At 40.6% G+C, this 288,358-nt stretch overlaps 6 protein-coding genes and 2 long non-coding RNA genes across 28 annotated transcripts; 3 read left to right on the forward strand and 5 right to left on the reverse strand.

Annotated features, from left to right (window-relative positions):
* Window positions 1-24,554: 24,554 nt before the first annotated feature.
* LOC128120393 (olfactory receptor 1571-like) lies at window positions 24,555-114,118 on the reverse strand. Of its 16 annotated transcripts, XM_052754323.1 has the most exons (8): window positions 113,950-114,118; window positions 107,709-107,835; window positions 104,720-104,812; window positions 98,398-98,507; window positions 97,601-97,652; window positions 92,471-92,556; window positions 88,402-88,515; window positions 69,317-69,558 (listed from the first exon to the last, which is right to left on the reverse strand). In XM_052754323.1, the coding sequence occupies exons 1-8, from the start codon at window positions 113,950-113,952 to the stop codon at window positions 69,529-69,531; spliced, it is 615 nt and encodes a 204-aa protein (XP_052610283.1). In that variant the 5' UTR covers window positions 113,953-114,118; the 3' UTR covers window positions 69,317-69,528. The 16 variants fall into 16 exon arrangements, 14 of the variants coding, with proteins under 14 accessions (XP_052610288.1, XP_052610287.1, XP_052610286.1 ...); XM_052754328.1 differs by lacking the exons at window positions 69,317-69,558; window positions 88,402-88,515 and adding an exon at window positions 24,555-24,674 and having other exon boundaries at window positions 97,619-97,652; XM_052754327.1 differs by lacking the exons at window positions 69,317-69,558; window positions 88,402-88,515 and adding an exon at window positions 24,555-24,674.
* LOC128120391 (olfactory receptor 7A17-like) lies at window positions 81,396-84,530 on the reverse strand. The gene has a single exon (XM_052754318.1). The coding sequence runs from the start codon at window positions 84,528-84,530 to the stop codon at window positions 83,514-83,516; it is 1,017 nt and encodes a 338-aa protein (XP_052610278.1). The 3' UTR covers window positions 81,396-83,513.
* Window positions 114,119-125,348: 11,230 nt separating the features above from the next.
* Window positions 125,349-151,916, forward strand: LOC128120395 (olfactory receptor 7A17-like). Of its 2 annotated transcripts, XM_052754339.1 has the most exons (2): window positions 125,349-125,436; window positions 150,122-151,916. In XM_052754339.1, exon 2 carries the CDS (start codon window positions 150,148-150,150, stop codon window positions 150,724-150,726), a length of 579 nt encoding a protein of 192 aa, XP_052610299.1. In that variant the 5' UTR covers window positions 125,349-125,436; window positions 150,122-150,147; the 3' UTR covers window positions 150,727-151,916. The 2 variants fall into 2 exon arrangements, with proteins under 2 accessions (XP_052610299.1, XP_052610298.1); XM_052754338.1 differs by lacking the exon at window positions 125,349-125,436 and having other exon boundaries at window positions 148,937-151,916.
* On the forward strand, window positions 133,414-134,391 carry LOC128120396 (olfactory receptor 7A17-like). The gene has a single exon (XM_052754340.1). It carries the CDS (start codon window positions 133,414-133,416, stop codon window positions 134,332-134,334), a length of 921 nt encoding a protein of 306 aa, XP_052610300.1. The 3' UTR covers window positions 134,335-134,391.
* Window positions 151,917-189,836: 37,920 nt separating the features above from the next.
* LOC128120399 (uncharacterized) lies at window positions 189,837-208,834 on the reverse strand. Of its 3 annotated transcripts, none has more exons than XR_008221861.1 (3): window positions 208,444-208,834; window positions 204,376-204,461; window positions 189,837-190,078 (listed from the first exon to the last, which is right to left on the reverse strand). It is a non-coding gene; the product is annotated as an uncharacterized LOC128120399 (long non-coding RNA). The 3 variants fall into 3 exon arrangements; XR_008221862.1 differs by lacking the exon at window positions 208,444-208,834 and adding an exon at window positions 207,908-208,422; XR_008221860.1 differs by lacking the exon at window positions 208,444-208,834 and having other exon boundaries at window positions 204,376-206,203.
* A 6,740-nt stretch (window positions 208,835-215,574) lies between these two features.
* On the forward strand, window positions 215,575-235,150 carry LOC128120388 (zinc finger protein OZF-like). Of its 3 annotated transcripts, XM_052754313.1 has the most exons (5): window positions 215,575-215,743; window positions 221,858-221,984; window positions 224,846-224,938; window positions 231,348-231,457; window positions 232,205-235,150. In XM_052754313.1, exons 1-5 carry the CDS (start codon window positions 215,741-215,743, stop codon window positions 233,573-233,575), a joined length of 1,704 nt encoding a protein of 567 aa, XP_052610273.1. In that variant the 5' UTR covers window positions 215,575-215,740; the 3' UTR covers window positions 233,576-235,150. The 3 variants fall into 3 exon arrangements, with proteins under 3 accessions (XP_052610273.1, XP_052610274.1, XP_052610275.1); XM_052754314.1 differs by lacking the exons at window positions 215,575-215,743; window positions 221,858-221,984; window positions 224,846-224,938 and having other exon boundaries at window positions 231,345-231,457; window positions 232,209-235,150; XM_052754315.1 differs by lacking the exons at window positions 215,575-215,743; window positions 221,858-221,984; window positions 224,846-224,938 and having other exon boundaries at window positions 231,349-231,461.
* A 19,819-nt stretch (window positions 235,151-254,969) lies between these two features.
* Window positions 254,970-262,889, reverse strand: LOC128120398 (uncharacterized). The gene is made up of 2 exons (XR_008221859.1): window positions 262,432-262,889; window positions 254,970-255,075 (listed from the first exon to the last, which is right to left on the reverse strand). It is a non-coding gene; the product is annotated as an uncharacterized LOC128120398 (long non-coding RNA).
* A 16,687-nt stretch (window positions 262,890-279,576) lies between these two features.
* On the reverse strand, window positions 279,577-287,400 carry LOC128120383 (vomeronasal type-2 receptor 116-like). Its single transcript, XM_052754297.1, has 5 exons — window positions 286,206-287,400; window positions 285,043-285,846; window positions 283,613-283,840; window positions 282,387-282,510; window positions 279,577-280,559 (listed from the first exon to the last, which is right to left on the reverse strand). Exons 1-5 carry the CDS (start codon window positions 286,458-286,460, stop codon window positions 279,631-279,633), a joined length of 2,340 nt encoding a protein of 779 aa, XP_052610257.1. The 5' UTR covers window positions 286,461-287,400; the 3' UTR covers window positions 279,577-279,630.
* Window positions 287,401-288,358: the final 958 nt, after the last annotated feature.

The raw sequence follows: 288,358 nt of genomic DNA on the forward strand, positions 1-288,358 counted from the left end.
AGCCTCTGATAATATTTGATAATATTTTTTTTCTCAAGACACTTTCTATCCTGGAATTCACTTTGTAGAGCAGCCTGATGTCAATTTCAGAGAACCAACTGCCTCTGCCTCCTGAGTGCTGGGATTAAAGGTGTGTGCCACTACCCACCCAGATTTTTTTAATGTGCATTGATAATATCATCTTTGTTTGAATATAAGACAGTCTTCATTTCACATTGTGATACTTGAACATGAGAGTTTTCATCTATAATCTAGTGATAGACTTTGTCTCATCCAAAAATCACCATTAAAGTTATAACATACCCTTTGATTGATGGCAGCCAAAGTTGGCACCTGTGTTCAGAACTTGTGGTGGTTTGAATAAGAATGGTCCATAGGCTTATATATTTGAATGTTTAGTCATCAGGGAGTAGACTACATGAGAAAGATTAGGATGTTTGGCTTTTTGGAGAAAGTGTGACCTTGTTGGAGGAAGTGTGTCACTGGTGGTGGGCTTTGAGGTTTCAAAAGCCTAAGCCAGGCCCAGTGTCTCTCTCTCTCTCTTCCTGCTGCCTGTGATCCAGTTGAAGAACTCTCAGCTACTTCTTCAGCACCACATCTGCCTGCATGCCACCATGTTCCCCACCATGATGAAAATAGATAATGATAAATAAACCTCTGAAAAAGTAAGCAAGACCCAAATAAATGCTTTCTCTTATAAGAATTGCTTTGGTTGTGGTGTCTCTTCACAGTAATGGAACACTCACTAAGACAGAACCTTCACCACAGAGACATATCATTTCATAAGAATGCTTGGATCCTTTTACTGTATCATTTTTACTTCCTCAATATGCTTCTAACTGTAACACTTCCATGATAATTTTTAATAATACTTTTTAACACAAAACTTTTATTGTTTACTTACTATTATAAGACCAGGACATCAGGGAAAAAAGAACAAAAGAATAAAATGTCATGAACCTATAACTTCGGAGAATTCTCTGAATAATGCCTAGAATATTTCTTTATCATTTTTAGGAAAAATTGTAAAAAAATATTTAATGGTAGTCTTTGTTGTATTTATATACAAATGTACTTCTCTGTCAATACCTTTGCTTTGAACTGTATATTCAACAGTCAAATACCATTCTACAGTATGCATAAGTTGTATTATTTTCTATGGAGTTCCAGAGCTTAAAGGACTAAATAGTATTGCACCTTTGTGCTTTATTTAATTGTCTACTCTGGATGTACTTAAAAGTCATGACTCTTGTCCTACTGAAACCTACTTATATATCTAATTCTACACACCTGTTCTTGGTAAGTACATTGCTTTTAGTCACACATTTGGTTAGAGCAACAAGAAAAGAGACTAAAACAGGTAGAGGGTGTCTTCTGAATCCATGAAAATAAACTAAAAAAGTACAGCAGCACAGATCTATGAATAAAGTACACCTTCTCATGCAACACTCTGAAAGAGCAAACTTTACTGAACACAACTCCTGTGCACACAGCACATTACAAGTGAACAAAGATGTCAGTCTCCATTAACTGCATCATAAGCAGATTTTATACATCATTGGGTATTTAGAAACAATGATATTCTTACATCCCCTACATAACATTATCAAGATCAAACAGTGCTCCGACCGGTTCTGCTGTTCACCTCTCAGGTGTTCAAATGCAAACCAAAACATTATGTGGGCACATCCCCAAATTACTATTAGACCCTTAGCAAAACTATTGCCTCAAGAGAAAGACATCTCTGGTTCCAAGACATAATGGTAAAAGTTGACCTGAAAATAATAGTGTTAGTTTTTAACAATGTAACCACAACCCCCGTGTTAACAACATGCACACAGATAATCTTCAAGCTGGACTTGTAGTTGTATCCTTCCAGACATGGAAAGGAATGAGAAAAACTGGGTCTGTAGAGACAGCTCAGCAGCAAGAGCACTGACTACTCTTCCAGAGTACCTGGGTTTGAATCCAGTACCCACATAGCTGCTCAAAACCATCTGTTACTCCTATTCCCCAGATCCAACTCCAACTTCTGGCCTTTTGGGCACCAGGCATGAATACTGTGCACAGACATACATACAGTCAAAACATCTATACACATAAAATATTTTTAAAAAGAGAGCAAAACCATATTTTAGCCTAGAGATGCCTCCCAAGGCTAACAAGAAGCCAAGAAAAGGGAGATTGGAAAAGGTGCAGGGAGGCCATTTCTTTAAGTGTATGGCTGTCAGGGTCATAAGTATTTTGTTGAACACTGGTCATCCTTTGAGAAGAATTCATTTTATCATCAAATGTAAGCCCTAATTGGGGCTCAAGTTCTCAAGCTAGAACCAAAAACTATCTCATAACAATTAAATATTCCTTCATGCAAGGCTGTGTCCTGTCTTGACCCACAGGTTGAGAACCATTGATTTAGAATCTAACTATAGAACTGTGCATCTCATGCAGAAAGAAATTCCCCACAGCCAGGGTAGGTCACTTGCTCCACAAATGGCCACCTCAGAACTCACAGACACAGGCACACCTGTCCACTATCACAGGATGCAAAAGAGTGGGCATAGCAAGCTTCCCACTTATGAAACTCATGGTTACTCTTGTTTTAACAGGAGAAGCATGTGAGAAAGCAGCCTGAGTTAATGCCATCTAAATGCCTCTCTCCCCATACCATGGTCTAAGAGCAGCTAACAAAGGCAACAACTTGACACAATTGAGCAACTGTTAGTTGCCTTTTCCAAGACTACATCCACCTATCACTCCACTTGATTCTTCAGCTTTTGCAGTGGATGTCATTTTGTAAATTGTTTCCTTAAACAGCATGCTTATTTTTTTTTAATTTTAATTTATTTTGCAATACAATTCAGTTCTACATATCAGCCACGGATTCCCTTGTTCTCCCCCCTCCCATCCCCCTCACCTTCCCCCCACCCCACCCCCCATTCCCATCTACTCCAGGGCAAAGCCTTCTCCACAGCCACAGACTGAGGTCAACCTGGTAGACTCAGTCCAGGTAGGTCTAGTCCCCTCCTCCCAGGCCGAGCCAAACAATCCTGCATAGGCCCCAGGTTTCAAACAGCCAACTCATGCAATGAGCACAAGATCTGGTCCCACTGCCTGGATGCCTCCCAAACAGATCAAGCCAATCAACTGTCTCACCCATTCGGAGGGCCTGATCCAGTGGGGACCCCTCAGCCATTGGTTCATAGTTCATGTGTTTCCATTTATTTGGCTATTTGTCCCTGTGCTTTATCCAACCTTGGTCTCAACAATTCTCGCTCATATAAACCCTCCTCATTCTCGCTAATTGGACTCCCAGAGATCCACCCAGGGCCTTGTCATGGATCTCTGCATCCAGATCCCTCAGAAGTTGGATGAGGTTTCTAGCACATCAATTAGGGTGTTTGGCCATCCCATCACCAGAGTAGGTCAGTTTGGGCTGTCTCTCGACCATTGCCGGCAGTCTGTTGTGTGGGTATCTTTGTGGATTTCTGTGGGCCTCTCTAGCACTTTGCTTCTTCCTATTCTCATGTGGTCTTCATTTACCATGGTCTCCTATTCCTTGTTCTCTCTCTCTGTTGTTGATCCAGCTGGGATCTCCCGCTCCCCCAAGCGCTCTTTCCCTCGACCCTTGCCTTTCATTACCCCCACTCATTTCCAGGCTGTTCATGTAGATCTCATTCCATTTCTCTGTCATTGGGCGATCCCTGTGTCTTTCTTGGGGTCCTGTTTTCCAGGTAGCCTCCCTGGTGATGTGAGTAGCAGACAAGTCATCCTTGTTTCATGTCTAGTATCCTGCTATGAGTGAGTACATACCATGTTTGTCTTTCTGAGTCTGGGTTACCTCACTCAGGATGATTTTTTCTAGATCCATCCATTTGTCTGCAAACCTCATGATGTCATTGTTTTTCTCTGCTGAGTAGTATTCCATTGTGTATATGTACCACATTTTGTTTATCCATTCTTCAGTTGAAGGGCATCTAGGTTGTTTCCATGTTCTGGCTATTACAAACAATGCTGATATGAACATAGCTGAACAAGTGCTCTTATGGTGTGGTTGAGCATTCCTTGGGTATATGCCCAAGAGTGGTATAGCTGGATCTTGGGGGAGATGGATTCCCAATTTTCTAAGAAAGCGCCATATTGATTTCCAAAGTGGTTGTACAAGCTTGCATTCCCACCAGCAGTGGAGGAGAGTTCCCCTAGCTCCACATCCTCTCCAGCATAAGGTGTCTTCAGTGTTTTTGATCTTAGCCATTCTGACAGGCGTAAGGTGGTATCTCAGAGTTGTTTTGATTTGCATTTCCCTGATGATTAGGGATGTTGAGCAATTCCTTAAATGTCTTTCGGCCATTTGAGTTTCCTCTGTTGAGAATTCTCTGTTTAGTTCTATAGCCCATTTCTTAATTGGACTGTTGGGCATTTTGATGTCTAATTTCTTGAGTTCCTTATATATTCTGGATATCAGTCCTCTGTCAGATGTGGGGTTGGTGAAGATCTTTTCCCATTCTGTAGGCTGTCGCTTTGCCTTGTTGACCGTATCCTTTGCTCTACAAAAGCTTCTCAGTTTCAAGAGGTCCCATTGATTGATTGTTTCTCTCAGAGTCTGTGCTACTGGTGTTCTATTTAGGAAGTGGTCTCCTATGCCAATGCGTTCAAGACTACTTCCTACTTTCTCTTCTAGCAGGTTCAGAGTAGCTGGATTTATGTTGAGGTCCTTGATCCACTTGGACTTAAGTTTTGTGCACGGTGATAGATATGGATCTATTTGCAGCCTTCTACATGTTGATATCCAGTTTTGCCAGCACCATTTGTTGAAGATGCTTTCTTTTTTCCATTGTGCACTTTTGGCTTCTTTGTCAAAAATTATATGTTCATAGGTGTGCGGATTAATGTCAGGGTCTTCAATTCGATTCCATTGGTCCACATGTCGGTTTTTATGCCAGTACCAAGCTGTTTTTATTACTGTAGCTCTATAGTAGAGCTTGAAGTCAGGGATCGTGATGCCTCCAGAAGTTGTGTTATTGTACAGGATTCCTTTGGCTATCCTGGGTTTTTTGTTTTTCCATATGAAGTTGAGTATTATTCTTTCCAGGTCTGTGAAGAATTGTGTTGGTATTTTGATGGGGATTGCATTGAATCTGTAGATTGCTTTTGGTAAGATTGCCATTTTTACTATGTTAGTCCTGCCTATCCATGAGCATGGGAGATCTTTCCATTTTCTGACATCTTCTTCAATTTCTTTTTTCAGGGACTTAAAGTTCTTGTCATATAGGTCCTTCACTTGCTTGGTTAGTGTTACCCCAAGATATTTTATGTCATTTGTGGCTATAGTAAAGGGTGATGTATCTCTGATTTCCTTCTCCGCTTCTTTGTCCATTGTATATAGGAGGGCTACTGATTTTTTTGAGTTGATCTTGTATCCTGCTATGTTACTGAAGGTGTTTATAAGCTGTATCAGATCCTTGGTGGAATCTTTGGGGTCGCTCAAGTATACTATCATGTCATCTGCAAATAAGGAAAGCTTGAGTTCTTCCTTTCCAATTTGTATCCCCTTAATCTCCTTATGTTGTCTTATTGCTCTGGCTAGAACTTCAAGTACTATATTGAATAAGTATGGGGAGAGCGGACAGCCTTGCCTCGTTCCTGATTTTAGTGGAATTGCTTTGAGTTTCTCTCCATTTAATTTGATGTTGGCTGTTGGCTTGCTATAAATTGCCTTTATTATGTTTAGGTATGTTCCCTGTATTCCTGATCGCTCCAATACCTTTATCATGAAGGGTTGTTGGATTTTGTCAAATGCCTTTTCTGCATCCAGTGAGATGATCATATGGTTTTTTTCTTTGAGTTTGTTTATATGGTGTATTACATTGACAGACTTTCGTATGTTGAAGCACCCTTGCATCCCTGGAATGAATCCTACTTGATCATGGTGGATAATTGTTTTGATGTGTTCTTGGAGTCTGTTTGCCAGTATTTTATTGAGTATTTTTGCATCAATGTTCATGAGGGAGATGGGTCTGTAGTTCTCTTTCTTTGTTGTATCCTTGTTTGGTTTAGGAATTAGGGTAATTGTAGCCTCATAGAAGGAGTTTGGTAATGTTCCTTCTGTTTCTATTGTGTGGAACAATTTAGAGAGTATTGGTATTAACTCTTCTTTGAAGATCTGGTAGAATTCTGCGCTGAAACCATCTGGTCCTGGGGTTTTTTTGGTTGGGAGACTTTTAATGACTGTTTCTATTTCGTTAGGGGTTATTGGACTATTTAAATAGTTTATCTGGTCTTGATTTAACTTAGGTATGTGGTACCTATCCAGAAAGTTATCCATTTCTTTTAGGTTTTCCAGTTTTGTCGAATAGAGGTTTTTGAAGTATGACCTGATGATTCTCTGGATTTCCTCAATGTCTGTTGTTATGTCCCCCTTTTCATTTCTGATTTTGTTGATTTGGATGCTCTCTCTCTGTCTTTTGATTAGTTTGGATAAGGGCTTGTCTATCTTGTTGATTTTCTCAAAGAACCAACTCTTTGTTTCATTAATTTTTTGTATTGTTCTCTTTGTTTCTATTTTATTGATTTCAGCTCTCACTTTGATAATTTCCTGGCGTCTATTTTTCCTGGGAGACTGTGCTTCTTCTTGTTCTAGAGCTTTCAGGTATGCTGTTAAGTCTCTAGTGTGAGATTTCTCCAACTTATTTATGTGGGCATTTAGTGCTATGCATTTCCCTCTTAGTACTGCTTTCATAGTGTCCCATAAATTTGGATATGTGGTGTCTTCATTTTCATTGATCTCTAGGAAGTCTTTAATTTCTTTCTTTATTTCTTCCTTAACCCATTGGTGATTCAGTTGGGTATTATTCAGTTTCCATGAGATTGTAGGTTTTCTGTAGTTTTTGTTGTTGTTGAAATCCAACTTTAGACCATGGTGGTCTGATAGAACACAGGAGGTTATTCCAATTGTTCTGTATCTGTTTAGATTTGTTTTGTGGCCAAGTATGTGGTCAATTTTAGAGAAGGTTCCATGGGGTGCTGAGAAGAAGGTATATTCTTTTTTGTTAGGATGGAATGTTCTGTAGATATCGATTAAGTCCATTTGAGTCATGACATCAGTTAAGTCCTTTATTTCTCTGTTAAGTTTCAATTTGGGAGATCTGTCCAGTGGTGAAAGTGGGGTGTTGAGGTCTCCCACTATTAATGTGTGGGGTTTTATATGTGATTTAAGCTTTAGTGATGATTCTTTTACATATGTGGGTGCCCTTGTGTTTGGGGCATAAATATTCAGAATTGAGACTTCATCTTGGTGGATCTTTCCTGTGATGAGTATGTAATGCCCTTCTTGATCTCTTTTGATTGATTTTAGTTTGAAGTCTATTTTGCTGGATATCAGGATGGCTACACCTGCTTGTTTCTTAAGACCGTTTGATTGGAAAGTCTTATCCCAGCCTTTTATTTTTAGGTAGTGTCTATCTTTGAATTTGAGATGTGTTTCTTGTATGCAGCAGAAAGATGGGTCCTGCTTTTGTATCCATTCTGTAAGCCTATGTCTTTTTATAGGTGAATTAAGTCCATTGATATTGAGGGAAATTAATGACCAGTGATTGTTCATTCCTGTTATTTTTTGGTGGTGATGTGTGTGTACTTCTATACGTTGGGGTTTACTGCTGTGGCTTTATCTGTTGCCTGTGTTTTCGAGGGTGTATCTGACTTCCTTGGGTTGGAATTTTCCTTCTAGTGCTTTCTGTAGGGCTGGGTTTGTGGATAAGTATTGTTTAAATCTGGCTTTGTCATGGAATGTCTTGTTCACTCCATCTATGGTGATTGAAAGTTTTGCTGGGTATATTAGTCTAGGCTGACATCCATGGTCTCTTAGTGTCTGCATTACATCTGTCCAGGTTCTTCTGGCTTTCAAAGTCTCCATTGAGAAATCGGGTGTTATTCTGATGGGTTTGCCTTTATATGTCACTTGGCCTTTTTCCTTTGCTGCTCTTAATATTCTTTCTTTATTCTGTACGTTTAGTTGTTTAACTATTATGTGGCGAGGGGACTTTTTTGGGGGGTCTAGTCTGTTTGGTGTTCTATAAGCTTCTTGTATCTTCATAGGCATTTCCTTCTTTAAGTTGGGAAAGTTTTCTTCTATGATCTTGTTGAATATATTTTCTGTGCCCTTGAGTTGGTATTCTTCTCCTTCTTTGACCCCTATTATTCTTAGTTTTGGTCTTTTCATGGTGTCCCAAATTTCTTGGACATTTTGGTTCATGACTTTGTTGGCTTTAGTGTTTTCTTTGACTGATGAATGTATTTCTTCTACTGTATCTTCAACGCTAGAGATCCTCTCTTCCATCTCTTGCATTCTGTTGATTATACTTGCATCTGAAGTTCCCAATCGTTTTCTCAGATTTTCTATTTCCAGCATTCCCTCTGTTTGTGTCTTCTTCATTTTTTCTATTTCCCTTTTCAGGTCTTGGACTGTTTCCTTCATTTGTTTCATTGATTTTTCTTGATTTTCTCTCAGTACTTTATTGTTTTCTTCCAGGACTTTATTGATTTCTTCTAATTTGTTTGCCCTTTCCTCTAGTTGTTTACAGTGTTCTTCACATTTTTTTGTCTTTTCCTCTACACAAGCCTCTAGCTTCTTCATGATGTCATTCATAAGGCTGTTTTCTTCTGCTTCTTCCAATTTCTGATGTTCAGGTCTAGGTGTTGGAGGAGGGCTAGGGCCTGGTGATGCTGTATTGCTATTCATTTTGTTGTATATGTTTCTGCCTTGACGTCTGCCCATCTCCTTGTGGTTCGTTCTTGGCCTTATCCGCACACTTGTTTCAGACAGACCAGTGTTCCAAAAGGGAAGTCCAGAGCAAGATGGCAGCTGGGGGCCGGCCTCTAAGTCTCAGGCAGAGGCTTGGGGCTCAGGCGGATGGGCGTGGGGGCAGGGCGTGGAGACTGCAGGGTCTGCCAGGGGTCTTGGAGAAGGGGATCCTTCCCGGTGGGGCTAGCAGGGAACCTGCCCGGTGGCCAGAACCTGGGGCCAAGTTGGGCAGGTCTTCCCTGGAGTGGCTGGTGCCCATGGATGGTGTCCGGGGCAAGGAAGGCCACTCACCAGTGTTCCAAAAGGGAAGTCCGGAGCAAGATGGGAGCTGGGGGCCGGCCTCGCTTATTTTTTGAAATCATGTCTGAAGGTTTAGAGTAGTGGTTCTCAACCTTCCTAATACTGCGACCCTTTAATACAGTTTCTCATGTTGTGGTGAACCTCAACAATATAAATGTTTCATTGCTTCTTCATAACTGATATCTGATACTTCATAACTGATATCTGATATTCAGGATGTCTAATATGTCACTGCTGTTAGTTAAGACTCACAGGTTAAGGTTTAGATGGACACATCGTAAATTCTCTTAGGTTTGAGTTGAGTCCAAATCACCAAAGCAGATAAAAATATATTTAGGTTTCTCTGCCGAAACTTATTGATTTCAAACTTAGTTAAATGGAGATAGAACATTTAGTAATGGCCCAAGAAAAAAAATATAAAAATAATAATTTCCATTGAGTCTGAACTAGAGAAGTTTCTTGATTTAAGAACTTCAATTCAGAATTGAAATCATACATGTATAAGACCTGGATTAAAAAACAACAAATAACTAAATGGGAGGAAGGCTGAGGAGATGGCTCAGCAGATGAAGGCACTTGCTGCCAGGTCTGACAACCTGAGTTTGAGCCTGGGATCCACATGGTGGTGGTGTTCCTAGAGTCTGGACCCCAAAAGACCAGCAAGCAACCAGATCCAATAAAAAAGCAAATAGTCTTTTATTGCAAGTTAATTTGGTCCTCTCCCTCCATCTTTCAGAGCAGTAGAGCAGGGGAGACCCTGAATAGCAATGGGCAAGGTAATTATAAGCAGTAAAGCAAGGGGGTATTGGGGGTCTTTGGGCTGCATAGGAACAAACTCAGGATTGGCGTACCTCCCAGCCAGAGGTGCTGACCTTGGCTTAATTGGTCAGTTTCAGCTGCAGGAAAGTTATTATCTCTTACAGGGTTTGCTGTGGTTACTACATTTTATCTTTATCATGAGCCTGCTAGTTGTATTTTTAATTAGTTTCTTTTACCATATGGGAACATGTGATGGGGTTTCTTTAGTAACTAGAACTAGGCCCAAGGTCAGTGGTTCAAGGGCACATCTTGTTGAGCCAGGGCCTACAAATTGCTGGGTCTTCTCTGCAGTCTGTCATGGCTGCAGAATGGCCAAAGCAGGGTCTGGGCAAGGGCCTAGGCTCCTCATTTCCCCCTCTAGATGTTACTTAAGAGGACCCAATCATGGGATCTCTCTGAGGGTCCCTAAGGGATGGTACTGAGTCCTCAGCACCATCACCTGTACTGTATCCGTTCCTTAACAAAGGAAACTAATTTGTTCAGGATACAGGGACCAAAGGTGAGAAAGAGTAACTACATCAGTATGGGACCCAGCAAGGTGGAAATCAGATTTTCAATCATGAGAATGAGTTGAACAGTGACCACCAGCTCTGCGTTTGTTCTTGTTCCCGTTTACATTTTTGCCAACCCCTCTCTGACGTTTGCCAAAGACTCTTTATCACCCCATAAGGTCAACATAGAAACAACGTTCTTCTCCAAGAGCTGCACATAGCCCCTCTTGCTGTAAGAATATGAGGTCCAACCCACATTTGTTTTGTAACACCACTTCAGCAATGGAAGACAGCAAGGCTTGTAGGTCGGCAATAAAGTTTTCAAGCATTTCTATGTCTATGTTGATGGCAGCTCGTGGGTCATTGTAATATTTCTCTTATACCATTAAAGATGGTATCCCAGACCCTGCAGCTGCCAGTCCCAGGCTTAGGAGGTCACCTAACATGAGGGCTGTCATGGGCTCTCAGTTTAGTCAAGCCTGGTTCCACTCTAGCCTTTGGCATATGTCTTTTTCTTGATGATAGATTATTTTTGGAACCAAACATACCAATATGCAAAAGCCTTTTGTCTGACTCAATACCTGCCAGTGGACACAGGGGGTCAACCTGCAGGAACATGGCCACCACCGTCCTCCGGGAGAAGGAGATATCTGTGGGAAGCTCTGAATTGACTAATTATATAGTGGCTTGTTAGAGGCAGCCACGGTTCCTAGGCAGAGTCCCATTCCCACAACAGACTGTAGAGTGAGCCTGCCCTCTCCTTTCTATTGTCAACAGCACTGAGAAGGTTGGACAGATTCAGCATAATTTCCCATAGCAGCTATTCCTTCATAGTAGGGGGCCTTAGTGTCAAAGTATAACCAACAAGAATGAGAGAGATTTTGTTTAGAAGCATTTAGGACTTGATAGGAGGCCTCTAGCAGTTTTAAGAGAGGGTCTGGCTCTGGTATGGTCTGAGCAGACAGCATAGTGGGGAGGGGAGGTGCCCCGAGGGGTGTAACAATCTGATAGGAGAGCTGGGATGGCATGGGACTAGTCAGTGTGTTCTCTCTGGGAGAAGGGCCAGTTCAGGTGGTGTCAGCACTCTGTTGGGCCCTATCTTTTGGGGATCCAGCCCTCCTGGGGTGGGGTAGGGATTAAGGCTATCAACTGAAGAGTGACTAGAGCCCCTGCATCATATCCAGACTCACATAGTCTAATATCCCATATTTTACAGATATTCCAATCTTTTGCCTTTTTACCTTGTTTTCTGAAGGTTATTTTTACAGGCTTACAGAGGTGTGGGACAGGTCCTGGGCAAATTATGCCACAATGGTATCAGATTTAGGATCAGTGGGGACACTATTAGGTTTTTGGTGGAGTGAGATGAGGTCTGTTGTGACTGGGGCCTTCTACCACATGTGTTCAGTAGACTCATGCTGTGGCATGGTCTGTATGTCAAATGTGTTGCTGATTGGTCAATGAATAAATCACTGATTGGTCAGTGGCCAGGCAGGAAGTATAGGTGGGACTAACAGAGAGGAGAATAGAGCTGGGAAGGAAGGCTGAGTCAGAGAGGCATTGCCAGCCGCCACCATGACAAGCCGCATGTGAAGATGCCGGTAAGCCACGAGCCATGTGGCAAGGTATAGATTTATGGAAATGGATTAATTTAAGCTGTAAGAACAGTTAGCAAGAAGCCTGCCACAGCCATACAGTTTGCAACCAATATAAGTCTCTGTGTTTACTTGGTTGGGTCTGAGTGGCTGTGGGACTGGCGGGTGAGAGAGTTTGTCCTGACTGTGGGCCAGGCAGGAAAACATTAGCTACAGACTCACAACTCCAAACCTTACAAAGTTAGTCAGATGGGCCCCCAATTTGTTAGCTCTTAATTTTTCCCAGCCTAGACAGACATAAAAACATGCCCTCCTTAAATGATCAGTTGCCCATATAGTTGTACACCAAATATCCCAGGCTTATCTTTCCAGTGAGGGCCTGCTATTTTACAAATGTCAAAAACAATGTCAGGAAACCATATCCCCAGTTGGATGGCTTTAGAGATCTGCTTGACCAGGTGTCCATGGGTGTCTAAAACCTGCCAAGTGAGATTTAGGCATTGATGTGGGCTACTAACGGCCCCATCTGATGTTAGGAGGGCAAGGAACAAAGCAGGTATCAATATGGCCATCGGGAGATCTGACCTTCAGTTTAAGTCTCAGGAGGCTGTCAGGATCAAGTTTTGCCATCCAATTCCAGCAGGGTCTGCTGCCTCCTGATGATCTCAGTGGCTCCTTCAACTCTGGATCAGATACATGGACATGGGAGTGTGGATCCAGTTGGCAATTCCATCAACTTTGATGGCAGTGGCTGTGGTCAGAATCACAGTGTAGGGTACCTTCCAGTGAGGCTCTAGGGTTCTGTGCTGATGTCTGCGGACAAGACCCAATCTCTGGGCTGGAACTGGTGCAAAGTGGGTGGAGGGGCTTTTTCACCCATCTCTTGTAATCAAGGGCAGATATCTTTGAATACTGAGGCTGCTGCATTTAGGGAGGCAAACAAGTTAGCATCATTAAACTCAGTGATCAGTTTTGACCACAAATTGGCAACTATGAGAGAGAGAGTCTACCGAACAGGATCTCAAATGATGTGAGTCCAAGTGTATACAGAGAGTTTTGCACTTGATACAGGGCAAAAGGAAGGAGAGACACTCAATCTCTGCCAGTCTCCATGACTGACAATTTGGTAAGGGTCTCTTTTAGCACCTGATTCATATGCTCTACTTGTCCAAACTTTGCAGCCTGTAAGCACAATGTATTTCCAAACCACCCTCAAAAGCTTAACTAAGCTTTGAATTACCTAGGCAGCAAATGTGGGTCCCTTATCTGAGTCTAGCGATTCAGGCATTCCATACATGGGGATAATGTCATCTAGAAGCTTTTTGACCACCATCTGGGCCTTCTTGTGCTTGGCAGGGAAGACTTTTACCCATTCTGAAAAGTATCTATAAAAACTAATAGATATTTATAGCCATATTTTCCAGGCTTTACCTCAGTGAAGCCAGTCTCTCAATGAGACCCTAGGTGGTCCCCTCTCAGCCACACTCTGTGCTGCCTCTGGTGGGTTTGGGGTTAGTTAGCCAGCAGGCCAGCCTTTTAGAGGATATCTCTTCCACCTTGAGATGAGATTGTCTCCCAGGTACCCAAGCCATTCCGCCAGTGCATTCACTTAGATTTTATGCGGGCTTCACAGACGAAACTCCAACAGCTAGAATCAGCCAGACACAAAAACCAGAAACTGAAAGGAGAGCTTGCCTGTGCAAATTAGAAAATTACCTGATAGTAGGCACTGTAAGACTGAATGGCAGGTGGTTGTGGTAGGTTTGGGGAATCTCAGTGGAACTTCCAAAATGTTGTGCCCAGAGACCAAAATCCCAAAGACCACCAAGTGACCAGATCTGATGCAAAAGCAAAGAATCTTTTATTGCAAGTTAACTTGGGCCTCTCCCTCTGTCTGTCACAGCAGTGGAGCAGGAGAGAACCCAAGTAGCAATGGAGCAGGGTATTTATAGGTAAAGCAAGGGGGTCTGGGGGCCTATGGGCTGCATAGGAACAGACTCAGAATTGGTGTAACTCCCAGTCAGAGGTGCTGTCCTTGGCTTAATTGGTCAGTTGCAGCTGCAGGGAAGTTATTTTTCTCTTATAGCAGTTGCTGTGGTTACTACATTTTATCTTTATTATGATCCTGCTATTTGTAATTTTAACTTTTTTATCATGTGGGGACATCTGGTGGGGGAATTTTAGCAAATAGAGCTAGGCCCAAGGTCAGTGACTCAAGGGCACATCTTGCTGAGCCCAGGGCCTACACCCTGCTAGGTCTTTTCCACAGCCTATCATGGTTGCAGAATGGCCAAGCCAGGGGTCTAGGCAAGGGTCTGGGTTCCTCAGGTGAAAGTTTTGAACTGCTTCCTTCAGCTTGTCCTCTGACCTCCAAACACACAGTGGCATGTTTACCCACAGACAGACGGTCACAAACATACACAACTAAAGAGAATTTAGAATGCTGTATCAGACTTCTTTCAAATGTACAAAAGAGTGTAGCATCTTATATATATTTAAAAGATATGCTACATTGATTTAGCATTCACTCCATTGTAATTCCAGTACTTGGGAAAGATAGGTAGGAGTATTGGAGTTCCAGGTTATCCTGTCTCCACACTAAATTCAAGGTCTACATAGTTGGAGGCCAGCCTGGTCTACATGAACCCAAAAAACACAAATCCAAACAAGAGCAAACCAGAAACCAAAATAACAACAAATTATCTTTCTCCAGGTGCAATCATGGTTTAATGTGCTATGTATAATTTCACCTTTGCTTTCCATAGGGGTTCACAACACTCATCCATTTGCTTGTGCCATACAGCATGGTCAAGTGTCCTGATCATGAGAACTGATAACCAGAATCCCACCCTCAGAATTCTACTATGCAAATCTAACATAAGACGTGGGTTATGGGAATTCTTCTGAGGCTGTCAACATACAGTGTGCCTGGGCTGGACTCTCCGGCTGACTGGATAGACCATTTTTCTCCTCCTGGATTTTGAATGCCATTTATGTACTTGCTAAACTATCTTTTTCTCCCACCAGGCTCAGCCACCCCTTGAAAACTGGCTGTAGGAGTCACCTTTGCCCAGAGCCCCCAAGCTTGCTTCATCCCACACCCACAGTGTGAATATGGAGTGTGAACATAGAGTGAATGCTCACCCTCTGACTATCTGGGAACCCTAGTAAAGGCTCTGTTCCATCCCTGCAAGGCCCCAAAGTTGCTTGTCTTCAGAGTTTGTGTCAGGGTGCCTACACTCCCATGTGGCCAGAGACAAGACAAAGAGCCCCAACTTCGCTTATGGTTTAGGCACTGTGAGGATGCTACAGGGCATGTCCTGGGTCAGTTTTCTCCCATCCTGCTAGAAAGCACAAAGCACAGGTCTTGGTTTCTTGCCCCAACATTCAATATTCATATGGGCCTCTGGCTTGGGCAGTGCAGAGACTGAAGTTTGGATACTTTGTAGCTATACCTTACAGCCAGGGGCACCGGTTGCGGAAAAACACAAAAGTAAGCACACGGGGGTGGGGTGGAAGGTGGGAGGTGGGGCGTGGGGGGTGGGAAGAGCATGTCAGCCAGGAGTTGGCGGAAGAGCACACAGTGGGAGGGTGTTGTGGGAAGGCGTCTCCGGTGTGTGGGTGGGTGGTGGTGTCCGGAAAGCCAGGTGGGCTGTGGGGCTGAGCACCGCGCCGTTCTGTTTCGACTTCTGGTGTTTGGAGTCCAGCATTTGCCAGCCTCTTCCTGAAAAAGAACAGTGTTTTGAAAAGGTACGTGGCACCGTGTTGCTGGCCCTGTGGTTCCAGCCTGGGTGGGGGGATTCAGAGAGCCTTTTTCTTCCTCAGATAAGGGTCTCATCAGGAATGGACCTTGGTCCCAGCCAGCAGGGAGTTAGAGTACTGGACAAAACGGGAGTCCTAAGATAGCTTTCTTCCTCATCTACAAGAGCCTTGAACTTTCTGTTGGGAGCTGTTGAGGCACATGATGGAGACCCCAGTGTGCACAGAAACCAGTTGCAGGGAGGTTCTTGGTAGCAAGCCCAGTAAGCTGACTTCAAGGCACAGCCAGTACTCATTCTCACTCGTGCCCCGTGTTCCACAGAAATGGGATCTCTGGGATTAGGTTTTATACCTGAAAAATGTATCATCAACATGCTGTGCCAATGCCCTAAGGTGGGAGCTCTTAGAGCTTGTGAATTCACTGACAAATCGTTGTATTTTCTCCCTTAGTGGGTTCCTTCTGTTTTCAAATGCTCCAGGATCCAGCATTTCATCCTGGAAGTCTGTGCCCTTGACTCTGTGAAAGGAGCAACTGCCTGTGGTTAGATGAGTGCCTTGTTACCCATGTGGCAGATGCCAGCAAGGGTCTCTGGAAAACTCTGGGGCCACAGCAAAGAGCAAAGAGAAACTTGATCATAGTTTATATCAGAGCCTGGAGCATAGTAAGGAAAAAGAGATGCAAGGATCAGTCCAGGGAGAAGGGTCACGGCTCCAAAAGGTGAGATTGGATGGTTGTGCCCTGCTCAATGGTCTGTGCACAGCTGCCTTCCTTAGGGACACAGTTATTTGGGTGAATTAGAAGAAGGATGTGTGAGACACCCTAGTTTTTCTCAGGTGGGTTATTCTACCTTGGAAGTGATAAAGTCTCGGGCTCATATAACACCTGCCTCCTGGAATTGGTCTGAAGAATCGTGGATGGAACACAGTTGGTATCGATGTTATTCTGAACGTTCTGTGTTGACAGAGTTCCTCCTGCAGGATGGAGAACTTCCTGAGGCTGCTGAGGGAGCATGGGGACACCCCCTCTCCCCCACAAGAGCTGGTGACTCTCGCAGGCAAGCTATGCCGGGACTTCCAACACAACCTTGTTCAAGTGCTATCTTTGGTGGAAGCCATTCTGGACAGCCGGCATCGTTGGCATCTTCTAGAAAATGCGGATGTGGCACTGGTGTGCACCCAGGTCCTGATCCAGCAGGGGCAGCAGTTTTCAGCCCTCCAGATACTAGAGGTATGATAGAGAGTAGTAGGGACACAGCAGCCTCCACCATCCCCAAGATGTCATAAGCTCAGGCAGGATGGCCCACTCTCACTTGACCAAGACATTCCTTGGTGACCTTGACAAATACCATTTAGAAAATCCTTATTGGATGGTGATCCTATGCCTGGTGGTGAGCAAATGTGTTGATGTGATGCTGTGTAGCACCTTTGACATAGACACCTAGATATCTGGCATGAAGCGTTGATAAAATGGTGCATAGCAGTAATCTCAGCACTCAGGAGGCTGAGGAAAGGCAATGGCGAGTTGTGGACCAGCCTGTGTCAAAATGATAACACAAAACCATCCAGAAAAAAATGAGATCAACAAACAGGGAGCACATAGTTGGAACTGAGGTGACTAATCAGTAACAATTAGTGTCATTGGTGATTAGAAACTCTGGAGTGGGACTAGGAACTCATTTAGGGAGTTATTGCCCAGAGCCAGGTAAGGAGAACTAGCACATGGTGAACTGCTATGCTCTCTGTACTTGTATGATTCATTGGATGACTGGGTTTACTTATTTATTTGGAGGGCTGAAGGGTTTAAGATCAGAAACCAGACCCTAGATCTGTTTGTTGCTGGCATAAATGTCTACCATGGCCTCTGAGGTAACTGGCTGGCCCAGGGTCACACTTCCTCAGGGACTAGTAGGAATTGGAGGGCTTGTAGGTTTGGCTAACATTAGTGGTTTGTTGAGCAGTGGGTTCAAGTATAGATGACTGCCTTTCCCATAGGCTGGGTTGGTGTGGTTGACAGATTTCCACACTCTCCAGGGCCTATAGGGGTGACTGGGTTTCAGCAGGCTTTCCCTACAGGGGTGTCGGGTGCCAGGAGGCAGCAAGGAGCTGATACAACTCTGGAATGACATTCACTACCACCTGACCATGAAGAAGCTGGGTGTCACCATGTTGAGCCCAGTGCAGAAGTTTCGCTGCAGGAAGAGGTACTTGCTAATTCTCCTCTGTTCTGGATCCTTGGGTCTTCGAGGAGCTAGATGTGTCATCCAAAACCCAACTATTGGTGAAATTATTAAGGCCATTCCACGTAGTTAAAAGAGAGGTTTATTTTGTGGAGTAACTTACAAGTGAATGGATAGTTTACAGAGTCTGGGAAAGGCGTGGCACAGTCCGGCGGTGTTCTCTGGAGAACTCTGCTCAGTCTACCTCCAGCGTCCAGGGTCCAGGAACCAAGAGAGCCGTCTCATCTGGATCTCGGGTCTTCAGGGTCCTCTCTTGGCCCCGCCTTGTAGGCGTGACAGTTACCGAAGCCTCAATGGAGGTTAGAACTTCCAGATCAAAGCTGGAATGGCTACCCACTACACCCAACAGAGCTGAGGAAACAAGGATAGGAAGTCGCCTTAGCAGTATTTATTGAAATGTAATGAACATCGTGACTGCAACCCCTGTGTGCCCATCACCAAGCCTGACAGCACAGTGCTGTGGTGGCTGGAAGTGGATTGCTGTGTGCACCTTGACACATCCTGACTGTTTGTACTTCCCGTCATCACTAGACAAGAAGCCTGTGGATGAGAATAGTGAGTGTGAAGGGCAACTGAGTTTTGCTCAACTGTTTCTCAGATCATCTATTCCCCACATCTAGGTGCCAGGCTAGACATGGGGCAGGGGGCTGCAGGATGAGAAAGTTATCAATATTAGTCTCATCTTTATCATTTATGGAGGAGAAATCTTGCATGAAATAGTCAAGTCCCATGCCTGAGGAGTTTCATGGGAGATACAAGGTCAGGGATGCCTAGACACTGAGATTGTGGAGCTTTTGTTCTTCATCTGGGGCCTCTCAGTGGAGAAGGAGGGCTGCAGGCTTCCCTTTGCTGCTCCAAGTAATCTGGGCTTTCTGAGTCACAGGGTCCACTCACTGTAGGAAGAACAGAGTTTTTTGGGTTTTGTTTTTTGTTTTATTTTATTGTTAATTAGAATCTAAAAAATATTGACAGTATGAGATAAGTCCTTGGAAGCTCAGTAGGTAATCAGTCATTGGAGACAGACAATCAACCTCAGGAGCATGTGAGCAGTGACCAGAACATGGATATGCTGCGAATATGCTGGTCAGCACTGCAGTGTCTTGGAGATCAGCTATGGTCCAGAGCTGAAGTATAAGAAGGAGGTGCTCTCTGTTGATTAGGAACTGCCCAGAGCAGGGTAGTTCATTCTGGATGTGCTTGGCCTGGTGGAGGCTCTGGAGTCCTAGGTGGATTGCATTTGGGATGTGTTAGATGAGATACTCTTGGGCTGTGCACACATGCCATACATCTGGATATCATCTCTTCCACAGATAGGTGACATTTATACATGTCCTATGTCCTTTATGAAGAAATTCAAAGAAAGATCAGGAAAATCAGCCTAGACATAAGAGAAAGATAGCTACAGGGTCCCCTCCGTGACTCAGAAATCCCCATGCAGTGCCAAGAGAAGAAGGAAGAAATAATGATGGTCCTCCTGCATGGTGCAGGAGCTTCTGCACACAGAGCATAAAAGGGGAAGTGTGGCGGGAGGATGAGAATGGAGGATACAAGGGGCTAGGAAGCTGAGTTCAGGGGATGAGTGAGAGAGGGCCAAGGGGAAGCCAGCATCAGTATATGGAAGGTTCTTATTCTCTGAGAAGTTATGCTGTGAAGGAGTGAGCCAGGAGAGGCAGATAGACGGATTCATGTATAAGGTGAGAGAGTCCCAGCTTTAAGAGCTCATGGGGATGACCCTGAAGAAGAAATGCTGGAAGAAATTTGTTAAACCTGCTGTAAACAGGGCAGTACAGGGAGTCAGTGTTCCTGCTGAGCTGAGCTCTGGGGTATCCTGTTCTCACTGGAGGACTGCAGAGTGTGGTAGACAACCAAGTGGCCTCCCAGAAAGTAGGAATTAGGCATTTTGAGGTGACTTGGAATGGGAGGCAGGGGTGGACTGGAGAATGCATCTCAGAACCCCTTCCCTGTGAAGTGCCAGGACCTAAGAAGGGAGCAGGTGGAGCTTACGTTGTAATCCCTCCTGGCCCTCCTTATCCAGGAACCCCCCACCTCTTACCCTCTGCCCTGAGGGCCCCAAGAGCCGGAACTTCCTCCCAGAGATCCGCTGCCAACTGCAGAAATTTGCCACAGGTGTGAGCACTTATCCCAAGAAGGCCCAGTTGGTAAGGACAACAGCCCACTCCAAGTGGCTTCTCTGCCACACTCCAGAAGCTTTCCTTCATCCAATAACTACGTCTCCTCACCTCCTCCTGAGTAACTCTCTCTCTCTTCCCAGGCAGCTTTTCCTACTTCTCTCCAGCTGACTTCCCTTCTATCTTCCCTGAGGTACTCTTGTCCTTCTCCTAGGCAGGACCTTCTTCTTTCAGGTGGCCCCCTCCACTATGGAGCTCCTTTAGCTGTCTTTGTTTCTTTCTCCTCAGCTCAGTGGGATCCCCAGCCCTCTCCCAGGGTGCTGGTGGACTCCACCTTTTCCTGACCTCTTTTTTTTTGCCAAGCTTGGTTTTTTCATGGGGGTTGCCTAGTTCTCACCCTGGTTAATTCTCAGATGCTCCCCAGTCCTGTGCTCTGTGACCCCAAGTAAAGGTCACAATGGGGCAAGGAGGATGGCTCCCGGTTGAGAGCAGTGCAGGCACTGATTCATGGTAGCATCAATCTAGCCCTTTTCCTGTCTTAGGGTCTTGGGTCTTAGAGCTTCAGCTGACCTAGAAAGGAGTGGGTGCAGGAGGTGGGGCATGTGTGTATTGCTCTCTACTTCTTCAGCATGTGCTAAGTAGACAATCTGTTTCCAGTGTACCAGTGTACCATCTCTGCCACCATTCCAGGGGTAAGGCTGGGCTGTGCTTCCTTAGTGAATATGAGCTGTCCCAGTCACCTCTGTGCACCCTTGTAACTCAAGGATGATTGTCTTATTTGGGGATCAGAAGGAACTGGCTTTGGAGACCGGCTTGACTCCTGAGCAAGTGTACAACTGGTTCGCCAATTATCGGCGACGTCAGAAGGCTTGTGTCCTGCGCATTGAAAATCAGGAGGCCACATCAGAAGTCTCCAGTGCAAATGAGAGTGGTCCTGAAGCACTGCCACTTTCAGAACACCACCACGAGTCTGCAACTGTGTCTCAGTGGTCAGGTGAGCAGCCCAAGGGCTTCTTGAGGGCTGATTTTTATAAGATCTAGCTGACTCGGGATTGACCATGGCATGGCTGTGGGTGTCTGAAGGTGGGGATTGACATAGTGAGGAGGGGACAGTGAGTAGATCTGGGAAGTGAATCAATCTCCAGGTTTGGAATTGTTGGTTTGTACTGAAGTCAGACCAAGGGACAAGCTACTGTGGAGCTGCTCTCAGCTGGGAAGGAGGCTAAGACCCACTGCACCCCTCTCTCTGCTCTACTTTTAGCTGGATATGAAGGAAGTGGGACTCTACAGTCCCCAGAGACCACCCAAGAATCACACGGATTGCAGTCCTTGGCTGTGAACTTTTCTGAAGACAGCACAACCTCACAGTCATGGCTTTCAGGTAGTGCCATCAACTCAGTCCATGGGACATGTTTCCTCTTTGGTCCCATCCTTCTTTGGGTGGAGAGAAGAGTATAATTTAACCTTAACCTTAGTCCTTTGTGTGCTGGGTCTTGACATTGTGGATTGATTTTGTATTCTTTTTTTTCTGACTATTTGGTCAGGCTTTTATTTCATGGAGTGGGCAGCAGCTGGTATGTTTCTCACGGCCTGATCTTCTCCGTGCACTTTGCTCCCTGTGGCAAGGCACGAACCTTCTGCATACATCCCAACATTGATCAGTCATGAGAGCAGTGCCAGGCTGGACACTGGCCAGGGGTATGCCTAGGTGACGGTTCATGTGACCTCTCTTCTATGAAATGGGGGTGTGATAGGGCCTGCCACACAGGCTGTCACAGAGATTGAGGGGATATTGAACAAAAGCTCTGTTCATGTTTGAGGCACATTAGCACTGATGGAATTTTCATTAGATTATTGTCAGCTTCTGCCTGATGTTCCTTTAATACTAACCATCATTTATTCACTTAATATTAAGGTCTTGTCAATCATTTTCTGTTTTGGAGTTCCATGCAGTAGACTTCATATTTATATAAAGATAAGCACGTCAGAGCCCAGACTTGGAAGCCACAGGGATGAGCAGGCAGGGTGATTCGTGATGTGCCAAGTTCCACAGCTTTGTCTGCCACATTCCACATTTCCAACATTAGATGGCATCACCTCCCAACTCCTCCCTCCCAGCCCTGGCCTCTACCCACCAAAGGCACATTGTTTGGTTATGTTCCCCAGGTCACTCTATGGGTGTGAGGGGTACCAGGAGGAGCTAAGTTGCCATCCTGTCAGCCTCACCTCCTCATGTCCTGCCCCTGGCCTCTGTTCCCTGGCTACTAGCAGCAACATGCTTGATTCCTCTATGTCTGCCCCTGAGTCAAGGATGATGTCCCTTGCACTGTCATCTTCCAAGGAAGTTTTCCTCTACACGGGGCAAATGGACCATAAAAACCAGCTGGATTCTGGGATGGGTCCTGAAGATGCCACCATGGCCAGGGCCTTTGCTACCCTTAGCAATCCCAGCCATGCAAGTGGGTCCACCTTGCACAAAAACGAGATTCTGGTCTATCCCCCACAACTACTCATGTCCTCAGGTCCTTAGGCTCTGTGTTGGGGAGGAAGTGTGGATATGACCACCGTCTGCTTGATTCTTTAATGTTCAGTGAAACCCAGAACTGCTGGAGCAGGAACAGACTCTTCCCACAAATTATCCAGATTATTTCTCATTTATGTCTATGAGTAAAAAAATGAATGAAAAACAAGACAATTAGGAAAGAGTTAAACTGGGAGACAGTAGTTATGTCCATATGTCAAACTGTCCCCACCCCCCAAACTGTCCTTTCTAATGCATGAGTACCCACCCCTTTCTGTCCTGCACATCACTCTAGGGTAGAAATGTCAGTAGTTTGATTTTCAGTTATCACTGTAGTTGTAAGTGCCTTTAAATTGCATTTTTGTGTGTATAACACAACAGAGTTATGCAACTTTCCATCTTGCAAGGCCCTGTTGACTTGCCTTGTGTTTCTTAGCATTCCCTGAACATAATGCATCCTTTTTTTCTTGCAGCTTCTAATTGCCTCTTTAAAAAATACATTTTTTTAAAAAATGTACTTCCTCTAGCAAGCCCCTGTCACCTAAAGGTTCCATACCACCCCCTTCAAAGCTCCACCAAAAGTGGACTAAGTTTTCAAATACCTGAGCTATGGGACACAGTTCTCATCCAAAGCATCACAAGCTCTATATTTTAAAAAGTATCTCTCTTTCTCTGTCTCTATCTGTTATTTTACATATCAACCACAGTTTCCCCTCCCTCCTCTCTTCCTGTTCCCTTCCTCCACTTTCTGTATACCCTCCTCATTCACTCCTCCTCCATCTCCATTCAGAAAGGGGTAGGCCTCCCCCATGGGCATCATCAGCATGGCATATCAAGTTGAGGCAGGACCAAGCTTCTCCCCACTGCATCAAGGCTGAGCAAGGCATCCCACCATAAGTTCCAAAAAGCCAGCATATGCACCAGGGGCAGGTCCTGATCCCACTGCTAGGGCCCCCACAGACAGATCAAGCTACAGAACTGTCACCCGCATGCAGAGGGCCTAGGTCAGTCCCATGGAGGCTCCCTAGCTGCTGGTCCAGAGTCTGTGAGCTCCCACTAGCTCAGGTCAGCTATCTCTTTGGGTTCCTCCATCATGATGTTGACCCCACTTGCTTGTACAATCCCTCCTCCCTCTCTTCTCTCCATTTGACACTCACTGCATACACCAAGCTTGTTGGCTGGCCTGAGAGCTTCCAGGGAATCTCTTACTTCCACCTCCAATCTAGTTGTCAGGCAGGAGGCTAGAGCTAGTTTTGCCCCAGGCCCCTGTTTCTGGTCTGGGATCAAGCTATGTTAGTGCTGGCTGTACTACTGCATGGACTAAAGGCAGTGTAGAGCCTTCCTTTCAGGCTTCTCTCCTACCTGTATATCCACCCAGAGATAACCCAATCTACTATCTTGTCTTCTAAGAGTTAAAGGTCTTCCAAAAAGTCACTCTGTGGCACAGCTGGAGAGAAAGTCAATGGGCAGGGTGAGGTAGCACCAGCTTTCTCCTGAATGAAATCTCAGAAACCTAAGATAAGAGGTAAAAACTGGAAACAGTAAAGCTGGCCTGTGGCCAAAGCCTGATGTGCAGGTTGCATGTCATGGACAAGAGGGGGAACATGTGGAGTAGATTGAAACTGTGGCATTGGACTGTCGAAAGCCCGTAGTGGAAAGCCCAGCCTAGAGTCATCATAAATGGACTTTCACTTTGTCTCTGAAGGTCAGATAGGCCACAGAGGTTGGAAGATCTGCCCATCATTTTCTTGAGAGTGAGGCTGAGACCCAGGGGTGGTGAACTGTTTTCTTACAGCTTTGGCTGCCTCTGGGAGGCAGTGGCTGTGCCACAGGTGTGCTGTGTGCCTTCCTTTCACCTATGGTTTGTGGAATTTCTTTACCTGCAGAATTTATTGACCTCCACAGTAGTTGCTTCAAGAGCTTATACCCAGAGGATAGTCCAGGACTGAGCAGTGGGGAAGCAGATTCCACTGAAGGCTCCAAAATTCATGATCCCCACAGGTAAGGCAGAAGAGTCCTGGGCATTCTGTGGATTACAAGGCAGGATGGGGCTTAGTTTACAGACTCATCACTTCAGAATCTGCAGATAAGGTTCTTATGTGTTTCTGAAAATGTTAACACTCCTTCCCTCAACCAAGGAACACCACAAACACTGGCACATACATGGACATCCTGTACCTTGGACGGTATGCAGGCTTGCCCTTGGCCAGAGCTCTTCCTTGAATTTACAAGCATTTTCTTCATATTTATTCCATAGACTAAGGCTGCCGGTTTCTGAGAAGTATCAAGGTTTTACCTTTTAATATTTCAGATTGTTTTGAAAGGGCTTTAAAAACCTAAGAGATGCCAAGACATGGGCTTTATTAAGATAGGCTACCAGGGCTTTTGGGAGGACTGGAGGGGCATGAGTGTATAGGCCAGTAGAGGGCTCTGTGGTAGAGAGATAGTGTCCAACAGCCTAAGGGACTAAAGAGACAAAGATGAATAGTGTCCAGAGTATCCCAGGGTTCTATTATTGAGAGAAGATGCCCCAGGTTTTCAAAAGACTGTAGATTGGTGAAGTATATGAGTGATCTGAGGTATTTTGGTCAAGATAAGATGACAAAAACCTCTAGGTTGGAAGATATCTCAAGAAGACTGGAAGTATTGCCTGGGGTCTTCTGATGCTAAAAGAGTTGCTACATCCTGTTTCAGTATACACCTGTCCTATCTTCACTAGGGATGGCCAAGGCCATGTTTCCAGGTTGTGATGGAACCTTTCTCATGTCACCCACTGGGTCTCTGACACACCAGGGCTAGGGATGTTCTTCCGGTATAATGGTTAGCTTTATTCTTCTGTGTGACGGTGTTCCAGGGGGAGATAGAAATAGATGTATGCTCATCCCAGACAGGGAACTGAAAACAAATCACAGTAGCAATACCACCAAAGTCCATCTGGGTGAAGGATAAGTTTAAGGGGTCACTTACAGAGTAGGGATGACCAAATGCAGCTGCATCGCCAAAAGCCTACCCCAACATGTGTGATGACCCCCAAAACCTGGAATCCTGAAGCTCTCTTATAGGCAATTTGACAAGTTTAGTATCCTCCCTGGGCATCTCAGCTCTTCAGAGTCTCCTTCAGGCAGCTTGGCTAATCCAAGTCTCCACACTCAGCAGTTGCTTACTCCTTCGATAACCTTGGGGGAGGGATCTTTGTGAATCTTAAAAGTTTCAGCTTTCCCAGATGTGAAGTTTGTTTAATTCCTGAGTCTCATGCATCTTCCTCCTTCCGGGAGGGAATGTTTCAGCCAGGAGGAAATGACTCCATGACAGTCCTGTAGAATTCCATGTAAATAGAATCAGATACTGTGCACTCAGGGGTTTTGTTGTTTGTTTGTTTGATGACAGAAGTTTTTTTTCTGTAGATTTGGCTGTCCTTGTACTCCCAGCTGTCCTCCTGCCTTAGCCTGGGAGTGCTGTAATTGTAGATTTTGGCTCCATGACCAGCCTTTTGTTTGCTTTTGCTTTGCTTTTCTCTGGTGTCAAGTACTTAGTGTATGCACGGTGAGATTGTCCTGGGAGGACTGGATCGGCATCACTGATGCCCTCGTCATTTGCTGTCTATGACCTACCACATAAGCCTGCTCACGTTATGATGTTTTCCTCCTGATGAACTCTTCAGAGTGCCTTGTCTGACCAGTGTTCACAATTCCATCTGTCATGCAGAATGACTTTGATATATAGATATGGGACTATGGGGATGATGTCATCCAGTGTCCCCTAGAGACAGAACCTTTTCTGACATGAGAAACAGAATTGTACAAGACAGAGGTCTTCCCTTTCAGTTTTCTAGAGGTGTCACCAGCCTCATCTGCCATGCCAGCACCTGTGTCAACCATGGAGCTGTGCCAAACCTTGCCCTCCAGCCAGGTGAGACACTCTGAGGTTTGCATGTTTCTTCTCAGAGGTAGTTATCCTGGGCAGTGAGTAAGGAACAGAAGTAACTTGTGGGTGGATGTTACTATATTCAGAACTGGGTTGGGGTTGGGGTACAGATCCCTCTCCTAATTCAAGAATGAGTCTGATGAGGCCAGGAGGTACCCAGGTAGGAAGGCAGGTGTTTCAGAGCCTGAGAGCATGCCTCTATGTGTAATGCTGAGCTGGTTTTTCAGGTGCAGTGGCCTGACGTCCAGACCTCCCTCTTGGAATCCTTTGTGGAGAGCCATGATGCTTTTTGAGTTTTTCGGTGCAGCCTGGGCCAAACTACCCACGAGGAGATGGGCCAGCACATGGAATGATCAAGTGTGGATTATTCACCAGTTCAACGCAAGTTACAGAGCTTTTCCCTAAACAAAAACCAGTGTTCCCAGAGTTCCCCAAGAGAGCCTGCTAGGAAGTTCCAAAAGTTCTTGTCATACCACACTGAGTAGATTGGGTAGCAGTTCTCTGTATTGGCAAAGTTTTTGAGAAAAATTTGTGGTATCATAAGTCTAAGGTAGGGTTTCTTCCTATAGGCAAGATAAATGTGAATGACAAGTGCTGAGCAGGAAGGCTACCTAGATCAAGGAAGAATTTTCCACTGTTGAGCCTTCCTACTCACCTGTACACGGGGCCACCCTATTCCACTCATTAACTTTATGAGTGGGTATGGAGAATGATATGACAATCTTTTCTTTGTTCATGGGCCCTCCTCCTAAAGTTCTGAGCAACAAAGTCGACTGGAGATAGCTCAGATAGGGTGAAGCAGATAGGAAGTGAATCTTCCTTACCACCTTGAATCCTTTATGTTTCTGAAAGTATTGTTTTATTAAACTAAATTAAGGATTTTGTTTCAAACTCCCCACTTTATACTGTACCCTAACATCTGTTCATATCAATGCAAAGAGATTAACACCAGTTTTCCCCAGACCAGTGTTTGTGGTGGGGTGGTGTTAACTGATGCTCCCTAAAGCCCCAATGGATGTTGCCTGTTTCCTAGCATAGTTTGTAAGCACCATTTGGTTGGCATCCTCTCTCATCTCTGTTCCTTCCCCTTTGGTTGGTTATTTCTTCATTATAAATTCCTGAAAGCTCCATTTCTTGTTGAGTTGTTGTGGTCTATATGATTTGCTGTGGAGTCTGATGGCCCTCTCATCACCTGCCCGGATGTCTGGTGAGGTACACAAATGGGGAGCTACTGCTGGGGTACAAGAAGGTTGAGTTCACCAAGCAGGGGAATCTTAACCAAAATTGGGGCTGGGTATTATGGGAGAGTGGGGCAGGGGGTTTCAGCAAGTGAAACACGTGCTTTGTCACTATGGATGAAGCCTATTATACTCTTCAGCTAGGGATCAGATACTCCTTCATCAATGAAGGGGAGGCAGGCAATGACAATGGCTTCTCAGGAGCTCAAGTCAGAGGATCTGTTGACATCAACCACTTATCTTCTGGCCACAGGAATACTGAGTCTCTAGACCTGCTCACCTGGCTGACTCACCTAGATTCAGTGGTGGTGTGGGCAGTGACTGCTGTGCTTTGGGTTGCTGAAGAGGACTACTGGTCCTCTCAGGAGGTTTAATCTGTTCTCAGCCTGTGACCTCTATTATGTATGTCAGGATATGATCTCCAGTGTCTTAGTTTACTTTTTTGTTGCTTAACACAGTGGTCTCTCAGGGCCTTCCCAAGGCAACTCCAGCACTGCCCCACATGGCCTGGCCTCAGCTGTTGTCTGAAACCATGAAGCAGGACTTCCTAAAACCACCAATCTTACATCTTGTGTGCTTTCAAAGTAGTACTACATGGATGCTGCTGCTGCCAACTTCAGGGAGAGCCTGTCTCCTCATGACCATGAGAGCATCAGCTTCTATGTGTTGACTCTGTGTCATAGTCACAGTCAGTTGACTTAGAGAAACAGGAAATCTTTTCAGTTTTGGTTTGCTTTCATCCAATGAGTTTGGACCTTCACAGAATGGAGCCTCCAGCGGGATGCCTTCAGGACACCCTCCCCATTGTCCCAGAACAGCACTTTTCTCTTTAGTGGTGCTGATCTCTGACAATTACAGCTTGTTTCTCGTCACCAGACCGATGCTCTCACATCTTGAGATTTTCTCTACCTAACAGAGGATCTCATTACATTCAAATTTAGATTCACTCAAGTACTTGGGGCATAATCAGAATAAAACCAGAATCTTGCCAGATTATTTCATGAATTGTGTCTGTCCAGGTTTCTGATAGAATCCTTCTTGCCTTCTGAAATTTTGAGCAGGGCTGAGGCAGGTAAGTACAGAGAATAGTTTAATGACCTGAGACTCTCAGTTTGGGCTGTACACATACTCCATTTATCATACTGCACTTGGTAGTCTTAGAGCCTTACCTGCATATAATCAGCACACTCTCCTAGCAACCTATCAAAGTGGGATTCCCATCTGCAATGGAATACACATGTATCCTTCTGAACAGTGGAATATGCTTCTTCCCTAACAACCAGTAAACTTGGACATAATCCACTCAAACATATTCCAAGTTAGGTCAGGGTACAGGTCTGGGGAAGGGCCATCCAATATGACCTGGTTTTGATTCATGTGTGGTAAGATATACCATTTTCTTAAGTAGAGTTGTAGGCAAACTATTCTGTATACCACTGTCTTAGTTAGAGTTACTCTTACTGTGATGAAACACTTACATTGTGCCTTCAGTGTTGTTATGTTTCACTGTCTTCATAATGTAAATTATATTACAATGATTGGTTTTTATATCACAGTGTCCATGGTGACATCATAATTCCCTATTGTGACATCACAACACCCTGCTGAGGCATCACAATACTCCCTTATGACTTCAGAAAGACAGCAGCCATATGTAAAATTCTACATTATGCCATTACTATGTCCCATTATGATATACCAGTGTTCTAGTATTACACCAAAGTGAACCATTGTAGCATTATAATATGACCCAAAATGTGGCATTATGACCAAAAATGATCAATATTTTATTTTCCTATTGCAATGTTGCTTATAATGCCACAGTGCTGAATTTTGAGAACACTTTTGCTTGTTTATTATCACAATGTCCTATCTTTGCATAACAATGTTCTTTGGCCATCACAGTGCTGCCTTGTGCCATACCAATGCTAATTATGACATCACAGTCCTTCATTATTCTTTCACAAACTTGAATTTTTACAATGCTCCACTTTGCCATTAATAGACTGTACAGCACCATGGCCATGCTGCACACTGTATCACAATGGTGGCTTTTGACATCCCAATGTTCTGCTATGCCATCACTGTAATCAGTAGTGCCATCAGAGTGCTGCATTAGGACATCACATTGCTGAACGGTAGCATCAAAATGTTTCATTGTCCTATTAAAATGTTAGATATTGTTATTTCAACTATTGTGACACAGTAATATTCCTGTATGACATCATAGTGTTGCACTGTAGCATTCAGTTGTTATATTGTGATATCACAAAGTTCCATTGTCACATCACAGTGTTAAAAATTGACATTGCAGTAGTCAGTTGTGCTAACATAATGCTGAATTATGATTTTGCAATGCTGTATTGTGCATGGAGTCTCCTATTATATCACTTCAATACTAAATTTTTTATGATAAAATGTTGAATTGTGACATCATAACACTATATTTTATCACAGTGCACCATTGCACAATTAAAATGCCCTTTGGGGGACACATAGCTCCCTTGTGAGAAAACAAGATCATGACTTAGAGGAAACCCCTCTCCAGCCTTGATAGGTCCTTATCTCCTTTGAACTACATTCCAGCTTGAGCAGCACCCTACTCTCATGACTAACAGCTTCAATTTCTCAGTTTCCTGCAGTCAACACCACTAATTCTATTTCTTCATGTCATACTTTAATCATTAACACTACCTGGCCAAACTGACTGATCCACCCCTGAGTCCTGATAAACCCCAGCCTGTAAGAGAAGTCTGCTTTCTATCCTTCTCTGGTGAGTTTATTCAAAATAAACTTGTCTCTATTGTCATGCATTTGCTTGCCTTTCTTTTCCTTTTAGACCTGTGTCATCACAATGCTATATTGTGGCATGATGACTTAACTGTGTACTGCATGTACTACACTCTGACATCATAATTCTCAATTGTTCCATGAACCATGAAAATGTTGAAATTTGACATTATAATGTCCCATTGTACTATGGAACTAGAGTTTATGTTACCATAATAAAGCTGTATGGTGCTATCCCACTGCTAAACTATGATGACAAATCTTAATTGTGACTTTACAGTGTGAAAGTAATCCTTGTGACTTCAGAATATTCCTTTGTGCCATCTCAAAAATTCATTGTGGCATCATGATGCTTTCTTGTTTTCAATTTCAGTATAAAAATGTTGCATTGAATTGTAACATCACAATGCACCATTTTGGCATCACATTGCTCCAATATGACACCACAAAATATATTTGTGATATCACACTCCCCCATTATGACATCATAGTGACTCATTTTGATATATCAGTATCCCATTTTGACATTGCAATGCGCCTTTTTTGCATAACAATGTTCTTTGTACCATCGCAATGTTCCATTGAGAGATCATATCATACCTTCTGATATTACAATGCTCCATTATGGGATGACAAGCTAAATTATGACATTGCAATGCTCCTTTGTGATGGCAAATCTCTGGTGTGAGATTATAATGCCTCATTGTTATAACAGTGTACCCCTTTACCATCACAATTGAGTTGTGCAATTATAATTCTCCCCTGTGTCATCATAGTGTCCCATTATGAGATCATAGTGCTCAGTTGTGATATTGCAACAACCCATTGTGACATCCCAATGAGCCAAAGTGATGTGACAATGATGAACACAGTGCCTCTTAGTCAAAAGAAACCTTACCAACCTCACAATCCTTCTCTAAGAAAGCTGTGTCCTCACTGCCTCAGAAAACTCCAGCTCCTCTATCCCCTAACCCAAGTAACAGTACTTAAATGCAGGACTGGCCAACATCGGATCAAAATTATGAATCAGGTTCCAGGTGCATTGCCTGCCAGTGGAACAAGAAAGCTCTGGTTGTTCAAAGCAAAGTCCACATTTGGAGTTACTTGTGCTACTGTGAAAATTCCAATGTAGTTATTGGAGAAACAGAGGTGGACTAGAGAGACATGAAAAAAAGATGTCCTATTCAGATAAACAGGTGCCAAGGTGCAAGGAGAAAAGATGATGGGATGGGGGAATCCCAGATTGGGGCTCCCAGAAGGAGAAGACCAGCCTAAGAAGCCACTCCCATTAAGGGTTGGAACATCATATTTGGATCAGGGTTTGGGAAATTTAAAAGGATGGGAAATTTTTTATAGCTGTCCAGGTAATAGGATGAGGAGCTGTTAGAAAAAGTGGGGATCTTCTTATAAGTTTCTATGCATCCCTAAACTATAGGCAGCTGTGTATTAAGCCAATATGCATTTTAATATCCCATACAGTATGAATATCCAGAAGGACATAGACTGGCATATGAAAAGGTATATAACTCAACAAAGAAGATACAACCATGACCTCCTGAAAACCCAGATCTATGAGACAACAAGAATGACAGAAGATAAACTTTCTCCCTCTTCCCAAATTCCTTGCCTGAGGCATGTACCCTGGAGGTACTTGCCTTGTAACTAGACCTTATATTATACCAGCACCCAACCTGGGGAAAATTTTTATAAAAATTAGGCCTTCCATTTGTTCTCAGGAGATTCTATTGTACCACCTTTTTGCCAGCTCGCCAGGAGGCAGTAGTCTTTCTGCATCCCTAAAGTTCCTTCCACCTGAATCTGGTTTCGGTACCTGTCTAGGGAACCAACTCTCTCCCACCTGCCATGGACTGTACCTGCTGCTATGACCTTATTTAACACACGGTGTCAGCAATCAGATGCTTTCTAAGTAAGTTGAGGCTGCCTTCTCTCAGGCGTTGCCACTCTTCTTTTCTATTGACTTAAGGCTCACCCATCTCCTAAGGGTTGCCTCCCTTTTCAGTTTAGCTCATCTTTTGTTGATGATGGACCATCTGTTTTATTCACACCAAAGGGCTCAAAGTCATGTCTTTCCTATATGCAGAGAGAGCAAACTCTATTGATTCCAATTATCTTCACTTTACAAAAAAAATTGCTACACATGTGAGCAACATGAGAGTTAGAATTTATAATTTAGAGTTTAGAATTCAAGAATTAGATAAAAATAATAAAAAAATTTAAACAAATATGAAGCTGTAAATGAAAAACTAATCTAACAAAAAACTCAGTGTTAAGCCTCACCAACATACTGGACCATGTAGAAGAAAGAATATCAACACTTGAAGACAAAATAGAAGAACTGGATCCCTCATGTCCTCAAAGTAAACAAGAAACTTAGCACATGAACAGATCATACAGCATTTTTGAGACACCATTAAGATGTCAAATCTATACATGATGGGCATAGAAAGAAGAAGAATTGCAGATTAGAGTCTTGGAAAATACTTCCCTTTTTAAATTAAAATATATTTATATTACTTTCCCCCTTTCATTTCCTCTTTCTAGGCCCTCCTATGTCTCCTTTTTCCAACCCCTCTCATGTTCTCTCTCAGATAGCCTCTTTTTTCTTTGATCCTTCTCTCTCTCTCTCTCTCTCTCTCTCTCTCTCTCTCACACACACACACACACACACACACACACACACACACATCTAGACTTGTCTTGTACTCACATCTTGCTTTCACCTCCAAAATTCCAGGGTTACATTCGTGTGCTGCTATGGCAATTTTGTACGGAGAACTTACATTGCCAAGTCTATGCCAAGAGACTCTAATTTTGAGCCTCACAACTACCTCATGAAGTATGGACTTTACTCCCTACTTTATAGGTAAAGAACAGTGTCTCAGAAAGGGAAAAGCACTTGGAAAGGATCACACTGCTGGTAAGTAATAGAAGTGGAATTAAGATCAAAACAGTTTATTTTAGTTTTGAGAGGGACTTAGTCTGTGGCCCTGCATGGCCTCCTTGAAATTGTGACTTTCCTGCTTTAGCCATTAAAGTGTGGAGATCACAGGCATGAGCCACCATGATTGTTTCAATATAAGTGACTTGCTAATATTCCATTTATAGTTGAGGATCCTGATGGTCTATGGTATATGGCCTTGCTGTATACTATCCTCTCACAAAGGACTTCCATGACCTTCTACCTTACATCCAACCTTCTGACTTCTTTAGTCACTCCATGGTGACAGATATTAATCTCCAAGCTTGATATGTCCTTCTGCCTTATCAAAGTAGTGGGGGATGGTGCACAACATCAGTGTCACAGGTTGCCGAAGGAAGCTTTGATGTGATCAGACCTAGCACAAGGAGAAATGGTGAAGCTTAATTCTTGGCTGAGTGCAAGAGGAGCTGATTCTACTCCATGCCTGGAATCAAGCAGCTGCTAAGATCCCAAGGATGGAGGAACCAGGAGAGTTACAAGCATTACTCCATGAAGCTCGCCTGCACTCAACATGAGAGGCAGGGAAGCCTGGGTGAACAAAGTGAGCACTGAACCCAGGATGGACTTCTGGGCAGGATTCTAGGCAGAAATTCTGGCCTTGAACCAATGCTTCCTGATCTAGGCACTATATCTCTGTTTTCCTGTCTGTAGACTATACCAGCTCTTTCTAGTAGCTATTGCTTGTTCTCTGAATGGCTGGTCTAAATTCATCCCTTTCTGCTACAATGGTAGTTTATCTCCATATGTTTACTTGTCCTTGTTTTGGGGAGTGTCAGAGTCAACCTGTAGAGTGTGATGTGAACCTTGTAAGATCTCTGCAGATGCTAACAAAATCATGACTTCTCTTCCCCCAACCCACAGTTTCCCCATTTAATCCATATGTGCTCAGAGAGGTGGTATTGAGACTTAGAGCTGACACACAGCCTCTGGCCACATCCCCAGGTCATCTGGTTGGAAGCAGGATGCTGGAGCCACAGATATAGAAATGGAAATCTATCTCCTCCAATCAACAAAATACTTCAGTAGGTAAAGACGCTTGCCACCAGGTGAGATGACCTGATTTTCCTCCTCATTCTCCAACCCCATGGTGAAAGGAGAGAACTGACCTGTCCAAGTTGTTGTCTGACCTCCAAATGAGGACACCGGCCCTTAAACCACTATTAAGATTTTAAGAAAAAAATCATGTCCTGTCCAGATCAATGCTGCATAATCTGAAAGATAGAAAGTCTAGGAGACTGATGTTTTTCCAGCTTATTGGGCACATTTCTCTTGTTACTCCATCTCCTGGGCACTCCAAACCCTGTGGGATATTGTCCTGTGTGCAACAAAAATGTTTCCTGAATTGTCTGCTCCCAGGTGACCTGGATAAAAGTCAGGGGAAACACTATTGTTCCTTCTCCACCAAGTTTCTACACTAAAGGTTATTTATCTTCTAACAAATACTAGAGCCAATTAAAGTTTTCTCTCAAGTGTAGGTTCCTTGAAATTTCACATGTTGCTAATGCACAGCTTGCTGTCTCTAGAAAATTACCACTCTGCTTTAAACAATGGGGGATTGTGCTCCCTTGAATATATAACCATGACACTCACATCCATGGTCTCATGTAATTTTTCATGTACCACATTGTATTTTATTTTGTTATTTTGCAAAAATTACAGCTGAACATATAGTAATAAGAAATGATGGAAAGAAATTCTTTACTCAGCTCTTCCAATGGCAACATCAAGAAAAATTATGGTACAATGTCATATCTATGATAGTAACTGTGGGAACAAGGAAATGAAATCAACAAAGAAAAAAACTTACACATGCTTATTGTGCAATATTCATAGTAATTAAGGTAGGGGATCCACCTGAGTGATTATTTATTGGATGAATGCATAAGGAAAAAGCAGAATATAACACTAATATGTTTACCATTTACATATCAATATTAACACTGAAAATTATCTCTATATTGCAAGCACATGTGTGAGCATGCACATACACACACAAAAATTTGCCTCTGAAAGGACATGGATTAGACAACCCTTAGGTCATTTACCAGACATTATGGTAGGAACTACAGACATTGTGTCAAAATAGATATGGGATCCTAGATATATGAACAAAATCTAGTTACAAACCATTACACATGCCAATATATTATTGTTTATATTATTATGAAAGATAGTTATTAGTAAGACACCATGGAATGATAAACAGACCACTGAAACACTCTAGTATCTGATTGTTTATTAAATTACTGAGTCTAGGGATAGCAAAATAGGTAAAGACAGTTGCGGGGAAATTCTGATGACTTGAATTCAATCCTTGGAACTTATACAAAAGTGAGAAATGAGAACTGACTCCACAAAAATGTTCTCTGACCTCCACATGTTAGTCACAGCATGTGGGTCAGCATGTATGTATTATACAGTCACACATGCATGAATAATAAATAAAAATTTAAAAATTCTAAGTCTGACACATGTCCCTTGCAAGGAAATTATTTCTAAACGTTATTCTCTGTGATCAGTGAGGATTTATGAATATTTCTTGATTCAAAGATTGAGAAAAATGTTGGGAAATTTGGGAAAGGACAAAAGAGAGAGAAATGAATGTTATAGTGAATGCAGACAGTGATAAAGTGGATCCCCTGATTGAATTGTATAGAGAAGCTGAAAACAAAGAATGAGAAACTCCAGTGATAAAACAGAGGAAGCACATTCCACTTTCAAGATCCCATCAGAGAACTCTGAGCTGTGTGATCATGGACACATAATCATGTTCAGCACCCAAGTAAAGGAATATTCTATTCCTTCCATCCCAATATGTTTCTCAGTGCCCTCTTTATATCTTTATTCCTAAGGCTGTAGATGAAGGGGTTCAGCATAGGAGTGACCACACTGTACAACACGGAGGCTCTTGCAGTTGACTGTGAATTTTCTGTTGAAGCAGAACTGAGGTAAACACCCAGGGCTGTGCAATAGAATAAAGAGACAACTGATAGGTGAGATGCACACGTCGAAAATGCTTTGTACTTCCCTTGCAGTGATGAAATTGCATGAATGGAGGAAACTATCTTGCAGTAAGAGTAAAGGATGCCCATCAGGGGACAGCAAGCCCACAGCACAGCTGCCAAATAGATAACCACATCGTTGGGAAGGGTGTCAGAGCAAGCATGGTGTACAACTTGATTAAGTTCACAGAAAAAGTGTGGAATTTCCAAGTTGGTACAAAAGGAGAGTCGCAATGTCATTAAGCTTTGTGTTGTGGAATGAAGGATATTCATGATCCAGGATGCTAGGACCATCAGCACACAGAGTCGAGGGCTCATGATGACAGTATAATGCAGAGGGTGGCAGATGGCCACATATCTGTCATAGGCCATCAAAGTCAGCAGAAAGATTTCCAGCCCTGAAAAGAGTATAAAGAAATGCATTTGGGCAATGCAGTTTCTATATGTGATGACATTACTTTGTGTGTGTATATTCACCAACATCTTCGGGACAGTTGTAGAAGTGAAGCAGACATCCACAAACGATAGGTTGGACAGGAAGAAATACATGGGTGTATGCAGATGGGGACCTAAAATTGTTGCCAGGATGATGAGCAGGTTCCCAAGCATGGTGACCAAGTACATGGCCAGAAACAGCACAAATAAGAAAGGCTGCAGTTTGGGGTTCTTTGAAATTCCAAGAAGGAGAAAATGTAAAATTTGTGAGTCATTCTCTGGCCCCATTTAGTGGATGTAACTAAGGAAAAGAGAGAGGGCATGAAAATACATGACACAATTGTGAAACCTTAGAGAAACCTGTATCCAAGACTTGAATTGCAGACTTTAGATATGAATAGGATCTGCAATAGTTTGCAACATCTCACATCTGATTTAAAAACTTCATACCACACTCTGCCTTTTCCTGGCTGAGTTTTGAATGGTCATGAATTTTAAATGCTAACTATCTCTTTTGAATACATTTGGGAATATAAATTAGTTATGATAGTATAGGAGCCAATTCTCAGGAAAGAATTGGTCAGTGCAGAATACAAATGTTTCTCAAATCACATGAGGATGAAATAACACAAACAAATAAAAACAAATAAATACTTAAAGTGATAGTGTAAGAAAGATGTAAGTTGGTGACAGTTACTATGAAAGGAAACAAAGCTACATAGGAGATGGTATATAGGGAGATTTATTTTGTACTGAGCATGTGGGTGAAAAAAAAAAGACAAGAGAAAAGAGACCCCTAGAAAGATAATAGGGAGCTATGTTACCTAATGGAGTATGTGCCTTGCAGAAGGAACAGCCAGTGAAATGCTCTGAGGAAGGTGTTTGTTTTAATGTGTAAGTCTAACCTAAAGGTAGTGTGACTAGGAGAATGAACAAAAAAATATACTGCAGGATGAAGCAGCTTTATTGCTGTTGAAATAGCAAGACACAATGACATTTCTACTGTCGTATGTCATTGCATTAATTTTAACTTGGCTGCAAAATTTTCTGTGTATTTGTTATCTTCCCATTGCCATGATAAAATATCTGAAGATATTAACTTAGGGAAAGGTTATTTGCTCATGGTTTGAGGGCACATCATGGCTGAGAAAGGGAGGCAGGCAGAATCACAAGATGCCTGGTCATAGTGCATCCATGATCAGGAAGCAGATAGAGATGAATACTGGTGCTCAGATCATTTTCTTCCTTTTTATGCAGAATTCACACAGGCGGTGCCACTTACATTTAAGGAAAGCCTGTCCACTTCAGTTAACCCAATCTAGAAATCCCCCTCACTTACATGCCAAGAGGTTTGTTTTCTATGTTAGTCTATATCCTGTCAATGTACTAAAAGTAACACTACATTCTTGTAAATTGAAAAGCATCTATTTGTTGTTGTGATGCATTAGTTTAACGGTCTACCTCTGTATCATGCTGTGGTCCAGGAGGACCACATTAAAACCATGACCTCCTAACCCATGTCACATGATTAGAAAGAAAATATGGTTAGCAAGCCACTGGAATCAAAATGTGTTTCTTGCAAGGAAATTGATAAGCTTGGGAAGTCCAACATAGTGAGGTGATCCAAATTCCCTTATGTGTGTCTCCTGGTCCATAACATATACATTTATATATACATATATATGCTTATACACACACACACACACACACACACACACACACACACACATATATATATATATATATATATATATATATATATATATATGCAATATATATATATGCACCTGTAAGTGTAGGAATAGCATAGTATTTAGAAATGGGGATGTTAGGTGATACATGAAGGATGGCAAAGGGCACACTAGTCTTCAAAAAGATAGAAAGCTGGTACTTCAAATAAAAAAAGTTTGTAATGGAGTGAGAGAGAAAGAGAGAGCATGAGAGACAAAGACATAGATAAGACAAGCTAGATATCCTTATGTGGGGAGTGGGGTGGGGTGGAGCAGCAGGGGAAGGGTTCCTATATGGTCATGTGTTTCTGGAGACTTTATAATGAAGGAAAGTTCTATTTCATCAGCACTTCAACTAAAAGCCTATCTCCTATAGGATTAAAAAAACAGTAAAATGTCAAAAATAAAATATTTACAATATAGAAGTAAAAATATCTTTTAGAGTGATGCCATAATAGCTGAACTTGCATTTGGGTAAAAATACAAAGGCAAGAATAAAACAAACAAAAATCTAACAAGATAAAACATGCCCAAACAAAATAAAATTAAACAACCTCCCTCCACAAAAAAAATATGGAGGCTGGGAAAAACATGAGGAAAATAGATTGTACGAAGAAAATTTAAATAAAATAAATTAAAATAAAGTTTTTGAAAAGAAATATACAAATAACTACAGAATTTTGGAGGGTTTTATACTGAATATTTTAAGTGTGCTTTTTTTCTACAGTTTCTATATAAATTTGACTAACTGGAATTTATATTGTGTTGTAATTTTATTGGAGCATAGTAATGGCATGCTCTTCTGGATTACAGTATGAAGATATAATACATGCATGCATGTGAGTGTAGCAATCAAAACAAGCTAATGAGTGTACTAATCATCTCAACTACATATTGCTTAATTATACTAAGACTATGCAATGTTATTGAAGGTATTTTGAAATATAGTGTACAGGATATTTTGTTGTTTGAGAATTTCATTTATGTATATAATTTCTTTTGGTCAAATCCACCCTCATTCTCTTCTCTTCTCCCTAACCTCACTTCTCCCTCCAAACTTAATGTGCTCTGTTTTTGAAACCCATCAACTCCACTTAGTGCTGTAAGTATATGTATGGGTGTGGGACCATCTAATGCATCACTGGTAACCTCTAAGTGGTAGGATCCTCAGAGAAGACTGACTCTTCCTCCTCTAGCAGCCATCAATTGCCACTAGCTCCTCAGCTTGGGGTGGGATTTTGTGTGCTGGGTTTTGCCTGACATTGATATTGTGAGGGTCCTTCACATGCAATTTAACTTATTATTTTTTAACTCTTGTCTCTCTACTGGGCAAAAGAACACCAAAATGCATATCCCTATGATGCCATTGATCAACCTTTTCCCAGTCTTATTCCACAACTCTGTTTCTGTTAAACTATATTCTATTCTCTGCTTTTAAGATCAATGTTTTAGAGTCCATAGGGAACTCAATTATTATTTCTCATTCTGTGGGGAACAAAACCACACAAACAGGTACAGAACTATCAGTAATTTTTTTTATTCACAAGAGCACAGCAGATCTCTGTTTTTATCTCCTAATGTGAGTGCAGCTTGAGTTGTTTGGCCAGATCCAAAGGGCATAGTGTGGTTCTCCCTGTTGCTCCACCCAACCTGCAAAGATGCCCCCAGAACATCCACCCAACATGCAAAGATGCCCCCAGAACATGTCCTTTGAAACTCTTTGCAACTAACCCTTAGGGCATGTGTGTACCTTCATTTATTCCATTGTGCTGTGACTCAACCTCCTAAAGTGAGATCTGCATGAGCAGACACTCCACTGTTTTGCTTACTTTGAAGATTCACTGTGCTGTGTGAATATTTCTGCATTACATGGATAAAAGGAAAGAAAAGGGCGTGGGACATAGCAAGAATGTCAAAGGAAAAGTGCAAAATCCAGTGAATTCTAAACAACAATAGAAAACAGGCTTAACCAAAATCCAATGTGGCATCAGTAATTAGGTTAAAGACCATCTATAGTATTAACAATCAAATGCTACCAGTGGAGATTGCTGATTTACTTGACAATAAACTACACTTAAAGAATGTAATGCACAATAGTCCACTCACTGTGTGGTCTACAGCAGAAGTTCAGTACATAATGATCTCAGAGTATATGTACATTTAACATATGACAATGTTGTATCTTAATGGAGTTGAAAAGCTTCAATGATTAAGTAAAAAAAAAATGGCATCAGTGGCAATCTTACAGAAGGAACATAAAATTGGTCCTCTAGTTCGCATCTTAGAAAAACTTGGGAAATAGTGACATCATTATCAAATTAAACAGTACATTAGATGGGAACATAAGGAGATGTTCATGGTAGATAAAATCATCTTGACTAATGTGAGAAATTCATAGGTAAGAAGATAGAAACATTTCAGCAAAATAAGAAAAGCACTCCAAAGGTATATAAAGCGTAACTGGAGATTACATTGAAGCTATGGCAACTAGAAAACATAATATAATATAATAAATATAATATAATATAATATAATAAAAAGTAACTTTAAGCAGTTGTCCAGCTCAAAATGCAGACATACCCTTTACTTTGTTCTACAATTCTGTGAATGCAGTACTCAATTTCTCTTTTCCACCTAATTAACCACAGAATTTTTAACACACGTACTACTCAGCCATCTGAAGCTTATCAACTCCTCTCCTGATTGGGCTTCCATCGCCATCAGTTCATCTTCAATGTAGACTCTGCCCCACTGAGTTCAGTGTCCCTTTCCCCTTCTGTTATGTCGAATATACAACTGAGTTAATCAAACAAGCCAGTAAATAGCCATAGCCATCTGGCATCTCTGAGATGCTCTGGATTGGTTCTAAGGTAACTGTAGTGAAATGTTTTTTCTTCCCTGTCGCAGGATTTTTCCTGCCATATTAGCCATGTTTCCACACTAACCTGGGTGGTTTAAAGATGGGAGGTCTCTGTGTGGAATTCTAAATTCTCCAGATGGTTGACAGTGGAGACAAAAGTTATATAATAAAATGAGACAGTAAGACTAGATCAATCTTCATTCCCTGAGTCAATGGTGATGCCAATGCAAACAGCCATGTTCTGAGCAGAAAGAGGTTACACATGCTGAGCAAATGTAAAAGGGATATATTTACATCTTTGAATGTCTGCTCATTAGGTACATTTCACTGTTTCTCTTATGATTTCATGTCTGGGAACAACATTTCCCAATGGGATGTTTCTATGCACAGAGAATTTTTTCTTGTTGATTGTTTTTTACCATCTGCCTCCAAGTGATATTATCTCCTGACACCCTATCAACACCCTCTATGAAATTTTGCTCAAAATCTAACACTAAAGAACTACTTTTAATTGGATCCCATGGCCTTCACTCATGCTGAGGACATAGCCCCCAGTGTCACCAGAATTTCAACTTCTTACCTCTTCTGTAAAGGGCTGATTTGTCATGTCTTAATATAAAAGCATGATCGATATGATCCTTGGCTTCATGTACCTTTTCACAAAGCACTTATCTTTGGAAATATTCAGTGACTGAACACATGTCTTCACATTATCCTGAGGGACAGGAACTTTACTTTCTAGGTTTTATAGACTCTGTTCCTTGTGGTCTGCACTGATATGGACTTTTTTCTGATCTGGTGTGAATGGGACTCAAAAGGTTATGTGATCTGTCTAGCTGGACTCATTCAGAATGTAGTGTTAACTTTTCTTGGAAAGATGAGAGCAAACATCTATCTGTTCATTTCAGGTAGGGCACTGACAACAGATTCATTGACTGAACTTTTCCTGAGGAAACATGAACACATGTTTCCAGACAAAGTCACAAATACAGACCAAACTATAATTATCTATATTTCTTTTATCCATCCATCATTTCAGAGTTTTTACTTATTATTCTTGTGAACATTTCAAGTAGTTTTCTACCTATTTTGAAATCCACAGTAAATTTTACTAGTATCATTTTACTAGTATCAATGTAGTATCATCACTCTATTACACTCTACTAGTTTTGTCTGTTTGTATTGTCAGTCTATGACGACACCACTCTGAACATGCCACATCTCATCTACCTATATTGTTGCATTGCATCACAAAACCCTGTGTGTACCCATTTTTTCCTGCAGCTCCCAGCCTACATCCACTATTTTACCCTTTACTCATATGAAGTCAACAATATTAGTTTCCACATTTGACTAAGAGCTTGTAGCTATTTTCCTATGCTTCGCTTCTTTTACTTAACGTCATCTAATTTCATCCACCTGCTCCAGATGAAGGATTTTTGTTGTTTCTTTAAATCCAAGGAGTATTCTACTGTCTATATATACCAGATGTTCTAATTTGCTTTCTGTTGTAGTGATGAACACCTTGACCAACAGTAACTTTGGGAAGAAAGGTTTGTTTCATTTTATATTTCCAAATCACAGTCCATCAGAGGGAAGTCAGGGCAGTAAGAATCTGGAGGCAGGAACTGAAGCAGAGACCATGAAGGAGGCCACTTACTGGCTTTCTCCTATAGTTTTCTCAGTTTGCTTTAACCCAGGACCACTTGCCCAGGGGTGGTATCCCCACAGTGAGCTGGCCCTTCCTTCATTTGTCATTAATCACAAATATGTCCTGCATACTTGTCTACAGGTCAATCTGATGGAGGCATTTTCTGAATCGATCAACAAATTCTGTCTTGGTTTTGAATCCTCCATCTTACCCAGAAGTCTTTGAGTCTGTGTTTTTGACAGTACTGCACTGTGTTTGATACTATAGCTTTGTGATAATTTAAAATTCAGATGTTTTGTTGTGCCTAGCTTTATATTTAAGATTCACAGTTGTCTAGGTTTTGTGGTGTCTTTTGACACTTTATATGAATTGTAATGTTGCCATCTTTATTTCAGTGAACCATAGATTTGGTATTTTGATGAAAACTGAAATGACTCTGAAGACATTTTTGCGAGGTGTGAACATTGACAATATCAGTGCTTCTAACCTAATATCATGGGAGATGCTTGTATTCCTTCTACTTCATTAGTTTCTTTAATTGATGTTCTATGGTTTCATTGTAGAGATAATTCTGTTTCTTGACCAAATTTAATTCTAGGCAGTTTTTGTAAGATTTTTTTTTCCTTTGAGGAGGTGGGTGATGCCAAATAATACTAACTACCCCCTAAGATGCCAAGAACAAACTGAAGTTGAATTCCACCAAAGTTCACTCTAAAAAAACAATGAGGTTATTAGAGGCTAACTTACAGAGCATGTAAGAAGTTATGGGCAAGAGTGTGGGTGGCTCTAAAACAGTTGCTGTGTAAGTGTGTATGCAACATGGATGATGGCTCTCTTGTGCCGGACAAATGGAGAGATCCCCCTCAGTTAACTTCTCCCATCCTTTATACTCAAGCCAATCCCCAAGACCCCAAGACCACATATATTTATGGCAGAATTCCATAGATATGGCTAGGAAAAGTGGCCTGGTATTAAGGCAAGGTTCTAGTGACCCTCCTTGCCACTTCCTTCTTGGAGAGAATATCAGCAGTCCATAGGCCTAATCATGATGGTCTCTTGCAAGTAGGCATGGCTGATTTCATGAAGATGGGACAGTTTGGCTTAGAGTATAGAGGTTTACAATAGTAGTTTCAGGTAGCTATTATAAAATGGTATTAATTTCTCAATTTCTTTTTTCAGTTATTTTACTAGCTGTATATCGATATGATACTTATTTCTCTGTCATTGTATTGTACCCTACTATTTAACTGCTTTAGCAATTCTAATGTTTTTTTTTTCTGGGAAAGTCTTTTGTTTCATCTCTATGAGGTTTCCAGCAAAGGGAGTAAATTGGCTTTTTTTCTTTCTAATTTGTGTATTGTTATTTCATTTGTTTATTTGCTCTGTATACAGCTTCAGGGATCATGGTATATTGTTAATGGTGAGAGTGAGCATACTGTCATGGTACAAATCTCAGAAAAAAAATGCCTTCAGATTCCCTCTATTGGATATGATATTAGATTTCAGTGAATCATTGTATAGTCTTTGTCATGATGATGTACATTTGTTCTATTATGATCTTTTTGAGATTTTCATCACAAAGGAAGATTGTATATTATCAAACACCATTTCTGCACCCACGGAAATGATCATGCAGTTCCTACTTTCAACTGATGGTTTAGCATGTACTTGGATTTCTATATGGATCACCATGCCCTTTGTAAATAAATCATACTTGATCATACTGCAAAATTATTGAAAGGCACTGTGAGTTTAGTTGGCTAATTTCTGGCACTGTAATTTTAATTTGAAGACAAAATGATAAAAACATTGTTTTAACTCATGAGTTTGATTTTGTTTTTTTTTTACAGAATAAAAAACTTTTTCCTCATTAATCTTTTATGTGACAGGAATGATGGAAGATATAATCACCACAGGTGTGGCACTGAAGCATATGGTGTTCTCCTACACATAAATTAGGATCAAGTATTGCAAAATCTCCCTTTTCATCTCACATTTTATTAGTCTGGGCCTCTTATAGCTTTCTTTTAGTTAATTTCCCTAAAAGTTTGTGAATCTTGTTAATCTTTTCAAAGAACCAACCCACTTCATTGATTCCTTGTGTTGATTTTTTTTCCTTTCCATTTCACTCATTTCAGCCTGGATTTTGATGATTTCTTCCTGTCAACTCTTTTGGTGTTGGCTATGTTTTGGTTAGCTACTCTCATTGTGTGGGCTTATTCTGAGGTTTTGGTGCCAACATTGTTTCTTGTATATATGTGTTTAGAATTGTATCTCCTCTTGGTGAGTTCTTCCTTTAATGAATATGAAGTGACCTTCCTTATTTCTTCTGACTAGTTCTATTTGAAGTTTCTTTTGACAGATATTAGAACAGCTACTCGCCCTTGTTTCCTACTTCCATTCATTTGAAACACCATTTTCTGTCCTTTAACCCCAAAGCAGTGTTCAGTGTTGATAGTGAGGTATGTCTTTTATAAGCAGCAAAAAGATGGGTTCTGTTCTAAAGATAACTGCTAGTCAGTGTCTCTTCATTGGAAATTGAGATCATTAAAGAATTATTATCAAACAGGGCTCATTAGTTTATATCATTTTGTTGCTTTGTGTTGCTTTCATGGACTTCTCTTGACAAACTGTTTTAGAATTGTCCTGTAACCTTTCAGGTGTTTATCCCTGTTTTCAGATGGAGGTATTCCTTCCAGTATCCTCTGTAGAGCTGCTTTAGTTGATACACATTCTTTTAATCTGTTTTTGTCAAAGAAAGTTTTTCTTTGTATCTCTTCTTCAATTTTAGTGTATAGTTCTTTTCTTTGTATAACAATTTGAGTTGGCAGTTGTGATCATCCAGAACTTGTTATACATACTTCTAAGCTTTTCTGGCTTTAAAAGATTTTTTTCAGTAATTAGGTGTTATTAGATGGGCCTGCCTTCATAAGTGTCTTGACTTGTCTCTTTTATGGTTTTGACAGCCTTTGTTTATTCTGTGATTTTAGTGCTTTAACTATAATATGTCACAGAGGAGGTTCTTTTCTGCATCTATTTATTTGTGATATTGTAGGCTTGTAACCGATACGACATCTTTTTTTCTAGGTTTGGGAAATTCCCTTCTATGGTCTTAATGAAGACATTTTCTACACATTTGCTATGATGTTCTTCTTCTATACCCATAATCAAAAGATGGGACTTTTGTGGTGTCCAAAACTTACCCATATTCTCTTTGTGGATTTTCATAAATGTAAAATTGTTCTTTACTTGGAATTCAATTCCTCTACCTTTTCTCTGGCCCCAATTTTGCATTTCCTGCACGGTTCATTCTATTGCTGAGGCTATCTGATGGGGTTGTTATTTGGTTTACTGAGTTCTGCATTTCAAGCATCATTTAAGTTTGAGTTTTTCTTTTTCAGAAATACCATCTCTTTGTTGAATTTTATTTTCATATCATATCTTGAATTGACATTTTATTCAACTCTTTGTGTTTTCTTGCTGCATATTCATATATTATTATTTTCCTTTTATTAAAAATAGTTTTTTCTAATACCTGATTATGGTTTCCTCTCTCTATACTTCTTGTAGTTCCTTCTATCTCTCCTTCCATTTGATCCACACCCTTTCTGTCTCTCATTAGTAAACAAAGAGGCTTCCAAGGAATAATAATATCATAATATAATATAAAAAACTGAAACATTGAAATAGGACAAAACAAAACAAACAGAGGGAAAAGAGTCCAAGAGAGGTCACAAGGAGTAGGCACAAGAGACTTACTCATTCACTCACTCAGGAATTCTATGTGAACATTAAATTAGAGGTCATGATATATATGCAAAATGCCTGTAGGGTAAAAAGAGAGGAAAAAAGTAAAAATATATAAAATAAAATTAAATTATGAAAATAAAACTTAAAAAAATAAGATAAACAAAAAGTCCAGACACAACAGTATGAGACAAGGAACCTCCAAACATGCTGTTGGGTTCATTTTCTGTTGGCCACCTGCTTCTAGATAGGCAGATTACCCTTAAAAGTAGTTTGTTTCCCCAATGAGACTCCTTTGGAGAAAACTAGGTTTTCATTTGCAAGTGGTTGTCAATTGGAGATAGCTACTGGGTCAGGGAGCATGTGTTCTCTTCTTCTTTTAGCTCTAGGACCCCTTCTGGCATAGACCCATGTTCTTGCTGCCTCAGTGTCTGTGAGTCCATAGAGTCATTTATCCTGTTAATGTACACAGCCTTGTTTCCTTGATGTCCTCCATCAACTCTGGCTTTTATACTCTTCCATCTCCTCTCCCATTGAGTTCCCTTAGACCTGAATGGAGGGATTTGATAGAGACATCCTGTTTAAGGCTGAGTGTTGCAAACATCTCTCACACTGATGATTGTCTGGCTGTGGGTCTCTATATTTGTTCCTATCTGTTGCAAGAGGAAGCTTCTCTGATGAGGGCTAAGCGAGGTACTCATCTATGAGTACAACAGAATGTCATTAGGAGTCATTTTATTGGTACATTGTTTTTTGGCCTTTGTGGGGTTTATCTGTCTGTTTTGTTTTTAGAACATTATTATTTGGTTTTACCCTAGGTCTCTGGGCAATTTATCTCAGGTTCTTGGTTACCAGAATAGTGCTGGGTATAGGTTCCATCTTATGGAGTGGGCCTTAAGATAAGTCAGATACTGGTTGACTACTATTCCAAGCTTTGTGCCATTATTGCACTGACATATCTTGAAGGTAGGACACTATTGCAGAGCAAAAAGATTGTAGCTGGGTTGGTGTATATGCTTCTCCTTTAGTAGAATGTAGAGTACCTTCCTGTAACAAAGACTCAGCATCTAGGGATAAAGGCTTTAAGTAGCACAAGCTCCACTTCTCTATGTTCAATGAATTGTGTTGGTGTGGTCTTCAGAACTAGAACCTTGTTATCAGTTTGTGCAGAACACATACAGACTTGACAAAAATGTCGGTTGTTTGGGGATTCCCATAAAACCCCTTTGGCCAACAATTCAATTAAATGTAATTCATCCTGTAATGGAAGATACATATGTGACAAGAAGAGTGACCTCTTCCACTATTTGGCAATTTCATTTAGATGACCACCATATATGTATATATTTTAGGAAGCTTCTACTATACTAGGTTTCCATACTACCCCTCAAATGTCCCTTAATTTTAGCAGTCTTTCCTCATATTTCCTCCCATGCTCCCCTCCTCCCTTCTACCTGCCATTTGATCCTCACATTCCAGTCTCCTTGCATCATCCATCCATAACTATTTCATTTCTCTCTCCTAAGAAGAACTATATGTCCCCACTTGTCCTTACTCTCTACCTAACTTCTGTGGTTCTATGAATTGTAGCTTGCTTATCATTGAATTAAGAGCTAATATCCACATGTAAGCAATAACAATACCGTATTTGTCTTTCTTGGTCTGGGTTACTTCACTCAGGATGATTTTCCCTAGTGAATTTCATTTTGTAATGACAGAGTAATATTCCATTGCATAAATGTACCACATTCTCTTTATCCATTCTTCTGCTGATGGACATCTAGGTTGTTTCCAATTTCTGGCTATTATGAATTGAGCAGCAATGGACAAAGTTGAGCAAGTGTACTTGTAGTAGGATGGAGCATCCTTTAGACGTATGCCAAAGAATGGCAGATCTGGATGTTGAGGTACACTGATTCCCATCTTCCTGAGGAACCATCTCACTGCTTTCTATAGTGGCTATATAAGTGTGTACTCCCTCCAACAGTGGATGACTTCACATCCTCAGTAGCCTCAGCTGTCAGCTGTTTTATTGGTCTTAGCCATTCTGATGGATATAACATGAAATCTTGTTGCTAAAGTTTTCCTGCCTGGCCCACAATCAGGACAAATCTCTCACCCGCCAGTCCCAAGCCGCTCAAACCCAATCAAGTAAACACAGAGACTTATATTGGTTTCAAACTGTATGGCCGTGGCAGGCTTCTTGCTAACTGTTCTTACAGCTTAAATTAATCCATTTCTATTAATCTATACCTTGCCATGTGGCTTGTGGCTTACCGGTACTTTACATCTTCCTTGTCCTGATGGCGTCTGGCAGTGTCTCCCCCCTCCAGCTTCCTGTTCTCTCCATTCTCCTCTCTGTTAGTCCCGCCTATACTTCCTGCCTGGCCACTGCCAATCAGTGATTTATTCATTGACCAATCAGCAACACATTTGACATACAGACCATCTCACAGCACTTCCCCTTTTTTTTTCTTAAAAAGGAAGGTTTTAACCTTTACACATCTCCAAAGTCAGCTTGGTATATTTGGGAATATGGGCGTAGCTTCTCTTACTACTTCCTGCTGGAGGGGGGTGCTGTATCTTCTGGGGAAACAAAGAAAATTTTAGGATCATGGAGTAGTCCGTGAGGCTGTATCATCTGAGCCAGTTGTCTTGAAACGGTTCTGGATGTTGGATCATCTGGGCTATGGTGTCATCTGAGACCTTTCAGGTGGTCTTGGCTGGTCAAACCTGATGTATCTTACTCTGGAACAAATTCATAGCCTCTTGCTTTCTGTGGAAACAAAAGAGACTCTTTTTCAAAGCAACATATCCTTACATCCAAATTTTGAAGTCAAAGTATCTTTAAAATATATATACTGGTTTAACTCAGCTTCCTTTACAATCAAATATCTCTCTGTAGTTAAGAATCCCAAAGACAACACAATCTAGACTCTCTGTGTAATAGTCATCTCTACGTGGCTTATTTTTTATATTAATTTTACTGTCTCTTTAAAGACTTTATTTTTTAAAACTATGTATTTGTTTCTATACTGTATATATCACCTTTTTTTTTGTCTCTTTTAAGCCTACGTATATTTTACACACATTTTAAACTATTACATCTGAATCTGTCTTATTGTGAATCTATTGCTTTAAGCTACAGCAGCTGTGGCTGCTGGCTCCGCCCACCTCAGCTTCCCAACATGGCGTGGTACTTTACCACCAGCTCTGGGAGCTATCGTGGGTCTATGTTTTTATCCAAGTAGCATGTAGCCCAGAAACCTCTTTTTTTGTTTTGTACTAGCAAAGGCTAAATCCACAATGCAGCTTAATGTGCCATTTGTAGAGGCCTCATCCATCATGTGCCTCAACAGCTCCCAACAGAAAGTTCAAGGCTCTTGTAGATGAGGAAGAAAGCTATCTTAGGACTCCCGTTTTGTCCAGTACTCTAACTCCCTGCTGGCTGGGACCAAGGTCCATTCCTGATGAGACCCTTATCTGAGGAAGAAAAAGGCAAGGCTCTCTGAATCCCCCCACCCAGGCTGGAACCACAGGGCCAGCAACACGGTGCCGGGTACCTTTCCAAAACACTGTTCTTTTTCAGGAAGAGGCTGGCAAATGCTGGACTCCAAACACCAGAAGTCGAAACAGAACGGCGCGGTGCTCAGCCCCACAGCCCACCTGGCTTTCCGGACACCACCACCCACCCACACACCGGAGACGCCTTCCCACAACACCCTCCCACTGTGTGCTCTTCCGCCAACTCCTGGCTGACATGCTCTTCCCACCCCCCACGCCCCACCTCCCACCTTCCACCCCACCCCCGTGTGCTTACTTTTGTGTTTTTCCGCAACCGGTGCCCCTGGCTGTAAGGTATAGCTACAAAGTATCCAAACTTCAGTCTCTGCACTGCCCAAGCCAGAGGCCCATATGAATATTGAATGTTGGGGCAAGAAACCAAGACCTGTGCTTTGTGCTTTCTAGCAGGATGGGAGAAAACTGACCCAGGACATGCCCTGTAGCATCCTCACAGTGCCTAAACCATAAGCGAAGTTGGGGCTCTTTGTCTTGTCTCTGGCCACATGGGAGTGTAGGCACCCTGACACAAACTCTGAAGACAAGCAACTTTGGGGCCTTGCAGGGATGGAACAGAGCCTTTACTAGGGTTCCCAGATAGTCAGAGGGTGAGCATTCACTCTATGTTCACACTCCATATTCACACTGTGGGTGTGGGATGAAGCAAGCTTGGGGGCTCTGGGCAAAGGTGACTCCTACAGCCAGTTTTCAAGGGGTGGCTGAGCCTGGTGGGAGAAAAAGATAGTTTAGCAAGTACATAAATGGCATTCAAAATCCAGGAGGAGAAAAATGGTCTATCCAGTCAGCCGGAGAGTCCAGCCCAGGCACACTGTATGTTGACAGCCTCAGAAGAATTCCCATAACCCACGTCTTATGTTAGATTTGCATAGTAGAATTCTGAGGGTGGGATTCTGGTTATCAGTTCTCATGATCAGGACACTTGACCATGCTGTATGGCACAAGCAAATGGATGAGTGTTGTGAACCCCTATGGAAAGCAAAGGTGAAATTATACATAGCACATTAAACCATGATTGCACCTGGAGAAAGATAATTTGTTGTTATTTTGGTTTCTGGTTTGCTCTTGTTTGGATTTGTGTTTTTTGGGTTCATGTAGACCAGGCTGGCCTCCAACTATGTAGACCTTGAATTTAGTGTGGAGACAGGATAACCTGCAACTCCAATACTCCTACCTATCTTTCCCAAGTACTGGAATTACAATGGAGTGAATGCTAAATCAATGTAGCATATCTTTTAAATATATATAAGATGCTACACTCTTTTGTACATTTGAAAGAAGTCTGATACAGCATTCTAAATTCTCTTTAGTTGTGTATGTTTGTGACCGTCTGTCTGTGGGTAAACATGCCACTGTGTGTTTGGAGGTCAGAGGACAAGCTGAAGGAAGCAGTTCAAAACTTTCACCTGAGGAACCCAGACCCTTGCCTAGACCCCTGGCTTGGCCATTCTGCAACCATGATAGGCTGTGGAAAAGACCTAGCAGGGTGTAGGCCCTGGGCTCAGCAAGATGTGCCCTTGAGTCACTGACCTTGGGCCTAGCTCTATTTGCTAAAATTCCCCCACCAGATGTCCCCACATGATAAAAAAATTAAAATTACAAATAGCAGGATCATAATAAAGATAAAATGTAGTAACCACAGCAACTGCTATAAGAGAAAAATAACTTCCCTGCAGCTGCAACTGACCAATTAAGCCAAGGACAGCACCTCTGACTGGGAGTTACACCAATTCTGGGTCTGTTCCTATGCAGCCCATAGGCCCCCAGACCCCCTTGCTTTACCTATAAATACCCTGCTCCATTGCTACTTGGGTTCTCTCCTGCCCCACTGCTGTGACAGACAGAGGGAGAGGCCCAAGTTAACTTGCAATAAAAGATTCTTTGCTTTTGCATCAGATCTGGTCACTTGGTGGTCTTTGGGATTTTGGTCTCTGGGCACATCATTTTGGAAGTTCCACTGAGATTCCCCAAACCTACCACAACCACCTGCCATTCAGTCTTACAGTGCCTACTATCAGGTAATTTTCTAATTTGCACAGGCAAGCTCTCCTTTCAGTTTCTGGTTTTTGTGTCTGGCTGATTCTAGCTGTTGGAGTTTCGTCTGTGAAGCCCGCATAAAATCTAAGTGAATGCACTGGCGGAATGGCTTGGGTACCTGGGAGACAATCTCATCTCAAGGTGGAAGAGATATCCTCTAAAAGGCTGGCCTGCTGGCTAACTAACCCCAAACCCACCAGAGGCAGCACAGAGTGTGGCTGAGAGGGGACCACCCAGGGTCTCATTGAGAGACTGGCTTCACTGAGGTAAAGCCTGGAAAATATGGCTATAAATATCTATTAGTTTTTATAGATACTTTTCAGAATGGGTAAAAGTCTTCCCTGCCAAGCACAAGAAGGCCCAGATGGTGGTCAAAAAGCTTCTAGATGACATTATCCCCATGTATGGAATGCCTGAATCGCTAGACTCAGATAAGGGACCCACATTTGCTGCCTAGGTAATTCAAAGCTTAGTTAAGCTTTTGAGGGTGGTTTGGAAATACATTGTGCTTACAGGCTGCAAAGTTTGGACAAGTAGAGCATATGAATCAGGTGCTAAAAGAGACCCTTACCAAATTGTCAGTCATGGAGACTGGCAGAGATTGAGTGTCTCTCCTTCCTTTTGCCCTGTATCAAGTGCAAAACTCTCTGTATACACTTGGACTCGCATCATTTGAGATCCTGTTCGGTAGACTCTCTCTCTCATAGTTGCCAATTTGTGGTCAAAATTGATCACTGAGTTTAATGATGCTAACTTGTTTGCCTCCGTAAATGCAGCAGCCTCAGTATTCAAAGATATCTGCCCTTGATTACAAGAGATGGGTGAAAAAGCCCCTCCACCCACTTTGCACCAGTTCCAGCTCAGAGATTGGGTCTATGTCCGCAGACATCAGCACAGAACCCTAGAGCCTCACTGGAAGGTACCCTACACTGTGATTCTGACCACAGCCACTGCCATCAAAGTTGATGGAATTGCCAACTGGATCCACACTCCCATGTCCATGTATCTGATCCAGAGTTGAAGGAGCCACTGAGATCATCAGGAGGCAGCAGACCCTGCTGGAATTGGACGGCAAAACTTGATCCTGACAGCCTCCTGAGACTTAAACTGAAGGTCAGATCTCCCGATGGCCATATTGATACCTGCTTTGTTCCTTGCCCTCCTAACATCAGATGGGGCCGTTAGTAGCCCACATCAATGCCTAAATCTCACTTGGCAGGTTTTAGACACCCATGGACACCTGGTCAAGCAGATCTCTAAAGCCATCCAACTGGGGATATGGTTTCCTGACATTGTTTTTGACATTTGTAAAATAGCAGGCCCTCACTAGAAAGATAAGCCTGGGATATTTGGTGTACAACTATATGGGCAACTGATCATTTAAGGAGGGCATGTTTTTATGTCTGTCTAGGCTGGGAAAAATTAAGAGCTAACAAATTGGGGGCCCATCTGACTAACTTTGTAAGGTTTGGAGTTGTGAGTCTGTAGCTAATGTTTTCCTGCCTGGCCCACAGTCAGGACAAACTCTCTCACCCGCCAGTCCCACAGCCACTCAGACCCAACCAAGTAAACAGAGACTTATATTGGTTGCAAACTGTATGGCTGTGGCAGGCTTCTTGCTAACTGTTCTTACAGCTTAAATTAATCCATTTCCATAAATCTATACCTTGCCACATGGCTCGTGGCTTACCGGCATCTTCACATGCGGCTTGTCATGGTGGCGGCTGGCAATGCCTCTCTGACTCAGCCTTCCTTCCCAGCTCTATTCTCCTCTCTGTTAGTCCCACCTATACTTCCTGCCTGGCCACTGACCAATCAGTGATTTATTCATTGACCAATCAGCAACACATTTGACATACAGACCATGCCACAGCATGAGTCTACTGAACACATGTGGTAGAAGGCCCCAGTCACAACAGACCTCATCTCACTCCACCAAAAACCTAATAGTGTCCCCACTGATCCTAAATCTGATACCATTGTGGCATAATTTGCCCAGGACCTGTCCCACACCTCTGTAAGCCTGTAAAAATAACCTTCAGAAAACAAGGTAAAAAGGCAAAAGATTGGAATATCTGTAAAATATGGGATATTAGACTATGTGAGTCTGGATATGATGCAGGGGCTCTAGTCACTCTTCAGTTGATAGCCTTAATCCCTACCCCACCCCAGGAGGGCTGGATCCCCAAAAGATAGGGCCCAACAGAGTGCTGACACCACCTGAACTGGCCCTTCTCCCAGAGAGAACACACTGACTAGTCCCATGCCATCCCAGCTCTCCTATCAGATTGTTACACCCCTCGGGGCACCTCCCCTCCCCACTATGCTGTCTGCTCAGACCATACCAGAGCCAGACCCTCTCTTAAAACTGCTAGAGGCCTCCTATCAAGTCCTAAATGCTTCTAAACAAAATCTCTCTCATTCTTGTTGGTTATACTTTGACACTAAGGCCCCCTACTATGAAGGAATAGCTGCTATGGGAAATTATGCTGAATCTGTCCAACCTTCTCAGTGCTGTTGACAATAGAAAGGAGAGGGCAGGCTCACTCTACAGTCTGTTGTGGGAATGGGACTCTGCCTAGGAACCGTGGCTGCCTCTAACAAGCCACTATATAATTAGTCAATTCAGAGCTTCCCACAGATATCTCCTTCTCCCGGAGGACGGTGGTGGCCATGTTCCTGCAGGTTGACCCCCTGTGTCCACTGGCAGGTATTGAGTCAGACAAAAGGCTTTTGCATATTGGTATGTTTGGTTCCAAAAATAATCTATCATCAAGAAAAAGACATATGCCAAAGGCTAGAGTGGAACCAGGCTTGACTAAACTGAGAGCCCATGACAGCCCTCATGTTAGGTGACCTCCTAAGCCTGGGACTGGCAGCTGCAGGGTCTGGGATACCATCTTTAATGGTATAAGAGAAATATTACAATGACCCACGAGCTGCCATCAACATAGACATAGAAATGCTTGAAAACTTTATTGCCGACCTACAAGCCTTGCTGTCTTCCATTGCTGAAGTGGTGTTACAAAACAAATGTGGGTTGGACCTCATATTCTTACAGCAAGAGGGGCTATGTGCAGCTCTTGGAGAAGAACGTTGTTTCTATGTTGACCTTATGGGGTGATAAAGAGTCTTTGGCAAACGTCAGAGAGGGGTTGGCAAAAATGTAAACGGGAACAAGAACAAACGCAGAGCTGGTGGTCACTGTTCAACTCATTCTCATGATTGAAAATCTGATTTCCACCTTGCTGGGTCCCATACTGATGTAGTTACTCTTTCTCACCTTTGGTCCCTGTATCCTGAACAAATTAGTTTCCTTTGTTAAGGAACGGATACAGTACAGGTGATGGTGCTGAGGACTCAGTACCATCCCTTAGGGACCCTCAGAGAGATCCCATGATTGGGTCCTCTTAAGTAACATCTAGAGGGGGAAATGAGGAGCCTAGGCCCTTGCCCAGACCCTGCTTTGGCCATTCTGCAGCCATGACAGACTGCAGAGAAGACCCAGCAATTTGTAGGCCCTGGCTCAACAAGATGTGCCCTTGAACCACTGACCTTGGGCCTAGTTCTAGTTACTAAAGAAACCCCATCACATGTTCCCATATGGTAAAAGAAACTAATTAAAAATACAACTAGCAGGCTCATGATAAAGATAAAATGTAGTAACCACAGCAAACCCTGTAAGAGATAATAACTTTCCTGCAGCTGAAACTGACCAATTAAGCCAAGGTCAGCACCTCTGGCTGGGAGGTACGCCAATCCTGAGTTTGTTCCTATGCAGCCCAAAGACCCCCAATACCCCCTTGCTTTACTGCTTATAATTACCTTGCCCATTGCTATTCAGGGTCTCCCCTGCTCTACTGCTCTGAAAGATGGAGGGAGAGGACCAAATTAACTTGCAATAAAAGACTATTTGCTTTTTTATTGGATCTGGTTGCTTGCTGGTCTTTTGGGGTCCAGACTCTAGGAACACCACCACCATGTGGATCCCAGGCTCAAACTCAGGTTGTCAGACCTGGCAGCAAGTGCCTTCATCTGCTGAGCCATCTCCTCGGCCTTCCTCCCATTTAGTTATTTGTTGTTTTTTAATCCAGGTCTTATACATGTATGATTTCAATTCTGAATTGAAGTTCTTAAATCAAGAAACTTCTCTAGTTCAGACTCAATGGAAATTATTATTTTTATATTTTTTTTCTTGGGCCATTACTAAATGTTCTATCTCCATTTAACTAAGTTTGAAATCAATAAGTTTCGGCAGAGAAACCTAAATATATTTTTATCTGCTTTGGTGATTTGGACTCAACTCAAACCTAAGAGAATTTACGATGTGTCCATCTAAACCTTAACCTGTGAGTCTTAACTAACAGCAGTGACATATTAGACATCCTGAATATCAGATATCAGTTATGAAGTATCAGATATCAGTTATGAAGAAGCAATGAAACATTTATATTGTTGAGGTTCACCACAACATGAGAAACTGTATTAAAGGGTCGCAGTATTAGGAAGGTTGAGAACCACTACTCTAAACCTTCAGACATGATTTCAAAAAATAAGCGAGGCGGGCCCCCAGCTCCCATCTTGCTCCGGACTTCCCTTTTGGAACACTGGTGAGTGGCCTTCCTTGCCCCGGACCCCATCCCTGGGCACCAGCCACTCCAGGGAAGACCTGCCCAACTTGGCCCCAGGTTCTGGCCACCGGGCAGGTTCCCTGCTAGCCCCACCGGGAAGGATCCCCTTCTCCAAGACCCCTGGCAGACCCTGCAGTCTCCACGCCCTGCCCCCACGCCCATCCGCCTGAGCCCCAAGCCTCTGCCTGAGACTTAGAGGCCGGCACCCAGCTCCCATCTTGCTCCAGACTTCCCTTTTGGAACACTAGTGAGTGGCCTTCCTTGCCCCGGACCCCATCCCTGGGCACCAGCCACTCCAGGGAAGACCTGCCCAACTTGGCCCCAGGTTCTGGCCACCGGGCAGGTTCCCTGCTAGCCCCACCGGGAAGGATCCCCTTCTCCAAGACCCCTGGCAGACCCTGCAGTCTCCACGCCCTGCCCCCATGCCCATCTGCCTGAGCCCCAAGCCTCTGCCTGAGACTTAGAGGCCGGCCCCCAGCTCCCATCTTGCACCGGACTTCCCTTTTGGAACACTGGTCTGTCTGAACCAAGTGTGCGGATAAGGCCAAGAACGAACCACAAGGAGATGGGCAGACGTCAAGGCAGAAACATATACAACAAAATGAATAGCAATACAGCATCACCAGGCCCTAGCCCTCCTCCAACACCTAGACCTGAACATCAGAAATTGGAAGAAGCAGAAGAAAACAGCCTTATGAATGACATCATGAAGAAGCTAGAGGCTTGTGTAGAGGAAAAGACAAAAAAATGTGAAGAACACTGTAAACAACTAGAGGAAAGGGCAAACAAATTAGAAGAAATCAATAAAGTCCTGGAAGAAAACAATAAAGTACTGAGAGAAAATCAAGAAAAATCAATGAAACAAATGAAGGAAACAGTCCAAGACCTGAAAAGGGAAATAGAAAAAATGAAGAAGACACAAACAGAGGGAATGCTGGAAATAGAAAATCTGAGAAAACGATTGGGAACTTCAGATGCAAGTATAATCAACAGAATGCAAGAGATGGAAGAGAGGATCTCTAGCGTTGAAGATACAGTAGAAGAAATACATTCATCAGTCAAAGAAAACACTAAAGCCAACAAAGTCATGAACCAAAATGTCCAAGAAATTTGGGACACCATGAAAAGACCAAAACTAAGAATAATAGGGGTCGAAGAAGGAGAAGAATACCAACTCAAGGGCACAGAAAATATATTCAACAAGATCATAGAAGAAAACTTTCCCAACTTAAAGAAGGAAATGCCTATGAAGATACAAGAAGCTTATAGAACACCAAACAGACTAGACCCCCCAAAAAAGTCCCCTCGCCACATAATAGTTAAACAACTAAACGTACAGAATAAAGAAAGAATATTAAGAGCAGCAAAGGAAAAAGGCCAAGTGACATATAAAGGCAAACCCATCAGAATAACACCCGAATTCTCAATGGAGACTTTGAAAGCCAGAAGAACCTGGACAGATGTAATGCAGACACTAAGAGACCATGGATGTCAGCCTAGACTAATATACCCAGCAAAACTTTCAATCACCATAGATGGAGTGAACAAGACATTCCATGACAAAGCCAGATTTAAACAATACTTATCCACAAACCCAGCCCTACAGAAAGCACTAGAAGGAAAATTCCAACCCAAGGAAGTCAGATACACCCTCGAAAACACAGGCAACAGATAAAGCCACAGCAGTAAACCCCAACGTATAGAAGTACACACACATCACCACCAAAAAATAACAGGAATGAACAATCACTGGTCATTAATTTCCCTCAATATCAATGGACTTAATTCACCTATAAAAAGACATAGGCTTACAGAATGGATACAAAAGCAGGACCCATCTTTCTGCTGCATACAAGAAACACATCTCAAATTCAAAGATAGACACTACCTAAAAATAAAAGGCTGGGATAAGACTTTCCAATCAAACGGTCTTAAGAAACAAGCAGGTGTAGCCATCCTGATATCCAGCAAAATAGACTTCAAACTAAAATCAATCAAAAGAGATCAAGAAGGGCATTACATACTCATCACAGGAAAGATCCACCAAGATGAAGTCTCAATTCTGAATATTTATGCCCCAAACACAAGGGCACCCACATATGTAAAAGAATCATCACTAAAGCTTAAATCACATATAAAACCCCACACATTAATAGTGGGAGACCTCAACACCCCACTTTCACCACTGGACAGATCTCCCAAATTGAAACTTAACAGAGAAATAAAGGACTTAACTGATGTCATGACTCAAATGGACTTAATCGATATCTACAGAACATTCCATCCTAACAAAAAAGAATATACCTTCTTCTCAGCACCCCATGGAACCTTCTCTAAAATTGACCACATACTTGGCCACAAAACAAATCTAAACAGATACAGAACAATTGGAATAACCTCCTGTGTTCTATCAGACCACCATGGTCTAAAGTTGGATTTCAACAACAACAAAAACTACAGAAAACCTACAATCTCATGGAAACTGAATAATACCCAACTGAATCACCAATGGGTTAAGGAAGAAATAAAGAAAGAAATTAAAGACTTCCTAGAGATCAATGAAAATGAAGACACCACATATCCAAATTTATGGGACACTATGAAAGCAGTACTAAGAGGGAAATGCATAGCACTAAATGCCCACATAAATAAGTTGGAGAAATCTCACACTAGAGACTTAACAGCATACCTGAAAGCTCTAGAACAAGAAGAAGCACAGTCTCCCAGGAAAAATAGACGCCAGGAAATTATCAAAGTGAGAGCTGAAATCAATAAAATAGAAACAAAGAGAACAATACAAAAAATTAATGAAACAAAGAGTTGGTTCTTTGAGAAAATCAACAAGATAGACAAGCCCTTATCCAAACTAATCAAAAGACAGAGAGAGAGAGCATCCAAATCAACAAAATCAGAAATGAAAAGGGGGACATAACAACAGACATTGAGGAAATCCAGAGAATCATCAGGTCATACTTCAAAAACCTCTATTCGACAAAACTGGAAAACCTAAAAGAAATGGATAACTTTCTGGATAGGTACCACATACCTAAGTTAAATCAAGACCAGATAAACTATTTAAATAGTCCAATAACCCCTAACGAAATAGAAACAGTCATTAAAAGTCTCCCAACCAAAAAAACCCCAGGACCAGATGGTTTCAGCGCAGAATTCTACCAGATCTTCAAAGAAGAGTTAATACCAATACTCTCTAAATTGTTCCACACAATAGAAACAGAAGGAACATTACCAAACTCCTTCTATGAGGCTACAATTACCCTAATTCCTAAACCAAACAAGGATACAACAAAGAAAGAGAACTACAGACCCATCTCCCTCATGAACATTGATGCAAAAATACTCAATAAAATACTGGCAAACAGACTCCAAGAACACATCAAAACAATTATCCACCATGATCAAGTAGGATTCATTCCAGGGATGCAAGGGTGCTTCAACATACGAAAGTCTGTCAATGGAATACACCATATAAACAAACTCAAAGAAAAAAACCATATGATCATCTCACTGGATGCAGAAAAGGCATTTGACAAAATCCAACAACCCTTCATGATAAAGGTATTGGAGCGATCAGGAATACAGGGAACATACCTAAACATAATAAAGGCAATTTATAGCAAGCCAACAGCCAACATCAAATTAAATGGAGAGAAACTCAAAGCAATTCCACTAAAATCAGGAACGAGGCAAGGCTGTCCGCTCTCCCCATACTTATTCAATATAGTACTTGAAGTTCTAGCCAGAGCAATAAGACAACATAAGGAGATTAAGGGGATACAAATTGGAAAGGAAGAACTCAAGCTTTCCTTATTTGCAGATGACATGATAGTATACTTGAGCGACCCCAAAGATTCCACCAAGGATCTGATACAGCTTATAAACACCTTCAGTAACATAGCAGGATACAAGATCAACTCAAAAAAATCAGTAGCCCTCCTATATACAATGGACAAAGAAGCGGAGAAGGAAATCAGAGATACATCACCCTTTACTATAGCCACAAATGACATAAAATATCTTGGGGTAACACTAACCAAGCAAGTGAAGGACCTATATGACAAGAACTTTAAGTCCCTGAAAAAAGAAATTGAAGAAGATGTCAGAAAATGGAAAGATCTCCCATGCTCATGGATAGGCAGGACTAACATAGTAAAAATGGCAATCTTACCAAAAGCAATCTACAGATTCAATGCAATCCCCATCAAAATACCAACACAATTCTTCACAGACCTGGAAAGAATAATACTCAACTTCATATGGAAAAACAAAAAACCCAGGATAGCCAAAGGAATCCTGTACAATAACACAACTTCTGGAGGCATCACGATCCCTGACTTCAAGCTCTACTATAGAGCTACAGTAATAAAAACAGCTTGGTACTGGCATAAAAACCGACATGTGGACCAATGGAATCGAATTGAAGACCCTGACATTAATCCGCACACCTATGAACATATAATTTTTGACAAAGAAGCCAAAAGTGCACAATGGAAAAAAGAAAGCATCTTCAACAAATGGTGCTGGCAAAACTGGATATCAACATGTAGAAGGCTGCAAATAGATCCATATCTATCACCGTGCACAAAACTTAAGTCCAAGTGGATCAAGGACCTCAACATAAATCCAGCTACTCTGAACCTGCTAGAAGAGAAAGTAGGAAGTAGTCTTGAACGCATTGGCATAGGAGACCACTTCCTAAATAGAACACCAGTAGCACAGACTCTGAGAGAAACAATCAATCAATGGGACCTCTTGAAACTGAGAAGCTTTTGTAGAGCAAAGGATACGGTCAACAAGGCAAAGCGACAGCCTACAGAATGGGAAAAGATCTTCACCAACCCCACATCTGACAGAGGACTGATATCCAGAATATATAAGGAACTCAAGAAATTAGACATCAAAATGCCCAACAGTCCAATTAAGAAATGGGCTATAGAACTAAACAGAGAATTCTCAACAGAGGAAACTCAAATGGCCGAAAGACATTTAAGGAATTGCTCAACATCCCTAATCATCAGGGAAATGCAAATCAAAACAACTCTGAGATACCACCTTACGCCTGTCAGAATGGCTAAGATCAAAAACACTGAAGACACCTTATGCTGGAGAGGATGTGGAGCTAGGGGAACTCTCCTCCACTGCTGGTGGGAATGCAAGCTTGTACAACCACTTTGGAAATCAATATGGCGCTTTCTTAGAAAATTGGGAATCCATCTCCCCCAAGATCCAGCTATACCACTCTTGGGCATATACCCAAGGAATGCTCAACCACACCATAAGAGCACTTGTTCAGCTATGTTCATATCAGCATTGTTTGTAATAGCCAGAACATGGAAACAACCTAGATGCCCTTCAACTGAAGAATGGATAAACAAAATGTGGTACATATACACAATGGAATACTACTCAGCAGAGAAAAACAATGACATCATGAGGTTTGCAGACAAATGGATGGATCTAGAAAAAATCATCCTGAGTGAGGTAACCCAGACTCAGAAAGACAAACATGGTATGTACTCACTCATAGCAGGATACTAGACATGAAACAAGGATGACTTGTCTGCTACTCACATCACCAGGGAGGCTACCTGGAAAACAGGACCCCAAGAAAGACACAGGGATCGCCCAATGACAGAGAAATGGAATGAGATCTACATGAACAGCCTGGAAATGAGTGGGGGTAATGAAAGGCAAGGGTCGAGGGAAAGAGAGCTTGGGGGAGCGGGAGATCCCAGCTGGATCAACAACAGAGAGAGAGAACAAGGAATAGGAGACCATGGTAAATGAAGACCACATGAGAATAGGAAGAAGCAAAGTGCTAGAGAGGCCCACAGAAATCCACAAAGATACCCACACAACAGACTGCCGGCAATGGTCGAGAGACAGCCCAAACTGACCTACTCTGGTGATGGGATGGCCAAACACCCTAATTGATGTGCTAGAAACCTCATCCAACTTCTGAGGGATCTGGATGCAGAGATCCATGACAAGGCCCTGGGTGGATCTCTGGGAGTCCAATTAGCGAGAATGAGGAGGGTTTATATGAGCGAGAATTGTTGAGACCAAGGTTGGATAAAGCACAGGGACAAATAGCCAAATAAATGGAAACACATGAACTATGAACCAATGGCTGAGGGGTCCCCACTGGATCAGGCCCTCCGAATGGGTGAGACAGTTGATTGGCTTGATCTGTTTGGGAGGCATCCAGGCAGTGGGACCAGATCTTGTGCTCATTGCATGAGTTGGCTGTTTGAAACCTGGGGCCTATGCAGGATTGTTTGGCTCGGCCTGGGAGGAGGGGACTAGACCTACCTGGACTGAGTCTACCAGGTTGACCTCAGTCTGTGGCTGTGGAGAAGGCTTTGCCCTGGAGTAGATGGGAATGGGGGGTGGGGTGGGGGGAAGGTGAGGGGGATGGGAGGGGGGAGAACAAGGGAATCCGTGGCTGATATGTAGAACTGAATTGTATTGCAAAATAAATTAAAATTAAAAAAAAATAAGCATGCTGTTTAAGGAAACAATTTACAAAATGACATCCACTGCAAAAGCTGAAGAATCAAGTGGAGTGATAGGTGGATGTAGTCTTGGAAAAGGCAACTAACAGTTGCTCAATTGTGTCAAGTTGTTGCCTTTGTTAGCTGCTCTTAGACCATGGTATGGGGAGAGAGGCATTTAGATGGCATTAACTCAGGCTGCTTTCTCACATGCTTCTCCTGTTAAAACAAGAGTAACCATGAGTTTCATAAGTGGGAAGCTTGCTATGCCCACTCTTTTGCATCCTGTGATAGTGGACAGGTGTGCCTGTGTCTGTGAGTTCTGAGGTGGCCATTTGTGGAGCAAGTGACCTACCCTGGCTGTGGGGAATTTCTTTCTGCATGAGATGCACAGTTCTATAGTTAGATTCTAAATCAATGGTTCTCAACCTGTGGGTCAAGACAGGACACAGCCTTGCATGAAGGAATATTTAATTGTTATGAGATAGTTTTTGGTTCTAGCTTGAGAACTTGAGCCCCAATTAGGGCTTACATTTGATGATAAAATGAATTCTTCTCAAAGGATGACCAGTGTTCAACAAAATACTTATGACCCTGACAGCCATACACTTAAAGAAATGGCCTCCCTGCACCTTTTCCAATCTCCCTTTTCTTGGCTTCTTGTTAGCCTTGGGAGGCATCTCTAGGCTAAAATATGGTTTTGCTCTCTTTTTAAAAATATTTTATGTGTATAGATGTTTTGACTGTATGTATGTCTGTGCACAGTATTCATGCCTGGTGCCCAAAAGGCCAGAAGTTGGAGTTGGATCTGGGGAATAGGAGTAACAGATGGTTTTGAGCAGCTATGTGGGTACTGGATTCAAACCCAGGTACTCTGGAAGAGTAGTCAGTGCTCTTGCTGCTGAGCTGTCTCTACAGACCCAGTTTTTCTCATTCCTTTCCATGTCTGGAAGGATACAACTACAAGTCCAGCTTGAAGATTATCTGTGTGCATGTTGTTAACACGGGGGTTGTGGTTACATTGTTAAAAACTAACACTATTATTTTCAGGTCAACTTTTACCATTATGTCTTGGAACCAGAGATGTCTTTCTCTTGAGGCAATAGTTTTGCTAAGGGTCTAATAGTAATTTGGGGATGTGCCCACATAATGTTTTGGTTTGCATTTGAACACCTGAGAGGTGAACAGCAGAACCGGTCGGAGCACTGTTTGATCTTGATAATGTTATGTAGGGGATGTAAGAATATCATTGTTTCTAAATACCCAATGATGTATAAAATCTGCTTATGATGCAGTTAATGGAGACTGACATCTTTGTTCACTTGTAATGTGCTGTGTGCACAGGAGTTGTGTTCAGTAAAGTTTGCTCTTTCAGAGTGTTGCATGAGAAGGTGTACTTTATTCATAGATCTGTGCTGCTGTACTTTTTTAGTTTATTTTCATGGATTCAGAAGACACCCTCTACCTGTTTTAGTCTCTTTTCTTGTTGCTCTAACCAAATGTGTGACTAAAAGCAATGTACTTACCAAGAACAGGTGTGTAGAATTAGATATATAAGTAGGTTTCAGTAGGACAAGAGTCATGACTTTTAAGTACATCCAGAGTAGACAATTAAATAAAGCACAAAGGTGCAATACTATTTAGTCCTTTAAGCTCTGGAACTCCATAGAAAATAATACAACTTATGCATACTGTAGAATGGTATTTGACTGTTGAATATACAGTTCAAAGCAAAGGTATTGACAGAGAAGTACATTTGTATATAAATACAACAAAGACTACCATTAAATATTTTTTTACAATTTTTCCTAAAAATGATAAAGAAATATTCTAGGCATTATTCAGAGAATTCTCCGAAGTTATAGGTTCATGACATTTTATTCTTTTGTTCTTTTTTCCCTGATGTCCTGGTCTTATAATAGTAAGTAAACAATAAAAGTTTTGTGTTAAAAAGTATTATTAAAAATTATCATGGAAGTGTTACAGTTAGAAGCATATTGAGGAAGTAAAAATGATACAGTAAAAGGATCCAAGCATTCTTATGAAATGATATGTCTCTGTGGTGAAGGTTCTGTCTTAGTGAGTGTTCCATTACTGTGAAGAGACACCACAACCAAAGCAATTCTTATAAGAGAAAGCATTTATTTGGGTCTTGCTTACTTTTTCAGAGGTTTATTTATCATTATCTATTTTCATCATGGTGGGGAACATGGTGGCATGCAGGCAGATGTGGTGCTGAAGAAGTAGCTGAGAGTTCTTCAACTGGATCACAGGCAGCAGGAAGAGAGAGAGAGAGACACTGGGCCTGGCTTAGGCTTTTGAAACCTCAAAGCCCACCACCAGTGACACACTTCCTCCAACAAGGTCACACTTTCTCCAAAAAGCCAAACATCCTAATCTTTCTCATGTAGTCTACTCCCTGATGACTAAACATTCAAATATATAAGCCTATGGACCATTCTTATTCAAACCACCACAAGTTCTGAACACAGGTGCCAACTTTGGCTGCCATCAATCAAAGGGTATGTTATAACTTTAATGGTGATTTTTGGATGAGACAAAGTCTATCACTAGATTATAGATGAAAACTCTCATGTTCAAGTATCACAATGTGAAATGAAGACTGTCTTATATTCAAACAAAGATGATATTATCAATGCACATTAAAAAAATCTGGGTGGGTAGTGGCACACACCTTTAATCCCAGCACTCAGGAGGCAGAGGCAGTTGGTTCTCTGAAATTGACATCAGGCTGCTCTACAAAGTGAATTCCAGGATAGAAAGTGTCTTGAGAAAAAAAATATTATCAAATATTATCAGAGGCTCTCCTCTGCTTCAGGATAAAGTGAAACCTTAAATGTTAAGTAGAAGCCTTTCCAGAGAATGAATGAGATTCCAAATAATTCTTTATAATTTTTATATTTTAGTTGAAATTTAATTACATCTTTTCTCCAATTTCCACTTCTCACTCTCTCAAGTTGATGGCTTCTTTTACTTTATTATATATATATATATATATATATATATATATATATATATATATATATATATATATATATATAAATACAGCTACCTGAGTCCATTTAGTGTGGCCTGGGTGTGTATGATTTAAGGGCTGATTACTTTGCATTGAATAGCCAATTATGGAACAAATCCCTGGAATAAACTAATTATTCCTCCTCACCAGTCATTAATTACCTCTAGTTTTTTTATTTATGGGAGGGGTTCTGCAAAATTGCCCCTTTTCATGTTAATATGTCTATGGATATTACCATGGTTTACATCTTGTTTAGGTAGCCATACTGTTGTGGTTTCTAGTGGAAATAACTTTCCAATCATTTCTAGGAGACACAAATCTTACAATAGATTTCTTGGTTCTGTGAACCAGAAGTGCAGAAGTTATGTTGTAGATGTCTCCATTAGGACTGGGCACCTCACAATCAATTAATATCTGCATTTTGACTAGTTGTAGTTTTCTATAATCATCTCAGTTTGTTGCAAAGAGTACCTTCTTTGATGTGGGGTGATACCTACACTAATCTCTTAGTATAAGGATATGTTTTAGAAGCAGTTAGGAAATATGTTGCTCTAGTGACGTGACCACAGTACGTTCTCCTCTAAGACTCATGACCTCACTAGCCATGGGTAAATGCCTAGGATTCCAGTACTAGACATGATTTCCTTCCTGTGAAGCAGGACTTGAGTCCACTTAGACAGCTGTTGGTTACCACAAAGACACGAATATCACTATTGTACCCTTGGAATATTTTGCCATGCTGATGATGTTGTGGTTCATAAGCATCACAGCTATGTAGGACTCTTAGTTGTTTCCCTCTCTTGGCATCTTGCAAGGCACCTTCTGATACTGTGAAAGCTAGATCTCAGGGAGGAGAGTTTTAGGCTAATTCAGCTCAAATATTCCTAGTCCTGTGTCTGAAGTTTTCGGTGTCTTGATCAACAGGAAAATGAACCATTATGGCGACTTTTCAGTATGAGGTGCACTTAATGCATCGCAGGGCAGTTAGTCTCTTTCTGTCACAGTTGGGAGTTTAACACATGCTGGTTTCAGAATTCTGAGTGTTGAAAAGTTTTAGGCAGTCTGCTAGGTGACTGGACCCAGGAGCAAAAATGAGACATTCTCAAGTTCCCTAATATATATATGATAAAATTGGCATCCTGAACCAATAGGATAGAGCATTTGGTAATGGGATTATGCAAGGAAAATACAAAGACTGTGACTCTGTCAAGTGTAAGCCTATGGGAAAAAGAGAAAAAGAATTCCTCATGATCTTAAAAAGTTTAAAAAAAAATTAAAAATTCCTCATGACTTAAAAAACTGATGTCTTGCCAGGCAGTGGTGGCCAACATCTTTAATGCCAGCACTTAGGAAGTAGAGGCAGGCAGATCTCTGTGAGTTCGAGGGCAGCCTGGTCTACAAAGTATGTTCTAGGACAGCTGGATCTTTACATGGAGAAATTCTGTCTCAAAAAATCAAATACGTAAATATATAAATAAATGAATCCACTGTCTTGTGACACATCATTATGGCAGCCATTTTTCTTTTTCTTTATGCTGATGTCCCTTTCTGCACAACAGCCTATTAAAATTTGCTTCACTTTTGCTAGCCAGCTTGCAGAGACATGTATTTCTCTTGTCTTGGTTTACATGTCACTAAATTTTCAATAACAGCTTTGAGATAGAGGTACTCTCCCTGCCTCATATAGAGGGTGGGGGATGTGGATGCAGGTACATATTTTGTATATTCACTTGTGTGTGCATGTGTAAAAGCCAGGCTATTAGCGTCCAGTATCTTCCACTATTTCTCTCATGAATTTTTAAGAAAAGGTCTCTTAGTGAACCTGGACTTTATCATTTAGGCAGGACTAGATTGTAGACAAATTTCTAAACGGTCTTATTAAATAAGAAACACAGAACCAAATATAGGGGTGAAAGCCTTAGAGACCAGGGAAATAGAGCCACCAGCTAACCTTAACTCACCACACTCCTGTAGATTTCTAAGAGAACTAATTCCTGTCTAGCCAAGCTTTTATTGCTTTGCTGTTCTGCCCTCTCATTGGCTCCTAGTCCAACTACCTCACTTCCTTGTCACTGCCTGTCTGTACAGACCTCCAGGTCTCTATGTTTGGTACTGGAATTAAAGGCACTTGGCTGTTTCCTTGAACACATAGAGACCCTGCCTACCATGTAATCGGATTAAGGGCATGTGCTACCACTGCCTGACTTTTATGTTAATGGCTGGCTATTACCTCTGATCTCCAGGCAAACTTTATTTATTAACGTACAAATAAAATATCACATTTCAGCACAAATAAAATATCACACCAGATGATCAAGAAGACCCCAGGATTTGTGTCTATATCTACCTCTGTACTTCAAACATAGCAAGTGCCTTACCCACTGAGCAATCTCCTCAGCCTACATTTTCTCTCCTATAAGTTTGAGTGTATGGTGGAAGTGCTTTGGATGGGATAACAAGGATGGATGGTTAATGTAGAAAGATGAGCAAGAAGGCGTTTACAACATGTCTTTTATTGTAAGTGGCATTTCTAGTGAAATTATTAAACTGTTAGTTAATAACTGGGAAAGGAGAAAGGTCTTAGGCGATAGTTAATTGTACTGGAATTATTGACTCTCAAATAGAGAGAGAATTTAAGCAAATTCCTGGATGAAGGGCTCCTGTCTCTTCCAATGTCTGATATTTTCCCTGATTCTTTGTCTTATCTCATATGCAGCTGTCACCAAAAAAGTTGATCTGGAAGAGAAAGGACCACAGAATATCCATTACTTGGAGAACAATCAGATCTAGTGTGTCCATATGTTGTGCAGGGTCAAGTTTATGACATTTGGAGGACTCTAGTTGCAACTTCTGCTTTGAACCATGCTCTCTTGCAGTCTGTATATCCAGAGTCTCCCCAATATGCTAGCATTTCAGTGACTGTAAGAATATAGGTTTTCAGTCTCGATTCTCAAAAACGTCCAGGAGTTGCCCTACTGTTCACTCAATTCCTGCTTCACCATAAATGCACTGCCAGGCTCCTCTTCTAGCTGCCTTCCTTCTTCTGGGATAATTCATCTTCCAGGGAGAAAGAGCTAATCACCAGCCTCACCATGTCCCCCTTATTCTCAAGAAACAGGGAACCTCAGACTATTGACTGAATCCCTGCAGCTACAAGTGTGCTGTGTAACAATTTCCTATGAGTTCATACATCCATTTCTGGAAGAAGACTCAGGAAGTACTATTTGAAACATTCTCTTCAAGACAGAGGTTCTCAATCTTTCGTATACTGCCGTCCTTCAATACAGTTCCTCATGTTGTGGAGACCATTAACCATAAAGTTATTTTCCTTGCTACTTCATAACTTTAATTTTGGTAGTGTTGTGAATCATAATGCAAATATATGATATACAAGGATATCATATATTTTGAGGATCTTGTAAAATTCACCAGGGAACCACTCCATTTATACTCTCATTTTTTATGTAAGGAGATTTAAAAAAAATGCTCTTTCAATATTACCTCTTCTTGTTTCTGATCTGCTCTAATTACTGCTTTCATTATGGTATATAAATGTTTCTAGAAATCCATACCTTGTAGCATGAATATTAATGGTACTTATTAATAAAATCAAACCTGAGGCCAGTTATTGGGGTGAACTCTGAAAGATCAGAGAAGCAGAAAAAGCCACAGCCACCTCACCTTGCCAATTCCTCAGCTGATTCTGTTTCCTCAGACTGGAAGCCTCTGAGTCCTCATCTGAATGAATCTCAGCTGAACTGCTGCTAGAAGCTTAACAGTCAAATGCTTAACCAGCCAAATGTTTCTAGTTTCTGGTTTCCACGCCTTATATATCTTTCTGTTTTTGCCATCACTCCCTGGGATTAAAGGCTCTCTTTCTGGGATTAAAGGCGTGAGTCACCATGGTTGGCTGTATCCTTGAACACATGGATTTCTGCCTCTGGAATGCTAGGATTAAAGGTGTGTGCTACCACTGCCTATCCTCTATGTTTAATATTGTGGCTATTCTGTCTCTGACCCCAGATAAGTTTATTAGTGTGCACAATATTTTGGGGAACACAATACCACCACAATACTTCTTTTCTAAAATTTTGAATTTAATGAAATAACGGTTTTCAGATTTTCTTTATAATGATCTGGATTTTATGTTCCTGGATCTTCATGATGTCATGTCTAGTTTATCACCTTGGGCATTTTCACTTTCCTTTGGTGGCTTTGTCTAAGGGTTTATTGATGATGATTTTCCATTCAAAGAACTGGATGTTCATTGATTCTTGGTATTGTTTTTCCCCAATTATATTTCATTAACTTTTACCTTCCACCTATTTCTCTTTTTCTTTGTATTTTTCCTACTGATTTGGTGTTTGTTATGTTTTTTCCAGTGCTATAAGTTGTATCATTAAGCCATTTATTTGAGGCCTCTGTGACTTCTAAATTTAGGCACTTAGAAGCATAAACAGCCTTCTTAGACTGTGTTCCCAACATACCACAAGTTTTCATATTTTTTTACATTTATTTCTTTATTTTTATTTCATGTGTATGGGTGTTTTATCTGCATTTATGTCTGTGCACCACATGCATGTATTGCCTAAAGAACTTGGAGTTACAGATGAGTGTGTGCCTCCATGTGGGTGCTAGTAATTGAACCCAGGTTCTCTGCAAGAGCAGCTAGTACTCTTAACCCCTGAGTATACATGTTATTTATAATAAAGATTTATTAGCACTTATGTTCTAAAAACTCAACCCATGTCCCCTGTAGGCAAAATGCAAGTGCTCACTCTTAATCGCCAAGCCACGTTTTCATTCCTCAAGGACCAAAACTGTCATCAATTGAAACAGTGATGTCTGCTTATTTTTAGCTCCATTTCCTCAGAGAGAAACGTTTTTTTTTTTCAGTCCTTTCATTCTAAGGGAGTGCCTGTCTTTTAAGACAAGACACTTTTCTTTGATGCAAGATTGTTTCTATACCCATTATTGGGAAGATGTGTGTGTGTGTGTGTGTGTGTGTGTGTGTGTGTGTGTGTGTGTGTGTGTGCGCGTGCGTGTGTGTTGTTCACATGTGTTTGTGTTGCTTGTGGGGAGAGGTGCATGTGCATATAAGTTGGCATTCATTTGTATGCCCAAGGTTGGCATCAGAAAATTCCATCCATCATTCTTCACTTTATTCACTGAGGTAGAGTCTATCAGTTGAACTGAGAACTTGCTTGTGCAGGCTAATTTGCCCTGAATTTGCCCAGTCTCCACTTTCTATGTTGTTGAATTGTTGATGGGCTATCAAGCCCACCTAGCATTCTGGGGTCTCAATATCTGAACTCAAGTTTTCAGAAACACCTGGAAAGTACACTATGCATCATTCTCCCTTGCCTTATTCCTGCCTTTGCATCCATTTTTATAAGTATGTGTGTTTAATTTTTAATTTTATATGCTTGTATTTTATATGAGTGGGTGTTATACCTGCATGTACATCTATATACCACTTGCACTTCTGATGTCCATGGAGCACAGAAAGAGTATTGAAACTCCTGGAAATGGAGTTACAGATGGTTGTGAGCTACCATGTGCATCCTGGAAATGGAACCTGAGTTCACTGGAAAAGAAGCCATTGCTCTTAAACACTGAGCAATCTTTGCAGCCCCTGATTAGTCCAAGATGGGGCAATTGAAAATAATAATAATAATAGTTGTTGTTGAAAGTTGTGTAATTCTTTTTTGGATTTTGTTTGGTGTTATCCTGCTCCTCTCTTGCTTAACTTTCACTCATGTATAGTTTATTCTTGCCAGTGACCTAATGGATGTATTTACATTTCTCTTCAATGTGAAGGGTACCTTCCAGAATCTTATGTAGTTGTAGCTTAGTGGATTTGATATCATTTTTATAGAATGTTTTCTTTTCTTTCTTTATCATGACTGAAAAAATTCTGTGTTTGTTATAATAATCTAGTTTCCTAGTGTGTTTCAAAAGTTGAAATGCTCAATCCCAAACTTTTCTGGATTAAATTTTTCCCCTTGAGAATTTTGCCCCTCTCTGGAGTGTTAGTGCATACCTTTAATCCCAACACTTGGGAGGCAGAAGCAAGCTCTGTAAGTTTGAGGCTATATTGATCAACATAGTGAATTCCAGGCAAGTGAGGGATACATAATGCCACTCTGTCTCAAAATTAAGGGAGAAAGGGAGGGGCACTGGAAGGATGGTTCAGAAGTTAAGAGCATTTGCTGCTTTTTCAGAGGACCCTGGTTTGCTTCCCAGCACCCACATGGGTAAAAGCCCAGTCCATCTCTCTACTCATTGGAATGTTCTAATTTTGCTATCTTGTCTTCAAGCTCAAAGTCTGCCCTGATACATTTTATTGGCAAGCCTTTCCACAAAGCCCTTTGTTACACTGAATGTGTTCCCTTCAAGCATTTCAGTATGATCTTCACTGAATTCCTCTTTCACGTTTGTTTAATTCACTTTCTCCTTTTCATTTAACTGTTTCTTTGTGTCATCATGTGATTTATTGTGGGGTTAATTTTCTTCTTTAATTTTGTTGGCAATACATATAATCATTCATTTGAGGTCTTTGGTATTTCATCTAATCCATTCTGATTGGAGGTCATTTTGGGGAATGGATAATTTTGGGAGGAATTTTTTGTAATATTTGTTTCTCCTGTTATCTTGTTTTCTTCCTCTGATTTCCTGGTGATGAAATGGCTCTGTTGTAACACATCAGAGTTATTTGTAATACCTTCCCTACATGAGTTCATGAGCTCAGTTAACCTACACTCTTGTAAAGGCTACATGGTGAAATTGTTGGACCTGTGAACACATTCTGTTTGTAGTAACTTTTAATGAGTGTGGGAGTACTTGGGCAGAGTGCAAGTAAACGTGTCCTAGAAAACTCTGGTGCCTCAGAGAGTTACTCTTCTGACCCCTGATATTAAGCAAGTTTTTCCCTGTTAGAATTCAGATTTATAAGTACTCTCCCCATTTCTTGGTTTAATGGCTTTATCATTTGCAAAAGCTTCTTCCAATGTGTCTGTTTTCACATCCTTAAAGTAAGAATGAAAAATAGTACCAGCACTACTTATCCCACAGATGTAATGTATGGAACTCTTTTTTTAACTTTTCAATTTATAAAAAGATTTTTTTATTATTTTAAATATTGTGCTCATGTGTTTATGTGTAGGTACATGCACATGTATGCAGGTGCCCACAGAAACCAGAGGTGATGAATCTCCCTGAAACTGCAGTTACAGACAGTCATAAGCCACCTAATGTGTATATTAGGAACCAAACACTGTGCCCTTTGCAAGAGCAGAATAGTCTCTTAACCAATAACTATTTGTCTAGCCCCTGTACTTTCTTTTTTGTTTAATGTTCATACATACTATATAAAGTGTTTTGAACAAATCCTCACCCCATTCCCTCACCTCCAGTTCTTCTACTATATCCTCCATAATGCTTTCCTCCACATTTCATGTGTTTTGTTGTTGTTGTTTAATAGCCACTGATTCCATATAGGCCTGACTGTGTGCCCATGGGTATGAGACCATGTATTGGAGCTTGGGTAGTACTTTAGGACTCTACAATTTTATATTACTACAAATCCCTAAGACTAAAAGATCATCAAGGAAGAGGGGATAGAAGGATTGTTGAGCCAGAGAGAACAGTTGTTTGCAGAGAAACAGAGTGCAGTTACACACATGAACTCATGGGGATTGTGACATAAGATCAAGCATGCCAGTACCCCAGCATGGATGCAAAAAGGGCTCATGCAGTCCCATCTTTTTCTTATAATTTTGTATTATTAAGAAAATTTCTATTCATTTTACATACCAACCACAAATCCCCATCCCTTTCTTCTCCCATCCTCAGCTTTCCTCCCTCCCATTCTCACCTCCTTCAAGACAAGGTCTCTCGTGAGGAGTCATCAGAGCCTGATAGACTCAGTTGAGGCAGGTCCAAGCCCCTCTTCTTACACCAAGGTTGGGTAAGATGTCTCACCATGCACACCAAAACACTCCAAAAAGCCCACTCATGCCCTAGAGATAGATCCTGACCCCGCTGCCAGGGGCCTCCTTAAGCAGATCAAGCTACATAACTGTCTTGCCTATGCAGGGGTCCTAGTCCAATCCCATGGAGGCTCCACAGCTATTGGTCCACAGTTCATGAGTTCCTACTAGTTTGATTTAGTTGTCTTTGTTTATCCATCATGATTTTGATGCCCCTTGCTCATAGAACCCTTTTTTTCTCTTTGCCTGGACTCCTGGAGCTTGGCTGTGGATCTCTGGATTTGCTTCAATCAGTTACTGGATGAAGGATCTATGATGACAGTTAGGGTATTCACTAATCTGATTACCAGGGTACCTAGTTCAGGCACCCCCTCCACTACTGTTAGTAGTCTCAGGTGGAGTCATCCTTGTGGATTTCTGGGAACTTCCCTAGCACCCAGTTTCTCCATATCCTCATGATGTCTCCCTCTGTCATAGTATACTTTTTGTTGCTCTTCCACTTCATCCCTATTTCTGCTCGACCATCCCATTCCCTTATATTCTCATTCCCCATCCCCTACCCTCAATTGCATCCCCTCACCCCCAGTCTACTCATGAAGATCTCATTAATTTTCCCTTCTGAGGACAGTCAATGTGTTCCTCTGGGGATTCTCCTTGTTAGAAAGCCCCTTTGGAGCTGTGGGTTGTAGTCTGATTATCCTTTGCCTTTCATCTATTATCTACTTACAAATGAGTACATACCATGTTTATCCTTCTGAGTCTGGGTTACTTCAGTAAGGATGATATTTTCTAGTTCCATCCATTTTCCTGCAAATTTCATGATGTCACTTTTTTCATGCTGAGTAGTATTCTATTGTGTATATGGACCATATTTTCTTTATCCATTCTTCAGTTGAAGGGCACCTAGCTTGTTTCCAGGTTCTGGTATTATGATCAATGCTGCTATGACATAGTTGAGCACGTGTCCTTGTAGTATGATAGAGCTTTCCTTAGGTATATACCCAAGAGTTATAATGCTGTGTCCTGATGTAGATAGACTCCCCATTTTTGAGAAACCACCATACTGTTTTTCAAAGTGTCTGTACAAGTTTGCACTCCCACAAAAAAATGGAGAAGTATTCCCCTTGCTTCACATGCTCTCCAACAAAATTTGTTATCAGTGTATTTATTTTAGCCATGATGAGCGATGTAAGTTGGTATCTCAGTGTTTTGATTTGCAGTTCCCAGATGACTAAGGATGTTGAGCAATTCCTTAAATGTCTTTTGGCCATTTGTGATTCTTCTCTTGAGAATTCTCTGTTTGCTTCTGCAGCCCATTTTTTAATTGGATTGTTTGGTATTTTGGATGTCTAGTGTCTTGAATTCTTTATATATTTTGGAGATAAGCCCTCTGTCAGATGTGGGATTGATGAAGATCTTTTCCCATTCTCTAGGCTGTCCTTTTGTCTTATTGACCGTGTCGTTTGCCTTATAAAAGCTTCTCAGTTTCAGGAGATCCCATTTAATAATTATTGTTCTCAGTGTCTGTGCTACTGGTGTTCAATTTAGGAAGTGGCCTCCTGTGTCAATGCATTCAAGGCTATTTCCTTCTTTATCTTCTGTGAGATTCAGAGTAACTGGATTTATGTTGAGGTCTTTGGTCCACTTGGGCTTGAGTTTTGTACATGGAGATTGATATGGATCTATTTGCAGTCTTCTACATGTTGATATCCAGTTATACCAGCACCATTTGTTGAAGATGTTTTCTTTTTTCAACTGTATAGTTTTGAATTTTGTCAAAAATTAAGTGTTCATACGTGTGTGGATTAATGTCAGGGTCTTCAATTTGATTCCATTGGTCCACATGTCAGTTTTTATGCCCGTATCAAGCTGTTTTTATTACTGTAGCTTTATTATAGTACAGCTTGAAGTCAGGGATCATTACGCCTACAGAGGTTGATTTATTGTACAGGATTCTTTTAGTTATCCTGGGTTTTTTTTGTTTTTCCATATGAAGTTGAGTATTGTTCTTTCCAGGTCTGTGAAGGATTGTGTTGGGATTTTGATGGGGATTGCATTGAATCTGTACATTGCTTTTGGTAAGATTGCCATTTTTACTATGTTAATTATACCTATCCTTGAGCATGGGAGATCTTTCCATTTTTATATCTTCTTCAAATTCTTTCTTCAGGGACTTAAAGTTCTTTTCATACAGGTCCTTCACTTACTTAGTTATAGTTACCCCAAGGTATTTTATATTATTTGTGGCTATTGTAAAGGGTGATGTTTCTCTGATTTTTTTTCCTCATCCCATTTGTCATTTGTATATATACACGAGAGATACTGATACTTTTGAGATAGTCTTGTATCCTGCCACATTACTGAAGGTGTTTATCAGTTGTAAGTGTTCCTTGGTCGAATTTTTGGGGTCATTTATGTATACTATCATGTCATCTGCAAATAGTGACAGTTTGTCTTCTTCCTTTCCAATTTTTATCCCTTTAATCTCCTAGCTAGAACTTCAAGTACTATATTGAATAAATATGAGGAGAGTGGACATCCTTGTCTTGTTCCTGATTTTAGTGTAAGTGCTTTGAGTTTCTCTACATTTAATTTGATTATGGCTGTTGGCTTGCTATAAATTGCCTTTATTATGTTTAGGTATGTTACCTGTATTCCTGATCTCTCCAAGTCCTTATCATGAAGGGTTGTTGGATTTTGTCAAAGGCCTTTTCAGCATCTAATACAATGATCAAGTGGTTTTTTTCTTTCAGTTTGTTTATATTGTGTATTACATTGAAGGACTTTTGTATGTTGAACCAACCTTGCATCTCTGGGATGAAGCCTGCTTGATCAAGGTGGATAATTGTTTTGATGTGTTCTTGGAGTCCTTTTGCCAATATTTTATTGAGTGGTTTTGCATCAGTGTTCATGAGGGAGATTGGTCTGTAATTCTCTTTCTTTGTTGCATCTTTGTTTGGTTTGGGTAGCAGAGTAACTGTAGCCTCATAAAAGGAGTTTGGTAATATTCCTTCTGTTTTCATTGTGTGGAACAATTTAAAGAGTATTGGTATTAGCTTTTCTTTGAAGATCTGGTATAATTCTGCATTGAAACTATCTGGTCCTGGACTTTTTTTGGTTAGGAGACTTTTGATGACTGTTTCTATTTCCTTAGGGTTTATTGGTCTATTTACATAGTCTATCTGGTCTTGATTTAACTTAGGTATGTGGTACCTACCCAGAAAATTGTCCATTTCTTTTAAATTTTACAATTTTGTGGAGTACAGTTTTTTTGAAGTATGACCTGATCATTCTCTGGATTTCCTCGTTGTCTGTTGTTATGTCTCCCTTTTCATTTCTGATTTTGCTAATTTGGATGCTCTCTCTCTGCCTTTTGGTTAGTCTGGATAAGGACTTGTCTATCTTGTTGGTTTTCTCAAAGAACCAATTCTTTGTTTTATTGATTCTTTGTATTGTTCTCTTTTTTTCCTTTTTATTGTTGTCAGCTCTTCAATTTGATTTATTCCTGGCATCTTTTCTCCTGGGTGACTTTGCTTCTTCTCCTAGAGCTTTCAGGTGTGCTGTTAAGTCACTACTGTGAGATATCTCCAACTTCTTTATGTGGGCATTTGGTACTATGAATTTTCCTCTTAGCACTACTTTCATACTGTCCCAAAGTCTGGGTATGTAGGACATTCATTTTCATTGGTCTTTAGGAAGTTTTCAATTTCTTTCTTTATTTCTTCCTTAACCCGTTGGTGATTTAGTTGAGCATTTTTCAGTTTCCATGAGATTGTAGGCTTTCTGTAATTTTGTTGTTGTTGAACTCTAACTTTAAGCCATGGTAGTTTGATAGAATACAGGAGGTTATTCAATTTTTTGTATCTATTGAGATTTGATTTGTGACCAAGTATCTGGTCTATTTTAAAGAAGGTTCCATGGTGTGCTGAGAAGAATGTATATTCTTTTGTGTTAGGGTGGATTATTCTTTAGATACCAACTAAGTCCATTTGAGACATAGCATCTGTCAGTTCCCTTATTTTTCTGTTAAGTTTCTGTCTGGCAGATCTGTCCATTGTTAAGAGTGAGGTGTGGAAGTCTCCCACTCCTAGCGTGTGGGGTTTGATATGTGGTTTAAACTTTAGTAATGTTTGTTTTACAAATGTGTATGCCCTTGCATTTGGACATAAATGTTCAGAAGTGAGACTTCATCTTGATGAAATTTTCTTGTGATGCATATGTAATGTCATTCCCAACCTCTTTCAGTTGATTTTAGTTTGAAGTCTATTAGATATTAGGATAGCTACATCAGCTAGCTTGAGTCCATTTGATTGGAAAGTCTTTTCCCGGCCTTTTGCTCTGAGATAGTGTCTGTCTTTGAAGTTTAATTGTGTTTCTTGTATGCAGCCGAAGGACAAATTCTGTTTTGTATCCTTCTGTTAGCCCGTGTCTTTTTAGAAGTAAATTGAATCCATTTATATTAAAGGGTATTGGTGACCAGTGATTGTTAATTCCTGTAATTTTTTGGTGGTAGTGTTGTGTGTTTCCCTTCTTTGGTATTTGTTGGTATGTAACTATCTCTTGCCTGTGTTTTCGTGGGTGTATCTGACTCCCTTAGGTTGGATTTTCCCTTCTAGTGCTTTCTGTAGGGCTGGATTTGTGGAAAGGTATTGAAAGTTCAGTTTTATCTTGGAATATTTTATTTACTCCCTCTGTGGAGATTAAGAGTTTTGCTGGGTATAGTAGTCTGGGTTGGCATCCATGGTTCTTAGTGTCTGCATAATGTCTGTCCAGGACCTTCTGGCTTTCAGAGACTCCATTGAGAAGTCAGGTGTTATTCTAATGGATCTGCCTTTGAATGTTACTTGGCTTTTTTACTTTGCAACTCTTAATATTTTTTGTTTATTCTGTATATTTAGTGGTTTGATTATTATATTGCGAGGGGACTTTCTTTGGATCAAGTCTATTTGATGTTCTGTAAGCTTCTTGTATCTTCATAGGCATTACCTTCTTTAGGTTGGGAAAGGTTTTTTCTGTGATTTTGTTGAATATATTTTCTGTGCTGGTATTCTTATCCTTCTTTTATCCCTATTATTCTTAGGTTTGGTCTTCTCATAGTGTCCCAGATTACCTATACATTTTGTGTTATGACTTGTTGGCTTTAATATTTTCTTTGACTGACAAATCTATTTCATTTATCATATCTTCAATGCCAGAAATTCTCTTTTCCATCTCTTGCATTCTTTTGGTTATGCTTGTATCTGTAGTTCCTGTTCATTTACTCAGATTTTCAATTTCCAACATTCCTTCAATTTGTGTCTTCTTTATTGTCATTATTTCAGTTTTTAAATCTTAAACTGTTTCCTTCACCTGTTTAATTGCTTTTTCTTTGTTTTTTGGCTTTCTTTAAGGAATTTTCAATTTCTTTCAAATTTTTGTTTGTCCTTTCCTCAATTTCTTTAAGGGAATTTTTCATTTTCTCTTTGAAGGCCTCTATCATCTTGTTAAAGTAATTTTTAAGGTTGATTTCTTCTGCTTCTTCTGCATTGGGATGTTCAGTTCTTGCTGATGTACAACCACTAGGTTTTGGTGGTATCATATTTGTTTTTATGTTTCTGATTGTATTTTTGCACCAGCATCTGCCTGTTTCTTCCTCCACTTGGTCTAAGTAGTGTCAGTGTCTGAGGGGGCCTCTCTTCCTCCAGTCAGAGCTGTTGGTCCTCTTAGTCCTATGGGCTCTGGTGGGCTCTGTCTCAGGGAGAAGCTGTGGTCTTGGAGTGTTGGTGGGTTTGGAGGGTGGGTTGGGGGATGGTGGTAGTCTGGCCTGCTTGCAGGAGACCTGCCTGCTGGCCTGAGACTAGGTCTGCCATGGGCAGTGGTGTGGGTCCCAGGGGTTGTGCCCCTGGACCCAAAGCCTAGAGGTTGAGCTGATAGGCTAGGGGAACAAAGATTCACCTTAGTCCAACCAGTGTTGGCAGGCTCTGTGCAGTTCCATCATTACCTGAGGAACTTCTGCAATTGATTGCTCCTATGGGAAAGAGTCTGTTTTCATCAGGAACTTTTTAAAGAGTTGGAAAAATAACTCAGGATAGTCTGTGAAATGCTAGAAACATGTTAGTGGTTGCCTGATCTGGAAAGAGATGCTGGGAATAATGATCTCCTTTGCTACAGAATTGACAGAAGGTTTTATCATTTGGTGCCTGGAGAGCAGAAGGAATGTTCCTTCTTATCACCATCACCCTCATCAATGAGCTTTCTAAAAATTATCACTTTCTCCCTATGAAGCAGGCCACGTTGGTGACACTATGTATACAGAAGGTCTAGGCTGAGATGCTGTTCTCCCACTTACCCTGTGTGGTCTTGGGTGAAGATTGTATCTGGGGCTAGAGTGTGGAAACTTCAATGCTAGCTATACTTGCACTTAGTGCTGTAGTATTGGATCAGAGAACTAACCTTTCTTTGACTTAGTATACCAATGTTAAGCAAAAGTTTTGAAAGTTTTTTTTTTTTGCAATACAATTCAGTTCTACATATCAGCCACGGATTCCCTTGTTCTCCCCCTTCCCATCCCCCTCACCTTCCCCCCAACCCCCCCCCCCATTCCCATCTCAGAGTAACACCATTAAAGAAATATGACTCTCCATCTCCTTCCTAATACCTCCTTAGCTAGGGGTTAGACTTCATGTACACCCTCACCTCCATGCTGGGATTCTGTAGGGATGATTTTGGGAAGAAAGAACTTCTCACTTAACCCATATACTAGAGCATCCCTCAACCCTCATTAGAGAAGCTTAGATTTTTGCAGTAGATGGCAATGAATCAAAGATCTTCAACTGGTCAGGGTACAGAGATAAAGAGGCTGAAGAATGTTCAGCTCTAAATGTGTCATCTACATTATATGCCCCCCTCCAATGTCCCAGAGATCTTCAGGGAAGAGGGGCCATAAAGACCATAAAATCCAGAGGCTGTTTGTAAGTATAAAAGAGTGATATTTGCTGAACAACATACACAGTTACACATGGGAACCCACAGTAATTGTGACAGTATTCAATCACTATTACCAGTTCATGATTCAAATGTTCTTGCCATATCCATGTGGGTTCATTTCTCAGCCCTCTATTCTGCTTATATTAGTTACTTTTCTATTGCTAATAATAAACTGCATGGCCAAGACAATGTAAAAGAAAGGTTTTATTTGCCTTATCGTCCCAGATTGTTTAAGAGGCCATGAAGGGAGCAAGTGGCAGGCATTGCACCAGAAACAGAACAGAGTAGGAAACAGAGAGACAGGAAACAGAGAGAAATAATTAGGAATGGCAAGACTTTTAAACCTGGGAGCTTACCCCCAATGAATGAAGCTTCCTCCAGCAAGGCTATACCTCCTAAGCCTCCTCAAACAGCATCACCAAATGGTAATGAAATGTTCAAATGTCAGAGCCTATGAGCACATTCTCATTTAAACCACTACACTGTTTCATTGGTCTACATGTATATTTTATGGCAGTACAATGCTATCTTTTTCACTATGGCTTTATAGTGTAGGTTGACGTTTCTATTGGGATACATTTATCAGTGTTCATTCTGTTTAGAATAGCTTTGTCTATGTGACTCTTTGTGTTTCCACATGGATTTGAATATTTTCTATCTCTGTGAAGTATGGTACTGGAATTTTGATGGGAATTGTGTTAGATTTTGGCAATATTCACTATATTAATTCTGCCAATCCTAGATCATGGGAGGTCTCACTGTCATCTCTATTTTTTTTTATCCATGTCTTAAAGTTTTTGTTCTAGAGGTCTTTCTCTCCTTTGGTTATGATTATTACTAGGTGTTTTATTTTTGTACATATCATGAATGTGATATTTTCCCCCAATTTGTTGCTCACCCAAGTTCTTTATTGGTATATATAGAAGCTACTGAATTTTACTTTGATTTTTTTTCCTGTCCCTTTACTAGACATATATATTAAATATAAAATAAGTTTTCCTATAGTGTCTTGGGTTCTATTAAGTATAGAAACATGTCATCTGCAAAGAGGAAGAGTGTGACTTCTTCATTTCCCCTTTTTTACCCCTATTATATCTTATCTCATTGTTATAGCTAAGATTTCAAACACTGGATTGGATAAGACTATGTTATATACAGGACAATGAACTGAAATAGAAACATGATTTTAAGTATAAGAATAAAATATAACTTCCAGCCATAATGTACTAATATTATATCACAAGAAAGGGCAATTACCTAATCATACACTATGAGATGAAGAATACATATTGAAAAACCATAGTTTGTGATTTTCCTTCACCATAAATTTATATATGGAGCTTTGTGTGCCAAGTATGGTTTTTCTTAACAGTAATAAAATTTACTACTATTTTAAACAAGTAAAAGTATACTTGTTATATATGTCATTTGAAATAAATTATACTTAAACATGTGGTATCAGATAATTGAAAATTTTAAGTATTTTTTAGAAAAATATAGAAAATGAGATAATGGAGAAGGTTGGATATTTCAGGGATAATGAAAAATAAGAATAAATAAGACTTTAAATTGAATAGTGAAGCCATATTCAGAGAGCTTCCAAGAGCACAGTGGAAGGAGCATATTCTACTTCTACAATCAGAGCAATGTATCTCAGATATGACCTGAGGGTCTGAATCCTGCAGTCATGGGTGTTTTTTTTTTTTTTGAGGCTCAACAGGTGTGATTTTGTTTCTACCTCAAAAACTTTTTCACAGCACTTTTTATGTCTTTGTTCCTCAGACAATAGATGAATGGGTTCAACATAGGAGTGACAACACTGTACAAAACTGAGGCTCTGGCAGTGGACTGCGAATTTTCTGTTACAACAGAGCTCAGATATAGACCTATTCCTGTGCAATAAAATAAAGAGACAACCGAGAGGTGAGATGCACACGGGGAAAATGCTTTGTATTTCCCTTGAGCTGATGAGATGGCACGTATGCAGGAAAGTATTTCGTAGTAAGACCAGAGGATGGCAATGAGGGATCCAGCTGCCAACAACACAGGTAAAAGATACATGACAAGGACAGTAACAAAGTTGTCTAAACAGGTGAGTTGTAACACCTGATTCAGCTCACAGAAAAAGTGATGAATTTTCAATTCTGTGCAGAAGGATAACTGCAGCACCATGAAGCCTTGTGATGAGACATGCAGGACATTTACTATCCAGGACACCACAACCATCAACACACAGAGTCTAGGATTCATGATGACTGTGTAATGCAAGGGGTGACAAATGGCCACATATCGGTCATAAGCCATTATGGTTAGCAGAAAGATGTCCAGACCTGAAAAGAATATGAAGGAAAGCATTTGAGTGATGCAGTCTTTGTACATTATGAACTTATAATGTGACTGGAGGTTCACTAGCATCTTTGGTACAGTGGTGGAGGTGAAACAGATGTCCACAAATGACAAGTTGGAGAGGAAGAAGTACATGGGCGTGTGTAGATGAGATTCTGAGATCGTGATCAGGATGATGAGTAGGTTCCCAAGCACAGTGACCAGGTACATGGCAAGGAACAGTCCAAAGAGGACAGGCTGCAACCTTGGGTCTTCTGAAATTCCCAGAAGAAGAAATTGAGAAATTTGTGTGTCATTCTCTAGCTCCATTTCATTTATGTTACTAAAAATTAAAATAAAATGAAACAAAAAAACACAGAGAAAATGTAATGATGAAATTATGTAACCATATAGAAACACTATCATATTAATTAGTCAAGCCCTGAATTCTTCAGTTTTTCATGTGTGTTTAATTTTGCATAGTTCTCCCTCTAGTGGTGGGAGACATGCGACTTTGAGTAATAAGGCAAGACCCTGGAGAATCTAGCCCATTTGGCAAAGCCTGTGGACAGTTTGCTACATAATTCTGGACTTGACTCCAGGAGCATATGCGCTAAGTTCTCTCCTTGCTTTTGCTATACAAGCCATATTTCTGGCTACCTTTAATTTCACTTTCTCAGTCACAGATAAAATAGCTATTACAAAAGGAAAACTTCCTCCTGATGACTCTCATCTGAGTCAGCCAAAGGGAATGTTGTTAAAAATACACAGTGGACCTGATTCAGCCCCTAAAGCCTTTGATATTTCAAATGTGACCATGAATTCAGGCTTTTTAAGAAAAGGATGTTGCCTTTCCAATGCACCCTATAACTAGCCTAAAAGAGTCACAGTAGCTCATAAGTTTAATATTACATATTTGCACAACTGTTCTGGGAAGAATGATTTTAACCACAGGCACTTTGGAGAAATGCTAAAAAGAGATGATATCAGGAGTTAATGGGAACAATCTAGAGACAGGTAATGAAATAGAATCATAGAAATCCACAGTTCTCTTGTTTCTAATAACTGTACCAATACTGTAAGAAGTTAAGATAGATGGATATAAAGACAAGGGATAAACATTTAAGGGATAAACTATTAAGAGTAAGTTTCCAAGTTATGTTGTCTATAGGATAAATGGAAAACCTTAGTATATCCCCAGAGGAGATGGAGTAGTACAGAAAGTATAATGACTTGATCCAGCTTTGGCTGGTGAGTGGATTGTGAGAACCCAGACCTTACCAGATGTAAATATTAACCACTAGAGACAAAACTATCTTCCACTCTGCATGATGCTGTATCCACAAATGCTGCCAACTGTTCTATCTGTAAGTGTGCCTAGTTAGAAAACTTTCTTTGTGGCTTGCAACACTGCTTGTGCTTCTAACATTTGCGCTCTAGATCAAATAGGTAACGGTTACCAGTGGGAAAGTAGGGGAGGGGGGTGAAAGAAGGAAAAAAAACAAATATAATTGTACTAACCATTTCTAGAAACTTAAGGAAACAAATCTGATTGTAAAACTGTTCAAGCAAACCAACAAAAGTGTATAAAAACAGCGCAGACTATTCAAGGCCACTTGTTTGAACACAGGTGGTCACAGGTTCTTCATTGTGCCAACTTCACACATCTGTCCTAGATCATCTAACACATCTACAGTAAGGCTCCCGGCACCCTAGTCTTCTCTGATGTGGAATTATTCACTCACTCTCAGCTTTACTGAAAAGTTATGCATTGAAATACTTAAAACTTAACCCTTGTGATGGTTGAACTTTTTCCAACTTGAAACAAACCTTGACATTTCTGGGAAGAGAGAAGATTAATTGTAAAAATGCCTCTGTAAGATTAGCCTGTGGGCAAGCTTGTGGCACATTCTCTTGATTGGTCACTGATATGGGTGGGCTAACCCCATGTCCAGGCGGTTCTTGTATGAGAAAGCAGGCTCTGCCTTAGCAGTTGGGACTCAAAAGAGGTCGAAGAATCCAAAACCTTTCAACATTTCTAAAGAAGATGATATCTACTATTAGGTTTATAGAAAGGCCTTAAAGAAGGAAGGTAAGAAGACCAGGACCAAAGCAACCAAGATCCAGTATCTTGTTATTCCACATGCCCTGCAACACAAATGGTGATGTATTTCTCTGAGGAAACAAAACACTAAGAAAACAAGGAAGACATTGCAGAATATATTAAGCTTATGGCCAAGAGAATGGAAAAAGGCAAAAGACATAGAGTTGGGGAGGTAGGAAGGGGATAAGTATATGGGAGGGGGAAGAATAGTAACAAAATATATTGTATAAAAATTTTAAAATAAATTTAGAAATAGAGTCTTTAAACATAACATATGATCAGAACTTATGGCAGGGGAAAATGATGAGGAACAAAGTACCCTTGATGCTGCTGAAACATGAAGACACCAGTAGTTACTCTGATCACTAGTTTAATTTGCACCTTAAAGTGGCTGAAAAGATGTTTTGTCAATTGAAATTGCCTTTTTGTTATTTACATGTGTCGCTTTTTGAATGGGTTCTGCCCTCTATATTATGTGTCCCATTTTGGAATATATTCAACAAACCTTGTCCTATCAAATCTACACGTAGTACCGCAGCCAGATAGAACACACACACACACACACACACACACACACACACACACACACACACACAGCACACACACAAAGCACACACATACATCAATGCACACACTTGTTGAAAACAAGTCACAAAACATAGTCTCATGATCTCATGGGATTCTTGGTCTCCTATTAATATCACTTGCTTTTTGCCCCAGTCACAGTATGGACCTTTTTCCTGTGTTATCTGAATCTTTCAGTTTTTCAATCTTTGCAAAATCCAATAAGCATATTCCAGTTTTGCCTTTTGTTTCCTCCAACATGCAAAAACCTCTCAACAACATGTTCTCTGAAATCCTGCATTCTCCAGGAAACTTCTCCTTCACACTTAATTCAATTCTCTATGTGACTATTCCCTGCTTCCATCACATTGAACACTCTGTCTGCTGAATCTTCACATTCAGATGCAAGAGCTATGTGAGTAGACCTCACCTGCTTTGCGCACTTTCGCACTTTCACAGTGGTAGAGAATATGTGTACATTATATAGAACAAAAACAAAGTCAAAAAGAAAATTAAAATTTATGGCATACAAGGAATGTCAGGGGCTATAGAGAAAGTGAAAGAGTTACAAACAATTTTATTTTCAAGATTTGTATTCATCATCAAGAATTAAATATAAAAACCAATAACTGAGTGTGATCTATCTATCCACCCATCCATCCATCCATCCATCCATCCATCTATCTATCTATCTATCTATCTATCTATCTACCTACCTACCTACCTATCATCTACCTACCTACCTACCTATCTACCTACCTACTTACAATCTATCTACCTATCATCTATCTATCATCTAGCTACCTACCTATTTACCTACCTACCTACGTATCTATCTATCCATCTATCTATCTATTACTTAGCAATAACCTACATTAAAAGACTCAATGAACAATGGTCCTCTAATATTTTGCCCCACTGAAGCCACTTGGTTATACACACTGACAATACTATTTGTGACATTTAGCACATGGTGAGAACACATTTTAGCTGAGTTTTAAAACCTTGAATAATGAAAATAAAGCTAAAGTTCATCGGTGGGCTGCCTGAGATGAGAAACTCAGGAGAAAAAACAGAGACATATTTCACTTAAGAAATTGTTTTAATATGTATAACCATAAATATCTAGCAATTCCAAAAATATATAAGTAATAAAAACAAAAATTCTACTGATATGCTTATATGTAGGAAATAGTTATAGGAGAATAATACTAAGAAACTCAGAGAAGTAATGGAACTCAGAAATAAGTAATGCATGAACTTCCTCCTCCTACTCACCATATGTAATACATGATTTCTCCTGTCCCCCTAATGAACTTCAAGGACCCCGACTATGCCCTGCTTACATAAAATCCCCTCAAGCCCCTCTACTCTCATTTTAATTGGCTCCCATTGCTACCACTTCACAGTCAACAATAATCTTGAATAGCTGACTTGAAGGTTTACTTCTGATCCTAGCATATGAATTACACAAATTGGTGATTTCCTGGAAGAAGCAAGAAAACATCCACAGCCACCTCTGAGCCATCCCTCAGATCAGCTTGGCTGGAGTGGCTTTCAGAGGACTTTAAGCAAATGATCTTGTCTTCTGTCCCTCACAATCTTTGCTGTGGTGACTTTGAGACTCACCTGGATGAGTTGTCTAAACAGAAGGTTTCTGTGTGTAAGAACAAATTGCCCCGTTGAAGGCTGACAGAGGACCGACACTGTGTAATTAGATGGCAGGGAGACAGTCATCAAACCCTGAAACGTTGAGGGCATTAAAGGAAATGACAATGCAATGTACAACTCTAAACTGCATACACTATGGGACTATAGCAGGGGCAGTATTTACAACTATGCATATCTGCTCATTAGGTACATTTCCATCTCATTATTCCACCATTCAGCCAATCATTTCCCCATGGGGTGTGGCTCTTCATAGAAACCAATTTCTTTCCTGCTGATTCCATTTCCCCTAGACACCTAGTTGTTGTCAGGTGAATCATTTGTTGATGTTATTACTTCTCCATGGACTCTCCTGGTGTCCAAAGCTCTAAAATTCTAACTTAGCCCAAGGACCTCCAGTTTATAATTAATCTATCTTTGCAGGGTCCCATGAATTCCAAAGCCTTCATTTGTGTTTGGGAGAGAGCCACTGATAAATCCATGTTTTAATATTCATCTTTCCTATAAGACACTAATCTATGATTCCTTGATATAAAACTATGAAATGTATAATGCATATCTTCATGCTACATTTTACAAAATAATTACTAATATCAAATGTTTAACCAAATTAGTGTTTCCATTTAATTCTTTGTCTTAGAAATATATGATAATTTAAATATTTAATGTATATATACGATTAGCAAACAGTACATATATTAACATATAATATATAATTAAATATAATTATATCCTTTTGAGTTTCATATATATATTCTCCTCTTTTATTCCACCTCTACTGAAACCCTTCTTCCCAGCAATTCTCCCTCCTGCTTTCATGTCTTTTTGTTGATATTTTACCTTCTGAATTTAATTAGGGCCACTTGTGTGAGTGGTGGGTATCTATATTTGTTCCTATCTGTTGCAAGAGGAAGATTCTCTGATGATGGTTAAGCAAGGTATTCATGTATGAATACAGCAGAATGCCATTACCGTTCATAATATTGCTATGGATTTTTTGTGGGGGTGGACACAGTTGTCTGAGTGTTTGTTTATTTGTTTGTTATATAGCAGTAGTATTTGGTTTTATCCTAGGTCTATGGGCTATCTAATCTCAGGTTCTTGGTTACCAAAGTAGTGTTGGGTCCATGTTCCATCTTATGGATATTATTAATAGAGCAGCAATGAACATGGTTGAGCAAATATGTCTGTTGTAGCATCAAGTGCCCTTTGGGTATATGCCCAAGAAAGCTATATAGGTCTTGGGTTGATCACTTCCCAACTTCCTGAGGAACTGCCATACTGATTTCCAAAGGGGCTATACAAGTTTGTACCCCACAATCAAAGGATGACTCCACATCCTCGCCAGCATGAGTTGTCAGTTGTTTTATGGATCTTGGCCATTCTGATGGGTGTAAGAAGGAATCTCAAAGTAGTTTTGATTTGCATTCCCCTGATGGCTAAAGATGTTGAACATAGTTTTTTTTTAAATTTATTTTGCAATACAATTCAGTTCTATATATCAGCCACGGATTCCCTTGTTCTCCCCCCTCCCGTCCCCCTCACCTTCCCCCCAACCCCCCCCCCCCCATTCCCATCTCCTCCAGGGCAAAGCCTTCCCCACAGACTGAGGTCAACCTGGTAGACTCAGTCCAGGTAGGTCTAGTCCCCTCCTCCCAGGCCGAGCCAAACAATCCTGCATAGGCCCCAGGTTTCAAACAGCCAACTCATGCAATGAGCACAGGACCCAGTCCCACTGCCTGGATGCCTCCCAAACAGATCAAGCCAATCAACTGTCTCACTCATTCAGAGGGCCTGATCCAGTGGGGACCCCTCAGCCATTGGTTCATAGTTCATGTGTTTCCATTCATTTGGCTATTTGTCCCTGTGCTTTATCCAACCTTGGTCTCAACAATTCTCGCTCATATAAACCCTCCTCATTCTCGCTAATTGGACTCCCAGAGATCCACCCGGGGCCTAGTCATGGATCTCTGCATCCAGATCCCTCAGTAGTTGGATGAGGTTTCTAGCACAACAATTAGGGTGTTTGGCCATCCCATCACCAGAGTAGGTCAGTTCGGGCTGTCTCTCGACCATTGCCAGCAGTCTGTTGTGTGGGTATCTTTGTGGATTTCTGTGGGCCTCTCTAGCACTTTGCTTCTTCCTATTCTCACGTGGTCTTCATTTACCATGGTCTCCTATTCCTTGTTCATGGATAGGCAGGACTAACATAGTAAAAATGGCAATCTTACCAAAAGCAATCTACAGATTCAATGCAATCCCCATCAAAATACCAACACAATTCTTCACAGACCTGGAAAGAATAATACTCAACTTCATATGGAAAAACAAAAAACCCAGGATAGCCAAAGGAATCCTGTACAATAACACAACTTCTGGAGGCATCACGATCCCTGACTTCAAGCTCTACTATAGAGCTACAGTAATAAAAACAGCTTGGTACTGGCATAAAAACCGACATGTGGACCAATGGAATCGAATTGAAGACCCTGACATTAATCCGCACACCTATGAACATATAATTTTTGACAAAGAAGCCAAAAGTGCACAATGGAAAAAAGAAAGCATCTTCAACAAATGGTGCTGGCAAAACTGGATATCAACATGTAGAAGGCTGCAAATAGATCCACATCTATCACCGTGCACAAAACTTAAGTCCAAGTGGATCAAGGACCTCAACATAAATCCAGCTACTCTGAACCTGCTAGAAGAGAAAGTAGGAAGTAGTCTTGAACGCATTGGCACAGGAGATCACTTCCTAAATAGAACACCAGTAGTACAGACTCTGAGAGAAACAATCAATCAATGGGACCTCTTGAAACTGAGAAGCTTTTGTAGAGCAAAGGATACGGTCAACAAGGCAAAGCGACAGCCTACAGAATGGGAAAAGATCTTCACCAACCCCACATCTGACAGAGGACTGATATCCAGAATATATAAGGAATTCAAGAAATTAGACATCAAAATGCCCAACAGTCCAATTAAGAAATGGGCTATAGAACTAAACAGAGAATTCTCAACAGATGTTGAACATATTTAAGTGTTTCTCAACTGCTTGAGTTTCCTCTTTTGAGAATTCTCTGTTTAGATATATACAACATTTTTAACTGGATGTTTGTTCTCTTGATTTCCACTTTTATGAGTTTTATATATTTTGGATATTAGTCCTCAATGAGTGTGTAGTTGGTAAAAATCTTTTCTAACTCTGTAGGCTTCTGCTTTATCGAAATAATAATGTCCATTGCTATTCAGAGTCTTTTCAGTTTCATGAGGCCATATTTATTAAATTTTGATCTTAGTGTTAACAGTGTTATGTTCAGTCTTTTTGTGCCACTGAGTTAAAGGCTATGCCCTCACTTTTTCTTCTACCAGATTTAGTGAATCTCGTGTTCTATTGATGTTTATGATCCATTCGGAGTTGAGTTTTTGGGGTGATAAGTATGGATGTATTTGGATCATCCAGTTCAACCAGCATTCATTACCATTATTATGAGATTCATGATTTCTGAAAGAAATGTGTTGTCTGATATTTTAATTAATTAATTTGTTTATTTATGTATTTTACATACCACTCACAGTTTCCCCTCCATCCTCTCCTCCCATTCCCACTCCCACCTCCCTTCTACCACCCCCCCATCCACTCCTCCTTCATCTCCATTTAGAAGGGATAAGGCCTCCCATGGGAGTCAACAAAGCACAGCATAATATGTTGAAGCAGGACCGGACCAAACTCCTCTCCCATGAATCAAGACTGGGTAAGGCATTGATTCCCACCACAGGGAACAGGTTCCAAGGAGCCAGCTCATGTGCCAGAGACAGGACCTGGTCCCACTGCTAGGGACCCCACAAACAGACCAAGCTACACAACTGTCACCCAAATGCAGATGGCCTAGGTTGGTCCCATTCCAGCTCCCTAGCTGTTGGTCCAGAGTCTGTGAGCTCACAAACTCAGGTGATCTGTCTCTGTGGGTTTCCCCAGAATGATCTTGACCTCCCTCCCCACCACCATTGCTCATACAATCCCTCCTACCTCTCTCCAACTGGACTCCCAGAGCTCAGCCCAGTGCTTGGCTGTGGATCTCTGCATCTGCTTCCATCTGTTACTGGATGAAGGCTCTATGGTGACAATTAGGATAATCAACAATCTGAATACCAAGCAAGGCCAGTGCAGGCACCCTCTCCACTACTGCTAGGAGTCTTAGCTGGGGTCATTCTTGTGGTTTCCTAGGAATTTCCCTAGCACCAGGTTCTCCCTAAACCCATAATGCTCCCTTTTTATCAAGATATCTCTTTCATTAATCTCTCCCTACACCTTGCCCCCAACTTGATTGACCATCCTGATCCTTCATGTTCCCATCCCTGCCCCTCTACCCCACCCCCAGTTTACCTAGGACATCTCATCTATTTTCTCTTTCCAGGGAGTTCTATGCATCTCCCTTAGGGTCCTCCTTGTTACCTAGCTTCTCAGGGGCTGAGGATCATAGCCTGGTTATCCTTTGCTTTACATGTAATATCCACTTAAGAGTGAGCACATTCCGTGTTTGTCTTTCTGTGTCTGGGTCACTTCTCTAAGGATGATTTTTTTTTCTAATTCCATCCATTTGCCTGCAAATTTCATGATGCCATTATTTTTTACTGCTGATTAATACTTCTTTGTGTAGATGTATCAAATTTTCTTTATCCATTTTTCAGTGGAGAGGCAACTAAGTTGTTTCCAGGTTCTGACTATTACAAATAATGCTGCTATGAACATAGTTGAGCAAGTGTCCTTGTAGTATGATTGAATATTCTTTGGGGGTATGCCTAAGAGTGGTATTGCTGGGTCTTGAGGTAGATTGATTCCCAATTTTCTGAGAAAATGCCATACTAATTTCCAAAATGGTTGTACAAATTTGCACTCCCACCATCAGTGGAGGAGTGTCCCACTTATTTCACATCCTCGCCAACATAGGCTGTCATTAACATTTTTGTACTTAGCCATTCTGTCAGGTATAAGATGGTGTCTCAGAGTCATTTTGATTTGCATTTCCCCGATGGCTAAGGATGTTGAGCAATTCTTTAAGTGTATCTCAGCCATTTGAGATTCTTCTTTTGAGAATTCTCTGTTTAAATCTGGAACCTATTTTTAAATGGGATTATTTGGTATTTTGATGTCTAGTTTCTTAAGTTATTTTTTATATGTATTTTGGAAATCCGTTTCCTGTCAGATGTGGGGTTGGAGAAGATGTTTTCCCAGTCTCTAGGGTGCCTTTTTGTCTTATTTGCCATATCCTTTGCCTTATAGAAGCTTTTCAGTTTTGGGAGGTCCCATTTATTAATCGTTGATCTCAGTGTCTGTGCTGGTGGTGTTATATCTAGGAAGTGGTCTTCTGCGTCAATGCGTTCAAAGCTACATCCCACTTTCTTTGCTATCAGGATCAGTGTAGCTGGATTTATGTTGAGGTCTTTGATCTACTTGGACTTGAGTTTTCTGATTGATGATAGATATGGAGATATTTGCAGTCTTTGACATGTTGACATCCAGTTATACCACCAACTTCTGTTGAACATTCTCTTTTTTCCATTGTTTATTTTTGGCTTCTTTGTCAAAAATCAGGTGATCTTGGGTGTGTGGATTTATACTGGAGTCTTTGATTCGATTCCATTGATCCACCTGTCTGTTTTTAATGCCAACCAAACCGTTTTTATTACTGTAGTTCTATAGTAGAGCTTGAGGTTAGGGATGGTGATACTTCCAGAAGTTCCTGAATTGTACAGGATTGTTTTGGCTATCCTGGGTTTTAAGTTTTTCCATTTTTCAGTTCTGTGAAGAATTGTGTTGAGATTTTGATGGGGGTTGCATTGAATCTGTAGATTGCTTTTGGTAAGTTTGCCATTTTTACTATGTTAATCTCACTGATAAATGAATATAGGAGATTATCCATTTTCTGATAACTATTTCAATTTCTTTCTTCAAAGAGTTAAAATCCTTGTCATATAGGTCTTTCCTTTGTTTGGTAAGAGTTACCCCAAGATATATTACATTATTTGTGGCTATTGTAAAGGGTGTTGTTTCTCTGATTTCTTTCTTAGCCCATTTAACATTTATATACAGGAGGTCTACTAATTTTATTGAGTTAATCTTGTATCCAGCCACATTACTGAAGGTGTTTATCAGCTATAGGAGTTCCTTGGTAAATTTTTTGGGGGTAACTTATGTATACTATCATATCATCTGCAAATAGTGAAAGTTTGACTTCTTCCTTTCCAATTTGAATCTCCTTGATCTCCTTTTGTTGTTTTATTGTTCTAGCTAGAACCTTGAGTACTATATTGGTTAGATATGGAGAGAGTGGGTATCCTTGGCTCACTTAGACTTTCTCTCCATTTAATTTAATGTTGGCTGTTGGTTTGCTGTATATTGCCTTTATTATGTTTAGGTATGCACCGTGTATCCCTGTTCTCTCCAGGACATTTATCATGAAGGCATGTTGGATTTTTTCAAAGGCTTTTTCAGTATCGAGTAAGATAATTATGTGCTTTTTTTTTCTTTCAGTTTGTTTATATGGTGGATTACATTGACAGATTTTTGTACATTGAACCATCCCTGTATCTCTGGGATGAAGCCTATTTGATCATAGTGGATAATTCTTTGATATGTTCTTAGATTCTGCTAGCTAGTATTTTACTGAGTATTTTGCATCAATATTCATAGGGGAGACTAATCTGTAATTCTCTTTCTTTGTTACATCTTTGTTTGGTTTGGTATGAGGGTAAATGTCACCTCATAACAAGAATTTGGTAGTATTCATTCTGTTTCTATTGTTTAGAACAATTTGAGGACTATTGGTATTATCTCTTCATTAAAATTCTGAAAGAATTCTGTACTAGAACCATCTGGCCCTGGTCTTTTTTGTTGTAGTTGTGAGAATTTAATGACTGTTTCTATTTCCTTACAGGTTATAGGTCTATTTAAATTGTTTATCTGATCTTGATTTAATTTTTTTATGTGATACCTATCAAGAATGTTGTCTATTCATTTTAGATTTTCCAATTTTGTGAAATACAAGTTTTTGAAGTATGACCTAATGGTTCTCTGGATTTCATCAGAATCTTTAGGTATGAAATTTTCTATTCATTTTACATACCCATTACAGATCTCCCTTTCCTCCTTCCTCCCTCCTCCTGCCCTCCAACCTTCCCCTCCAACTCACCCCCTATTCCCACCTCCTGCAAGGCAAGGTCTCCTATGGGGAGTCAGAAGAGCCTGATACATTCAACTGAGGTAGGTCCAAGCCCATCTCCCCTGCAACAAGGCTATACAAGGTGTCCCACCATAGGCACTGGGCTCCAAATAGCCTGCTCAGGTACCAGAGACAGATCCTGAATCCACTGCCTGGGGCCCTCCAAAACAGTTCAAGCTAAACAGCCATCTTGCCTATCCAGAGGGCCTAGTCCAGTCCCATGGGGGCTCCACAGTTGGTACACAGTTAATGAGTTCTCACTAGTTTGGCTGACCATCTCTGTACATTTTTCCATCATGATCTCCATGTCACTTACTCATAGAATCCCTCCTCTCTCTCAGTGATTGGACTCCTGGGGCTTGGCCTGGTGCTCGGCCATGAATCTCTGCATCTGCTTCCATCAGTTACTTGATGAAGGCTCTATGATGACAGTTAGTGTATTCACCAATCTGATTACCAGAGTAGGCCAGTTCAGACACCCTCTCGACTATTGCTAGTAGTCTAAGGTGGGGTCATCCTTGTAGATTCCTGGGAATTTCCCTAGCACCCTGTTTCTCCCTATTCCCATGATGTCTTCATTTATCATGGTATCTCTTTCCTTGCTCTCCTACTCTATCCCTGTTCCAGCTCAAACCTCCTGTTCCCTTTTGTTCTCATCCCACATCCCCTACTCTCCATTGCCACCTGTCACCCCCAGTTTGCTCATGAAGATCTCATCTATTTTCCCTTCCCAGGGCAATCTATGCATTCCTCTTAGGGTTCTCCTTGTTAGCTAGCTTCTCTGGAGCTGTGGACTGTAGACTGGTTATCCTTTGCTTTACATCTAGTATCCACTTATGAGTGAGTGCATACCATGTTTGTCCTTCTGAGTCTGGGTTACCTCACCCAGGATGATAGATTCTAGTTCCATTCATTTGCCTGCAAATTTGATGATGTTGTTTTTCACTGCTGAGTAGTACTCCACTGTGTATATGTGCCACATTTTCTTTATCCATTGTTTGGTTGAGGGGCATCTAGGTTGGTTCCAGGTTCTAGTTATTACGAATAATGCTGCTGTGAACAGAGTTGAGATATGTTCTTGTGGTACGATTGAGCATTTCTTAGGTATATGCCCAAGAGTGGTATAGCTGGGTCTTGAGGAAGATTGATTTTCAATTTTCTGAGAAACTGCCATACAGATTTCCAAAGTGGCTGTACAAGTTTGCACTCCCACCAACAGTGGAGGAGTGTTCCCCTTGGTCTACATCCTTTGCCACAGTCTTTACATTCATAGGGCTTCTCACCTGTGTGAGTTCTCTGATGTTCAGTCAGGGTTGACTTATAATAGAAAGATTTCTGACATTCTTTACACTCATAAGGCTTTTCACCTGTATGAATTTTCTGATGAACACGGAGGGTTGACTTGAAGTAAAAAGCTTTACCACATTCTTCACACTGATAGGGCTTCTCACCTGTATGAGTTCTATGATGTGAGGTGAGCTCTGACTTATAGAAGAAAGCTTTGCCACAGTCTTTACATACATAAGGCTTCTCACCTGTATGAATTCGCTGATGTTCAGTGAGGGTTGACTTATAATAGAAAGCTTTCCAACATTCTTTGCATTCATAAGGTTTCTCACCTCTATGAGTTTTCTGATGTACAGTAAGAGTCGACTTACGATAGAAAGCTTTACCACATTCTTCACACTCATGGGGCTTCTCACCAGTATGAATTCTATGATGTACAGTGAGCTCTGATTTGGAGGGGAAAGCTTTCCTGCATTCTGTACACTGATAGATCTTCAATCTTGTACGAGTTCTCTGATATTCAGTGAGCACTGACTTACAATAGAAAGCTTTCTGATATTCCTTCCATTCGTAAGGTTTCATACTTGAATAATATTCATGCTGCTTGTTGTGCTGTGATGGCAGGTTAACTGTTTTCATACATGGTTTACCTTCATAGGGTTTTATACCTTGATGGAGTTCCAGCTGAACCTTCATTTCTGCCTTGAGACAAAAGAATATACCACAGTTTTATATCAGTGGGGCTATTTCTAGCATGTACTTAATGTTCTGTGAGGTTAATAAATTCTTAAAAGTTTTACAAAAAGTGCATATGTAATTTTCCCCAGTGTAAAGTCTGTTATTTAAAAAAAATTTTTTAATTATGCATATATATGTAGGGTATTTGCATCCAGGTATAGGTGTCCCCAGAGGCCAAAGGTGTCATATTCCCCTGGAGCTAGAGTTATAGGTGGTAAAGAGCTGCATGACCTGTGTTCTGGGAACCTAACTTGTGTCCTGTGTAAGAACAGCTCATGTTCTTCATCTCTCAGCTATCTCTCAATCCATAGTTTACCATGTTCTTTTCTGAGTCCTGTTACATGCAATATTTTTCTTTCATGAGATATGTTTTGCACAGTAAGTGTTAGGCAAACAAAAGATTTCCAATGCATGAAATGAGGTTTCTAAAATACCAAACATTTTTTATGACTGTCTTTGTTTAGATGTATATCCCTGGGCAAATATTTTGAACATCATAATGTGAACTTTCAAACTTGTGAGGGAGACCAAGAAGCTCAGGGTACCAGAGGGACTTATCAGTTATATTACCAGCTTCTTCACTAATCAGCATCAGATTAGGCTCACTATGGACACATTCAACCAGAGGTTAGGGCCCTAGGAAAAAATTCTATGCCTTATATCCAGATTTAAAATGTAAAGGTTGTGCTCACAATCATGTTTTACCTACTTCAAGCATCTCTCTATTTGACAGATTCCTGCTGATGCTTCCTACCGGCCACATACGACTCTCGAGATTTTCTAGGCAACTCTTATCTGGAGCATAAACTTCAAGAACACCTGAAATGATAGGTTAAAAATATCATTATCCATAAATCATATACATTGTTTATTCAGTTTGAATAAAACCATATAGTAGATACTTCTTCAGCTTAAGGGAAGTTTTATACCAAAAGATAAGGCGGTGCTATGTTATGTTCCAGCACTGCTTTCACTCTTGTGAAATGAATGGATAAGGTTATCCGCCTACTTCTCAGCTACTGCTTCTGCAGTCCTCGATTACCTTAATTGTACAAACGCCATTTGACATCAAATCTCTCTCATTATGTGAGGCGGGAAGATTTTCTTTCACTATACATCCACATGATACAGGTTTCATATTCTGTGTCATGACCAAAAATGTAGGTTTGTAAAAGGATTATTATACATGTGTGATAAATTTGTTTAATTTGCCCTGAAAAGCCGGAATAGCATCTTATTGGTCATTATATGTTATCACCTTTCTCTCAGTCTAGAGGACAGGTTCTTCAAAAGTTTCCTGCAATCAGTCTTCTGTTCTATAAATCTCTACTGTCTCTTAGACATAAACATGATTTTTAAAATAAGCCATTTATTAAAAGTAAATGCTAAGAAATTATGTTGCAAATCCAGATTGGTATGTGCCTATACATAGTGGATAATGTCAAGTACACATTTTTAGATGACTTTTATTGTACATCAACTGTATAAAACTATGTACATAACTTATCAAAATCCAAGGCTAGAGAAGTCATAGTCCTCAAGAGAACCTATTTTTGTCTTGCTAGCAATGGTCATGTTATCAAACTGCATCATAAACATTTATGTTTGTATCTCTACATCTGTGCTACTGTCAAACTTTATCAGAGAAGCTTCTTATTGCAGTGCTGGTGGTTACCACACACATACATTACTGTTCAAAGACAGGAAACTGAAATAACAGCCTAGGTGTCCATCATCTGATGAATGGATAATGAAAATATGGTACAAATACACACACACACACACACACACACACACAACTGAAATAACAGCCTAGGTATCCATCATCTGATGAATGGATAATGAAAATATGGTACAAATACACACACACACACACACATAATTGAAATAACAGCCTAGATGTCCATCATCTGATGAATGGATAATGAAAATATGGTACAAACACACACACACACTCACACAATGAAAATTTTTATTGAATCATAAAAAAATGAAATTATGAGCTTTTTAGGTAAATAAATGGAGCTGGAAATAAATTATTCTGAGAGAGGTAACCCAGATCCAGAAAGACCACTCATGTTCTCTCTCATATGTGGATCGTGGCTTTGAATCTTTAGATGTGTGTACTTAAATTAGAGGACCTGTAGAAGTCAGGAAAACTAAACATAGGCCATGGGCGGGGGGTGGGGGGGGGATGGAGGATATAACACAAGTATTATAAAGGAGTGAAAGGGAAATAATTGTGCAAGTAGGATTCAGTGGGTTGAGAGTAAAAGGACAAGGACAGGAGGGAGTATATAGGGAGAGATAACAAAATGGAGTTACCCTATATGGGAGAAAATGCCTCAGATACCATAAACTATTGAACAAAATGCTCAGTATGTTGAGATTATCTATTTTCAAGGTGTTGGCAGCATGGTGGCAAAGAATGCCATTTCCCCAATACTACAAGACATTGCTACTGCTCCTAGTTACCCTCCAGAACTTAATGGTAAGATCCCATTTCTGAAGACACTTCATACTTCAATTATAGGACATAGAGAAACCAAGCTGATACTGATCTGGAAGCTTCATCCCTACTAGCTAGCTTTTATAGTCCTGGGAAATACTATAACAGTACTGGAAGAAAACAGTAATGAACAGTCTTAACCAGCGGTGAACCCTGAGAACTACAATAATAAATGGCCTAACAAGATATGCCTACTTTTGCAATAGTGGCATGAAATTTATGGGAGTAACCAACCACTCTAATTGGAGTTAAGACCCACAGCACAAGACAGAACTCATACCTGGTACTGATAACTGGGTCAAGAACCTATGGCTGCGTAGGTCACAATCTATCACGTACAAACTACTTTTATTTTTCTACTAAATAGTTATAATATTAAACAGCCCCCTAAGTACTTATCTTTATATTCATACATTAGTACATTTCAACCTTTATTTTCCAGAGTGTCCATATACCTTCCTCCCAAAGGTCAGGGATCACCATGGAGGAAGGGGAAAAAAGATTTTAAGGCCAGAAGTAGTGTATGACTGTTCATAAACAGCATTTTCTAGATATAACAGAGTCACTGCACACATGAACTCACATGCTTTCTGGTATCAGGGTTTCGGCTAAAAGATCCAGAAGGTTAAATGGGCTTGCCACCATAGTAACGAAGCCCTTGCCCCTTATGCTGGAAGTTATCTTTCCCTATTCTGTACTCTGCATTGTAGCTATAACCATGTTTGAGAAAGTTTTTTTTTTTTTTTTTTTTTTTTTAATTTATATTGGTCAGTGCTTCAGAATGGCTCCTTTCCTAGATGTATGAATATTTTCTGGTTTTGCTTTTTTGTTCTTTCCAGATATTTGTACAATTTAACTCTATTTTATGGATTATATTTTCTGTGTCTTTCTGTGTCTACCATTTCCCTGTTCTATACCACAGAGTCATAGATTGCACCTTGTTATCACAGCCCAGGGGGCTTAAATGTTGTAGTCATGACTGCTCTTCCTTTTCTTATAGAGTTTTCTCACTACAATAATTTCTCCACCTTCTCTTCATTCCTGATGTTCTTCATCCTACACAGTCTACTCCAATGAATGCTGCTTTCCAATGAAGGCTTTACTTACTGAGCTTCTTTCTTCAGTTATTTAAGTTGGTATTTTTTGTCGTGATCAGTGTTCACTGAATCTGTCACAGAAGCATTAGATGAGCTCTATTCATCGATTTATGTAAATATTATTTTAGTGCATGGATCACTGCTAAAACTGTACTTTTGCATTTTATACCTGACACTCAAGATTCTCAGATTCAGTTATTGGAGATGTCTTAGTTTTTCCAATAATTATCACTATTTGCCTGCTTGCTGCCATGCATATTAGGCTTTTGTGCCACTGAATGTCACTTTGGAAGAATGGGGATCGAAAGAATCCCTCGTCTTATAAAAAGGGTCTTCTTACCAGCCTTCACCTGTGGCTTCAACTCCTGACACCACTCAGAGAGAAATTAAAATGCTAAAAGAGCAACACCAAAACAAATCAGACATAGACATAATGTTAAAAACATTTAAACAGACGAAACACTATCAGTAACTACAGGAAAAAAAATTAAACATGCAGAACAATTTGTGACATTAAAATTAAGGAGGACGATGTAAGCAGGATTAATGAAAAAAGTTAAAAGCACTAAAAAAGGAATGTAGCAAAGGTTAAAAAGCCAGAGAACAGAATCTGATAGTCAAATATAGAAAAACAGTAAATAAAAGTATAAAAAGGAACAAGGAGAAATAAAAATACAAACATCAAAGACTTCAAAAGGATAAAATAAGTCAAAACGTGCTAGCTAGTTTTATGTCAACTTGACACAAGATAGAGTCATCTAAAGGAGGGAATCTTATGTCTCCATAAGATCTGGCAATAGGGCATTTTCTTAATTAGTGATTGATTGGGGAGGGCCCAGCCCACTGTGGATAGTGCCAGCCCTGGGCTAGTGGTCCTGGGTTCTATATCAAGGTAGGTTGAGCAAGTCATGAGGAACAAGTCAGTAAGTAGAACCCCTCTATGCCCTCTGCATCAGCTCCTGCCTCCAGGTTCCAGCCCTGCCTGAGTTCCTGTCCTGACTGCCTTCAGTGATGGACTACAATATAGAAGTATAAGTCAAATAAATCCTTTCACCCACCAACTTGCTTTCAGTCATGGCATTTCATCATAGCAATAGTAACCCTAACTGGGATACAAACAATACTAAAAATGTCTGATAAATAGAAAAATAAAAATAAAAAAAATAAAAAAAGCACTGGGGAAGAATTTCATCCATGTCCACTATTACTGGAATTCACCAGGAGGCTGCTGGGGTTGCTGGGTAATAGCTGAGGAGTAACATTAATTTCTCTGTTCTCACCTTACCTGTTAGTATTATCTATATACTAGCTAAGGACTTCGCCCAACAAAGTTATGCTGGTGACAAGCTTGAATTTAATGATGAAAACTATATATCTGCAGAAAGGAGTCACTGCTGTGCTCAAGCCTTTGAGTGTCAGCCAGACACCATATGACTCTTTCTACACTCATTGATGGAAAGCAAACGTCCATATATGAGGTGTCTCTGCAGAGTTAGCCTATAGAGCAGAGGGTAAGGAGATTCTGTGTTGCTCAGGTCCTTTGAAGTTCAATAAACAGCACATTCTAGTAAGAAGAGAGCTGTGAAAATCTAGTGAACTATTGTCTCTGGGCTCCAATCTTTTAGTCCCAAGGTACAGTAAACCTATGGAGGTGAAACAATGGTCTAGAGGTCAACCAACTGGCCAACTCTGGACCCACTATTCTTATTCTCTGCCACTGTCTATGAGGAATGGGCATACTCCTCACTAGAAACGTAACACTCCATTCCTAACAGTCCATGATCCTTTCTTAAGGAGCCTGCATCTTACCATGTGAGTTTCCATGGCTACCTCTTGTTCCCACCTATACTACATAGAAACTTTCAGCATGTCCCCAGCCTCCTGAGTTTTGACTGATCTTAGTGATCATGCCCCAAGAGTGGATGAGACAGGCCCCTGGTACAGCATTCTGTATGTGGATAAATGCAATTAATTTGTTTCCAATTTATTATGCCAAAATCTTTAAGACACTGTCAGACAAGGCACTTTCTGTATTAACACTTACCCGCATCACAGGTTTCTCTCATGACAAAGAATGCCAGTCTGTGGCAGCAGGTTGGCACTTTGCACATTATGGTCATTTCCTAGTTGTAGCATTCAGCTCATTCACTCGGGATTTGAGATTAAAAGTGTAGCTGGGCAGTGGTGGCGCATGACTTTAATCCCAGAGCTTGGGAGGCAGAGCCAGGAGGATCTTTGTGAGTTCGAGGCCTGCCTGGTCTACAGAGTGATTTCCAGGATAGGCAAGACTATTTCACAGAGAAACCCTGCCTGTCTCAAAAAAAAAGTGTAGCCTGTGGTATACTTTTCTCAAAAAGAGAGAAAATAGCTTTTGTCTTCTAGTGTATACTGTCCTGTCACCTCCTTCTTGATCCCAAGTACTCTTTCTCTCTTGTTCTCCTTGGAAAACATTCTCTCTTTTGTGAGTCTGACACTGAGCATCCATGTGTAAGTCTGGTTAAAAAAAAAAAAAAAAAGGTTTACCTGCCATCCTATTCTTAAACTTCCGATATGTTCTTTCCTAATTTTTTCCCCCCAGACAGTGTTTCTCCGTGTGGTTTTGGTGCCTGTCCTGGATCTCACTCTGTAGGCCAGGCTGGCCTCGAACTCACAGAGATCCACCTGGCTCTGCCTCCAAAGTGCTGGGATTAAAGGCCACCACCTTCCGGCCCCACTTTTTCCTAATTTAAAAAGATATTCTGCAATTGATTTTCATTATGCCACCAATTTCCAAATTTCTTTCCTCATTCTAATCACACTGTCTTCAATTTATATCCTGGCTGTCCTGGAACTTGCTCTATAGACAAGGCTGGCCTCAAACTCAGAGATCTGCCTGCCTGCCTATGGTTCCCAAGTGCTGCTAGTTCAAAATTTTTAAAAAGAGTAATCACCACACTAAACTAAAATAAACGAACAATTCTTCAATAGTGTTTTACTTTATACCTTTCCTAAAATAAAATTCCATGTGTTTTTACCTCAGGGTAAATATGTTTAGTGTTTCTTATCTCATTGTGGTACATTACTGCATCATTCACTTTCCTCTCACTGAATGTAATCCCTTCAAAAGATGCATTAGAATGTTAATGATTGCTATGAAAATGTCAGATCAAGACCAAGCACTGAAATAAACCCTCAATATCAAACAAGGTGGGAAGGACAACTGAGATAACCTATACAAAAACTGAGTATTTTTTAGCAAATTTAGGAAAACAGGTTTCAAAAACAAAAATAAGGAGACTGAAACTGCATAAAGTAAATGCCTGACAGACAAAACTAGTTGTTGCTTAGGCTACTACTGGAATGTTGGTAAAGACAGCTCAACATGACCAATATCCTATGAGCAGTCATCCTTGCTGAATTTCCTTCCCTAGTTCACATTCACTGACCTGGGAGAGTCCAGAGTGAGGTCTCGCGTATGCTCCATGGCCCAAATCCATGCTCCAACCTGAAGATCAACTCAGGTTTAGTCACGCAATGTCCTGCCAGTGGAAGAAAATGATATATAAATTGCTCCCAAGTAGAAAGTCCATTTCACTGACGGAATATGACAGTTCCATTTGAGGTGTGCTATGAATGGTAACTGAAGCTACACAGAGAAAAAAATTAAGAGGACTCAAAAGAAAAAGAAAAAAAAGCCTAGAAACTAGATGAAAAACTTCTTAGAGAACACAAAGTCAAAAAACTAAAAAAACATGTACACATGGTAAAAAAAAAATCAAAAAACAAAAAAATTAATTGTTGAGAAGTTCTGATTTCACATTCCTATTCAAAACAAGCTGCAGGCCAACTATCACTGAGCTATGTCCCCAGCTTTACTGTATAACTTATTAACTGATGAGCCTAATATCAGTCTGAAAATTCCCAAACACTGAAAACTTAAAAGAGGCCACCCCTTGCCCCTTACCAGATGGAAAAATCCCAGGATGCAATAGCTGAGACAGGAGGACTGCTGTAAGTTTGAAAAGACTTTGAACTACAAAGTAAGTTCAAGGCATCCCCGGATATACAGTGAAACCATGGCTTAGAAAGCCAAGAAAAAAATAACTGTCCATGCTCCAGGAATTAACCCATCACCCCATGTTCACACAAAGAATCTGAATCAAACTCAGAGAGAGAGAGAAAGAGAGAGAGAGAGAGAGAGAGAGAGAGAGAGAGAGAGAGAGAGAGAGAGAGAGAGAGAGAGATGGTAGAGAGGGGCTGTAGATAAGAGAGTGTGCTCAGTGGGATGGGGGGGCATAAGAAGATAACAGACGGCAAAACTGAAAATACATTGCATTCATATACGAGATTATCAGTAAAAATAAACTAATTAAATCTTGTGAAAAAAAGACACAAAGAATAGGTCACCACATTCCATATTAATACATGGAAGAAGTAATATTAAAAGAAGCAATACCCACACTGATTTACAGATTCAACAGTATCTTCAGAGTAAAATCAGTATTCTTCTCCACAGAAACAGAAAAGCACTTCCTAAACAATGTCTTAAACATCATGTGAAAGTGCCAGAGACCCCAAATTAGCGAAGCATCTTGTTCAAAAAGCACAAATATGAAGCTCTTGACACCTACCTTCCAAACCCACTACAAAGAGACAGCAGGAACAGGCACTAAAAGAGACAGACACCACTGGAAGGGAACGGAGAGCCCCAAGCAAACCGTATCTATTCGGGGTGACAGTGGGGATCTGAAATGCATTCCAAAGAATACAGCATTCCAAAGCTGAAGTCTTAGTTACCAGTCTCTGATAAATGTGGCCATGGGGAGATGCCCAAAAAGGGATGCTGTCATGTCAGAACCTTTACTTTGCTTTCCAGTGGCAGTGAAGCTAAGTGGCATATCTCAGGCATGTGCTCCCTCCACGACACTCTTCCTCACTATAGGACCAAACTAACATGGCCAAGTAGAACCAGCGGAAAACTATGAGCCAACAGAAACCTTCCTTTTATGAGTTCACTCAGGTATCGTGTCAGAGTGAGGGAAAGCTGACTAATACATTCAGTCAACTGATTTTCAACACAGGTTTCAAGACTTTTCAACCAGTAAGGAAGTTCTCATCTGTAAATCTTGCAGACAAACATGGACTATTCAGGCTAATGAAAGTCAAAAGACCTCCTCTCTCTAAACTTTATAGACATCAACTAAAACAGATTAAGTTCTGCATGTGCTAGCACACACCCAAAATCCCAGCACTCAGGAGATAGACCAAAAGAATCAGAAGGTCAAGATCAAAGGGAGTTCAAAGCCAGCTTGAGAAACCGCATTACAGATGCATAATAAGAAAAAACAAAAAACAAAACAAACAAATAAAAACACGCCAAAAGTAACTCAAAGGTGAAAGACCTGACACAATGATGTCCCTAGAGTATACAATAAATACCTCAGGACAGTGAGGAAGACAAGAGTATTTTGATGTCTACCAGATGCACAGCAAAATCAGCAAACGGGACAACACCAAACTTAAAATTATCTGCACAGAAAAGGCCGCTATGTTTCTTACCTTACCACAGCCAGAAAGCAAAGGAAGGGAGTGCTGACATCCTAACAATTTTTCTTGGGCATCACCCCACAAAAAGAAACACCTGTCCAGGAACAGAACTGGAAAGCACACTGTGAAACTATACATCGCCATTTCTGAGCCCACGATGATCCCCACTGTCTTAAAGCTAAATAACTGATGGCCCACAGGAGACCTTGGTACACATATACAGCACCGAACTCAAGAGATACAGCAAATACCGAGGTCTCTAGCCCCAGTAATGACGCCGCCAACATTTCCTCAGAAGACTGTCATGAACCCCTCAAGAGAGATTCCAATCCAGACCCCTTCTACCCCACTGCATGTGCCATAGAAGGCAAAACTGAGTAAGATGTGGAGTTTTCAGGGTTACCACTGTCTGAGAATCACTTTGGCTCTCTGACTACAAAAAATACACTTTCTGATTCACCAGACTGGAATAGATGAATGTTTTCTTGGGTTACTGACTTCCTCCATAATTGAGATAAACAGATGATTTCTTATGTCTACACAGGAAAGACAAAAGATCAACAAACCACGTCTGCCAAAAAATGCAAAATCCCACATGTCCTCATTATATTTGCAAGCTCAAGGTAACACCAAAGAAACAGAGAAAATGGCAGTTACTAGAGCAAAAATATTGGGGATGGGGGGCGGTGTTGGGGCATGGTAGACAGGGGATATGCTTTTAGTATATAGGCAAAGGACACAGAACTTATGCTCCATAGTAGAGTAATAAACACGTTTGACAATTAAATCTTTCAAAATAGCTATCAAGGAGAATTAGCATTAGTATGTACCAGCTAAAATGTCTATCAATTTAGTATTAAAAGTTAGCTGCCTCGGAGTCAGACTCACCCAAGGACACCAGGCTACTGTAGTTCTCCAGCATCACATCTCTGTAGAGGGTCCTCTGAGCAGCATCCAGCTCCTGCCACTCCTGCCAGGTGAAGTCCACAGCCACGTCCTCAAATGACACCAACCCCTGTAATGAAACACCTCCTGTCAACCAAAGGCCTCAGATCTGGAAACAGAATCCATTTCTCTAGTTGTTTGTGTCTTGCCAGTATCACATAGAAGCTGGGGCTTGATTTGTATTCTGTATCGTGTAGTAGATTAAGATCAATACAAGTATCTTACCTCTGTGTTAAAGTAGTGACTGAAGAAATGATAAAGAGCTCTCCATGGAATTACAATAGAAACAAAATTGTAACTGAGTGTGTGTCTGTAAGGTTTCCAGGAATGGGAAGAGAGTGGATTCTATAAATTCAATCCTATAAAAACACGATTAAATCTGTAAGGCATGCACAGCACAATGAAAAGGCAGGTGCTGGGGCTGGCAGTGCAGCACTGTGCTGCAGTGCAGAAGACACAGGGGCATGACCTCAAGTACCCATTCCTGTAGTAGAAGAGATCTTATTCTTAAAAGCAAGATTTGGGGCTATGTATGTGAACACAGGGTCACAAAATTATTTTTTGCAACAGAGAGGATTTCTAAATATGCCACGACCAAAATTTAACTCAGGAAGATATAATGAATGCAAGGTTTTGAACAGTACTCTGCGGATAGCACTCAGCCATGTGGCAACAGGTGACAGCACTGTAGCTTTTGCTGTGAACACACACCATGTGCACTAGGCACTATTCATGCCATCATCATGCAATTTCAAGGAACACTGATTGAAATGTTGTTTTACACTGCAAGGCTTTTACTCTGCATACAGTTTTCCGATCTTATTGAAACAATGATTTAATCGTGGAAATTAAAGATTTTAAGTATTTTCCCAAAATCATTCCTCACTCTTTAAGCATAAAATTAGCATATATTTGACTTGTGTTGTGTTATAAAAACAAGCACATTCATTTTATTGGTATGCAAAGTTCATTTTGTCTTTTGCAACCAATAAAATCATAAGGAATTATTTTAAAATAAATGTGTAAGATTTATTAAACATATTTGGTTTGCATTCCTATTTTATATGAGTCTATATATCTGGGTTCATACAAAGCTTCTCAGGCAAAAATAGATCATAAGTGGAAAATATTTATACGTATCATTTCTTTCTCAAAAGCAACTGAAAAAGTTGCCCTCTATATACTGGGAAACTGAGACAACAATCACATCACATCGATGAGTTCAAAATGCTTAGACACACGATCAAGAACTCAACTTGCATCACACAATACAAGAGGAAAATGATTCTATGCTCCTGAGGTCATCCAGAGGGTGGGAAGATAATGATCGTACATGTAAATACATGGACCCACATACCTCTAGAAAAGTGAGAAGAATCATAGTTTCATAAGCTAATACAAATATTTCCCCTGGCCTCATCACCTGGGATCAAGAGAGAAAACTGGTTAAAACTCCAAGGCCACATTTCTCCCTGGAAGGACTCTCCACTATGGTCAGCTAAGTGCTATTACTGAAAGCTGAGCTTTTATTTGCTCCTCAATAACAGAGAAAAGATTAGTACCCTCTGATAGCCTTCATGGGAGTTTAGACTACTGAGCCCCTCCACTGCTCACACATAACACCTCCAGGTCTACTAGTTGTTCATAGAAGGAGTCTGCCACTCACTGAATGCCTCAGCTTTAAACTGGGTTGGCTTGTGGGAATATATACTAAACTCTCAAGTTCTGGGAACAAAGCAATCTGGCACATGCAAATCTCTTTAGGATGCCTCAGCTTTAAACTGGGTTGGCTTGTGGGAATATATACTAAACTCTCAAGTTCTGGGAACAAAGCAATCTGGCACATGCAAATCTCTTTAGGGTCCAGAAAAACAACTATCTAAAATCCAGAATTAATACAGAGAAGGATGACAAGATAAATTCCAGTCTAGTCCCAGAAGTCATCCGTTCTTTAGAAGCTAATGGACAGCCTGAATGGTAACAAATTTGCCCCAAGGATTGGATGTAGCAGACAGCATACTTCTTGCAGCCCTAGGAAAGCTGTGAGAATGACCATGTCAAAGCAATGACAGATTACAAGGGTCAGATTACAATGGACATGGCAAAAAGGGAACTCGGTTCTCTTCTGCTGATGTGTAAAATTAGTACAGTCATTTTACAAAGTAGTATTCAAGCTCTGGAAAAAATGTAAACACAGATCTTCCATATGATCCAATAATCACCAAGGCTAGTATGCATGCAACAGACATCTAAATATGAAGAAATGGTTTCACATCCACGTTCACTGCCAAGAATGCTAATAGTTAAGTGTCACTTAGATGAAGGTATGGCAGGATATTCCTCCAACATGCACAGCATCTACCTGTTCCCAAAAGAAGATCCATAGTATACATGAGACCGCTCCCTAGAAGAGAACCCAAGGGCTGGTATTCAGCAGAGCTCGAAGAGAATAGAAACACGGCTTCTGTGGGCACTTCAGACCAGAAAGTACAGATGTTGGGATGAGGGGGCATCACACTATAAAGTTTGTTAGGGGTGAGCCCAACACAGTGTCATCAGATAAGGTTTCTGTCCTTAGGGTACACAGGAGAGAAACACAAGATCATTTACATGGGCTCAAGTGAATTTTCTCAGCTTTCCTCTCATGTGAAACATTCATGGACAGAATTAAATTCTTCAAATACCCCTGCTCCAATATCTGTTCTTAATAAATCACATATTACAAGGAACAAATTGCTCAGCATACTGCAGAAAATGACATTGATGGGGCTGGAGAGATAGTCAGTTCCCAGCATCTACACAGTAGCTCACAACTGCCTGCCAACTCCAGTTCCATGGAATATGATGCCCTCTTCTGGTCTCTTCAGACTACTGCATGCATGTGGCACACAAATTCATTCACTAGCAAAAAGAGATGTTGATATTTGGTAACACTTAAAGGAAAGTGACATTATAGGAAATTGTTGCCAGACACACAAAGGGTAATGGAAGTACTAGCCATGGTTCTGGATTTTCAAACTTGCTTCCCACACAACTGGAAGGCTCAGGGAAAACAGTTTACCCATAGGGAGGACATGAGCCAAGAGTTGTCCATCCAAATTCCACATCCTTCATTCCTGATACTGCAGGTGAGACTGCTGTGGACCTCAGACTTCCATGAACAGCAGAACAGTCAAGAAAGAGACAGATACAGAACAAGCTGGCTCCTGGCTTCCCTTTCTGGGTCATGCCAGATCCCCAGACAGTGCCCTCTGGGAAGTGGGTCCTCAACAGGTGTTCCTGCTGTTAACAGCATTTGGGACATTGCTGCCTGGAAGAGTCTGAGGAATTCCCTTCTCTCACAGGGCCTCTCTTCCTCCATCAGGCCTTCACTTCCTCTCTCATACTCTGTCTTCGTCCTACCAGTCCTCTTCTCTCAGAACCATTAGTACCTTATCCATGCTCATCATCAGCACCACCTCTCCCACCCATTCGAAGCATCATTGAATCTTGTGCACACACTGCCTTCTCCTGTCCTATGAGGGCCAAGTCCCTGTCCCAAGGAGTCAGGCAGGAACAATCACCCCTAGCCTCAGCTTTCTGTTCATTATAGTGGGAACAGCTTCATACAGCACCCTTCTCCTATTCTCAGGGTTCCAAAAATGGAAGGTTTGTGTGCACTAAAGCAGCCTTTGGCCTTTTCATGGCAATCCCATGCGTCTTGCTATGGCTGCACAATAACAGATAAGGGGTGACATCATTCTATATAACAGACTCTAAAGACAGGGATTGGCTTCTTTGAGGTCCCACAGGGAGGTGACTAGGTATGGAACCTACCACACATGTCCAACAAGCACTCTACCACTTTAATGGTTTGTATCTTTTTCTTTGAGGCATGGTTTCACTATATTGCCCTGGCCCACCATGAACTCACTTTGCATTCCTCAGACTTGCAATATATATTCTGACCTGCACCATCATGCCTCCTAGCTTGGAGGTGAGATTTGAACCCAGATCTAGGCCTCCCTCTCCTGTTTCACCTTACCAGAGCATGGAAAGAGATATCTAGAGAGAAAAAGAAGAGGAGAGGTAAAGCCTCAATGCACAGCTGCTTCTGGATTCCCAGGATAAAAAAATTCCAGAGCAGGGCTCCACACAAACTTTCAGAGACTGAGACATGCCAAAGATTCAAAGAGATAAGACAAAAAGGGACAGGGAGTTGGATATGGTAGCTCATGCCTAAAAGATTCCTAAGGATCACAGGGCCAAGGCAGGAGGATCACCAGAAGCTTGAGTCCAGAGTAGGCTACAGAGTGAGACCTTGTCTGAAAGATCAAAGATAAACAACGAAAGAATCACACAGGGGATAGAGGGAGGGAAGGGATGGAGGTACAAATTTGCAGGCACACAGGGACATACATATAGAGAACTGAGAACCACATGTGCAGTGCTCAGGTTTAGGGTACAGTCCCCATTCCCTGCACTGAGTCTCCTAATCCAAATCCTCCATCTCCCATGGACCAGACAAGTACCAAGGGAGATCTGGAAAACCCAGTGCTATATGGCCAAATTCCAAGGAGGGACACTTGGAGACTGCCTCTCTCGTTCCACAATACATCAGCCACGTACCAAGCACCTGGCTCCTTCCCCCTGTCATAAGTGTGAAAATGGAAGAGCAGAGAGAGTCAACATGGCTGGCCTGAGTCTGGTCTTGGGACCTTCCTGAGGCCTGCTAATTGGCTGCAGGTCTTGCTATGTCACTGTCGCTGTCTCTATCTGCTCCTCTGCCTCTATCCCTCTTTTGCTCTGTGCATCTTAATCACCCCAGAACCATATTGTGCTACCCAAGCGATGCATGTGTGCCAGGACCCCACCAGGAGAGAGGCAATCTGAGTTTCTCCACATCCCCAAGAGGACTGGTGGGGAAGGCAAAGTGGATTAAAGGAGGAAGAGCAGCTGGTACCTGGGCTCCTTCCAAGTATCAATCCCTACCTTGGGGTCCTTTCTTTACTTCCACAAAAAGGACAAAAGGCTGGCCTGTGTTTCCAGCTAAGGGAGGAGGATGGAAAGCTCAAAGCCAACTTGTAAAACTACGTCTCAAAAAATAAAATAAAATAAATCAGTAAAAAAAATAGGTAGAGGCTCACAAGATCCCATTCCTCCTTCAGGATGTATAAGCAGTTAATGGTTTTCTCGGGAGAGGCTCTTTATCCAGTAGTGAAGACAATGGTTTGAGGCCCATGCTCCTGTAACTAACTCCTTCCAATAAGCCTGCAAAAGTCAGGGGTCGTTTAAAAAGAAAAATAAAAAAGACATAAAAACATCTAAGAATGAGGGGAAGTTCTAGTGAGAGTGGGGAAGGGACCAGGAGAGTAATAGGGGTTGGCGTTAAGAAAATACATTCATTATACACAGGTATAAAATGTAATGAAAACCACTACTATGTACCATTAATATCTGATTCTAAAAACGTTAAGAAAAAAAAGGACAAGTAACTGGTTTGGTTCACGGCAGAGCACTACCGTGCACGCTCATGCACTACCTTGTATGAACGAATTCTTAGGTTCCATCCCTAGTAACATACAGAGAGCCAGAGCCAGAAGGCAGAGAGGGGAAGTACGTACTCCAGGTCACTAAGAGACTCTAGGACCTGAAGAAAAGGCCTCCATGGAGGAGACATGTTGAGAAATGCAGAGACACTAGGGAAAGATGGGCCATTAACAGCAGAGGAAGGGGCTGGGAGGTTCTGCTCACAGACGCCCTCAGTCAGAGGTTCAGAAATACAGCACAAGATTGCAACACGGGCAGCCAGGGACAAACACCAAGGTGCAAGAAGTCAGTGGGCAGGGTGGCTTCAGGAAAACCCTGGGGAGGCCGGTGACCTTAAGGGCCCTGAGACAGAACTGCCAGCATCCCCTCATGTTGACCAAAGTCCTACCAGATCTGGGGGCGGCAGGGAAGATCCCGCCTGCGCTCGGGCAGCCACAGGTCCCACAGCCCTGGCGTTCCCACCTGGGAGGCGTCCGTAGCGGCCCTGGCCACGAAAATGTCACTGCGGGTCCCCAGTGCGCGGACGCGACAGGACCCCGGGCTGCAGGAGCCGCCCTAGCCCAGCCACAGTACAGGGGGCCCGGACGCACGGCGGCTCCCACGGGAGGCAGTGGGGGTCGGCTCTTGGCTGGGACGCTACCGTGGGTACACGCACCATTTCGGGATTCCGGGTGAGCGGCCCCCTCGCGCTGGGTGTCCAGGCACCAGCGAGTCACACGGCGACACAGATCGGGGGCAATCCTGGACCCAAAGCTAAGAAGAAAAGCGGCCAGACACGCAAAGATGGCGGGGTCAGCCACAACGGACCCCGGGCTGAGCGCCCCGCCCCCTAGACTCCGTCCGTGTGCCTGATTGGGTAGCCTTCATCCCAGTGCCTCTGATTGGGTGGTGCTTAAGGTCCCACCCTGAGTGACAGTTCGTGCTTCAACCCAAGGGTGGATGGAGCCAGAATGGCAAGGCCTTGCATTCTCAGGTAAGTTAAGGCAGGGCTTCCTGTGACAGAACCTCCTTCCTGTTTGTCTGCATTTAACCTTGTAAATAAAGTATGAACATTTATGAATGGTATATAAATCCATATACCTTGTTTGTGTCCTATGTAATCCAAAAAGAGCAAATTTTTTAAAAAATAATTCACTTAAAAAAAACAAAACAAGCATTTGAACTTGGTTGTGAAAACTACCATTTAAGAAACCAATTCCATGTTTTTCATTACTTACCTTAGGAGAAATTTGGAAATATATATAAAATGCATTCCATATGCGTGCAAAAATATTTCCATTCCTTTTGGATTTGCAGGATGGTATTTTCCTCACAGACATTAATCTAATGTCTGTGCTTAAGTCATCCCCTGTGACATTCATACAGATGTGTCCACCAAGAATGCATTTCCTCCTGCAGCAGTGCAGCCGAACTGGCGAGCATATCTTGAATTTGTTCTTTATTTTAGCTAGGCAAAGCTGTTTTCTCCCTCTAAAACTGAGATGCTGCATCAGGCGAAGCCTCACAGCATACATGGATGTCATACATAGCTCATGCATACCACACCACAGAACTCAAGGTTGTAACCTCTGACTCTATGCAACAGTTTCCAGAGGAACTTTTAAAATCTGAAAAAGTCAATTTATAAAGAAGTAGTGAAATCAGAATCCAGGTTCTAGGACGCTGGCATTAATAATGCTTAAAGCTCTCCAGAGTGATTCAGTGTGAATCCGGTCCCCAAAACAATTGCTTACCAACATCATCATTGATTGAATTGCTTCCTAGTGGCTTCTTAAATGTTTTATGAAATTTTCCCAAATAAATGTCTATTGGCCCCAGACTGAACAAAAACAACTCAGTGAAGAATCAGTCCCACTCATACATAGCTTGGTGTACTGTCTCAGTGTTCTATTACTATGAAGAGACACCACAACCAAGGCAACTCTTATAAAAGAAAGCATTTAACTGGGCCTGGCTTACAGTTTCAGAGGTTTAGTCTATTCTCGCCAGGGTGGGGAGCTTGGTGGCACACAGACAGAAGTGTTGCTGGAGACACAGCTGAGAGTTCTACATTCAGATCAGTGGGCAGCAGGGAGAGAGACACTTGGCCTGGCTTGGGTTCTGAAAACTCAAAGCCCATCCCCAGTGACACACTTTCTCCAGTAAGGCCACATCTACCCTAACAAAGCCATATTTCCCAATCCTTTGAAGTAGTGTTACTCCCAGATGACTAAACATTCAAATACATGCGCTTATGGGGACAATTCTTATTCAAACCACCACATGTACTAATGAGTTTATATTTCATTTTATGTATTTATCTGTGTTTCCGTGTGCTGGAGTACAAGAGTCATGGGACAATTTGCAGGACATTGTGAGTCCCAGAAATCAAACTCAAGTCATCTAGTTTGCCAGTAGGAGGTTTTACTTGAGAAGCCATCTTTCCAGCCTCCCATGAGTTGAAGTAGAGTTAAACTCATGTGTGTAAGGGTATACATTCAGGACAAAGGGTAACACTATCACCCAGCACCTTGAGAAAGCAGGGTATTGGGGACAACACACTACCAGATCTTATCAGAGCAGAGGACAGCTCTCTCTGATGCCAGGACCCTGGATTTTTAAGCAGGAGCAGACCATGCTGCACACAGACTCTGGCACTGCCAGGCAACTGTGTTATCTCTCACATTTTAATCTTCACTGTCATTATAAGAGGACCCAAAGAGGAAACTGGGAGAAGAAAGAGCAGATGCATAGGAGGAAGAGCAGAGACTTAAAAATATGTATGGTAGGTTGTCTCTCCCAAATATAAGATATTTATATGACACTATAAGGGGACTAAAGATTGATGAGGTGCAATACCCAAGTAAGGAAAGATCAGAATTAATTATGTGGGAGGTGCCATCAGGCTATAACAGATTCCATTCTCCAAAGGAGACCCACAGGGATAGAAACATCAAGACCTTCCTATCCTCAGCTGGCTCAGCCATGGCAGAGATTCTCAAGGCTTTTGTCTTGATCTGACAACCAGAGGTGGAACTTAACAGAGCCACCACTGAGATGTCATCAATGACAGCTTTAGTAGATGCATCATAACTCCTTTATTGAAAGGAGATCAGAGCAGCATGCTCTGTCAGCTACTCCTGTGCCCTGTACTAGTAACTGATCATTTTAAAGTGATGTCTTCCACATGATAAGAGATTATTTTGTTTTGTTTTGTGGAGGTGTTCGTTCTCTGGAGTGGGAGTTTGGTTGCTTGCTTGCTTTTTTGTTTTGTGGTACTCAGGATCCTAGAGACACCCTTGTATATGGTAAGTGTGTGCTCTATGACTAAGCTGCAGTCCAGTCTCCCTTATTTTCTTCTGAGACAGGGACTCCTGATGTATCTCAGGATAGCCTTGGACTCCTATTTTTTCTGCATCTGCCCCTCAAGTTCTAGGATTACAGTAGTGCAACATCACAGCCAATGTTGCACTGAGAACTTATACTGCCCCAGATATGTGCTGACAGGAGCTAACTCATTTGACCCTCACAAACATCCCATGAGACGTACATTTTAAGTAACTTTATAGGTAAAGAAACTGCCATTCATAAAGGGAAAATTGCTTCCCTAAAGTCACACAGCTAGTAACTGGGAGAACTAGGATTCAAACATGAATGACTACAGACTGAACCAAGCCCTCCTGCATGCTATGGACATGTCATCCCACTGACCTATACTTTTGGCCTCTGAACACTTTGATCACAATCCAAAACTGAGAAATATTTTTCACTTACTAATTTTCTTGACATATTATACATACAAAGCACCTACCACTGGGCGTGGGATATTGTGTTCAATAATTGTATTAGCTACTTTTTGTGGCCATGATAAAACACCATGCCCAAAAGCAACTTATGGAAGAGTGAATTTATTTTGACTTGCAATTCCAGAGTCCATAACGGTGGAGGAGACACGGCAGCAGGCTGCCAGAGCACAACGTTTAGAGATAATACCTTCAATGGAAATGTGAACAATTTGTAGAGAAAGCAAACCAGAAATGAGGGGAAGCTAAGAACTTCAAAGTAAGCCCAGTGACATACTTCCTCCCGCAAGGTTCCATGTCTTCAAACTGTGGCGCCAATTAGCTTTCAAACCACAACAATAAATTTTGATTATTGCTGAGGATGATGACTCACAGCTACAAGCCCATCAATGTGGAGGGTGACTTTGGAGAATGCAAATCCTTGTCCATCCTGGGCTTCACAGTGAGAATCTGACAGGAATGAAAGACAGAGAAAGGGGGGGGAGAGGGAAGAAAAGAGAAGGGAAGGATACTGTTTCCACACATTTAAAAGGAAAATGAAGACTTTAACTCAGTATAGCACAATATTAATCTGGGGTGGAAGAGCAAAGGTAAAGCCTTTTTCAGTATGAGCATGAGCTCAGGCCTTGAGTTTGAACACTAGAACAAGGAAACATGAAAACGGTATAAACTGAACCCCAGCCCTGTGTAATTAGGGTTACAGCTAGTAAAACTGGCTGTGCCCAGGGGGCAAAAAGTCTGTGTAAGGGATAAGGATTGGAATACCATGTTTTATATGAGTCCTTAAGAGACAAGAAAAAGGAGACACTAGGGGATGTGGAAATTAGAAAAGCTAAGAAGTCCCCTTTTCTGTTTTTCTTTCTTTGTTGTTGTTGTTGTTCTTCATTTTTCTAGTTTTTTTTTTTGTTCGTCTGCTTGTTTTTATTTTGAGACAAGGTGTCATGTCACCCAAGATGTCTTGTTAAGTGCTGTTGTCGAATACTATTTTAAGATGTGTTACATTTGTTTATGCTGTGGAACATTTGTTTAGTGATGCAAAGATTATTGCATTTTTTATGTTGCATTTGTTTAACTCTGTGAAGCTGTGTTACTCTGCCTGTCTAAAACATCTGATTGGTTTAATATAGAGCTTAACAGCCAATAGCAAGGCAGGAGAAAGGATAGGTGGGGCTAACAGGCAGAGAGAATAAATAGAAGAGGAAGGAATGAGAAAAGGAGAAGGGAAGGATGACATCAGGGCTAGCCAACCAGCTACAAAGCAATCAATCCACGGAGTAAGAAGTAAAGATGGGTATACAGAAATAGAGAAAGATAAAAGCCCAGAGGCAAAAGATAGATGGGATAATTTAAGAAAAGCTAGCTAGAAACAAGCCAAGCTAATGCTGAGCATTCATAAGAAAGATTAAGAATCTGTGTAATTTGTTTGGGAGCTGGGTGGTGGGCCCATTAAAGAGTAAAGAACAAAGAGTAATAAAACAACCAACAACAAAGTGCTATGTAGCTGATGATGGCTATGAACTCATGACTCCTGACTCTACTTCCCAAATACTGGGGTTATAACTCTGTGCAACTATTCCCACTCAAAAGTCTGCTTTTTAAAAAAGTTATACCATTACATTTCAAGGTCTCAAGAGACCTGGGTGTGGAATCCAGAACAGGGGAATGGACAGAGAGTGGGCTAAGGGTTGAGCCAAGTTAGATAAAAATCCACAGGGAACAAAGGTGAGAGGACCGAAGGTCTACACTTTTCCCAGAGAACCTAGGATTCCTTAGCATGGGCTTTCTATTCCCCTACCCCTTTGAAGGATGGAGATGGAGGCACCTATGTGACCAGGAAGATCCTTGCAGAACAGGCAATAAACCCCCTCCCAGCAGATGTTTTTCTTTAAATCCAGGTTGCCAGTGTTCAGTTTCAAATAAAAAAACTAAGGCCAGTTACATTTAGTGTTGTGGCATAATATGTATTACATTGTGTCTTACTTCTCTGAAAAGTTTCCTAGTTTTCTGAATTACTAATATTTAGTGTTTTTTTATTCTGATGTGTACATTATCAGTAACCTTTGTTATATCTTAAGCTCTCAATTTTGTTCATCATTGTTCTTCTCTGTGTTCAGCATTCCTTTAAGAATTTTGTACAATGACAGCTTAGTATTTGTGCAGTGATTTATTTTAGGCTTACCATGTAAGGCTGTAAATTATTCTTTGATTTCTATTAGATAACACGGATGACTACAACTATCTCACTTGGCAATTTTGTTTGTTTCAGGGCATGAAAAAAAAAGCCTATGCTTTCTGGTAGTAGAGTTTCAGCTTAAAAACCTATTGTGCTAATAGGTAACCACACACTTGCCTGTTACCACTTTCCTTATTCTGTGCTCTTGACATTTTAACTACTCATACAATGTCTTGAGGAAAGTCTTTTTGGTACAGAATCACATCAATTTGTGCATCTGAATGGCAGCTTCCATTGCTGGATGATGTGCCTTTTTGTTTTGTTTTGTTTTTAGTTGGTTTGGGGGGAGGACTAAAGTTGTGTGATTTTCTTCTACAAATTCATAGAATATGTTCTTGATGTTTGGAGTCTACTTCACATCCTCCTCTCTACCCCACAGACTCACAGGTGCCATCTCTCAGTCATTCACAAGGGGGTCTTAACTGCTGTGTTCATGGGTATTCTTCTTCCTTCATGATCATCTTCCTGTAAGAATTCCTTATCTTCATTTCTTTATCTTCTTTCATCTACATCATCTACTCCATTGCTATTTTCTAATGAATGCTTTACTTATTGAGCTTTTTTCCTTTAAAGATTTCAAAAAACTGTATTTTGTTCCTATTTTATTATGAAGAAATTTTCTTTTCATTTTGCATATTAACCTTAGAACCTCTTCTCCTCCCTCCTCCCACCCCCCAGCCTTCCCTTCCAACTCACCTTCCATCTCCACCTCCTCCAAGGCAAGGCCTCCCATGGGGAGTCAGCATAGCCTAGTACATTCAGGTGAGGCAGGTCCAAGACCCTTCCCCTGCACCAAGGTTGTGTAATATATCCCACCATAGGCACTGGGATCCAAAAATCCCACTCATGCACCAGGGTCAGACCCTGATCCCAGTGCCGGGGGGTCCCTTAAGCAAGTCAAGCTAAACAACTGTCTCTCCTATGCAGAGGGCCTAGTCCAGTCCCATGGAGGCTCCACAGCTATTGCTCCACAGTTCATGAGTTCCCACTAATTTGGCCTGGTCATCTCTGTACATTTCTCCATCGTGATCTTGATGTCCCTTCCTCATAGAATCCCTACTCTCTCTCTCTTCGACTAGACTCCTGGAGCTCAGCATGGTGCTTGGCTGTGGGTCTCTGCATCTGCTTCCATCATTTAATGGATGAAGGCTCTGTGATGACAGTTAGGATATTTACCAATATGATTACCAAAGAGGCCAGTTCAGGCACCTTCTCCACTACTGCTAGTAGTCTAAGGTTCGGTCATCCTGTGGATTCTGGAGAACTTCCCTAGCACACCAACCCCACATCTAACAGTGGGCTGATTTCAAAATATATGAAGAATTCAAGACACTAGATATCAAAATACCGAACCATCCAATTAAAAAATGGGCAACAGTGTTAAACAGAGAATTCTCAACAGAAGAATCTCAAATGGCCAAAAGACACTTAAGGAATTGCTCAACATTATTAGTCATCAGGGAAATGAAAATCAAAATGACTCTGAGATACTATCTTACACCTGTCAGAATGGCTATGATCAAAAACACTGATGATAGCTTATGTTGGAGAGGATGTAGACCAAGGGGAACACTCCTCCGCTGTTGGTGGGAGTGCAAACTTGTACAGCCACTTTGGAAATCTGTATGGCAGTTTCTCAGAATGCTCAATCGTACCACAAGAACATATCTCAACTCTGTTCACAGCAGCATTATTCGTAATAACTAGAACCTGGAACCAACCTAGATGCCCCTCAACCAAACAATGGATAAAGAAAATGTGGCACATATACACAATGGAGTACTACTCAGCAGTAAAAAACAACATCATCAAATTTGTAGGCAAATGAATGGAACTAGAAACTATCATCCTGGGTGAGGTAACCCAGACTCAGAAGGACAAACATGGTATGTACTCACTCATAAGTGGATACTAGATGTAAAGCAAAGGATAACCAGTCTACAGTCCACAGCTCCAGAGAAGCTAACTAACAAGGAGAACCCTAAGAGGAATGCATAGATTGCCCTGGGAAGGGGAAATAGATGAGATCTTCATGAGCAAACTGGGGGTGACAGGTGGCAATGGAGAGTAGGGGATGTGGGATGAGAACATAAGGGAACAGGAGGTTTGAGCTGGAACAGGGACAGAGTAGGAGAGCAAGGAAAGAGATACCATGATAAATGAAGACATCATGGGAATAGGGAGAAACAGGGTGACAGAGAAATTCCCAGGAATCCACAAGGATGACCCCACCTAAGACTACTAGCAATAGTCGAGAGGGTGTCTGAACTGTCCTACTCTGGTAATCAGATTGGTGAATACACTAACTGTCATCATAGAACCTTCATCAAGTAACTGATGGAAGCAGATGCAGAGATTCATGGCCGGGCGCCAGGCCAAGCCCCAGGAGTCCAATCAATGAGAGAGAGGAGGGATCCTATGAATAAGTGACGTGGAGATCATGATGGAAAAGTACAGAGAAGGTCGGCCAAACTAGTGAGAACTCATGAACTGTGTACCAATAGCCGTGGAGCCCCCATGGGACTGGACTAGGCCCTCTAGATAGGCAAGATGGCTGTTTAGCTTGAACTGTTTTGGGGGCCCCCAGGCAGTGGAATCAGGATCTGTCTCTGGTACATGAGAGGCTATTTGGATCCCAGTACCTATGGTGGGACACCTTGTATAGCCTTGTTGCAGGGGAGATGGGCTTGGACCTACCTCAGTTGAATGTATCAGGCTCTTCTGACTCCCCATAGGAGGCCTTGCCTTGCAGAAGGTGGGAATAGGGGGTGAGTTGGAGGGGAAGGTAGAAGGGCAGGAGGAGGGAGGAAGGAGGAGAGGGAGATCTGTAATGGGTATGTAAAATGAATAGAAAATTTCATACCTAAAGATTCTGATGAAATCCAGAGAATCATTAGGTCATACTTCAAAAACTTGTATTTCACAAAATTGGAAAATCTAAAATGAATAGACAACATTCTTGATAGGTATCACATAAAAAATTAAATCAAGATCAGATAAACAATTTAAATAGACCTATAACCTGTAAGGAAATAGAAACAATCATTAAAATTCTCACAGCTACAACAAAAAAGGCCAGGGCCAGATGGTTCTAGTACAGAATTCTTTCACAATTTCAATGAAGAGATAATACCAATAGTCCTCAAATTGTTCTAAACAATAGAAACAGAATGAATACTACCAAATTCTTTTTATGAGGCCACAGTTACCCTCATACCAAAACCAAACAAACATGTAACAAAGAAAGAGAATTACAAATTAGTCTCCCCTATGAATATTGATGCAAAATACTCAGTAAAATACTAGCTAGCAGAATCTAAGAACATATCAAAGAATTATCCACTACGATCAAATAGGCTTCATCCCAGAGATGCAGGGATGGTTCAATGTACAAAAATCTGTCAATGTAATCCACCATATAAACAAACTGAAAGAAAAAAAAGCACATAATAATCTTATTAGATACTGAAAAAGCCTTTGAAAAAATCCAACATGCCTTCATGATAAATGTCCTGGAGAGAACAGGGATACACGGGGCATACCTAAACATAATAAAGGCAATATACAGCAAGCCAACAGCCAACACTAAATTAAATGGAGAGAAAGTCAAAGTGATTCAGCTAAAATTAGTGCAAGCCAAGGATATCCACTCTCTCCATATCTAACCAATATAGTACTCAAGGTTCTAGCTAGAACAATAAAACAACAAAAGGAGATCAAGGAGATTTAAATTGGAAAGGAAGAAGTCAAACTTTCACTATTTGCAGATGATATGATAGTATACTTAAGTTACCCCCCAAAAATTTACCAAGGAACTCCTATAGCTGATAAACACCTTCAGTAATGTGGCTGGATACAAGATTAACTCAACAAAATTAGTAGCCCTCCTGTATACAAATGATAAATGGGCTGAGAAAGAAATCAGAGAAACAACACCCTTTACAATAGCCACAAATAATGTAATATATCTTGGGGTAACTCTTACCAAACAAAGGAAAGACCTATATGACAAGGATTTTAACTCTTTGAAGAAAGAAATTGAAATAGATATCAGAAAATGGATAATCTCCTATATTTATTTATCAGTGAGATTAACATAGTAAAAATGGCAAACGTACCAAAAGCAATCTACAGATTCAATGCAACCCCCATCAAAATCTCAACACAATTCTTCACAGAGCTGAAAAATGGAAAAACCTAAAACCCAGGATAGCCAAAACAATCCTGCACAATTCAGGAACTTCTGGAAGTATCACTATCCCTAACCCCAAGCTCTACTATAGAACTACAGTAATAAAAACAGTTTGGTTGGCATTAAAAACAGACAGGTGGATCAATGGAATCGAATCAAAGACTCCAGTATAAATCCACACACCCAATATCACCTGATTTTTTACAAAGAAGCCAAAAATAAACAATGAAAAAAAGAGAATGTTCAACAGAAGTTGGTGGTATAACTGGATGTCAACATGCCAAAGATTGCAAATATCTCCATATCTATCGTCAATCAGAAAACTCAAGTCCAAGTAGATCAAAGACCTCAACATAAATCCAGCTACATTGATCCTGATAGAAAAGAAAGTGGGATGTAGCTTTGAATGCATTGACGCAGAAGACCACTTGCTAGATATAACACCACCAGCACAGATACTGAGATCAACGATTAATAAATGGCACCTCCCAAAACTGAAAAGCTTCTATAAGGCAAAGGACATGGCAAATAAGACAAAAAAGCACCCTAGAGAATGGGAAAACATCTTCTCCAACCCCACATCTGACAGGGAACGGATTTCCAAAATACATATAAAAAATAACTTAAGACACTAGACATCAAAATACCAAATAATCCCATTTAAAAATAGGTTCCAGCCGGGCGGTGGTGGCGCACGCCTTTAATCCCAGCACTCGGGAGGCAGAGGCAGGTGGATCTTTGTGAGTTCGAGGCCAGCCTGGTCTACAGAGCGAGATCCAGGAAAAGGCGCAAAGCTACACAGGGAAACCCTGTCTCAAAAAACCAAAAAAAAAAAAAAAATAGGTTCCAGATTTAAACAGAGAATTATCAAAAGAAGAATCTCAAATGGCTGAGATACATTTAAAGAATTGCTCAACATCCTTAGCCATCGGGGAAATTCAAATCAAAATGACTCTGAGACACCATGTTATACCTGACAGAATGACTAAGTACAAAAATGTTAATGACAGCCTATATTGGAGAGGATGTGAAATAAGTGGGACACTCCTCCACTGATGGTGGGAGTGCAAACTTGTACAACTATTTTGGAAATTAGTATGGCATTTTCTCAGAAAATTGGGAATCAATCTACCTCAAGTCCCAGCAATACCACTCTTAGGCATACCCCCAAAGAATATTCAATCATACTACAAGGACACTTGCTCAACTATGTTCATAGCAGCATTATTTGTAATAGTCAGAACCTGGTAACAACTTAGTTGCCTCTCCACTGAAAAATGGATAAAGAAAATTTGGTACATCTACACAAAGGAGTATTAATCAGCAGTAAAAAAAAATAATGGCATCATGAAATTTGCAGTCAAATGGATGGAATTAGAAAAAAAAATCATCCTTAGAGAGGTGACCCAGACACAGAAAGACAAACATGGAATGTACTTACTCTTAAGTGAATATTACATGTAAAGTAAAGGATAACCAGGCTATGATCCTCAGCCCCTGAGAAGCCAGGTAACAAGGAGGACCCTAAGGGAGATGCATAGAACTCCCTGGGAAGAGAAAATAGATGAGATGTCCTAGGTAAACTGGGGGTGGGGTAGAGGGGCAGGGATGGGAACATGAAGGATCAGGATGGTCAATCAAGTTGGGGGCAAGGTGTAGGGAGAGATTAATGAAAGAGATATCTTGATAAAAAGGGAGCATTATGGGATTAGGGAGAACCTGGTGCTAGGGAAATTCCCAGGAAACCACAAGAATGACCCCAGCTAAGACTCCTAGCAGTAGTGGAGAGGGTGCCTGCACTGGCCTTCCTCAGTATTCAGATTGTTGATTATCCTGATTGTCATCATAGAGCCTTCATCCAGTAACAGATGGAAGCAGATGCAGAGATCCACAGCCAAGCACTGGGCTGAGCTCTGGGAGTCCAGTTGAAGAGAGGTAGGAGGGATTGTATGAGCAATGGTGGAGGGGGGAGGTCAAGATCATTCTGGGGAAACCCACAGAGACAGATCACCTGAGTTTGTGAGCTCACAGACTCTGGACCAACAGCTAGAGAGCTGGAATAGGACCAACCTAGGCCATCTGCATTTGGGTGACAGTTGTGTAGCTTGGTCTGTTTGTGGGGCCACTAGCAGTGGGACCAGGTCCTGTCTCTGGCACATGAGCTGGCTCCTTGGAACCTGTTCCCTGTGGTGGGATGCCTTACCCAGTCTTGATTCATGGGAGAGGAGTTTGGTCCGGTCCTGCTTCAACATATTATGCTGTGCTTTGTTGACTCCCATGGGAGGCCTTATCCCTTCTGAATGGAGATGAAGGAGGAGTGGATGGGGGGTGGTAGAAGGGAGGTGGGGGTGGCAATGGGAGGAGAGGATGGAGGGGAAACTGTGAGTAGTATGTAAAATACATAAATAAACTAATTAATTAATTAATTAATTAATTAATTAATTAATTATAATACCAGACAACACATTTCCTTCAGAAATCATGAATCTCATAATAATGATAATGAATGCTGGTTGAACTGGATGATCCAAATACATCCATACTTATCACCCCAAAAACTCAACTCCGAATGGATCATAAACATCAGCAGAACACGAGATTCACTAAATCTGATAGAAGAAAAAGTGAGGGCATAGCCTTTAACTCAGTGGCACAAAAAGACTGAACATAAAACTGTTAACACTAAGATCAAAATTTAATAAATATGGCCTCATGAAACTGAAAAGACTCTGAACAGCAATGGACATTATTATTTCGATAAAGCAGAAGCCTACAGAGTTAGAAAATATTTTTACCAACTACACACTCATTGAGGACTAATATCCAAAATATATAAAACTCATAAAAGTGGAAATCAAGAGAACAAACATCAGTTAAAAATGTTGTATATATCTTGTTGCTTGAGTTTTCCTGCCTGGCCCACAGTCAGGACAAATCTCTCTCACCTGCCAGTCCCACAGCCACTCAGACCTGACCAAGTAAACACAGAGACTTATATTGGTTACAAACTGTATGCCCGTGGCAGGCTTCTTGCTAACTGTTCTTACAGCTTACATTAATCCATTTCCATTAATCTATACCTTGCCACATGGCTTGTGGCTTACCGGCATCTTCACATGCTGTTTGTCATCGTGGAGGCTGACAGTGTCTCTCTGACTCAGCCTTCCACTTCCCAGCTTTATTCTCCTCCTTGTCTCGCCTATACTTCCTGCCTAGCCAATGGTCAATCAGTGTTTTATTTATTGACCAATCAGCAACACATTTGTCATACAAAACATCCCACAGCAATATCTAAACAGAGAATTCTCAAAAGAGGAAACTCAAGCAGTTGAGAAACACTTAAATATGTTCAACATCTTTAACCATCAGGGGAATGCAAATCAAAACTACTTTGAGATTCCTTCTTACACCCATCAGATTGGCCAAGATCCATAAAACAACTGACAACTCATGCTGGCGAGGATGTGGAGTCATCCTTTGATTGTGGGGTACAAACTTGTATAGCCACTTTGGAAATCAGTATGGCAGTTCCTCGGGAAGTTGGGAAGTGATCAACCCAAGACCTATATAGCTTTCTTGGGCATATACCCAAAGGGCACTTTGTAGCTAGAGTTTTCCTACCTGGCCCAAGGTCAGGACCAACCTCTCTCACCGCCAGTCCCACAGCCACTCAAGTAAACACAGAGACTTATATTGCTTACAAACTGTATGGCCGTGGCAGGCTTCTTGCTAACTGCTCTTATAGCTTAAATTAATCCATTTCTATAAATCTATACCTTGCCACATGGCTTGTGGCTTACCGGCATCTTCACATGCTGTTTCTCATCGTGGCAGCTGGCAGTGTCTCTCTGACTCAGCCTTCCACTTCCCAGCTTTATTCTCCTCCTTGTCCCGCCTATACTTCCTGCCTGGCCACTGGCCAATCAGTGATTTATTTATTGACCAATCAGCAACACACTTGACATACAAACCATCCCACAGCATTTCTTTTTTTTTTTTTCAAAAAGAAAGGTTTTAACCTTAACAAAGCAAAATTACATATAATTTGGGAATTTGGACATAGCTTCTCTTACTACTTCCTGCTGGAGGGGGGCGCTGTATCTTATGGGGATACAAAGAAAATTTTAGGATTATGGAATAGTCCATGAGGCTGTATTGTCTGAGCCAGTTGCCTTCAAACCATTCTGGATGTTGGATCATCTGAGCCTTGGTGTCATCAGAGACCTTTCAGGGGGTCTTGGCTGGTCAAACCTGATGTATCTTAATCTGGAACAAATCCATAGCCCCTGACTTTATGTAGGAACAAAAGCAGAGTCTCCTTTCCAAAGCAACACATCCTTACATCCAAATTTTGAAGTCAAGGTGTCTTTAAAGTATACATATTGGTTTAACTCAGCTTCCTTTACAATCAAATATCTCTCTGCAGTTAAAAGACAACACAATCCAGATTCTCTGTGTAATATTCACCTTTACGTGGCTTCTTTTCTATATTAATTTTACTGTCTCTTTAAAGACTTTATTTTTTTAAACTATGTATTTGTTTATATAACTGTATATATCACCTTTTTTTGTCTCTTTCAAGCCTACGTATATTTTACACACATTGTAAACTATTACATCTGAATCTGTCTTATTGTGCATCTATTGCTTTAAACTGCAGCAGCTATGGCTGCTGGCTCTGCCCACCTCAGCTTCCCAACATGGTCGTGGTTTACCGCCGGCTCTGGGAGCTATCGTGGGTCTATGCTTTTATCCAAGCAGCGTGTAGCCCAGAAACATCTTTTTTTGTTTTGTACTAGCAAAGGCTAAATCCACCACACAGCTCAAAGTGCCACTTGCAGCACTTGATGCTACAACAGACATATTTGCTCAACCATGTTCATTGCTGCTCTATTAATAATATCCATAAGATGGAACATGGACCCAACACTACTTTGGTAACCAAGAACCTGAGATTAGATAGCCCACAGACATAGGGTAAAACCAAATACTACTGCTATATAACAAACAAATAAACAAACACTCAGACAACTGTGCCCACCCCCACAAAAAATCCATAGCAATATTATGAACGGTAATGGCATTCTGCTGTATTCATACATGAATACCTTGCTTAACCATCATCAGAGAATCTTCCTCTTGCAACAGATAGGAACAAATATAGATACCCACAACTCACACAAGTGGCCCTAATTAAATTCAGAAGGTAAAATATCAACAAAAAGACCTGAAAGCAGGAGGGAGAATTGCTGGGAAGAAGGGTTTCAGTAGAGGTGGAATAAAAGAGGAGAATATATATATATATGAAACTCAAAAGGATATAATTATATTTAATTATATATTATATGTTAATATATGTACTGTTTGCTAATCATATATATATACAGTAAATATTTAAATTATCATATATTTCTAAGACAAAGAATTAAATGGAAACACTAATTTGGTTAAACATTTGATATTAGTAATCATTTTGTAAAATGTAGCATGAAGATATGCATTATACATTTCATAGTTTTATATTAAGCAATCATAGATTAGTGTCTTATAGGAAAGATGAATATTAAAACATGGATTTATCAGTGGCTCTCTCCCAAACACAAATGAAGGCTTTGTAATTCATAGGACCCTGCAAAGATAGATTGATGATAAACTGGAGGTCCTTGAGCTGAGTTAGAATTTTAGAGCTTTGGACACCAGGAGAGTCCATGGAGAAGTAATAACATCAACAAATGATTCACCTGACAACAACTAGGTGTCTAGGGGAAATGGAATCAGCAGGAAAGAAATTGGTTTCTATGAAGAGCCACACCCCATGGGGAAATGATTGGCTGAATGGTGGAATAATGAGATGGAAATGTACCTAATGAGCAGATATGCATAGTTGTAAATACTGCCCCTGCTATAGTCCCATAGTGTATGCAGTTTAGAGTTGTACATTGCATTGTCATTTCCTTTAATGCCCTCAACGTTTCAGGGTTTGATGACTGTCTCCCTGCCATCTAATTACACAGTGTCGGTCCTCTGTCAGCCTTCAACGGGGCAATTTGTTCTTACACACAGAAACCTTCTGTTTAGACAACTCATCCAGGTGAGTCTCAAAGTCACCACAGCAAAGATTGTGAGGGACAGAAGACAAGATCATTTGCTTAAAGACCTCTGAAAGCCACTCCAGCCAAGCTGATCTGAGGGATGGCTCAGAGGTGACTGTGGATGTTTTCTTGCTTCTTCCAGGAAATCACCAGTTTGTGTAATTCATATGCTAGGATCAGAAGTAAACCTTCAAGTCAGCTATTCAAGATTATTGTTGACTGTGAAGTGGTAGCAATGGGAGCCAATTAAAATGAGAGTAGAGGGGCTTAAGGGGATTTTATGTAAGCAGGGCATAGTCAGGGGTCCTTGAAGTTCATTAGGGGGACAGGAGAAATTATGTATTACATATGGTGAGTAGGAGGAGGAAGTTCATGCATTACTTATTTCTGAGTTCCATTACTTCTCTGAGTTTCTTAGTATTATTCTCCTATAACTATTTCCTACTTATAAGCATATCAGTAGAATTGTTTTTATTACTTATATATTTTTGGAATTGCTAGATATTTATGGTTATACATATTAAAACAATTTCTTAAGTGAAATATGTCTCTGTTTTTTCTCCTGAGTTTCTCATCTCAGGCAGCCCACCGATGAACTTTAGCTTTATTTTCATTATTCAAGGTTTTAAAACTCAGCTAAAATGTGTTCTCACCACGTGCTAAATGTCCACAAATAGTATTGTCAGTGTGTATAACCAAGTGGCTTCAGTGGGGCAAAATATTAGAGGACCATTGTTCATTGAGTCTTTTAATGTAGGTTATTGCTAAGTAATTGACAGATAGATGGATACATAGATAGATACGTAGGTAGGTAGGTAGATAGGTAGGTAGATAGATGATAGATAGACAGATGATAGGTAGATAGATTGTAGGTAGGTAGATAGATAGGTAGTTAGGTAGGTAGATAGATGATAGGTAGATAGATAGATAAATAGATAGATAGATAGATAGATAGATAGATAGATAGATAGATAGATAGATGGATGAGTGGATAGATCACACTCAGTTATTGTTTTTTATTTTTATTTAATTCTTGATGATGAATACAAATCTTTAAAATAAAATTGTTTGTAACTCTTTCACTTTCTCTATAGCCCCTGACATTCCTTGTATACCATAAATTTTAATTTTCTTTTTGACTTTGTTTTTGTTCTATATAATGTACACATATTCTCTACCACTGTGAAAGTGCGAAAGTGCACAAAGCAGGTGAAGTCTAGTCACATAGCTCTTGCATCTGAATGCAAAGATTCAGCAGACAGAGTGTTCAATGTGATGGAAGCAGGGAATAGTCACATAGAGAATTGAATTAAGTGTGAAGGAGAAGTTTCCTGGGGAATGCAGGGTTTCAGAGAACATGTTGTTGAGAGGTTTTTGCATGTTGGAGGAAACAAAAGGCAAAACTGGAATATGCTTATTGGATTTTGCAAAGATTTCAAAACTGAAAGATTCAGAATAACACAGGAAAAAGGTCCATACTGTGACTGGGGCAAAAAGCAAGTGATATTAATAGGAGACCAAGAATCCCATGAGATCATGAGACTATGTTTTGTGACTTGTTTTCAACAAGTGTGTGCATTGATGTATGTATGTGCTTTGTGTGTGTGCTGTGTGTGTGTGTGTGTGTGTGTGTGTGTGTGTGTGTGTGTGTGTGTGTGTGTTCTATCTGGCTGTGGGGGTAGGTGTAGATTTGATAGGACAAGGTTTGTTGAATATATTCCAAAATGGTACAAATAATATAAAGGGCAGAACCCATTCAAAAAGTGACACATGTAAATAACAAAAAGGCAATTTCAACTGACAAAACATCTTTTCAGCCACATTAAGGTGCATATTAAACTAGTGATCAGAGTAACTACTAGTGTCTGCATGTTTCAGCAGCATCAAGGGTACTTTGTTCCTCATCATTTTCCCCTGCCACAATTCTGATCATATGTTATATTTAAAGACTCTATTTTTAAATTTATTTAAAATTTTTTATACAATATATTTTGTTACTATTCTTCCCCCTCCCATATATTTATCCCATTTCTACCTTCCCAACTCCATGTCTTTTGCCTTCTTCCATTCTCTTGGCCATAAACTTAATATACTCTGCAGTGTCTTCCTTGTTTTTCTTAGTGTTTTGTTTCCTCAGAGAAATACATCACCATTTGTGTTGCAGGGCATGCGGAATAACAAGACTTTCTCATACCAGAACCACCTGGGCATGGGGTTAGCCCACCCATATCAGTGACCAATCAAGAGAATGTGCCACAAGCTTGCCCACAGGTGAATCTTACAGAGGCATTTTTACAACTAATCTTCTCTCTTCCCAGAAATGTCAAGGTTTGTTTCAAGTTGGAAAAAGTTCAACCATCACAAGGGTTAAGTTTTAAGTATTTCAATGGGTAACTTTTCAGTAAAGCTGAGAGTGAGTGAATATTTCCACATCAGAGAAGGCTACGGTGCTGGGAGCCTTACTGTAGATGTGTTAGATGATCTAGGACAGATGTGTGAAGTTGGCACAAAGAAGAAACTGTGACCACCTGTGTTCAAACAAGTGGCCTTGAATAGTCTGGGCTGTTTTTATACACTTTTGTTGGTTTGCTTGAACAGTTTTACAATCAGATTTGTTTCCTTAAGTTTCTAGAAATGGTTAGTACAATTATGTTTGTTTTTTTTTCCTTCTTTCACCCCTGCTCCCCCTACTTTCCCACTGGTAACCGTTACCTATTTGATCTAGAGCACAAATGTTAGAAGCACAAGCAGTGTTGCAAGCCACAAAGAAAGTTTTCTAACTAGGCACACTTACAGATAGAACAGTTGGCAGCATTTGTGGATACAGCATCATGCAGAGTGGAAGATAGTTTTGTCTCTAGTGGTTAATATTTACATCTGGTAAGGTCTGGGTTCTCACAATCCACTCACCAGCCAAAGCTGGATCAAGTCATTATACTTTCTGTAGTACTCCATCTCCTCTGGGGATATACCAAGGTTTTCCATTTATCCTATAGACAACATAACTTGGAAACTTACTCTTAATAGTTTATCCCTTAAATGTTTATCCCTTGTCCTTATATCCATCTATCTTCTTACAGTGTTGGTACAGTTATTAGGAATGAGAGAACTGTGGATTTCTATGATTCTATTTCATTACCTGTCTCTAGATTGTTCCCATTAACTCCTGATATCATCTCTTTTTAGCATTTCTCCAAAGTGCCTGTGGTTAAAATCATTCTTCCCAGAACAGTTGTGCAAATATGTAATATTAAACTTATGAGCTACTGTGACTCTTTTAGGCTAGTTACAGGGTGCATTGGAAAGGCAACATCCTTTTCTTAAAAAGCCTGAATTCATGGTCACATTTGAAATATCAAAGGCTTTAGGGGCTGAATCAGGTCCACTGTGTATTTTTAACAACATTCCCTTTGGCTGACTCAGATGAGAGTCATCAGGAGGAAGTTTTCCTTTCGTAATAGCTATTTTATCTGTGACTGAGAAAGTGAAATTAAAGGTAGCCAGAAATATGGCTTGTATAGCAAAAGCAAGGAGAGAACTTAGCGCAAATGCTCCTGGAGTCAAGTCTAGAATTATGTAGCAAACTGTCCACAGGCTTTGCCAAATGGGCTAGATTCTCCAGGGTCTTGCCTTATTACTCAAAGTCGCATGACTCCCACTACTAGAGGGAGAACTAAGCAAAATTAAACACTCATGAAAAACTGAAGAATTCAGGGCTTGACTAATATGATAGTGTTTCTATATGGTTACATAATTTCATCATTACATTTTCTCTGTTTTTTTGTTTCATTTTGTTTTAATTTTTAGTATCATAAATGACATGGAGCTAGAGAATGACACACAAATTTCACAATTTCTTCTTCTGGGAATTTCAGAAGACCCAAGGTTGCAGCCTGTCCTCTTTGGACTGTTCCTTGCCATGTACCTGGTCACTGTGCTTGGGAACCTACTCATCATCCTGATCACGATCTCAGAATCTCATCTACACACGCCCATGTACTTCTTCCTCTCCAACTTGTCATTTGTGGACATCTGTTTCACCTCCACCACTGTACCAAAGATGCTAGTGAACCTCCAGTCACATTATAAGTTCATAATGTACAAAGACTGCATCACTCAAATGCTTTCCTTCATATTCTTTTCAGGACTGAACATCTTTCTGCTAACCATAATGGCTTATGACCGATATGTGGCCATTTGTCACCCCTTGCATTACACAATCATCATGAATCCCAGACTCTGTGTGTTGATGGTTGTGGTGTCCTGGATAGTAAATGTCCTGCATGTCTCATCACAAGGCTTCATGGTGCTGCAGTTATCCTTCTGCACAGAACTGAAAATTCATCACTTTTTCTGTGAGCTGAATCAGGTGTTACAACTCACCTGTTTAGACAACTTTGTTACTGTCCTTGTCATGTATCTTTTACCTGTGTTGTTGGCAGCTGGATCCCTCATTGCCATCCTCTGGTCTTACTACGAAATACTTTCCTGCATACGTGCCATCTCATCAGCTCAAGGGAAATACAAAGCATTTTCCATGTGTGCATCTCACCTCTCGGTTGTCTCTTTATTTTATTGCACAGGAATAGGTCTATATCTGAGCTCTGTTGTAACAGAAAATTCGCAGTCCACTGCCAGAGCCTCAGTTTTGTACAGTGTTGTCACTCCTATGTTGAACCCATTCATCTATTGTCTGAGGAACAAAGACATAAAAAGTGCTGTGAAAAAGTTTTTGAGGTAGAAACAAAATCACACCTGTTGAGCCTCAAAAAAAAAAAAAAAACACCCATGACTGCAGGATTCAGACCCTCAGGTCATATCTGAGATACATTGCTCTGATTGTAGAAGTAGAATATGCTCCTTCCACTGTGCTCTTGGAAGCTCTCTGAATATGGCTTCACTTCAATTTAAAGTCTTATTTATTCTTATTTTTCATTATCCCTGAAATATCCAACCTTCTCCATTATCTCATTTTCTATATTTTTCTAAAAAATACTTAAAATTTTTAATTATCTGATACCACATGTTTAAGTATAATTTATTTCAAATGACATATATAACAAGTATACTTTTACTTCTTTAAAATAGTAGTAAATTTTATTACTGTTAAGAAAAACCATACTTGGCACACAAAGCTCCATATATAAATTTATGGTGAAGGAAAATCACAAACTATGGTTTTTCAATATGTATTCTTCATCTCATAGTGTATAATTAGGTAATTGCCCTTTCTTGTGATATAATATTAGTACATTATGGCTGGAAGTTATATTTTATTCTTACACATAAAATCATGTTTCTATTTCAGCTCATTGTCCTGTATATAACATAGTCTTATCCAATCCAGTGTTTGAAATCTTAGCTATAGCAATGAGATAAGATATAATAGGGGTAAAAAAGGGGAAATGAAGAAGTCACACTCTTCCTCTTTGCAGATGACATGTTTCTATACTTAATAGAACACAAGACACTATAGGAAAACTTATTTTATATTTAATATATATGTCTAGTAAAGGGACAGGATAAAAAAAATCAAAGTAAAATTCAGTAGCTTCTATATATACCAATAAAGAACTTGGGTGAGCAACAAATTGGGGGAAAATATCACATTCATGATATGTACAAAAATAAAACACCTAGTAATAATCATAACCAAAGGAGAGAAAGACCTCTAGAACAAAAACTTTAAGACATGGATAAAAGAAAATAGAGATGATAGTGAGACCTCCCATGATCTAGGATTGGCAGAATTAATATAGTGAATATTGCCAAAATCTAACACAATTCCCATCAAAATTCCAGTACCATACTTCACAGAAATAGAAAATATTCAAATCCATGTGGAAACACAGAGTCACATAGACAAAGCTATTCTAAACAGAATGAACACTGATAAATGTATCCCAATAGAAACTTCAACCTACACTATAAAGCCATAGTGAAAAAGATAGCATTGTACTGCCATAAAATATACATGTAGACCAATGAAACAGTGTAGTGGTTTAAATGAGAATGTGCTCATAGGCTCTGACATTTGAACATTTCATTACCATTTGGTGATGCTGTTTGAGGAGGCTTAGGAGGTATGGCCTTGCTGGAGGAAGCTTCATTCATTGGGGGTAAGCTCCCAGGTTTAAAAGTCTTGGCCATTCCTAATTATTTCTCTCTGTTTCCTGTCTCTCTGTTTCCTACTCATTGTTCTGTTTCTGGTGCAATGCCTGCCACTTGCTCCCTTCATGGCCTCTTAAACAATCTGGGACGATAAGGCAAATAAAACCTTTCTTTTACATTGTCTTGGCCATGCAGTTTATTATTAGCAATAGAAAAGTAACTAATATAAGCAGAATAGAGGGCTGAGAAATGAACCCACATGGATATGGCAAGAACATTTGAAGCATGAAGTGGTAATAGTGATTGAATACTGTCACAATTACTGTGGGTTCCCATGTGTAACTGTGTATGTTGTTCAGCAAATATCACTCTTTTATACTTACAAACAGCCTCTGGATTTTATGGTCTTTATGGCCCCTCTTCCCTGAAGATCTCTGGGACATTGGAGGGGGGCATATAATGTAGATGACACATTTAGAGCTGAACATTCTTCAGCCTCTTTATCTCTGTATCCTGACCAGTTGAAGATCTTTGATTCATTGCCATCTACTGCAAGAATCTAAGCTTCTCTAATGAGGGTTGAGGGATGCTCTAGTATATGGGTTAAGTGAGAAGTTCTTTCTTCCCAAAATCATCCCTACAGAATCCCAGCATGGAGGTGAGGGTGTACATGAAGTCTAACCCCTAGCTAAAGAGGTATTAGGAAGGAGATGGAGAGTCATATTTCTTTAATGGTGTTACTCTGATGGGGCAACCATGCTCCAGAGGATGGCCACATACCCATGAGTATAATAAGTGCAGCATAAATTAGATTTGATAGATTATTTTTTTTAAAGAGAACACAAATTAGGGTGTATAGAGCTGTGATTGTGGATCTAGGAGGAGTTTGGGGACATGGTGAATATGGTCAAGATACATCATATGAAATACACAAAGAACTAATTTTTTTAAGAGGAAAAAGATGAGAAGTCTGCTCAACAAATGGTGCTGGCAAAGCATGATATCCACCTGGAGAAGAATGAAATTAAATCTATGTCTCTTAACTATATAAAGTTATGTCAAAATGAACCAAATCTACAAGCTGAAGTTATGAAACTGCCAGAAAAACATCGTAGGCAGAATACCTCAAGATGCAAGTATGTGAATCACATAAGTGCTGTGACAGTTAAGCATTTTGCAGAGGCCTCAGGGGAAGTTCAGGGACCATATTTGACATGAGTTAGACCCACAGACACAGAGGAAGCTCCACTTTTCCCAGCAACCTCAGCAGTAGTTAAAGACACAGTGTGGGCTAATTCTGAGTATGCATAAAGCATATTGGTCCTTTGAAATTCCCACATCTTGTAGCAATTTCAGAAGCTGTGGGCTCAGTGTGGGGATAGAATCTGGCTCTGGGAGGAGGGAGAACAGGGGAATCCGTGGCTGATATGTAAAATTAAATTAAATTATAAAATAAAAAAAAATCACAAGCCAAAAAAACAGCTGAATAAAGTTGCCTCAGAAAGAGAAAAAAAAAAGACAGAAAGAAAAACTCAAGCAACAAAACAACTCCAGATCCATGAGTCCCAGCACAGAAAAAGAAACAACCCCAAAATCTTAGACAACACATATTCTACACAAATCTTAAATCTCATAATGGTAACAAATGCTGGTTGAACTGGGTGATACAAATACATTCATACTTATCACCCTCACAAAACTCAACTCCAAATGCATCATAAACTTCAACATAAAACAAGATAAACTTAATCTTGAAGAAGAAAACATGGGGAGATAGCCTTCAACTCAGTGGCACAAGAAAAAAACTGAACAGAACATTGTTAGCACAGGCACTAAGACTAAGAATAAATATAACCTTGTGAATCTGAAAGTTTCTGCACAGCAAAGGACACCATCATTTGGACAAAGTGGCAGCCATCAGTCTGTGGAAAGATTTTTTACCAACTACACATTTGATGGAGCACTAATAAACAACATATATAAAGATCTAAAAAAAAACTAGATATCAAGAAAACAACCCAGTTAAAACTGGGGTACAGATCTAAACAGAGAATTCTCAAAAGAGGAAACTCAAGTGGCTGAGAAACACTTAAAGAAATATTCAACATCCAAAGTCATTAGGGAAATGCAAATCAAAACTATTTTGAGATTTCATGTTATATCCATCAGAATGGCTAAGATCAATAAAACAGCTGACAGCTGAGGCTACTGAGGATGTGAAGTCATCCACTGTTGGAGGGAGTACAAACTTATATAGCCACTATAGAAATCAGTGAGATGGTTCCTCAGGAAGATGGGAATCAGTCTACCTCAACATCCAGATCTGCCATTCTTTGGCATACGTCTAAAGGATGCTCCATCCTACTACAAGTACACTTGCTCAACTTTGTCCATTGCTGCTCAATTCATAATAGCCAGAAATTGGAAACAACCTAGATGTCCATCAGCAGAAGAATGGATAAAGAGAATGTGGTACATTTATGCAATGGAATATTACTCTGTCATTACAAAATGAAATTCACTAGGAAAAATCATCCTGAGTGAAGTAACCCAGACCAAGAAAGACAAATACGGTATTGTTATTGCTTACATGTGGATATTAGCTCTTAATTCAATGATAAGCAAGCTACAATTCATAGAACCACAGAAGTTAGGTAGAGAGTAAAGACAAGTGGGGACATATAGTTTTTCTTAGGAGAGAGAAATGAAATAGTTATGGATGGATGATGCAAGGAGACTGGAATGTGAGGATCAAATGGCAGGTAGAAGGGAGGAGGGGAGCATGGGAGGAAATATGAGGAAAGACTGCTAAAATTAAGGGACATTTGAGGGGTAGTATGGAAACCTAGTATAGTCGAAGCTTCCTAAAATATATACATATATGGTGGTGATCTAAATGAAATTGCCAAATAGTAGAAGAGGCAGAGCCACAACTCTTGTCACATATGAATCTTCCATTACAGGATGAGTTACATCTAATTGAATTGTTGGCCAAAGGGGTTTTATGGGAACCCCCAAACAACCGACATTTTTGTCAAGTCTGTATGTGTTCTGCACAAACTGATAACAAGGTTCTAGTTCTGAAGACCACACCAACACAATTCATTGAACATAGAGAAGTGGAGCTTGTGATACTTAAAGCCTTTATCCCTACATGCTGAGTTTTTGTTACAGGAAGGTACTCTGCATTCTACTAAAGGAGAAGCATATACACCAACCCAGCTACAAACTTTTTGCTCTGCAATAGTGTCCTGCCTTCAAGATATGTTAGTGCAATAATGGCACAAAGCTTGGAATAGTAGTCAAACAGTATCTGACTTATCTTAAGGCCCACTCCATAAGATGGAACCTATACCCAACACTATGCTGGTAACTAAGAACCTGAGATAAATTGCCCAGAGACCTAGGGTAAAACCAAATACTAATGTTCTAAAAACAAAACAGACAGATAAACCCCACAAAGGCCAAAAAACAATGTACCAATAAAATGACTCCTAATGACATTCTGTTGTACTCATAGATGAGTACCTCGCTTAGCCCTCATCAGAGAAGCTTCCTCTTGCAACAGATAGGAACAAATATAGAGACCCACAGCCAGACAATAATCAGTGTGAGAGACGTTTGCAACACTCAGCCTTAAACAGGATGTCTCTATCAAATCCCTCCCTTCAGGTCTAAGGGAACTCAATGGGAGAGGAGATGGAAGAGTGTAAAAGCCAGAGTTGATGGAGGACATCAAGGAAACAAGGCTGTCTACATTAACAGGATAAATGACTCTATGGACTCACAGAGACTGAGGCAGCAAGAACATGGGTCTATACCAGAAGGGGTCCTAGAGCTAAAAGAAGAAGAGAACACATGCCCCCTGACCCAGTAGCTATCTCCAATTGACAACCACTTGCAAATGAAAACCTAGTTTTCTCCAAAGGAGTCTCATTGGGGAAATAAACTACTTTTAAGGGTAATCTGCCTATCTAGAAGCAGGTGGCCAACAGAAAATGAACCCAACAGCATCTTTGGAGGTTCCTTGTCTCATACTGTTGTGTCTGGACTTTTTGTTTATCTTATTTTTTTAAGTTTTATTTTCACAATTTAATTTTATTTTATATATTTTTACTTTTTTCCTCTCTTTTTACCCTATAGGCATTTTGCATATATATCATGGCCTCTAGTTTAATGTTCATATAGAATTCCTGAGTGAGTGAATGAGTAAGTCTCTTGTGTCTACTCCTTGTGACCTTTCTTGGACTCTTTTCCTTCTGTTTGTTTTGTTTTGTCCTATTTCAATGTTTCATTTTTTTATATTATATTATGATATTATTATTCCTTGGAAGCCTCTTTGTTTACTAATGAGAGACAGAAAGGGTGTGGATCAAATGGGAGGAGAGACAGAAGGAACTACAAGAAGTATATAGAGAGGAAACCATAATCAGGTATTAGAAAAAACTATTTTTGATAAAAGGAAAATAATAATATATGAATATGCAGCAAGAAAACACAAAGAGTAGAATAAAATGTCAATTCAAGATATGATATGAAAATAAAATTCAACAAAGAGGCCGGGCGGTGGTGGCGCACGCCTTTAATCCCAGCACTCGGGAGGCAGAGCCAGGCGGATCTCCGTGAGTTCGAGGCCAGCCTGGGCTACCAAGTGAGTTCCAGGACAGGCGCAAAGCTACACAGAGAAACCCTGTCTCGAAAAACCAAAAAAAAAAAAAAAAAAAATCAACAAAGAGATGGTATTTCTGAAAAAGAAAAACTCAAACTTAAATGATGCTTGAAATGCAGAACTCAGTAAACCAAATAACAACCCCATCAGATAGCCTCAGCAATAGAATGAACCGTGCAGGAAATGCAAAATTGGGGCCAGAGAAAAGGTAGAGGAATTGAATTCCAAGTAAAGGACAATTTTACATTTATGAAAATCCACAAACAGAATATGGGTAAGTTTTGGACACCACAAAAGTCCCATCTTTTGATTATGGGTATAGAAGAAGAACATCATAGCAAATGTGTAGAAAATGTCTTCATTAAGACCATAGAAGGAAATTTCCCAAACCTAGAGAAAAAGATGTCGTCTCGGTTACAAGCCTACAATATCACAAATAAATAGATGCAGAAAAAGAACCTCCTCTGTGACATATTATAGTTAAAGCACTAAAATCACAGAATAAACAAAGGCTGTCAAAACCATAAAAGAGACAAGTCAAGACACTTATGAAGGCAGGCCCATCTAATAACACCTAATTACTGAAAAAAATCTTTTAAAGCCAGAAAAGCTTAGAAGTATGTATAACAAGTTCTGGATGATCACAACTGCCAACTCAAATTGTTATACAAAGAAAAGAACTATACACTAAAATTGAAGAAGAGATACAAAGAAAAACTTTCTATGACAAAAACAGATTAAAAGAATGTGTATCAACTAAAGCAGCTCTACAGAGGATACTGGAAGGAATACCTCCATCTGAAAACAGCGATAAACACCTGAAAGGTTACAGGACAATTCTAAAACAGTTTGTCAAGAGAAGTCCATGAAAGCAACACAAAGCAACAAAATGATATAAACTAATGAGCCCTGTTTGATAATAATTCTTTAATGATCTCAATTTCCAATGAAGAGACACAGACTAGCAGTTATCTTTAGAACAGAACCCATCTTTTTGCTGCCTATAAAAGACATACCTCACTATCAACACTGAACACTGCTTTGGGGTAAAAGGACAGAAAATGGTGTTTCAAATGAATGGAAGTAGGAAACAAGGGTGAGTAGCTGTTCTAATATCTGTCAAAAGAAACTTCAAATAGAACTAGTCAGAAGAAATAAGGAAGGTCACTTCATATTCATTAAAGGAAGAACTCACCAAGAGGAGATACAATTTTAAACACATATATATAAGAAACAATGTTGGCACCAAAACCTCAGAATAAGCCCACACAATGAGAGTAGCTAACCAAAACATAGCTAACATCAAAAGAGTTGACAGGAAGAAATCATCAAAATCCAGGCTGAAATGAGTGAAATGGAAAGGAAAAAAAATCAACACAAGGAATCAATGAAGTGGGTTGGTTCTTTGAAAAGATTAACAAGATTCACAAACTTTTAGGGAAATTAACTAAAAGAAAGCTATAAGAGGCCCAGACTAATAAAATGTGAGATGAAAAGGGAGATTTTGCAATACTTGATCCTAATTTATGTGTAGGAGAACACCATATGCTTCAGTGCCACACCTATGGTGATTATATCTTCCATCATTCCTGTCACATAAAAGATTAATGAGGAAAAACTTTTTTATTCTGTAAAAAAAAAAATCAAACTCATGGGTTAAAACAATGTTTTTATCATCTTGTCTTCAAATTAAAATTACAATGCCAGAAATTAGCCAACTAAACTCACAGTGCCTTTCAATAATTTTGCAGTATGATCAAGTATGATTTATTTAAGAAGGGCATGGTGATCCATATAGAAATCCAAGTACATGCTAAACCATCAGTTGAATGTAGGAACTGCATGATCATTTCCGTGGGTGCAGAAATGGTGTTTGATAATATACAATCTTCTGATGAAAATCTCAAAAAGATCATAATAGAACAAATGTACATCATCATGACAAAGACTATACAATGATTCACTGAAATCTAATATCATATCCAATAGAGGGAATCTGAAGGCATTTTTTTTCTGAGATTTGTACCATGACAGTATGCTCACTCTCACCATTAACAATACACCATGATCCCTGAAGCTGTATACAGAACACATAAACAAATGAAATAACAACACACAAATTAGAAAGAAAAAAAGCCTATTTACTCCGTTTGCTGGAAACCTCATAGAGATGAAACAAAAGACTTTCCCAGAAAAAAAAAACATTAGAATTGCTAAAGCAGTTAAATAGTAGGGTACAATACAATGACAGAGAAATAAGTATCATATCGATATACAGCTAGTAAAATAACTGAAAAAAGAAATTGAGAAATTAATACCATTTTATAATAGCTACCTGAAACTAATATTGTAAACCTCTATACTCTAAGCCAAACTGTCCCATCTTCATGAAATCAGCCATGCCTACTTGCAAGAGACCATCATGATTAGGCCTATAGACTGCTGATATTCTCTCCAAGAAGGAAGTGGCAAGGAGGGTCTCACTAGAACCTTGCCTTAATACCAGGCCACTTTTCCTAGCCATATCTATGTAATTCTGCCATAAATATATGTGGTCTTGGGGTCTTGGGGATTGGCTTGAGTATATAGGATGGGAGAAGTTAACTGAGGGGGATCTCTCCATTTGTCCGGCACAAGAGAGCCATCATCCATGTTGCATACACACTTACACAGCAACTGTTTTAGAGCCCTTTAGAGCACACTCTTGCCCATAACTTCTTACATGCTCTGTAAGTTAGCCTCTAATAACCTCATTGGTTTTTTAGAGTGAACTTGGGTGGAATTCAACTTCAGTTTGTTCTTGGCATCTTAGGGGGTAGTTAGTATTATTTGGCATCACCCACCTCCTCAAAGGAAAAAAAATCTTACAAAAACTGCCTAGAATTAAATTTGGTCAAGAAACAGAATTATCTCTACAACAAAACCATAGAACATCAATTAAAGAAACTAATGAAGTAGAAGGAATACAAGCATCTCCCATGCTATTAGGTTAGAAGCACTGATATTGTCAGTGTTCACACCTTGCAAAAATGTCTTCAGAGTCATTTCAGTTTTCATCAAAATACCAAATCTATGGTTCACTGAAATAAAGATGGCAACATTAAAATTCATATAAAGTGTGAAAAGACACCACAAAACCTAGACAACTGTGAATCTTAAATATAAAGCTAGGCACAACAAAATATCTGAATTTTAGATTATCACAAAGCCATAGTATCAAATACAGTGCGGGACTGTCAAAAACACAGACTCAAAGACTTCTGGGTAAGATGGAGGATTCAAAACCAAGACAGAATTTGTTGATTGATTCAGAAAATGCCTCCATCAGATTGACCTGTAGATAAGTATGTAGGATATATTCGTGATTAATGACAAATGAAGGAAGGGCCAGCTCACTGTGGGGATACCACCCCTGGGCAAGTGGTCCTGTGTTGTAGAAGAAAGCAGACTGAGAAAGCTATAGGAGAAAGCCAGTAAGTGGCCTCCTTCATGGTCTCTGCTTCAGTTCCTGCCTCCAGATTCTTGCTGCCCTGACTTCCCTCTGATGGACTGTGATTTGGAAATATAAAATGAAACAAACCTTTCTTCCCAAAGTTGCTGTTGGTAAGGTGTTCATCACTACAACAGAAAGCAAATTAGAACATCTGGTATATATAGACAGTAGAATACTCCTTGGATTTAAAGAAACAACAAAAATCCTTCATCTGGAGCAGGTGGATGAAATTAGATGATGTTAAGTAAAAGAAGTGAAGCATAGGAAAATAACTACAAGCTCTTAGTCAAATGTGGAAACTAATATTGTTGACTTCATATGATTAAAGGGTAAAATAATGGGTAGAGACTGGAAGCTGCAGGAAAAAATGGGTACACACAGGGTTTTGTGATGCAATGCAACAATATAGGTAGATGAGATGTGGCATGTTCAGAGTGGTGTCGTCATAGACTGACAATACAAACAGACAAAACTAGTAGAGTGTAATAGAGTGATGATACTACATTGATACTAGTAAAATGATACTAGTAAAATTTACTGTGGATTTCAAAATAGGTAGAAAACTACTTGAAATGTTCACAAGAATAACAAGTAAAAACTCTGAGATGACGGATGGATAAAAGAAATACAGATAATTATAATTTGGTCTGTATTTGTGACTTTGTCTGGAAACATGTGTTCATGTTTCCTCAGGAAAAGTTCAGTCAATGGATCTGCTGTCAGTGCCCTACCTGAAATGAAGAGATAGATGTTTGCTCTCATCTTTCCAAGAAGAGTTAACACTACATTCTGAATGAGTCCAGCTAGACAGATCATATAACCTTTTGAGTCCCATTCACACCAGATCAAAAAAAAGTCCATATCAGTACAGACCACAAGGAACAGAGTCTATAAAACCTAGAAAGTAAAGTTCCTGCCCCTCAGGATAATGTGAAGACATGTGTTCAGTCATTGAATATTTCCAAAGGTAAGTGCTTTGTAAAAAGGTACATGAAGCCAAGGATCATATTGATCATGCTTTTATATTAGGACATGACAAATAAGCCCTTTACAGAAGAGATAAGAAGTTGAAATTCAGGTGACATTGGAGGCTATGTCCTCAGCATGAGTGAAGGCCATGGGATCCAATTAAAAGTAGTTCTTTAGTGTTAGATTTTGAGCAAAATTTCATTGAGGGTGTTGATAGGGTGTCAGGAGATAATATCACTTGGAGGCAGATGGTAAAAGACAATCAGCAAGAAAAAAATTTCTCTGTGCATAGAAACATCCCATTGGGAAATGTTGTTCCCAGACATGAAATCATAAGAGAAACAGTGAAATGTACCTAATGAGCAGACATTCAAAGATGTAAATATATCCCTTTTACATTTGCTCAGCATGTGTAACCTCTTTCTGCTCAGAACATGGCTGTTTGCATTGGCATCACCATTGACTCAGGGAATGAAGATTGATCTAGTCTTACTGTCTCATTTTATTATATAACTTTTGTCTCCACTGTCAACCATCTGGAGAATTTAGAATTCCACACAGAGACCTCCCATCTTTAAACCACCCAGGTTAGTGTGGAAACATGGCTAATATGGCAGGAAAAATCCTGCGACAGGGAAGAAAAAACATTTCCCTACAGTTACCTTAGAACCAATCCAGAGCATCTCAGAGATGCCAGATGGCTATGGCTATTTACTGGCTTGTTTGATTAACTCAGTTGTATATTCGCCATAACAGAAGGGGAAAGGGACACTGAACTCAGTGGGGCAGAGTCTACATTGAAGATGAACTGATGGCGATGGAAGCCCAATCAGGAGAGGAGTTGATAAGCTTCAGATGGCTGAGTAGTACGTGTGTTAAAAATTCTGTGGTTAATTAGGTGGAAAAGAGAAATTGAGTACTGCATTCACAGAATTGTAGAACAAAGTAAAGGGTATGTCTGCATTTTGAGCTGGACAACTGCTTAAAGTTACTTTTTATTATATTATATTATATTATATTTATTATATTATATTATGTTTTCTAGTTGCCATAGCTTCAATGTAATCTCCAGTTACGCTTTATATACCTTTGGAGTGCTTTTCTTATTTTGCTGAAATGTTTCTATCTTCTTACCTATGAATTTCTCACATTAGTCAAGATGATTTTATCTACCATGAACATCTCCTTATGTTCCCATCTAATGTACTGTTTAATTTGATAATGATGTCACTATTTCCCAAGTTTTTCTAAGATGCGAACTAGAGGACCAATTTTATGTTCCTTCTGTAAGATTGCCACTGATGCCATTTTTTTTTACTTAATCATTGAAGCTTTTCAACTCCATTAAGATACAACATTGTCATATGTTAAATGTACATATACTCTGAGATCATTATGTACTGAACTTCTGCTGTAGACCACACAGTGAGTGGACTATTGTGCATTACATTCTTTAAGTGTAGTTTATTGTCAAGTAAATCAGCAATCTCCACTGGTAGCATTTGATTGTTAATACTATAGATGGTCTTTAACCTAATTACTGATGCCACATTGGATTTTGGTTAAGCCTGTTTTCTATTGTTGTTTAGAATTCACTGGATTTTGCACTTTTCCTTTGACATTCTTGCTATGTCCCACGCCCTTTTCTTTCCTTTTATCCATGTAATGCAGAAATATTCACACAGCACAGTGAATCTTCAAAGTAAGCAAAACAGTGGAGTGTCTGCTCATGCAGATCTCACTTTAGGAGGTTGAGTCACAGCACAATGGAATAAATGAAGGTACACACATGCCCTAAGGGTTAGTTGCAAAGAGTTTCAAAGGACATGTTCTGGGGGCATCTTTGCATGTTGGGTGGATGTTCTGGGGGCATCTTTGCAGGTTGGGTGGAGCAACAGGGAGAACCACACTATGCCCTTTGGATCTGGCCAAACAACTCAAGCTGCACTCACATTAGGAGATAAAAACAGAGATCTGCTGTGCTCTTGTGAATAAAAAAAATTACTGATAGTTCTGTACCTGTTTGTGTGGTTTTGTTCCCCACAGAATGAGAAATAATAATTGAGTTCCCTATGGACTCTAAAACATTGATCTTAAAAGCAGAGAATAGAATATAGTTTAACAGAAACAGAGTTGTGGAATAAGACTGGGAAAAGGTTGATCAATGGCATCATAGGGATATGCATTTTGGTGTTCTTTTGCCCAGTAGAGAGACAAGAGTTAAAAAATAATAAGTTAAATTGCATGTGAAGGACCCTCACAATATCAATGTCAGGCAAAACCCAGCACACAAAATCCCACCCCAAGCTGAGGAGCTAGTGGCAATTGATGGCTGCTAGAGGAGGAAGAGTCAGTCTTCTCTGAGGATCCTACCACTTAGAGGTTACCAGTGATGCATTAGATGGTCCCACACCCATCCATATACTTACAGCACTAAGTGGAGTTGATGGGTTTCAAAAACAGAGCACATTAAGTTTGGAGGGAGAAGTGAGGTTAGGGAGAAGAGAAGAGAATGAGGGTGGATTTGACCAAAAGAAATTATATACATAAATGAAATTCTCAAACAACAAAATATCCTGTACACTATATTTCAAAATACCTTCAATAACATTGCATAGTCTTAGTATAATTAAGCAATATGTAGTTGAGATGATTAGTACACTCATTAGCTTGTTTTGATTGCTACACTCACATGCATGCATGTATTATATCTTCATACTGTAATCCAGAAGAGCATGCCATTACTATGCTCCAATAAAATTACAACACAATATAAATTCCAGTTAGTCAAATTTATATAGAAACTGTAGAAAAAAAGCACACTTAAAATATTCAGTATAAAACCCTCCAAAATTCTGTAGTTATTTGTATATTTCTTTTCAAAAACTTTATTTTAATTTATTTTATTTAAATTTTCTTCGTACAATCTATTTTCCTCATGTTTTTCCCAGCCTCCATATTTTTTTTGTGGAGGGAGGTTGTTTAATTTTATTTTGTTTGGGCATGTTTTATCTTATTAGATTTTTGTTTGTTTTATTCTTGCCTTTGTATTTTTACCCAAATGCAAGTTCAGCTATTATGGCATCACTCTAAAAGATATTTTTACTTCTATATTGTATATTTTATTTTTGACATTTTACTGTTTTTTTAATCCTATAGGAGATAGGCTTTTAGTTGAAGTGCTGATGAAATAGAACTTTCCTTCATTATAAAGTCTCCAGAAACACATGACCATATAGGAACCCTTCCCCTGCTGCTCCACCCCACCCCACTCCCCACATAAGGATATCTAGCTTGTCTTATCTATGTCTTTGTCTCTCATGCTCTCTCTTTCTCTCTCACTCCATTACAAACTTTTTTTATTTGAAGTACCAGCTTTCTATCTTTTTGAAGACTAGTGTGCCCTTTGCCATCCTTCATGTATCACCTAACATCCCCATTTCTAAATACTATGCTATTCCTACACTTACAGGTGCATATATATATATTGCATATATATATATATATATATATATATATATGTGTGTGTGTGTGTGTGTGTATGTGTGTGTGTGTGTATATAAGCATATATATGTATATATAAATGTATATGTTATGGACCAGGAGACACACATAAGGGAATTTGGATCACCTCACTATGTTGGACTTCCCAAGCTTATCAATTTCCTTGCAAGAAACACATTTTGATTCCAGTGGCTTGCTAACCATATTTTCTTTCTAATCATGTGACATGGGTTAGGAGGTCATGGTTTTAATGTGGTCCTCCTGGACCACAGCATGATACAGAGGTAGACCGTTAAACTAATGCATCACAACAACAAATAGATGCTTTTCAATTTACAAGAATGTAGTGTTACTTTTAGTACATTGACAGGATATAGACTAACATAGAAAACAAACCTCTTGGCATGTAAGTGAGGGGGATTTCTAGATTGGGTTAACTGAAGTGGACAGGCTTTCCTTAAATGTAAGTGGCACCGCCTGTGTGAATTCTGCATAAAAAGGAAGAAAATGATCTGAGCACCAGTATTCATCTCTATCTGCTTCCTGATCATGGATGCACTATGACCAGGCATCTTGTGATTCTGCCTGCCTCTCTTTCTCAGCCATGATGTGCCCTCAAACCATGAGCAAATAACCTTTCCCTAAGTTAATATCTTCAGATATTTTATCATGGCAATGGGAAGATAACAAATACACAGAAAATTTTGCAGCCAAGTTAAAATTAATGCAATGACATACGACAGTAGAAATGTCATTGTGTCTTGCTATTTCAACAGCAATAAAGCTGCTTCATCCTGCAGTATATTTTTTTGTTCATTCTCCTAGTCACACTACCTTTAGGTTAGACTTACACATTAAAACAAACACCTTCCTCAGAGCATTTCACTGGCTGTTCCTTCTGCAAGGCACATACTCCATTAGGTAACATAGCTCCCTATTATCTTTCTAGGGGTCTCTTTTCTCTTGTCTTTTTTTTTTCACCCACATGCTCAGTACAAAATAAATCTCCCTATATACCATCTCCTATGTAGCTTTGTTTCCTTTCATAGTAACTGTCACCAACTTACATCTTTCTTACACTATCACTTTAAGTATTTATTTGTTTTTATTTGTTTGTGTTATTTCATCCTCATGTGATTTGAGAAACATTTGTATTCTGCACTGACCAATTCTTTCCTGAGAATTGGCTCCTATACTATCATAACTAATTTATATTCCCAAATGTATTCAAAAGAGATAGTTAGCATTTAAAATTCATGACCATTCAAAACTCAGCCAGGAAAAGGCAGAGTGTGGTATGAAGTTTTTAAATCAGATGTGAGATGTTGCAAACTATTGCAGATCCTATTCATATCTAAAGTCTGCAATTCAAGTCTTGGATACAGGTTTCTCTAAGGTTTCACAATTGTGTCATGTATTTTCATGCCCTCTCTCTTTTCCTTAGTTACATCCACTAAATGGGGCCAGAGAATGACTCACAAATTTTACATTTTCTCCTTCTTGGAATTTCAAAGAACCCCAAACTGCAGCCTTTCTTATTTGTGCTGTTTCTGGCCATGTACTTGGTCACCATGCTTGGGAACCTGCTCATCATCCTGGCAACAATTTTAGGTCCCCATCTGCATACACCCATGTATTTCTTCCTGTCCAACCTATCGTTTGTGGATGTCTGCTTCACTTCTACAACTGTCCCGAAGATGTTGGTGAATATACACACACAAAGTAATGTCATCACATATAGAAACTGCATTGCCCAAATGCATTTCTTTATACTCTTTTCAGGGCTGGAAATCTTTCTGCTGACTTTGATGGCCTATGACAGATATGTGGCCATCTGCCACCCTCTGCATTATACTGTCATCATGAGCCCTCGACTCTGTGTGCTGATGGTCCTAGCATCCTGGATCATGAATATCCTTCATTCCACAACACAAAGCTTAATGACATTGCGACTCTCCTTTTGTACCAACTTGGAAATTCCACACTTTTTCTGTGAACTTAATCAAGTTGTACACCATGCTTGCTCTGACACCCTTCCCAACGATGTGGTTATCTATTTGGCAGCTGTGCTGTGGGCTTGCTGTCCCCTGATGGGCATCCTTTACTCTTACTGCAAGATAGTTTCCTCCATTCATGCAATTTCATCACTGCAAGGGAAGTACAAAGCATTTTCGACGTGTGCATCTCACCTATCAGTTGTCTCTTTATTCTATTGCACAGCCCTGGGTGTTTACCTCAGTTCTGCTTCAACAGAAAATTCACAGTCAACTGCAAGAGCCTCCGTGTTGTACAGTGTGGTCACTCCTATGCTGAACCCCTTCATCTACAGCCTTAGGAATAAAGATATAAAGAGGGCACTGAGAAACATATTGGGATGGAAGGAATAGAATATTCCTTTACTTGGGTGCTGAACATGATTATGTGTCCATGATCACACAGCTCAGAGTTCTCTGATGGGATCTTGAAAGTGGAATGTGCTTCCTCTGTTTTATCACTGGAGTTTCTCATTCTTTGTTTTCAGCTTCTCTATACAATTCAATCAGGGGATCCACTTTATCACTGTCTGCATTCACTATAACATTCATTTCTCTCTCTTTTGTCCTTTCCCAAATTTCCCAACATTTTTCTCAATCTTTGAATCAAGAAATATTCATAAATCCTCACTGATCACAGAGAATAACGTTTAGAAATAATTTCCTTGCAAGGGACATGTGTCAGACTTAGAATTTTTAAATTTTTATTTATTATTCATGCATGTGTGACTGTATAATACATACATGCTGACCCACATGCTGTGACTAACATGTGGAGGTCAGAGAACATTTTTGTGGAGTCAGTTCTCATTTCTCACTTTTGTATAAGTTCCAAGGATTGAATTCAAGTCATCAGAATTTCCCCGCAACTGTCTTTACCTATTTTGCTATCCCTAGACTCAGTAATTTAATAAACAATCAGATACTAGAGTGTTTCAGTGGTCTGTTTATCATTCCATGGTGTCTTACTAATAACTATCTTTCATAATAATATAAACAATAATATATTGGCATGTGTAATGGTTTGTAACTAGATTTTGTTCATATATCTAGGATCCCATATCTATTTTGACACAATGTCTGTAGTTCCTACCATAATGTCTGGTAAATGACCTAAGGGTTGTCTAATCCATGTCCTTTCAGAGGCAAATTTTTGTGTGTGTATGTGCATGCTCACACATGTGCTTGCAATATAGAGATAATTTTCAGTGTTAATATTGATATGTAAATGGTAAACATATTAGTGTTATATTCTGCTTTTTCCTTATGCATTCATCCAATAAATAATCACTCAGGTGGATCCCCTACCTTAATTACTATGAATATTGCACAATAAGCATGTGTAAGTTTTTTTCTTTGTTGATTTCATTTCCTTGTTCCCACAGTTACTATCATAGATATGACATTGTACCATAATTTTTCTTGATGTTGCCATTGGAAGAGCTGAGTAAAGAATTTCTTTCCATCATTTCTTATTACTATATGTTCAGCTGTAATTTTTGCAAAATAACAAAATAAAATACAATGTGGTACATGAAAAATTACATGAGACCATGGATGTGAGTGTCATGGTTATATATTCAAGGGAGCACAATCCCCCATTGTTTAAAGCAGAGTGGTAATTTTCTAGAGACAGCAAGCTGTGCATTAGCAACATGTGAAATTTCAAGGAACCTACACTTGAGAGAAAACTTTAATTGGCTCTAGTATTTGTTAGAAGATAAATAACCTTTAGTGTAGAAACTTGGTGGAGAAGGAACAATAGTGTTTCCCCTGACTTTTATCCAGGTCACCTGGGAGCAGACAATTCAGGAAACATTTTTGTTGCACACAGGACAATATCCCACAGGGTTTGGAGTGCCCAGGAGATGGAGTAACAAGAGAAATGTGCCCAATAAGCTGGAAAAACATCAGTCTCCTAGACTTTCTATCTTTCAGATTATGCAGCATTGATCTGGACAGGACATGATTTTTTTCTTAAAATCTTAATAGTGGTTTAAGGGCCGGTGTCCTCATTTGGAGGTCAGACAACAACTTGGACAGGTCAGTTCTCTCCTTTCACCATGGGGTTGGAGAATGAGGAGGAAAATCAGGTCATCTCACCTGGTGGCAAGCGTCTTTACCTACTGAAGTATTTTGTTGATTGGAGGAGATAGATTTCCATTTCTATATCTGTGGCTCCAGCATCCTGCTTCCAACCAGATGACCTGGGGATGTGGCCAGAGGCTGTGTGTCAGCTCTAAGTCTCAATACCACCTCTCTGAGCACATATGGATTAAATGGGGAAACTGTGGGTTGGGGGAAGAGAAGTCATGATTTTGTTAGCATCTGCAGAGATCTTACAAGGTTCACATCACACTCTACAGGTTGACTCTGACACTCCCCAAAACAAGGACAAGTAAACATATGGAGATAAACTACCATTGTAGCAGAAAGGGATGAATTTAGACCAGCCATTCAGAGAACAAGCAATAGCTACTAGAAAGAGCTGGTATAGTCTACAGACAGGAAAACAGAGATATAGTGCCTAGATCAGGAAGCATTGGTTCAAGGCCAGAATTTCTGCCTAGAATCCTGCCCAGAAGTCCATCCTGGGTTCAGTGCTCACTTTGTTCACCCAGGCTTCCCTGCCTCTCATGTTGAGTGCAGGCGAGCTTCATGGAGTAATGCTTGTAACTCTCCTGGTTCCTCCATCCTTGGGATCTTAGCAGCTGCTTGATTCCAGGCATGGAGTAGAATCAGCTCCTCTTGCACTCAGCCAAGAATTAAGCTTCACCATTTCTCCTTGTGCTAGGTCTGATCACATCAAAGCTTCCTTCGGCAACCTGTGACACTGATGTTGTGCACCATCCCCCACTACTTTGATAAGGCAGAAGGACATATCAAGCTTGGAGATTAATATCTGTCACCATGGAGTGACTAAAGAAGTCAGAAGGTTGGATGTAAGGTAGAAGGTCATGGAAGTCCTTTGTGAGAGGATAGTATACAGCAAGGCCATATACCATAGACCATCAGGATCCTCAACTATAAATGGAATATTAGCAAGTCACTTATATTGAAACAATCATGGTGGCTCATGCCTGTGATCTCCACACTTTAATGGCTAAAGCAGGAAAGTCACAATTTCAAGGAGGCCATGCAGGGCCACAGACTAAGTCCCTCTCAAAACTAAAATAAACTGTTTTGATCTTAATTCCACTTCTATTACTTACCAGCAGTGTGATCCTTTCCAAGTGCTTTTCCCTTTCTGAGACACTGTTCTTTACCTATAAAGTAGGGAGTAAAGTCCATACTTCATGAGGTAGTTGTGAGGCTCAAAATTAGAGTCTCTTGGCATAGACTTGGCAATGTAAGTTCTCCGTACAAAATTGCCATAGCAGCACACGAATGTAACCCTGGAATTTTGGAGGTGAAAGCAAGATGTGAGTACAAGACAAGTCTAGATGTGTGTGTGTGTGTGTGTGTGTGTGTGTGTGTGTGTGAGAGAGAGAGAGAGAGAGAGAGAGAGAGAGAGAGAAGGATCAAAGAAAAAAGAGGCTATCTGAGAGAGAACATGAGAGGGGTTGGAAAAAGGAGACATAGGAGGGCCTAGAAAGAGGAAATGAAAGGGGGAAAGTAATATAAATATATTTTAATTTAAAAAGGGAAGTATTTTCCAAGACTCTAATCTGCAATTCTTCTTCTTTCTATGCCCATCATGTATAGATTTGACATCTTAATGGTGTCTCAAAAATGCTGTATGATCTGTTCATGTGCTAAGTTTCTTGTTTACTTTGAGGACATGAGGGATCCAGTTCTTCTATTTTGTCTTCAAGTGTTGATATTCTTTCTTCTACATGGTCCAGTATGTTGGTGAGGCTTAACACTGAGTTTTTTGTTAGATTAGTTTTTCATTTACAGCTTCATATTTGTTTAAATTTTTTTATTATTTTTATCTAATTCTTGAATTCTAAACTCTAAATTATAAATTCTAACTCTCATGTTGCTCACATGTGTAGCAATTTTTTTTGTAAAGTGAAGATAATTGGAATCAATAGAGTTTGCTCTCTCTGCATATAGGAAAGACATGACTTTGAGCCCTTTGGTGTGAATAAAACAGATGGTCCATCATCAACAAAAGATGAGCTAAACTGAAAAGGGAGGCAACCCTTAGGAGATGGGTGAGCCTTAAGTCAATAGAAAAGAAGAGTGGCAACGCCTGAGAGAAGGCAGCCTCAACTTACTTAGAAAGCATCTGATTGCTGACACCGTGTGTTAAATAAGGTCATAGCAGCAGGTACAGTCCATGGCAGGTGGGAGAGAGTTGGTTCCCTAGACAGGTACCGAAACCAGATTCAGGTGGAAGGAACTTTAGGGATGCAGAAAGACTACTGCCTCCTGGCGAGCTGGCAAAAAGGTGGTACAATAGAATCTCCTGAGAACAAATGGAAGGCCTAATTTTTATAAAAATTTTCCCCAGGTTGGGTGCTGGTATAATATAAGGTCTAGTTACAAGGCAAGTACCTCCAGGGTACATGCCTCAGGCAAGGAATTTGGGAAGAGGGAGAAAGTTTATCTTCTGTCATTCTTGTTGTCTCATAGATCTGGGTTTTCAGGAGGTCATGGTTGTATCTTCTTTGTTGAGTTATATACCTTTTCATATGCCAGTCTATGTCCTTCTGGATATTCATACTGTATGGGATATTAAAATGCATATTGGCTTAATACACAGCTGCCTATAGTTTAGGGATGCATAGAAACTTATAAGAAGATCCCCACTTTTTCTAACAGCTCCTCATCCTATTACCTGGACAGCTATAAAAAATTTCCCATCCTTTTAAATTTCCCAAACCCTGATCCAAATATGATGTTCCAACCCTTAATGGGAGTGGCTTCTTAGGCTGGTCTTCTCCTTCTGGGAGCCCCAATCTGGGATTCCCCCATCCCATCATCTTTTCTCCTTGCACCTTGGCACCTGTTTATCTGAATAGGACATCTTTTTTTCATGTCTCTCTAGTCCACCTCTGTTTCTCCAATAACTACATTGGAATTTTCACAGTAGCACAAGTAACTCCAAATGTGGACTTTGCTTTGAACAACCAGAGCTTTCTTGTTCCACTGGCAGGCAATGCACCTGGAACCTGATTCATAATTTTGATCCGATGTTGGCCAGTCCTGCATTTAAGTACTGTTACTTGGGTTAGGGGATAGAGGAGCTGGAGTTTTCTGAGGCAGTGAGGACACAGCTTTCTTAGAGAAGGATTGTGAGGTTGGTAAGGTTTCTTTTGACTAAGAGGCACTGTGTTCATCATTGTCACATCACTTTGGCTCATTGGGATGTCACAATGGGTTGTTGCAATATCACAACTGAGCACTATGATCTCATAATGGGACACTATGATGACACAGGGGAGAATTATAATTGCACAACTCAATTGTGATGGTAAAGGGGTACACTGTTATAACAATGAGGCATTATAATCTCACACCAGAGATTTGCCATCACAAAGGAGCATTGCAATGTCATAATTTAGCTTGTCATCCCATAATGGAGCATTGTAATATCAGAAGGTATGATATGATCTCTCAATGGAACATTGCGATGGTACAAAGAACATTGTTATGCAAAAAAGGCGCATTGCAATGTCAAAATGGGATACTGATATATCAAAATGAGTCACTATGATGTCATAATGGGGGAGTGTGATATCACAAATATATTTTGTGGTGTCATATTGGAGCAATGTGATGCCAAAATGGTGCATTGTGATGTTACAATTCAATGCAACATTTTTATACTGAAATTGAAAACAAGAAAGCATCATGATGCCACAATGAATTTTTGAGATGGCACAAAGGAATATTCTGAAGTCACAAGGATTACTTTCACACTGTAAAGTCACAATTAAGATTTGTCATCATAGTTTAGCAGTGGGATAGCACCATACAGCTTTATTATGGTAACATAAACTCTAGTTCCATAGTACAATGGGACATTATAATGTCAAATTTCAACATTTTCATGGTTCATGGAACAATTGAGAATTATGATGTCAGAGTGTAGTACATGCAGTACACAGTTAAGTCATCATGCCACAATATAGCATTGTGATGACACAGGTCTAAAAGGAAAAGAAAGGCAAGCAAATGCATGACAATAGAGACAAGTTTATTTTGAATAAACTCACCAGAGAAGGATAGAAAGCAGACTTCTCTTACAGGCTGGGGTTTATCAGGACTCAGGGGTGGATCAGTCAGTTTGGCCAGGTAGTGTTAATGATTAAAGTATGACATGAAGAAATAGAATTAGTGGTGTTGACTGCAGGAAACTGAGAAATTGAAGCTGTTAGTCATGAGAGTAGGGTGCTGCTCAAGCTGGAATGTAGTTCAAAGGAGATAAGGACCTATCAAGGCTGGAGAGGGGTTTCCTCTAAGTCATGATCTTGTTTTCTCACAAGGGAGCTATGTGTCCCCCAAAGGGCATTTTAATTGTGCAATGGTGCACTGTGATAAAATATAGTGTTATGATGTCACAATTCAACATTTTATCATAAAAAATTTAGTATTGAAGTGATATAATAGGAGACTCCATGCACAATACAGCATTGCAAAATCATAATTCAGCATTATGTTAGCACAACTGACTACTGCAATGTCAATTTTTAACACTGTGATGTGACAATGGAACTTTGTGATATCACAATATAACAACTGAATGCTACAGTGCAACACTATGATGTCATACAGGAATATTACTGTGTCACAATAGTTGAAATAACAATATCTAACATTTTAATAGGACAATGAAACATTTTGATGCTACCGTTCAGCAATGTGATGTCCTAATGCAGCACTCTGATGGCACTACTGATTACAGTGATGGCATAGCAGAACATTGGGATGTCAAAAGCCACCATTGTGATACAGTGTGCAGCATGGCCATGGTGCTGTACAGTCTATTAATGGCAAAGTGGAGCATTGTAAAAATTCAAGTTTGTGAAAGAATAATGAAGGACTGTGATGTCATAATTAGCATTGGTATGGCACAAGGCAGCACTGTGATGGCCAAAGAACATTGTTATGCAAAGATAGGACATTGTGATAATAAACAAGCAAAAGTGTTCTCAAAATTCAGCACTGTGGCATTATAAGCAACATTGCAATAGGAAAATAAAATATTGATCATTTTTGGTCATAATGCCACATTTTGGGTCATATTATAATGCTACAATGGTTCACTTTGGTGTAATACTAGAACACTGGTATATCATAATGGGACATAGTAATGGCATAATGTAGAATTTTACATATGGCTGCTGTCTTTCTGAAGTCATAAGGGAGTATTGTGATGCCTCAGCAGGGTGTTGTGATGTCACAATAGGGAATTATGATGTCACCATGGACACTGTGATATAAAAACCAATCATTGTAATATAATTTACATTATGAAGACAGTGAAACATAACAACACTGAAGGCACAATGTAAGTGTTTCATCACAGTAAGAGTAACTCTAACTAAGACAGTGGTATACAGAATAGTTTGCCTACAACTCTACTTAAGAAAATGGTATATCTTACCACACATGAATCAAAACCAGGTCATATTGGATGGCCCTTCCCCAGACCTGTACCCTGACCTAACTTGGAATATGTTTGAGTGGATTATGTCCAAGTTTACTGGTTGTTAGGGAAGAAGCATATTCCACTGTTCAGAAGGATACATGTGTATTCCATTGCAGATGGGAATCCCACTTTGATAGGTTGCTAGGAGAGTGTGCTGATTATATGCAGGTAAGGCTCTAAGACTACCAAGTGCAGTATGATAAATGGAGTATGTGTACAGCCCAAACTGAGAGTCTCAGGTCATTAAACTATTCTCTGTACTTACCTGCCTCAGCCCTGCTCAAAATTTCAGAAGGCAAGAAGGATTCTATCAGAAACCTGGACAGACACAATTCATGAAATAATCTGGCAAGATTCTGGTTTTATTCTGATTATGCCCCAAGTACTTGAGTGAATCTAAATTTGAATGTAATGAGATCCTCTGTTAGGTAGAGAAAATCTCAAGATGTGAGAGCATCGGTCTGGTGACGAGAAACAAGCTGTAATTGTCAGAGATCAGCACCACTAAAGAGAAAAGTGCTGTTCTGGGACAATGGGGAGGGTGTCCTGAAGGCATCCCGCTGGAGGCTCCATTCTGTGAAGGTCCAAACTCATTGGATGAAAGCAAACCAAAACTGAAAAGATTTCCTGTTTCTCTAAGTCAACTGACTGTGACTATGACACAGAGTCAACACATAGAAGCTGATGCTCTCATGGTCATGAGGAGACAGGCTCTCCCTGAAGTTGGCAGCAGCAGCATCCATGTAGTACTACTTTGAAAGCACACAAGATGTAAGATTGGTGGTTTTAGGAAGTCCTGCTTCATGGTTTCAGACAACAGCTGAGGCCAGGCCTTGTGGGGCAGTGCTGGAGTTGCCTTGGGAAGGCCCTGAGAGACCACTGTGTTAAGCAACAAAAAAGTAAACTAAGACACTGGAGATCATATCCTGACATACATAATAGAGGTCACAGGCTGAGAACAGATTAAACCTCCTGAGAGGACCAGTAGTCCTCTTCAGCAACCCAAAGCACAGCAGTCACTGCCCACACCACCACTGAATCTAGGTGAGTCAGCCAGGTGAGCAGGTCTAGAGACTCAGTATTCCTGTGGCCAGAAGATAAGTGGTTGATGTCAACAGATCCTCTGACTTGAGCTCCTGAGAAGCCATTGTCATTGCCTGCCTCCCCTTCATTGATGAAGGAGTATCTGATCCCTAGCTGAAGAGTATAATAGGCTTCATCCATAGTGACAAAGCACGTGTTTCACTTGCTGAAACCCCCTGCCCCACTCTCCCATAATACCCAGCCCCAATTTTGGTTAAGATTCCCCTGCTTGGTGAACTCAACCTTCTTGTACCCCAGCAGTAGCTCCCCATTTGTGTACCTCACCAGACATCCGGGCAGGTGATGAGAGGGCCATCAGACTCCACAGCAAATCATATAGACCACAACAACTCAACAAGAAATGGAGCTTTCAGGAATTTATAATGAAGAAATAACCAACCAAAGGGGAAGGAACAGAGATGAGAGAGGATGCCAACCAAATGGTGCTTACAAACTATGCTAGGAAACAGGCAACATCCATTGGGGCTTTAGGGAGCATCAGTTAACACCACCCCACCACAAACACTGGTCTGGGGAAAACTGGTGTTAATCTCTTTGCATTGATATGAACAGATGTTAGGGTACAGTATAAAGTGGGGAGTTTGAAACAAAATCCTTAATTTAGTTTAATAAAACAATACTTTCAGAAACATAAAGGATTCAAGGTGGTAAGGAAGATTCACTTCCTATCTGCTTCACCCTATCTGAGCTATCTCCAGTCGACTTTGTTGCTCAGAACTTTAGGAGGAGGGCCCATGAACAAAGAAAAGGATTGTCATATCATTCTCCATACCCACTCATAAAGTTAATGAGTGGAATAGGGTGGCCCCGTGTACAGGTGAGTAGGAAGGCTCAACAGTGGAAAATTCTTCCTTGATCTAGGTAGCCTTCCTGCTCAGCACTTGTCATTCACATTTATCTTGCCTATAGGAAGAAACCCTACCTTAGACTTATGATACCACAAATTTTTCTCAAAAACTTTGCCAATACAGAGAACTGCTACCCAATCTACTCAGTGTGGTATGACAAGAACTTTTGGAACTTCCTAGCAGGCTCTCTTGGGGAACTCTGGGAACACTGGTTTTTGTTTAGGGAAAAGCTCTGTAACTTGCGTTGAACTGGTGAATAATCCACACTTGATCATTCCATGTGCTGGCCCATCTCCTCGTGGGTAGTTTGGCCCAGGCTGCACCGAAAAACTCAAAAAGCATCATGGCTCTCCACAAAGGATTCCAAGAGGGAGGTCTGGACGTCAGGCCACTGCACCTGAAAAACCAGCTCAGCATTACACATAGAGGCATGCTCTCAGGCTCTGAAACACCTGCCTTCCTACCTGGGTACCTCCTGGCCTCATCAGACTCATTCTTGAATTAGGAGAGGGATCTGTACCCCAACCCCAACCCAGTTCTGAATATAGTAACATCCACCCACAAGTTACTTCTGTTCCTTACTCACTGCCCAGGATAACTACCTCTGAGAAGAAACATGCAAACCTCAGAGTGTCTCACCTGGCTGGAGGGCAAGGTTTGGCACAGCTCCATGGTTGACACAGGTGCTGGCATGGCAGATGAGGCTGGTGACACCTCTAGAAAACTGAAAGGGAAGACCTCTGTCTTGTACAATTCTGTTTCTCATGTCAGAAAAGGTTCTGTCTCTAGGGGACACTGGATGACATCATCCCCATAGTCCCATATCTATATATCAAAGTCATTCTGCATGACAGATGGAATTGTGAACACTGGTCAGACAAGGCACTCTGAAGAGTTCATCAGGAGGAAAACATCATAACGTGAGCAGGCTTATGTGGTAGGTCATAGACAGCAAATGACGAGGGCATCAGTGATGCCGATCCAGTCCTCCCAGGACAATCTCACCGTGCATACACTAAGTACTTGACACCAGAGAAAAGCAAAGCAAAAGCAAACAAAAGGCTGGTCATGGAGCCAAAATCTACAATTACAGCACTCCCAGGCTAAGGCAGGAGGACAGCTGGGAGTACAAGGACAGCCAAATCTACAGAAAAAAAACTTCTGTCATCAAACAAACAAACAACAAAACCCCTGAGTGCACAGTATCTGATTCTATTTACATGGAATTCTACAGGACTGTCATGGAGTCATTTCCTCCTGGCTGAAACATTCCCTCCCGGAAGGAGGAAGATGCATGAGACTCAGGAATTAAACAAACTTCACATCTGGGAAAGCTGAAACTTTTAAGATTCACAAAGATCCCTCCCCCAAGGTTATCGAAGGAGTAAGCAACTGCTGAGTGTGGAGACTTGGATTAGCCAAGCTGCCTGAAGGAGACTCTGAAGAGCTGAGATGCCCAGGGAGGATACTAAACTTGTCAAATTGCCTATAAGAGAGCTTCAGGATTCCAGGTTTTGGGGGTCATCACACATGTTGGGGTAGGCTTTTGGCGATGCAGCTGCATTTGGTCATCCCTACTCTGTAAGTGACCCCTTAAACTTATCCTTCACCCAGATGGACTTTGGTGGTATTGCTACTGTGATTTGTTTTCAGTTCCCTGTCTGGGATGAGCATACATCTATTTCTATCTCCCCCTGGAACACCGTCACACAGAAGAATAAAGCTAACCATTATACCGGAAGAACATCCCTAGCCCTGGTGTGTCAGAGACCCAGTGGGTGACATGAGAAAGGTTCCATCACAACCTGGAAACATGGCCTTGGCCATCCCTAGTGAAGATAGGACAGGTGTATACTGAAACAGGATGTAGCAACTCTTTTAGCATCAGAAGACCCCAGGCAATACTTCCAGTCTTCTTGAGATATCTTCCAACCTAGAGGTTTTTGTCATCTTATCTTGACCAAAATACCTCAGATCACTCATATACTTCACCAATCTACAGTCTTTTGAAAACCTGGGGCATCTTCTCTCAATAATAGAACCCTGGGATACTCTGGACACTATTCATCTTTGTCTCTTTAGTCCCTTAGGCTGTTGGACACTATCTCTCTACCACAGAGCCCTCTACTGGCCTATACACTCATGCCCCTCCAGTCCTCCCAAAAGCCCTGGTAGCCTATCTTAATAAAGCCCATGTCTTGGCATCTCTTAGGTTTTTAAAGCCCTTTCAAAACAATCTGAAATATTAAAAGGTAAAACCTTGATACTTCTCAGAAACCGGCAGCCTTAGTCTATGGAATAAATATGAAGAAAATGCTTGTAAATTCAAGGAAGAGCTCTGGCCAAGGGCAAGCCTGCATACCGTCCAAGGTACAGGATGTCCATGTATGTGCCAGTGTTTGTGGTGTTCCTTGGTTGAGGGAAGGAGTGTTAACATTTTCAGAAACACATAAGAACCTTATCTGCAGATTCTGAAGTGATGAGTCTGTAAACTAAGCCCCATCCTGCCTTGTAATCCACAGAATGCCCAGGACTCTTCTGCCTTACCTGTGGGGATCATGAATTTTGGAGCCTTCAGTGGAATCTGCTTCCCCACTGCTCAGTCCTGGACTATCCTCTGGGTATAAGCTCTTGAAGCAACTACTGTGGAGGTCAATAAATTCTGCAGGTAAAGAAATTCCACAAACCATAGGTGAAAGGAAGGCACACAGCACACCTGTGGCACAGCCACTGCCTCCCAGAGGCAGCCAAAGCTGTAAGAAAACAGTTCACCACCCCTGGGTCTCAGCCTCACTCTCAAGAAAATGATGGGCAGATCTTCCAACCTCTGTGGCCTATCTGACCTTCAGAGACAAAGTGAAAGTCCATTTATGATGACTCTAGGCTGGGCTTTCCACTACGGGCTTTCGACAGTCCAATGCCACAGTTTCAATCTACTCCACATGTTCCCCCTCTTGTCCATGACATGCAACCTGCACATCAGGCTTTGGCCACAGGCCAGCTTTACTGTTTCCAGTTTTTACCTCTTATCTTAGGTTTCTGAGATTTCATTCAGGAGAAAGCTGGTGCTACCTCACCCTGCCCATTGACTTTCTCTCCAGCTGTGCCACAGAGTGACTTTTTGGAAGACCTTTAACTCTTAGAAGACAAGATAGTAGATTGGGTTATCTCTGGGTGGATATACAGGTAGGAGAGAAGCCTGAAAGGAAGGCTCTACACTGCCTTTAGTCCATGCAGTAGTACAGCCAGCACTAACATAGCTTGATCCCAGACCAGAAACAGGGGCCTGGGGCAAAACTAGCTCTAGCCTCCTGCCTGACAACTAGATTGGAGGTGGAAGTAAGAGATTCCCTGGAAGCTCTCAGGCCAGCCAACAAGCTTGGTGTATGCAGTGAGTGTCAAATGGAGAGAAGAGAGGGAGGAGGGATTGTACAAGCAAGTGGGGTCAACATCATGATGGAGGAACCCAAAGAGATAGCTGACCTGAGCTAGTGGGAGCTCACAGACTCTGGACCAGCAGCTAGGGAGCCTCCATGGGACTGACCTAGGCCCTCTGCATGCGGGTGACAGTTCTGTAGCTTGATCTGTCTGTGGGGGCCCTAGCAGTGGGATCAGGACCTGCCCCTGGTGCATATGCTGGCTTTTTGGAACTTATGGTGGGATGCCTTGCTCAGCCTTGATGCAGTGGGGAGAAGCTTGGTCCTGCCTCAACTTGATATGCCATGCTGATGATGCCCATGGGGGAGGCCTACCCCTTTCTGAATGGAGATGGAGGAGGAGTGAATGAGGAGGGTATACAGAAAGTGGAGGAAGGGAACAGGAAGAGAGGAGGGAGGGGAAACTGTGGTTGATATGTAAAATAACAGATAGAGACAGAGAAAGAGAGATACTTTTTAAAATATAGAGCTTGTGATGCTTTGGATGAGAACTGTGTCCCATAGCTCAGGTATTTGAAAACTTAGTCCACTTTTGGTGGAGCTTTGAAGGGGGTGGTATGGAACCTTTAGGTGACAGGGGCTTGCTAGAGGAAGTACATTTTTTAAAAAAATGTATTTTTTAAAGAGGCAATTAGAAGCTGCAAGAAAAAAAGGATGCATTATGTTCAGGGAATGCTAAGAGACACAAGGCAAGTCAACAGGGCCTTGCAAGATGGAAAGTTGCATAACTCTGTTGTGTTATACACACAAAAATGCAATTTAAAGGCACTTACAACTACAGTGATAACTGAAAATCAAACTACTGACATTTCTACCCTAGAGTGATGTGCAGGACAGAAAGGGGTGGGTACTCATGCATTAGAAAGGACAGTTTGGGGGGTGGGGACAGTTTGACATATGGACATAACTACTGTCTCCCAGTTTAACTCTTTCCTAATTGTCTTGTTTTTCATTCATTTTTTTACTCATAGACATAAATGAGAAATAATCTGGATAATTTGTGGGAAGAGTCTGTTCCTGCTCCAGCAGTTCTGGGTTTCACTGAACATTAAAGAATCAAGCAGACGGTGGTCATATCCACACTTCCTCCCCAACACAGAGCCTAAGGACCTGAGGACATGAGTAGTTGTGGGGGATAGACCAGAATCTCGTTTTTGTGCAAGGTGGACCCACTTGCATGGCTGGGATTGCTAAGGGTAGCAAAGGCCCTGGCCATGGTGGCATCTTCAGGACCCATCCCAGAATCCAGCTGGTTTTTATGGTCCATTTGCCCCGTGTAGAGGAAAACTTCCTTGGAAGATGACAGTGCAAGGGACATCATCCTTGACTCAGGGGCAGACATAGAGGAATCAAGCATGTTGCTGCTAGTAGCCAGGGAACAGAGGCCAGGGGCAGGACATGAGGAGGTGAGGCTGACAGGATGGCAACTTAGCTCCTCCTGGTACCCCTCACACCCATAGAGTGACCTGGGGAACATAACCAAACAATGTGCCTTTGGTGGGTAGAGGCCAGGGCTGGGAGGGAGGAGTTGGGAGGTGATGCCATCTAATGTTGGAAATGTGGAATGTGGCAGACAAAGCTGTGGAACTTGGCACATCACGAATCACCCTGCCTGCTCATCCCTGTGGCTTCCAAGTCTGGGCTCTGACGTGCTTATCTTTATATAAATATGAAGTCTACTGCATGGAACTCCAAAACAGAAAATGATTGACAAGACCTTAATATTAAGTGAATAAATGATGGTTAGTATTAAAGGAACATCAGGCAGAAGCTGACAATAATCTAATGAAAATTCCATCAGTGCTAATGTGCCTCAAACATGAACAGAGCTTTTGTTCAATATCCCCTCAATCTCTGTGACAGCCTGTGTGGCAGGCCCTATCACACCCCCATTTCATAGAAGAGAGGTCACATGAACCGTCACCTAGGCATACCCCTGGCCAGTGTCCAGCCTGGCACTGCTCTCATGACTGATCAATGTTGGGATGTATGCAGAAGGTTCGTGCCTTGCCACAGGGAGCAAAGTGCACGGAGAAGATCAGGCCGTGAGAAACATACCAGCTGCTGCCCACTCCATGAAATAAAAGCCTGACCAAATAGTCAGAAAAAAAAGAATACAAAATCAATCCACAATGTCAAGACCCAGCACACAAAGGACTAAGGTTAAGGTTAAATTATACTCTTCTCTCCACCCAAAGAAGGATGGGACCAAAGAGGAAACATGTCCCATGGACTGAGTTGATGGCACTACCTGAAAGCCATGACTGTGAGGTTGTGCTGTCTTCAGAAAAGTTCACAGCCAAGGACTGCAATCCGTGTGATTCTTGGGTGGTCTCTGGGGACTGTAGAGTCCCACTTCCTTCATATCCAGCTAAAAGTAGAGCAGAGAGAGGGGTGCAGTGGGTCTTAGCCTCCTTCCCAGCTGAGAGCAGCTCCACAGTAGCTTGTCCCTTGGTCTGACTTCAGTACAAACCAACAATTCCAAACCTGGAGATTGATTCACTTCCCAGATCTACTCACTGTCCCCTCCTCACTATGTCAATCCCCACCTTCAGACACCCACAGCCATGCCATGGTCAATCCCGAGTCAGCTAGATCTTATAAAAATCAGCCCTCAAGAAGCCCTTGGGCTGCTCACCTGACCACTGAGACACAGTTGCAGACTCGTGGTGGTGTTCTGAAAGTGGCAGTGCTTCAGGACCACTCTCATTTGCACTGGAGACTTCTGATGTGGCCTCCTGATTTTCAATGCGCAGGACACAAGCCTTCTGACGTCGCCGATAATTGGCGAACCAGTTGTACACTTGCTCAGGAGTCAAGCCGGTCTCCAAAGCCAGTTCCTTCTGATCCCCAAATAAGACAATCATCCTTGAGTTACAAGGGTGCACAGAGGTGACTGGGACAGCTCATATTCACTAAGGAAGCACAGCCCAGCCTTACCCCTGGAATGGTGGCAGAGATGGTACACTGGTACACTGGAAACAGATTGTCTACTTAGCACATGCTGAAGAAGTAGAGAGCAATACACACATGCCCCACCTCCTGCACCCACTCCTTTCTAGGTCAGCTGAAGCTCTAAGACCCAAGACCCTAAGACAGGAAAAGGGCTAGATTGATGCTACCATGAATCAGTGCCTGCACTGCTCTCAACCGGGAGCCATCCTCCTTGCCCCATTGTGACCTTTACTTGGGGTCACAGAGCACAGGACTGGGGAGCATCTGAGAATTAACCAGGGTGAGAACTAGGCAACCCCCATGAAAAAACCAAGCTTGGCAAAAAAAAAGAGGTCAGGAAAAGGTGGAGTCCACCAGCACCCTGGGAGAGGGCTGGGGATCCCACTGAGCTGAGGAGAAAGAAACAAAGACAGCTAAAGGAGCTCCATAGTGGAGGGGGCCACCTGAAAGAAGAAGGTCCTGCCTAGGAGAAGGACAAGAGTACCTCAGGGAAGATAGAAGGGAAGTCAGCTGGAGAGAAGTAGGAAAAGCTGCCTGGGAAGAGAGAGAGAGTTACTCAGGAGGAGGTGAGGAGACGTAGTTATTGGATGAAGGAAAGCTTCTGGAGTGTGGCAGAGAAGCCACTTGGAGTGGGCTGTTGTCCTTACCAACTGGGCCTTCTTGGGATAAGTGCTCACACCTGTGGCAAATTTCTGCAGTTGGCAGCGGATCTCTGGGAGGAAGTTCCGGCTCTTGGGGCCCTCAGGGCAGAGGGTAAGAGGTGGGGGGTTCCTGGATAAGGAGGGCCAGGAGGGATTACAACGTAAGCTCCACCTGCTCCCTTCTTAGGTCCTGGCACTTCACAGGGAAGGGGTTCTGAGATGCATTCTCCAGTCCACCCCTGCCTCCCATTCCAAGTCACCTCAAAATGCCTAATTCCTACTTTCTGGGAGGCCACTTGGTTGTCTACCACACTCTGCAGTCCTCCAGTGAGAACAGGATACCCCAGAGCTCAGCTCAGCAGGAACACTGACTCCCTGTACTGCCCTGTTTACAGCAGGTTTAACAAATTTCTTCCAGCATTTCTTCTTCAGGGTCATCCCCATGAGCTCTTAAAGCTGGGACTCTCTCACCTTATACATGAATCCGTCTATCTGCCTCTCCTGGCTCACTCCTTCACAGCATAACTTCTCAGAGAATAAGAACCTTCCATATACTGATGCTGGCTTCCCCTTGGCCCTCTCTCACTCATCCCCTGAACTCAGCTTCCTAGCCCCTTGTATCCTCCATTCTCATCCTCCCGCCACACTTCCCCTTTTATGCTCTGTGTGCAGAAGCTCCTGCACCATGCAGGAGGACCATCATTATTTCTTCCTTCTTCTCTTGGCACTGCATGGGGATTTCTGAGTCACTGAGGGGACCCTGTAGCTATCTTTCTCTTATGTCTAGGCTGATTTTCCTGATCTTTCTTTGAATTTCTTCATAAAGGACATAGGACATGTATAAATGTCACCTATCTGTGGAAGAGATGATATCCAGATGTATGGCATGTGTGCACAGCCCAAGAGTATCTCATCTAACACATCCCAAATGCAATCCACCTAGGACTCCAGAGCCTCCACCAGGCCAAGCACATCCAGAATGAACTACCCTGCTCTGGGCAGTTCCTAATCAACAGAGAGCACCTCCTTCTTATACTTCAGCTCTGGACCATAGCTGATCTCCAAGACACTGCAGTGCTGACCAGCATATTCGCAGCATATCCATGTTCTGGTCACTGCTCACATGCTCCTGAGGTTGATTGTCTGTCTCCAATGACTGATTACCTACTGAGCTTCCAAGGACTTATCTCATACTGTCAATATTTTTTAGATTCTAATTAACAATAAAATAAAACAAAAAACAAAACCCAAAAAACTCTGTTCTTCCTACAGTGAGTGGACCCTGTGACTCAGAAAGCCCAGATTACTTGGAGCAGCAAAGGGAAGCCTGCAGCCCTCCTTCTCCACTGAGAGGCCCCAGATGAAGAACAAAAGCTCCACAATCTCAGTGTCTAGGCATCCCTGACCTTGTATCTCCCATGAAACTCCTCAGGCATGGGACTTGACTATTTCATGCAAGATTTCTCCTCCATAAATGATAAAGATGAGACTAATATTGATAACTTTCTCATCCTGCAGCCCCCTGCCCCATGTCTAGCCTGGCACCTAGATGTGGGGAATAGATGATCTGAGAAACAGTTGAGCAAAACTCAGTTGCCCTTCACACTCACTATTCTCATCCACAGGCTTCTTGTCTAGTGATGACGGGAAGTACAAACAGTCAGGATGTGTCAAGGTGCACACAGCAATCCACTTCCAGCCACCACAGCACTGTGCTGTCAGGCTTGGTGATGGGCACACAGGGGTTGCAGTCACGATGTTCATTACATTTCAATAAATACTGCTAAGGCGACTTCCTATCCTTGTTTCCTCAGCTCTGTTGGGTGTAGTGGGTAGCCATTCCAGCTTTGATCTGGAAGTTCTAACCTCCATTGAGGCTTCGGTAACTGTCACGCCTACAAGGCGGGGCCAAGAGAGGACCCTGAAGACCCGAGATCCAGATGAGACGGCTCTCTTGGTTCCTGGACCCTGGACGCTGGAGGTAGACTGAGCAGAGTTCTCCAGAGAACACCGCCGGACTGTGCCACGCCTTTCCCAGACTCTGTAAACTATCCATTCACTTGTAAGTTACTCCACAAAATAAACCTCTCTTTTAACTACGTGGAATGGCCTTAATAATTTCACCAATAGTTGGGTTTTGGATGACACATCTAGCTCCTCGAAGACCCAAGGATCCAGAACAGAGGAGAATTAGCAAGTACCTCTTCCTGCAGCGAAACTTCTGCACTGGGCTCAACATGGTGACACCCAGCTTCTTCATGGTCAGGTGGTAGTGAATGTCATTCCAGAGTTGTATCAGCTCCTTGCTGCCTCCTGGCACCCGACACCCCTGTAGGGAAAGCCTGCTGAAACCCAGTCACCCCTATAGGCCCTGGAGAGTGTGGAAATCTGTCAACCACACCAACCCAGCCTATGGGAAAGGCAGTCATCTATACTTGAACCCACTGCTCAACAAACCACTAATGTTAGCCAAACCTACAAGCCCTCCAATTCCTACTAGTCCCTGAGGAAGTGTGACCCTGGGCCAGCCAGTTACCTCAGAGGCCATGGTAGACATTTATGCCAGCAACAAACAGATCTAGGGTCTGGTTTCTGATCTTAAACCCTTCAGCCCTCCAAATAAATAAGTAAACCCAGTCATCCAATGAATCATACAAGTACAGAGAGCATAGCAGTTCACCATGTGCTAGTTCTCCTTACCTGGCTCTGGGCAATAACTCCCTAAATGAGTTCCTAGTCCCACTCCAGAGTTTCTAATCACCAATGACACTAATTGTTACTGATTAGTCACCTCAGTTCCAACTATGTGCTCCCTGTTTGTTGATCTCATTTTTTTCTGGATGGTTTTGTGTTATCATTTTGACACAGGCTGGTCCACAACTCGCCATTGCCTTTCCTCAGCCTCCTGAGTGCTGAGATTACTGCTATGCACCATTTTATCAACGCTTCATGCCAGATATCTAGGTGTCTATGTCAAAGGTGCTACACAGCATCACATCAACACATTTGCTCACCACCAGGCATAGGATCACCATCCAATAAGGATTTTCTAAATGGTATTTGTCAAGGTCACCAAGGAATGTCTTGGTCAAGTGAGAGTGGGCCATCCTGCCTGAGCTTATGACATCTTGGGGATGGTGGAGGCTGCTGTGTCCCTACTACTCTCTATCATACCTCTAGTATCTGGAGGGCTGAAAACTGCTGCCCCTGCTGGATCAGGACCTGGGTGCACACCAGTGCCACATCCGCATTTTCTAGAAGATGCCAACGATGCCGGCTGTCCAGAATGGCTTCCACCAAAGATAGCACTTGAACAAGGTTGTGTTGGAAGTCCCGGCATAGCTTGCCTGCGAGAGTCACCAGCTCTTGTGGGGGAGAGGGGGTGTCCCCATGCTCCCTCAGCAGCCTCAGGAAGTTCTCCATCCTGCAGGAGGAACTCTGTCAACACAGAACGTTCAGAATAACATCGATACCAACTGTGTTCCATCCACGATTCTTCAGACCAATTCCAGGAGGCAGGTGTTATATGAGCCCGAGACTTTATCACTTCCAAGGTAGAATAACCCACCTGAGAAAAACTAGGGTGTCTCACACATCCTTCTTCTAATTCACCCAAATAACTGTGTCCCTAAGGAAGGCAGCTGTGCACAGACCATTGAGCAGGGCACAACCATCCAATCTCACCTTTTGGAGCCGTGACCCTTCTCCCTGGACTGATCCTTGCATCTCTTTTTCCTTACTATGCTCCAGGCTCTGATATAAACTATGATCAAGTTTCTCTTTGCTCTTTGCTGTGGCCCCAGAGTTTTCCAGAGACCCTTGCTGGCATCTGCCACATGGGTAACAAGGCACTCATCTAACCACAGGCAGTTGCTCCTTTCACAGAGTCAAGGGCACAGACTTCCAGGATGAAATGCTGGATCCTGGAGCATTTGAAAACAGAAGGAACCCACTAAGGGAGAAAATACAACGATTTGTCAGTGAATTCACAAGCTCTAAGAGCTCCCACCTTAGGGCATTGGCACAGCATGTTGATGATACATTTTTCAGGTATAAAACCTAATCCCAGAGATCCCATTTCTGTGGAACACGGGGCACGAGTGAGAATGAGTACTGGCTGTGCCTTGAAGTCAGCTTACTGGGCTTGCTACCAAGAACCTCCCTGCAACTGGTTTCTGTGCACACTGGGGTCTCCATCATGTGCCTCAACAGCTCCCAACAGAAAGTTCAAGGCTCTTGTAGATGAGGAAGAAAGCTATCTTAGGACTCCCGTTTTGTCCAGTACTCTAACTCCCTGCTGGCTGGGACCAAGGTCCATTCCTGATGAGACCCTTATCTGAGGAAGAAAAAGGCTCTCTGAATCCCCCCACCCAGGCTGGAACCACAGGGCCAGCAACACGGTGCCACGTACCTTTTCAAAACACTGTTCTTTTTCAGGAAGAGGCTGGCAAATGCTGGACTCCAAACACCAGAAGTCGAAACAGAACGGCGCGGTGCTCAGCCCCACAGCCCACCTGGCTTTCCGGACACCACCACCCACCCACACACCGGAGACGCCTTCCCACAACACCCTCCCACTGTGTGCTCTTCCGCCAACTCCTGGCTGACATGCTCTTCCCACCCCCCACGCCCCACCTCCCACCTTCCACCCCACCCCCGTGTGCTTACTTTTGTGTTTTTCCGCAACCGGTGCCCCTGGCTGTAAGGTATAGCTACAAAGTATCCAAACTTCAGTCTCTGCACTGCCCAAGCCAGAGGCCCATATGAATATTGAATGTTGGGGCAAGAAACCAAGACCTGTGCTTTGTGCTTTCTAGCAGGATGGGAGAAAACTGACCCAGGACATGCCCTGTAGCATCCTCACAGTGCCTAAACCATAAGCGAAGTTGGGGCTCTTTGTCTTGTCTCTGGCCACATGGGAGTGTAGGCACCCTGACACAAACTCTGAAGACAAGCAACTTTGGGGCCTTGCAGGGATGGAACAGAGCCTTTACTAGGGTTCCCAGATAGTCAGAGGGTGAGCATTCACTCTATGTTCACACTCCATATTCACACTGTGGGTGTGGGATGAAGCAAGCTTGGGGGCTCTGGGCAAAGGTGACTCCTACAGCCAGTTTTCAAGGGGTGGCTGAGCCTGGTGGGAGAAAAAGATAGTTTAGCAAGTACATAAATGGCATTCAAAATCCAGGAGGAGAAAAATGGTCTATCCAGTCAGCCGGAGAGTCCAGCCCAGGCACACTGTATGTTGACAGCCTCAGAAGAATTCCCATAACCCACGTCTTATGTTAGATTTGCATAGTAGAATTCTGAGGGTGGGATTCTGGTTATCAGTTCTCATGATCAGGACACTTGACCATGCTGTATGGCACAAGCAAATGGATGAGTGTTGTGAACCCCTATGGAAAGCAAAGGTGAAATTATACATAGCACATTAAACCATGATTGCACCTGGAGAAAGATAATTTGTTGTTATTTTGGTTTCTGGTTTGCTCTTGTTTGGATTTGTGTTTTTTGGGTTCATGTAGACCAGGCTGGCCTCCAACTATGTAGACCTTGAATTTAGTGTGGAGACAGGATAACCTGGAACTCCAATACTCCTACCTATCTTTCCCAAGTACTGGAATTACAATGGAGTGAATGCTAAATCAATGTAGCATATCTTTTAAATATATATAAGATGCTACACTCTTTTGTACATTTGAAAGAAGTCTGATACAGCATTCTAAATTCTCTTTAGTTGTGTATGTTTGTGACCGTCTGTCTGTGGGTAAACATGCCACTGTGTGTTTGGAGGTCAGAGGACAAGCTGAAGGAAGCAGTTCAAAACTTTCACCTGAGGAACCCAGACCCTTGCCTAGACCCCTGGCTTGGCCATTCTGCAACCATGATAGGCTGTGGAAAAGACCTAGCAGGGTGTAGGCCCTGGGCTCAGCAAGATGTGCCCTTGAGTCACTGACCTTGGGCCTAGCTCTATTTGCTAAAATTCCCCCACCAGATGTCCCCACATGATAAAAAAGTTAAAATTACAAATAGCAGGATCATAATAAAGATAAAATGTAGTAACCACAGCAACTGCTATAAGAGAAAAATAACTTCCCTGCAGCTGCAACTGACCAATTAAGCCAAGGACAGCACCTCTGACTGGGAGTTACACCAATTCTGAGTCTGTTCCTATGCAGCCCATAGGCCCCCAGACCCCCTTGCTTTACCTATAAATACCCTGCTCCATTGCTACTTGGGTTCTCTCCTGCTCCACTGCTGTGACAGACAGAGGGAGAGGCCCAAGTTAACTTGCAATAAAAGATTCTTTGCTTTTGCATCAGATCTGGTCACTTGGTGGTCTTTGGGATTTTGGTCTCTGGGCACAACATTTTGGAAGTTCCACTGAGATTCCCCAAACCTACCACAACCACCTGCCATTCAGTCTTACAGTGCCTACTATCAGGTAATTTTCTAATTTGCACAGGCAAGCTCTCCTTTCAGTTTCTGGTTTTTGTGTCTGGCTGATTCTAGCTGTTGGAGTTTCGTCTGTGAAGCCCGCATAAAATCTAAGTGAATGCACTGGCGGAATGGCTTGGGTACCTGGGAGACAATCTCATCTCAAGGTGGAAGAGATATCCTCTAAAAGGCTGGCCTGCTGGCTAACTAACCCCAAACCCACCAGAGGCAGCACAGAGTGTGGCTGAGAGGGGACCACCTAGGGTCTCATTGAGAGACTGGCTTCACTGAGGTAAAGCCTGGAAAATATGGCTATAAATATCTATTAGTTTTTATAGATACTTTTCAGAATGGGTAAAAGTCTTCCCTGCCAAGCACAAGAAGGCCCAGATGGTGGTCAAAAAGCTTCTAGATGACATTATCCCCATGTATGGAATGCCTGAATCGCTAGACTCAGATAAGGGACCCACATTTGCTGCCTAGGTAATTCAAAGCTTAGTTAAGCTTTTGAGGGTGGTTTGGAAATACATTGTGCTTACAGGCTGCAAAGTTTGGACAAGTAGAGCATATGAATCAGGTGCTAAAAGAGACCCTTACCAAATTGTCAGTCATGGAGACTGGCAGAGATTGAGTGTCTCTCCTTCCTTTTGCCCTGTATCAAGTGCAAAACTCTCTGTATACACTTGGACTCACATCATTTGAGATCCTGTTCGGTAGACTCTCTCTCTCATAGTTGCCAATTTGTGGTCAAAACTGATCACTGAGTTTAATGATGCTAACTTGTTTGCCTCCCTAAATGCAGCAGCCTCAGTATTCAAAGATATCTGCCCTTGATTACAAGAGATGGGTGAAAAAGCCCCTCCACCCACTTTGCACCAGTTCCAGCCCAGAGATTGGGTCTTGTCCGCAGACATCAGCACAGAACCCTAGAGCCTCACTGGAAGGTACCCTACACTGTGATTCTGACCACAGCCACTGCCATCAAAGTTGATGGAATTGCCAACTGGATCCACACTCCCATGTCCATGTATCTGATCCAGAGTTGAAGGAGCCACTGAGATCATCAGGAGGCAGCAGACCCTGCTGGAATTGGATGGCAAAACTTGATCCTGACAGCCTCCTGAGACTTAAACTGAAGGTCAGATCTCCCGATGGCCATATTGATACCTGCTTTGTTCCTTGCCCTCCTAACATCAGATGGGGCCGTTAGTAGCCCACATCAATGCCTAAATCTCACTTGGCAGGTTTTAGACACCCATGGACACCTGGTCAAGCAGATCTCTAAAGCCATCCAACTGGGGATATGGTTTCCTGACATTGTTTTTGACATTTGTAAAATAGCAGGCCCTCACTGGAAAGATAAGCCTGGGATATTTGGTGTACAACTATATGGGCAACTGATCATTTAAGGAGGGCATGTTTTTATGTCTGTCTAGGCTGGGAAAAATTAAGAGCTAACAAATTGGGGGCCCATCTGACTAACTTTGTAAGGTTTGGAGTTGTGAGTCTGTAGCTAATGTTTTCCTGCCTGGCCCACAGTCAGGACAAACTCTCTCACCCGCCAGTCCCACAGCCACTCAGACCCAACCAAGTAAACACAGAGACTTATATTGGTTGCAAACTGTATGGCTGTGGCAGGCTTCTTGCTAACTGTTCTTACAGCTTAAATTAATCCATTTCCATAAATCTATACCTTGCCACATGGCTCGTGGCTTACCGGCATCTTCACATGCGGCTTGTCATGGTGGCGGCTGGCAATGCCTCTCTGACTCAGCCTTCCTTCCCAGCTCTATTCTCCTCTCTGTTAGTCCCACCTATACTTCCTGCCTGGCCACTGACCAATCAGTGATTTATTCATTGACCAATCAGCAACACATTTGACATACAGACCATGCCACAGCATGAGTCTACTGAACACATGTGGTAGAAGGCCCCAGTCACAACAGACCTCATCTCACTCCACCAAAAACCTAATAGTGTCCCCACTGATCCTAAATCTGATACCATTGTGGCATAATTTGCCCAGGACCTGTCCCACACCTCTGTAAGCCTGTAAAAATAACCTTCAGAAAACAAGGTAAAAAGGCAAAAGATTGGAATATCTGTAAAATATGGGATATTAGACTATGTGAGTCTGGATATGATGCAGGGGCTCTAGTCACTCTTCAGTTGATAGCCTTAATCCCTACCCCACCCCAGGAGGGCTGGATCCCCAAAAGATAGGGCCCAACAGAGTGCTGACACCACCTGAACTGGCCCTTCTCCCAGAGAGAACACACTGACTAGTCCCATGCCATCCCAGCTCTCCTATCAGATTGTTACACCCCTCGGGGCACCTCCCCTCCCCACTATGCTGTCTGCTCAGACCATACCAGAGCCAGACCCTCTCTTAAAACTGCTAGAGGCCTCCTATCAAGTCCTAAATGCTTCTAAACAAAATCTCTCTCATTCTTGTTGGTTATACTTTGACACTAAGGCCCCCTACTATGAAGGAATAGCTGCTATGGGAAATTATGCTGAATCTGTCCAACCTTCTCAGTGCTGTTGACAATAGAAAGGAGAGGGCAGGCTCACTCTACAGTCTGTTGTGGGAATGGGACTCTGCCTAGGAACCGTGGCTGCCTCTAACAAGCCACTATATAATTAGTCAATTCAGAGCTTCCCACAGATATCTCCTTCTCCCGGAGGACGGTGGTGGCCATGTTCCTGCAGGTTGACCCCCTGTGTCCACTGGCAGGTATTGAGTCAGACAAAAGGCTTTTGCATATTGGTATGTTTGGTTCCAAAAATAATCTATCATCAAGAAAAAGACATATGCCAAAGGCTAGAGTGGAACCAGGCTTGACTAAACTGAGAGCCCATGACAGCCCTCATGTTAGGTGACCTCCTAAGCCTGGGACTGGCAGCTGCAGGGTCTGGGATACCATCTTTAATGGTATAAGAGAAATATTACAATGACCCACGAGCTGCCATCAACATAGACATAGAAATGCTTGAAAACTTTATTGCCGACCTACAAGCCTTGCTGTCTTCCATTGCTGAAGTGGTGTTACAAAACAAATGTGGGTTGGACCTCATATTCTTACAGCAAGAGGGGCTATGTGCAGCTCTTGGAGAAGAACGTTGTTTCTATGTTGACCTTATGGGGTGATAAAGAGTCTTTGGCAAACGTCAGAGAGGGGTTGGCAAAAATGTAAACGGGAACAAGAACAAACGCAGAGCTGGTGGTCACTGTTCAACTCATTCTCATGATTGAAAATCTGATTTCCACCTTGCTGGGTCCCATACTGATGTAGTTACTCTTTCTCACCTTTGGTCCCTGTATCCTGAACAAATTAGTTTCCTTTGTTAAGGAACGGATACAGTACAGGTGATGGTGCTGAGGACTCAGTACCATCCCTTAGGGACCCTCAGAGAGATCCCATGATTGGGTCCTCTTAAGTAACATCTAGAGGGGGAAATGAGGAGCCTAGGCCCTTGCCCAGACCCTGCTTTGGCCATTCTGCAGCCATGACAGACTGCAGAGAAGACCCAGCAATTTGTAGGCCCTGGCTCAACAAGATGTGCCCTTGAACCACTGACCTTGGGCCTAGTTCTAGTTACTAAAGAAACCCCATCACATGTTCCCATATGGTAAAAGAAACTAATTAAAAATACAACTAGCAGGCTCATGATAAAGATAAAATGTAGTAACCACAGCAAACCCTGTAAGAGATAATAACTTTCCTGCAGCTGAAACTGACCAATTAAGCCAAGGTCAGCACCTCTGGCTGGGAGGTACGCCAATCCTGAGTTTGTTCCTATGCAGCCCAAAGACCCCCAATACCCCCTTGCTTTACTGCTTATAATTACCTTGCCCATTGCTATTCAGGGTCTCCCCTGCTCTACTGCTCTGAAAGATGGAGGGAGAGGACCAAATTAACTTGCAATAAAAGACTATTTGCTTTTTTATTGGATCTGGTTGCTTGCTGGTCTTTTGGGGTCCAGACTCTAGGAACACCACCACCATGTGGATCCCAGGCTCAAACTCAGGTTGTCAGACCTGGCAGCAAGTGCCTTCATCTGCTGAGCCATCTCCTCAGCCTTCCTCCCATTTAGTTATTTGTTGTTTTTTAATCCAGGTCTTATACATGTATGATTTCAATTCTGAATTGAAGTTCTTAAATCAAGAAACTTCTCTAGTTCAGACTCAATGGAAATTATTATTTTTATATTTTTTTTCTTGGGCCATTACTAAATGTTCTATCTCCATTTAACTAAGTTTGAAATCAATAAGTTTCGGCAGAGAAACCTAAATATATTTTTATCTGCTTTGGTGATTTGGACTCAACTCAAACCTAAGAGAATTTACGATGTGTCCATCTAAACCTTAACCTGTGAGTCTTAACTAACAGCAGTGACATATTAGACATCCTGAATATCAGATATCAGTTATGAAGTATCAGATATCAGTTATGAAGAAGCAATGAAACATTTATATTGTTGAGGTTCACCACAACATGAGAAACTGTATTAAAGGGTCGCAGTATTAGGAAGGTTGAGAACCACTACTCTAAACCTTCAGACATGATTTCAAAAAATAAGCGAGGCCGGCCCCCAGCTCCCATCTTGCTCCGGACTTCCCTTTTGGAACACTGGTGAGTGGCCTTCCTTGCCCCGGACACCATCCATGGGCACCAGCCACTCCAGGGAAGACCTGCCCAACTTGGCCCCAGGTTCTGGCCACCGGGCAGGTTCCCTGCTAGCCCCACCGGGAAGGATCCCCTTCTCCAAGACCCCTGGCAGACCCTGCAGTCTCCACGCCCTGCCCCCACGCCCATCCGCCTGAGCCCCAAGCCTCTGCCTGAGACTTAGAGGCCGGCCCCCAGCTGCCATCTTGCTCTGGACTTCCCTTTTGGAACACTGGTCTGTCTGAAACAAGTGTGCGGATAAGGCCAAGAACGAACCACAAGGAGATGGGCAGACGTCAAGGCAGAAACATATACAACAAAATGAATAGCAATACAGCATCACCAGGCCCTAGCCCTCCTCCAACACCTAGACCTGAACATCAGAAATTGGAAGAAGCAGAAGAAAACAGCCTTATGAATGACATCATGAAGAAGCTAGAGGCTTGTGTAGAGGAAAAGACAAAAAAATGTGAAGAACACTGTAAACAACTAGAGGAAAGGGCAAACAAATTAGAAGAAATCAATAAAGTCCTGGAAGAAAACAATAAAGTACTGAGAGAAAATCAAGAAAAATCAATGAAACAAATGAAGGAAACAGTCCAAGACCTGAAAAGGGAAATAGAAAAAATGAAGAAGACACAAACAGAGGGAATGCTGGAAATAGAAAATCTGAGAAAACGATTGGGAACTTCAGATGCAAGTATAATCAACAGAATGCAAGAGATGGAAGAGAGGATCTCTAGCGTTGAAGATACAGTAGAAGAAATACATTCATCAGTCAAAGAAAACACTAAAGCCAACAAAGTCATGAACCAAAATGTCCAAGAAATTTGGGACACCATGAAAAGACCAAAACTAAGAATAATAGGGGTCAAAGAAGGAGAAGAATACCAACTCAAGGGCACAGAAAATATATTCAACAAGATCATAGAAGAAAACTTTCCCAACTTAAAGAAGGAAATGCCTATGAAGATACAAGAAGCTTATAGAACACCAAACAGACTAGACCCCCCAAAAAAGTCCCCTCGCCACATAATAGTTAAACAACTAAACGTACAGAATAAAGAAAGAATATTAAGAGCAGCAAAGGAAAAAGGCCAAGTGACATATAAAGGCAAACCCATCAGAATAACACCCGATTTCTCAATGGAGACTTTGAAAGCCAGAAGAACCTGGACAGATGTAATGCAGACACTAAGAGACCATGGATGTCAGCCTAGACTAATATACCCAGCAAAACTTTCAATCACCATAGATGGAGTGAACAAGACATTCCATGACAAAGCCAGATTTAAACAATACTTATCCACAAACCCAGCCCTACAGAAAGCACTAGAAGGAAAATTCCAACCCAAGGAAGTCAGATACACCCTCGAAAACACAGGCAACAGATAAAGCCACAGCAGTAAACCCCAACGTATAGAAGTACACACACATCACCACCAAAAAATAACAGGAATGAACAATCACTGGTCATTAATTTCCCTCAATATCAATGGACTTAATTCACCTATAAAAAGACATAGGCTTACAGAATGGATACAAAAGCAGGACCCATCTTTCTGCTGCATACAAGAAACACATCTCAAATTCAAAGATAGACACTACCTAAAAATAAAAGGCTGGGATAAGACTTTCCAATCAAACGGTCTTAAGAAACAAGCAGGTGTAGCCATCCTGATATCCAGCAAAATAGACTTCAAACTAAAATCAATCAAAAGAGATCAAGAAGGGCATTACATACTCATCACAGGAAAGATCCACCAAGATGAAGTCTCAATTCTGAATATTTATGCCCCAAACACAAGGGCACCCACATATGTAAAAGAATCATCACTAAAGCTTAAATCACATATAAAACCCCACACATTAATAGTGGGAGACCTCAACACCCCACTTTCACCACTGGACAGATCTCCCAAATTGAAACTTAACAGAGAAATAAAGGACTTAACTGATGTCATGACTCAAATGGACTTAATCGATATCTACAGAACATTCCATCCTAACAAAAAAGAATATACCTTCTTCTCAGCACCCCATGGAACCTTCTCTAAAATTGACCACATACTTGGCCACAAAACAAATCTAAACAGATACAGAACAATTGGAATAACCTCCTGTGTTCTATCAGACCACCATGGTCTAAAGTTGGATTTCAACAACAACAAAAACTACAGAAAACCTACAATCTCATGGAAACTGAATAATACCCAACTGAATCACCAATGGGTTAAGGAAGAAATAAAGAAAGAAATTAAAGACTTCCTAGAGATCAATGAAAATGAAGACACCACATATCCAAATTTATGGGACACTATGAAAGCAGTACTAAGAGGGAAATGCATAGCACTAAATGCCCACATAAATAAGTTGGAGAAATCTCACACTAGAGACTTAACAGCATACCTGAAAGCTCTAGAACAAGAAGAAGCACAGTCTCCCAGGAAAAATAGACGCCAGGAAATTATCAAAGTGAGAGCTGAAATCAATAAAATAGAAACAAAGAGAACAATACAAAAAATTAATGAAACAAAGAGTTGGTTCTTTGAGAAAATCAACAAGATAGACAAGCCCTTATCCAAACTAATCAAAAGACAGAGAGAGAGCATCCAAATCAACAAAATCAGAAATGAAAAGGGGGACATAACAACAGACATTGAGGAAATCCAGAGAATCATCAGGTCATACTTCAAAAACCTCTATTCGACAAAACTGGAAAACCTAAAAGAAATGGATAACTTTCTGGATAGGTACCACATACCTAAGTTAAATCAAGACCAGATAAACTATTTAAATAGTCCAATAACCCCTAACGAAATAGAAACAGTCATTAAAAGTCTCCCAACCAAAAAAACCCCAGGACCAGATGGTTTCAGCGCAGAATTCTACCAGATCTTCAAAGAAGAGTTAATACCAATACTCTCTAAATTGTTCCACACAATAGAAACAGAAGGAACATTACCAAACTCCTTCTATGAGGCTACAATTACCCTAATTCCTAAACCAAACAAGGATACAACAAAGAAAGAGAACTACAGACCCATCTCCCTCATGAACATTGATGCAAAAATACTCAATAAAATACTGGCAAACAGACTCCAAGAACACATCAAAACAATTATCCACCATGATCAAGTAGGATTCATTCCAGGGATGCAAGGGTGCTTCAACATACGAAAGTCTGTCAATGTAATACACCATATAAACAAACTCAAAGAAAAAAACCATATGATCATCTCACTGGATGCAGAAAAGGCATTTGACAAAATCCAACAACCCTTCATGATAAAGGTATTGGAGCGATCAGGAATACAGGGAACATACCTAAACATAATAAAGGCAATTTATAGCAAGCCAACAGCCAACATCAAATTAAATGGAGAGAAACTCAAAGCAATTCCACTAAAATCAGGAACGAGGCAAGGCTGTCCGCTCTCCCCATACTTATTCAATATAGTACTTGAAGTTCTAGCCAGAGCAATAAGACAACATAAGGAGATTAAGGGGATACAAATTGGAAAGGAAGAACTCAAGCTTTCCTTATTTGCAGATGACATGATAGTATACTTGAGCGACCCCAAAGATTCCACCAAGGATCTGATACAGCTTATAAACACCTTCAGTAACATAGCAGGATACAAGATCAACTCAAAAAAATCAGTAGCCCTCCTATATACAATGGACAAAGAAGCGGAGAAGGAAATCAGAGATACATCACCCTTTACTATAGCCACAAATGACATAAAATATCTTGGGGTAACACTAACCAAGCAAGTGAAGGACCTATATGACAAGAACTTTAAGTCCCTGAAAAAAGAAATTGAAGAAGATGTCAGAAAATGGAAAGATCTCCCATGCTCATGGATAGGCAGGACTAACATAGTAAAAATGGCAATCTTACCAAAAGCAATCTACAGATTCAATGCAATCCCCATCAAAATACCAACACAATTCTTCACAGACCTGGAAAGAATAATACTCAACTTCATATGGAAAAACAAAAAACCCAGGATAGCCAAAGGAATCCTGTACAATAACACAACTTCTGGAGGCATCACGATCCCTGACTTCAAGCTCTACTATAGAGCTACAGTAATAAAAACAGCTTGGTACTGGCATAAAAACCGACATGTGGACCAATGGAATCGAATTGAAGACCCTGACATTAATCCGCACACCTATGAACATATAATTTTTGACAAAGAAGCCAAAAGTGCACAATGGAAAAAAGAAAGCATCTTCAACAAATGGTGCTGGCAAAACTGGATATCAACATGTAGAAGGCTGCAAATAGATCCATATCTATCACCGTGCACAAAACTTAAGTCCAAGTGGATCAAGGACCTCAACATAAATCCAGCTACTCTGAACCTGCTAGAAGAGAAAGTAGGAAGTAGTCTTGAACGCATTGGCATAGGAGACCACTTCCTAAATAGAACACCAGTAGCACAGACTCTGAGAGAAACAATCAATCAATGGGACCTCTTGAAACTGAGAAGCTTTTGTAGAGCAAAGGATACGGTCAACAAGGCAAAGCGACAGCCTACAGAATGGGAAAAGATCTTCACCAACCCCACATCTGACAGAGGACTGATATCCAGAATATATAAGGAACTCAAGAAATTAGACATCAAAATGCCCAACAGTCCAATTAAGAAATGGGCTATAGAACTAAACAGAGAATTCTCAACAGAGGAAACTCAAATGGCCGAAAGACATTTAAGGAATTGCTCAACATCCCTAATCATCAGGGAAATGCAAATCAAAACAACTCTGAGATACCACCTTACGCCTGTCAGAATGGCTAAGATCAAAAACACTGAAGACACCTTATGCTGGAGAGGATGTGGAGCTAGGGGAACTCTCCTCCACTGCTGGTGGGAATGCAAGCTTGTACAACCACTTTGGAAATCAATATGGCGCTTTCTTAGAAAATTGGGAATCCATCTCCCCCAAGATCCAGCTATACCACTCTTGGGCATATACCCAAGGAATGCTCAACCACACCATAAGAGCACTTGTTCAGCTATGTTCATATCAGCATTGTTTGTAATAGCCAGAACATGGAAACAACCTAGATGCCCTTCAACTGAAGAATGGATAAACAAAATGTGGTACATATACACAATGGAATACTACTCAGCAGAGAAAAACAATGACATCATGAGGTTTGCAGACAAATGGATGGATCTAGAAAAAATCATCCTGAGTGAGGTAACCCAGACTCAGAAAGACAAACATGGTATGTACTCACTCATAGCAGGATACTAGACATGAAACAAGGATGACTTGTCTGCTACTCACATCACCAGGGAGGCTACCTGGAAAACAGGACCCCAAGAAAGACACAGGGATCGCCCAATGACAGAGAAATGGAATGAGATCTACATGAACAGCCTGGAAATGAGTGGGGGTAATGAAAGGCAAGGGTCGAGGGAAAGAGCGCTTGGGGGAGCGGGAGATCCCAGCTGGATCAACAACAGAGAGAGAGAACAAGGAATAGGAGACCATGGTAAATGAAGACCACATGAGAATAGGAAGAAGCAAAGTGCTAGAGAGGCCCACAGAAATCCACAAAGATACCCACACAACAGACTGCCGGCAATGGTCGAGAGACAGCCCAAACTGACCTACTCTGGTGATGGGATGGCCAAACACCCTAATTGATGTGCTAGAAACCTCATCCAACTTCTGAGGGATCTGGATGCAGAGATCCATGACAAGGCCCTGGGTGGATCTCTGGGAGTCCAATTAGCGAGAATGAGGAGGGTTTATATGAGCGAGAATTGTTGAGACCAAGGTTGGATAAAGCACAGGGACAAATAGCCAAATAAATGGAAACACATGAACTATGAACCAATGGCTGAGGGGTCCCCACTGGATCAGGCCCTCCGAATGGGTGAGACAGTTGATTGGCTTGATCTGTTTGGGAGGCATCCAGGCAGTGGGACCAGATCTTGTGCTCATTGCATGAGTTGGCTGTTTGAAACCTGGGGCCTATGCAGGATTGTTTGGCTCGGCCTGGGAGGAGGGGACTAGACCTACCTGGACTGAGTCTACCAGGTTGACCTCAGTCTGTGGCTGTGGAGAAGGCTTTGCCCTGGAGTAGATGGGAATGGGGGGTGGGGTGGGGGGAAGGTGAGGGGGATGGGAGGGGGGAGAACAAGGGAATCCGTGGCTGATATGTAGAACTGAATTGTATTGCAAAATAAATTAAAATTAAAAAAAAATAAGCATGCTGTTTAAGGAAACAATTTACAAAATGACATCCACTGCAAAAGCTGAAGAATCAAGTGGAGTGATAGGTGGATGTAGTCTTGGAAAAGGCAACTAACAGTTGCTCAATTGTGTCAAGTTGTTGCCTTTGTTAGCTGCTCTTAGACCATGGTATGGGGAGAGAGGCATTTAGATGGCATTAACTCAGGCTGCTTTCTCACATGCTTCTCCTGTTAAAACAAGAGTAACCATGAGTTTCATAAGTGGGAAGCTTGCTATGCCCACTCTTTTGCATCCTGTGATAGTGGACAGGTGTGCCTGTGTCTGTGAGTTCTGAGGTGGCCATTTGTGGAGCAAGTGACCTACCCTGGCTGTGGGGAATTTCTTTCTGCATGAGATGCACAGTTCTATAGTTAGATTCTAAATCAATGGTTCTCAACCTGTGGGTCAAGACAGGACACAGCCTTGCATGAAGGAATATTTAATTGTTATGAGATAGTTTTTGGTTCTAGCTTGAGAACTTGAGCCCCAATTAGGGCTTACATTTGATGATAAAATGAATTCTTCTCAAAGGATGACCAGTGTTCAACAAAATACTTATGACCCTGACAGCCATACACTTAAAGAAATGGCCTCCCTGCACCTTTTCCAATCTCCCTTTTCTTGGCTTCTTGTTAGCCTTGGGAGGCATCTCTAGGCTAAAATATGGTTTTGCTCTCTTTTTAAAAATATTTTATGTGTATAGATGTTTTGACTGTATGTATGTCTGTGCACAGTATTCATGCCTGGTGCCCAAAAGGCCAGAAGTTGGAGTTGGATCTGGGGAATAGGAGTAACAGATGGTTTTGAGCAGCTATGTGGGTACTGGATTCAAACCCAGGTACTCTGGAAGAGTAGTCAGTGCTCTTGCTGCTGAGCTGTCTCTACAGACCCAGTTTTTCTCATTCCTTTCCATGTCTGGAAGGATACAACTACAAGTCCAGCTTGAAGATTATCTGTGTGCATGTTGTTAACACGGGGGTTGTGGTTACATTGTTAAAAACTAACACTATTATTTTCAGGTCAACTTTTACCATTATGTCTTGGAACCAGAGATGTCTTTCTCTTGAGGCAATAGTTTTGCTAAGGGTCTAATAGTAATTTGGGGATGTGCCCACATAATGTTTTGGTTTGCATTTGAACACCTGAGAGGTGAACAGCAGAACCGGTCGGAGCACTGTTTGATCTTGATAATGTTATGTAGGGGATGTAAGAATATCATTGTTTCTAAATACCCAATGATGTATAAAATCTGCTTATGATGCAGTTAATGGAGACTGACATCTTTGTTCACTTGTAATGTGCTGTGTGCACAGGAGTTGTGTTCAGTAAAGTTTGCTCTTTCAGAGTGTTGCATGAGAAGGTGTACTTTATTCATAGATCTGTGCTGCTGTACTTTTTTAGTTTATTTTCATGGATTCAGAAGACACCCTCTACCTGTTTTAGTCTCTTTTCTTGTTGCTCTAACCAAATGTGTGACTAAAAGCAATGTACTTACCAAGAACAGGTGTGTAGAATTAGATATATAAGTAGGTTTCAGTAGGACAAGAGTCATGACTTTTAAGTACATCCAGAGTAGACAATTAAATAAAGCACAAAGGTGCAATACTATTTAGTCCTTTAAGCTCTGGAACTCCATAGAAAATAATACAACTTATGCATACTGTAGAATGGTATTTGACTGTTGAATATACAGTTCAAAGCAAAGGTATTGACAGAGAAGTACATTTGTATATAAATACAACAAAGACTACCATTAAATATTTTTTTACAATTTTTCCTAAAAATGATAAAGAAATATTCTAGGCATTATTCAGAGAATTCTCCGAAGTTATAGGTTCATGACATTTTATTCTTTTGTTCTTTTTTCCCTGATGTCCTGGTCTTATAATAGTAAGTAAACAATAAAAGTTTTGTGTTAAAAAGTATTATTAAAAATTATCATGGAAGTGTTACAGTTAGAAGCATATTGAGGAAGTAAAAATGATACAGTAAAAGGATCCAAGCATTCTTATGAAATGATATGTCTCTGTGGTGAAGGTTCTGTCTTAGTGAGTGTTCCATTACTGTGAAGAGACACCACAACCAAAGCAATTCTTATAAGAGAAAGCATTTATTTGGGTCTTGCTTACTTTTTCAGAGGTTTATTTATCATTATCTATTTTCATCATGGTGGGGAACATGGTGGCATGCAGGCAGATGTGGTGCTGAAGAAGTAGCTGAGAGTTCTTCAACTGGATCACAGGCAGCAGGAAGAGAGAGAGAGAGACACTGGGCCTGGCTTAGGCTTTTGAAACCTCAAAGCCCACCACCAGTGACACACTTCCTCCAACAAGGTCACACTTTCTCCAAAAAGCCAAACATCCTAATCTTTCTCATGTAGTCTACTCCCTGATGACTAAACATTCAAATATATAAGCCTATGGACCATTCTTATTCAAACCACCACAAGTTCTGAACACAGGTGCCAACTTTGGCTGCCATCAATCAAAGGGTATGTTATAACTTTAATGGTGATTTTTGGATGAGACAAAGTCTATCACTAGATTATAGATGAAAACTCTCATGTTCAAGTATCACAATGTGAAATGAAGACTGTCTTATATTCAAACAAAGATGATATTATCAATGCACATTAAAAAAATCTGGGTGGGTAGTGGCACACACCTTTAATCCCAGCACTCAGGAGGCAGAGGCAGTTGGTTCTCTGAAATTGACATCAGGCTGCTCTACAAAGTGAATTCCAGGATAGAAAGTGTCTTGAGAAAAAAAATATTATCAAATATTATCAGAGGCTCTCCTCTGCTTCAGGATAAAGTGAAACCTTAAATGTTAAGTAGAAGCCTTTCCAGAGAATGAATGAGATTCCAAATAATTCTTTATAATTTTTATATTTTAGTTGAAATTTAATTACATCTTTTCTCCAATTTCCACTTCTCACTCTCTCAAGTTGATGGCTTCTTTTACTTTATTATATATATATATATATATATATATATATATATATATATATATATATATATATATATATATATATATAAATACAGCTACCTGAGTCCATTTAGTGTGGCCTGGGTGTGTATGATTTAAGGGCTGATTACTTTGCATTGAATAGCCAATTATGGAACAAATCCCTGGAATAAACTAATTATTCCTCCTCACCAGTCATTAATTACCTCTAGTTTTTTTATTTATGGGAGGGGTTCTGCAAAATTGCCCCTTTTCATGTTAATATGTCTATGGATATTACCATGGTTTACATCTTGTTTAGGTAGCCATACTGTTGTGGTTTCTAGTGGAAATAACTTTCCAATCATTTCTAGGAGACACAAATCTTACAATAGATTTCTTGGTTCTGTGAACCAGAAGTGCAGAAGTTATGTTGTAGATGTCTCCATTAGGACTGGGCACCTCACAATCAATTAATATCTGCATTTTGACTAGTTGTAGTTTTCTATAATCATCTCAGTTTGTTGCAAAGAGTACCTTCTTTGATGTGGGGTGATACCTACACTAATCTCTTAGTATAAGGATATGTTTTAGAAGCAGTTAGGAAATATGTTGCTCTAGTGACGTGACCACAGTACGTTCTCCTCTAAGACTCATGACCTCACTAGCCATGGGTAAATGCCTAGGATTCCAGTACTAGACATGATTTCCTTCCTGTGAAGCAGGACTTGAGTCCACTTAGACAGCTGTTGGTTACCACAAAGACACGAATATCACTATTGTACCCTTGGAATATTTTGCCATGCTGATTATGTTGTGGTTCATAAGCATCACAGCTATGTAGGACTCTTAGTTGTTTCCCTCTCTTGGCATCTTGCAAGGCACCTTCTGATACTGTGAAAGCTAGATCTCAGGGAGGAGAGTTTTAGGCTAATTCAGCTCAAATATTCCTAGTCCTGTGTCTGAAGTTTTCGGTGTCTTGATCAACAGGAAAATGAACCATTATGGCGACTTTTCAGTATGAGGTGCACTTAATGCATCGCAGGGCAGTTAGTCTCTTTCTGTCACAGTTGGGAGTTTAACACATGCTGGTTTCAGAATTCTGAGTGTTGAAAAGTTTTAGGCAGTCTGCTAGGTGACTGGACCCAGGAGCAAAAATGAGACATTCTCAAGTTCCCTAATATATATATGATAAAATTGGCATCCTGAACCAATAGGATAGAGCATTTGGTAATGGGATTATGCAAGGAAAATACAAAGACTGTGACTCTGTCAAGTGTAAGCCTATGGGAAAAAGAGAAAAAGAATTCCTCATGATCTTAAAAAGTTTAAAAAAAAATTTAAAAATTCCTCATGACTTAAAAAACTGATGTCTTGCCAGGCAGTGGTGGCCAACATCTTTAATGCCAGCACTTAGGAAGTAGAGGCAGGCAGATCTCTGTGAGTTCGAGGGCAGCCTGGTCTACAAAGTATGTTCTAGGACAGCTGGATCTTTACATGGAGAAATTCTGTCTCAAAAAATCAAATACGTAAATATATAAATAAATGAATCCACTGTCTTGTGACACATCATTATGGCAGCCATTTTTCTTTTTCTTTATGCTGATGTCCCTTTCTGCACAACAGCCTATTAAAATTTGCTTCACTTTTGCTAGCCAGCTTGCAGAGACATGTATTTCTCTTGTCTTGGTTTACATGTCACTAAATTTTCAATAACAGCTTTGAGATAGAGGTACTCTCCCTGCCTCATATAGAGGGTGGGGGATGTGGATGCAGGTACATATTTTGTATATTCACTTGTGTGTGCATGTGTAAAAGCCAGGCTATTAGCGTCCAGTATCTTCCACTATTTCTCTCATGAATTTTTAAGAAAAGGTCTCTTAGTGAACCTGGACTTTATCATTTAGGCAGGACTAGATTGTAGACAAATTTCTAAACGGTCTTATTAAATAAGAAACACAGAACCAAATATAGGGGTGAAAGCCTTAGAGACCAGGGAAATAGAGCCACCAGCTAACCTTAACTCACCACACTCCTGTAGATTTCTAAGAGAACTAATTCCTGTCTAGCCAAGCTTTTATTGCTTTGCTGTTCTGCCCTCTCATTGGCTCCTAGTCCAACTACCTCACTTCCTTGTCACTGCCTGTCTGTACAGACCTCCAGGTCTCTATGTTTGGTACTGGAATTAAAGGCACTTGGCTGTTTCCTTGAACACATAGAGACCCTGCCTACCATGTAATCGGATTAAGGGCATGTGCTACCACTGCCTGACTTTTATGTTAATGGCTGGCTATTACCTCTGATCTCCAGGCAAACTTTATTTATTAACGTACAAATAAAATATCACATTTCAGCACAAATAAAATATCACACCAGATGATCAAGAAGACCCCAGGATTTGTGTCTATATCTACCTCTGTACTTCAAACATAGCAAGTGCCTTACCCACTGAGCAATCTCCTCAGCCTACATTTTCTCTCCTATAAGTTTGAGTGTATGGTGGAAGTGCTTTGGATGGGATAACAAGGATGGATGGTTAATGTAGAAAGATGAGCAAGAAGGCGTTTACAACATGTCTTTTATTGTAAGTGGCATTTCTAGTGAAATTATTAAACTGTTAGTTAATAACTGGGAAAGGAGAAAGGTCTTAGGCGATAGTTAATTGTACTGGAATTATTGACTCTCAAATAGAGAGAGAATTTAAGCAAATTCCTGGATGAAGGGCTCCTGTCTCTTCCAATGTCTGATATTTTCCCTGATTCTTTGTCTTATCTCATATGCAGCTGTCACCAAAAAAGTTGATCTGGAAGAGAAAGGACCACAGAATATCCATTACTTGGAGAACAATCAGATCTAGTGTGTCCATATGTTGTGCAGGGTCAAGTTTATGACATTTGGAGGACTCTAGTTGCAACTTCTGCTTTGAACCATGCTCTCTTGCAGTCTGTATATCCAGAGTCTCCCCAATATGCTAGCATTTCAGTGACTGTAAGAATATAGGTTTTCAGTCTCGATTCTCAAAAACGTCCAGGAGTTGCCCTACTGTTCACTCAATTCCTGCTTCACCATAAATGCACTGCCAGGCTCCTCTTCTAGCTGCCTTCCTTCTTCTGGGATAATTCATCTTCCAGGGAGAAAGAGCTAATCACCAGCCTCACCATGTCCCCCTTATTCTCAAGAAACAGGGAACCTCAGACTATTGACTGAATCCCTGCAGCTACAAGTGTGCTGTGTAACAATTTCCTATGAGTTCATACATCCATTTCTGGAAGAAGACTCAGGAAGTACTATTTGAAACATTCTCTTCAAGACAGAGGTTCTCAATCTTTCGTATACTGCCGTCCTTCAATACAGTTCCTCATGTTGTGGAGACCATTAACCATAAAGTTATTTTCCTTGCTACTTCATAACTTTAATTTTGGTAGTGTTGTGAATCATAATGCAAATATATGATATACAAGGATATCATATATTTTGAGGATCTTGTAAAATTCACCAGGGAACCACTCCATTTATACTCTCATTTTTTATGTAAGGAGATTTAAAAAAAATGCTCTTTCAATATTACCTCTTCTTGTTTCTGATCTGCTCTAATTACTGCTTTCATTATGGTATATAAATGTTTCTAGAAATCCATACCTTGTAGCATGAATATTAATGGTACTTATTAATAAAATCAAACCTGAGGCCAGTTATTGGGGTGAACTCTGAAAGATCAGAGAAGCAGAAAAAGCCACAGCCACCTCACCTTGCCAATTCCTCAGCTGATTCTGTTTCCTCAGACTGGAAGCCTCTGAGTCCTCATCTGAATGAATCTCAGCTGAACTGCTGCTAGAAGCTTAACAGTCAAATGCTTAACCAGCCAAATGTTTCTAGTTTCTGGTTTCCACGCCTTATATATCTTTCTGTTTTTGCCATCACTCCCTGGGATTAAAGGCTCTCTTTCTGGGATTAAAGGCGTGAGTCACCATGGTTGGCTGTATCCTTGAACACATGGATTTCTGCCTCTGGAATGCTAGGATTAAAGGTGTGTGCTACCACTGCCTATCCTCTATGTTTAATATTGTGGCTATTCTGTCTCTGACCCCAGATAAGTTTATTAGTGTGCACAATATTTTGGGGAACACAATACCACCACAATACTTCTTTTCTAAAATTTTGAATTTAATGAAATAACGGTTTTCAGATTTTCTTTATAATGATCTGGATTTTATGTTCCTGGATCTTCATGATGTCATGTCTAGTTTATCACCTTGGGCATTTTCACTTTCCTTTGGTGGCTTTGTCTAAGGGTTTATTGATGATGATTTTCCATTCAAAGAACTGGATGTTCATTGATTCTTGGTATTGTTTTTCCCCAATTATATTTCATTAACTTTTACCTTCCACCTATTTCTCTTTTTCTTTGTATTTTTCCTACTGATTTGGTGTTTGTTATGTTTTTTCCAGTGCTATAAGTTGTATCATTAAGCCATTTATTTGAGGCCTCTGTGACTTCTAAATTTAGGCACTTAGAAGCATAAACAGCCTTCTTAGACTGTGTTCCCAACATACCACAAGTTTTCATATTTTTTTACATTTATTTCTTTATTTTTATTTCATGTGTATGGGTGTTTTATCTGCATTTATGTCTGTGCACCACATGCATGTATTGCCTAAAGAACTTGGAGTTACAGATGAGTGTGTGCCTCCATGTGGGTGCTAGTAATTGAACCCAGGTTCTCTGCAAGAGCAGCTAGTACTCTTAACCCCTGAGTATACATGTTATTTATAATAAAGATTTATTAGCACTTATGTTCTAAAAACTCAACCCATGTCCCCTGTAGGCAAAATGCAAGTGCTCACTCTTAATCGCCAAGCCACGTTTTCATTCCTCAAGGACCAAAACTGTCATCAATTGAAACAGTGATGTCTGCTTATTTTTAGCTCCATTTCCTCAGAGAGAAACGTTTTTTTTTTTCAGTCCTTTCATTCTAAGGGAGTGCCTGTCTTTTAAGACAAGACACTTTTCTTTGATGCAAGATTGTTTCTATACCCATTATTGGGAAGATGTGTGTGTGTGTGTGTGTGTGTGTGTGTGTGTGTGTGTGTGTGTGTGTGTGTGTGTGTTGTTCACATGTGTTTGTGTTGCTTGTGGGGAGAGGTGCATGTGCATATAAGTTGGCATTCATTTGTATGCCCAAGGTTGGCATCAGAAAATTCCATCCATCATTCTTCACTTTATTCACTGAGGTAGAGTCTATCAGTTGAACTGAGAACTTGCTTGTGCAGGCTAATTTGCCCTGAATTTGCCCAGTCTCCACTTTCTATGTTGTTGAATTGTTGATGGGCTATCAAGCCCACCTAGCATTCTGGGGTCTCAATATCTGAACTCAAGTTTTCAGAAACACCTGGAAAGTACACTATGCATCATTCTCCCTTGCCTTATTCCTGCCTTTGCATCCATTTTTATAAGTATGTGTGTTTAATTTTTAATTTTATATGCTTGTATTTTATATGAGTGGGTGTTATACCTGCATGTACATCTATATACCACTTGCACTTCTGATGTCCATGGAGCACAGAAAGAGTATTGAAACTCCTGGAAATGGAGTTACAGATGGTTGTGAGCTACCATGTGCATCCTGGAAATGGAACCTGAGTTCACTGGAAAAGAAGCCATTGCTCTTAAACATTGAGCAATCTTTGCAGCCCCTGATTAGTCCAAGATGGGGCAATTGAAAATAATAATAATAATAGTTGTTGTTGAAAGTTGTGTAATTCTTTTTTGGATTTTGTTTGGTGTTATCCTGCTCCTCTCTTGCTTAACTTTCACTCATGTATAGTTTATTTATTCTTGCCAGTGACCTAATGGATGTATTTACATTTCTCTTCAATGTGAAGGGTACCTTCCAGAATCTTATGTAGTTGTAGCTTAGTGGATTTGATATCATTTTTATAGAATGTTTTCTTTTCTTTCTTTATCATGACTGAAAAAATTCTGTGTTTGTTATAATAATCTAGTTTCCTAGTGTGTTTCAAAAGTTGAAATGCTCAATCCCAAACTTTTCTGGATTAAATTTTTCCCCTTGAGAATTTTGCCCCTCTCTGGAGTGTTAGTGCATACCTTTAATCCCAACACTTGGGAGGCAGAAGCAAGCTCTGTAAGTTTGAGGCTATATTGATCAACATAGTGAATTCCAGGCAAGTGAGGGATACATAATGCCACTCTGTCTCAAAATTAAGGGAGAAAGGGAGGGGCACTGGAAGGATGGTTCAGAAGTTAAGAGCATTTGCTGCTTTTTCAGAGGACCCTGGTTTGCTTCCCAGCACCCACATGGGTAAAAGCCCAGTCCATCTCTCTACTCATTGGAATGTTCTAATTTTGCTATCTTGTCTTCAAGCTCAAAGTCTGCCCTGATACATTTTATTGGCAAGCCTTTCCACAAAGCCCTTTGTTACACTGAATGTGTTCCCTTCAAGCATTTCAGTATGATCTTCACTGAATTCCTCTTTCACGTTTGTTTAATTCACTTTCTCCTTTTCATTTAACTGTTTCTTTGTGTCATCATGTGATTTATTGTGGGGTTAATTTTCTTCTTTAATTTTGTTGGCAATACATATAATCATTCATTTGAGGTCTTTGGTATTTCATCTAATCCATTCTGATTGGAGGTCATTTTGGGGAATGGATAATTTTGGGAGGAATTTTTTGTAATATTTGTTTCTCCTGTTATCTTGTTTTCTTCCTCTGATTTCCTGGTGATGAAATGGCTCTGTTGTAACACATCAGAGTTATTTGTAATACCTTCCCTACATGAGTTCATGAGCTCAGTTAACCTACACTCTTGTAAAGGCTACATGGTGAAATTGTTGGACCTGTGAACACATTCTGTTTGTAGTAACTTTTAATGAGTGTGGGAGTACTTGGGCAGAGTGCAAGTAAACGTGTCCTAGAAAACTCTGGTGCCTCAGAGAGTTACTCTTCTGACCCCTGATATTAAGCAAGTTTTTCCCTGTTAGAATTCAGATTTATAAGTACTCTCCCTGTTTCTTGGTTTAATGGCTTTATCATTTGCAAAAGCTTCTTCCAATGTGTCTGTTTTCACATCCTTAAAGTAAGAATGAAAAATAGTACCAGCACTACTTATCCCACAGATGTAATGTATGGAACTCTTTTTTTAACTTTTCAATTTATAAAAAGATTTTTTTATTATTTTAAATATTGTGCTCATGTGTTTATGTGTAGGTACATGCACATGTATGCAGGTGCCCACAGAAACCAGAGGTGATGAATCTCCCTGAAACTGCAGTTACAGACAGTCATAAGCCACCTAATGTGTATATTAGGAACCAAACACTGTGCCCTTTGCAAGAGCAGAATAGTCTCTTAACCAATAACTATTTGTCTAGCCCCTGTACTTTCTTTTTTGTTTAATGTTCATACATACTATATAAAGTGTTTTGAACAAATCCTCACCCCATTCCCTCACCTCCAGTTCTTCTACTATATCCTCCATAATGCTTTCCTCCACATTTCATGTGTTTTGTTGTTGTTGTTTAATAGCCACTGATTCCATATAGGCCTGACTGTGTGCCCATGGGTATGAGACCATGTATTGGAGCTTGGGTAGTACTTTAGGACTCTACAATTTTATATTACTACAAATCCCTAAGACTAAAAGATCATCAAGGAAGAGGGGATAGAAGGATTGTTGAGCCAGAGAGAACAGTTGTTTGCAGAGAAACAGAGTGCAGTTACACACATGAACTCATGGGGATTGTGACATAAGATCAAGCATGCCAGTACCCCAGCATGGATGCAAAAAGGGCTCATGCAGTCCCATCTTTTTCTTATAATTTTGTATTATTAAGAAAATTTCTATTCATTTTACATACCAACCACAAATCCCCATCCCTTTCTTCTCCCATCCTCAGCTTTCCTCCCTCCCATTCTCACCTCCTTCAAGACAAGGTCTCTCGTGAGGAGTCATCAGAGCCTGATAGACTCAGTTGAGGCAGGTCCAAGCCCCTCTTCTTACACCAAGGTTGGGTAAGATGTCTCACCATGCACACCAAAACACTCCAAAAAGCCCACTCATGCCCTAGAGATAGATCCTGACCCCGCTGCCAGGGGCCTCCTTAAGCAGATCAAGCTACATAACTGTCTTGCCTATGCAGGGGTCCTAGTCCAATCCCATGGAGGCTCCATAGCTATTGGTCCACAGTTCATGAGTTCCTACTAGTTTGATTTAGTTGTCTTTGTTTATCCATCATGATCTTGATGCCCCTTGCTCATAGAACCCTTTTTCTCTCTTTGCCTGGACTCCTGGAGCTTGGCTGTGGATCTCTGGATTTACTTCAATCAGTTACTGGATGAAGGATCTATGATGACAGTTAGGGTATTCACTAATCTGATTACCAGGGTACCTAGTTCAGGCACCCCCTCCACTACTGTTAGTAGTCTCAGGTGGAGTCATCCTTGTGGATTTCTGGGAACTTCCCTAGCACCCAGTTTCTCCATATCCTCATGATGTCTCCCTCTGTCATAGTATACTTTTTGTTGCTCTTCCACTTCATCCCTATTTCTGCTCGACCATCCCATTCCCTTATATTCTCATTCCCCATCCCCTACCCTCAATTGCATCCCCTCACCCCCAGTCTACTCATGAAGATCTCATTAATTTTCCCTTCTGAGGACAGTCAATGTGTTCCTCTGGGGATTCTCCTTGTTAGAAAGCCCCTTTGGAGCTGTGGGTTGTAGTCTGATTATCCTTTGCCTTTCATCTATTATCTACTTACAAATGAGTACATACCATGTTTATCCTTCTGAGTCTGGGTTACTTCAGTAAGGATGATATTTTCTAGTTCCATCCATTTTCCTGCAAATTTCATGATGTCACTTTTTTCATGCTGAGTAGTATTCTATTGTGTATATGGACCATATTTTCTTTATCCATTCTTCAGTTGAAGGGCACCTAGCTTGTTTCCAGGTTCTGGTATTATGATCAATGCTGCTATGACATAGTTGAGCACGTGTCCTTGTAGTATGATAGAGCTTTCCTTAGGTATATACCCAAGAGTTATAATGCTGTGTCCTGATGTAGATAGACTCCCCATTTTTGAGAAACCACCATACTGTTTTTCAAAGTGTCTGTACAAGTTTGCACTCCCACAAAAAAATGGAGAAGTATTCCCCTTGCTTCACATGCTCTCCAACAAAATTTGTTATCAGTGTATTTATTTTAGCCATGATGAGCGATGTAAGTTGGTATCTCAGTGTTTTGATTTGCAGTTCCCAGATGACTAAGGATGTTGAGCAATTCCTTAAATGTCTTTTGGCCATTTGTGATTCTTCTCTTGAGAATTCTCTGTTTGCTTCTGCAGCCCATTTTTTAATTGGATTGTTTGGTATTTTGGATGTCTAGTGTCTTAAATTCTTTATATATTTTGGAGATAAGCCCTCTGTCAGATGTGGGATTGATGAAGATCTTTTCCCATTCTCTAGGCTGTCCTTTTGTCTTATTGACCGTGTCGTTTGCCTTATAAAAGCTTCTCAGTTTCAGGAGATCCCATTTAATAATTGTTGTTCTCAGTGTCTGTGCTACTGGTGTTCAATTTAGGAAGTGGCCTCCTGTGTCAATGCATTCAAGGCTATTTCCTTCTTTATCTTCTGTGAGATTCAGAGTAACTGGATTTATGTTGAGGTCTTTGGTCCACTTGGGCTTGAGTTTTGTACATGGAGATTGATATGGATCTATTTGCAGTCTTCTACATGTTGATATCCAGTTATACCAGCACCATTTGTTGAAGATGTTTTCTTTTTTCAACTGTATAGTTTTGAATTTTGTCAAAAATTAAGTGTTCATACGTGTGTAGATTAATGTCAGGGTCTTCAATTTGATTCCATTGGTCCACATGTCAGTTTTTATGCCCGTATCAAGCTGTTTTTATTTCTGTAGCTTTATTATAGTACAGCTTGAAGTCAGGGATCATTACGCCTACAGAGGTTGATTTATTGTACAGGATTCTTTTAGTTATCCTGGGTTTTTTTTGTTTTTCCATATGAAGTTGAGTATTGTTCTTTCCAGGTCTGTGAAGGATTGTGTTGGGATTTTGATGGGGATTGCATTGAATCTGTACATTGCTTTTGGTAAGATTGCCATTTTTACTATGTTAATTATACCTATCCTTGAGCATGGGAGATCTTTCCATTTTTATATCTTCTTCAAATTCTTTCTTCAGGGACTTAAAGTTCTTTTCATACAGGTCCTTCACTTACTTAGTTATAGTTACCCCAAGGTATTTTATATTATTTGTGGCTATTGTAAAGGGTGATGTTTCTCTGATTTTTTTTCCTCATCCCATTTGTCATTTGTATATATACACGAGAGATACTGATACTTTTGAGATAGTCTTGTATCCTGCCACATTACTGAAGGTGTTTATCAGTTGTAAGTGTTCCTTGGTCGAATTTTTGGGGTCATTTATGTATACTATCATGTCATCTGCAAATAGTGACAGTTTGTCTTCTTCCTTTCCAATTTTTATCCCTTTAATCTCCTAGCTAGAACTTCAAGTACTATATTGAATAAATATGAGGAGAGTGGACATCCTTGTCTTGTTCCTGATTTTAGTGTAAGTGCTTTGAGTTTCTCTACATTTAATTTGATTATGGCTGTTGGCTTGCTATAAATTGCCTTTATTATGTTTAGGTATGTTACCTGTATTCCTGATCTCTCCAAGTCCTTATCATGAAGGGTTGTTGGATTTTGTCAAAGGCCTTTTCAGCATCTAATACAATGATCAAGTGGTTTTTTTCTTTCAGTTTGTTTATATTGTGTATTACATTGAAGGACTTTTGTATGTTGAACCAACCTTGCATCTCTGGGATGAAGCCTGCTTGATCAAGGTGGATAATTGTTTTGATGTGTTCTTGGAGTCCTTTTGCCAATATTTTATTGAGTGGTTTTGCATCAGTGTTCATGAGGGAGATTGGTCTGTAATTCTCTTTCTTTGTTGCATCTTTGTTTGGTTTGGGTAGCAGAGTAACTGTAGCCTCATAAAAGGAGTTTGGTAATATTCCTTCTGTTTCCATTGTGTGGAACAATTTAAAGAGTATTGGTATTAGCTTTTCTTTGAAGATCTGGTATAATTCTGCATTGAAACTATCTGGTCCTGGACTTTTTTTTGGTTAGGAGACTTTTGATGACTGTTTCTATTTCCTTAGGGTATATTGGTCTATTTACATAGTTTATCTGGTCTTGATTTAACTTAGGTATGTGGTACCTACCCAGAAAATTGTCCATTTCTTTTAAATTTTACAATTTTGTGGAGTACAGTTTTTTGAAGTATGACCTGATCATTCTCTGGATTTCCTCGTTGTCTGTTGTTATGTCTCCCTTTTCATTTCTGATTTTGCTAATTTGGATGCTCTCTCTCTGCCTTTTCGTTAGTCTGGATAAGGACTTGTCTATCTTGTTGGTTTTCTCAAAGAACCAATTCTTTGTTTTATTGATTCTTTGTATTGTTCTCTTTTTTTCCTTTTTATTGTTGTCAGCTCTTCAATTTGATGTATTCCTGGCATCTTTTCTCCTGGGTGACTTTGCTTCTTCTCCTAGAGCTTTCAGGTGTGCTGTTAAGTCACTACTGTGACATATCTCCAACTTCTTTATGTGGGCATTTGGTACTATGAATTTTCCTCTTAGCACTACTTTCATACTGTCCCAAAATCTGGGTATGTAGGACATTCATTTTCATTGGTCTTTAGGAAGTTTTCAATTTCTTTCTTTATTTCTTCCTTAACCCGTTGGTGATTTAGTTGAGCATTTTTCAGTTTCCATGAGATTGTAGGCTTTCTGTAATTTTGTTGTTGTTGAACTCTAACTTTAAGCCATGGTAGTTTGATAGAATACAGGAGGTTATTCAATTTTTTGTATCTATTGAGATTTGATTTGTGACCAAGTATCTGGTCTATTTTAAAGAAGGTTCCATGGTGTGCTGAGAAGAATGTATATTCTTTTGTGTTAGGGTGGATTATTCTTTAGATACCAACTAAGTCCATTTGAGACATAGCATCTGTCAGTTCCCTTATTTTTCTGTTAAGTTTCTGTCTGGCAGATCTGTCCATTGTTAAGAGTGAGGTGTGGAAGTCTCCCACTCCTAGCGTGTGGGGTTTGATATTTGGTTTAAACTTTAGTAATGTTTGTTTTACAAATGTGTATGCCCTTGCATTTGGACATAAATGTTCAGAAGTGAGACTTCATCTTGATGGATTTTTCTTGTGATGCATATGTAATGTCATTCCCAACCTCTTTCAGTTGATTTTAGTTTGAAGTCTATTAGATATTAGGATAACTACACCAGCTAGCTTGAGTCCATTTGGTTGGAATGTCTTTTCCCGGCCTTTTGCTCTGAGGTAGTGTCTGTCTTTGAAGTTTAATTGTGTTTCTTGTATGCAGCCGAAGGACAAATTCTGTTTTGTATCCTTCTGTTAGCCTGTGTCTTTTTAGAAGTAAATTGAATCCATTTATATTAAAGGGTATTGGTGACCAGTGATTGTTAATTCCTGTAATTTTTTGGTGGTAGTGTTGTGTGTTTCCCTTCTTTGGTATTTGTTGGTGTGTAACTATCTCTTGCCTGTGTTTTCGTGGGTGTATCTGACTCCCTTAGGTTGGATTTTCCCTTCTAGTGCTTTCTGTAGGGCTGGATTTGTGGAAAGGTATTGAAAGTTCAGTTTTATCTTGGAATATTTTATTTACTCCCTCTGTGGAGATTAAGAGTTTTGCTGGGTATAGTAGTCTGGGTTGGCATCCATGGTTCTTAGTGTCTGCATAATGTCTGTCCAGGACCTTCTGGCTTTCAGAGACTCCATTGAGAAGTCAGGTGTTATTCTAATGGATCTGCCTTTGAATGTTACTTGGCTTTTTTACTTTGCAACTCTTAATATTTTTTGTTTATTCTGTATATTTAGTGGTTTGATTATTATATTGCGAGGGGACTTTCTTTGGATCAAGTCTATTTGATGTTCTGTAAGCTTCTTGTATCTTCATAGGCATTACCTTCTTTAGGTTGGGAAAGGTTTTTTCTGTGATTTTGTTGAATATATTTTCTGTGCTGGTATTCTTATCCTTCTTTTATCCCTATTATTCTTAGGTTTGGTCTTCTCATAGTGTCCCAGATTACCTATACATTTTGTGTTATGACTTGTTGGCTTTAATATTTTCTTTGACTGACAAATCTATTTCATTTATCATATCTTCAATGCCAGAAATTCTCTTTTCCATCTCTTGCATTCTGTTGGTTATGCTTGTATCTGTAGTTCCTGTTCATTTACTCAGATTTTCAATTTCCAACATTCCTTCAATTTGTGTCTTCTTTATTGTCATTATTTCAGTTTTTAAATCTTAAACTGTTTCCTTCACCTGTTTAATTGCTTTTTCTTTGTTTTTTGGCTTTCTTTAAGGAATTTTCAATTTCTTTCAAATTTTTGTTTGTCCTTTCCTCAATTTCTTTAAGGGAATTTTTCATTTTCTCTTTGAAGGCCTCTATCATCTTGTTAAAGTAATTTTTAAGGTTGATTTCTTCTGCTTCTTCTGCATTGGGATGTTCAGTTCTTGCTGATGTACAACCACTAGGTTTTGGTGGTACCATATTTGTTTTTATGTTTCTGATTGTATTTTTGCACCAGCATCTGCCTGTTTCTTCCTCCACTTGGTCTAAGTAGTGTCAGTGTCTGAGGGGGCCTCTCTTCCTCCAGTCAGAGCTGTTGGTCCTCTTAGTCCTATGGGCTCTGGTGGGCTCTGTCTCAGGGAGAAGCTGTGGTCTTGGAGTGTTGGTGGGTTTGGAGGGTGGGTTGGGGGATGGTGGTAGTCTGGCCTGCTTGCAGGAGACCTGCCTGCTGGCCTGAGACTAGGTCTGCCATGGGCAGTGGTGTGGGTCCCAGGGGTTGTGCCCCTGGACCCAAAGCCTAGAGGTTGAGCTGATAGGCTAGGGGAACAAAGATTCACCTTAGTCCAACCAGTGTTGGCAGGCTCTGTGCAGTTCCATCATTACCTGAGGAACTTCTGCAATTGATTGCTCCTATGGGAAAGAGTCTGTTTTCATCAGGAACTTTTTAAAGAGTTGGAAAAATAACTCAGGATAGTCTGTGAAATGCTAGAAACATGTTAGTGGTTGCCTGGTCTGGAAAGAGATGCTGGGAATAATTATCTCCTTTGCTACAGAATTGACAGAAGGTTTTATCATTTGGTGCCTGGAGAGCAGAAGGAATGTTCCTTCTTATCACCATCACCCTCATCAATGAGCTTTCTAAAAATTATCACTTTCTCCCTATGAAGCAGGCCACGTTGGTGACACTATGGATACAGAAGGTCTAGGCTGAGATGCTGTTCTCCCACTTACCCTGTGTGGTCTTGGGTGAAGATTGTATCTGGGGCTAGAGTGTGGAAACTTCAATGCTAGCTATACTTGCACTTAGTGCTGTAGTATTGGATCAGAGAACTAACCTTTCTTTGACTTAGTATACCAATGTTAAGCAAAAGTTTTGAAAGTTTTTTTTTTTTTTTTGCAATACAATTCAGTTCTACATATCAGCCACGGATTCCCTTGTTCTCCCCCTTCCCACCCCCCTCACCTTCTCCCCAGCCCACCCCCCCCCAATTCCCACCTCCTCCAGGGCAAAGCCTTCCCCACAGACTGAGATCAACCTGGTAGACTCAGTCCAGGTAGGTCCAGTCCCCTCCTCCCAGGCCGAGCCAAACAATCCTGCATAGGCCCCAGGTTTCAAACAGCCAACTCATGCAATGAGCACAGGACCCAGTCCCACTGCCTGGATGCCTCCCAAACAGATCAAGCCAATCAACTGTCTCACCCATTCAGAGGGCCTGATCCAGTGGGGACCCCTCAGCCATTGGTTCATAGTTCATGTGTTTCCATTCGTTTGGCTATTTGTCCCTGTGCTTTATCCAACCTTGGTCTCAACAATTCTCGCTCATATAAACCCTCCTCATTCTCGCTAATTGGGCTCCCAGAGATGCACCTGGGGCCTAGTCATGGATCTCTGCATCCAGATCCCTCAGTAGTTGGATGAGGTTTCTAGCACAACAATTAGGGTGTTTGGCCATCCCATCACCAGAGTAGGTCAGTTCGGGCTGTCTCTCGACCATTGCCAGCAGTCTGTTGTGTGGGTATCTTTGTGGATTTCTGTGGGCCTCTCTAGCACTTTGCTTCTTCCTATTCTCACGTGGTCTTCATTTACCATGGTCTCCTATTCCTTGTTCATGGATAGGCAGGACTAACATAGTAAAAATGGCAATCTTACCAAAAGCAATCTACAGATTCAATGCAATCCCCATCAAAATACCAACACAATTCTTCACAGACCTGGAAAGAATAATACTCAACTTCATATGGAAAAACAAAAAACCCAGGATAGCCAAAGGAATCCTGTACAATAACACAACTTCTGGAGGCATCACGATCCCTGACTTCAAGCTCTACTATAGAGCTACAGTAATAAAAACAGCTTGGTACTGGCATAAAAACCGACATGTGGACCAATGGAATCGAATTGAAGACCCTGACATTAATCCGCACACCTATGAACATATAATTTTTGACAAAGAAGCCAAAAGTGCACAATGGAAAAAAGAAAGCATCTTCAACAAATGGTGCTGGCAAAACTGGATATCAACATGTAGAAGGCTGCAAATAGATCCATATCTATCACCGTGCACAAAACTTAAGTCCAAGTGGATCAAGGACCTCAACATAAATCCAGCTACTCTGAACCTGCTAGAAGAGAAAGTAGGAAGTAGTCTTGAACGCATTGGCATAGGAGATCACTTCCTAAATAGAACACCAGTAGTACAGACTCTGAGAGAAACAATCAATCAATGGGACCTCTTGAAACTGAGAAGCTTTTGTAGAGCAAAGGATACGGTCAACAAGGCAAAGCGACAGCCTACAGAATGGGAAAAGATCTTCACCAACCCCACATCTGACAGAGGACTGATATCCAGAATATATAAGGAATTCAAGAAATTAGACATCAAAATGCCCAACAGTCCAATTAAGAAATGGGCTATAGAACTAAACAGAGAATTCTCAACAGATGTTGAACATATTTAAGTGTTTCTCAACTGCTTGAGTTTCCTCTTTTGAGAATTCTCTGTTTAGATATATACAACATTTTTAACTGGATGTTTGTTCTCTTGATTTCCACTTTTATGAGTTTTATATATTTTGGATATTAGTCCTCAATGAGTGTGTAGTTGGTAAAAATCTTTTCTAACTCTGTAGGCTTCTGCTTTATCGAAATAATAATGTCCATTGCTATTCAGAGTCTTTTCAGTTTCATGAGGCCATATTTATTAAATTTTGATCTTAGTGTTAACAGTGTTATGTTCAGTCTTTTTGTGCCACTGAGTTAAAGGCTATGCCCTCACTTTTTCTTCTATCAGATTTAGTGAATCTCGTGTTCTGTTGATGTTTATGATCCATTCGGAGTTGAGTTTTTGGGGTGATAAGTATGGATGTATTTGGATCATCCAGTTCAACCAGCATTCATTACCATTATTATGAGATTCATGATTTCTGAAGGAAATGTGTTGTCTGATATTTTAATTAATTAATTTGTTTATTTATGTATTTTACATACCACTCACAGTTTCCCCTCCATCCTCTCCTCCCATTCCCACTCCCACCTCCCTTCTACCACCCCCCCATCCACTCCTCCTTCATCTCCATTTAGAAGGGATAAGGCCTCCCATGGGAGTCAACAAAGCACAGCATAATATGTTGAAGCAGGACCGGACCAAACTCCTCTCCCATGAATCAAGACTGGGTAAGGCATTGATTCCCACCACAGGGAACAGGTTCCAAGGAGCCAGCTCATGTGCCAGAGACAGGACCTGGTCCCACTGCTAGGGACCCCACAAACAGACCAAGCTACACAACTGTCACCCAAATGCAGATGGCCTAGGTTGATCCCATTCCAGCTCCCTAGCTGTTGGTCCAGAGTCTGTGAGCTCACAAACTCAGGTGATCTGTCTCTGTGGGTTTCCCCAGAATGATCTTGACCTCCCTCCCCACCACCATTGCTCATACAATCCCTCCTACCTCTCTTCAACTGGACTCCCAGAGCTCAGCCCAGTGCTTGGCTGTGGATCTCTGCATCTGCTTCCATCTGTTACTGGATGAAGGCTCTATGGTGACAATTAGGATAATCAACAATCTGAATACCAAGCAAGGCCAGTGCAGGCACCCTCTCCACTACTGCTAGGAGTCTTAGCTGGGGTCATTCTTGTGGTTTCCTAGGAATTTCCCTAGCACCAGGTTCTCCCTAAACCCATAATGCTCCCTTTTTATCAAGATATCTCTTTCATTAATCTCTCCCTACACCTTGCCCCCAAATTGATTGACCATCCTGATCCTTCATGTTCCCATCCCTGCCCCTCTACCCCACCCCCAGTTTACCTAGGACATCTCATCTATTTTCTCTTTCCAGGGAGTTCTATGCATCTCCCTTAGGGTCCTCCTTGTTACCTAGCTTCTCAGGGGCTGAGGATCATAGCCTGGTTATCCTTTGCTTTACATGTAATATCCACTTAAGAGTGAGCACATTCCGTGTTTGTCTTTCTGTGTCTGGGTCACTTCTCTAAGGATGATTTTTTTTTCTAATTACATCCATTTGACTGCAAATTTCATGATGCCATTATTTTTCACTGCTGATTAATACTTCTTTGTGTAGATGTACCAAATTTTCTTTATCCATTTTTCAGTGGAGAGGCAACTAAGTTGTTTCCAGGTTCTGACTATTACAAATAATGCTGCTATGAACATAGTTGAGCAAGTGTCCTTGTAGTATGATTGAATATTCTTTGGGGGTATGCCTAAGAGTGGTATTGCTGGGTCTTGAGGTAGATTGATTCCCAATTTTCTGAGAAAATGCCATACTAATTTCCAAAATGGTTGTACAAATTTGCACTCCCACCATCAGTGGAGTAGTGTCCCACTTATTCCACATCCTCTCCAACATAGGCTGTCATTAACATTTTTGTACTTAGCCATTCTGTCTGGTATAAGATGGTGTCTCAGAGTCATTTTGATTTGCATTTCCCCGATGGCTAAGGATGTTGAGCAATTCTTTAAGTGTATCTCAGCCATTTGAGATTCTTCTTTTGAGAATTCTCTGTTTAAATCTGGAACCTATTTTTAAATGGGATTATTTGGTATTTTGATGTCTAGTTTCTTAAGTTATTTTTTATATGTATTTTGGAAATCCGTTTCCTGTCAGATGTGGGGTTGGAGAAGATGTTTTCCCAGTCTCTAGGGTGCCTTTTTGTCTTATTTGCCATATCCTTTGCCTTATAGAAGCTTTTCAGTTTTGGGAGGTCCCATTTATTAATCGTTGATCTCAGTGTCTGTGCTGGTGGTGTTATATCTAGGAAGTGGTCTTCTGCGTCAATGCGTTCAAAGCTACATCCCACTTTCTTTGCTATCAGGATCAGTGTAGCTGGATTTATGTTGAGGTCTTTGATCTACTTGGACTTGAGTTTTCTGATTGATGATAGATATGGAGATATTTGCAGTCTTTGACATGTTGACATCCAGTTATACCACCAACTTCTGTTGAACATTCTCTTTTTTCCATTGTTTATTTTTGGCTTCTTTGTCAAAAATCAGGTGATCTTGGGTGTGTGGATTTATACTGGAGTCTTTGATTCGATTCCATTGATCCACCTGTCTGTTTTTAATGCCAACCAAACCGTTTTTATTACTGTAGTTCTATAGTAGAGCTTGAGGTTAGGGATGGTGATACTTCCAGAAGTTCCTGAATTGTACAGGATTGTTTTGGCTATCCTGGGTTTTAAGTTTTTCCATTTTTCAGTTCTGTGAAGAATTGTGTTGAGATTTTGATGGGGGTTGCATTGAATCTGTAGATTGCTTTTGGTACGTTTGCCATTTTTACTATGTTAATCTCACTGATAAATGAATATAGGAGATTATCCATTTTCTGATATCTATTTCAATTTCTTTCTTCAAAGAGTTAAAATCCTTGTCATATAGGTCTTTCCTTTGTTTGGTAAAAGTTACCCCAAGATATATTACATTATTTGTGGCTATTGTAAAGGGTGTTGTTTCTCTGATTTCTTTCTTAGCCCATTTAACATTTATATACAGGAGGTCTACTAATTTTATTGAGTTAATCTTGTATCCAGCCACATTACTGAAGGTGTTTATCAGCTATAGGAGTTCCTTGGTAAATTTTTTGGGGGTAACTTATGTATACTATCATATCATCTGCAAATAGTGAAAGTTTGACTTCTTCCTTTCCAATTTGAATCTCCTTGATCTCCTTTTGTTGTTTTATTGTTCTAGCTAGAACCTTGAGTACTATATTGGTTAGATATGGAGAGAGTGGATATCCTTGGCTTGCACTGATTTTAGCTGAATCACTTAGACTTTCTCTCCATTTAATTTAATGTTGGCTGTTGGTTTGCTGTATATTGCCTTTATTATGTTTAGGTATGCACCGTGTATCCCTGTTCTCTCCAGGACATTTATCATGAAGGCATGTTGGATTTTTTCAAAGGCTTTTTCAGTATCGAGTAAGATAATTATGTGCTTTTTTTTTCTTTCAGTTTGTTTATATGGTGGATTACATTGACAGATTTTTGTACATTGAACCATCCCTGTATCTCTGGGATGAAGCCTATTTGATCATAGTGGATAATTCTTTGATATGTTCTTAGATTCTGCTAGCTAGTATTTTACTGAGTATTTTGCATCAATATTCATAGGGGAGACTAATCTGTAATTCTCTTTCTTTGTTACATCTTTGTTTGGTTTGGTATGAGGGTAAATGTCACCTCATAACAAGAATTTGGTAGTATTCATTCTGTTTCTATTGTTTAGAACAATTTGAGGACTATTGGTATTATCTCTTCATTAAAATTCTGAAAGAATTCTGTACTAGAACCATCTGGCCCTGGTCTTTTTTGTTGTAGTTGTGAGAATTTAATGACTGTTTCTATTTCCTTACAGGTTATAGGTCTATTTAAATTGTTTATCTGATCTTGATTTAATTTTTTTATTGATACCTATCAAGAATGTTGTCTATTCATTTTAGAATTTCCAATTTTGTGAAATACAAGTTTTTGAAGTATGACCTAATGGTTCTCTGGATTTCATCAGAATCTTTAGGTATGAAATTTTCTATTCATTTTACATACCCATTACAGATCTCCCTTTCCTCCTTCCTTCCTCCCTCCTCCTGCCCTCCAACCTTCCCCTCCAACTCACCCCCTATTCCCACCTCCTGCAAGGCAAGGTCTCCTATGGGGAGTCAGAAGAGCCTGATACATTCAACTGAGGTAGGTCCAAGCCCATCTCCCCTGCAACAAGGCTATACAAGGTGTCCCACCATAGGCACTGGGCTCCAAATAGCCTGCTCAGGTACCAGAGACAGATCCTGATTCCACTGCCTGGGGCCCTCCAAAACAGTTCAAGCTAAACAGCCATCTTGCCTATCCAGAGGGCCTAGTCCAGTCCCATGGGGGCTCCACAGTTGGTACACAGTTAATGAGTTCTCACTAGTTTGGCTGACCATCTCTGTACATTTTTCCATCATGATCTCCATGTCACTTACTCATAGAATCCCTCCTCTCTCTCAGTGATTGGACTCCTGGGGCTTGGCCTGGTGCTCGGCCATGAATCTCTGCATCTGCTTCCATCAGTTACTTGATGAAGGCTCTATGATGACAGTTAGTGTATTCACCAATCTGATTACCAGAGTAGGCCAGTTCAGACACCCTCTCGACTATTGCTAGTAGTCTAAGGTGGGGTCATCCTTGTAGATTCCTGGGAATTTCCCTAGCACCCTGTTTCTCCCTATTCCCATGATGTCTTCATTTATCATGGTATCTCTTTCCTTGCTCTCCTACTCTATCCCTGTTCCAGCTCAAACCTCCTGTTCCCTTTTGTTCTCATCCCACATCCCCTACTCTCCATTGCCACCTGTCACCCCCAGTTTGCTCATGAAGATCTCATCTATTTTCCCTTCCCAGGGCAATCTATGCATTCCTCTTAGGGTTCTCCTTGTTAGCTAGCTTCTCTGGAGCTGTGGACTATAGACTGGTTATCCTTTGCTTTACATCTAGTATCCACTTATGAGTGAGTACATACCATGTTTGTCCTTCTGAGTCTGGGTTACCTCACCCAGGATGATAGATTCTAGTTCCATTCATTTGCCTGCAAATTTGATGATGTTGTTTTTCACTGCTGAGTAGTACTCCATTGTGTATATGTGCCACATTTTCTTTATCCATTGTTTGGTTGAGGGGCATCTAGGTTGGTTCCAGGTTCTAGTTATTACGAATAATGCTGCTGTGAACAGAGTTGAGATATGTTCTTGTGGTACGATTGAGCATTTCTTAGGTATATGCCCAAGAGTGGTATAGCTGGGTCTTGAGGAAGATTGATTTTCAATTTTCTGAGAAACTGCCATACAGATTTCCAAAGTGGCTGTACAAGTTTGCACTCCCACCAACAGTGGAGGAGTGTTCCCCTTGGTCTACATCCTCTCCAACATAAGCTATCATCAGTGTTTTTGATCATAGCCATTCTGACAGGTGTAAGATAGTATCTCAGAGTCAATTTGATTTTCATTTCCCTGATGACTAATAATGTTGAACAATTCCTTAAGTGTTTTTTGACCATTTGAGATTCTTCTGTTGAGAATTCTCTGTTTAACACTGTTGCCCATTTTTTAATTGGATGGTTCGGTATTTGATATCTAGTGTCTTGAATTCTTCATATATTTTGAAATCAGCCTGCTGTCAGATGTGGGGTTGGTGTGCTAGGGAAGTTCTCCAGAATCCACAGGATGACCGAACCTTAGACTACTAGCAGTAGTGGAGAGGGTGCCTGAACTGGCCTCTTTGGTAATCAGATTGGTAAATATCCTAACTGTCATCACAGAGCCTTCATCCGTTAAATGATGGAAGCAGATGCAGAGATCCACAGCCAAGCACCATGCTGAGCTCCAGGAGTCTAGTCGAAGAGAATAGGGATTCTATGAGCAAGGGACATCAAGATCACGATGGAGAAATGTACAGAGATGACCAGGCAAAATTAGTGGGAACTCATGAACTGTGGAGCAATAGCTGTGGAGCCTCCATAGGACTGGACTAGGCCCTCTGCATAGGAGAGACAGTTGTTTAGCTTGACTTGCTTAAGGGACCCCCCGGCACTGGGATCAGGGTCTGACCCTGGTGCATGAGTGGGATTTTTGGATCCCAGTGCCTATGGTGGGATATATTACACAACCTTGGTGCAGGGGAAGGGTCTTGGACCTGCCTCACCTGAATGTACTAGGCTATGCTGACTCCCCATGGGAGGCCTTTCCTTGGAGGAGGTGGAGATGGGAGGTGAGTTGGAAGGGAAGGCTGGGGGGTGGGAGGAGGGAGGACAGGAGGTTCTAAGGTTAATATGCAAAATGAATAGAAAATTTCTTCATAATAAAATAGGAACAAAATACAGTTTTTTGAAATCTTTAAAGGAAAAAAGCTCAATAAGTAAAGCATTCATTAGAAAATAGCAATGGAGTAGATGATGTAGATGAAAGAAGATAAAGAAATGAAGATAAGGAATTCTTGCAGGAAGATGATCATGAAGGAAGAAGAATACCCATGAACACAGCAGTTAAGACCCCCTTGTGAATGATTGAGAGATGGCACCTGTGAGTCTGTGGGGTAGAGAGGAGGATGTGAAGTAGACTCCAAACATCAAGAACATATTCTATGAATTTGTAGAAGAAAATCACACAACTTTAGTCCTCCCCCAAAACCAACTAAAAACAAAACAAAACAAAAAGGCACATCATCCAGCAATGGAAGCCGCCATTCAGATGCACAAATTGATGTGATTTTGTACCAAAAAGACTTTTCTCAAGACATTGTATGAGTAGTTAAAATGTCAAGAGCACAGAATAAGGAAAGTGGTAACAGGCAAGTGTGTGGTTACCTATTAGCACAATAGGTTTTTAAGCTGAAACTCTACTACCAGAAAGCATAGGCTTTTTTTTTCATGCCCTGAAACAAACAAAATTGCCAAGTGAGATAGTTGTAGTCAGCTGTGTTATCCAATAGAAATCAAAGAATAATTTACAGCCTTACATGGTAAGCCTAAAATAAATCACTGCACAAATACTAAGCTGTCATTGTACAAAATTCTTAAAGGAATGCTGAACACAGAGAAGAACAATGATGAACAAAATTGAGAGCTTAAGATATAACAAAGGTTACTGATAATGTGCACATCAGAATAAAAAAACACTAAATATTAGTAATTCAGAAAACTAGGAAACTTTTCAGAGAAGTAAGACACAATGTAATACATATTATGCCACAACACTAAATGTAACTGGCCTTAGTTTTTTTATTTGAAACTGAACACTGGCAACCTGGATTTAAAGAAAAACATCTGCTGGGAGGGGGTTTATTGCCTGTTCTGCAAGGATCTTCCTGGTCACATAGGTGCCTCCATCTCCATCCTTCAAAGGGGTAGGGGAATAGAAAGCCCATCCTAAGGAATCCTAGGTTCTCTGGGAAAAGTGTAGACCTTCGGTCCTCTCACCTTTGTTCCCTGTGGATTTTTATCTAACTTGGCTCAACCCTTAGCCCACTCTCTGTCCATTCCCCTGTTCTGGATTCCACACCCAGGTCTCTTGAGATCTTGAAATGTAATGGTATAACTTTTTTAAAAAGCAGACTTTTGAGTGGGAATAGTTGCACAGAGTTATAACCCCAGTATTTGGGAAGTAGAGTCAGGAGTCATGAGTTCATAGCCATCATCAGCTACATAGCACTTTGTTGTTGGTTGTTTTATTACTCTTTGTTCTTTACTCTTTAATGGGCCCACCACCCAGCTCCCAAACAAATTACACAGATTCTTAATCTTTCTTATGAATGCTCAGCATTAGCTTGGCTTGTTTCTAGCTAGCTTTTCTTAAATTATCCCATCTATCTTTTGCCTCTGGGCTTTTATCTTTCTCTATTTCTGTATACCCATCTTTACTTCTTACTCCGTGGATTGATTGCTTTGTAGCTGGTTGGCTAGCCCTGATGTCATCCTTCCCTTCTCCTTTTCTCATTCCTTCCTCTTCTATTTATTCTCTCTGCCTGTTAGCCCCACCTATCCTTTCTCCTGCCTTGCTATTGGCTGTTAAGCTCTATATTAAACCAATCAGATGTTTTAGACAGGCAGAGTAACACAGCTTCACAGAGTTAAACAAATGCAACATAAAAAATGCAATAATCTTTGCATCACTAAACAAATGTTCCACAGCATAAACAAATGTAACACATCTTAAAATAGTATTCGACAACAGCACTTAACAAGACATCTTGGGTGACATGACACCTTGTCTCAAAATAAAAACAAGCAGACGAACAAAAAAAAAAACTAGAAAAATGAAGAACAACAACAACAACAAAGAAAGAAAAACAGAAAAGGGGACTTCTTAGCTTTTCTAATTTCCACATCCCCTAGTGTCTCCTTTTTCTTGTCTCTTAAGGACTCATATAAAACATGGTATTCCAATCCTTATCCCTTACACAGACTTTTTGCCCCCTGGGCACAGCCAGTTTTACTAGCTGTAACCCTAATTACACAGGGCTGGGGTTCAGTTTATACCGTTTTCATGTTTCCTTGTTCTAGTGTTCAAACTCAAGGCCTGAGCTCATGCTCATACTGAAAAAGGCTTTACCTTTGCTCTTCCACCCCAGATTAATATTGTGCTATACTGAGTTAAAGTCTTCATTTTCCTTTTAAATGTGTGGAAACAGTATCCTTCCCTTCTCTTTTCTTCCCTCTCCCCCCCCTTTCTCTGTCTTTCATTCCTGTCAGATTCTCACTGTGAAGCCCAGGATGGACAAGGATTTGCATTCTCCAAAGTCACCCTCCACATTGATGGGCTTGTAGCTGTGAGTCATCATCCTCAGCAATAATCAAAATTTATTGTTGTGGTTTGAAAGCTAATTGGCGCCACAGTTTGAAGACATGGAACCTTGCGGGAGGAAGTATGTCACTGGGCTTACTTTGAAGTTCTTAGCTTCCCCTCATTTCTGGTTTGCTTTCTCTACAAATTGTTCACATTTCCATTGAAGGTATTATCTCTAAACGTTGTGCTCTGGCAGCCTGCTGCCGTGTCTCCTCCACCGTTATGGACTCTGGAATTGCAAGTCAAAATAAATTCACTCTTCCATAAGTTGCTTTTGGGCATGGTGTTTTATCATGGCCACAAAAAGTAGCTAATACAATTATTGAACACAATATCCCACGCCCAGTGGTAGGTGCTTTGTATGTATAATATGTCAAGAAAATTAGTAAGTGAAAAATATTTCTCAGTTTTGGATTGTGATCAAAGTGTTCAGAGGCCAAAAGTATAGGTCAGTGGGATGACATGTCCATAGCATGCAGGAGGGCTTGGTTCAGTCTGTAGTCATTCATGTTTGAATCCTAGTTCTCCCAGTTACTAGCTGTGTGACTTTAGGGAAGCAATTTTCCCTTTATGAATGGCAGTTTCTTTACCTATAAAGTTACTTAAAATGTACGTCTCATGGGATGTTTGTGAGGGTCAAATGAGTTAGCTCCTGTCAGCACATATCTGGGGCAGTATAAGTTCTCAGTGCAACATTGGCTGTGATGTTGCACTACTGTAATCCTAGAACTTGAGGGGCAGATGCAGAAAAAATAGGAGTCCAAGGCTATCCTGAGATACATCAGGAGTCCCTGTCTCAGAAGAAAATAAGGGAGACTGGACTGCAGCTTAGTCATAGAGCACACACTTACCATATACAAGGGTGTCTCTAGGATCCTGAGTACCACAAAACAAAAAAGCAAGCAAGCAACCAAACTCCCACTCCAGAGAACGAACACCTCCACAAAACAAAACAAAATAATCTCTTATCATGTGGAAGACATCACTTTAAAATGATCAGTTACTAGTACAGGGCACAGGAGTAGCTGACAGAGCATGCTGCTCTGATCTCCTTTCAATAAAGGAGTTATGATGCATCTACTAAAGCTGTCATTGATGACATCTCAGTGGTGGCTCTGTTAAGTTCCACCTCTGGTTGTCAGATCAAGACAAAAGCCTTGAGAATCTCTGCCATGGCTGAGCCAGCTGAGGATAGGAAGGTCTTGATGTTTCTATCCCTGTGGGTCTCCTTTGGAGAATGGAATCTGTTATAGCCTGATGGCACCTCCCACATAATTAATTCTGATCTTTCCTTACTTGGGTATTGCACCTCATCAATCTTTAGTCCCCTTATAGTGTCATATAAATATCTTATATTTGGGAGAGACAACCTACCATACATATTTTTAAGTCTCTGCTCTTCCTCCTATGCATCTGCTCTTTCTTCTCCCAGTTTCCTCTTTGGGTCCTCTTATAATGACAGTGAAGATTAAAATGTGAGAGATAACACAGTTGCCTGGCAGTGCCAGAGTCTGTGTGCAGCATGGTCTGCTCCTGCTTAAAAATCCAGGGTCCTGGCATCAGAGAGAGCTGTCCTCTGCTCTGATAAGATCTGGTAGTGTGTTGTCCCCAATACCCTGCTTTCTCAAGGTGCTGGGTGATAGTGTTACCCTTTGTCCTGAATGTATACCCTTACACACATGAGTTTAACTCTACTTCAACTCATGGGAGGCTGGAAAGATGGCTTCTCAAGTAAAACCTCCTACTGGCAAACTAGATGACTTGAGTTTGATTTCTGGGACTCACAATGTCCTGCAAATTGTCCCATGACTCTTGTACTCCAGCACACGGAAACACAGATAAATACATAAAATGAAATATAAACTCATTAGTACATGTGGTGGTTTGAATAAGAATTGTCCCCATAAGCGCATGTATTTGAATGTTTAGTCATCTGGGAGTAACACTACTTCAAAGGATTGGGAAATATGGCTTTGTTAGGGTAGATGTGGCCTTACTGGAGAAAGTGTGTCACTGGGGATGGGCTTTGAGTTTTCAGAACCCAAGCCAGGCCAAGTGTCTCTCTCCCTGCTGCCCACTGATCTGAATGTAGAACTCTCAGCTGTGTCTCCAGCAACACTTCTGTCTGTGTGCCACCAAGCTCCCCACCCTGGCGAGAATAGACTAAACCTCTGAAACTGTAAGCCAGGCCCAGTTAAATGCTTTCTTTTATAAGAGTTGCCTTGGTTGTGGTGTCTCTTCATAGTAATAGAACACTGAGACAGTACACCAAGCTATGTATGAGTGGGACTGATTCTTCACTGAGTTGTTTTTGTTCAGTCTGGGGCCAATAGACATTTATTTGGGAAAATTTCATAAAACATTTAAGAAGCCACTAGGAAGCAATTCAATCAATGATGATGTTGGTAAGCAATTGTTTTGGGGACCGGATTCACACTGAATCACTCTGGAGAGCTTTAAGCATTATTAATGCCAGCGTCCTAGAACCTGGATTCTGATTTCACTACTTCTTTATAAATTGACTTTTTCAGATTTTAAAAGTTCCTCTGGAAACTGTTGCATAGAGTCAGAGGTTACAACCTTGAGTTCTGTGGTGTGGTATGCATGAGCTATGTATGACATCCATGTATGCTGTGAGGCTTCGCCTGATGCAGCATCTCAGTTTTAGAGGGAGAAAACAGCTTTGCCTAGCTAAAATAAAGAACAAATTCAAGATATGCTCGCCAGTTCGGCTGCACTGCTGCAGGAGGAAATGCATTCTTGGTGGACACATCTGTATGAATGTCACAGGGGATGACTTAAGCACAGACATTAGATTAATGTCTGTGAGGAAAATACCATCCTGCAAATCCAAAAGGAATGGAAATATTTTTGCACGCATATGGAATGCATTTTATATATATTTCCAAATTTCTCCTAAGGTAAGTAATGAAAAACATGGAATTGGTTTCTTAAATGGTAGTTTTCACAACCAAGTTCAAATGCTTGTTTTGTTTTTTTTAAGTGAATTATTTTTTAAAAAATTTGCTCTTTTTGGATTACATAGGACACAAACAAGGTATATGGATTTATATACCATTCATAAATGTTCATACTTTATTTACAAGGTTAAATGCAGACAAACAGGAAGGAGGTTCTGTCACAGGAAGCCCTGCCTTAACTTACCTGAGAATGCAAGGCCTTGCCATTCTGGCTCCATCCACCCTTGGGTTGAAGCACGAACTGTCACTCAGGGTGGGACCTTAAGCACCACCCAATCAGAGGCACTGGGATGAAGGCTACCCAATCAGGCACACGGACGGAGTCTAGGGGGCGGGGCGCTCAGCCCGGGGTCCGTTGTGGCTGACCCCGCCATCTTTGCGTGTCTGGCCGCTTTTCTTCTTAGCTTTGGGTCCAGGATTGCCCCCGATCTGTGTCGCCGTGTGACTCGCTGGTGCCTGGACACCCAGCGCGAGGGGGCCGCTCACCCGGAATCCCGAAATGGTGCGTGTACCCACGGTAGCGTCCCAGCCAAGAGCCGACCCCCACTGCCTCCCGTGGGAGCCGCCGTGCGTCCGGGCCCCCTGTACTGTGGCTGGGCTAGGGCGGCTCCTGCAGCCCGGGGTCCTGTCGCGTCCGCGCACTGGGGACCCGCAGTGACATTTTCGTGGCCAGGGCCGCTACGGACGCCTCCCAGGTGGGAACGCCAGGGCTGTGGGACCTGTGGCTGCCCGAGCGCAGGCGGGATCTTCCCTGCCGCCCCCAGATCTGGTAGGACTTTGGTCAACATGAGGGGATGCTGGCAGTTCTGTCTCAGGGCCCTTAAGGTCACCGGCCTCCCCAGGGTTTTCCTGAAGCCACCCTGCCCACTGACTTCTTGCACCTTGGTGTTTGTCCCTGGCTGCCCGTGTTGCAATCTTGTGCTGTATTTCTGAACCTCTGACTGAGGGCGTCTGTGAGCAGAACCTCCCAGCCCCTTCCTCTGCTGTTAATGGCCCATCTTTCCCTAGTGTCTCTGCATTTCTCAACATGTCTCCTCCATGGAGGCCTTTTCTTCAGGTCCTAGAGTCTCTTAGTGACCTGGAGTACGTACTTCCCCTCTCTGCCTTCTGGCTCTGGCTCTCTGTATGTTACTAGGGATGGAACCTAAGAATTCGTTCATACAAGGTAGTGCATGAGCGTGCACGGTAGTGCTCTGCCGTGAACCAAACCAGTTACTTGTCCTTTTTTTTCTTAACGTTTTTAGAATCAGATATTAATGGTACATAGTAGTGGTTTTCATTACATTTTATACCTGTGTATAATGAATGTATTTTCTTAACGCCAACCCCTATTACTCTCCTGGTCCCTTCCCCACTCTCACTAGAACTTCCCCTCATTCTTAGATGTTTTTATGTCTTTTTTATTTTTCTTTTTAAACGACCCCTGACTTTTGCAGGCTTATTGGAAGGAGTTAGTTACAGGAGCATGGGCCTCAAACCATTGTCTTCACTACTGGATAAAGAGCCTCTCCCGAGAAAACCATTAACTGCTTATACATCCTGAAGGAGGAATGGGATCTTGTGAGCCTCTACCTATTTTTTTTACTGATTTATTTTATTTTATTTTTTGAGACGTAGTTTTACAAGTTGGCTTTGAGCTTTCCATCCTCCTCCCTTAGCTGGAAACACAGGCCAGCCTTTTGTCCTTTTTGTGGAAGTAAAGAAAGGACCCCAAGGTAGGGATTGATACTTGGAAGGAGCCCAGGTACCAGCTGCTCTTCCTCCTTTAATCCACTTTGCCTTCCCCACCAGTCCTCTTGGGGATGTGGAGAAACTCAGATTGCCTCTCTCCTGGTGGGGTCCTGGCACACATGCATCGCTTGGGTAGCACAATATGGTTCTGGGGTGATTAAGATGCACAGAGCAAAAGAGGGATAGAGGCAGAGGAGCAGATAGAGACAGCGACAGTGACATAGCAAGACCTGCAGCCAATTAGCAGGCCTCAGGAAGGTCCCAAGACCAGACTCAGGCCAGCCATGTTGACTCTCTCTGCTCTTCCATTTTCACACTTATGACAGGGGGAAGGAGCCAGGTGCTTGGTACGTGGCTGATGTATTGTGGAACGAGAGAGGCAGTCTCCAAGTGTCCCTCCTTGGAATTTGGCCATATAGCACTGGGTTTTCCAGATCTCCCTTGGTACTTGTCTGGTCCATGGGAGATGGAGGATTTGGATTAGGAGACTCAGTGCAGGGAATGGGGACTGTACCCTAAACCTGAGCACTGCACATGTGGTTCTCAGTTCTCTATATGTATGTCCCTGTGTGCCTGCAAATTTGTACCTCCATCCCTTCCCTCCCTCTATCCCCTGTGTGATTCTTTCGTTGTTTATCTTTGATCTTTCAGACAAGGTCTCACTCTGTAGCCTACTCTGGACTCAAGCTTCTGGTGATCCTCCTGCCTTGGCCCTGTGATCCTTAGGAATCTTTTAGGCATGAGCTACCATATCCAACTCCCTGTCCCTTTTTGTCTTATCTCTTTGAATCTTTGGCATGTCTCAGTCTCTGAAAGTTTGTGTGGAGCCCTGCTCTGGAATTTTTTTATCCTGGGAATCCAGAAGCAGCTGTGCATTGAGGCTTTACCTCTCCTCTTCTTTTTCTCTCTAGATATCTCTTTCCATGCTCTGGTAAGGTGAAACAGGAGAGGGAGGCCTAGATCTGGGTTCAAATCTCACCTCCAAGCTAGGAGGCATGATGGTGCAGGTCAGAATATATATTGCAAGTCTGAGGAATGCAAAGTGAGTTCATGGTGGGCCAGGGCAATATAGTGAAACCATGCCTCAAAGAAAAAGATACAAACCATTAAAGTGGTAGAGTGCTTGTTGGACATGTGTGGTAGGTTCCATACCTAGTCACCTCCCTGTGGGACCTCAAAGAAGCCAATCCCTGTCTTTAGAGTCTGTTATATAGAATGATGTCACCCCTTATCTGTTATTGTGCAGCCATAGCAAGACGCATGGGATTGCCATGAAAAGGCCAAAGGCTGCTTTAGTGCACACAAACCTTCCATTTTTGGAACCCTGAGAATAGGAGAAGGGTGCTGTATGAAGCTGTTCCCACTATAATGAACAGAAAGCTGAGGCTAGGGGTGATTGTTCCTGCCTGACTCCTTGGGACAGGGACTTGGCCCTCATAGGACAGGAGAAGGCAGTGTGTGCACAAGATTCAATGATGCTTCGAATGGGTGGGAGAGGTGGTGCTGATGATGAGCATGGATAAGGTACTAATGGTTCTGAGAGAAGAGGACTGGTAGGACGAAGACAGAGTATGAGAGAGGAAGTGAAGGCCTGATGGAGGAAGAGAGGCCCTGTGAGAGAAGGGAATTCCTCAGACTCTTCCAGGCAGCAATGTCCCAAATGCTGTTAACAGCAGGAACACCTGTTGAGGACCCACTTCCCAGAGGGCACTGTCTGGGGATCTGGCATGACCCAGAAAGGGAAGCCAGGAGCCAGCTTGTTCTGTATCTGTCTCTTTCTTGACTGTTCTGCTGTTCATGGAAGTCTGAGGTCCACAGCAGTCTCACCTGCAGTATCAGGAATGAAGGATGTGGAATTTGGATGGACAACTCTTGGCTCATGTCCTCCCTATGGGTAAACTGTTTTCCCTGAGCCTTCCAGTTGTGTGGGAAGCAAGTTTGAAAATCCAGAACCATGGCTAGTACTTCCATTACCCTTTGTGTGTCTGGCAACAATTTCCTATAATGTCACTTTCCTTTAAGTGTTACCAAATATCAACATCTCTTTTTGCTAGTGAATGAATTTGTGTGCCACATGCATGCAGTAGTCTGAAGAGACCAGAAGAGGGCATCATATTCCATGGAACTGGAGTTGGCAGGCAGTTGTGAGCTACTGTGTAGATGCTGGGAACTGACTATCTCTCCAGCCCCATCAATGTCATTTTCTGCAGTATGCTGAGCAATTTGTTCCTTGTAATATGTGATTTATTAAGAACAGATATTGGAGCAGGGGTATTTGAAGAATTTAATTCTGTCCATGAATGTTTCACATGAGAGGAAAGCTGAGAAAATTCACTTGAGCCCATGTAAATGATCTTGTGTTTCTCTCCTGTGTACCCTAAGGACAGAAACCTTATCTGATGACACTGTGTTGGGCTCACCCCTAACAAACTTTATAGTGTGATGCCCCCTCATCCCAACATCTGTACTTTCTGGTCTGAAGTGCCCACAGAAGCCGTGTTTCTATTCTCTTCGAGCTCTGCTGAATACCAGCCCTTGGGTTCTCTTCTAGGGAGCGGTCTCATGTATACTATGGATCTTCTTTTGGGAACAGGTAGATGCTGTGCATGTTGGAGGAATATCCTGCCATACCTTCATCTAAGTGACACTTAACTATTAGCATTCTTGGCAGTGAACGTGGATGTGAAACCATTTCTTCATATTTAGATGTCTGTTGCATGCATACTAGCCTTGGTGATTATTGGATCATATGGAAGATCTGTGTTTACATTTTTTCCAGAGCTTGAATACTACTTTGTAAAATGACTGTACTAATTTTACACATCAGCAGAAGAGAACCGAGTTCCCTTTTTGCCATGTCCATTGTAATCTGACCCTTGTAATCTGTCATTGCTTTGACATGGTCATTCTCACAGCTTTCCTAGGGCTGCAAGAAGTATGCTGTCTGCTACATCCAATCCTTGGGGCAAATTTGTTACCATTCAGGCTGTCCATTAGCTTCTAAAGAACGGATGACTTCTGGGACTAGACTGGAATTTATCTTGTCATCCTTCTCTGTATTAATTCTGGATTTTAGATAGTTGTTTTTCTGGACCCTAAAGAGATTTGCATGTGCCAGATTGCTTTGTTCCCAGAACTTGAGAGTTTAGTATATATTCCCACAAGCCAACCCAGTTTAAAGCTGAGGCATCCTAAAGAGATTTGCATGTGCCAGATTGCTTTGTTCCCAGAACTTGAGAGTTTAGTATATATTCCCACAAGCCAACCCAGTTTAAAGCTGAGGCATTCAGTGAGTGGCAGACTCCTTCTATGAACAACTAGTAGACCTGGAGGTGTTATGTGTGAGCAGTGGAGGGGCTCAGTAGTCTAAACTCCCATGAAGGCTATCAGAGGGTACTAATCTTTTCTCTGTTATTGAGGAGCAAATAAAAGCTCAGCTTTCAGTAATAGCACTTAGCTGACCATAGTGGAGAGTCCTTCCAGGGAGAAATGTGGCCTTGGAGTTTTAACCAGTTTTCTCTCTTGATCCCAGGTGATGAGGCCAGGGGAAATATTTGTATTAGCTTATGAAACTATGATTCTTCTCACTTTTCTAGAGGTATGTGGGTCCATGTATTTACATGTACGATCATTATCTTCCCACCCTCTGGATGACCTCAGGAGCATAGAATCATTTTCCTCTTGTATTGTGTGATGCAAGTTGAGTTCTTGATCGTGTGTCTAAGCATTTTGAACTCATCGATGTGATGTGATTGTTGTCTCAGTTTCCCAGTATATAGAGGGCAACTTTTTCAGTTGCTTTTGAGAAAGAAATGATACGTATAAATATTTTCCACTTATGATCTATTTTTGCCTGAGAAGCTTTGTATGAACCCAGATATATAGACTCATATAAAATAGGAATGCAAACCAAATATGTTTAATAAATCTTACACATTTATTTTAAAATAATTCCTTATGATTTTATTGGTTGCAAAAGACAAAATGAACTTTGCATACCAATAAAATGAATGTGCTTGTTTTTATAACACAACACAAGTCAAATATATGCTAATTTTATGCTTAAAGAGTGAGGAATGATTTTGGGAAAATACTTAAAATCTTTAATTTCCACGATTAAATCATTGTTTCAATAAGATCGGAAAACTGTATGCAGAGTAAAAGCCTTGCAGTGTAAAACAACATTTCAATCAGTGTTCCTTGAAATTGCATGATGATGGCATGAATAGTGCCTAGTGCACATGGTGTGTGTTCACAGCAAAAGCTACAGTGCTGTCACCTGTTGCCACATGGCTGAGTGCTATCCGCAGAGTACTGTTCAAAACCTTGCATTCATTATATCTTCCTGAGTTAAATTTTGGTCGTGGCATATTTAGAAATCCTCTCTGTTGCAAAAAATAATTTTGTGACCCTGTGTTCACATACATAGCCCCAAATCTTGCTTTTAAGAATAAGATCTCTTCTACTACAGGAATGGGTACTTGAGGTCATGCCCCTGTGTCTTCTGCACTGCAGCACAGTGCTGCACTGCCAGCCCCAGCACCTGCCTTTTCATTGTGCTGTGCATGCCTTACAGATTTAATCGTGTTTTTATAGGATTGAATTTATAGAATCCACTCTCTTCCCATTCCTGGAAACCTTACAGACACACACTCAGTTACAATTTTGTTTCTATTGTAATTCCATGGAGAGCTCTTTATCATTTCTTCAGTCACTACTTTAACACAGAGGTAAGATACTTGTATTGATCTTAATCTACTACACGATACAGAATACAAATCAAGCCCCAGCTTCTATGTGATACTGGCAAGACACAAACAACTAGAGAAATGGATTCTGTTTCCAGATCTGAGGCCTTTGGTTGACAGGAGGTGTTTCATTACAGGGGTTGGTGTCATTTGAGGACGTGGCTGTGGACTTCACCTGGCAGGAGTGGCAGGAGCTGGATGCTGCTCAGAGGACCCTCTACAGAGATGTGATGCTGGAGAACTACAGTAGCCTGGTGTCCTTGGGTGAGTCTGACTCCGAGGCAGCTAACTTTTAATACTAAATTGATAGACATTTTAGCTGGTACATACTAATGCTAATTCTCCTTGATAGCTATTTTGAAAGATTTAATTGTCAAACGTGTTTATTACTCTACTATGGAGCATAAGTTCTGTGTCCTTTGCCTATATACTAAAAGCATATCCCCTGTCTACCATGCCCCAACACCGCCCCCCATCCCCAATATTTTTGCTCTAGTAACTGCCATTTTCTCTGTTTCTTTGGTGTTACCTTGAGCTTGCAAATATAATGAGGACATGTGGGATTTTGCATTTTTTGGCAGACGTGGTTTGTTGATCTTTTGTCTTTCCTGTGTAGACATAAGAAATCATCTGTTTATCTCAATTATGGAGGAAGTCAGTAACCCAAGAAAACATTCATCTATTCCAGTCTGGTGAATCAGAAAGTGTATTTTTTGTAGTCAGAGAGCCAAAGTGATTCTCAGACAGTGGTAACCCTGAAAACTCCACATCTTACTCAGTTTTGCCTTCTATGGCACATGCAGTGGGGTAGAAGGGGTCTGGATTGGAATCTCTCTTGAGGGGTTCATGACAGTCTTCTGAGGAAATGTTGGCGGCGTCATTACTGGGGCTAGAGACCTCGGTATTTGCTGTATCTCTTGAGTTCGGTGCTGTATATGTGTACCAAGGTCTCCTGTGGGCCATCAGTTATTTAGCTTTAAGACAGTGGGGATCATCGTGGGCTCAGAAATGGCGATGTATAGTTTCACAGTGTGCTTTCCAGTTCTGTTCCTGGACAGGTGTTTCTTTTTGTGGGGTGATGCCCAAGAAAAATTGTTAGGATGTCAGCACTCCCTTCCTTTGCTTTCTGGCTGTGGTAAGGTAAGAAACATAGCGGCCTTTTCTGTGCAGATAATTTTAAGTTTGGTGTTGTCCCGTTTGCTGATTTTGCTGTGCATCTGGTAGACATCAAAATACTCTTGTCTTCCTCACTGTCCTGAGGTATTTATTGTATACTCTAGGGACATCATTGTGTCAGGTCTTTCACCTTTGAGTTACTTTTGGCGTGTTTTTATTTGTTTGTTTTGTTTTTTGTTTTTTCTTATTATGCATCTGTAATGCGGTTTCTCAAGCTGGCTTTGAACTCCCTTTGATCTTGACCTTCTGATTCTTTTGGTCTATCTCCTGAGTGCTGGGATTTTGGGTGTGTGCTAGCACATGCAGAACTTAATCTGTTTTAGTTGATGTCTATAAAGTTTAGAGAGAGGAGGTCTTTTGACTTTCATTAGCCTGAATAGTCCATGTTTGTCTGCAAGATTTACAGATGAGAACTTCCTTACTGGTTGAAAAGTCTTGAAACCTGTGTTGAAAATCAGTTGACTGAATGTATTAGTCAGCTTTCCCTCACTCTGACACGATACCTGAGTGAACTCATAAAAGGAAGGTTTCTGTTGGCTCATAGTTTTCCGCTGGTTCTACTTGGCCATGTTAGTTTGGTCCTATAGTGAGGAAGAGTGTCGTGGAGGGAGCACATGCCTGAGATATGCCACTTAGCTTCACTGCCACTGGAAAGCAAAGTAAAGGTTCTGACATGACAGCATCCCTTTTTGGGCATCTCCCCATGGCCACATTTATCAGAGACTGGTAACTAAGACTTCAGCTTTGGAATGCTGTATTCTTTGGAATGCATTTCAGATCCCCACTGTCACCCCGAATAGATACGGTTTGCTTGGGGCTCTCCGTTCCCTTCCAGTGGTGTCTGTCTCTTTTAGTGCCTGTTCCTGCTGTCTCTTTGTAGTGGGTTTGGAAGGTAGGTGTCAAGAGCTTCATATTTGTGCTTTTTGAACAAGATGCTTCGCTAATTTGGGGTCTCTGGCACTTTCACATGATGTTTAAGACATTGTTTAGGAAGTGCTTTTCTGTTTCTGTGGAGAAGAATACTGATTTTACTCTGAAGATACTGTTGAATCTGTAAATCAGTGTGGGTATTGCTTCTTTTAATATTACTTCTTCCATGTATTAATATGGAATGTGGTGACCTATTCTTTGTGTCTTTTTTTCACAAGATTTAATTAGTTTATTTTTACTGATAATCTCGTATATGAATGCAATGTATTTTCAGTTTTGCCGTCTGTTATCTTCTTATGCCCCCCCATCCCACTGAGCACACTCTCTTATCTACAGCCCCTCTCTACCATCTCTCTCTCTCTCTCTCTCTCTCTCTCTCTCTCTCTCTCTCTCTCTCTCTCTCTCTCTCTCTCTTTCTCTCTCTCTCTGAGTTTGATTCAGATTCTTTGTGTGAACATGGGGTGATGGGTTAATTCCTGGAGCATGGACAGTTATTTTTTTCTTGGCTTTCTAAGCCATGGTTTCACTGTATATCCGGGGATGCCTTGAACTTACTTTGTAGTTCAAAGTCTTTTCAAACTTACAGCAGTCCTCCTGTCTCAGCTATTGCATCCTGGGATTTTTCCATCTGGTAAGGGGCAAGGGGTGGCCTCTTTTAAGTTTTCAGTGTTTGGGAATTTTCAGACTGATATTAGGCTCATCAGTTAATAAGTTATACAGTAAAGCTGGGGACATAGCTCAGTGATAGTTGGCCTGCAGCTTGTTTTGAATAGGAATGTGAAATCAGAACTTCTCAACAATTAATTTTTTTACCATGTGTACATGTTTTTTTGGTTTTTTGACTTTGTGTTCTCTAAGAAGTTTTTCATCTAGTTTCTAGGCTTTTTTTTCTTTTTCTTTTGAGTCCTCTTAATTTTTTTCTCTGTGTAGCTTCAGCTCAAATGGAACTGGCATATTCTGTCAGTGAAATGGACTTTCTACTTGGGAGCAATTTATATATCATTTTCTTCCACTGGCAGGACATTGCGTGACTAAACCTGAGTTGATCTTCAGGTTGGAGCATGGATTTGGGCCATGGAGCATACGCGAGACCTCACTCTGGACTCTCCCAGGTCAGTGAATGTGAACTAGGGAAGGAAATTCAGCAAGGATGACTGCTCATAGGATATTGGTCATGTTGAGCTGTCTTTACCAACATTCCAGTAGTAGCCTAAGCAACAACTAGTTTTGTCTGTCAGGCATTTACTTTATGCAGTTTCAGTCTCCTTGTTTTTGTTTTTGAAACCTGTTTTCCTAAATTTGCTAAAAAATACTCAGTTTTTGTATAGGTTATCTCAGTTGTCCTTCCCACCTTGTTTGATATTGAGGGTTTATTTCAGTGCTTGGTCTTGATCTGACATTTTCATAGCAATCATTAACATTCTAATGCATCTTTTGAAGGGATTACATTCAGTGAGAGGAAAGTGAATGATGCAGTAATGTACCACAATGAGATAAGAAACACTAAACATATTTACCCTGAGGTAAAAACACATGGAATTTTATTTTAGGAAAGGTATAAAGTAAAACACTATTGAAGAATTGTTCGTTTATTTTAGTTTAGTGTGGTGATTACTCTTTTTAAAAATTTTGAACTAGCAGCACTTGGGAACCATAGGCAGGCAGGCAGATCTCTGAGTTTGAGGCCAGCCTTGTCTATAGAGCAAGTTCCAGGACAGCCAGGATATAAATTGAAGACAGTGTGATTAGAATGAGGAAAGAAATTTGGAAATTGGTGGCATAATGAAAATCAATTGCAGAATATCTTTTTAAATTAGGAAAAAGTGGGGCCGGAAGGTGGTGGCCTTTAATCCCAGCACTTTGGAGGCAGAGCCAGGTCTCTGTGAGTTCGAGGCCAGCCTGGCCTACAGAGTGAGATCCAGGACAGGCACCAAAACCACACGGAGAAACACTGTCTGGGGGGAAAAAATTAGGAAAGAACATATCGGAAGTTTAAGAATAGGATGGCAGGTAAAACTTTTTTTTTTTTTTTAACCAGACTTACACATGGATGCTCAGTGTCAGACTCACAAAAGAGAGAATGTTTTCCAAGGAGAACAAGAGAGAAAGAGTACTTGGGATCAAGAAGGAGGTGACAGGACAGTATACACTAGAAGACAAAAGCTATTTTCTCTCTTTTTGAGAAAAGTACACCACAGGCTACACTTTTTTTTTTTTTTTTTTTTTTGAGACAGGCAGGGTTTCTCTGTGAAATAGTCTTGCCTGTCCTGGAAATCACTCTGTAGACCAGGCAGGCCTCAAACTCACAAAGATCCTCCTGGCTCTGCCTCCCAAGCTCTGGGATTAAAGTCATGCGCCACCACTGCCCAGCTACACTTTTAATCTCAAATCCCGAGTGAATGAGCTGAATGCTACAACTAGGAAATGACCATAATGTGCAAAGTGCCAACCTGCTGCCACAGACTGGCATTCTTTGTCATGAGAGAAACCTGTGATGTGGGTAAGTGTTAATACAGAAAGTGACTTGTCTGACAGTGTCTTAAAGATTTTGGCATAATAAATTGGAAAACAAATTAATTGCATTTATCCACATACAGAATGCTGTACCAGGGGCCTGTCTCATCCACTCTTGGGACATGATCACTAAGATCAGTCAAAACTCAGGAGGCTGGGGACATGCTGAAAGTTTCTATGTAGTAGGTGGGAACAAGAGGTAGCCATGGAAACTCACACGGTAAGATACAGGCTCCTTAAGAAAGGATCATGGACTGTTAGGAATGGAGTGTTACGTTTCTAGTGAGGAGTATGCCCATTCCTCATAGACAGTGGCAGAGAATAAGAATAGTGGGTCCAGAGTTGGCCAGTTGGTTGACCTCTAGACCATTGTTCCACCTCCATAGATTTACTGTACCTTGGGACTAAAAGATTGGAGCCCAGAGACAATAGTTCACTAGATTTTCACAATGTGCTGTTTATTGAGCTTCAAAGGACCTGAGCAACACAGAATCTCCTTACCTTCTGCTCTATAGGCTAACTCTGCAGAGACACCTCATATATAGAGGTTTGCTTTCCATCAATGAGTGTAGAAATACTGACATTTCTGAAAGAGTCATATGGTGTCTGGCTGACACTCAAAGGCTTGAGCACAGCAGTGACTCCTTTCTGCAGATATATAGTTTTCATCATTAAATTCAAGCTTGTCACCAGCATAACCTTGTTGGGCGAAGTCCTTAGCTAGTATATAGATAATACTAACAGGTAAGGTGAGAACAGAGAAATTAATGTTACTCCTCAGCTATTACCCAGCAACCCCAGCAGCCTGCTGGTGAATTCCAGTAATAGTGGACATGGATGAAATTCTTCCCCAGTGCTTTTTTTATTTTTTTTATTTTTATTTTTCTATTTATCAGACATTTTTAGTATTGTTTGTATCCCAGTTAGGGTTACTATTGCTATGATGAAATGCCATGACTGAAAGCAAGTTGGTGGGTGAAAGGATTTATTTGACTTATACTTCTATATTGTAGTCCATCACTGAAGGCAGTCAGGACAGGAACTCAGGCAGGGCTGGAACCTGGAGGCAGGAGCTGATGCAGAGGGCATAGAGGGGTTCTACTTACTGACTTGTTCCTCATGGCTTGCTCAACCTACCTTGATATAGAACCCAGGACCACTAGCCCAGGGCTGGCACTATCCACAGTGGGCTGGGCCCTCCCCAATCAATCACTAATTAAGAAAATGCCCTATTGCCAGATCTTATGGAGACATAAGATTCCCTCCTTTAGATGACTCTGTCTTGTGTCAAGTTGACATAAAACTAGTTAGCACATTTTGACTTATTTTATCCTTTTGAAGTCTTTGATGTTTGTATTTTTATTTCTCTTTGTTCCTTTTTATACTTTTTTTTTTGTTTTTTTTTTTGTTTTTCGAGACAGGGTTTCTCTATGTAGCTTTGCGCCTCTCCTGGAACTCACTTGGTAGCCCAGGCTGGCCTCGAACTCACAGAGGTCCGCCTGGCTCTGCCTCCCGAGTGCTGGGATTAAAGGCGTGCGCCACCACCGCCCGGCCCTTTTTATACTTTTATTTACTGTTTTTCTATATTTGACTATCAGATTCTGTTCTCTGGCTTTTTAACCTTTGCTACATTCCTTTTTCAGTGCTTTTAACTTTTTTTCATTAATCCTGCTTATATCGTCCTCCTTAATTTTAATGTCACAAATTGTTCTGCATGTTTAATTTTTTTCCTGTAGTTACTGATAGTGTTTCGTCTGTTTAAATGTTTTTAACATTATGTCTATGTCTGATTTGTTTTGGTGTTGCTCTTTTAGCATTTTAATTTCTCTCTGAGTGGTGTCAGGAGTTGAAGCCACAGGTGAAGGCTGCTAAGAAGACCCTTTTTATAAGATGAGGGATTCTTTTGATTCCCATTCTTCCAAAGTGGCAGTCAGTGGCACAAAAGCCTAATATGCATGGCAGCAAGCAGGCAAATAGTGATAATTATTGGAAAAACTAAGACATCTCCAATAACTGAATCTGAGAATCTTGAGTGTCAGGTATAAAATGCAAAAGTACAGTTTTAGCAGTGATCCATGCACTAAAATAATATTTACATAAATCGATGAATAGAGCTCATCTAATGCTTCTGTGACAGATTCAGTGAACACTGATCACGACAAAAAATACCAACTTAAATAAGTGAAGAAAGAAGCTCAGTAAGTAAAGCCTTCATTGGAAAGCAGCATTCATTGGAGTAGACTGTGTAGGATGAAGAACATCAGGAATGAAGAGAAGGTGGAGAAATTATTGTAGTGAGAAAACTCTATAAGAAAAGGAAGAGCAGTCATGACTACAACATTTAAGCCCCCTGGGCTGTGATAACAAGGTGCAATCTATGACTCTGTGGTATAGAACAGGGAAATGGTAGACACAGAAAGACACAGAAAATATAATCCATAAAATAGAGTTAAATTGTACAAATATCTGGAAAGAACAAAAAAGCAAAACCAGAAAATATTCATACATCTAGGAAAGGAGCCATTCTGAAGCACTGACCAATATAAATTAAAAAAAAAACAAAAAAAAACTTTCTCAAACATGGTTATAGCTACAATGCAGAGTACAGAATAGGGAAAGATAACTTCCAGCATAAGGGGCAAGGGCTTCGTTACTATGGTTGCAAGCCCATTTAACCTTCTGTATCTTTTAGCCGAAACCCTGATACCAGAAAGCATGTGAGTTCATGTGTGCAGTGACTCTGTTATATCTAGAAAATGCTGTTTATGAACAGTCATACACTACTTCTGGCCTTAAAATCTTTTTTCCCCTTCCTCCATGGTGATCCCTGACCTTTGGGAGGAAGGTATATGGACACTCTGGAAAATAAAGGTTGAAAGCTGTACTAATGTATGAATATAAAGATAAGTACTTAGGGGGCTGTTTAATATTATAACTATTTAGTAGAAAAATAAAAGTAGTTTGTACGTGATAGATTGTGACCTACGCAGCCATAGGTTCGTGACCCAGTTATCAGTACCAGGCATGAGTTCTGTCTTGTGCTGTGGGTCTTAACTCCAATTAGAGTGGTTGGTTACTCCCATAAATTTCATACCACTATTGCAAAAGTAGGCATATCTTGTTAGGCCATTCATTATTGTAGTTCTCAGGGTTTACCGCTGGTTAAGACTGTTAATTACTGTTTTCTTCCAGTACTGTTATAGCATTTCCCAGGACTATAAAAGCTAGCTAGTAGGGATGAAGCTTCCAGATCAGTATCAGCTTGGTTTCTCTATGTCCTATAATTGAAGTATGAAGTGTCTTCAGAAATGGGATCTTACCATTAAGTTCTGGAGGGTAACTAGGAGCAGTAGCAATGTCTTGTAATGTTGGGGAAATGGCATTCTTTGCGACCACACTGCCAACACCTTGAAAATAGATAATCTCAATGTAGTGAGCATTTTGTTCAATAGCTTATGGTATCTGAAGCATTTTCTCCCATATAGGGTAACTCCATTTTGTCTGTCTGTCTGCCTATTATCGAAAGCGTCTAAAGTAGGTTTCCATATGGCTTTTAAAAAGTTCTTTGGTGTTACCTCTCCCTATATACTCCCTCCTGTCCTTGTCCTTTTACTCTCAACCCACTGAATCCTACTTGCACAATTATTTCCCTTTCACTCCTTTATAATACTTGTGTTATATCCTCCATCCCCCCCCCACCCCCCGCCCATGGCCTATGTTTAGTTTTCCTGACTTCTACAGGTCCTCTAATTTAAGTACACACATCTAAAGATTCAAAGCCAGGATCCACATATGAGAGAGAACATGAGTGGTCTTTCTGGATCTGGGTTACCTCTCTCAGAATAATTTATTTCCAGCTCCATTTATTTACCTAAAAAGCTCATAATTTCATTTTTTTATGATTCAATAAAAATTTTCATTGTGTGTGTGTGTGTGTGTGTGTGTGTGTGTGTGTGTGTGTGTGTGTGTGTGTTTGTACCATATTTTCATTATTCATTCATCAGATGATGGATACCTAGGCTGTTATTTCAATTATGTGTATGTGTGTGTATGTATTTGTACCATATTTTCATTATCCATTCATCAGATGATGGACATCTAGGCTGTTATTTCAGTTTCCTGTCTTTGAACAGTAATGTATGTGTATGGTAACCACCAGCACTGCAATAAGAAGCTTCTCTGATAAAGTTTGAGAGTAGCACAGAAGTAGAGATACAAACATACATGTTTAGGATGCAGTTTGATAACATGACCATTGCTAGCAAGACAAAAATAGGTTCTCTTGAGGACTATGACTTCTCTAGCCTTGGATTTTGATAAGTTATGTACATAGTTTTGTACAGTTGATGTACAATAAAAGTCATCTAAAAATGTGTACTTGACATTATCCACTATGTATAGGCACATACCAATCTGGATTTGCAACATAATTTCTTAGCATTTATTTTTAATAAATGGCTTATTTTAAAAATCATGTTTATGTCTAAGAGACAGTAGAGATTTATAGAACAGAAGACTGATTGCAGGAAACTTTTGAAGAACCTGTCCTCTAGACTGAGAGAAAGGTGATAACATATAGTGACCAATAAAAGATGCTACTCCGGCTTTTCAGGGCAAATTAAACAAATTTATCACACATGTATAATAATCCTTTTACAAACCTACATTTTTGGTCATGACGCAGAATATGAAACCTGTATCATGTGGATGTATAGTGAAAGAAAATCTTTCTGCCTCACATAATGAGAGAGATTTGATGTCAAATGGCGTTTGTACAATTAAGGTAATCGAGGACTGCAGAAGCAGTAGCTGAGAAGTAGGTGGATAACCTTTTTCCATTCATTTCACAAGAGTGAAAGCAGTGCTGGAACATAACATAGCACCGCCTTATCTTTTTGTATAAAACTTCCCTTAAGCTGAAGAAGTATCTACTATATGGTTTTATTCAAACTGAATAAACAGTGTATATGATTTATGGATAATGATATTTTTAACCTATCATTTCAGGTGTTCTTGAAGTTTATGCTCCAGATAAGAGTTGCCTAGAAAATCTCGAGAGTCGTATGTGGCCGGTAGGAAGCATCAGCAGGAATCTGTCAAATAGAGAGATGCTTGAAGTAGGTAAAACATGATTGTGAGCACAACCTTTACATTTTAAATCTGGATATAAGGCATCGAATTTTTTCCTAGGGCCCTAACCTCTGGTTGAATGTGTCCATAGTGAGCCTAATCTGATGCTGATTAGTGAAGAAGCTGGTAATATAACTGATAAGTCCCTCTGGTACCCTGAGCACCTTGGTCTCCCTCACAAGTTTGAAAGTTCACATTATGATGTTCAAAATATTTGCCCAGGGATATACATCTAAACAAAGACAGTCATAAAAAAATGTTTGATATCTTAGAAACCTCATTTCATGCATTGGAAATCTTTTGTTTGCCTAACACTTACTGTGCAAAACATATCTCATGAAAGAAAAATATTGCATGTAACAGGACTCAGAAAAGAACATGGTAAACTATGGATTGAGAGATAGCTGAGAGATGAAGAACATGAGCTGTTCTTACACAGGACACAAGTTAGGTTCCCAGAACACAGGTCATGCAGCTCTTTACCACCTATAACTCTAGCTCCAGGGGAATATGACACCTTTGGCCTCTGGGGACACCTACACCTGGATGCAAATATCCTACATATATATCCATAATTAAAAATGTTTTTTTTAAATAACAGACTTTACACTGGGGAAAATTACATATGCACTTTTTGTAAAACTTTTAAGAATTTATTAACCTCACAGAACATTAAGTACATGCTAGAAATAGCCCCACTGATATAAAACTGTGGTATATTCTTTTGTCTCAAGGCAGAAATGAAGGTTCAGCTGGAACTCCATCAAGGTATAAAACCCTATGAAGGTAAACCATGTATGAAAACGATTAACCTGCCATCACAGCACAACAAGCAGCATGAATATTATTCAAGTATGAAACCTTACGAATGGAAGGAATGTCAGAAAGCTTTCTATTGTAAGTCAGTGCTCACTGAACATCAGAGAACTCGTACAAGATTGAAGATCTATCAGTGTACAGAATGCAGGAAAGCTTTCCCCTCCAAATCAGAACTCACTGTACATCATAGAATTCATACTGGTGAGAAGCCCCATGAGTGTGAAGAGTGTGGTAAAGCTTTCTATCGTAAGTCGACTCTTACTGTACATCAGAAAACTCATAGAGGTGAGAAACCTTATGAATGCAAAGAATGTTGGAAAGCTTTCTATTATAAGTCAACCCTCACTGAACATCAGCGAATTCATACAGGTGAGAAGCCTTATGTATGTAAAGACTGTGGCAAAGCTTTCTTCTACAAGTCAAACTTAACTCGCCATAATAGAACTCATACAGGTGAGAAGCCTTACGAATGTGAAGAATGTAGGAAAGGTTTTTCCTCCAAGTCAGAGCTCACCTCACATCATAGAACTCATACAGGTGAGAAGCCCTATCAGTGTGAAGAATGTGGTAAAGCTTTTTACTGCAAGTCAACCCTCCGTGTTCATCAGAAAATTCATACAGGTGAAAAGCCTTATGAGTGTAAAGAATGTCAGAAATCTTTCTATTATAAGTCAACCCTGACTGAACATCAGAGAACTCACACAGGTGAGAAGCCCTATGAATGTAAAGACTGTGGCAAAGCTTTCTTCTACAAGTCACAGTTAACTCGCCATCATAGAATTCATACAGGTGAGAAACCTTATGAATGTGAAGAGTGCAGGAAGGCTTTCTCCTCCAAGTCAGAGCTCACTGCTCATCATAGAACTCATACTGGTGAGAAGCCCTATGAATGTAAAGAATGTGGTAAATGTTTCTGTCGCAAGTCACACTTAACTCTGCATCATAGAATCCATACAGGTGAGAAGCCCTATGAATGTAAAGATTGCAGAAAAGCTTTTTTCTGCAAGTCAGGACTTGCCCGACATTTGGGAACTCATACACATGACACTAATACGAAGAAGAGAGAAAAGCATTTTCCTGCAACTCACAGCTCAGCCAACATCAGAAATGTCATACAAGTGAGAAACCCTGTAAATATAAAGAATGAAGACAAACTCTCTACTGTAAATCATTCCTCACTCCATACCGTGGACTTCTTACAGTTGAGAAGTCCTATCGATGTACATAATGCAGGAAAACTTACCTTCGTAACTCATGCCTCATTCGATATGAATGAACTCAGATGAGACACACTAATAGTTTCGAGCAAGCAAGAAAGCTTGCAGTCAGCCAGGATCACTTGACATCAGAGAATGCATGTAGAATGATGACAGCAAAGAACATGTGAAAACGGCCACAAGGGAGACCTTTCTCAACATCAGAAAAGCCATATTGGTTTGAGACATTGTGTCTAGAAAGAACATAGGAAAGCTCTACTGTAGTTATCTCAGTGTAAGCATCTCATGCATGTGAAGAATCTTATGAATTTAAAGGTCAAAAGTTTTGAATGATAAGTCAAATCTCAGTTGACATGAGTATACATGCCATGAAGAATCCTGAGAACGTTTAAAAATCTAACGTTATATGCTGTAGAATACTGTATATGTACTAGCCTTGGAAAACAAACATTTAAGGGACTTTGTTAAAGAACATAGGAAAACTTGGATAAGTCAGATCACATTCTGCATCAGAACAGTTATATAGGTGGGAGGCTGTGTACAAATAACAAATTTGTCATGTATTGTGGTATTTGTTTATGTTCCATGTTCATTGAGACATAGCTGTTCAAGACTAGAAATATCATAGCCTCTGCAACTCTGATAGGCCCAGAGTGTTACAATAGCATGTATAGAAATGTGGTGTAGTTTAGAAGTGGTGTTGGTATATTGGGTGTGACTGTGGCACTGTACCTGGTAGGAGGCACTGTCTTGTGGGACTGTTACAGTGCTCTGTTTTCTTACTCTCATCTGGCAAGAGAAAAGATGGTAGATCTTCTGATAGTTATTTAATGTGACAGTCACTGACATAGGAGTCAAGAAATTAACTACTTATTTCCGTATCCTCCTCAGAGAAATGATGGCTATGTGTAGTGACAGTTATATCAAATTACAAGCACAGGAGAGACCCAGGTATATGAGGTTTGTACCACACTTTGCAGATATGTGAAGGAATATAGACCTCTGCCTGAGATAAGAAACAAAGTGAGTGTTAGAGCCAGGATCAAATATCCTATCTCAGCACAGTGGTGGTTTGTACTAGCTCTGCACCATTTTACCTGGGCCAGATACACACAGTCTGAGGTAAAGAAACAGTGCTGTTTGTGACTGAAGGGAGAATAGTCTTCACTACCATTTACCAACTCTGGCAGAAGAGAATCTAAACAATGGTGTACTGGGTGACACTGTCCTCTGACTGTCCTCTGAGCCAAGCAAGTGCCATCATGGAGAATTTAGCTCTGCCCCCTTACAAAAGCTTATCCCAGCTGGACTTGTTGATGGTTTATACCCTCCTTTCTTCCCCCTAGTATCCAACTGCTTCCTACTAACTGGCAACTCTGCAGACTCTGGAGAAAAGATTTAGAGAGAGAGAGAGTGTGTGTATGTATGTATATTTGTATGTGTGTATGCATGCCTGGGAAGACTAGGGAAGGGGCCATATCCTCCATCTATGATGTTTGGGAAAAACCCAATTCCTGCTGGGTAAGGCTTTCCAGATGTGGCCCATTGGGGATGGAGTGCCCACACCCTTGTAAGTAACCCTCACCACTCACACTATCTCTGTAAGGAAGACAAATAAAATAAACTCATTGGTTTATTTGTGAACTTTGAATCATGCCTTTTTTGCCATTAGGACGTTAGGAGGAGAGTTAGACACTGCTTATGTCTCCTCTGGGAAGGAATTTATGCAATATAGAGTCACCATTAGATGAACCCCCAGCCAAGACGAGGTAGTGGCAGCACAAGGTGAGTGTTCCTATGGTAGGTTGGATATCCAGGAAGTTGGGGTGATCCTGTTTATCTGTCATATTCTCTAAATCAAGCCTTTTTCACCTTTCCCCATGTTACTTAGTGATACTCCATTAAAGAGAGTAGATAGCACAAGAAACTTCTATGCTCAGAAAATTACATGCTCAGGTTGAATTGGGGTAAGAGGTACTGATTTGTAAAGTTAACGTGAGATATGTTAAAATATTACTACCTACTTTAATATATTCCAAGAATTTAGTAATCCACCCTGACTCATTGGAGTGAGAAAATAAGAAGGAGCCAGGTAAGGGTTCCAGTATCTCCAAATGGCATATCAAAGAGTATCTAGCAAATAAGTTAATGAGTTTTCAGTTCAGCAGCTGTCTGGGCCTTGAGTGGGCACCCAAGCATGTGCATTCATCAATACTACTACTGTGATGGCACAGCGTCATTCCTTTACATACCACCTTTCTCACTGATCTGGTGATTCTGCATCATTGAATGATTATGTGGATGTGAGTGGTCCAGGAGTCAGAGCTTTGGGACAAGGAGTCTGGCTGAGCCTTAGGAAGAAGTCTTGAAATCTCAGCACATAGAAAAGCTCCCTTCAGAAAAGTCAGACCTGAGAATATGCTTTGGGGCATATTGTCTGCTTTATCAGAGTGATGTCATCTTGACAAGATTCAAGCCCCCCAGCTATGAAGGTGCTTGAGTACACAGAAGTGTGAGGTTTTTACTGACTTGGAGTTAGTTTCTAGTGTGGGTAGATAAGAGGTAGCATGTGTCCCTCCTAAATCCAGGAAAAACTAGTGACCAGTAGTACTATGTGAATCCACATTTCCCCAGCCTAGATTTAGAAATTTGCATTTATGATCAGTTCCCATGTTTTCTTATAGAACCAAAGCCTGACATATAACCACACCTTTTCTACACAGCTGAGTACGCAAGGTCCTGGAAATGATGCAAATGGTAGAGGGTATGGTAACAGTCATTTGGGGAATTTGGCCAATAGACCTTGGCTGCCTGCCTCCCTCCGGTCTTACATTGGTTTCATATTTACCATTGGTGCTGGTTACAAGACCACCATGTCTTAGCCACATAATTTAAGCTCTTAAACTCCAAATTTATTGACTACATATAGTTCTTATACATAACTACCAGTATATTGGGAGAATCATAATGGGTAGATTATAAATGAGCATGTATGTATGATGTACTCATTGTAGAAGTGATAGAAGGTACTAAGTAATACAAGCAGGCTTTTGACTATATTCTCCAAATATCAGACTGCACAAACTCCTCCAGTTGCCACATACTTTAATTGCAGGGATATAAATTTACAACTGTGAAGGTACTCTTAGAAAGAAATACTTTGCAGATAAGTAGGACTGATTCCTACAATCTTGTTGAACAATTTGTAAACAAAATGAAAATGCTCTAGTAAACATTGTCTGCCAGTGTATAATTGGGATTATCAGTATGGACCTATAGTCTCTCTACATTTTAATCAATTTGTGACTGTTTTTCCTCTGTACTTGTGAGGTTTTAACTCAGCCAATATTGCTGTATTCTCTTGTGTTATAATCATTCATGTGGACATTAATTTCTATATTGTGTCATTGGTAACAGAATGTCAAATATATTCACAAGATAATTTTCCTAAATGGATGATTTATATTTAATTTTTCATTCATGAATATTCACTTATTTTAACTCTTCTCAAGCAGGGTTTTAAAATTTTTTTTAAGTTAAAATACAGTATTATTTTCCCTCTTCCCTTTCCTCCCTACAGCATTTCCCTTGTACTCCCTTACTCTTTCAAATTCATGATTTCTTTCTCCTTAACTTTTGTTAAAGGTGTATGTGTGTGTGTGTGTGTAAATGTATTATATATAAATATTTATATATTTACACACACATGTACAGCCTCTTCAGTCTACATGTTACTTTTGTGTGTGATTTCAGAGTATCGGATAAACAATTGGTATGGTCTTTCCTAGGGAAGACTATTTCTTCTGTTAACATTCCTTACTTGTCTCTAGTTCTTTATCTAGAGTTGGGGTCTTGTGAGATTAACCCTCCCCATATTAATATGTGTGTTGATGCTATCTTTTTTAAAGAGATTTTTTTTAAATTTGTATACAAGTGTTTTGCTTGCATCTATGTACATACACCACACACATGCCTACTACCTGCAGATACCAGAAAATGTTGGAGCCAATGAAACCAGAGTTACGAGATGGTTGTGACTAACCACGTGGATGCTGAGAACCTAGGTCCTCTGCAAGAGCAGCAAGTACTCTTAACTGCTTAGCCATCTCTCCGGCCCATGTCAGTAGTGTTTTAATTTGTGCATTTGCATTGATTTTGTTTTGTTTTTCTAATTTTTAAACACGTTGAGGATATGATGAATGAACACTTGTATATATATTCTATACAATATAGCCATTCAAGTCTCTTGCCTATTGTTTTGTTCCGGGCTCTCTGGTTTTTCCTTTCCTTTTCAAAGTAATTGAAGGTAGGGCATGTAGCCCAGTCATGCAGGAGACAGAGGCAGGTAGATCTCTGAGTTGGAAGCCAGCCTGGTCTACATAGTTCCAGAACAGCAAGGACTATGTAGAGAGAGACACTGTTTCAACCAAACCCAAAACAAAGTAGTTGATCTATGTAATGAGATATGGTTTCTCCTGATGTGTTATTTTTCTTTTTACCCTTGAATTATATGATCTAATGAATAGTCTTAATATCATTGTATTTTGAATACTTTTTAAAATAATGGTTTTGGGCAAATTTGAAAAGAAATCTTCCACATAGGAATTGTTTTATAGTTTTCCTTTATTTCTACACTCTATAAAAGTAAAGAAAGGTCACAACATCCTTTTTGCCACAAGTGTCCCTCATTGTCCCAATAGTTTTCATTTGAAAGGGAATAACTATTCTTCATTCAGTCTCAGAGTCTTCCTTCCCTCCCTCCTCCTTTTGTATGTAAAAGGTAAGAATCTTTTACAGGTGTATATTCATTTAAATCTTTGCCAAGTTTGTGCAGATTCTTAAAGCTTCATAACATGCAGTCATGTGACAAGGCTATCATCATTGGGCTCCATATATGGTGGTGATTTTAACTCACAATAGATATACAGTGCACTGTACCCTCTAGGTTTCTGTGAGAATGATGTTAAAGTGCTTCTTTCATAGGCTATTCATGCCATAAAACATACGTGTTTAATCTATATTTATTTGTTTCAATTAGAGTCTTAAAACTTTTTAAAAATTTTTTTATTTACCAGCTCCCCTTTTTAATCTCTAAACCATCATTTGGCATTGTTGATTATTTTTGTGATGTGTGCATTTTCAGTATAATTAATTTTTGCCCTTTAAACTGAATTATCTTTACTGTACTTCAGTTTTATAAAAATGTCTTGTATAAATTATTAAGACTTAATGATTAGCTAATGAATTCTTTATCCTCTTATTTCACTTATTGAAGACTGATATGTTTGCCACCACTTTAGATACATTCAACTTTTACAAATTTAGTGAGATGTACTTGGAATAATATTCTGTATATAGTATATATTTATTCTATTTTTTGATATGCAGCATCCATGAAATCAGTGCCAGTCAAGACAGTTAACACATCCATCACACTACTCGTAGCTTTTTAGAACCCTTCATGCACCTTCCCCACTAGTTCAATTTTTGTAAGCCAAAAAGTAGGTTTGAAAAATACTACAGTTATATAGATCAGTGAAATAGCACAAAGGAACACATGATGTTCTTAACTATTTCAAGAAATTGAAAGTTCACGGTAGATTAGAAAACACTTTAATTTGTTTTTCAACGTCAGTGTCGTGTCTGTATTCTCCATAATGGTAATTACTGTTTTCTTTTCCAGGTAATATTTTAAAGACATTCTGCTACCATTTTGGGGGGCATTTCTGATTTACCTGTAAGAATTGGTGGCTCATAGGTTATGCCTGAATAGGTCTAACCAAACTTTTACCACACTGGCTTGTAAGTTTACCTAGTCCTCAATCAGTTGTTAGTTCCAATAACATAATATTGTTGTCGTTGTTCATCTGTTACTTCTATTTTGCCTTTGAGGGCATTGTATTTATATAATGGCTGCTTATACAATAAGACCTCCTGGGTTTTAATTGATTCTGAATGTATCCCTCTATTTATTTGAATGCCTTTCCATGAATATGGATTCTTAAAAACTCATCTGCTTAGTTACTCCTGATCATCATGGTGTGTCCCTAAAGTATCACCAGCCATGGGAGGTCAGTTCCCTGATCTGCTCCAAGGTAACAACAACAACAACAACAAAAACAAAAAACAAACAAACAAAAATTCCTCAGAGTAGCTAAATTTTAGGAAAAAGTTCTGAGGGCTAGACCTTTCTACCTCAGGGGAAAAGTAAGGAAACAGACACTTCCTGATGGTAACTTTCTCTTACTTCATCTTAAAACATGCTATCTGAGAATCTCTCTGTCTCCACACTACTACATAGTTTTTCACAGCTTCCTAATTAGCTCTACATAGTCTCTCCACTCAGCTCTGCCCAGTTCTTCTCACAGCCAAAATCTGGACAATTACATGTTACACTTTCAGGGCCCAACCCATTTTCATAAACACAAGATAAGGCACATAGTTTCTCTTAGGCTAGGAAGGTCACATTGCATTTCTTAAGTAAACTATGGAGACAGAGCCATTCTATAAACACATGAAATCACACTTTTTTTTTGGTCTCTCAGGCTTGAAAAAGTCACATCAATCTTTTTTTCTTTTATATTTCTTTTTTTTTTTAATTTTGCAATACAATTCAGTTCTACATATCAGCCACGGATTCCCTTGTTCTCCCCCCTCCCACCCCCATCACCTTCCCCCCAGCCCACCCCCCATTCCCACCTCCTCCAGGGCAAAGCCTCCCCCGCGGACTGAGATCAACCTGGTAGACTCAGTCCAGGCAGGTCTAGTCCCCTCCTCCCAGGCCGCGCCAAGTGTCCCTGCATAAGCCCCAGGTTTCAAACAGCCAACTCACGCAATGAGCACAGGACCTGGTCCCACTGCCTGGATGCCTCCCAAACAGATCAAGCCAATCAACTGTCTCACCCATTCAGAGGACCTGATCCAGTTGGTGACCCCTCAGCCATTGGTTTATAGTTCATGTGTTTCCATTCATTTGGCTATTTGTCCCTGTGCTTTATCCAACCTTGGTCTCAACAATTCTCGCTCATATAAACCTTCCTCTTTCTTGCTAATTGGACTCCCAGAGCTCCACCCGGGGCCTAGCCATGGATCTCTGCATCCAGATCCCTCAGTTGTTGGATGGGGTTTCTAGCACGACAATTAGGGTGTTTGGCCATCGCATCACCAATAGGTCAGTTCGGCTGTCTCTCGACCATTGCCAGCAGTCTGTTGTGGGGGTGTCTTTGTGGATTTCTGTGGGCCTCTCTAGCACTTTGCTTCTTCCTATTCTCATGTGGTCTTCATTTACCATGGTCTCCTATTCCTTGTTCTCCCTCTCTGTTGTTGATCCAGCAGGGACCTCCCGCTCCCCCAAGCTCTCTTTCCCTCGACCCCTCACCCTTCATTACCCCCACTCATGTCCAGGCTGTTCATGTAGATCTCATCCATTTCTCCATCATTGGGCAATCCCCGTGTCTTTCTTGGGGTCCTGTTTTCCAGGTAGCCTCCCGGGTGATGTGAGTAGCAGTCCAGTCATCCTTGTTCCACATCTAGTATCCTCCTATGAGTGAGTACATACCATATTTGTCCTTCTGAGTCTGGGTTACCTCACTCAGGATGATTTTTTCTAGATCCATCCATTTGCCTGCAAACCTCATGATGTCATTGTTTTTCTCTGCTAAGTAGTATTCCATTGTGTATATGTACCACATTTTATTTATCCATTCTTCAGTTAAAGGGCATCTAGGTTGTTTCCATGTTCTGGCTATTACAAACAATGCTGATATGAACATAGCTGAACAATTGATCTTGTGGTATGATTGAGCATTCCTTGGGTATATGCCCAATCAATCTTAACCATGGTGATGCTTGGGTTTCAGCCAGAATCCCTGATGCAAAGCAGGCAGAAAGGCACAGTGCAAGAGACAGTGACCTACTAGAGAGGGTCCCAAATCTTAAGATATATTATTTTATTCTGCATGAAGTTAGTTAAACCTTGAATTTTATAACATAAAAATGAGGTTAGAAATACATCCATAAGGTCAGTTATTGAGATAGGGAGTTATGTCTTATTTTTATTTTCTTATCTAAGAAAAATTTTATTCATTTTACATACCAACCACAGATCCCCCTTTCATCCCTCCTCCCTCTCTCCCCCAGCCTTATCCCAACTCCGACCTGTCCTCATCCCCTACTCCAAAAGGGTAAGCACTCTCATGGAGAGTCAGCAAAGCTTGGTACATTCAGTTGAGGGAGGACCAAGTCCCTTCCCCCTGCATCAAGGCTGGGAAAGGCTTCCCACCATAGGTAATGGGCTCCAGAAAGCCAGCTCATGCACCAGATATAGTTCATGATCCCACTGCCAGGGGCCCCTCACACAGACCCAGCTACATAACTATCTCCTGTATGGAGAGGGCCTAAGTCTGGTCCCTTGCAGGTTCCACAGTTGTTGGTCTAAAATTCCCGAGTTCCTTTGATCTTGGTTCAGTTGTCTCTGTAGATTTCCCCATCATGATCTTGACCCCACTTGCTCATATTATCCCTCTTCCTTTGTCGACTGTACTCCCACAGCTCAAGCTGGTGCTTGGTTGTGGATATCTGCATCTGCTTCCATCACTTACTGGACAAAGGCTCTATGATGACAGGGTATTCACCAATCTAATTACTGGGGTAGGCCAGTTTATGCACCCTCTTCACTATTGCTTAGTAGTATAAGCTGGGGTCATCCTTGTAGATTCCTGGAAATTTTCCTGGCACCAGGTTTTTCCCTAACCCCATAATGTTACCCTCTATTAAGATACCTTTTCATTGCTCTCCCAATCCATCCCTCCAGCTTGACCGTCCTGTTCTCTCATATTCTCATTCCCCATCCCCTCCCCTCTATTGGCCCCTTGCCCCCAGTTTACCCATGGAGATCTCATCTATTTCCCCTTCCCAAGGTGATACATGTGTCCTATTAGGGTCCTCATTACCTAGCTTCTCTGGAGCTATGAGTTGTAGTCTGATTATCCCTTTGCTTTATATCCAGTATCCACTTATGAGTAAGTACATACCATGTTTGTCTTTCTGAGTCTGGGTTACCTTACTCAGGATATTTTCTAGTTCCATCCATTTGCCTACAAATTTCATGGTATTTTTTTTAACAGCTGAGTAGTACTCCATTGAGTATATGTACCACATTTTCTTTATCCATTCTTCGGTTGAGGGGCATCTAGGTTGTTTCCAGGTTCTGGCTATTACGAATAATGCTGATATGAACATAGTTGAGCATGTGTCCTTGTAAGATTGAGCATTACTTGGGTATGTGCCCCAGAATGGTATCATTGGTTCTTGAGGTAGGTTGATTCCCAATTTTCTGAGTAGTTGCCATACTGATTTCCAAAATGACTACAAATTTGCACTCTCATTAACAGTGGAGGAGTGTTCCCCTTGCTCCACATCCTTTCCAACATAAGTTGTCATCAATGCTTTTGATCTTAGCCATTCTTCTATGATTTTGTTGAATATATTTTCTCTGCCTTTGAGCTGGTATTATTCTTCTATCCCTATTATTCTTAGGTTTGGTCTTTTCGTGGTATCCCAGATTTCCTGGACATTTTATGTTACAACTTTGTTGTCCCTAATGTTTTCTTTGACCGTTGAATCTATTTCTTCTATCGTATCTTCAGAACCAGAGATTCTCTCTTCCATCACTTGCATTTTGTTGGCTATACTTGCATCTGTAGTTCCTGTTTGTTTACTCAGATTTTCCATTTCCAGCATTCCCTCAGTATGTGTCTTCTTTATTGCTTCTATTTCCATTTTCAAGGCTTGACCTGTTTCCTTTACCTGTTTGATTGCTTTTTCTTAGTTTTCCTGGCTTTCTTTAAGGGATTTATTTATTTCTTCAATTTTTTTTGTTTTTCTTTTTCTTGATTATTTTAAGGGGATTTTTCATTTCCTCTTTAAAGGCCTCTATTATCTTCATAAAGTCTATGCTTTGTTCATCTTAAAGTTATTGTCAAAACATCTGATCTAACGAAGTTATTACAAGACTTTGTTTCAGCCAATGATGCATACTGTGTCTTTTTAATGTTAAGAGAATTAGGGCCAGCCTGAGTCCTAGAGAATTCAGTTGTTCTTAACCATTAACCTGAGCTGTGATCTAAAGCAGCTCCTAAGATGGAACTCATAAGCCTTAGCTGTGAAACATATCCTTGTATATACTTTATTCATCAAAGCTCTGTATTAGCTAATGTTATTATTATAAATTAGATGGTATAGCTTAGGGAGGAAGTCATCTTCATAATAATTTGCAGATAAATATGCCCAGTAGAATGGGAGATTTCTGTGAGATAAACACATTACCTTACTGGCAGTGAGAAATTTCTCACACCCAATTGAAACATGCCAGATATCAGAGAAAGATAGCAACATCAAACATATAAAGGCACAGCAGAAGCAAAAGACATTCTGAAGTCTGTGTTCTCAGTTGGGGTGTCTTGCCTAACTGAGAATTATCCATCAGGGGTATACATCCTGGGGGGCCTACACCCTGAATCCCAGTCACCACCTGCTGTTCCTCTGACATGGCTTCTGGCAGGGCTCAGTGTCCTACTTTTTCTCGGTGTACAGAAGCCTTTCTATTTCCAAAATCTGTGGTGTCCAGAGGCAGCAATACCTAGCCACATATAGCCACTCTTGAACTTAGCTCTTAATCTTTGGATTTGCGATCTGAAGAATGGCAGCAATCCTGTTCTGATACAGGCTTCTTTTTCCTCCAGCTGGTAGCCAAGATAGTTAGTCCTTGATGTAGAAAGTTGGGCTTTCTTAGTCAACATACCATAGCCTAAGGACTTTTATAATCCATTTCAGTTTTAGATGTTAGGAGGAGGTCATTTACATGTTTTAAGAGTATATAGTCCCAGGAAAACTCTGACAAAAGGGCATCACATCAAACAGGTTGGCAAATCGTTAAATCTTTCAGGCAACCTGGTGTAGTTATGTTGCTCTCTGTAACCTCCCCCTGGGTCTGTCCATATAAAGGCAAAGATGAGTTGACTTACCAAGGCAAGTGTAAGGCTGAAGAATGCATTTTTTCAGATCTGAGACAATATACACCTGGAACAATCAGACTCATGAGAATAAGAGGACATAGGTTTCTTCACAGGCAGGAGAGGTATTTTCCTGGGTGACTGGCAGGGCACCAGGATGCCTGTTTCTATAAGGCAGGCAATATGGACTGTAATTTCCCCCTTTTTTTTTTCAGGGTAATTGGGTATTGTTTAATTTGAACAGGAGTAGCTGACCTGGTTAGTTGAACAATTTATAGGAACTTGGCATTGGACCAGTCCTGAGGTTGGGGTTGGTTTTAACCCATATTCCTGGGAATTTTTGTTGCAGAGTCCAACTGTATCTTGATTAGGGGCAGGACTTTCAGCTAGAAGATACTCTTCTGACAAAAGGCAAGACACCAATTTTTTGCTGAGTATCTTTAAGTCTATCTGCATCTCATCACCAGAGAAGGTGATGATGGCTTTCAGTTTATGCAAGAGGTCTTGTCTGGCCCTCAATCAGGTTTCTGTTCTTAAACACCTTATGAGTTACTAGCAGCATTTGGGACCTAGTTATACCTTTAGTTTTGTTTTTAACTCTTATAACTTTTTTTTCTAATATCTGGTTCCAATTGGGTGACAAAAGTCTTTTTTTTTCTTTTTTTAATTTATTTTAATTTATTTTGCAATACAATTCAGTTCTACATATCAGCCATGGATTCCCTTGTTCTCCCCCCTCCCGTCCCCCTCACCTTCCCCCCAACCCCCCCCATTCCGATCTCCTCCAGGGCAAAGCCTTCCCTGCAGACTGAGGTCAACCTGGTAGACTCAGTCCAGGTAGGTCTAGTCCCCTCCTCCCAGGCCGAGCCAAACAATCCTGCATAGGCCCCAGGTTTCAAACAGCCAACTCACACAATGAGCACAAGATCTGGTCCCACTGCCTGGATGCCTCCCAAACAGATCAAGCCAATCAACTGTCTCACCCATTCGGAGGGCCTGATCCAGTGGGGACCCCTCAGCCATTGGTTCATAGTTCATGTGTTTCCATTCATTTGGCTATTTGTCCCTGTGCTTTATCCAACCTTGGTCTCAACAATTCTCGCTCATATAAACCCTCCTCATTCTCGCTAATTGGACTCCCAGAGATCCACCCAGGGCCTAGTCATGGATCCCTCAGTAGTTGGATGAGGTTTCTAGCACAACAATTAGGGTGTTTGGCCATCCCATCACCAGAGTAGGTCAGTTCGGACTGTCTCTCGACCATTGCCGGCAGGCTGTTGTGTGGGTATCTTTGTGGATTTCTGTGGGCCTCTCTAACACTTTGCTTCTTCCTATTCTCATGTGGTCTTCATTTACCATGGTCTCCTATTCCTTGTTCTCCCTCTCTGTTGTTGATCCAGCTGGGATCTCCCGCTCCCCCAAGCTCTCTTTCCCTTGACCCTCGCCTTTCATTACCCCCACTCATGTCCAGGCTGTTCATGTAGATCTCATTCCATTTCTCTGTCATTGGGTGATCCCTGTGTCTTTCTTGGGGTCCTGTTTTCCAGGTAGCCTCCCTGGTGATGTGAGTAACAGACAAGTCATCCTTGTTTCATGTCTAGTATCCTGCTATGAGTGAGTACATACTGTGTTTGTCTTTCTGAGTCTGGGTTACCTCACTCAGGATGATTTTTTCTAGATCCATCCATTTGTCTGCAAACCTCATGATGTCATTGTTTTTCTCTGCAAACCTCATGATGTCATTGTTTTTCTCTGCTGAGTAGTATTCCATTGTGTATATGTACCACATTTTGTTTATCCATTCTTCAGTTGAAGGGCATCTAGGTTGTTTCCATGTTCTGGCTATTACAAACAATGCTGATATGAACATAGCTGAACAAGTACTCTTATGGTGTGGTTGAGCATTCCTTGGGTATATGCCCAAGAGTGGTATAGCTGGGTCTTGGGGGAGATGGATTCCCAATTTTCTAAGAAAGCGCCATATTGATTTCCAAAGTGGTTGTACAAGCTTGCATTCCCACCAGCAGTGGAGGAGAGTTCCCCTAGCTCCACATCCTCTCCAGCATAAGGTGTCTTCAGTGTTTTTGATCTTAGCCATTCTGACAGGCGTAAGGTGGTATCTCAGAGTTGTTTTGATTTGCATTTCCCTGATGATTAGGGATGTTGAGCAATTCCTTAAATGTCTTTCGGCCATTTGAGTTTCCTCTGTTGAGAATTCTCTGTTTAGTTCTATAGCCCATTTCTTAATTGGACTGTTGGGCATTTTGATGTCTAATTTCTTGAGTTCCTTATATATTCTGGATATCAGTCCTCTGTCAGATGTGGGGTTGGTGAAGATCTTTTCCCATTCTGTAGGCTGTCGCTTTGCCTTGTTGACCGTATCCTTTGCTCTACAAAAGCTTCTCAGTTTCAAGAGGTCCCATTGATTGATTGTTTCTCTCAGAGTCTGTGCTACTGGTGTTCTATTTAGGAAGTGGTCTCCTATGCCAATGCGTTCAAGACTACTTCCTACTTTCTCTTCTAGCAGGTTCAGAGTAGCTGGATTTATGTTGAGGTCCTTGATCCACTTGGACTTAAGTTTTGTGCACGGTGATAGATATGGATCTATTTGCAGCCTTCTACATGTTGATATCCAGTTTTGCCAGCACCATTTGTTGAAGATGCTTTCTTTTTTCCATTGTGCACTTTTGGCTTCTTTGTCAAAAATTATATGTTCATAGGTGTGCGGATTAATGTCAGGGTCTTCAATTCGATTCCATTGGTCCAAATGTCGGTTTTTATGCCAGTACCAAGCTGTTGACAAAAGTCTTTTTAATCCTTCTAAAAAGTAGTGAAAATTGTTGAAAGTCTCTTTGGTCAGTATTGGGCAAAAGGGAAATCAATGCAGTATTTTCCAGTAGCAATCCCCTGCTGGGCCAGGGAAGTTTTTCATTTTTTTTAAAGATTATGGTGGGTTTTGAGTTTTCCAATTATGCAGATTGCTCTTTAAAAGGTGGCCATAAATCATGAAACAGGAAGGAGTGGAACTAACTTTTCTTCTTCCCTGGGACTGCTTGAGTGGGCTGGGGAGTGGGTATCCCAGGAAACTATTCCTCCCTCCCTCTGTACATTCTACTTAGAGTACAGGGGGTCCTGGATGAGAGGCTCAGCCCCTCTACACAAGAACCAATCTGTCATTTGGAGACAAACTACGAAACAAACAAGCACTACAGGAGTGGGATAGGTGTTTTGTTTTTGTTTCTCTGGGTGACCTGGCAGAGCCAAAATGATTCAGATCCCCAACAAGATACATAGACTTTAAGCCAGGGATTGGAGATGGGGAGGATTTACACTAGAAAAAGTTCCTGGTCAATACCTGGAAGCAACTGACAGACACACATAATAGAAAGACAAAGAGACTGCAAAGACAGCCAGGGGTGGCTTCAATACATTCATACACCTGAACAGACAAGGAATCAACAGCAGCATCTGACCTCCCCTGTGTGTCCAAACAGAAGGCACCCTAGCCAGATCTTCCTCCAGAGATGACAGACCAGGCAACTTTCTGATTGGTTTCCCTTTGGGATGGAGGTGGCAAACTCCTTCAAAGCATTGGCAAGCAATTTATCAAAGGGAGTTCAGTGGACCTGGAACATCTCAGATTGTGCAACCCCTATAAGTTCCTTGACCAGCATACCCTTTCCCACTCTAAGGTGCTCTGAAACCCCAGGTGTCTTGAGGTCTGATCTCTGGGGATCTTGGTGGGACCTCCAGAAATATTGTGGCCTCTATCAGAGAAGACTGCTTGGACACATGTTTAAAACAATAGAAAGTACCATCCTGCTAGTGACTACACTGGGTATTCAGCCTTTCTCAGGGTGAGATTTTAAGTACAAATACCATATCCTGGTTTGACATACTTCATTAAACAAGACCAGTTAGCCAGAATCAGAGATACAGAAGCCACACAGCAAAGTTAGTACATTTAGATACTTTCCCAGCAGTATATACACTTTGATGGATTAGGTCTTTGTTTTTTGTTTTCACAGATGGTGCTATGTGCTGAGTTTTATGGCCTGAATAGTATTTCCATCATGGAGTCATCTGTGCTAAGGTCTGGGGTCCTATTAAACACATAGCTGCAATACAGTAATGTGAGAATAGAGAACACAATTAGACATGCTCTATACTGCCCAACAACCCTACAACCCTGTTTACAGATTGCAGTATTAGTGAATATTGACAAAACATTTCTCCAGTGGTTCATTTTCTCTCTTCTCTACCCATTTTTACTAAATTTAAATACTTCTTCACTTTATTTCATATTTTGAAATATTTGATGTGCAATTTTCTTCTTTGTAAATATGTAATTGATATTTTTCCATATTTTGACATAAGATTCTTTTCGTTGGCTTTCTTACTCTTCCATACTTTCTCTTTTTTTCTTCTTGTTTCTATTTTCCCTTTGCTTAGTGTTTTTCCATTATCCTATCAACTCTATTATCTTATTCTTTTAATTTTCTTAACAATTTATTGTGAATAGTTTGAAATTCTTTTTCTATAGTTATTGACAATATATCTGTTTTCTTTACTTTAAATTCTTTTCTCCAAGACAGGATTTTTCTGAGTAGGCCTGGCTGTCCTGAAATTCACTCTGGAGACCTGGCTGGCCTCGAACTCAGAGATCTGCCTACCTTTTCTCCCAAGTGCAGGGATAAGTATGTGTAATTTGCCTCTCACTGTTTACTCTCTAACCCCTCCCACATCCTTCCACGGCTGCTGTCTCCAATTACCTCTTTTTCTTTAATTATTATTGTTAAATGTGTGTATATGTATGTGTGTTTTACATATGTGTTTTATCACAGGAAATGATAGCAAATTCAGATATCAGGTGATTCCATTTTGCCAAGTTGCCAGTTATAAGAAAGCCTTTCAGAAGCAACCAAATTCCAATATTTTATATAAAAATGAATCTTTCACACAGCTAATTGAATGTAACTGAAAGTGCTCTAATTTTTGACAAAAGTATAATAAACCAATACTGGAAATAATAGCTTATTCAATAAAACAACACTATTCACCTAGAGAAGAATGAAAGTAGATTTTCTATCTTTACCCTGCCTGAAAATCAGTTCAAATCATTCTGAGCCTGTCATTACAATGTGAAGTTCCTGACACCATGAAGAAAAGCTTAGGGAAGTCACTTTTGGATGTAGGTGTCAGTGTGAATTTTTCATAGAACCCTAAGAGAACGAGACACAAACCCAATAATTGACAATACCATGTCATAAGGTTACACAGCTTTTCCATAGCAAGACAAATGCTCAATGAGTAAACAGACATCCTGCACAATGGGAGTGAACTTGTTGCTGCTCTACTTCAGACAGAGTATTAATATGTGGAATATGTGAAGAAGAGCAAAAATTGAGCAAAAAATAAACAACAAAATCACCCCCAAACAGTTAAGCAGTATAAATTGTTAAGTATAACAATAAGCAGTATAAAGTTAAGTATAAAACTGAAATTGCAGTTTCCAAAACAGTTCAAATGTTCAGCAAATACATTTTAAGATGCTCATCATTTTTACCCAAGACAGTAATGAAAATAAAACTTCAAGGGGCTGAGGGTGGCTATGTGTAAAAAAGCATTGTCTGTACAAGCATGGGGACCTGATTCAAGTCCTCAACACACTTAAGAATTTTTGTGTGGTCTTGTAGAAGCCTACTGCACTGGGACGTGTAATGGCTGGCTGGAGGAGGAGATACTGGGCTTCAACTGACAGTCTCAGTGACAGTTGTGATGTCAATGGAATAAAGCTTCTGCATGTGCATAAACAGTTGGAGACATGGCACACACACACACACACACACACACACACACACACACACACATATATATATATGTATATATATACATATGTAAATATATGTATATATATATATGTATATATATATATGGCCCACAACCACATATACCCACATGCAGAGATACACATATGAGCACATAGAAAGTTGAAAATGCTTACTTTGAGAATCAGTTTTCACCTAATCAGAATGGGGCAGGAAAGAGGACCCAAAAGTTCAGAATACTTTCTGCTTTCATAGGACTTGAGTTTGGTTTCTTGCACCCATGGGGTGTTTTAGAGCCATCCCTAACTTCAGTTCAGGAAGATCTGGTGTCCTCTTCTGCCTTCCAGGACATCAAGGAAGCACATTCAGGAAAAATACTCATACACATAAAATAAAAATAAATAAATCTTCAAATAAAACAAAATAGAGAACAAATTGTCATGGGAATGCTAGGAAAGAGAAAAGCCATCAAACACTGGTCAATTTTGCCATAATGGAGAGAACTGGAACAGGTTCTAAACTAAACATAACACTACCTTGTGACCATTATCTTTCACTTCTGGCCATGCACATTAAGATCTCTATGTCTTCCCACAAAGACACTTTCATAATAGGATTTTTATGTCTGTTCTTTCACAACAGCAAGCAAATTCATGACTCAAAATGTTCATCAACTACTAAAAGGAGAATGGGAATATTTTCCTCATATGCTTTGGAATTGTTCTGTATAAGAAAATGGTATGATATGATGGAACTGGAAAAAATACTAATTGCAGTAACCCAGGCTCCAAAGGACAATTACCATGTGCTTTTCTTATAATCACATCTTTGTATTATATTTACTTATATTTACATGTATATGCTGGTAGAAGTGGGGAAAAGGTCAAAAGGTGGAAATGAGTCATTCATGAAGAGAAGATAGTAATAGAACACCTGAAATATGAGAGTGGGAGGAGTAGCGGGGGCAGAGGGTCCTGTGAGGGTGTGTAGTGGGGCAGGAGCAGGAAGAGAATCAAACATAAGCTTACAGGACAATGCTGTAACCCAACCCATTACTTTTTGAGCTAATTTTTAAAAGTAATGTTGAGTGAAAGACTAATTCAAGGCATTTGTTCTGCACCACACCCTAACATTGTCACCTCTGGTGATACTTTGAACAAATAAAATTTGCCTGAAGATCAGAGGAGAACAAGCTTCTAGATTAAACATAGAGGCCTGGCAGTAGTGGCATACACCTTTAATCCTATCACTCAGGAGGCAGAGGTAGAGATCCATCTGTATTTCTGTGAGTTCAAGGCCACACTGGGTTCATAACATTAATCCAGTCTAAAAGAGAAACAGAGGCAAGCAGTGGTGGCATACACTTTTAATTCCAGCACTTGAGAGTCACTCACCTTTAATACCAGCACTAGGAAGGTTGAGACAGGAAGTGATATGGCTGGGCAGAGAGAGGAATATAAGGTGGGAGGAGAGAGGGACTCACACTCTTAGACTGAGGAGTTGGTAAGGTAAGAGGTGGTGGTTGTGGCTTGCTCTGCTTCTCTGATCTTTCAGCTTTCACCCTGGATCTGGCTGTGAGTTTTTATTAAGACCATTTAGGATTCATGCAAGTGGCCCTGGATAGCCTGGGCTGTTATTATTTATACAGATTCAATAGTTTGCATGAACAGTTTTACAATCAAATTTTATTTTCTTATGTTTCTAATAATGGTTACAATTATTACTAGTTTGTTCTTTTACCTCACTCCCCTTCAGTCCCCCAAATTTCCCACTGGTAACAATTACCTACTAGATTCATAGCTCTAATGTTAGAAACATTAGCAGTATTGAAAGCAACGAGGGGTGTTTTCTAACTAGGCACATCTATCAGTAAAACAGTGTGCCCTCATTGGCAGCATATGCATTGAAGTGTTGTGCAAAGGGAAAGACATGTTTACCTCTAGTCAAATCAAATTTCTCAGAAGGAACACATCATTCAAGGCTGAATCAATTTATTCTTCATTCTGTACTACTCTATCTCCTATGGGGGAATATACCAGATTTTTTCTTATCATTCTGTAAACTACATTACTTAAAAGCTTACACTTAATACTTGGCACTGATTATCCCTGTTTATCATGTCGCCTTCCTACATTATTGGTAAAGCTATTAGAAATGTGGGCATTGGGGATTTCTATAATTCTGCTTTATGTCCTGTTCCTAGACTGTTTCCATAACTGTTGATATCATATATTCCTTAGCATTCTTCCTAGATTCTTATGGTTATAATCATTCTCTCAAAAACAGGTATGAAAATTTTAATGTCACAAACTACTGTCACTCTGTCAGGTTAGTCACAAGGCTTGTTGGAAAGGCAACAACCTATTCCTGATAATCCCAAATTAATGGTCACACCTGAAACATCAAAGGCTTCAGGGGCTGAATCAGGTACACTGTATGTTTTTAGCAAAATCCCCTCCAGCTCACCAGAAGAGAGTCATCAGGGGGTGTTTTCTCTTGTAAAAGATATTTTATCCATTGCTCTGAGAAAGTGAAGCTAGAGGCATCGAGTAATTTGGTTTCTATAAAGAAAGCAAGGAGAGCATTTAGCACATATGATGCTGGCATCACGCCCAGAATTATGCAGTGAACTATCCATTGGCTTTGCCAAAATGGGTCAGATTCTCAAGGGTCTGGCCACAGGGAGAATTTGTTTGTTCTATTCTCAGGGTGAAATCCTTGAAACTCTGGATAATTAACTCCATAAGTTTCTGTTCAGATAAACTTTATTTCAAATATCCAGAATTAACTTCTGACTGCTGGAAAACTTAGTTATTTTGGTTATTTGAAATAAAGATGTTGTGTTTTTAAGAGCAGTATCAAAGTAAAAAAAAAAATTTGGAGAGAAAATTCTAGTTAAAATACCATTTATAACATCTGTATTTTCTCCTGCATTATCAGGGAATATGGCACAACTGATTGAGAAATCTTGATGCAGCAATTTAAGGCAAGGTCCTCATTTATATAATGACTGACACTTTTTGTTTGACATGACTATTTTACATTTAAATTATTGTGAATAAAATTACACTAAATTTAAGTTTATTGCTGCAGGATAGCACACACCATGTTCCATGCTTTAAATTCATCTTGTGTAGCTGGAGAATTTCTCTCCAGCTGCCGCCAAGTCCCACCAGTCTCAGAGCCCACTTATAAAATAAACACACAGACTCTTACATTATTTAAACTGCTTGGCCATTAGCTCAGGCCTATCATTGTCTAGCTCTTACTCCTATATTTAGCCCATTTCTATTAATCTATATTTTCCCAGGTGGCTCGTGGCCCTCTGGTACCTTACATTTTTCTTGTCCTGGCGGTGACTCCAGGCAGTCTCCCCCTCTCCCTTCCTGTTCTCTCAATTCTCCTCTCTATTAGTTCTGCCTATACTTCCTGCCTGGCTACTGGCCACTCAGTGTTTATTTATACAGAGCAATATCCACAGCAATCTTGTTATAGAAAATTCAGGATACATTTGTTGAGTGTTTTCTATAACATAATAAGTGGAGATGATTCTCAGCTATCATGTTTTATAGAGGCATGTGAGAGGTTTCTCACAATACTACATATTCAAGGAAAAACCTAAAAAGTAATGGAGCCTGCACGCTGGCTGGGGAGAAATCAGGAATCTGTATGAATGAAGGACTCACTGAGGAAAGATGACAAAATTGCACAGATGGTCAAAGTTCAGACTGTTCATAGGAAACCTAATCTCAGCATTGACACTAAGCACTGATATGGAATTTATGAATCAAACCATGCAAGATTCTAATTTAAGAAGACTACTATACAACAGCAGTATGGTAAAAACAAGAGACTAAACTACACATGGATCAAACTGAAATATTACACATAAATCCATGCAGAATGTACTATACCAATCTTTAAACATAAATACTTAATTCTATATATAATATTTATTGTATCCTATGCATATTATGATTTTAATGATTTGCAGATGAATATGTTTACAATGGGCATTCAGTTCAGTGAGGGGACACTATGAAGGCACGTTAGGAAGAAACATTTGCAAATTTCATTTTAGTGCTGAGTTCACAGTTGTATAAAAATTGAACTGTTTTAGAAGGTGGTGATGTTCTGGGCAATTTAGGTATGTTCAGAGTAATTTATATATTTATGGCTAAATAATAAAGATAAAGATAAAGACAGGAAAAGAAACAACTTGTTAATTTACGTCCCAATATAGATGGCCTATATTCATAAGCAATAATTAATGACAGAACATTTGGAATTGTTAGCTGTGGAAGGTTGTCTTATTAGCATCTAAACAAGAAAGGAACTTGTAAGGTTAATCTCTAAAAAGCTTGGAGGTGGCTTGGGATAAAAGATAAACCTTAGCATTGACTTGTGACAACTCACTTTTATTCAGATATGGGGCAGTGTGTGAAGTGTTCAGAAAATCAGTGTTCAGGCACACAGCAAAACCACTGCCTCCAAAAAGCTCTGACCTTTCTATCCTGTGAAGATCCATTATGGGCTGGTACTCATATGTGTGGCTCTGGTCTTCTTGGACTCTACTGTTTGTGTTCTTGGTGTTTTTAGAAAGCACCACACAGCTCCCAATGCCAAGGCTAGTAATCAGGCTTTTATTTACATCCTGCTCATCATTCTGGTCTTCTGTTTTCTCTGTCCCTTGCTCTTCATTTGTCATCCCAACACAGCCATCTTCATCCTAAAGCAAAGCACATTTGGAGCTATGTTCAACGTGGCTCATTCCACTTTCTTGGCCAAAAGGCTTACTCTAGTTCTTCAAGTCACTGCTCTAGGGTGAATGGAGAGGTTTTTAGTGATATCAAGGGCCCATAACATAGTCATTCCCATCTTCACACATATCAAACAAGTGTTCTGTGAAATTTGGCTGACCACATCTTCTCCCTTTATTGATTCAGATGCTCAATTTGACTGTGGGCACATCACCATTGTGTACAACATGGGCACAGTTGTTTTCTTCCACTGTGTCCTGGGATACCTCTGCTTTCGGCAATTAAAAATTACTCTCTAGCTTTTTTGTGTAGGATTTTATCTGACACATTTAGTGAAGCCTAGTTTATGTCATCCAGCTTCCTTTCATTCCTTTATTTTGGGTCACCTCCCTCCCTGTCTAACATAGCACAAAGGGAAAAGTTATGATGGAAACAGAGATCTTTTCCTCCCCCCCCCCCCAGTGTTGGGCTTGTAGATTGCATTTTTGTCACAAAATGCTACATTATTTTATTAAGAACACATAGTTACTTACTTTTTTAAATCAGGGATGAAGCACATTCCGTAATAAATGTCCATTTTAAATCATAGTTCATATGTTTCTTAAGTACAATGAGGTATTTATGGGAGTTTAGTACCATTCCAACACTCAGAAATAATGTTGGAATTTAGGATTTTATATTTAGTGGTTTCATGTGTTGATAAAATCCATCTTTAAGCCCCCAATTTCTAATGTCATTTTCATATTTCTCTAGAATTCATTTCCATAAAATTCATTCCCTGAACTCCTACAGCTGATAAACTCCTTCAGTAAGGTGGCAGGATACAAGATTAACTCAAAATAACAGTAGCCCTCCTATATACAAATGATAAATGGGCTAAGAAAGAAATCAGAGAAACATCACCATTTAAAATACCCACAAATAATGTAAAATACCTTGGGGTAACACTAACTTAACAAGTGAAAGACCTATATGATGAGAACTTTAAGTCTCTGAAGAGAGAAATTAAGGAAGATATCAGAAAATGGAAAGATCTCCCATGCTCATGGATAGGTAGAATTAACATAGTAAAAATGACAATCTTACCAAAAGCAGTCTACAGATTCAATGCAATCCCCATCAAAATCCCAACACAATGCTTCACAGACTTGGAAAGAACAATACTTAACTTTATATAGAAAAACAAAAAACCTAGGATAGCTAAAAGAATCCTGTATAATAAAGCAACCTCTGGAGGCATCATGATCCCTGACTTCAAGCTCTACTATAGAGATATAGTAATAAAAAGAGCTTGATATTGGCATAAAAATCAACATGTGGACCAATGGAATCGAATTGAAGACCCTGACATTAATCTGCACACCTGTTTTTTGACAAATAAGCCAAAACTGTACAATGGAAAAAAGAATGCATCTTCAACAAATGGTGCTGCAATAACTGGATGTCAACATGTAGAAGACTGCAAATATATCCATATCTATTGCCATGCACAAAACTCAAGTCCAAGTGGATCAAAGACCTCAGTGTAAATCCAGTTACACTGAACTTGATGGAAGAGAAAATAGGAAGCAGTCTTGAACTCACTGGCACAGGAGACCACTTCTTAAATATAACACTGGTAGCATAGACACTGAAAGCAACAATTAATAAATAGGACCTCCTGAAACTGAGAAGATTTTGTAGTGCAAAGGACACAGTCAATAAGGCAAAATGATAGCTTAAATAATGGGAAAAAATCTTTACCAACCCCACATCAGACAGAGGGCTGATCTCCAAAATATACAAAGAATTCAAGAAACTAGATATGAAAATACAATACCGAACAACCTAATTTAAAAAATGGTCTACAGAGCTGAACAGAGATTTCTTAACAGAAGAATCTCAAATGGCTGAAAGATATTTCAGGCATTGCTCAACATTCTTAGTCATCTGGGAAATGCAAATCAAAATGTCTCTGAGATACCATATTATAACTGTCAGAATGGCTATGATCAAAAACACTGATGACAGCTTATGTTGGAGAGGATGTGGAGCAAGGGGAACACTCCTCCATTGTTGGTGGGAGTGCAAACTTATACAGCTACTTTGGAGATCAGTATGGCAGTTTCTCAGAAAATTGGGAATCAATCTACCTCAAGTCCCATATAACAAAGGAATGCTCAATCATTCCCCGAAGATGCTTGCTCAACTATGTTCATAACAACATTATTGTAATAACCAGAAACTAGAAACAACATAGATGTCCCTCAACCAAAGAATAAATGAATAAAGAAAATGTGGCACATATATACCATGGAGTACTACTCAGCAGTAAAAAAAAAATGACATCATGAGGTTTGCAGGCAAATGAATGGAACTGCAAAATATCCTTCTGAGTGGGCTAACTCAGACTCAGAAGGACAAATATGGTATGTACTCACTCATAAATCGATACTAGATGTAAATCAAAGGATAACCAGACTAAAACCCACAGCTCCAGAGAAGCTAGCTAACAAGGAGAACCCTAAGAAGGATGACTTGGGAGGGGAAAATAGATGAGATTTCCATAACCACACTTGGAGTGAGGGGGACAATGGAGGGTAGGGAATGGAGGATAGGAACATAAGGGAACAGGATGGACAAGCTGGAACAGGGACAGAGTGGGAGAGCAAGGAAAGAGATAATTTAATAGAGGGAGACATCATGGGAATAAGGAGCAAAAGGTTACTAGGGAAGTTCCCAGGAATCCACAACGTTGACCCCACCTTTGACTACTAGTAATAGTGGAGAGGGTGCCTGAACTGGCCTACTCCAGTAATCAAATTGGTGAATACCCTAACTGTCATCATAGAGCCCTCATCCAGTAACTAATGGAAGCAGATGCAGAGATCTACACCCAAGCACCAGGCTAGGCTCTGGGAGCCCATGGGTAAGAGAGAAGAAGGATTCTCTGAGCAAGGAGCATCAGAATCAAGATGGGGAAACCTACAGAGACAACTCACCAAACTAGTGGGAACTCATAAACTGTGGGCCAACAGCTCTGGAGCCTCCATGGAACTGGACTAGGCCCTCAACATAGGCATGACAGTTGTTTAGCTTGACCTGCTTAAGGGTACACTGGCTTGGTTCAGGATCTGTTACTGGTGCATGAGCAGGCTTTTTTGGAGCCCAGTGCCTATGGTGGGACACCTTACACAGTCTAGGTGCAGGGGGAGGCATTTAGACCTTCATCAACTGAATGTACCAGGGTCTGCTGACCTCCCATTGGAGGCCTTGCCTTGGAGAAGATGGGAACAGGGGCTGTGTTGAGCGGGGAAGCTCTGTGGGTGGGAGGAAGGATGAGGGAGGAGAAGAGGATCTGTAGTTGGTTTGTAAAATGAATAGAGAATTTCTCAATAATAAAAAGAAGAAAAAATGTATGGAAAAGTTTCTCAGAAAAAGTATCCATTATTTTTATTAAAAATCAAATTTTAACATTTTTTTTTGTGTGAAAAAGTTTGTGTAGCCTAGAATTTCCTTCCAAGGAGATTTTGTATTTAGACATGATTTCTTTAAGAAAGCATTTTTTAATTAATTAACTTTTTTAATGTGCATTGGTGTTTTGCCTGTGTGAGGGTGTCGGTTCCCTGGAACTGGAGTTACAGACAGTTGTGAGCTGCCATGAGGGTGCTGGGAATTGAACCCAGGTCCTCTGGAAGAGCAGTCAGTGCTCTTAACCACTAGGCCATCTCTCCAGCCCCATGAGACATGATTTCTATGATGGGTTTTTATTACATGTTAACAAAGAATATATGCTTCTTTCAAAGAATTTTCATTTCTTTTGTTTTCCATTATGCACAACTTGGACTGTTTTTTGACCACTAATTAAAATTCTATAGTGAATCACTGCAGAGCTCAGATCTACTTAGATTTTTCTATACTAGTCTCTTCTGCAGGTTTTACAAACTATCTTCCCTAGTGGGTTTTCTTAACTCAGCTTAACCTCCATGGCTCTGCTTCAAATATACTGTGTTGTAACATTAGCATTTCTACCTCTGGACCTGGCATTCACATTGTTTGTTGGTCTCTGTTGTTTAATAAGTTATTTCAAATCTGTCTTCTGTCTGTTACAGTTCTCCACAGAAAGAGGCTTGATTTCCTTGCATGTGCAAACTATTATTAAGAGGATATTGATAGGAACTTCTGTGGTAAATCTCAATCACATAAATTGCTTCACAATTTAACACCAACAAAAATTGTGACTGTCTAAGGCAAATCTCAAAGTCCGAATTCATTTGAATTGTTTACATTTTCATTGTAAAATTTAATACAATATTTTCTGTCCTGCTGTTCTTGAATGTTTATGGTTCCTCAACTATCAAAAATAATTATGATGAAAGAAAGGTTACTCGAGTAAATACCCACACTGTAAAGTTCTCTCACACTTATATACTTGTATGGTATAGCATTCAACAGAAAGAGAAATCAGAAAGAGATTCTCATTCTCAACAAAATAGATGTCTTTTATGTAATGGTGATAAATGGTTAAAAAATAGATAGTGATAAAATTGCAGGGTTACCAAAACATGATTTCCTGTGAACAATTTAAAAAAAAGGGAAGAAAGTCAAAGGAGTGAGTGGATAAAAAACTGTACATATGGAAAAGAGAGATATGAGAACAGTATTCTAAACTGATTTTGGTTTGACAGCTAACATACAAATTCACAGTAATAACAAAAGCCTTCTGTATTTACCTATATACTATTTAATCTGGTTGATTATCACTTGACATTCTCTTTATAAATAGGACATAAATTGGTCTACCTAATAACAGCAAAAGTAGCCCACTGTGGTATGATTAGGGACAATATTATATTCATGAAATAATATAGCCCATTAAAATGTGGTATTATTCAGAATAAAAGCATAATCCAAAGAAAAGCATGATTAACTAATTAAATGTAATATCATATTTATATATATGTAAGTATATATACATACATATATATATATACACATTGCGGATGAAAGACTGTTATAAAATACTTAAAAATATAAGGAGTACGTATAATAAATTGATTCTTTTTGTTTAAAGTCCTTGACATAAGAAGTTATTCTTCTGCTCTACTTGTAGACCAAAGACATGCTGGCGTAAATGGTGAAAACATACTTAAAATGAACTAACAATGCATAAAAAGAGAGAAAATAATTAGCTGGAGAAGGGTTTTTTTTTTTGTCAATAACCACTAATACTGGAATCTGCTAGCTGTTTCTGGGTATGTTTGGTGGTAGTTTATGAGTTATGCAACACACTACTCACTAGAGAAACCACACTAAATTTTTGCACTAATGGAAGGCAGAAATCTAAGACAAATGGACTCTTTGGGTCATGGGACTGTGGGAAATTAGCTTCAGTATGAGCACCTCACTGCTTTCACAGCCTATTGAGCAGTGTGCACATCTGTAGGGGGAAGATTGTTACCTAGAATTTTTAGTCCCACGGTATAGTAGACCAAGTACAGAAAGAAAAAATATGGATAATACAAAAATTGTTGACTATGGGCTTAGTATACCTATACAGTCACAATTGCTAAAAAGAATAGGCTCACGTCTCATCACAGAGGGAGAGACATAAAGATATAACCACTCCAGCCTCTTTCTCCTTGACTTTAATCAGAATATCTGCATTTGAATAGGCCACTGTCCATGACTGCTTATTGTGGCCATGAACATACACAGGCTCACTCAGTGGGACCCCCAGCCTTCTTTGTTTTTGACTGATCAGGATCATGTTATAGTGGTCCCCTGATTATACTATTCTGTGAATCATGAATAAACGAAGTCCCTGTGTTCACAGATCTAGTGTGCCATGAAGAAAGGAATACTGTAACAGAAAATTATCCCACTAGGTTAACACCAGCATCACATGTCTCTCCTTTGAAAAGGAATGCCAGTTTTTGAGAAACAGAGCCCTTTCCCCAGATGCCTTATCCTGTATGGGTCCATCATTCTGCTATTATCTGGTTTCCATGTTGGAAGTGTGGACAGTTTCCTTCAGCTCACTATATTGCCTCTCTCTTTACCTGTTTATTATGTGGGTCATGATACCTCTTTCTGGATTTCAGTGACTTCCCATTTCATGCACTGCAAGGAATGAACTCTCTCCTTTGTTACTCTGACACTTTCTATTCATCTTGTACCATGGAAATGCTGTCTACACATCCACCTCACCCTGAGACCTCTTGTTCTCTCTTCTCATTTTCTTAAGACTACTAAGGTGAGTCCAACATTATTACCCATTGTCTTTAGGCTGCTGATCTACAAATTCCTTTTTATATTTTGATCAAAATCACAATCAAGTATTTAATTTCCAAAGAAACAGGTTTTATATTAAAAACTGTAAAAAGAGTGAACTCCTAGTAAACTAACACAAAAAGATGTTTCTATTTGGAGCAGATGGTGACTAACACAGAGACAAAAATTGGCCAAGGTACATGAAATAAGAGTGGATAATTTTCAGCCCTTTGGAACATCATATCCCCTCCTCATCAGGCTCATGAAGAAGTGGAAAGATTGTAAGTAAGAATCATGGTTGATTACTATAAGAAACAATTTCTTAGCCCACAACAAGTCAGTTGAGCATATGAACTCACATTAAGTGTGACAACATGCACAAACTTAGTGCAAGCACACAGAGGATCAAATCCCCCAACTGAGATTGGAGGTAGCTATGACGACCTGCCACTAGCTGAGGAATTACTGGCATTTGACACATCCATGGGGAGAAAAAATGAGAATTATTTTCAAGAGTTATACACTGGGTTAGTCAACTATGTTCCAGTGGAATACAATCCAAAAACTTTAAGAATAGGACTCATTTTCCTTGATGGTAGAAAAGTATGGCAGAAAGTTCTTGGGCTACAGATAGGTGTTAGATCTAATATAACTGGAAGAAGGGGAAGAAAATCTACAGTACCCACTGAACACAGTTCTTAAAGAACTAATAGAGAGGAATAACCAATTCCTTAATCTTGGTTCAAACCCAGTGACTTAAAGTTGTTGTCAGTTTGTGACAAAGCTCCTGGAATTGGCAAAGAGAGGAAAACCACCAATACCACTAAGCAGGACACTTATGCTGTGCACAGTGAAAATATTTAGGTTCCCCTCACTTTAAAACAGCACTCATAGAAGACTCCAAATGAGAATATGGCAGTTCCTTTGGAATGTATTTGATTGAAAATGCTGGTCAAATGGTTCCCTGATATAAACTGATAAAATACAGACTTATTACCATGGGTTATTATTGGTGAAATTATTAAGGCCACTCCACGTAGTTAAAAGGAGATTTATTTAATGGCGTAACTTACAAATTAAGGAATAGGTAGGTCGCGGAGTCTGGGGAAGGTGTATCACAGTCCAGCGGTGTTCTCTGGAGCTCTGCTCAGTCCACCTCTCCAGTCCAGGGTCCCGCAACAGACAATGGCGTCCAACGTGGTGGCAAGAGTTTCCACCTAAAACCTGAAAAAAAAGATTCTAAAACGGAGCTAAAAACAGCTTCCTAATTGTCTCTCTCAAATGAGCGGCAGCTGCCGGTTTGAGCTACTGGCGGGTTGCTGGCGTGCGCGCTCGACCTGCAGTATGGCGGGAATGAGGCCTCTGCAAGTGGCACATTAAGCTACTTGGTGAATTTAGCCTTTGCTAGTACAAAACAAAAAATGGTTTCTGGGCTACACGCTGCTTGGATAAAAGCATAGACCCATGATAGCTCCCAGAGCTGGCGGAAAACTACAGTACCGCCGCCATGTTGGGAAGCTGAGGTGGGCGGAGCCAGCAGCCACAGCTGCTGCAGCTTAAAGCAACAGATTCATAATAAGACAGATTCAGATGTAATAGTTTAAAATGTGTGTAAAACATACGTAGGCTTGAAAGAGACAAAAAAAGGTGATATATGCAGTATAGAAACAAATACATGGTTTTAAAAAATAAAGTCTTTAAAGAGACAGTAAAATTAATATAAAAAATAAGCCACGTAGAGATGACTATTACACAGAGAGTCTGGATTGTGTTGTCTTTGGGATTCTTAACTACAGAGAGATATTTGATTATAAAGGAAGCTGAGTTAAACCAGTATGTATATTTTAAAGATACTTTAACTTCAAAATTTGGATGTAAGGATATGTTGCTTTGGAAAAGAGTCTCTTTTGTTTCCACAGAAAGCAAGAGGCTATGGATTTGTGCCAGATTAAGACACATCAGGTTTGACCAGCCAAGACCACCTGAAAGGTCTCCGATGACACCATGGCCCAGATGATCCAACATCCAGAACCGTTTCAAGGCAACTGGCTCAGATGATACAGCCTCACGGACTACTCCATGATCCTAAAATTTTCTTTGTTTCCCCAGAAGATACAGCGCCCCCCTCCAGCAGGAAGTAGTAAGAGAAGCTACGCCCAAATTCCCAAATATACCAAGCTGACTTTGGAGATGTGTAAAGGTTAAAACCTTCCTTTTTAAGAAAAGAAAAGGGGAGGTGCTGTGGGATGGTCTGTATGTCAAATGTGTTGCTGATTGGTCAATGAATAAATCACTGATTGGTCAGTGGCCAGGCAGGAAGTATAGGCAGGACAAGGAGGAGAATAGAGCTGGAAAGTGGAAGGCTGAGAGGGAGACACCGCCAGCCACCATGACAAGCCGCATGTAAAGATGCCGGTAAGCCACAAGCCATGTGGCAAGGTATAGATTAATAGAAATGGATTAATTTAAGCTGTAAGAACAGTTAGCAAGAAGCCTGCCACGGCCATACAGTTTGTAACCAATATAAGTGTCTGTGTTTACTTGATCGGGTTTGAGCGACTTGGGACTGGCGGGTGAGAGAGATTTGTCCTGACTGTGGGCCAGGCAGGAAAACTCTAGCTACAGGTTATCACAAAGAGACTGTTGTAACTATGATGCGAGCCATCACGATACAGTTTAAGATGGTTACAGGATTGGCAGCATTTAAAAAATGGTTCTGTGTTGCAGGAAGTAAAAAGAGTTCTAAACATGAGTAGCCCTTGGCAGTTTCCATCAAGGTTTCAGAATTAACTGACAATGGTCTATAGGAAGTCCAGAGTCCTGTAATTAGGGAAGGCCTAAGACCATATTGCACCTGGAATGACTTCTGCAGAGGAAGTTTATATGCCTGCTGTGGAACTGAACCCACACAGAGGTAATGTGTGTTATAGCTAGCAGACCTGATGTTATGGGATGTCACACCATGGCCCAGATTATCTCAATATTACACTTAGATACTGGGTGTGGGTCTGAAATTTGGAATATTTTAATGATGACTGCTGTTCTTTCTCTAATTCATTGTTTTGTGATACTGATTTCTGGTATGGGAGAGAACTTTCAAGGAGGGCGAGGTAGGATTTCAAAGCGTTTGAGCTTATATACTGAAAGTAGGTCACTATTCACGGACTTTTGAAAGTTGTACCTACCTCAAGCATTGGCCTTCAGTCTCAGATTCCTTGTCCTCTACTATGAAAGTTGATACATCCAAATCTCATCACCTGCAGCCCACCTGAATCCTATGTGTCTTTCCTTTAATAATGATGGTATTTCTTAAACATCAGGAAGCAAAATAAGCTTATCTTCCATTTCATTTTTCATTTCAGGTCAATTTTTTCATAGGGAAGTAAGAAGTAATTAACAAAAATGATGAATAATCATTTGTTTATTAGTCAATGCAGTCCTTGTTTATGTAAACTGATATATATGTTGGATTCTGTTAGAATATTGGAATACTTAACCTGGAGAGTTGCTTATTAAAGAAGTACCTTAGCTTAAAGTATAGGGTCTGGGAGTATAAATATCTTTCTTACAGCATCTGACTCTAACCACAATATCTGTAATTGCACTATAAGAATAAATTTGACCATTGCTTATTTTAATAAATTTTTAACTTGAGCCACATGTTATCTCTAGAGAGATAATCTGTCTAGGTTTATTTTCCATGACAAGGTATTTATTACATTTTAAAGAAAGAGCATGAGCTCATTTTAAAGACAATTTCCACTTGTGTTATGGCCAATTTTTCACTGCTTCAGGTCTCAATGGAGATTTATGACTTTTTCTATTTGTATCATTTTACTAGATTTGTATTGGTTTTATTTACTTATGTACTAATTTATCTTACATGTCTCTGTGTTTTAACTGAGAAGGAAAAAGAAAGGGTATGTTTTGGGTTGGGTAGAAAGGTGGGGATGATCTGGGAGGAGTAGGGTAAGGAAAACCATGATAAGAATATAGTGTATGGAAAAAATCTATTTCCAATAAATAAGAAAATTTAAGAATTGAAATCATGATATTTTGTAAGTTTGGGGACTCATAATTCTCTGCTTTTTCATAATTTAGCTTACTCATCATTTGCTTAGATATTATGGTTTCCAATTATATTTTTATGTCTTTTTTACCTTTCCTTCTCGCTTATGAAAAATCTTTTTTTTTATTTTGCAATACAATTCAGTTCTACATATCAGCCACAGATTCCGTTGGTCTCCCCCCTCCCACACACCTCACCTTCCCCCCAGCCCACCCCCTATTACCACCTCCTCCAGGGCAATGCCTCCCCTGCAGACTGAGATCAACCTGGTAGACTCAGTCCAGGCAGGTCCAGTCCCCTCCTCCCAGGCCGAGCCAAGCGACCCTGCATAGGCCCCAGGTTTCAAACAGCCAACTCATGCAATGAGCACAGGACCCGGTCCCACTGCCTGGATGCCTCCCAAACAGATCAAGCCAATCAACTGTCTCACCCATTCAGAGGGCCTGATCCAGGGGGGATCCCTCAGCCAGTGGTTCATAGTTCATGTGTTTCCATTTGTTTGGCTATTTGTCCCTGTGCTTTATCCAACCTTGGTCTCAACAATTCTCACTCATATAAACCCTCCTCTTTCTCACTAATTGGACTCCCAGAGCTCCACCCAGGGCCTAGCCATGGATCTCTGCATCCAGATCCCTTAGTCGTTGGATGGGGTTTCTAGCACGACAATTAGGGTGTTTGGCCATCCCATCACCAGAGTAGGTCAGTTCGGGCTGTCTCTCGACCATTGCCAGTAGTCTGTTGTGGGGGTATTTTTGTGGATTTCTGTGGGCCTCGCTAGCACTTTGCTACTTCCTATTCACATGTGGTCTTCATTTACCATGGTCTCCTATTCCTTGTTCTCCCTCTCTGTTGTTGATCCAGCTGGGATCTCCCGCTCCCCCAAGCTCTCTTTCCCTCGACCCTCACCCTTCATTACCCCCACTCATGTCCAGGCTGTTCATGTAGATCTCTTCCATTTCTCTGTCAATGGGCAATCCCCGTGTCTTTCTTTGGGTCCTGTTTTCCAGGTAGCCTCCCTGTTGTTGTGAGTAGCAGTCCAGTCTTCCTTTTTCCACATCTAGTATCCTCCTATGAGTGAGTACATACCATGTTTGTCTTTCTGAGTCTGGGTTACCTCACTCAGGATGATTTTTTTCTAGATCCATCCATTTGCCTGCAAACCTCATGATGTCATTGTTTTTCTCTGCAGAGTATTATTCCATTGTGTATATGTACCACATTTTATTTATCCATTCTTCAGTTGAAGGGCATCTAGGTTGTTTCCATGTTCTGGCTATTACAAACAATGCTGATATGAACATAGCTGAACAAGTGTTCTTGTGGTATGATTGAGCATTCCTTGAGTATATGCCCAAGAGTGGTATAGCTGGATCTTGGGGGAGATTGATTGCCAGTTTTTTAAGAAAGCACCATATTGATTTCCAAAGTGGTTGTACAAGCTTGCATTCCCACCAGCAGTGGAGGAGAGTTCCCCTAGCACCACATCCTCTCCAGCATAAGGTGTCTTCAGTGTTTTTGAACTTAGCCATTCTGACAGGCATAAGGTGGTATCTCAGAGTTGTTTTGATTTGCATTTCCCTGATGATTAGGGATGTTGAGCAATTCCTTAAATGTCTTTCAGCCATTTGAGTTTCCTCTGTTGAGAATTATCTGTTTAGTTCTATAGCCCATTTCTTAATTGGACTGTTGGGCATTTTGATGTCTAATTTCTTGAATTCTTTATATATTCTGGATATTAGTCCTCTGTCAAATGTGGGGTTGGTGAAGATCTTTTCCCATTCTGTAGGCTGTCGCTTTGCCTTGTTGACCGTATCCTTTGCTCTACAAAAGCTTCTCAGTTTCAAGAGGTCCCATTGATTGATTGTTTCTCTCAGTGTCTGTGCTACTGGTGTTATATTTAGGAAGTTATCTCCTATGCCAATGCATTCAAGACTACTTCCTACTTTCTCTTCTAGCAGGTTTAGAGTAACTGGATTTATGTTGAGGTCCTTGATCCACTTGGACTTAAGGTTTATGCACGGTGATAGATATGGATCTATTTGCAGCCTTCTACATGTTAATATACAGTTATGCCAGCACCATTTGTTGAAGATGCTTTCTTTTTTCCATTGTACACTTTTGGCTTCTTTGTCAAAAATTATATGTTCATAGGTGTGCAGATTAATGTCAGGGTCTTCAATTCGATTCCATTGGTCCACATGTCGGTTTTTATGCCAGTACGAAGCTGTTTTTATTACTGTAGCTCTATAGTAGAGCTTGAAGTCAGGGATCGTGATGCCTCCAGAAGTTGTGTTATTGTACAGGATTCCTTTGGCTATCCTGGGTTTTTTGTTTTTCCATATGAGGTTGAGTATTATTCTTTCCAGGTCTGTGAAGAATTGTGTTGGTATTTTGATGGGGATTGCATTGAATCTGTAGATTGCTTTTGGTAAGATTGCCATTTTTACTATGTTAGTCCTGCCTATCCATGAGCATGGGAGATCTTTCCATTTTCTGACATCTTCTTCAATTTCTTTTTTCAGGGACTTAAAGTTCTTGTCATATAGGTCCTTCACTTGCTTGGTTAGTGTTACCCCAAGGTATTTTATATCATTTGCGGCTATTATAAAGGGTGATGTATCTCTGATTTCCTTCTCAGCTTCTTTGTCCATTGTATATAGGAGGGCTACTGATTTTTTGAGTTGATCTTGTATCCTGCTATGTTGCTGAAGGTGTTTATAAGCTGTATCAGTTCCTTGGTTGAATCTTTTGGGTCACTCGAGTATACTATCATGTCATCTGCAGATAGGGAAAGCTTAACTTCTTCCTTTCCAATTTGTATCCCCTTAATCTCCTTATGTTGTCTTATTGCTCTGGCTAGAACTTCAAGTACTATATTGAATAAGTATGGGGAGAGCGGACAGCCTTGGCTCATTCCTGATTTTAGTGGGATTGCTTTGAGTTTCTCTCCATTTAACATGATGCTGGCTGTTAGCTTGCTGTAAATTGCCTTTATTATGTTTAGGTATGTTCCCTGTATTCCTGATCGCTCCAAGACCTTTATCATGAAGGGGTGCTGGATTTTGTCAAATGCCTTTTCTGCATCTAGTGAGATGATCATGTGGTTTTTTTCTTTGAGTTTGTTTATATGGTGTATTATATTGACGGACTTTGGTATGTTGAACCATCCTTGCATCCCTGGAATGAAGCCTACTTGATCATGGTGGATAATTGTTTTGATGTGTTCTTAGAGTCTGTTTGCCAGTATTTTATTGAGTATTTTTGCATCAATGTTCATGAAGGAGATCGGTCTGTAGTTCTCTTTCTTTGTTGTATCCTTGTTTGGTTTAGGAATCAGGGTAATTGTAGCCTCATAGAAGGAGTTTGGTAATGTTCCTTCTGTTTCTATTGTGTGGAACAATTTAGAGAGTATTGGTATTAACTCTTCTTTGAAGATCTGGTAGAATTCTGCGCTGAAACCATCTGGTCCTGGGCTTTTTTGGTTGGGAGACTTTTAATGACTGTTTCTATTTCCTTAGTGGTTATTGGACTATTTAAATAGTTTATCTGGTCTTGATTTAACTTAGGTATGTGGTACCTATCCAGAAAGCTATCCATTTCTTTTAGGTTTTCCAGTTTTGTGGAGTAGAGGTTTTTGAAGTATGACCTGATGATTCTCTGGATTTCCTCAATGTCTGTTGTTATGTCCCCCCTTTTAATTTCTGATTTCATTGATTTGGATGCTCTCTCTGTGTCTTTTGGTTAGTTTGGATAAGGGCTTGTCTATTTTGTTGATTTTCTCAAATAACCAACTCTTTGTTTCATTAATTTTTTGTATTATTCTCTTTGTTTCTATTTTATTGATTTCAGCTCTCACTTTGATAATTTCCTGGCGTCTATTTTTCCTGGGAGACTTTGCTTCTTCTTGCTCTAGAGCTTTCAGGTGTCCTGTTAAGTCACTAATGTGAGATTTCTCCAACTTATTTATGTGGGCATTTATTGCTATGAATTTCCCTCTTAGCACTGCTTTCATTGTGTCCCATAGGTTTAGGTATGTGGTGTCTTCATTTTTTCATTGATCTCTAGGAAATCTTTAATTTCTTTCTTTATTTCTTCCTTAATCCATTGGTGATTCAGTTGAGTGTTATTCAGTTTCCATGAGATTGTAGGTTTTCTGTAGTTTTTGTTGTTATTTAAGTCTAACTTTAGCCCATGGTGGTCTGATAGAACACAGGAGGTTATTCCAATTGTTTTGTATCTGTTGAGATTTGTTTTGTCACCAAGTATGTGGTCGATTTTAGAGAAGGTTCCATGGGGTGCTGAGAAGAAGGTATATTCTTTTTTGTTAGGATGGAATGTTCTGTAGATATTGATTAAGTCCATTTGAGTCATGACATCAGTTAAGTCCTTTATTTCTCTGTTAAGTTTCAATTTGGGAGATCTGTCCAGTGGTGAAAGTGGGGTGTTGAGGTCTCCCACTATTAATGTGTGGGGTTTTATATGTGATTTAAGCTTTAGTAATGATTCTTTTACATATGTGGGTGCCCTTGTGTTTGGGGCATGAATGTACAGAATTGAAACTTCATCTTGGTGGATCTTTCCTGTGATGAGTATGTAATGCCCTTCTTGATCTCTTTGATTGATTTTTAGTTTGAAGTCTATTTTGCTAGATATCAGGATGGCTACACCTGCTTGTTTCTTAAGACCATTTGATTGGAAAGTCTTTTCCCAGCCTTTTATTCTTAGGTAGCGTCTATCTTTGAATTTGAGATGTGTTTCTTGTATGCAGAAGGAAGATGGGTCCTGCTTTCGTATCCATTCTGTAAGCCTATGTCTTTTTATAGGTGAATTAAGTCCATTGATATTGAGGGATATTAATGACCAGTGATTGTTCATTCCTGTTATTTTTTGGTGGTGATGTGTGTGTACTTCTCTTCATTGGGGTTTACTGCTGTGGCTTTATCTATTGCCTGTGTTTTCGAGGGTGTATCTGACTTCCTTAGGTTGGAATTTTCCTTCTAGTGCTTTCTGTAGGGCTGGGTTTGTGGACAAGTATTGTTTAAATCTGGCTTTGTCATGGGATGTCTCGTTCACTTCATCTATGATGATTGAAAGTCTTGCTGGGTATATTAGTCTAGGCTGACATCCATGGTCTCTTAGTATCTGCATTACATCTGTCCAGGTTCTTCTGGCTTTCAAAGTCTCCATTGAGAAATCGGGTGTTATTCTGATGGGTTTGCCTTTATATGTCACTTGGCCTTTTTCCTTTGCTGCTCTTAATATTCTTTCTTTATTCTGTACGTTTAGTTGTTTAACTATTATGTGGCAAGGGGACTTTTTTGGGGGGTCTAGTCTGTTTGGTGTTCTATAAGCTTCTTGTATCTTCATAGGCATTTCCTTCTTTAAGTTGGGAAAGTTTTCTTCTATGATCTTGTTGAATATATTTTCTGTGCCCTTGAGTTTGTATTCTTCTCTGTAGAGAGCCGTGCATGGCTGCACCTCAAAGATGGCGCTGGCGTCCGGCTTCCGCCTTCATGATGGCAGGTGTTCTCTGGGATAAACAACTCCTTATTTGGCTTGGGCATGGAATCTGGCTTGCTTGCGTTTGTCTGACCCTATCGGCATTGTCCACGTGGTACTACGGGGTTGGTTGCCCAGTGGCTATAAAGGGCGTGGGCTGGCTTTCCCCAGAGAGAGAGGGGAGAAGATGGCTTTCCCTGGGGTCAGAAGATTGTCTCAAGGTTCCTGAATAAACTGCTTGGAGAAGAGCCTGGTGTTGCATCTTCCTTGCTGGTTGAGGCAGACGCGACAAGTGGTGGCCTGTACGGGGAACTTTTAAGGCTCAGAACTCTTCACAGTCAGGGCAGTGCACTGGTAAGTCCCCAGGTAAGGTGGGGATCCGCAACAAAAGCGGGAAAACATAGAGCCACGACAAAAGCGGACGGGAAAATTAAGTAGAGCCATGACAAAAGCGGATGGGAAAATTGAAGAGTGGAGCCGTGACAAAAGTGGATGGGAAAATTAAAGAAAGTGAAAGCAGGTGAAAGCAAAAGTGCTGCTAGTATCATGGGTGCAACTTCTTTGCACCCAATTTTTCTGGCTCTTAACGAGCTGCTCCTTTCAAAGAAATTAGAGATTAAGAAGAGTACTTTAGAAAGATTTCTAGAGGAATGTGATGTCGTGGCACCCTAGTTTGCAGTTTCCGGAAGCCTCACGGTAGCTTCCTGGGAAAAGTTGGGCCATGATCTAGACTTCACTGCAGAACAAGGGACGCTTAAACATGGGGTTAGACCAGTTTGGAAATTAGTGAGAGGGTGTCTCCAAGACCAGCGCTGCAGTGATGCGGTAGAGAATGGGCAGGCAGCCTTAGAAATGTTGCAGGAGGAAAGATCGGAAAAGGCCATGTCTGCTAAAGCAGCATCTACCAGAAGTAAAACAAAAAAGGGGAAAGAAAAAACAAGGTTATATCCTGACCTTTCGGACCTAGAGCGTTCCGAGTCCCCTATCTCTTCCCCTGATTCTGATGATGTAGAGTCATTATGTGAAACCTTGCAGAGCGTGAGAATAGGAAAGAAAAGGGGTGGAAATAAAGGAGAAAGAGAAAGAATTAAAAGATGTGAGTCTGAGTGTGGAGAAGCTCCCTCTGCTCCTCCACCGTATCTAGAATCTGCCTCCATGTTTAGAGTTGTCTCTATGGGGAATTCTTTTAACCCGGAGGTTTGGAGACAGGTTAGAACTGAAATGCAGCTAGCTTGCCCAGTGTTTCTCAATGCCCAGACTCAACAGAGATACCATGAACCTTTGGATTTTAAGGTCATCAAGTCTCTAGCGGAATCTGTCCAGACTTATGGCATCACAGCCTCATATACTGTTGCTCAAGTGGAGGCTCTGCACAGATTTTGCATGACTCCATCCGATTGGATGAATCTTGCTCAAGCATGTCTCAGCACAGGGCAGTATTTAGACTGGAAGACATTTTTGATAGAATTTGCCAGTGAACAAGCTGCGATTAACAGGGCTGCAGGTGGAGGTCAAGCAGCTTGGGATGTAGACATGCTGCTGGGACAAGGCCGATTTGACAATCAACAAAATGGATATCCACAGCAGGTTTGTGACCAGATAAATCAATTAGCAACAAGTGCATGGAAGTCCCTACCTAATAAAGGGGAAGTGAGCGGCAACCTTACGATCCTTCAGGGACCTATGGAAACTTTTTCAGATTTTGTGGCCTGCATGGTCGAGCCTGCAGGCAGAATCTTTGGGGACCCAGATGCTGCAATGCCGCTTATAAAGCAGCTAGTTTATGAACAATGTACCAAAAAATGCAAGGCTGCGATCACCCCTTATAAGAACAAATGTCTAGAAGTATGGATGAAAGTGTGCAGAGAATTAGGGGGACCTCTAACTAATGCAGGCCTTGCAGCTGCAGTTATGCAACTTAGTAACAAGAAAGGAGGGAACACTGGGGCATGTTTTTGGTGTGGAAAAATGGGCCATCTCAAACATAGCTGCCCTCAAGGAGGAGGTAACCAAGGAATAGGGAAGAGCCAACACCCTACACAGCCTGGACTTTGTCCTAGGTGTAAAAAGGGGAAGCATTGGGCGAATGAGTGTAGGTCATTCAAGGACATAAATGGTCAGCCTATAACAACAGGCAATCTTTCAAAAAATGGACAGCGGGGCCCTTGGCCTCAGGGCCCGCAAATATATGGGGCAGTGGAGAATCAGGAGCAAGGCGGGAGGTTCTGTTTGTGTTTTCCCACAGGACCGGCTAGACCCTATCTGGGTACCTGAATGATTGGTGCGACGGGCCCCTCAGACAGAGAGATGTGATGACACCCTGGAAGCTGATTTGCCTAATCCTGATAGCCCTGATTCTGACAAGTGTGCCAGCGGGAGCAGCTGAGGATTGACTCACGAGCAGAACCTGGTCGGTGGAGTTTGATAACCTGACTCAGATCCTGCACAATGAGATCATTGCAGTCAACTCCACCCGTGTGCACCTGGCCTCCGCTGCGGAAATGATGTCTTGGCTGCGAAATTCTATCACCTTTTTAAAGGAGAGGGCGGGATTAGGTGCCCTGGCAGGCCTACTGTTACTTGTCTCCCTGATGTGCCTGTGGTGCATTGTTCATTTAAGGGTTTCTCAGCAGCGCAATGCAGCCATGATTATCCAAGCCTTTACAGCCATAGAGGCTGGACAGTCTCCCCAGGCCTGGCTGGCCACATTAAAAGCTTGATCGCGCAGGATGCGAGGCTAGTGCACTGCACTTGGGTCTAGCTGTATTGCAAAACCCAAGAAGAGCAAGTCTAATTGCATGTGGGTAGATACCCTAATTCCCACCTCTGCAAAAAAGGGTGTCGGACGGGTCAAGTGTTCTCTGGGTGGATGACACCTGGACTAACACCAGTACAATGTAAAAGTTGTATTTTGGCAGAGATTAGACCTCTGCTCTTGCCTGCTGCTTAAAGCAATAAAGGGGGAACTGTAGAGAGCCGTGCACAGCCGCGCCTCAAAGATGGCGCCGGTGTCCGGCTTCTGCCTTCCCGATGGCAGGTGTTCTCTGGGATAAACAACTCCTTATTTGGCTTGGGCGTGGAATCTGGCTTGCTTGCGTATGTCTGACCCTATCGGCATTGTCCACGTGGCACTACGGGGTTGGTTGCCCAGTGGCTATAAAGGGCGTGGGCTGGCTTTCCCCAGAGAGAGAGGGGAGAAGATGGCTTTCCCTGGGTTCAGAAGATTGTCTCAAGGTTCCTGAATAAACTGCTTGGAGAAGAGCCTGGTGTTGCATCTTCCTTGCTGGTCGAGGCGGATGCGACACTTCTCCCTCTTCTACCCCTATTATTCGTAGGTTTGGTCTTTTCATGGTGTTCCAGATTTCTTGGACATTTTGGTTCATGACTTTGTTGGCTTTAGTGTTTTCTTTGACTGATGAATCTATTTCTTCTACTGTATCTTCAACGCCAGAGATCCTCTCTTCCATCTCTTGCATTCTGTTGGTTATACTTGCATCTGAAGTTCCCGATTGTTTACTCAGATTTTCTATTTCCATCATTCCCTCTGTTTGTGTCTTCTTCATTTTTTCTATTTCCCTTTTCAGGTCTTGGACTGTTTCCTTCATTTGTTTCATTGCTTTTTCTTGATTTTCTTTCAGTACCTTATTGTTTTCTTCCAGGACTTTATTGTTTTCTTCTAATTTGTTTGCCCTTTCCTCTAGTTGTTTACAGCATTCTTCCCATTTTTTTGTCTTTTCCTCTACACAAGCCTCTACCTTCTTCATGATGTCATTCATAAGGCTGTTTTCTTCTGCTTCTTCCAATTTTTGATGTTCAGGTCTAGATGTTGGAGGAGGGCTAGGTTCTGGTGATGCTGTATTGCTCTTTATTTTGTTGTATGTACTTCTGCCTTGACATCTGCCCATCTCCTTGTGGTTCGTTCTTGGTCTTATCAGCATACTTGGTTCACACAGAGCTGACAGATTCAGGAAGTCTCTCTCTCTTGTCCAGATGGGAGCTCTCTTGTCCAAATGGGAACTCCGGGGCAGGATGGGAGCTCTTGTCCAGATGGGAAGTCCGGAGCAGTATGGGAGCTCTTGTCCAGACAGGAAGTCTGGGGCAGGATGGGTGCTCTTGTCCAGAAGGGAAGTCCGGGGCAGGATGGGCACTCTTGTCCAGAAGGGAATTCCGGGGCAGGATGCGAGCTCTTCTCTCTCTCTCTCTCTCTCTCTCTCTCTCTCTCTCTCTCTCTCTCTCTCTCTCTTTCTCTCTCTCTCTCTCTGGTCTCTCTGGTCTAGAAGGGAAGTTCGGGGCAAGATGGGAGCTCTCTGTCCAGAAGGGAAATCTGGGGCAGGATGGGAGCTGGGAGACGGCCTCTAAGTCTCAGGAAGTGGCTGGTGTCTCGGGCAGATGGGTGTGGGGGCAGGGCGTGGAGATTGCAGGGTCTGTGGGGGGTCTTGGAGAAGGGGATCCTTCCCAGATGGGGCTAAAAGGGAACCTGCCCAGTGGCCAGAACCTGGGGCCAAGTTGGGCAGGTCTTCCCCGGAGTGGCTGGTGCCCAGGGATTGGGTCCAGACTGAGTCAGGGCACTCACCTCTGTCCAGAAGGAAAGTCCCCCCAAAATATCTTTTTTAAATACATGATATATCCCACTTTCAGTTTCCCCATTCTCTTCTCCTGCCCAGATCAAACCCCATTATATCTCTCATTAGAAAACAGTCAGGCAGGCGAGAATTCTACCACTGAACCATAAGCACATATAGACGTAGAGACCCACTTGTTCACACTCTCAGGAACCTTATGAAACCACTTATCTAGAAGCCATAATACATACAAAAAATACAAAATATAAAATAAAAGAGAAAAAATGAAATGCCCTGACAGGACATTATGATACAAGGAAGCTCCAAAGACATGATTGTTTTCTCTTGGGAATCTACTGCTAGCTTTGTAGCCTATATTTAAAAGAAGATTTTGTTGCATTAGTGAGACTCTCTTAGAGAAAACTAGACTTTTATTTGCAATTGCCTAGAAATTAGAAATAGATACTGGGTTAGGAATGGAAGAATGTGAACACTCTAGTTTTAGCTCTGGGATCCCAATTGTTAAGGGCCAGTGCAGGCCTTGTGTATGTTGTCACAGTCTCTGTGAGTTCATGTGTGCATCTATCTTGTTGATGTAGAGGGTCTTGTTCTCTTGGTGTCCTCTATCCCTTCTGCCTCCAACACTCTTTGTGTCTAATCTGCCACAGTGTTCCCTGAGCCCTGAGGGGAAGGATTAGATAGAAGCACACAGTTTAGGGCAGAGAATTCCAAGGTCTATTATTCTCAGCATAATGTCTGGCTGTGGGTCTCTATATTGGCTTTCTTGTGCTGCTTGTGGAAGTTTCTTTGACAATAGTCGAGAAAGGCCCTGATATATTCCAAAATGCCATTATAAGTCATTTTATTGCTATGTTATTTACTAGAATTGTAGTATTTGGTTTTCCCTAGGTCCTTGAGCTATCTAGCTTTAGATGATTTGAAACAAGAAATTAGTGTCAGTTATGTTTTCCATTTCATGGATTGGACTAAAAGTCAAATCTGATGTTTGTTGATTATTCCCCCAAGATCTATGCCACTATTGTATTTGCTTATATTGCAGGCTGTACACCAGGGTGTAAACATGTTTGTGTGTGAGAGTATGTCTATATTTCCATGTATTCTACATACTTTACTTTGTTTTGATAATCTTTGTTCATTTTGTTCTGGTTGTGTTTTCTCTCATTTGTTTTCTAAATAAAGAGAATATATTTTTAAAAATCAACAATGTGAATATATTCTCAAAGATGAAATCTGGCTGGTTTTTAATTTAATTAGAATTGTAGATATAATTAACCCTAACTTATTCTTGAAATTTTATTGTCTGTGAACTATAAAAAGACTGATTACAATGAATGACAACATACAAGGCAAACAGCACGTAAGGTCTTAAACATTTATGCAAACGTATATTATACAAGAAATAAAATGTGTCAGAATTATACATGTTACATGAAATGTTGATAAAATATGGGGAAATGAGTATTCACAAATATGCAGGAGTTACATAGTACATAGTTTCAGTTGAAATAATATAGAGCAATTTATCAAAAGTGAATAATTATAAAAGACTGAGTACACAAAACATTTGGACATCTACAATCAATGATAGCCATGAGCACACATTCTATAGAAGTAGTTACAGCAGGGATTTTCACATTCCTCACAGATTTAAAAGTACCATCATGAAACTGACTGGGGAAGTATCTGATTAACTGTTATCTTAGTTGAGTTATAATTAAGTAATAGACTGGTCTTTATTCTATTCTAGTATGCATCTCATTATTCAGTTATTTGGCAGAGTAATATTTTCATGTCTAAATCATATTCATTTTTTAAAATGTGCCTTCCTTCACAGAAAAAACATTCATGAAATGAAAACACAAATCTTGGAAACATACCAAAGGCATCAAAGAGACATGGATTCATATAAAAACATTTGGTGCTATAAAGGAAAAGTTATGCAATGCTGAATAGGTGAAAAATGCATACATGTCCCATTCATCTTTTCTTTAATATTAATTGAGAGAGACAATGAATTTTATGGATATAGGCTTTCTTTTTTTAAATTTAATTTTATTTTACAATACAATTCAGTTCAGCATATCAGCCAGGGATTCCCTTGTTCTCCCCCCTCCTGCCCCCCTCACTTTCCCCCCAGCAAATCCCCTGTTCCCACCTCCTCCAGGGCAAAGCCTCCCCCGAGGACTGAGATCAACCTGGTAAACTCAGTCAGGGCAGGTCCAGTCCCCTCCTCCCAGGCTGAGCCAAGGGACCCTGCACAAACCCCAGGTTTCAAACAGCCAACTCATGCAATGAGCACAGGACCCAGCCCCACTGCCTGGATGCCTCCCAAACAGATCAAGCCAATCGACTATCTCACCCATTCAGAGGGCCTGATCCAGTTGGGGACCCCTCAGCCATTGGTTCATAGTTCATGTGTTTCCATTTGTTTGGCTATTTGTCCCTGTGCTTTATCCAACCTTGGTCTCAACAATTCTTGCTCATATAAACCCTCCTCTTTCTCACTAATTGGACTCCGGGGTCTCCACCCAGGGCCTAGCCAGTTCCCTCAGTCATTGGATGGGGTTTCTAGCATGACAATTCGGGTGTTTGGCCATCCCATCACCAGAGTAGGTCAGTTCGGGCTGTATCTCGACCATTGCCAGCAGTCTGTTGTGGGGGTATTTTTGTGGATTTCTGTGGGCCTCTCTAGCACTTTGCTACTTCCTATTCACATGTGGTCTTCATTTACCATGGTCTCCTATTCCTTGTTCTCCCTCTCTGTTGTTGATCCAGCTGGGATCTCCCACTCCCCCAAGCTCTCTTTCCCTCGACCCTCGCCTTTCACTACCCCCACTCATGTCCAGGCTGTTCATGTAGATCTCATCCATTTCTCTGTCATTGGGCAATCCCCGTGTCTTTCTTGGGGTCCTGTTTTCCAGGTAGCCTCCCTGTTGTTGTGAGTAGCAGTCCAGTCTTCCTTTTTCCACATCTAGTATCCTCCTATGAGTGAGTATGTAGCTAGAGTTTTCCTGTCTGGCCCACAGTCAGGACAAACTCTCTCACCTGCCAGTCCCTCACCTGCCAGTCCCACAGCCGCTCAGACCCGACCAAGTAAACACAGAGACTTACATTGGTTACAAACTGTATGGCTGTGGCAGGCTTCTTGCTAACTGTTCTTACAGCTTAAATTAACCCATTTCCATTAATCTATACCTTGCCACATGGCTCGTGGCTTACCGGCAACTTCACATGCTGTTTCTCATCATGGCGGCTGGCAGTGTCTCTCTGACTCAGCCTTCCACTTCCCAGCTTTATTCTCCCCCTTGTTCCGCCTACACTTCCTGCCTAGCCAATGGCCAATCAGTGTTTTATTTATTGACTAATCAGCAACACATTTGCTATACAGAACATCCCACAGCAGTGAGTACATACCATGTTTGTCTTTCTGAGTCTGGGTTACCTCACTCAGGATGATTTTTTTCTAGATCCATGCATTTGCATGCAAACCTCATGATGTCATTGTTTTTCTCTGCTAAGTAGTACTCCATTGTGTATATGTACCACATTTTATTTATCCATTCTTCAGTTAAAGGGCATCTACAGCAAGCCAACAGCCAACATCAAATTAAATGGAGAGAAACTCAAAGCAATTCCACTAAAATCAGGAAAGAGGTAAGGCTGTCCACTCTCCCCATACTTATTCAATATAGTAATTGAAGTTCTAGCCAGAGCAATAAGACAACATAAGGAGATTAAGGGCATACAAATTGGAAAGGAAGAAGGATATAGGTTTTCTTTTTTTCTTTTTTTTTTTTTTTGGTTTTTTCAAGACAGGGTTTCTCTGTGTAGCTTTGCACCTTTCTTGGAACTCACTTTGGAGACCAGGCTGGCCTCAAACTCACAGAGATCCGCCTGCCTCTGCCTCCCAAGTGCTGGGATTAAAGGCGTGTGCCACCACTGCCCAGCTGGATATAGGTTTTCTAATTTAGAGAAATACATAAAAATATTAGAAGAGTAGAGAATAAAGATGGATAAATGAAAGCAATAAATATAAAAATTTAAATTACTCTATGATCTCTGACAATTAGATTCATGCTAAACAGACTTGAAGACTTGTATATAATTAAGAAAAACATGGACTAAGCTGTAAGATCCACTTTTCCTCTAGAATGTGCTTTGTTCCTGACATGATGAAGCACATTCCTATGTGGTCTAAACAAAATAATATAGCACTTGGGAAGAAAGATGCATCCTAGGAGACCTGCACTGGAAGCCAAAATGGAGAAGACTTCCATGGCAACCATGAGTTTCCCCTTGGTGCTGTGGTAGACAGGCAGGAAGGTGACCCACACACTGAAGAACACCAACATGCTGAAAGTGATGAACTTGGCTTCATTGAATGTGTCAGGCAGGTTCCTGGACAGGTAAGCCATAGTGTAGCTCCCAAGTGCCATGGAGCAGAGGTATGCCAGGACAGAATGGAAGGCAATAGTGGAGCCCTTGTTGCATATAATAATTATGTGGCCATGTTCAGTGTAAGCATCTGAGTCAATAAATGGAGGAGAGGTGCTCAGCCAAATTCCACAGATCACAAGTTGGATAAGGGTGCAGACAGGAATAATGAGGTTAGGAACTCTTGATATCATTATCCACCTTATCAGTCTTCCTGGCAATGTGATCTTGAAAGCCAGAACCACAGTAATAGTTTTGGCCAAGACTGTGGAGTGAGCCACTGTGAACAGAACTGCAAATGTGCTCTGCTGCAGGATACAGGTGACTGTGTTGGGATGGCCAATGAAGAGCAATGGACAGAGAAAACAGAAGATCAGAGTGATGAGAAGGATATAAGAGAGAGCCCGATTGTTGGCCTTGACAATGGGGGTGTGGTGGTACTTCACAAAGACCCCCAAAACAACAGCTGTTAGTGAAGAGAAGCCCAAAGCCAAGTAGGTGAATGCCATCCCCAAAGGGTCTTTGTAGCATAGAAATGTCACTGCTTTCTGGAGACAGTGGTTCTGCTCTGTGTTTGCATAATGACTTTCTGGACACCTCACACAATGATCCATATCTACTCAGGAATTAAAGTTATTGTGAGTCTCCGCTCAGGTTCTCATTTTATCTCAAGCCACTTCCCAGCACCAGCTCTCTGGCATTTGCCCACATTTCCTTTGTTGTTTCAGACTCAAGTAAATCTGTTCTCAATAGTAAGAATTAACAAATGCTCTGTAATGAATCATTTCAGATCAATACTCCCCATATTCTTTGTTGGACATGAAGTGAACAAGTCTATCCTTCTCATTGCTATACTTAAATGTTTTATCAGTTAAGTGATAATTAATATTTTTTTAATTTATATTGTCATCAATTATTGAATTAAATTACATAAACCTGACTTGATCATAGAACCCCCTCCCTCTGAATTCCTTTGTGTGACTTTGTCATGTTAGTTAAGTACATCTTTACATGCCTTGAAATTACTCATACTCAATATCAAAATTAAAATATTTCCATAGAGTTTATTGGATTCTCCAGTGTGTTTATTCTCTGATAGTGCTTGTGAGAATGAGAATTATTAGGTTCATGAATGATGGAAAAACTCCCTTTATGAAACTGTTTAATCATTCCCAGGGAGAAAAGAACTATTTAACAGATAGATATAAAACACTTGTTTTAGTCTTAGTTGGTAATAGAATAATTTTTTGATAGTTCATCTTTTCTAATTTGTGAGTTTCATCTTGAATTCAAAAGATATAAGTGTCAACATACTTACTATATATTTTCATTAAAATAATTCTATTTCATACTTTAATTAAAAGCATTCAATATTTTTTCAAAGTGGAATTTGCAACTTAATTGTTGTTGAAAATTCTAATTAAAACCTATTGAATTCATCTTTTTGCTAGTGTCTATAGAATCTTTTGTTCCATTATGAGCATTTTATTTGTTTCTTCTAGATGTGCCCTCCTGCTATGCTCACACTCTCAAGGCACTATGTCTCTACTGTATTCCATGTGTTTACTTCTATTGGTTTCTAAACAGAGCTAGAATGCTTCATATGCACAACCCAATATATTCTTTAGTGAAAGCACAGGGTACACAAGTCATGACAAATATTTTATAAAGATATAGGTATGATTTTCTTCAACACAGATACACCTCATTTATAGGATTTGAGGCAGAGGATTCACTGTTTTGAAATATTTAGCATTCATCAGTTACTCTTAAGGGGGAACTGATTTCAGTTGTAAGTACCTACATGGTGGTCAACGCTATCCATGCCTCCACCACCAGGAGATCTGAATCCCTCTTCCAACTTTGGTGTGCACTAAGCAAGTACATGTACACATACAAGCATGCAGGCAAAACACTCAGAGATAAAACAAAATGAATGAATGTCTAAAATAAAACATTTAAAAATATGTCCACAGTTAAATCAAATTTGACCTTTCTGATAACCTCTGATAAACATAGAACCATGATTGAAATTATGCATGTAAGAGTCATGAGGATCAAACTATTAAATGTGTATTAACTATAAACTAAATATGCTTTGAAATACATGAAAAGTCAGGAATTTATAGTGTGTGTGTGTGTGTGTGTGTGTGTGTGTGTGTTTTAAATGCCACAGTGAATCAGGCAGACTATTCTGTGTAAAGTTGTTCTCTGAAAGTAACAATGGCTACAGTGCATCAAATAAATAAATCAGGTATTAATTTCCATGGGGTGAGCACCAGTTAAACTGATGGTAAAAATGAACCAAAATATTTTTACTTCTAACTTAAAGAATCACTGCGCTTATCTCTGCTGTTCCTTCACAGAACTTGTCCCTCTGCTTAGACATTTCAGAACACTGTGGAGAGGTGGTGGGGAATACCCCAGTTAGACTGGCACTTACCTGTCTCATTGGAAATCTCATTGTCTGGACAATGAGTGCAATCATAGCAGCAGGCAGGCTTGCCTTCCTGGGGTGATTTTCTGAATCCAGAAACACAGCTCTTGCTGCACACAGAACGAGGAAGCTGGGAATTAAATATAGAAGTGTATAGTTTTAAAACAATAAAGTGGTTTTTTTTGAATATTGAACAATGAGTTGGCAAGTTTTATAATTATTTTAGCAGATTCTTGTTTTGATGCACCACTTCTTTCTAATTTCAAAATAGCATACCCATGAAGATCAATGTGCTTAAACAATGATCCGAAGACAATAGAAATCTGAACAATTGTGAAAATATAAAAGCTAGGGCAAAATAAGAAGTTTGGTCACTGAGTTCTTGTCTAAATGGGCAATTGTAATGGCATGCAGATACTGTTGTGTACTTCCTGACAGCTGGAGTGAGCAGCTTTGTTTTGCACTGGTGAGGCTTAATTTACATTTGTCAATCTGACAAGTTTTAGAATTACCATATAAACTAGTCTTTGTGAATCTGTGTGAGCAATGATCTACATTAGGGTACTTGAAGTGAGAATACCTATTCCATAATTAGGTATCACTGTTTCATTGGCTGTTGTTAAAGATTGAAATAAAAACAAAAAGTGATGTGAAGAGCAGTGTTCACATCAATCTACTTCCTGACTGAAGATACAATATGACTCACTTTCTCAGATCCTTGCCAACATGATTGCCTGAATCATTATGAACTGCTCATGCCAAATGTGACCCAATAAAGTCTATATTCTTAAGCTATATCAGCTTGTTTTTTTTTTTGTTGTTGTTGTTGTTTGACAAATTGCTGACTTTTTTATCAGATAGACATGTAATTGACCCATGCACATGTGCCCTCCATATTATTGTGCATTGCCATGGGCCTGAAATCAATTGACAATGAACTGATATTTTCTAACCTGGAAGACAAATTACTACACTTGTCAAGTGGTTTCAGGACAAGGATGAAATCTTAATAAATAGACACTGTATTTATTACTGGAAATACGTGCACACAGAAAAAAAGCATAGAAAAATAAACAATCCCATTACTCAGAATAATGCAATAAAAACTTCCTCATATGACAGTAGTTTTGTGCATACAGATGAGCATTCTATAAGGAACCAACTATCACTACATCCACAAACAAATGTTTATTGACATAGAGATCAAAGCACTGAGATAAGTTCCAGCCCACCTCTGTAAATCCTATAGCCCACTTTATCATATGGTCAGACAAAAGCAGTTCTTGGCCCTGTGGAGCTTTTGGAGAAAATGTTCCAACTTTCATCTTTTGTCTGAGACCATCTGGAAAATTCCAGAGGTTGAAAATGTCATATTCTGCTTCTAATTTCCTTTGTGAATCCAAAACCATAAATTTTCCAGCACCATATTTGGAATGGATATTCTTGAGATAAGGGTGAAGCTAAAAGAGATACAGAATTTGATGATGAATTTATTCCCAGGAAGATCAACAGAACCCAATGCAGCAATGGGTCTCATTGTCCTAAATCCCTGATATGAATTGTAAGTTATACCAAGCTATAGACACTTCAATGGATGAATATTAAAAATGAAGATATCATAATGTTTCTTGTTAGTTAATTTCAAAAGGAAGAATTTGCACGCAGAAACACACAGTAATTAGCAAGCAAACAAAATGATTTAATCGACTGTGGTGATGTACTGTATCTTCCACTATATTGTGTACCCTAATAAAGTTTATCTGGGGATCAGATGAAAAAGCCAGCTACTATACTAAACATAGAGTTCAGGCAATGGTGCACATGCCTTTAATCCTGTCACTAGTGAAGCAGATTTCCGTCTGGATCTCTGTGATTTCAAAGCCACCTTGGTGTGGTGATACATGCCTTTAAACCCAGGACTGGGTTTAAACCATAGAGGTCTGGAGGTCTGTACAGAGAGACAGGAAATGATGTAGCTAGGCAGAGAGAGGAAGTGAGATGAAGAACAGAAATGCATATAGGTGTGGGTATAAAGGAAGTAGGTCTCTTTGGCTGAGGATCACCAACTGGTAAGAACATTGCTGACTTCTTCCTGCTTTTCTGATCTCTTGGTATTAACCCCAATATCTGACTCTGAGTTTTTTATTAATAAGATCTTTAGCAATTTGTCCTAGTATCAATGAATGTTGATTTAAGCAAATTTCCACAACAGTAATCTACTCAAAGTTTCAGTTTGTAAATTGGGGTGTTAATGTCCAAAATGAAATAAAATGGTCAGTTAGGAATCTTAATCATAGCTTCATAATTTGAATTTTAAGGATCGAATAGAATTTGACCATTAAAGATATAGTTCTCCTATTTCTGTTCTGCAATATACTTAGAGATAATGGGGATTCAATTGGATATAGAATCATGAGAAGATTCTTAGGATAACTGTAACACAAAGCAGATAATGACATATACAGATTTAAACTTTATTGCCACTCATTCAGTCTGAACAATGACACATGTGTCTGCAAAGACTTCTAGACAACAAATTATATACAGTCTCTCAGGTGATATTGGTAGAACCTGCCACGGTGTGCAATCATGTATTGTGTGCTTTTAGGAAACCTCAGTATGTCACAGTACGTTTGACAATATATACAAGAAGAGAAATTACCTCCCAAGGATAGGTATTTACCTCCCCATTTCCATGAGGGTGAATTTCGACTTGTTTCAGAGTCATTTCATGGAGACTGTGAGCCACAGCATATACAGAATTATATACATTATAACTCTCTTCAGTCATATCCATTTCCAAAGCATTTCCAGGCAACATTTCTAAGGAAGCATTGGGTTGACAGTTACCTAATATTTTACAATTGGGTCCAGAAAAAGAGCAATTGAAATATCTGTTCCACAAAAGAGCAAGGATATAGTCTTCTGGATATTTGGAAGGCTTGTATGTCTGGATAAACTTCCTAAAATCAGAAATCTCAGCATGGTGTTGTGCAAAAATGAGACTACCATGGAATGGATCAAATATGAAATAAGGAACATCAGTAGTTACATCCCATTGTGACTTAATGATCCAGACTTTCCAAGTAATTGAATGCATTCCTATATATAATATTAGACCATATAAATATTGAGTAACATCATAAAGGAAAACAACATTTGTAGATGATTTCAGGATATTTTGATGAATTGTTCTGGATTCATAGCCCGAGTAAACCTGGCTGTCATGAATCATTTCTACAAAAGCTACACACACTCTGTTCCTGTCCATCTCTCTTCTCAAGTGTGATAGAAACTCAGTCGCATTGCGGTCATCTATGAGAATCAGTCCCACCCAGGTCCAGTTGAAATGAACCATCAAAATGACAATGCCATGTGACAGAGACATGTCCTTTTGTGCTGTCTGGTAGAGAGAAGAAAACTGGCCTCTGTCACTTAGAATAGCATCAAATGGCCCAAAAGTAATCTGAAGGAAATAGGAAACATAAGTGAAAACATTGACATAGAACACAGTTTTAAACCTGAGGTGACACTTTTATTGGTCTAGCCTACCTTCTGCTCATGGTATTTTAAACTCACATCTTGTTTCTGAAGATATTTATAGAGAATTTCTCACAAGACACAGAGTTTTCTAAACACCTAGTATAGGCTCCAGCGTCTTCTTCTTCTCTATCTCGAGAAAAGTATATGATGACAGATAACCAAATATCTGATTTGATCTCTTTGATAGATGAATGCCACAGCTTCACCTCTTTACATTGAAAACATACCAAATGTCTGCAGTTTAATATGGGTTTCTTGTTCCCTCCCAGTCATGATCCTCACCTGTGGATATCTGTAAAGATTCAGCAGTCTCCCAACTTTTACGGATGTTTCCCATTCTGTTCCTGTAAGTACAGCAGCAACCTTGTTCTTTCTTTTACATGTGTAATTGGGAATGTATATTCCCATTCCTGTGAGGCAAAAAAAAGCTTCCTGCATAATATCCTCTAGATTGCTTTTGATATTATAGAGCTCAAATCCTAGAGATGTGTTTGGTAAAATGTGAGTGTTCCTGTTGATCTCCTCAATGGCAAACATGAAGGCCAAAGAAGACTGGTAGCTCCTCAACTTGAATCTGCAGAGAAGGATTGTCAATATTCATGGCGTGGATTCATATCATATCTACAGTATGATGCTGGACTACATTGTAGATGATATGGTACTAATGGCTTTTATACCTTCAATGTTATATATCTACAAATACTAATTTTGTTATCATGGGGATTTTTTTTGAATGTCCTGGTATATAGTAAGTGATGATTTTATTATCTAAAAGACTTGGGTGTGTCTAAATTTTCCTGGCAGGAACCTTGACCTGTACTGATATTAACCTCGGAATCTCTAGTATGGGGGAACACAAATAAAACCCCCTATTTCTTTATATTTTAGTGATATAATCAGCTGATGGAGACTTCCACCCTTAAAGGATCCCCTGTTCTGCACTATAAAAACCTCAAGTCCCCCAACACCACAATCACTCTGTCTGTACATAGATGGGGAGTCTGCATCCTTTCACTTGTTTTGATGAAGGACCAACAATGCTTATGGGAATGTCTGCCTATCAATCCCAAAGCAACCTTGGATCTGAACCTGAGAAGGTTTAGGTGTCCAGCACCAAAACACATCTCTTTGAACAACCTTCCCTCTCTCCCATGACATCTCCCTCTCCTTTCTGAGAGCCATACAATGAAGAGCAGAATGACTGAGTGAACTTCTTATAGCTTAACAGTCTACAGTCATAACTTGAATCCCCTGGGCTACTTTGTAGCAATTTTTTGCTATTTCTATCATTTGCCAGCCTTTTTCTTTATCCCTTCACTATGTTCTTACCTCCCACACAAAGTGGATTACATAACAACCTTGAATGCCCCGATGATAGGCGTAATTACATTATCCTGGAGCTGAGTTCAACTTGAACAGAATATATGACCTGTTTTATTGCACATGTGACTTGAGGATCCTCATCAAGATGGAAGAAACCATTTGACCTGGAGGCTAAGTTTGCCTAATGATATCATAAAGCAAGCATACTCCATGTGACTTCTTGGGACAATCCAAAATGGTGACCACCATTATATGTCATTGTCCCATTGAGTCCAATAGGATCCATACACCCATATTATATACAACCATGGAGAAAATATTTGACCTCTGTGGTGATTATTTTTTCATTATTAATGTTTTTCCTCCATTTTGTCTTAACATTAATAGGTTATTAGTTGATATAATTACTAGCTTCTAAAAAGACCCTAATTAAAATCACAAACCTCAACAGAGACTCTAAGGAAGAATTGCCATGTGAGAGAGAAACTGTAGCCAGGAAAGTGCTTCTATTGTAGGCTCTGCTGGGTCTCAGTGCTAATTCTGACTTGTAAGTCCAAATCAGTTTTCCTCTAACTGAGGTAAAATGTCCTTTGTCCGTCATGTTTGTTATGTGAATGTCTGCTTTTGTTTCTGCCCAAACTAACAACATGTTGAATAAAGATACCTCTGTGAGGTTTTCCTTTTACAATGAAAAGATAAAAATCTAATCTCAACCAGCAATAATCATAAAATCTTGTTTTTTCTTAGAATTTGTTTTTTTTTTCATAGTACCACAAAATTCATTATTTATTTTAAACCCAGGAGGCTTTGAAGAACTTGCAGGTTTAAAGAGGGATTTTCTGTATAGTTACTCACAAAATACCTCTGATGAGTCCTTCTAAATGCAAGATGCTTTCTGAAACATCTTTCAAACCCAGACATGTCCCTGTTTCCCAAATTACCCAGGAATGATTATTTTGTTGGCTCTTTCTTGATCATGTACATTAAAGGCATGAACATAAAGCATACTCTGGAGCTTTGCATAGTAGATAATTATATTTTTAAGGAGCTTCAGTTACATCATTTTTAGCATCTGTGTAATTTAACTGAAGTGAGATTCTCAATTAGCAGGT

The sequence above is a fragment of the Peromyscus californicus genome, unplaced genomic scaffold (genome assembly GCF_007827085.1).
Source record: "Peromyscus californicus insignis strain IS unplaced genomic scaffold, ASM782708v3 Scaffold_2__1_contigs__length_46816999, whole genome shotgun sequence".
Classification (NCBI taxonomy): domain Eukaryota; kingdom Metazoa; phylum Chordata; class Mammalia; order Rodentia; family Cricetidae; genus Peromyscus; species Peromyscus californicus.

Coding starts and splice junctions, on each gene's coding strand:
- LOC128120395 (XM_052754338.1), top strand. CDS start 149,797: ATGGGGCCAGAGAATGACTCACAAATTTTACATTTTCTCCTTCTTGGA.
- LOC128120391 (XM_052754318.1), bottom strand. CDS start 84,530: ATGATAGTGTTTCTATATGGTTACATAATTTCATCATTACATTTTCTC.
- LOC128120396 (XM_052754340.1), top strand. CDS start 133,414: ATGGAGCTAGAGAATGACACACAAATTTCACAATTTCTTCTTCTGGGA.
- LOC128120393 (XM_052754321.1), bottom strand. Junction 104,813..107,708: donor CAGTAGCCTGGTGTCCTTGG/GTGAGTCTGACT, acceptor TTCCACTGGCAG/GACATTGCGTGACTAAACCT. Junction 98,508..104,719: donor CTCACTCTGGACTCTCCCAG/GTCAGTGAATGT, acceptor CTATCATTTCAG/GTGTTCTTGAAGTTTATGCT.
- LOC128120388 (XM_052754313.1), top strand. Junction 221,985..224,845: donor CAGTAGCCTGGTGTCCTTGG/GTGAGTCTGACT, acceptor TTCCACTGGCAG/GACATTGCGTGACTAAACCT. Junction 224,939..231,347: donor CTCACTCTGGACTCTCCCAG/GTCAGTGAATGT, acceptor CTATCATTTCAG/GTGTTCTTGAAGTTTATGCT.
- LOC128120383 (XM_052754297.1), bottom strand. CDS start 286,460: ATGTTTGCCATTGAGGAGATCAACAGGAACACTCACATTTTACCAAAC. Junction 283,841..285,042: donor TAAATACCTATCCTTGGGAG/GTAATTTCTCTT, acceptor TATCTCTTTTAG/CTTCACCCTTATCTCAAGAA. Junction 280,560..282,386: donor TGAGATTTCCAATGAGACAG/GTAAGTGCCAGT, acceptor ATTCCTGAGTAG/ATATGGATCATTGTGTGAGG.